General features: G+C 46.9%; 5 protein-coding genes, 2 non-coding genes and 1 pseudogene across 16 annotated transcripts; 3 read left to right on the top strand and 5 right to left on the bottom strand.

Moving 5' to 3' along the window:
* The first annotated feature begins 62,843 nt into the window (after positions 1-62,843).
* Fzd9 (frizzled class receptor 9) lies at positions 62,844-66,267 on the top strand. The gene has a single exon (XM_046422835.2). The coding sequence runs from the start codon at positions 62,844-62,846 to the stop codon at positions 64,617-64,619; it is 1,776 nt and encodes a 591-aa protein (XP_046278791.1). The 3' UTR covers positions 64,620-66,267.
* Positions 66,268-68,532: 2,265 nt separating this feature from the next.
* Positions 68,533-150,419, bottom strand: Baz1b (bromodomain adjacent to zinc finger domain 1B). 3 transcript variants are annotated; one of them, XM_046422833.2, is made up of 20 exons: positions 150,288-150,419; positions 139,353-139,469; positions 133,489-133,633; positions 125,442-125,637; positions 120,764-120,885; positions 116,523-116,720; positions 105,370-107,068; positions 101,051-101,189; positions 100,178-100,311; positions 94,891-94,996; positions 93,987-94,085; positions 90,121-90,298; positions 85,029-85,211; positions 77,712-77,859; positions 76,435-76,582; positions 74,417-74,526; positions 72,296-72,438; positions 70,982-71,085; positions 70,319-70,705; positions 68,533-69,842 (listed from the first exon to the last, which is right to left on the bottom strand). In XM_046422833.2, exons 1-19 carry the CDS (start codon positions 150,392-150,394, stop codon positions 70,348-70,350), a joined length of 4,434 nt encoding a protein of 1,477 aa, XP_046278789.1. In that variant the 5' UTR covers positions 150,395-150,419; the 3' UTR covers positions 68,533-69,842; positions 70,319-70,347. The 3 variants fall into 3 exon arrangements, with proteins under 3 accessions (XP_046278789.1, XP_046278788.1, XP_046278786.1); XM_046422832.2 differs by having other exon boundaries at positions 70,333-70,705; XM_046422830.2 differs by having other exon boundaries at positions 70,344-70,705.
* Positions 80,028-80,134, top strand: LOC124078161 (U6 spliceosomal RNA). Its single transcript, XR_006846828.1, has one exon. It is a non-coding gene; the product is annotated as a U6 spliceosomal RNA (small nuclear RNA).
* Positions 88,383-88,475, top strand: LOC124078163 (small nucleolar RNA U13; annotated as a pseudogene).
* Positions 150,420-153,140: 2,721 nt separating the features above from the next.
* Positions 153,141-189,037, bottom strand: Bcl7b (BAF chromatin remodeling complex subunit BCL7B). 2 transcript variants are annotated; one of them, XR_006846822.1, is made up of 7 exons: positions 188,831-189,037; positions 177,066-177,141; positions 163,750-163,846; positions 161,648-161,818; positions 160,474-160,553; positions 153,867-154,014; positions 153,141-153,400 (listed from the first exon to the last, which is right to left on the bottom strand). XR_006846822.1 is itself a non-coding variant. In XM_046422834.1 (6 exons), exons 1-6 carry the CDS (start codon positions 188,920-188,922, stop codon positions 160,125-160,127), a joined length of 609 nt encoding a protein of 202 aa, XP_046278790.1. In that variant the 5' UTR covers positions 188,923-189,037; the 3' UTR covers positions 159,229-160,124. The 2 variants fall into 2 exon arrangements, 1 of the variants encoding a protein (XP_046278790.1); XM_046422834.1 differs by lacking the exons at positions 153,141-153,400; positions 153,867-154,014 and adding an exon at positions 159,229-160,217.
* Positions 177,489-177,561, bottom strand: Trnav-cac (transfer RNA valine (anticodon CAC)). Its single transcript has one exon. It is a non-coding gene; the product is annotated as a tRNA-Val (tRNA).
* A 3,683-nt stretch (positions 189,038-192,720) lies between the features above and the next one.
* Tbl2 (transducin beta like 2) lies at positions 192,721-201,886 on the bottom strand. Of its 2 annotated transcripts, XM_046422734.2 has the most exons (7): positions 200,808-201,886; positions 198,967-199,088; positions 198,550-198,734; positions 197,582-197,733; positions 197,116-197,242; positions 195,982-196,134; positions 192,721-195,794 (listed from the first exon to the last, which is right to left on the bottom strand). In XM_046422734.2, exons 1-7 carry the CDS (start codon positions 200,935-200,937, stop codon positions 195,332-195,334), a joined length of 1,332 nt encoding a protein of 443 aa, XP_046278690.1. In that variant the 5' UTR covers positions 200,938-201,886; the 3' UTR covers positions 192,721-195,331. The 2 variants fall into 2 exon arrangements, with proteins under 2 accessions (XP_046278690.1, XP_046278691.1); XM_046422735.2 differs by lacking the exons at positions 198,967-199,088; positions 200,808-201,886 and having other exon boundaries at positions 198,573-198,705.
* Positions 201,887-206,149: 4,263 nt separating this feature from the next.
* Positions 206,150-239,199, bottom strand: Mlxipl (MLX interacting protein like). 6 transcript variants are annotated; one of them, XM_046422732.2, is made up of 17 exons: positions 239,061-239,199; positions 219,222-219,328; positions 215,548-215,630; positions 215,247-215,336; positions 214,917-214,961; positions 214,355-214,556; positions 214,163-214,243; positions 210,954-211,123; positions 209,111-209,636; positions 208,847-208,914; positions 208,624-208,774; positions 208,357-208,472; positions 208,148-208,267; positions 207,898-208,025; positions 207,689-207,812; positions 207,046-207,175; positions 206,150-206,858 (listed from the first exon to the last, which is right to left on the bottom strand). In XM_046422732.2, the coding sequence occupies exons 4-17, from the start codon at positions 215,286-215,288 to the stop codon at positions 206,740-206,742; spliced, it is 2,022 nt and encodes a 673-aa protein (XP_046278688.1). In that variant the 5' UTR covers positions 215,289-215,336; positions 215,548-215,630; positions 219,222-219,328; positions 239,061-239,199; the 3' UTR covers positions 206,150-206,739. The 6 variants fall into 6 exon arrangements, with proteins under 6 accessions (XP_046278688.1, XP_046278687.1, XP_046278684.1 ...); XM_046422731.2 differs by having other exon boundaries at positions 219,233-219,328; XM_046422728.1 differs by lacking the exon at positions 239,061-239,199 and adding an exon at positions 223,254-223,587.
* Between the last annotated feature and the right edge of the window lie 676 nt (positions 239,200-239,875).

Here is a 239,875-nt window from a genome sequence, read left to right as displayed (position 1 = left end):
TACAGAAGGGAGACCAGATTTGCCTTGTAACTGTCCCTTCTGGGGAGTCTTCTGCAAAGCTAAATACTGTGTTCATGCTGACATTTTTTGGTTTATTGGTTTTAGGTGTTATCTGTTGACTTCCTGCAATCACATCGTACCATGTCTTTCCTTCTTGCCACTCTTGGATTAGTACAGCGCAAATTACATTCCCATCCTGATGTTTTTAGTTCATAAACTAAGATTTTCCTGTGCTCTGCTCTGTATGAGAAGATTATTACTAACTTAAACAAAAAAAGCTGTAGTTTCTAAAGAGTTTGTTTTTCCAATTACCACCCCCCCCAACTGTTTGCCTTTATCGTAAGTAGCCTTATCTTTTTGAAAACCCTGGGGCCATTCCACCTGCGAAGCCCTTCCTCCCAGGACTTCTCTCCTGCACTCTCATATTTGTCTAACCTGCAGACGGTTCTCCAAGCAGAGGCCCAGCTGCTGTCCACCACTGCTTTGATCTCCTGCGTGGAATCCACTATTTCCTGGATCCCTTTTCTTGATTTACTTCCTTGTTCTGATACTTCGAAGCAACTTTGGAAATTGGGTATATATCTGAATCTGTATATCCAAGAAATTGTTTATTTTTTTTATCCTAGAAATTAAACCCAGGAGTGCTCTACCACTGAGTCACACCCCTACCCCTTTTTATTTTTTATTTTCAGATAGTCTGGCTAAATTCCTGAGGCTGGCCTCAAACTTTCCATCCTCCTGCCTTGCTGGGATTACAGGCATGCACTACTGCACCCAGCTCAACAAATGATTTCTTAGGCCTTCACACGTGATTAAAAACATAGAGCTGAAAGCTGAGGATTGTCTCCCGTGGCAGCACACTTGCCTTCCTCGCACAAGGCACTGGGTTTGATCCCCAGCCCTGGGAAAAAAAAAAAAGTGTGTGTGTGTGTATATATATATATTTATATATGCATATAGATATACTTGTGTGTATATAGGGAGAGTGCACCATGAGAGCACAAAATAGGCTTTGGGGTGGAAAGAACCTTCCTTCCACTTAGAATAGCCCCCCATTTCCCACTCAGGCCTCCCCTTTAGGTGCCTCCTGCTAAGGGCGCTCAGGCTTCTTCCCCGCTCATGGTTCCCACGTTTTCCCTTTAGACCTTCTCACTGAGGACAGTCTGTTTCTGGGTAGTAATCTGTAAGGAGCCTGGTTCCCCCCTGGAGTTCCTTACTGTCATGTTCTGGATGTTCTGTCACTTTGCAGCAGTGCACGCAGCTCCTCCAGCTGAGGACCTGGCTTCCAGGGGTGCCTCAGAGCCAGAGGCTCTCCAGTCGCCCTTTCTAATCGGGTTTTGTTTATCCCTGTCCTCTTGTCCTGAGCATCTGTTGGCAGATGTGGCTCCTCAGCGGATCCTCTGTTCTCTTAAGTTTTCTGAAAATATTTCCATGCCCTCGCCCCAGGAATCGTACTTCATTTTCCAGGTCTTCCATTTTCATTTCAGCAACCAGTTCTTGGCTCCGAGGGCTCTTGTCACTTTCCTTGTACATGGTCCACTCTGCCTCCTCCTAGTACTATGAAAAATCTCAGTTTGCAGCCGCAGAGAGTGAGGTGAGCAGTTGGCTTAGCGACTGTCATGTAAAGCCAGGGTTCCTGGCTGTGACCCCACCCGTTTTCCTCCCTGTGTAAGAAAACACAAAAGTCCCTGTTCCGTGTCCCAGGGTCAGCATTGGCCCTTGGGGAACACCTGGCTCCTGACACAGGCTGTCCTGCACGCTCAGCGCTGGCTCTGCTCCCCCACTCCAGGCAGTGCAGGCTGTCCCCCACAGACCCTTGCATGGCCTCAGTTGTTGGCCAGAAGAGCTCGCAGAGCTGCTGTTACCTGAGTTCGAGGCTTAGTGTAAAGGGTGGGGCGAGGGCTGGCGGAGGGGTGGGCAGTGCGGGCGGGTCCTGGCACCTGCGTGTCCGCTGCGCTCTGAAGCCCGTTCTTGGAGGTCTGTGGTGTCTTCCTGCAGTGGAGTAGATTATTGGCCATTGGTGATTGACTCAGCCTTCATCCTGTCTCCCCTCCCTAGGTACATCCCTCACTAACCATGTGGCTGGTTCCTTGGCAACCAGCCCCTAACCCGAGGTGTCCAGGAATCCCCAGCCACCAGTCGCCTCATTTGCAAACCAAAACAAAACCCTTTATTACCGTGGAGATGCCAAGGTTTTCAGGAGCTGTGTATTAGAAAGCGGGGATAGATCCTGGTGTGGCGCACCCTGCAGTCCCCAAGGCGGGAGGATCACAGGTTTGAAGCCAGTCTCAGCAATTTAGTAAGGCTGTAAGCAACCTAGTGAGACCCTGTCTCAAAATAATGTGGCTCAGTGCTTCAGTGCCTTTGGTTCACTCCCTGGTACCAAAAAAAGAAAAAACAGAAATGGAGACCAATTTTATTTATACTTTGAGTTAGGGTCTTGCCAGGTTCCTCAGGTTGGCCTTAACCCCTGGGTTCAAGTGATCCTCCCACCTCAACCTCTCAAGTAGCTGGGACTATAGATGTGCACCTGCGTACCTGCTGAAACGTATCACTTATTTCTTCTGTCACATCCCACCCCCAGGCCCTAGCCTTGGGCTGCTTAACAGCAAAACAGGGACAACTCAAGCCCTATCCCTAGTCTCCCATTCCGTAGGTGGCGATTAGGCTGGTCTTCCCTCCACTGGTCAGACTCTAGGAGCAGAGTGGCCTCCAAAACCCACCTCCCCTTTTCAGACTGTAACTGAGCTGACGCGATGTCATCTCTGGCTCTGAGCCTCGGTGCAGATGCTATGTGATTTCTTTCCATATAAACTCTCATGCGTCTCTCTCCCCTCAGCTACTGGTCCTCTCTTCCTTCTCACCCAACAGCGCCACCCGTTGAGGGGTCGCTGGGTTCCCCCAGGTGCGGATCCACACTATAGGCCGCAGGGCCAGGCCAGCAGAGGCCTCCCCTCTGTGCTGCTGTTGAGGTGGTGGGGTTGTGAAGGTGCAGAGGGTCCAGGCCACCTGGCTCTGGCTCGTTCTCTGCAGACAGGGTGGAAACAGCCAGCCTTTAGGACTGTGGCGTGAGGCTTAAAGACACAGGGATGGACTTCCTGCTTGGAAATCACTGCTGCCAGCCCTAGGTGTTATGGTTTAGACCCAGTGTCCCAGCAGGACCACAGCCCTGGTCCTGTGCCGGCTGTCTCTAGTGGGATGGGGGTGAGGTGACTGGGGACGAAAGAGGAAAGTAGTCCCCGTGGGATGCTTCCTGTTGGGCGGCCACCCAGCAGGCGGAATGGTTCCCCGCATTTGTGCCTCAGAGCACAGAGCACAGAACAGGGTCCAGCGCATCCCTGCGTCGCTGCAGTTCCCCGCGTCCTTGTTTCCCAGGCCCAGGTGGCACCTCACACAAGCATGGGGCGTTGCTGCTGTGGCATCCAGTCTCCTTTCAGCCCTGGGACTGCTCCCTCGGGCACCAAGCTACCCTGTGTGCCCGCACCTCATCTTCCCATGGCGATCTCCTCCTGCCTGTCCATGTGGCCAGGGCCACAGGTCACTGCCCACCAGTCCGTGAAAACCCAGACTTAGAACGCATGGCGTGCCATCCAGCTCTCCTGTCACTGCTGGGAAAGGGGACTCAACAAGCTGGCCGCCGGCTTGGTTTGGCCTTCCCCCATGGACGCTGGCCCTCCCGACAGCGAGCACCTGCAGCCCTTTGTTGCTCAGTGCAAGCTGTTTGTAGGGCGCTGGTGATGCCAGAACCTGGCAGCTCCTCAAGCACTCCCGAGTCAGTCCTGGCAGCACGGGCTCTCTGCTCCTGAGTCCTCCTCACCCTCGCAGGCAGCATGATCCTGCAGAAGCCGCTTGAGTTCTGTAGTCCAAGACCTGATCGTTGTCCCTAGAAAACCTTAGGAGTAGTCAGTCTTATGCCATAAGTCCCAGACTGCTCCACATAGGGGTGCAGCAGTTTGTCCCCACGGGGTGCCAGCTTCTGTGTGGGTTTGGAAGGCTTTCTGGTTTGCATTTAGAGAATCCAGTTAATACTGCCTGAAGGACAGGTCTACAGTGCCAGGTAGGGGCCCATCCCCTGGCCAGATAGTGCCCGTCCCTGTCACACAGCTAGGTCAAGAAGGACTCAACCGCTTAGCTGACAGTTCCCCTGCAGACACATCCCTCAGCCCCGCCCTCACAACTTAGCCCCGTCAGGACTTTGGTAACAGGTTTACAGTAGAAGTGATCCCAGGCAGAGGGGCAGAACCACCCCCCCACACACAAACACACACTCCAGCTTCCACATCGACACAGGTCTGACGTCCCTCCACCCTGCCCCACACTGCTGGATTGACTTAAAGCCGAGCTCAGTAATGATTTGCATCCATGAGCACTACTTCCCTAGGTTATGGTTTAGACGAGGTGTCCCCCAAAAGCTCATGTGTCAGATTATGCAAGAAAGTTTAGAGGTGAAATGACTGGACTCTTGGAGCCTCAACCTGATCAGTGCATTAACCCACTTGAACGGGTCAACTGGGTGGTAGCTGAAGGCAGGCAGGGTGTGGCTGGAGGAGGTGGGCCACAGGGGGCATGCCTTTGGGTTTGTTTTATTTTTGGTACCAGGGATTGGATCCAGGGGCCTTAACCACGAAGCCTCATTCCCAGCCCTTTTTATTTTTTATTTTGAGACAGTCTCTCTCTCTGAGTTGCTTAGGCTTTATTAAATTGTTGAAGCTGGCTTTGAACTTGTGATTCTCTTGCCTCAGCTACTGGGATTACAGGCATGGACCACTGTACCCAGTGTGGGGCTTATGTTTCGTCCTTACTGAGCAGAGCTCTGCTTCCTGATTATCACATCCTGAGCTGCTTTCCTCTGCCACACACTTTTGCTGTGATGTTTTTTCTCAGCCTGGGCCTAATTTTTTCCTCTTCTAAGATTGTTCATGTCCAGTCTTTGGTCATAGCAATGAAGAAGCTGACTAAAACGCCAGCTCTCCCTGAGGACCTGCCTGCGTGTTTCCTCCTGTTCCCCTGAGTGCCTGACTGTTCTGTGTGGTGGGCTTCTGCCAGCGCTTGGTTTCTGCTGCCATCTCACTTTTAGAGAAGGAACAGGAAAGTTGGGCAGCAGCTCTGCAGACCTGGGCAGGCTTCTCGGCAGAGCGCCCTATGCTGAGCAGGTGGGAGCCAAGCAGAAGTTCTGTTTTGGGCTCCCAAAACCCAGGAGGAAGGAGCTTGTTTTGAGTGGCAACCGCTGTGCCAGCTGCTGTTTCCCCAGCTGGGTTTTGTTCCTAGAGCAGTGGGCATGGTGCTGCCTGACCTCATCTGCATTTTGCCCCTTCCTCGTGGAATCACTGTGGCTTTGTTGGCACCTGTATTCATGCAGATCGCCTGCCAGGACTGTGCCCTCTTACCTCTGTTTGCTCCAGAAGCCCTTGTCTGTGAGCGATGGATACCTTTTACGTGACTGTCTCACCTTCCCAACAGCTGATTTCTCGCAGGTGGAGGAAGAGACTCAAGAGACTGAGGGCCTTCCCTCTGGCGTCTCTGCACAAGTGTAAACAGTGGCATTGTTTTCATTAGATTTTTAAAGTATTTGGAGCTTTAAGTAGCCTCAGCTGCTTCGCTGGGCTGCATGACCCTGCTGGCCGGGCCTTTTCTCTTCTTTCAGATATTTAGGGATCTCCCCTCCTCTCAGCTTTCCATACTTGAAGCCGAAGCCTTGGTACTACATAGAGTTAAGAAGAAGGGCCATGTCTCAACAGCCTAGGGGAAGGGCCATCTGAACAAACTGTATAAAAAACATGTTTTCTGGGAAGTCGGAACAGCTCCCCAGACGCCCAGGTGGAAACGAGGCCAGGCCGGGGAGAGCCCGTTAGCTGAGATTCTGGAATGTAGTCCTGGCTGGGAGTCGGCCCAGTGTGAGCGCGGGAACAGCGGACCCACAGAGCCGGAGGCCAGTGGAGGCCTCTGGGGCCAGGTTCTCCTGTTCCAGAATGGCCTTCCGGTGTCCGGCCTCCTGGCCAGTTGCCAGGAGCCCCAGGGCAGATCATCCTGTCACAGGATGTGATTGGATCTAGATGGGGAATCTGTTTTATCCCCCTCTTCCCGAAAAGATTAAGAGAAAACTCTGAAACCTGCTATTGAGCCTCTGAAGATGTTCCGGTATGCAGTTAGGCTCGTCTGTGTCCTGACACATAATGACTTGCTGGACGTGTTTCTGCAGCGTGACCTGTGACTCTCCTCCTCACAGTGCAATCCTCCAGGAGAGCTGGCCAGGCCACTGCGTTGCCAGGTGAAGGCCACTCTGTTTCCCCGCACATGTTAGACATGGGCTCTTGATCTTCGGAGGCTGGGAGAGGCCTTTTCTCCAGCACCGGAGGTGTCCCCAAAGTCATCCCTTTGTTGTCTGCTCTGAATGCCTGCACTTAGCAGGCTGCCTCCGCAGCGGCCCTTCCTGGGAAAGCCTTTCCGAGGCGTTTCTTTGGCCCTTCACCTCGCTCATGCTCTTGGCAGCCCTAATGGGCCCACAGCCCACCTCCCACTGAGCCGTGCTTTGTGGACCTTGGTTCTTTGTGGGTGAGGGATCAATGAGGCCATTATTATTTCAGAAGATGACTAGGTTTCCTTTCTGATCTTCAAAGTGAACAATCATGGAGGTGTCCTTTGTGGTTTGTGGCAGGGTTGAAAAACAGGGAACGTGGATTCTCAGTCTTAGGTCTCTGGCTGTGACATTAGCCAAGTCATTTCATCTTTCTGGGCCTCGGTGTCATCATCTGTCACTCAGGGTCATGCATGCTTGTTTAGGGTGTGCTTCATTAAGGCCATCAGATGTCGGCTTGGTCTGTTTTTAACTTCGCGAGTTTGTTGTCAGCTGCCAAGCCCTGCCACCAAGCATGTGTGACCAGTCTGGATAAACCGGCATCCGGGTAAGTAGTGGAAGGAGTAAGCTTCTGCAGTAGGAACTCACCAGCAAGTGTTGTGGGGTCGTCCAGGGGAGACTGTCCTAGCTGTCCCGTTCTGCAGGCTGTCAGCTGTGCCCTTGTGACTTCCAGTGGTAACATTACTGGCTGCTGCCTTGCAGGCTCCCCCGCAACCCAGAGCAACCACAGATCCAGGAAGAAGCTGAGGTGACCAGAGTGAGCCTGAGAGTCCCAGGAACCCAGAGAAGGTTGCAGGTCCAGCAGGCTCAGGGGTGAAGAAATCCTCTATGGACAGACGACAGGCATGTGCTCACCAGGCGGAAGGGATGCGGTCTGTGACAACATCCACAGCTGTCACTGCTGGCACCCCAGTCTGAGAGAACAGGAGGGAAAGATGTGGACGCAGGCCTCTCTGTGCAGTGCCCTTGGCCCTCCCGAGGCCGTGGGGCTTCAGCTCTGTGCTGAGCTGGGTAGAGTGAGGTGAGGCCGCTGCGATCCTTGGCTCATGCCCCTCGTCTTCAGGCAGCGACTTCAGTCCCATTTCCCTCCCTCTGTCCTCTGTTTCTGTTGAGAGGGCTCCTTCTCTTCCTCCGACACTCTCGCCTCTCTTTAGAAGGGTCTTCCTGGTCACATTGGCCTACCAAGGTCACCTAGGGTGAGTCTCACCTCACAGTCCTTAGTCACACAGTCCCTCTTGCTGTGTTGGGTGGCACGTTCAGAGGGCAAGGCCATGCCATCAGTGGGGCAGACCCTGTGCCGCACACCCACTGTGTGCCGCTGTCCACTGGGAGCTAAAGGTGCATTCTCAGCTGCCCCCACTTGGCCAGCCACGGGGGGGCGCCGTGGCGTGGCGTCCACACTCCGCCTCCCAGCCAGGATGTGTGGGAGACAGGCCAGAGCCAGGCGGGCGTGCTGCTCACAGGCAGGACAGTGCAGACAGTGGGCAGGGGCCAGGGGCTGTTTTGGGTGACAGACTCAGATATGTTGGGGTGGCCATGTGAGGGGAAAGGATCCAGACACCCCAGACTTCAGCTTTGGCTGTTCGTGGAGCTGCTACCAACAGAGGGGGGTTGAAACAGCAGCTTTCACTCTTGGGCCTATTGAACTTGAATGCCTGTGGGCCACGTGGGTGGAGGTGACCAGCAGACAGTTGGAGAGGAGCTGGGGGTCAGAGAAGGGGGCTGGCTGGGAGGAGTGGGAGCCCAGAGGAGGACCAGGCATAAGCTCCCGAGAGCGAGCGCCACACGGGCCCTCGCAGGTGGGAAGAGCCAGGGGGCTGAGGATGCGCCTGGGTGTGCTGACACGGAGTCAGAGGGGACCAGAGCCAGGGAGAGCCACCATGGACACTGAGAGACTGGAGCAAGGGTGTAATTGGGTCTGCTTGGTGGGCCTCAGGGGACACATGGGCCACTGACGCGGTGCTGTGACTGCCATCAGCCTCCCAGTGGGGCCTCCGCAGCTGAGAGAAGGACAGAGGGAGGTCCTGGGGCTCTACAGGGTGTCTTGCTTGTGACCTCGGGGCAGTGTGCGAGGTGCTGCTGGGCTGAAGCCTCCCGATGCCTGTGGCTGGCCGGCAGCCCGAGGGCCTACCAAGCCCCGTGCTGTGGACCACTGTCTCGAGACCCTGTCAGGACGAGAAAATGGTGGGCGGCAGCTCGACACGTGTTTTAAGTGACAGCCGTTGGGGTGAGCTCATGATGCTGTGGTTTGAGGACCGCAGGGCCATGCCGTGGGCAGCATGTTGATGCCAGAGGGTGGCTCCAGGGAACCACTCGGAGGTGGCTGGCTGTGCCTGGGGTTCTGGTGCCCGACTCCAGGAGAGGCCAGGGCTGCAGCCATGAGAAGACCACACTCTGAGCGGAGAGGGCCCCAGCAGGGAGGGTTCTGGACCATGGCAGGCAGACAGTGCAGAGCAGGCCACCAGGGAACCAGGGCCACGCTGTGAAGGTGGGCTGAGGGGGACCCAGCAAAGAGAGCTCTGGGACCACAGGCCAGAGCGTCCATGAGAGTGCAGGAGAGGGCCCGGGCGCCAGAGGCTCCCCCTCAGCTGGGATTATGCCCAGAGTCTTGGGATTTGACTGGGTAGGCCGTTTTGGGAAAGGGGACCTTAAATGGTTCAGCGAGGGCCTATGATTCTTCAGGTTTTTGATTTTTTTTTTTTTGTTTTGTTTTGTGTTTTTTGGTTGACATTTATTATTTAAAATGTTTATTTTCTGGGATTTTGAAGAGGGATTCATGACTTTCGTCTGTATTTGCGAAGGGCTGTGTGGCCCTAAAAGGTTCCAGCGGCATCTCACCGGATGTCATGTGCCTGTGCTCTCTGGGCAGCTGTCACAAAATCGCAGGGAAGTGGTGTGTCCACTGACCACTGTGGGAACAGAACCCTGCCCCCTGCCCTGATCCTTAGCTCTCTGTCCTCAGATTTCCAACTTGTGGCTCCAGGTGACATCACTTCTCTGCCATCTCTGTTACATTTTCACACTCTTCTTTGATTACTGCTCATTATTCTGTGCGATGACTGCAGACACTGATCGTATCACTGCTTGGGCTTCTGTGTGGCCTCCTCTGTGCTTTCCTGAGCCCTGGACGGCTTGCCCAGCCTCACCCTGTTCAGCTGGAGCCCCCATGGGCCTTTGTCTGCACCCCGTCTCCTCCCATTGTCTTCCAGGTCTCTGGGCTCCTGGTGACCTGAGCCAAGGCAGCCTTTCTCTCTGACTCTCCGCCTCTTTTGCTCTGTGTATTGGGTTTGCAAAATGAAATGCGAGCTTTTCTGCTTTGATGCCCTCTCATTCATGCTAATGTGTTCCTTTTTATCAGCTCTAATTTGAAAATTCAACTAGTGGAACCTGGTAACAGATCCTGGCATCTGCAGGAACCTCATAGGTTACCTTCCCCACCCACCTTCACGCGCCTAGAGCTTATTTCTAGAGTCATTTCAAGGGACACAGACTAGATTGAAACTGTTTTCCTCTTGCCACTTGGGAGTTTTCCTCTTGCCACTTGTGGCCATTTTCAGGGCTCTCCAAAGGTGAAGGGGACAGCCTGATTGCGTACCGTGTACTTGGGAGCTCTCTTTGGCAATATCAGCTTTTTGCTGTGCTCTTATCTCCAGGGTTTTTGTTTTGTTTTGTTTGTGATACTTAAATTGAAATTACAAAAATATTGCTTATAGTTTAAAGCAAACAATCAACAAAGAGACAGTGAGTCCCAGCCCTGGCCCAGGCTCCAGAGGGAAGCACCAGTGACTTTTCAGATGTACCCTTTTACAGTCTTCTGGAAAATACTCAATAATGTTGAGTGTACATTTAATTTTCTCCACAAATAGAATTGTATTCTTTTTTGTTTGTTTTTGGTTCTGGGAATTGAACTCGGGGGCACTGAGCCCCATCCCCAGCCCTATTTTGTATTTTATTTAGAGACAGGGTCTCTCTGAGTTGCTTAGCGCCTTGCTTTTGCCAAGGCTGGCTTTGACCCTCCAATCCTCCTGCCTCGGCCTCCTGAGCCACTGGAATGATAGGTATGCGCCACAACACCCACACGGGGCCATGTGCTTCTAAGTTCATGAAGATGTGAAGAATGAACTCATTTTTCTTTTCCTTTTTTTTTTAGTACCAGGGATTGAACTCGGGGTGCATTACCAATGAGCTGTACCTCAACCCCTCCTTTTTTTTATTTTTTTTTTAAGAGAGAATTATTTATTTTTGAGTTATCGGCGGACACAACATCTTTGTTTGTACGTGGTGCTGAGGATTGAACCCAGGCTGCACACACGCCAGGCGAGCACGCTACTGCTTGAGCCACATCCCCAGCCCCCTCCTTTTTTTTTTTTGAGATTAGATCTCACTGAGTTGCTGAGTCTGGCCTGGAGCTCGCCATCTTCCTGCCCCGGCCTCCCAAGTTGCTCTGACTCCAGTCAATCACCACCACAGCTGGCTAAGAATTCTCTACCTCGTTTTTAAGAAGTTCAGCCCCTCTCTCTGAGGGTATCCTAATACTTCAGCAATGATTGGTTGATGGGTGAGACACTGTAGTGATCATCCCCACGCCTGAGTGTTGTCGGGTGTGTGTTCAAGGTCTTGTGACAGGGTGACAGTGTGTGAATTTCCACCTGAAGCAGGCATTTCTCAGTCTATCTTGCCAGCACTCATGGTGTCCAGTGTTGTCACCGTCACCAGCATGGTGCATCTGGAATAGGGTCTCATTAACAGCAAGGCACATCCCCGAGTGAGCACCTTGTCCCTTGTCACGGAGTGAGGTGTGCTTTCTGTAAATTGCCTTATCTCTGTAACCGAGCACCTCTCTGGGTCTTTTTTCTTGAGAGTTGTTGGGGTTGCAGCAGCAGCTCCCCTGGGCTGCCAGGGTCTGAGGCAGGCAGGGGAGGTGGGCCATCGTCTGCCCATGGCTGGCATTTGTTGCTTTCTGTGGATCACGAGCTTGCAGAACTGCAGCTGATGGCTCTGGTCTCACAGCTCTCATGACTGCAGGGCTGCCACTTGTCACACAGTAAGCATGGTGCTGGCCTCTGGTTGAGAAGAGTTCTGTTTAGAAATCATGTTAAGGCTCTCATCAGGATGGTTTCAAATGCCTTCTCGCCACAAAGACGAGGCTTTCCCTTTTCTGGCCTGCTGTTAGGGGTCAGCTGTGGGACACTGTGCGTCTTCCACTGCTGCCCGGGCGGAGCAACCTCCCTCCTCCGAGCCCCACAGGTCTCTCCTGACCCCATCCCTGGGGGACTCTGGAGGGAAAGGCCTCTGAACTGAACCGAGGAGGAAAAACTGAGGCAAGGGAACCACACCTGCCCTTTCTCCTCTGGCCATTTGGTATGGGGGGCGGGTTTCAGACTTGGGGAGCAAATGAAAGGGGAGCCAAAGAGAGGGGCAGCGGACAGAAGGGCAGGTGGGGCTGAGGTCAGAGGACCCCCTGGGCAGGGCTGGGGGTGGGGGCAAAGGTCGCTTTGTTCAGGCTCACATTACCTTTCCTGGGACTTCTGATCCAGTTTGTGGAGGTCGGGTGGTGAGATGCGGGTGTGAGGGGCCTGGTTAGCCCTTCAGATATTTTCATTTGTGTTTCCTTGATTACTAGTAAATCTAAGCATCTTCTCATTAATTTATTTTCTATTTGCATTTTTCCTTTTTAACTGACAACAAATGTCTTCTGTTTTAATACTTTTAAAATTTTATTTTTTGTTAAGATCTTTAAGATATCAGCAGTTTACTTTCAGTCTTAATTTGAAACCACAATTTAACTTTTATTCAAATGTCTAAAAATGTGGTACCAAAACGTTCTGTTTACTGACTTAAAATAGCACATCTCGCCCTGTTAGCCAGCTTTGCATTGCTTTAACAGAACAGCCCAGAGGAGAAACTTGTAAGGAGGAAAGGCTATTTGGACTCAGTTTTGGAGGATTCATTTGGTGGTCTGTTGGTCTGTTGCTTTTGGACTGGTGACAAGACACATGGTTGGGAGCACATGGTTAAGGCAGCCTGTTCACTTCGCAGTGGCCGGGAAGAGAGGAAGAAGCCGGGGGCCCGATACCCAATTCAAGGGCCTGCCACCTGCAACCTCATGTCCTCTCACAAGGCTTCACCTCCTACCAGGAGCCTCACAGGCTGGGACCAAGCCTTCAACACAGGGACCTTTGGGGAACAATCAAGATGCAAACTGTAGCCTCCCCTGACAGTGGCTAGGGCAGTGCAAGGCAAGCTGGTCACCCTCACTTGATGCTGCAGCAACTCTTGTGCATGCGCACAACATAGCCCCGCCGTGGGCAGTGGTATGATCCAGCGCCATTGGTGGTACAGTAATCAAGTTGCCCTGCATTCATGTGCCGCTGGGCCTCCCACTCCCTGGGTTGGGCTCTGTCACTCAAGCTCCCGTCCTGAATGCTACCAGTCCCCCTGGAACCAGGCTGGACCACAGTTACACGTGATCAGAGGGAACCTGAGTTTGGTTTGGGCCCCCAGGCTGGTGGTTTCACTGCGTGATTGCACCAGACAAATTGACGTGAGATGACTGTCGGCATGTTGTTGCTCTGACTACTCAGGGTCACAGGAAAGGACTGACACGTCTGCCCTCTGGCTCCCGGGTGGTCCATCCCCATCCAGCCACTCTGTGGCTCTGCCCATGCCATTCTCTTCTGGATGCCTAACCACATGGCAGATGCAGCTGGCTTCATGGCAAGGTGGCCCTTGTTCCTGCCCTACCATGTCCTAGCCATCCCCACTCAATGGATGGGGACTCTGATGACCTGGAGCATGCTATATCTTCTGGGACCCACCGAACTCAGCACCCTGACTCACGGCTACTCCCAGTGACACCCAGGGAAGGCTCGAGAGGCCTTGGCAGGATGAAGACCTTGTCTCCAGAGCAGTGTGGTCTGGACTCACACTCCTGTGACTCAAGGAATAAGTCAAGGGCAGGAAGCAACCAAACAAGCTGGAGTCAGCGGCTTCAGAAACTTGGCCGTAGGGAGGTGGGTAGGTGTGCCATGTTAGCAGGAGGGACACCAGACGCTGGCCACCAGCAGAGATGGGGGGCTTTGCTCTGCACGATGCTCATGTGTGTGGCCTCATCCTTCTCAAGATTGCGCAGACGGGGAGGCGGAAGGTTTCATGTCCTCATTCACTGCAGTGTCCCTCAGCACGCAGGGCGGGGTCTGGCAGGCAGAAGGCCCTCAGGTATTTGTTGAATCAATGTTGGGTCGTGTGCAGCAATTTAATTGTTATGGAAGTTAATTCAGGACTTGATGGGTTTGGGGTTTTTTATCTTGGGCTCTACCGGGGATTGAACCCAAGGGTGCTTTACCATTGAGCTGCATCTCTAGCCCTCTATTTATTTGTTTATTGTTGAGACTGGGTCTCATTAAGTTGTTGAGGCTGGTGTCAAACTTGTGACCATCCTGCCTCAGCCTCCAGGCTGCTGGACTATTGCAGGTGTGTACCCCTCGCCCAGCAGGTGGATACAAAGCTTGGAGGTAGGTCACATGGCCTGTACGTCACCGTGCCGAAGGCCGTCTTGGGTGCCTCTGTACAGTTGACACTGAGCTGTTCAAGGAACGTGACTAGCTGCTTTCTGGACATGCCGCTGTCCATCTACTTCTGGTGCCTCCCTGACTCCTGGGCAGTGCTGGCGCTGCTACATGGTACCCGTGCACTCTGGTTGCTTTGAATGAACCACACGTCTACCTCGTGCATCTGCAAGCCCAAGCTTCCCCATCTGGTCCCCGGGAACATGGCAGGGTGATGCTGTCCTCCTCTCCCAATCCTTGCTCCTCGAGGTCTGTAGGCAGCACTGCTTCTCCACTCGGGTGTAAGTAGCATGAAAAAAGGACCGAGGCCAGGCTGCCAGCGTCCATTCCTGTTTTTTACTGGCTACTAGTAAGTTAAAATTCAAACTGCCACTTGTTACTACAGTGTCTACATCTGCTGGCGATGGCTTCTGAATTGCAGTGGCTGCAGCTATTCTGTACACAGAATGTCATGTCCAGATTTCTTGGCCTGTGCCATTTCTGATTTGCTTCTGTGCTTCTGCACCAGGCTTACTAAGGTTGCTTTCCTCCAGTGCCTGGTGCCCAGCTGTGCTGTGCTGAACCTCAGCCTGCGGGCAGCAGATTCTTCTACAGCATCGCAGACACCTTCTGTCCTGGTCACTGTCATTTCAACACATAGGACCCAATCCTGTTGTTCTGAAAAACTTGACCCTCAGGGTGTGCTCAGACTCCCACTGCCTGTCTCTGGCAGTTTGCACAAGAAGGATCCGCTCGCCCACCCCTAGGTCCACCTCTTCCTTCACCCCACCAGCTGCTCTGGTGTGCTGGGGAAGGAGAGCAAGGGGAGAGGGCGCTCTTCCCAAATGAAGCTGAGTCGCGCTCTCAGTCAAGATTGCCCCATGGCTCACAGTGAAGGGCCCTCTGCTGAGGTCTCCCTGGGGTTCATCCAGGTGGTGGCTCTAATCTGGGGCCTGTGAATGAAGCGAGCTCTTCTGAACTCCGGAAGGGTTCCCTTGCCTAGCTCTCGGCCCCTTTCAGGGAGCTGTGGAGGTTGGCAGGGTGATGCCACCCTGTAGAGCCCCGCTCCTTGCCCGTCAGCTGGCTGTTTCTCCTCAGCCCCTCTGCCCTCTGTGGGCTGGCGCGCTCATTCCTCTGGGTGGTCTTCAGCCTGCTCCTGCTGGATTGCTGACATCCCCCACCCCGTGTCGACTGTTCCCTTTGTAATGTTACTTGTGGGTGTGTTATTTAATTTCAAAATATTGGGAGATTTTCTGCATTTCTAATTCCACTGCGGTCAAAGGATATAATCAGTGTGGTTTCAGTCCTTTTTAATTTACAGAGGATTGCTTTATAGACCAACATATAATCTTATCTTGATTTTTCTATATGCACTTGAAAACTATGCACTCCAGAGTTGTTGGTTATGAAGTTCTGCAAATGTCACTTGGGGTAAGTTGGTTGATAATTGTTCACATGTTATATATCCTTTTTGAAACAAAATTGTAGTTGTAGATAGAATGCCTTTGATTATTTTTATGTGGTGCTGAGGATCGAACCCAGTGCCTCATACCTGCTAGGCAAGTGCTCGGCCACTGAGCCCTGCCCCAGCCCTGTATATCCTCTGTCTGCTTGTGCTTTCAGGTTGACAGAGGAGTGTTAAAATCTCCAACTCTGATTGTGCTTTTGTCCATTTTTCACTGTTCTGTTAGTTTTGTTTCATGTATTTTGGAGCTCTACTGTTAGATGCAGCCTTAATGTTATCATCTCAGTGAATTAACCCTTTTATAAAATGTCCTCCTTAATCCATGATGACATTACTCTACCGCTGATAGATAAGACCATGCAGCCAGGCTTTGATCTGAAGGGAGCCCCTCTTCCATTCCACTCTCGTTGTTTGCGTTGTACAGCTTTCTCCAGCCTGTTAACCTGTGTAAGGTTCATCTTATGAACAACATGTATGTGCATATTGGGTTTTTTAATCTCAATCTGACAATCTCTGCCTTTTAATTGAAATGGTCAAACCATTTACACTTAGTACAAGTATTGAGTGTAAGTGTGAGATCGTCACAGCTTTCTTTGTCTACATCTGTCTTTTGTTCCTTTTTTCTTTTGGATTGAACAGTTTTGGTTCATATTTGTTTTCAGTATTCCATTTTCTTCTGTTGCTTATTAACTATAGCATTATGGATGTTTTTAGTGGTTGCTCCAGAATTAACAATATGAGACTGTTTTTTACGATAGACATCTTTAACTTTGCACAATCTGACTTCAGAAAATGTGACTCCATCTCTCATATGACATGAAGACCCTTACTAGAGTGTTCTTGCTTCCATTTCCCCCATCCTGTTGATCTGTTGCCTACCCCAAAATTTAGTGACTTAAAACATCCATTTTATTCTCTCGTGATTTTGTAGGTTAGCAATTTGTGCAGGGCTCAGTGGGCCTGGCTCCTTAGTGTGCTGTCATGAGCTGGGTGAGGCCGTCACCAACCCGCTCCCTGCGCTCCTGCTCAGTGCCCCTGCAGCCAGTCCTCCTCAGAGCTACTGGGGGAGCCTTACAACAGTGGCTTTCTCCATGAGAGCCCAGAGAGAGCCTGAAGCCGTTCCTCATGCCCGCGTGCTCCTCGCGCTCCTCATGCTCGCCTCTGTCACTCCAGTTTGGTTTCCCAGCTTTCTTGCCCTCTTCACATGTTCCCAGCGTTTGACCTTGGCACTGGACGCTCCTATAGCCCAGCGAACTCTTCTGACTACTCAAGGCCCAGGCTACTACGTCCCCCTCACCAGGATGTCTTTATGGTCATTTTATATTCAGTGGCAGCCATGCTACTCTGCATCCCACGTCCTGTGTATTTGTCACCTCACGCGTGTTACGGGTTTGTCTCTTCATCTCTCTGTCCCCCTAGAAAGATCCATAAGGTGGTGGTGACTTTGATACTTGCACATTTCATTTCACTGGGGTGTATTTTATAAACTACTGTGAAGGCCCTTTAACGAAGTCTTAGTGGGAGCTGGAGCTTACCCTACGGAGGACCAGAGGAGCATGGCACTGAACACAGGGACCTCCGTGATGCTGGAGTTCAGTGAGAAGCCACATGGAAACTCTCAGCGACTTGAGAGGCTGAGGATCACAAGTTCAAGTCAGCCTCGGCAACCAAACGAGGCCCTAAGCAACTTAGCAGACCCTGTCTCAAAATGAAAAATAAAAAGGACTGGGGGTGTGGCCCAGTGCTAAGTAGAATTCCCAGTACCCAAAATGTTTTAAAGATGGAAATAAATGTGAGTGTGCGGGGGAAATCATCCGGAACAGTTTCCTCTCCTCACCTCAGAAACTGCCCTTCTGCGAGAAGGGAAGGAGGACAGCACTTTCTTTACACTTCCCAGCCCCACCCCAGCACAAAGCCAGGGCCCAGACACCAGCGCGGGAAGGGAGGGGCGGTGGAGCAGCGCTGTGGGCACCAGCGCCCGCAGGGCTCAGGGAGGTCCAACCTGGGAGAGCGGGCAACAGCACCCGGAAAGTTCAGGTGTGCTGGGGTTTCACTTGCCTGCCCTGCACGTGGCTGCCAGATGGGGTCAGGGGTCCTGCACTTAATAGAGGAGGAAGCCAAGGACTACGACTTGCCCAGAATCAGTCTTCAGGTGGGTCCAGGAAGTGGTGTTCCTGGGGGCGGTTGAGAAAGACTAATGAGTCCTGACTGCAGCAGAAAGCAAACACTGGTCAGTGAGGAGACTGACCTGATGACCTCCAGGGGTCCTTGCTGTCCTGGTTTTCTGAAAGCGGGTCCTGTGATGGTGTTTTTTTAAGCTGTAGATGGACATGACACCTTTATTTTAATGTGGTGGTGCGGCTCAAACCCAGTGCCTTACACAACGGTGGCCCCTAGGTCCTGTGGTCTTGAGCTGGGGTTTTAGAGCCACCGAGTCCGTCCATCGGCAGCTGATTCTGGAGCCATCAGGTGGACTATACAGTGAGAGCTTCTGACTCCTGCCTCCCGACCAGCTGGCATCGGCCATGCACGTCCCTGACCCACGACCTGGTTCCAGCTCCCTCCACACACGGGCTGGGACATCTGGGAGTGTCCCATTGTGGCTGTTAGTCATGGGATCGCTGGGAGCTGTCTAACTGCTGCATTTGATTCCTAGACCCTTCAACCGGTGCAGGAGGGTGGCTGCAGTGGTGTCACCGCCGGGAGGCTCCTGAAGACGACCTGGGCTTCCACAGGGCCCAGCGCAGCGCCCGCTCCTGCCAGTGGAGCATGGCAGCTCCGGACAAGTAGAAACGGCTGCTTTTGGAAAGGCAGCTTCTTGTTTTTTTCCAGTAGAGTTGGTCCTTGGCCCTTCTCCAGCCCCAGCCCCTTCCGGCTGGCCGTGTCCCTGGGTATATACAAATAGAGATGGCTTTGTGTGTTTCGTTAGGTTCTCTGTTTTGAAAAGAGAATTATGTTACAAATGTTTTTGTTGTAAATAAATAAACGCTTCCTTGTCCTGGCAAGATCCAGTATGAATTAATGGTGCCAGCGCAGCTCGACTGCTGAAGCCCCCCCGGGGCGCGGGGAGGCCACTGCAGAGACTGGGGAGTAGGAATGGGGGTGTTTCTGAGGGCCACCGCCACTCTCGATTCTCCCAAGAATGAAATGCATGCACTTGGGTTGGGGTCCCTTGACATCTCTCTCTGGAGGAACTGTTGCAAGACTAATTAGAAACCAAAGCTAATTAATCCTCTTTTTGACCACCCGGGTTAGGCCTCTCTGGCTGGGCCTTAGTGTCACACCTGGGGCCAAGGTGCCCCCTCTAGGTGCTCTCCCCTCCCTCTCAGTCCCCCCCCCCCCAGTTCTCTATTCCCATCAGCACACACGCTGCCCTCGGGCCGTATTTCACATGTACTTCAGACATTGCTCTCCACAGTGAGCAAGCACCCTCAGCACCGTCCAGCTCCGCACTTCCTGGCAGAAACCGCATCGCTCTGGAGAGGGCCAGGTAGACTGTCTGGAGACGGGGGACAGGCAGTGCCAGGGTGCCAAGAGGCTCCCAGAGACTCCTGGCACTTCCCCCCACCCTGCTGAAGTGGAAGCCACAGGATGGTGCTGCACACAAGAGGCCCTGGGGACCCTGGGGAAGGTCCCAGGTCTGTACTCCTGACCATGGCCTGGCCTCATGTGCATCAGAAACCTTGTCCCTACAGACTCGGGGGCCCAGCCAGACCCGTGCTCACCCCAGCCTGCTCTGTCAAGCTGGGCAGCACCTAGCATGGCCGTCTGCCCCACTGGCCTTCTCTGGCCTTCCTACTTGGTCACATAGCCAAGTGGCCTTTGTAAGAGCCCTGCCAGCTGAGTGGTGCTGGGGTAGTCTCTGCACCTGGGCCTTCGTCGACCTCTGCCTCAGTGGTGGCTTTGCTATGGGGTCCCCTATGTCACCCAGGTGGTCTTGAGCTCCAGGCTTAAGTGGTCCTACCGCAGCCTCCCGGATAGCTGGGACCACAGACGTGTGCCGCTCGGCCAGCTCCATCTTAGAGCTGCCCTTTGTCAGAGCAGTGCCCCGATGAGCGTGGCCCCGCAGGCGACTCTAGAAGCTGTGGGCAGTTTAGAAATGCTGGAAGCTTGAGACACACTCTTTAGTGCCCCTTTGGGGACCCTGACCTTTGAAAGCATTTACACTGCTGGACTCGATGGACATTCCCCGCAGCTGGGATGTGGTAGAGCACCGGACATCTGAGAGTCCTCCAAAGGGAGCTTCGAATCAGTCCTCTGAACACGCTGGCTTTTAAACAATACGACGGGTCCAGGTTGTTGCCAGGCTACTCTCCACTATGCTCTCGCTGTTCCCTGCAGAGCTGCTGCTCAGCCACACCCCTCACAGCACTGCGGAAGCCCACACTGTCACAGTGGCAGGCCCCTGAGGTGAGGCGCGTCCTAAGGTTCCCCCAGGGTGTCTCTGCTGCTCGGCGTCTGCCCCCAGCATCAGTGTAGTTCAAAACCCAGAGGGAAAGCAGGTGGCCCCCGCGCAGGCCAGGTAGGATGGCCTGCAGGGGCAGGTGCACCTGGTCCTTGGGCTCAGGTGAGGTCACACTACAGGGGCACCAGCCCGAAGGCGAGCCTGAGTGAGACAACACTGCCTGGCATCTCTGCCAGGGACACGCGGTCTCTGAAGAAGGAATCCTTCACACCGGAGCAGGGCTCCCACTCAGGTGGGCATCACAGAAGTTTTGGTGGCACTGGCTGATCAGTCTCCACACACCACCTCTCACCTGGGTGGGTCCCAGGGCTTGAGCCCCTTTCCATCCTGAGGCATCCAGGGTATGGCCACTCCCACCCCATCCTGGGGTGTTCCCCACCCCCACTCTGCGCCCGGCAGCTCCTCCTGCTCACCCCACTCTCTGTCCAAGGGCTGGCACGCCATGGGCGCCACGTGCTCTTCCTGTTGGAGTGTGCTCATTGGGCTTCGTGCAGCCAGCCTCCCTGTGACCTCAGGGACGACATGGTGTCCAGTGATGACCGCGAGGCGCAGGCCTTGCATGGCCTCAGCTCCATGTGGCACTGATTGGCCACTGACCGCTCTGCACATGCCAGGGGCAGAAAGGGCTGGAACAGAGGCAACTTGCCTTCCCCACAGGTCCTCGATGGCTGCCCTTCCGACCTCTCAGGATGGCAGGGACCCTTGTCTACACAGGGCCTCTGTCCTCCCCGTGGTCTGGGGCACAGCCCTTCCTGGGACCTGTGTCACCCAGCCTCCCTGTAGGGAATCTCCACAATCTTTCAGGGAAGGACGGGCTTGCCCCAGATGACCCCCCAGTGACCCCAATATAGCTGAGTCAGCCACTAGGTCGAGGCCCTCCCGTCCCTCTCCACCGATGGTCCATTTCTGTCTTCCAAAAAGAGAATTTGCGCCCCCTTCCCTATGGACACAGGCCCAGAGGAACCAGCTGACTTTCACTGAGCAAATCAGGCAATAGGTGGCGACATAACCCACTTCATGCTTCTCCCCTCAAGCCTGGTGGCCCCAGGGACACTGTGACATCCACCTTGGCCACACCTGGAAAGGCCAGCCACTGAGCCAGCACTCAGCCACCCTGCCCACCTTCTGACTGCTCACACAGCCACCCAGCAAAGGCTGAGGGGACCTGGCTCAGACAGCCCTGCCCTCTGGATTGGACAGATCGAAGCACAGAGCTACAGGGTCAGGGAAGGTTAGCAGGAAGGGGCAGAGTGTGTGAGGACACGGGACTGACCCCAGGTGGCAGGGGGTCTGGACCCCTCTGTCAGCTCTGTGGCTCATCTGCCCAGGTGCACCTGCTAGAAGGATGCTCAGTGTCCCACAGCCCGAGAGCTGAGCTGGCCACAGGCCAGAGGTTCCTGCCTTCTCCTGACAGTTAGGAAGGGCCTGATGCTCTAATTGCTTTGGTAACAAGGGCCATCAGTCAGACCCACCCCAGCAGCAGTTAAGCAGAAGTGCCTCTGTGTGTGCATGCGTGTGTGTGTGTGTGTGTGTGTATGTGTGTATGTGCGCGCGCGCACGTGACGTATATGCATCCTGGGAGCCTAAGAGGCAAACATTCGAGAAAGGGAAACATCACAGGTGCACCCATATGAGATTCTATAAACATTATATAAGTATTATAATAAACAAAGAAATGTATCATTTTTCTTCCAAATGTGATTTTCTTAATTCACAACCCAAGAAAAACTGCCGGGTGGGGGATAACACATGACAAACAGGGAGTGACCTTGGGTGACGATGACTCTGTAGCTGTTCTGAAAAGAGCCCAGAAGACAAGAGCAGCCCGTGGGGACAGGCTCCAAAGATCCCAGAAAGAGCCTCAGCTTACCCCTGGGGGGCTGCCCCCGAGCCTGCAGGACGCTATTGCCTAAGAGCATGCTCGCACAGTGCTGGGTACACAGTGGTGCTCAGTGGATGCTGACTAAGTCTTTGGCTGTAGCACCACTCTGAGGTAAGTCAGAAGGCGGATGAGTGAGTGAAGGTGTCTGGAGGAGCGTTCTGCTGAGATCCTGCCTGCATGGGAGTGACCTCAGCATGTCACTGTCCCCATCATCCGTGGGCCTCCGTGGGCCTGGGCCACTCTCCTCTCCATCTGCCTTCCCAGCCTGGATCCATGCTGCCCTCAGTCACCTCCATGCCATCAGATGGCCTCCTCTCCCCACTGTCCCTTATCCTGCCCCAGCTGCAAGTCCTGCATCTCCGGGACCTACAGATTCCCTAGTGTCCTACGAAGGCCTGGCCCCTCCTGTGGCCTCTGCCTCCCAGACGATGCTCGTCCCTCAGCGGCTCTGAGAGGCCAGCACCCTCCTTCACGTCCACATGGCCACCAAACCTGGTGCCCCTCCCGGGCTGCACCTCCACCTGCCCTCACCTCTGGTCCCCTGCAGGGGTCAACAGCACAGTGTTCCCCCAATGAAGAGCCCTGCCCCAGCCCCGAGCTGGTGTGACGTGCTCACAGAGGTGGAGGTGCGTGGAACCTCAGAACTGCTGGGGCCTCCTGGCTGCAGGGCCACATCCACTCCTTGGCTGTGGCCTCCCCAGGCCAGGGCCGTGTCTCCTCCTGCACCTGGAAGAGCAAGGCCACCCCGCGGGGCCATCCCGCTCCTCCTACCCTGGTCCAAAAATGAGACAGGACACATCCCGAGGTTCACCCCGCCGCAGGATGTATGACGGGTGGGATGGGGAGGCCCGGGGGCCCCGCCAGTGGGTTGTGGAGCTGCGCAGCCCCCACTGGGCTCATTCTGGACCATGTTCATTGCCCCCGACACCACTAACCTGCTCTCCGTCTCTGGAACTGCCTTCTGGGTGTTCCCTAAAGTGGAATCCCAGTCCTCGGACTTCTGTGTCCGGCTTATTTATTTATTTACTTACTTACATACTTATTTAGTACCAGGGGTTGTACCCAGGAGCGCTCAACCACTGAGCCACATCCCAGCCCTTTTTTTTTTTCTTTTTAGTTGTAGATGGACACAATACCTTTCTTTTATTTATTTATTTTATGTGATGCTGAAAATCAGACCCAGTGCCCAACACATGCTAAGCAAGCACTCTACCACTGAGCCCCAGCCCAGCCCCTCCCAGCCCTTTTTATATTTTATTTACAGACAAGGTCTCACTGAGTTGTTTAGGGCCTCGCTAACTTGCTGAGGCTGGCCTCAAACCTGTGATCCTCCTGCTTCAGCTTCCTGAGCCACTGGGATTACAGGTGTGAGCCACCGGCCCTGGGTAACTTCTTGAGGGACAGCCACCATGACAGCTGACCATTCACATTCCTACCAGCAGAGTTCCAGACTTGGTCTCCTCATATCCTCCACAATTCTAGTTCTTCTTTTTCTCCTTCTTTCTTTACAGCCATCTGGGTGGCTGTGAAGTGGCCTCCCCTTGTGATTCTGATTGGCACTTCTGTGCCCTGGAATGAGGCGGAGTATTGCTTCCTGTACTTATTAGCCATTGGTACATGTTCTTTGTAAAAATGTCTTCTTAGATCCTTGGCCCATTTTCAAATACGTTGTGTTTTTATCGTTGGATTGCAAGAATTCTTTATATATTCTAGAAATTAATTTCTATCATCAGACTGATGGTTTGCAAAAATGTGCTCCCTGTCTGTGCGTTCTCTTTTCCTATTATTGATGATATCCTTTGAAGCACAAAAGTTTTCAACTTTGAGGAAGTCCAAATTTATTTTGCTTCTGTTGTCTAAATTGGTGTGGGGTCTAAGAATCATTGCCAAATGCAGGGCAATGGGCTTACTCCCAAGTTCTCTTCTAAGAATTCACAGCCTTAGCTCTTACATTGGGTTGTTGATCCTTTGAGTTAGTTTTTGTGTGTGGTTCGAAGGGCCAGCTTCCTTATGTGGATCTGTGTCCCCAGCACGATTCTTGGAAGAGACTATTCAAGACCCACTGAACGGTCTTGGCACTTGTCAATCCACTCACTGCAGATGAACAGGTTTATTTCTTTTTCTTTTTTTGGGTGGGGGAGGAAGTACTGGGGATTGAACTCAGGGGCACTGACCACTGAGCCACACCCCCAGCCCTATTTTGTATTTTATTTAGAGACAGGGTCTCACTGGATTGCTTAGTGAGTTGCTGAGGCTGGCTTTGAACTCAGGATCCTCCTGCCTCAGCCTCACAAGCTTCTAGGATTATCTTGCGCTGCCACCGTGCCCCACACACAGGTTTATTTCTGTACTCGGACTCTGCTCCAGTGATCTCTACGGTCTCCTGTGCTGGTGCCATGCTGTTTGGTTCACTGTAACTTTGTAGTAAGTTAGGATTGTGACTCCTCCAACTTTGCTTTTCTTTTGAAGTTTCTTTTCAGCTTTCCTGGGTTCCTTCTGTGTCTCTATAGGAGTTTGGGGATCCATGTGTCCCTTTCTGGAAAAAAGGCACCCGGGGTTTTGATGGGATTTGCTTGGAATCAGAGGCCCTTCTTGGGAGCATTTCCCTGCCAACAGCACCCAGCCAGCTCTGAAGGTCTCCCTCCCGCCTATTTTCATCTCCCCTCATTTCCGTCAGGACTTCCCGATCATCAGCCTCTCTTCCTCCTCCTTGTTAAGTGATCCCGGGTTTTGGCCATGTTCTTGGCGCCTGCCTCCTCAGCCTCTCCATCAACCGGGGTCCCCTTTCCCTCAGCCTCAGCATCACCCCTCCATGGACACTGCCCTGACCTCAGCCCCTCTGACCCCCGAGCTGACTGTCCAGTGCACACCTTCCTTCTAGAAAGGAGTCTTCTTCCCACAGTGTCCTTTCTGAACGGTCCTTTCTTGAAATTCCTCCCCGGGTGGCTTCCGGGTTCTTCTGTTGGCTTGCTGACCTTCTGCTCTACTGCCCCCTCTTCCTCTGCCTGTCCCTTAAATGATGGGGTTCTGATCCTGGGCATCCTTCCTGCTCCTGGTGGTTTGCCCTGGGACTCACTGATCCCCCCAAGGCTCAGCCGGCATGTTGACCTCACAGCCTCCCAAACATCCTCCTCCAGCACCCCTATCCCCCATGCCGGGGGGCCTCAGAACCCCTGCCTCGTCCCTCCTGGGCAACCTGGGCCTCCGCTCACCCTCCTGGCCTTGGCTAGTAATAAGCAGAAACCTTAAGGTCACTGTGCTTGATGCCTCCGTGCCCTTCCAAACAGAATCTCATCAGCTGTCACAGCCTGTGGCTTCTGCCTCCGATATTCAAAGAGGCACCCTGCAGGGTCCTGCCTTCAGCACACTCTGCAGCAGGGGAGGAGTGGGGGTGCAGCCCCAGTCCACAGCCTCCAGAGGTCCAGCAGCAAAGTCCAAGCCCAGTCGGGCTCAGAGGAGGAGGAGGAGCGGTCTTCAGGGGCTGCTGCTTCCGAGCTGCCAGGGACCGAGGTGGGCAGAGAGAAGGGAGCTGCCCGGGCGGCTTCAGGGCTTCAGTCCTCCCACAAGGCGAAAGCCCTGCTGTGGTCTGAGACAACTCCGCCTCAAGTTCACCCACATCCCTTTCTGTGACCTGGGCTCCACCATTGCATTCTGTCCTTATCTGACACCTGGAGTGTGGTGGGATCACGCTAAGTGGCCAAGTGTGGACTCGTGGGGGCGGGCAGGGCAGAAAGGGAAGCAGGTCATATATTGTCTAGCCCAAGGGTGGTGAAAGGGAATCCGGTGGGACTCTCAGGTCCGGTGGACAGAAAGCCACCTTCAACTAGCCTGGCTGTGGTCACGGTGTCCAGGGAGGCTGCCCTGCAGGACGACTCCCCCTGCCACCGCCCCTTCTCCCTTTCCCTCTTTCCTCTGCTCTCTCTGTGTGGCCGTCCCTCCTGCTCCCAGCCCCAGGTCAAGGACATTAGCAGCCTCCACCCTTCCCCTTCCAAGTCCTGAGGCCAGAGTCTCCCTTGGGCTTAGCAGGAAAAGCCCAGGGAAGCTTTTGATTGGCCCAGGCTGGGTGGCTGCTCATCCCTAAGCCAATCAGGAAGGGGGGTGGTGTTCCTGCTCCACCAACTGGGTTATGTCTTCGGCCTTGGGGGTGGAGCCAAGTGACCAGGTCCTGGGCTTGGTGGGGAGCCGGCTGCGGAGGCAGGAGCTCCTCCTCCAGGGGAGGCAAGGCCTTGGGGCGGGCGGAGGAGGGCGGATCCAGACGGGATCCAGAGGGGAGCCCTGGCCAGGAGTGAGCCTGGTAAAGGACGGTCCGCCCGCCTTCTGGAGCTGCCCTTTCTTCTTGCTACAGTTTGGCGTGGTTAGCCGTCAAAAGCTTCGTGTTGGAGCGTGGCATCGGGACGTTAAGAGGTGGTGGGACCTTGAAGAGGTGGAGCCTGCCTCGGGGTCATTGGGTCATTGGGAGCCCTTCCTGGGAAGGGACTGACTGGGGGTGCTTCTAGGGCCATGTTTGTGCTTCCCAGAGTGGATTGTTATAAAAAGAGCAAGAGGGGGTCCCTCCTGCTCCCCAGAGTCATTTTTTACCATGTGATCTTTTCACGGCCATTGTGGTGCCATCATCCTCAGGAGGCTGAACGACTGGGGCTGTGTGCTCTAGGACTTTCAGCCACCAAAACTGTAAGCTCAATAAACCTCTTTTCTTTATAAAGGAACCAACTTCAGACATTTTCTCATAGCAACGGAAAACGTCCGGATACACCTCCCCACAGCCTCACTCCGGTCATGAGCTGTGGGGCAAACGATTTGAGGTGCCTGCCCATATTACAGGTGAAGTTAGATGACTTTCATAGGAGCTGGAGGCCCGATAACAAACCACTCGGCCACCCGGCCTCCCGAGGGAATGGCTCCAGGGAGCCAGCCTGTGTGTCCAGGCTTTCTTGGCCCCACCAATACGTTTGGGGGGGGGGGCTGCAGGAGGAGCACGAGTTGCAGGGGGCCAGGACCCAGCTGCCTCCTACCGGGGTCCACCCCAGCGCGCTTCTTGGAGGAGGCGCGTGGCCGGGCAGTGGCTGCCCTGCGAGGACAGGCCGGCGGTGGCGCGGTCGCAGGGACCCGCCGCGGGAGCCCCCGCCGGCCCTCGCCGCGATTCCAGGCGTCAGCAGAGCGGAAACGCGGAGCGGAGCCAGCCAGGGGCAGGGACGCGCTGGCAGCGCGGTCGGCGCTGCGCGGTTCGGTTCCGCCCGCGTTTGTGTTGGCAGCGGCCGCGGCGCCGTGAAAGGGGCCTCTGTCTGCGTCGCGGGGAAGGAGCGGAGGTTCCCGGGAAGACCCTCCTCCCGCGCGTGCAGCAGGCCCTGCCCCGGAGGGTCAGCCGAGGCGCCTGGGCACCCAGGGCCTTCCTTCCCGCGGGGTCCCACCGTCGTTGCCCCGGCGCAGCCCCCTCCGCCACGTCCACCCCAGGAGGAGTGGGCTGTGGGGACATTGGGACCAGCGGGCAGGGGAGGGTCCCTACTGCAGAGGTCCCTGTCCCGAGCCAGTCTGCAGCACTGTCACCAGGAGTGGGCAGGCCGGGCCCTCCCAGTAGAGCCTAGGAATGGACACAGGACTGGGCTGCCCAGGTCTTGGGGATCGTACTGTGCACGAAGTACCTGGGTGGACTTGGCATACGGAAGCCCTCCGTTCACCTGGCGGCAGGCAGGTGCGGACACCTCGAGGGATTCTCCAGGTCCAACCAACAGCGGTCTTCTGGAGAGACCCGACCCCAAACATCACAGGGACACAGTTTTCCATACTCGCTTGGAGGCCGTCTCTTGTGGCCCCGGGAGTCAGGTATAGTCATCCATGCAGAAGCAGCAAAGGAGGCTCAGAGAGGTGGAGCAGAGCTACTTGTTCCATGTCACAGAGCAGCAAGCTGCAAGGGCTGGAACGAAGCAGCCTGCTGGGGGACCCCAAGCTCTCCTCTAACACAGCCCTTTCCAGGTTGTGTTCCCACATCAGCCCCTGGGGGCTGGGGTAACTCTGTGGTAGAGCACTTGCCTACACTCTGGTGGCCTGTGTCCAGTCCCCAGTGCCATAAGAAAAAAGAAAAAAAAAACCAGTAATGATTTTGATTCTTTTAAAGAAACTAATTTGTAGATTTGGACTTCTGTTTTGAACAATGCACAGGATAGATTAGGATTTGAAAACATTGCTACTTTAAACACCCCAGGAAGTTAGGCTAGAAAGGACACCAGCAGCTCATCCTTTAAATCAAGAAACAGAAGACAACTCCAAGGGGTGGACATGGACAAGTTGGCCACAGCTGCCCTGGGCGGTGGGGAGGGGACTAGTGGAGCCCAGACTACCTGATCCACGGGGGAGGGGGGGGGATGAACCCTCCCTGAGGGCGCTGCAGCTGGCCAGGTGGGGGCGGCATTAGATATAGGAAGACCAGGAAGAACTTGGTCTATACCTGGGCTTTAAATATCCATCCCCCTGCTCATTTTTTTGGTATTGGGGACTTACCCATAAGCACTGAGCCACATCCCCAGCCCTTTTTATGTCTTATTTTGAGACAGGGTCTTGCTGAGTTGCTTAGGGCCTCGCTAAGTTGCTGAGTCTGGCCTTGAACCTGTGATCCTCCTGCCTCCGCCTCCCAAGCTGCTGGGGCTATAAGTGTGCACCCATCCCTTCTAAAGGTTTGTTGCCTTGGGCTGGTGCTTGCTGGCTTCAGAATCTACCCTTGTATCCCCAAAATTGATATTAACAAAAGTATCAATCCCACACTAGTGACATCTGTGGGGCTCCCACTAATACCACCCTGCTGTCGACCAGCGCACAGTGCACAGAAGGAGACCGTTAGCCATGATGGAGGCTCGCAGATGCCGCGTGATACCAGAGAGGCTGTGACAGCATACTTGCAAAATGACAAAAACAGGACTGCCAGAGAAAGAAGACACTGGGGGGTAATAGATTTGAAAAAGATCAACTGGAACTTCTAGAAATGACAACACAGTCATTTAAGTTAAAAATTCAACAGATGGGGGTGGGGATGTGGCTCAAGCGGTAGCGCACTCACCTGGCATGCGTGCGGCCCGGGTTCAATCCTCAGCACCACATACAAACAAAGATGTTGTGTCCACCGAAAACTAAAAAATAAATATTAAAAATTCTCTCTCTCTCTCTTAAAAAAAAATTCAACAGATGCCAGGTGGGGCACACCAGTAATCCCAGCGGATCCGGAGGCTGAGGTAGGAGGATGTGAGTTCAAAGCCAGCCTCAGCAACAGCGAGGCCCTAATCACCTCAGTGAGACCCTGTCTCTGAATAAAATACAAAATAGGGCTGGGATGTGGGTCAGTGGTTGAGTGCCCCTGAGATCAATCCCTGTATCCCCCCCCAAAAAAAGAAACCTTGAGAAAACAAGGAGATCCCCCAAATAGTGTCAGGACAGTGGGAACTATTCACACACACACACACACAAAAAAAAAAAAATCAACAGATGATTAAGCATCATCTTGGCCATAGCTGAAGAAAGATTTAGTGAAATAGAAGATCTGAGATGATTGCTTCCTGGGGAGTGTGGAGTTTAAACAAAACCCAAAAACCAGCAACCATGACAGGATGGGAGGTTGTAAAAAAACGGCCAAAATTATTCCACTCTGATCCCAAAGTTTATTCTCTAAACAACTATCATGAGTAGGCCACAAATACAGGGGTGTAATAAATATCACTTTCTTAATTTAATTAAATTTAATTTTCCTGCATGTGATTTTGGAGCTTCTGCCATCACAAAGCACGGGGGTGGGGGCTCTCCTCCTTCTCCCTCTCTCTCTCTCTCTCTCAATTAAATCCCCAGTACCACCAAAAATGGGGGTAGGGACAGTCTATCAATCTATAAAGAAAATAAACAACATACAACTTTCAAAGCAATACATGGAGTGGGGCTAGGAAGAAACCCATCTAACGTGAAATGATAAGGGGGATAAATAAATAGCACAATCCCAAACATTTAATTAATCACAATAAATGTAAATGGACAAGATTCATAGATTAAGAGAAAGTGTCAGAGAAAGTAGTTAAACAAAAAGTCAGACACATAGATATTAGGATGTGGAAATATCGAAAGTAAAGGAAATGGGGAACCTCTGCTAGACCATGCCTAACTCAAAGAAAGTTGAATATTAATTAAAATGGACTTTAAGATACCGTTTCTAGATAAGGTGGAGGAACACACTCCACCCTCTCTCTCACAAAATACAACTGTAACACATAGACAGGTTGTGTTTCAAGCTACAATGGCTAAATCTTCTCACATTTGGCAAAAGATATACACCTAAGATTCAATGAGTTCAGGGAACCACACGGAGAATAAACCCAAAGAAATTCTAATTAAACCGTTGAAAACAAAAACAAAGAAAAAATCATGAGGAAGAACACAACATTACCATAGGGAACAACAGACAGTTCAAGTGACTGAATCTCTCATTAGAAGCCATCAGAACCAGAAGGAAATGGAACCACATTTTAAAGTGCAGAAAATCGTCAACCTAGAATTCTGTATGCAATGACAATGTCCTTCAGGAACTAAGATGAAGATATGCTCAGGTGAAGAAAAACTGAACCATTCTACTTCTAGCAGATCTGCTCCAAAAGAATTTCTAAAGGAAATCACTCAGGCAGAAAGGAAATGATGTCCAAATCAAATTTGGAATATCGTGATTACTGATAAGTAACAGAATTGGTAAACATCTGGGGGAAGGCAATGGTCTATTCTTCTGTTTTCATTTTTTCTTTTTTTGTGTTCAGGATTGAACCCAGGTGTCGCGACCCCTTGCCCGCAAGGAAGACGCAACTCGAGAATCTTTTTTTAGCAGTTTATTTAGGCCCTTGATATTTCTTCTTCTCTCTCTTGGATGCCCCTCCCAGCCTTAATAAAGCATCCCAAGCCCCAATGCAAAGCTGCCGCGTGGAGCTTTCTCACAGGGTGGTGAAAAATCATGTGCCAACTTTCCCAGATAAGAAGTTGTTTGTCACAGACCACAGCGGAGCCAGCGCCATCTTGTAATGGCGACCATAATCTGCAGAAACGGCAGAAGCGGCTCACCACAGTTCCCCCTTTTTTGTTTTCATAAAACAATACAGGCGAGAGTAGAGGTCCTATCCCACTGTGCAGAAGTGGCTGCATAGTATGACTTAGTCCTAAGGAGGCGCCTTCCCCAGATCTGAAGCCATATCAGCCGACGCCTTTTTTCGTGGGGCAGGGCGTGGACGCGTCTAACCCGCATGTAATAGGACATGCTCTCCTTGAGGTCCTCTTTAAGGATCACTCAAGTGCAGTGCCTTGCCTCGCATCTTGTATCGTGACGATGGTGGACGAAGGGGGATAGCTGAGGCTGAACTGTGGCTGTTTATAATGACAAACAAGTTGACAGCACCCTGAAAGAAAGGCACGGACTTTAAGGTGATAGAAAAGCACTAGTGTGGAAACCCATCTGCGTGCAATGGCAGTAAGACCGGCAGAGTGCAAGGACTTTCCAACACTAAGAGAATAACAAGGAAAGTCATGTCGATCCCAGTGCAATGTTATAATAACTTGGGGTGTAACGACCATGACAGAGGTTTACTGCTTAAGATGCGCAAGCCAGACTTGAGGCGAGTTGCCATTTTCTAAAGCTGCAAGAGCTTGTATGATCATAGCCTTTTCTTGTGCATGGCAAGTTTTAAGGCGACAGAGAAGCCACAAACAGAGCACAACACTGAAGCAACACATTGCACCAAAAATGCCTACTCCCACCCACTCTTTGAAGAAGGAAAAAGCAGAAGATATCCAATCGGTGAATTGACCCAAAGTCACTGGTTCAACACAGGTACTATTCAAAACAGCAATCTGAGTTAGTTGAGACTGGATCAAGTTTTCTGCTTCCATGGACCAGGTTCCGGATAGATACTCTCCAATGATGTGGGAGGCATTTCTGGAATCATAAAATCTGACAGAGGTTATACATAAATGTGCACGTTGATCAACACAACCCAAATGTACTAGGTCAGACAATTCCTCAACTTGAGCTTGAAGTAGATCTATCCTTTGATTAGCAGCCAGAATCCCAGATAAAATGTGTTGATTAATTTTACTTTGAGATTTAAGTATGGTGGATGTTTGTTGAATAACCTGATTAATAGTGGCAGCAGTTTGAACCTGGCTGGCCATGGCTACTCCAGCTGTAACTGCTGCAGCAGCAGATACCGCCACAGCTGTCACTATAGCTGCCGTAATTCCAAAATCTCTATGGGCTCTAATCAGTTCAACAATAGGAAATGACTCTGGATCTGAAGTAACCGGGATCGGGACAAAGGTTGGAAATTTCATAATCACTGCCGTAGTCCAGGAGCCATTCCAACACTCAGACAAATAACAGGTAATATTAGAACAATTAAGCATCCCCTGTGATGTAACATTAGCCAAAAGAAACAGGAACGGAGATTGGAGACAGACTGCTGCGGAGGGTAATGTAGCATTAAACAATTGTGAATTGTGTGAAGTAATTTTAAGTCTCCTACCTCGCTCCGAGTCTTGGGTACTGCCAGAAACATTAAACAGCCAACTTTGGACTCCTAATATTTCCCTGGGGAAACACAAGCGCGGACTAGACTAGCCCAATCTGAGGGAGTCATGCAAAATCTAGTAAGTCCCTCCACCTGAGTGAGAGTGAAAGCGGCATCTATGCCATAAGTGCGGACAGATTTTGCCAAGGTTTTAATTATCTTAAAGTCTAAAGGCTCATGATATCTTTCCCTGTTATTGTCCTGAAATACAGGGTATGCAAGTCCCATATCTGTATTAACTGTCCTCCAAACTTGTGTATGAAAAGATCTCCCGGAACCTTGGCTCCCCCCGACATACGGAGGTGGGGCAATCGGCACCATATCTTCTTCTAGATATTCTACCTCCTCCTCCTCAGAGTTTTGTTGACCGATGTTAACTCCCTTCCCCTTCTTACAGTAGGCCTGTGTGCCCTGTGTCTCCTTTTTCTTCTTTTTCATTTTTATCTTATGTAGTTGTTGTAACAATATATCAAGGTCCTCAGAACTCTCTGAGTCGCTTGTGTTCTCAGGCGTTTTTAATTCGGTCAAGTCTGGGTAGAGCCTTCTCCTATTTTTATCTTCAGGCTCTTTTGCCTTCTCACTACTGTTACTTTTAATACTCTCTGCCACTTCACTACATGATCCTTCAGATTTTTCCTCATGCAGTTGCTCAAGAATAGCTTGACCCTCACTCACAGCTTCCTGGCATTTACCATCTGTTATACATCCTCTAACTAACTTCCAAAGTGGTATAACGCCACCCTGCAAGGTACCTTGCTCATGAGCGAAATCTAGATCTTTCCCTAATTTGTCCCAGCTGGGAACCGTAAGACTCCCTGAAAAAGCAAACCAAGGAGCCGCTATATCAGCTTCTCTTAAAAACATCTGCAAAGTACTCTGCTTTATCTTAAGTCCTTTTGAATGTAACAACACATCTAGGGCCAACAAAATTGGGCTTGAAGAAGCAACGCCCATAATGTTTTTAGAGCTATAAAGAAAGTGAAAGTACAAAAGTCCCCGCTCTCTTCCTTTTACAGGGGAGCGTTCTGTTCTATGCATTCCCCGCTCTCTTCCTTTTACAGGGGAGCGTCCCTGTCATCACAACAAAAGAAGCACAAAAAACAAAAGCGAAATGACACAACAAAAGAAACACAGAAAACAAAAGCGAAAGTACACAGTGCAGCTGCAATAAAATGTAATGCTGTCTCTTTCTTTACAGAGGAGCTGCCCCGCTTTGGTCGCGGATCCCACTTACCTGGGACTAACCCCGCTTTGATCGCGGATCCCACTTACCTGGGACTAACCGGTGCACCACCCCTGACTGCTGAAAGTTCTGGTTCCCGGGTTTCGGCACCACTTGTCGCGACCCCTTGCCCGCAAGGAAGACGCAACTCGAGAATCTTTTTTCAGCAGTTTATTCAGGCCCTTGATATTTCTTCTTCTCTCTCTTGGATGCCCCTCCCAGCCTTAATAAAGCATCCCAAGCCCCAATGCAAAGCTGCCGCGTGGAGCTTTCTCACAGGGTGGTGAAAAATCATGTGCCAACTTTCCCAGATAAGAAGTTGTTTGTCACAGACCACAGCGGAGCCAGCGCCATCTTGTAATGGCGACCATAATCTGCAGAAACGGCAGAAGCGGCTCACCACACCCAGGACCTCCCACCTGCTCGATAAATGCTCTACCACTGAGCTACATCCCCAGCTCTTAATTTTCTATTTTGAGATAAGATCTCACTGATCACCCTGGTTAGATTGGAACTTGTCATCCTCCCGCCTCAGCCTTGAAGACCTGGGAATACAAGTATGTACCCTCACACCTGACTGCTCCTTAGTTTTTAAAATCATGTTTGGTGATTGGAAGTGAGACTTACAGCATTGTTTGATGAGCTCTTCAATGTATGTTTGTTTGGAGTTTTTGGAACTGGGGGATGGAGCTCAGGGCCTTACCCAGCCTAAGCACTGGCTTTACCACTGAGCCACACGCCCAGCCTAGTAACAGCATTTTTATCCAGGCACGTGGATTGCCAGAATAAAACGGAATGTCCCAATGTTCCCTGCAGGTTGTGTATCTCTGTTGCAAGGGGTGGAAGGGCCACAAATACAGGGGTGTAACATGTGGTGCTTCCAGGAGTCTTCCTACAGAGGGTTAGTGAACATCCTTAGGCTTCTTCTCATCTCTTCCTTCACTGTTCTGTGTAGAACTCAGAGGTCGCCTCGGACTTTGAGGACGAGGGCCGCACAATGGGAGCAATCCATGGGAAGAAATTGAACCTCTAAGGACTTCATACAGAAGAAATGTTGTGTGAGGTCCTAGTTGTTTACCTCCAGCCCATTTTGCATAAAGAAATAATTGTTTATCTTGTGTAAGTTATTGTTATTGGCAGGTTTTCTGTGGCAGCTGAAGCTAATCCTAAATGGATACAATCTGATAAAAGGTGGCTATCAAAGACTAAAACAATTTTTAGATTTTTTTTTAAAGAGAGAATGAGAGAGAGAGAATTTTTTAATATTTATTTTTTAGTTTTTGGTGGACACAACATCTTTGTTTGTATGTGGCGCTGAGGATCGAACCCGGGCCACACACATGCCAGGTGAGCGTGCTACCGCTTGAGCCACATCCCCAGCCCTACAATTTTTATTTTTTTTAATTTTTTTTTTTTAAATATTTATTTTTTAGTTTTCAGCGGACACAACATCTTTGTTTGTATGTGGTGCTGAGGATCGAACCCAGGCAGCACACATGCCAGGCGAGCGCGCTACCGCTTGAGCCACACCCCCAGCCCAATTTTTAGATTTGACAGTGAAACATCACCTTTAACCAAGAATTCCAGTCCAGTCTGGCCTACGGCCTCTGCTTAGGACAGCACTGACATTTCTGACCAATGTAATAAGACAAGAAAAATCTAATACACCACCAGGATGAAGGTCATCATATATTTTCCTTATCTATGTTTAAAATTGTAATTGCACACAAAGATCCAAACTTGCTCATGTGCTTAAGGAAACCTGTACAAGAATATTCAGCACATCATTGTTTTTGGTTAATATGTGAACCAAACACCCATCCATACGCCAGTAGTTAAATAAATAAAAATATTTTCCCCATGTAATCAAATTTTACATAATAGTTAAAATGGTAGAACAGAACTGTACATACTAGTTTGGAGAGGTAAAAAATACAGTGTTGACTGTGGGTTTATGGGCTGGAGATTAAACCCGGGGCCTTACACATGCTAAGCGCAGGCTCTTCCGCTGAGCTACACTCTCAGCCCATAGTGTCTATATTTTTTTTAATATTTATTTTTTCGTTTTAGGTGGACACAAATTCTTTATTTTGTTTTTATGTGGTGCTGAGAATTGAACCCAGTGTCTCACACATGCTAGGCGAGCGTGCTACCACTTGAGCCACATTTCCATCCCAGTGTCTATATTTTAAGAAGGGTCTTTATAGTCAAGAGACATTTACTTCAATTTTTGCAGAGGATTTTATATCTGTTTTGCTTTAAGATAATTCAAAGGAGTGAGGTTTTAATGAAGAATATGTAGCCATAACTCATCACTGTCAAAGCACAGAGGTTTGTTTTTATTCTCTCTCCTTTTTATAACTTTTTGGGGAAAAAAGTGTGAAAAAAATAAAGTTGAAGAATGATATATTCAAAACTATACTATTATATATTTTAAAAGCATCCTAAGAGCTGGGGCTGGGGCTCAGTGGTAGAGTGCTCGCCTGGCATGTGTGAAGAACTGGGTTTGATTCTCAGCACCACATATAAATAAATAAAGTAAAGGTCTATTGACAACTAAAAAATATTTTTTAAAAATCCTAAGCCTTTTTTTATATAGACACACACACATATGCATGCAGTAAAAAAAATTATAAGAATGATAATAATAAATTTAGGGGGAAGGAAATGGAATGGGAGAGATATATGGGGGACTTGAACTGATTTTGTTATATTTTATTGCTTGAAATAAAAAATATGAAACAAATATTGCAAAATGTGCAGATTTGACAAAGCTGTATTTTACTAGCTAATTTTCATACTTTTCTGAGTGCTTGGCATATTTATTTAAAAAACATTTTTATCTTCAAAGCCAGCCTCAGCAATAGTGAAGTGCTAAGCAATTCAGTGAGACTAAATAAAATACAAAATAGGGCTGGGGATGTGGCTCAGTGGCTGAGTGCCCCTGAGTTCAATTTCTGGTATCAAAAAAAAAAAAAAAAAAAATTCTGAGAGGCTGAGATGGGAGGATTGCAAATTTGAGGCCTGTCTGGGCAACTTAGCAAGACCTCATCAGAGTAAAAGCTTAGTAACAACAGTTACAATAAATATATAAAACTTTAAAAGAGATGTCTTTAAAAACATTTTTCGCTATTTACAGAAGGTCAACATGTATGCTCAAATGTATTTCACACTAGAGCTTTACTCATTTGTGATCATCAAAGCAAAACTTGAGTATGCATAAGGTTAATTCTATAAATGATTGCTATTCTTATAATTTTGACACTGTAAAAAAAATACTTGGAAAATACCATTTCCATCTTTTTTTGTGTTGAGAATCCCATATGAAAAAATCACTTGAAAACCTTACCAGGAGTTACATCAGAAAGCAGTTTTTTTTTTTTAATATTTTATTTTTTTTTAGTTATCGGCGGACACAACATCTTTGTTTTGTTTTGTTTGTATGTGGTGCTGAGGATCGAACCCGGGCGGCACGCATGCCATGGGAGCGCGCTACCACTTGAGCCACATCCCCAGCCCCAGAAAGCAGTTTTATAAAATTCACAGATGGTACAATCCAAAGTATTAGTTTTTAGTATGTTCACAGATATTCACAACACCACAGTCAACTTGAGACTATTTCATCACCTCGAAAAAACGAAACAAAACAATCTTGTAACCTTTAGCTATTGCCATCCCCCCACCCAATTCTCCATCTCTCCTAGCCTTAAGCAAAAATGGTTTACTTTGTGTTTTCTATAGATGTATCAAAACCAGCCATTTCACAGAAATGGTGACATACTGTTAGAGTCTGTAAACAAGTCAAAATAACACCTGGCATTTTGCCAGGGGAATGTTAAAGTTCGTAAACAAGTCTGGATGGTGCCTGGCAAAATGCCAGAGGGAGTGGTTTGAGAAGTAACAAAAGTGAGCCATTAAGTGTGGAGATTCCTTCTTGGTTGACTGATGTATCTAGTTTATGCTAATTAGATAAGCTGTGTGGAATGTATAAATACTGCTCCTGTCCTGGAATAAACGGCTCCTACTCCTGCTGTATCAACGTACACAAGTTATTCGTCACCCCCCAGCTATTTTGCCCAGCCAGCCGGGCTGTGGCAACATACAAAATACAGCCTTTGGGATTGGCTTATTCCATTTATTAATGTCTTCAGAGCTCATCAGTGCTGTGGTCTGGATCAGTGTTTCTTTCCTTTTCGTGGTTGAATAATATTCCATTGTTTGAATCTACCAGATTTTATCATTTCATCAAAGAGTTGATGGATGTTTGGTTTGTTTCCACTTTGGGGATATTGCAAATAATCCTGCTATGAACATGTGTGAGTGTTTTTGTGGGTATATGCTTACATGTCTCTTAGGTATATTCCTAGGAGTGGAATGCTAGGTTATATTCTATCTCAATGTTTAACATTTTACATTTAATGTTTTACATTCCCACCACCAGAGCATGAGGGTTCTGACTTCTCCCAACCTTGCCAACACGTGTTATTAGCTGACTTTTTATTTCAGCCATCCTAAGGATATGAAATGCTATTTCACTGTGGGTTTGATTTTCATTAATGACTAGTGGTGTTGATCATCTCTTCATGAGATTATTAACCATTTTCATATCTTTGTTGGAGAAAGTTCTATTTGAGGGGCTGGGGTTGTGTCTCAGTGGTAGAGCACTTGCCTAGCATGTGTGAGGCACTGGGTTAGATTGTCAGCACCACATATAAGTAAATGAATAAAATAAAGGTTCATCAATGTCTTAAGAAATATTTTTTAAAAGAGGGAGAGAGAGAGAGAGACTGAGAGAGAGAGAGAGAGATAATTTTTTAATATTTATATATTTTTTCGTTTTTCAGCGGACACAACATCTTTGTTTGTATGTGGTGCTGAGGATCGAACCCGGGCCACACACATGCCAGGTGAGCGCGCTACCGCTTGAGCCACATCCCCAGCCCAAAGAAATATTTTTTTAAAAAGTTTTATTTGGATTTTACCTATTATATACATGTATGTAAGTATTTGCAGTTCTAGAGATTGAATCCAGAGGTGCTCTATCACTGAAATACATCCTCAGAACTTTTTTTTTAATATTTATTTTTTAGTTGTAGTTGGACACAATGCCTTTATTTTATTTATTTATTTTTATGTGGTACTGAGGATTGAACCCAGGGCCTCGAATGTGCGAGGTGAGCGCTCTACCGCTGAGTCACAACCCCAGCCCCCATCCTCAGAACTTTAATAAATATATATATTTTTTAATTTGTCAGAGTCTCTTTAAGTTTCTCAGGTTTTCAATCCTCGTGCCTCAGCCTCCCAGCTTGGGATTACAGGTGTGTGCCACGGCGCCCAGCTTTGCCCAATTTTAAATAAGGTTATGAACTGCCAAAGTCTTCTTCCTCCTCTGCTAGAGCTGGGACAGAACCCAGGACCTGCACATAAATTTTAATTTTCAGTCTATTTCTTTCTTTTTTTTTTTAGAGGTACAGAGCAAAATTATGTTTATTGCCAAAATGTATTCATTTACTGGGACAGCATAATGCATACAGAAATGTAAAATGCATACACAAACAAACAAAAGGGTCTTCTTACTCATAGTGGCAAAGGCTATCAGGAATGATATTGTAGTAAGTGAGATCAAATTAAGTTGAAACACTTAACAAGTAATTAGTGAGCTAAAACCATGGGAAAAGGAGAATTGACAAAAATATATTGTACAAAGACCAGTAGATAAGAGTTCAGTCATTATTTCTTTGAATATTTTTTCTGCTCCTTTGCCTCGTCTCTTGTTGATACTCCCATCACATATATTCATTGCTTAACAAGGTCCTGTATTTCTCTGTGTGTCTGTTCATTTTTCTCCCCACTTTAAAAAAAAAAAAAAAGCTTGATTCTTTAGATTGAATTTTTTTTTTTTTGTACCAGGAATCGAATCACTGAGACATTTCCCCAGCCCCTTTTTTTATGTTTTATTCTGAGACAGGATCTTGTCAAGTTGCTTAGCACCTCACTGAGTTGCTGAGGCTGGCTTTGAACTCATGATCCTCCTGCCTCAGGCTCCTGAGCTGCTGGGATTACAGGAGTGGCCACTGTGCCGGACTCAGATGGCATAATTTTGATCAGTCTGTCTCCAAGTTCATCAGTTCCTTCTTCTGCCAGTTTAAATCTACTGTTAAGCCTCTAGTGAACATCTCCTTTCAGTTTTTATACTTTTCAACTCTAGAATTTCCATTTAGTCATCTTTAATAATTTCTATTTCCTTATTGACAATCTGTATGTGATGCAGCCTTATCACCATACCAACCTTTCCTTTTTGTATCATGATTCCCTTTATGATTTCCTGGGTGTAGGGGTGTGTGTGTGTGTGTGTGTGTGTGTGTGTGTGTTGGGGTTGAACCCAGGGCCTTGCCCACACTAAGCAAGTAAGTGCTCTATCACTGAGCTATACCCCAGCCTCCTTTTACATATATATATATATATATATATATATATATATATATATATATATATATATATATTGGCTACTTTGAAGTCTTTGCCTGTTCAATTCAGAATCTGCTGCCGGCTCTCCTCCTGGTTCATGGACCCTCCTGTTTCTTGGCAGATTTTTGGTTGGAAACTGGACGTTTGAGGTAACTGAGTGCCACCACCTCCTGGTCTGCCCTCCCAGAGGTCGTTCTTGTGACTTGACTGTCTTTAGTCTTCTGACTTCCACCCTCTCCTCCTCCACTTGCAGCCTCTGAGGTGCCTTCAGAGGGACAACCGTGGGAGCCCACGGTCACCCTGGGTAATGGCGGTTTGGGGAGGGCTGCAGCGACCATCTCTCGCCCTGACCACGTCCGTTAAGCCCTGTCCCTTGCTGGCTAATTGTTTTGAACATTGTCTTGGAGCAGATGTTGTCCCACAGACAAATCCAATCAACTCTGGGCTCACGTGAAGGGACTGGTCCCAGGGTCAGCATCTGAGGAGTCCGGCTCCCAGGAGGGCTGCATGCCCAGTGCATCTGCCATCTTCTAATGACCTTCCACCGTGACCCCCTGCTGCTCCTGAGGCCCTCTTAGGCTCCAGCCTCACCACGCTTCGTCGCACATGAAGTCAGTTCCTTTGGAAGAGGATCCAGAACTCTCTGTTCCCTGCCCTGTCCTGCTCTCTGGGCAGAATCTGTGTACCTCAGCTCCAGAGCTGGGGGATGGAACCATCTGTGCTTCTCTGAATAGCACCCCTGTTTTTGGAGCTGCATGCTCAGGGAGGGGACAGGCAGGAGCCTCAGGTGTCCGAGGCTTGCCTCTCCTGGTGAAGAACTCTCTTACAAGCCTGAGCAAGGAGACGAGGACCCTGAGGTTCTCAGTGGTGACCTGCCCGAAGGAGAGTGGGGTCAGGTGGAAGGAGGGACCCTCCCCCTCCTGGACTTTTCCAGAACAACGGACAAGTCACCAGGAGCTGGGAGTAGGATGAGAAATTCTGATTTCCTGTCCCCCCCCCCACCCCAGGAAGAAAGCCTTCCAGCCCAGAGCTGGGGGGGCGGGATCTCGGTGTTCTTGGCTATCCCAGTGTGGAGTGGAATTTCCATCTTGTTAAGCTCAGGGGGTGGGGAGTGGGTCTTAGTTCAAAAACCACAGACTCTCACTGTTCTTACCAAGTTTTAGTAGATTTTCTTGAATAAATGTTTATTCATCTTTTTATATGCCTTCAGGACCATTTCCAAAGGGTGCCTGAGCGCCATGGCCAAGTCCCCTTCCTCCACCCTCTGGACGCGTAATGAGAGCAAGAAATGCTCCCCGCGTTTCCAGCCACCGAGACGGGGAACCACTGCAAATTCAGCCCAGGGTGCCCGCACTTCGGCCACGGGAGAGGCACCAGAGGCCTGTTAAACACGGGCCTGGCCGCAGACCTGGGCTGTGGCCCGAGAAGGCACATTTCCAGCAAGTTCCCCATTGACAGCCACGGCTGCCGCCCATCCTCTGTGACACTGGAGACAAGAACAGCACAGTAGTTTCCCCTCGTAAGTCAGCTGTGATTTATTATCACAATGGCATTTAGAACAGTGTCCCCTGGGCAGGCTCAGGACGGTGTTTATTATTTTTGTGGCACTGGGGATCAAACCAGGGCCTTGCAAGTGCCACTGAGCTACACCCCAGCCCTCAGAAAGATCATTACTATATCCCAGGTTTTTCTTAATATAGTTTGTCAGGTTTTTAATTTTTAATGTTATTTTCCGTTTAACAGAAAGACTCTAGATGACTTGAGTTTCCAGCATTTTCCTTGAGTTTTTTTTTTTTTTTCCTTTTCTTTGGTGGTGCTGGGATTGAACCCAGGACCTCGTGCATGGAAGGCAAGCACTCTACCAACTGAGCCATATCGCCAGTCCAAGAGTTTCCAGCATTTTCTGCTGAGACTATTTTTTCTTTTTTATGCGGGGCTGGGCTGGAACCCGGAGCCTGCGGCTGTCAGGCGGCCACGCTCCTCCGCTGAGCTCCAACCCACGTGTCGCTCAGAGCAGTTGCTGAGGACAGAGAGCGGTCCAGGCAGAATGGGCACCCGGACACCAGGTCCTGGCCTGCCTGAGTCAGCACGCCGGCCTCGGGGTGCTCAGGGGGGCAGAGGCTTTGGGACCTCAGTGTCCCCTGTCCCCCTTGGGGCTGGGTTCTGTGTCAGACCCTGGACAAGTCTCCTAAATGATGCAAATGAAAAGTCCGAGAAGGACGAGTGGCTGTCCACTGTCTTCCTTGGGGACAGAAGAACATGAAGGGCAGAGAGAAACCCCAAGGTAAGCCCGCGTGAGGGGAGGCCCGTGGGGCCTGCGCCCTCCTCCCTTTCCATAAGGAATCAGGGGCTGGTCAACTGGGGTCCAAGAGGAAGCAACCAGGAAGAGGCCGATGCCTTTGAACTCCTAAGGGAAGAAGGCCAGGCTGCCATGGGGCACATGGTGGTGCTTGGGGTGTCTTTGCCCTGATCCTCCCCAGGGTCCTTGAGCCAGGCTGTGACAGTCATGGTAGCCCATGCCATGTGGCACCGAGTCATCCAGTTCTTCCAACAGCAAAGTGCGTATCAGTAGGACCCTCACTTCACAGGTGGAGGAGTGAAGCACAGGGTGGTTAAGTATTCTGCCCAAGGTCACACAGCGAGTTGAGTCAGAGCTAGGGTTTGAACCCAGACAGCTCTGGAGTCCTCCTCTTTTCATCCCTTCTCTGTGGGGTCATGATGTCCCCTAGAATGCAAGGATCTGTCCTGTCCCCATCCTGGACAGAGAGCCTTCACAGGGCACTCCGTGGACTATTCCCAAGTTGCAACAGGGACAAGGGAGACTGCTGGACGGACGCTCATCAAGTCAGGGTGACACAGAGGAGGCTCAGAGAGGAGTGACTGCCCCAAGGTGCCCCAGGACACGGTGTGGCCAGAACCACCGCTCAAACCTAATTAGATGAATTAAGTGCCCACAGTTTGCGCCAGGGCTGCAGCGCTCCAGGCAGGAGGAGACTGCCAGGCAGAGGCCACTGCCCAGGAAGGAGGGTGAGGCTCCTGGAGGGGGCACCCTGCCACCCCTGCCATTGGTGGACATCGCTGGGGAGAGAGACACCAAAGCAGCATGTGACAGTATGAGCTTGGTCGGGAGAGAGAATTCAGGTTCCCCTGTGACTGGGAGCACGTGGGTCACCAGCAGAGACCCCACGTGTAAGCAGAGGGGAGAAGACCACCAGGCCAGACGGCCGTGCGGATGGGTGGACGCACCTGGTGACCAGCCTGTGGCAGGGCCTTCCTACCGGCTCCTCTCAGACCTGACCCCAGGGCCTGAACCCCCAGAGCTCCTGCCCCCACCCCAGAGAGAGGCCGGGTCACTGGGGAACAGCGTGGCTTGTGGGGTGTGACTGGCCGGATAGGCCACTTTTTCAACTGGTCACTCTTTCCCACAGTTGCTGACCCAGAGACAACTGGAAACCCAGCAGGCCTGAGGGGGAGGGACTCAGGAGGGGAGGGCGGGACTCTTGACCTGTCCCCCTCCCACCTCCCGCTCCAAGGGCTGGGGTCTTGAGGTGGGGGTGCATCCGAGTGGCCTTGGGAGGCCTGGGCTGGAGCCGAGGGGCCTGAACCTACAGTTCCCCCACCCCCACCGAGACAGGGGCACCTGGCAGGGCCTGGACTTGTCCCTGTGAATGCTCTCTAGATGACCCTGCTGCCTTTCCCATGGCCATCTGAGGGTCTCCTCCCAGCTGACCCTGGTTGGGGGCTGCCCTCGGGTCTCCTTGCCCTGCCTCACTTTCCCCAGCTGTGGGAGGACACAAGCCCCCACTCATCGCCTGGCTCTGACCCTTCCTCCACCTTGAACTTGTCCCAGGATTGGAGCTGTCCCCCGTCCGGTCTGGCCTGGCCCTTCTCAGCTGCCCCTGGGACCCAGCAGTCTGCTGGGGACACCCCCTCTTGGGCGGTGAAGGGCAGGCAGCTAGCCGGGTGCTCGGGAGGCGGAGGTGGAAACTCGGTGCTGATCGTCCAGCAGGGGAGAGCAGGGTGGGCGGGCAGCCCGGGAGCCACGGCTATTTTTACTCCTGCCCAGGAAATGGCTGATTTATATGAGGCCTGGTTGCTTCAGGGCTGGGCTATAAATACACCTGGCCCCACGCTCCGGTGACTGGGAGGGAAGGTCCTGCGTGGCCTCCTGCTGCCTGGGCACATGTGGCCTTCCTGGGGAGTCCCCTGTGTGGAGCTCCCTGTCCCCGGACCTCACTGGGAGTGAGGTCATCAGATGCTTCCAGGAAGGACAGTTGCCCGGGGGCCGGCTCTGCGGAGGGGAAGGTGGGAGGGAGGCTTGGACTTGGGGTTCACGCACCTCCAAGGGACAGTTCTGGGTGATAGGGGACAAGGAGACAGGCAGCAGGAAGGGCAGAGACTGAGGAAAACTTTGCCTCTCTCCCAAGATGTCCCCTCTGACTGCAGCCCCTCCTGGGAATCTTGGGGCAAGGAGGAGGGGTGCCGGGTCTGCTGTGAGGGGTGTCTCGCCCCAGAGGGGCCCTCACCCCACCCTGCCCCTTCCTTGAGCTGCAGGAAGACAGGCGGGGCCATGCCATGGAGGCCCAGCCTCAGGAGCTGCCATCTTCCTCTCCCAGTTACCAGCTCCATGGTCTCTGGAAAGCTCCCTGACCTCTCTGAAAATTGACCTAAGGATGCATTCCTTGTGGGTTGACTGACAGGGAGGTTTTCAGGGCAGGCAGCCACTGTCTAACATCATCCTGTCCCTTTTGGGACCCTGGTCCCTCCATCGTGAAGTGGGGACAGGGTCACCCTAAAGCGGCCCCCCCCCCAGCTCTGTGTCAAAGGAAAGCAGCCAGGGCAGGGACTCCATCCCCTTGTTCACTGAGCTCCAGCAACCCCTGAAACAACCCAGAGGAGCAGACACTTGAACCCCGCTGGTCTGTGGTGGGGCCTGGTCCTCAAGACACTTGGAGCTAACAGTGGCCTCACAATTCATCTGATTGTAGCGGTCAGCAGTGCTGCGTAACAAACCATTGGAGAACCCAGAAGCTTAAAAGAACAAGCACTTATTTCTTGCTTGTGGTTCTGCTGCACTTGGATCTGCTCTACTGGTGGGTCCAGGACTGAGACACTTCTCAGGCAGCCAGCAGGCTGAGGAGGGTGGGGTCAGGGGCTTCCCACAGCCAAAGGCCGGAGCACAGGAGGGTGGCCCCATGCACCAACACAGGCAAAGCTCTGCTAGCTGTGTCAGGTGCACCAGGCCACACACCTGGGCTGGGCTATGGACAGTTCTGGGCAGTGGGAGCCCCTGGCAGGAGCTTCCACTGCTGCCTGGGGACAGGAGGCCAAGGGCTAGGGCTGATGGGCCTGGACCTCAGGGTTGGGAGAAGAGGAACCCTGTCCCTGGGAATTGTGGATTTGGCTCCTCAGAACCTCTGCTGTCCACCCTGGGGCAGACACAATTGGAGTGAGACTGTCAGAGCCCAATGTGGAAAGGCCGTTGGGCGAGGCAGCCCCACTGACTGCCCTCCCGAGCTGGTCTCCTGCCCATGGGGGTCTCAGGCCTCCTGGACGCTCCCTGCTTCTTGCCTCTTCCTTCCCTCTGGGCCCAGAGGGGAGGAGTCTCTGCCCCGAGGGAAGAGGCAGGGCCCAGTCCCCAATGGTGGCCACCTGATGCTGGGCTCAGGGACACGTTCAGACTGAGCCCTGATGTTCTGTGGCTGAGCTGAGGTCCTTAGGCCAGCATCAAGGCCACCTGTCCCTCCTCTCTCTTCTTTCTTGCCTGGTTCTTGCAGGGTGACTAATTGGGCAAGTGACTGGCACCAGCAATTGGCTGAGATGAACAGAATGGACTTGGGGTACTCGCGGGTAGTGGAGCCCACAGGACAGGCGGGTGGGTAGGGTGTGGGGAGACCATGTTTCTGGTTCCCAGCCCAGAGCCACAAGACGGATGTGGGGTCATCCTGCAATGAGGACAGGCAACGGGGGCCGGTGGATGGGGACGGGGTGCAAGGGTTGTGTCCCAGCCACAGCAACATGTGAGACGGGACCCCGCCTGGGCAGGGACCTTGCCTCTTGGCTGCTTCAACGTGGTGTCACCCGGCACCCCTGCTGTGGGGCCCTCAGTATTTCCCAGAGATGGGTGAATCCCAGGGGAGGCTTGGGAGGATCGGGAGGGGAGGGGGTGTGCCCAGGGAGGTGCCCTCTGTGCAGGAGGACAGGCGCCTTCTGGAGTCCTGAAATATCTGTCCCCACATGAGGAGGGTGGGGACATGCCCAGGAGCCAAGGGGCTGAGAGGGGCCACAAGGTGACCCAGAGGCACAACACTGGGTGAAAAATATCGGAACAGCAGCAACATGTCACCCAGCAGGGGATGGGGAGGGCCGGGATCCACGACCCTGAGCCTGCAGGCCTCACCCAGCAACCCAGAGACGATCCTCCCATCCTAAGGTGTTGGGAGGATCAGATGAGATGATAAATGGTGCCCAGGGCAGCATCTGGCACACAGTAGGTGTTTAATAAAGGCCTTTTCTGCTTCTTCTCTAGGATAAAGGGCTGCTGGCTCCCACCTTCTCTGTGGGTCCTGATGAGACACCCCAGGCCCTGAGGCTTCGGGGTGCCTTGAGCTCCCCAGCTCCCTACAGGTGGAGCCCACAATGTGCTCCATTGTTATCAGACATGGCCCATAACATATGCTTCTTATAAAGATAAAAGTGATCAGAACCATAAAAATATACATCCCCCAACTCCTCTGAGACCACAGTGTGGAAAACACCCACTTAGGAGGGAAGAGTCTTAATGTACAGGGATCCATCATAATTGCAAAGGACAACTGCAAAATTGATTTCTCGTTGTCACCAATAACATGACTCTTAAGTTACTACTGAGCTGGGTCTGGGGGCACCTGACTGTGACCCCAATCAAGAGGCTGAGGCAGGAGAATCTCAAGTTCAAGGCCAGTCTGGGCAGCACAGGCAACAGAGTGAGACCCTGTTTCAAAGCAACAACAAAAATATCATCCCCCGAACTGAAAATTAAACATTTAGATTCTCAGGGAAGTTCAAATACATTCTCATAGTCCCATTTGGCCACTCACATACAGCCGGACCCCAGGACAGGGACCACTTCTGTGTGCCCAGCCCAGGAAGGAGCAAGCATGTGGCGAATGTTGGTGAAGAAAGGAGAGATGTGGGATGGAGGGGGATGGAGGGGAATGAAGGAGGATGGAGGGGGATGGAGGAGGATGGAGGAGGATGGAGGATGGAGGAGGATGGAGGAGGATGGAGGATGGAGGAGGATGGAGGATGGAGGAGGATGGAGGAGGATGGAGGAGGATGGAGGAGGATGGAGGATGGAGGAGGATGGAGGATGGAGGAGGATGGAGGATGGAGGGAGGAGGAGGATGGGGGATGGAGGAGGATGGGGGATGGAGGAGGATGGAGGAGGATGGAGGACGGAGGAGGATGGAGGAGGATGGAGGACGGAGGGGGATGGAGGACGGAGGGGGATGGAGGACGGAGGATGGATGGAGGACGGAGGATGGATGGAGGACGGAGGATGGATGGAGGACGGAGGAGGATGGAGGATGGAGGAGGATGGAGGAGGATGGAGGACAGAGGCAGATGGAGGAGGATTGGTAGAGAATGAATGGGTGGATCTTCTATTTGAAAATGGGGTGAGGGTCTGGGAGCTGGGCAAAGGGAAGAGCGGGGGGGGGGGGAAGTGACTGTCCCATGTCCTGCTCCATGGGCTTGTGACGCCCACAACCCAGGGCAACCCTGAAGGGCTGGCAGAGGTGATGTGGAGGCTCCAGCTGAAATCTGACCCCACCCCGGGGGAGGAAGGAGCCGGGCTTGCTCCCTCCCCTCCTCAGAGAGGGGAACCAAGTCCCCAGCTGAGGTTCCCCCTGCTCCCTGGACCAGGAGGCTGTGCAGGCTCCACTCCCAGATGCAGGGAGTCCGATGGGCACCTGCCAGATCTCACCATCCTCGCTAAGGGGCGATGTCCCGGTGTCCCAGAGGGGCCAGCAGGAGGGCCAGGTCAGAGCTGGGGCAGGGACTGTGCAGCCCTCCTGTGTCAGCTGGGGACCGTTTCCATCCCGAAGTCCCAGCTCCCAAGGTGGCACGGCTGGGCCAGGAGCGGTGGACTGCCATCCGCCCAGAGCCCTTTGCGCCTGTCAGCTGCTGTCCCCTGCCCTGGAATTCCTGCCCCACGGTGGCGGCTGCTGGGCTTCCTCTTTGGGGGCAGCCCTGGGGCCGGTGGGGTGGACGCGGGCGGGGGTCCCCCCACAGCCTGAGAGGAGTGCCCACCCCTCCAGTGCCCACCCCTCCCGGGGGCGTTGTCCCCAGGGGCGTCCCCGCTGTGCCCGCGGGGCTGGGCGGGAGGGAAGCCCCACACCCTCTTCCCACCCGGGCCCCGACTTCTCCGTGTTTGTTTATTTACCTTGGAAAGAGCCCCGCGGCCCGGGCAGGAAATGGGCCGGTTCCAGGAGGCCGGCGGGGAACAAGGAGCCACATTGTGCTGCCGTCGCGCTCCGCCCCGGCCGCCGCAGGAGCCGGGACGGGGATCTGCGCGGGGCCGGCAGGAAGGAGGCGGCCGGGCTCCCGCCAGCCCCGTGAAGGGGCTTCTGTGCGGGGGCGCGGGCTGTGCGCCGGCACCACCTAGATGGCCAGGGGCCAGGCCAGGGGCCAGGCAGGGTGCCCGGATGGGGCTGGCCCCTGCGTGGCCTGAGACTACCTGGCACCGACCTGCAAACGCCGGGGTGGAGGGAAGAGCCCCCGGAGCCGGCTGGCCCTGGGCCCCGGCACCTCAAGGGCAGATCCCACCCCTCAGTGTGGGGACATGGGCTCTCAGCCTCCCTCCCAGGTCCCAACTCCTGCCAGGCAGCTTGGCCCACCTCAGGCCTCCTGTCTGCCCCTCCCAGAGGCTGAGCTGGACAGTGCTGGGGTCCCTCCCCACCAGGGTGCAGAGGCCAGGGATGTTCTTGGGACTTGATGTCCCTTTGGGAGAAGCTTGGGGAAGAGTCAGCCCCTGGACTCTTCTCTGCTTAGAGCTGAGTGTCCCTAGGAGCCGATCATTCACTCAGGCAACACAGGCCCCCTCCCTGTGGGACCCCCCTACCACTCTCAATCCCACCCTCTGCCCACGCAAGTCAGCAGCTTCTCCCAGCGTCGCCCCTCTGTGCTCCGGGCAGGGGTTAAAGGCAGGGTTCTTTGGGTTTTGGTACCAGGGATTAAACCAGGGACACTCTATCACTGAGCTGCATCCCCAACCCTTTTTATTTTTTTATTTTGAGGCAGGTCTCACTACGATGCTTCGGGCCTTGCTAAGTTGCTGAGGCTGGCTTTGAACTCATAGTGAGCCACTGTCCCCAGTCCCCAGCTAAATGCAGTTCTGATGGTGTCACCCTTTAAAGTCCCCAAAGACTTCCTGCAAATTTCTGGGCTAGCTGCCCCTCAAACCCCAACACCCTCCACTGCCTACGCGCCTCTTCAGGCCCCTCCAGGACCCTAAGCTGCTTTTGGTTCCCACCCTGGGATGTAAGAGTGGGGGGGCCAGAGACGAGGGGACTCCCACCCCTGTCCTGCTCCTGCCAAAGACGCTCCTCCGTGTATTGTCCATCAGCTGGAAGACAGGCCTGGGGACCTCAGAAATGGGATGAAGACCAGGCACAGGACATGTGCACAGCTGTCCCCCATGATTGTCCCCTCCCCACTGAAAGACTGCTCCCCTCTGGGGGCTCCACTCTCTACTGAGGACTCTGCATCCAGCTTCCTCCAAGCCGAGGTCAGCCCTCATGGGTCTTCTCTGATGTTTGTCTCCCGACCACCAGCTCCACCAGCAGGGACTCCTCAGTGTCCCCAGACGTGGGTGGCAGTAGGGGCTCAGTGAACGCACACTGGATGGAGGACTGAACACCAGCACCACCCAGAGCCCCGCGGTGGACTCCCCAGTCCATCTGCGACTTCAGTGAATCTATCTCTAACTCCAAGAGGGTTAGATTTGGAACTAACATTCATCTACAAGGGAAAAAATGAGGAAGAAGAACCAAGGTCAAGGTCAAGGTCAAAGACAGGGCACCTGCCTTTCACATGAGCAGGCTGCTCTAGATGTCACCGTTAGGGTCCCTGGACACTCACGCGTGCCAGGCACCATCAGGGACACTGCTTTTCCTTAACTGACCCTTTCCATCCTTACTTGACTCCAGCAGCAACCACGACATCCAGTGAAGGAAATGGCATGAAGGTCACGAGGGGTGGCCCCAGTGAGCCCCGGGCTAAGCATTTTGCATCACCAGCGCCTTCATCCCATCTTTTGGTCCTGGCAGCCTCGATGTGGTGAGAGGACAGGAGGGACCAAGGTCATTCATTTCACAGAAGGGGCCAGGGTCTCGTTGTCCCCTCCATGAGCCCAGTGCCCCCAGGACTTCCCAGTAGCCCCACCATTTGCCATTAGCATCACAGCTGGGGACAAAGCCTTGAACACATGGCCTTTGTCAGCCAAAGGTAACAATAAATAAATCAAAAAATAAACATAAAGCTGGAAGAAAAACATGGGGGTATTTCTCAAAAAGATAAAGAGAAAATTAGAGGTCCATTTAGGGGGTCCAACATGCATCCAGCAGAAAGAGGAAGGCAGAGAGTACCGGGGAGGAAATCATCAGAGACACAACCTCAGGACGTTCCCTGGAACGGGGGCCACGGTGCCCGGGGTGAAGGCTCCATGGGCATCTGTCATCTTGGGGGTGAGAAACCATCCTGGGTAGAACAGGTGACGAGAACCTGACGGTCCCACAACCAGAGGAGAGAGCTGGGAAGGAACCTTGTGCTCACCAGGCTCCTCCGAGAGGGCCATAGGTCCTTAGATGGACGCGTGCAGAGGACTCCTAAAGGGAATTGGCTCACGTGGTCATGGTGGCTATGATGTCCCATACAGGCCACCTTCGGGCTGGAGACCCCGGGGTGTTGGGCGGTAGCATGGCTCAGATTAAGCGGGGGGGGCCTCAGAAGCAGGAAAGCCGAGGGTGGAACTTGTCTGAGAAGCCGGGGGGTGGGGGCCCTCTAGTGAGAGTTCTGGAGTGCAATGGCCACACAGCCTGGACGCTGACTTGTGAGGACAGGAGTAGAGTGTCCCAGGTCCAGGAAAGAGAGAGAGTAAATGGCCGAGGCAGGAGGACCCCAAGTTCTAAGCCAGCCTCGGCAACTTAGCGAGACCCCATCTCCAAGTTCATGACCAAGTTAGGTATGCATGTCATCAATACCCCACGGTGAATCCCACTTTTACAAGTCTGTGAAGCACCAATCAGGGAAACTAGAAGGAAGGCTGGTCGCCCTGAGGAAGGGGACTGGGCAGGGTGGGGAGGGAAAGAAGAAGCCCTGGGGTGGAAGGGATCCGGTGAAGAGGAGCCTCAGCAGCATGTGTGATTCTAATCACTAACGAAAACATTAAACAGCAAGCTCAGGGGAGCCTATTCTAGCTAGGGACAAGGCGTGCATCAGCAGGATGGACAGACGGACTGTCCCGTGTCCCTGTAGTAGAACGCTGACCAAAAGACCAGAGACACTGGCAGTGAAGCCAGGAGACCGACCCAGCAAATTCTTGGGATTCCATTTATATGGTGCTCAAGACAGCACAGCCCCACAGCCCGCTGGGGTGGTGGCAGTGGGAACAGTGGGGGAGTGTTGGGGGGTCACTGGAAAGGGATACAAAGAGCCTTCTGGGGTGGTGGGGCGCTCTGTCTTGGCTTGGAGGGAAGGATGTCATTGCACAAGTGTGTTCACTGTTTTAATCATCAAGCTGAATCCTGAAACGTGCGCATTTAGTGTAAGTGATACCTCAATAAAAAAAGAAAAGACTATGTGTTATGTTATTTCATTAAAATAGTTAATGATGAAAAAAAATAGTTAATGATGGCTGGGGACGGTGGCATACTCCTAGAATCTCAGTGACTCAGGAGGCTGAGGCAAGAGGATCCCAAATTGGAGGCCAGGCTTAGCAACTTAGTGAGGTCCTAAACCATTTATTGAGACCCTGTCTCAAAAAATAAAAAGGGCTGGGGATGCGGCTCAGTTGGTTAAGTGCCCCTGGGTTCCATCCCTGGTACCAAATATATCAATAAATAAAAATAAAATATGCATACAGTTGTTTTCCATATTTGCAGGTCCTATATCTCTTGGATTCAACCAGTCTCAGATGGAAAATATTCAGAAAAAAAAATCTGCAAACACTGTGCCATTTTCATACAAGGGATTTGAGCATCCTTGATTTTTTCCCCCCTTGAGAAGGTTCTGGAAACAATCCCTGCTGACCCCAGGGATCACATTTCTTTCTCTTTGAAAAGAGTAAGAAGGAGAGTCGTGAGTCTAAGTCCAGCTGCCAGAGCCAGTGTCCTGGGCAGAGGTGTCCACCAAGAACAGGCTGCTGGTGTATTTGGTAAAAGAAAAAAGCGCAGGGACCCTGGGCCCTGTGGGTTGGGGCAGAACAGCAGGTCCCTGAGGCCCAGCACGGGCTTGATGACCACCCAGAGACACTCAGGTGTGACCCTGCAGACGGTGGGAGCCAGGGGAGACTGAGGAGCAGGGTGTATGTGGTGGTCAGCAGGTCCAGCCTCTCCTGTCCTGGGCCACTAGGGCCAAGGGACAAGGCAGGGGCGGCAGCTAGAGGCACTGGAGAACCCCTTGTGGCTCAGCCCTTCTGGACAGGGATGGAGGCCCTGAGGGCAAAGTCACCGTGGTCACCTGCCAGGACGAGGGGAGGGGGCTGCAGGTCTCTCCAGGCCAAACCTCCTACTTGTGCAGGGGGGAAGTCTGTGGGAAGAACTCGGTGCCCAGGCTCAGGGCAGGGCAGAGGGAGGGAATTCCCGAGAAGAAAGGAGAGTCAGGAGCACCTGGACGCCCCCTGCGGGGAGCGTGGCTGTCCACGGGAGGAGACCAAGCAGGGCCCCATGTCAGCAGGGCCACCCACCCTCAGGCACCCTGGGCACCGCGCCCAGAGCCCACAGTACTTTGAGAGGCCCACCAAAATGCTTCCATTTCTTTTAAAAATAGAAGGGGGGAAATCACGTGGCTGACTTTTAAATCAAAATGTTTTAACATACAATAGTAATATATTCATCTTTTACCAATGCAATCAGAAAATGTAATTTTTAATGGTTTTTTTTTTGTTTGTTTGTTTGTTTTTTTAATGAAAGAAGGGGCCCAGAAAGCAAAAATACCTAAGGTCCATGAAAGTCAAATGCAGCTTCAAATAACAACTCTAGACATGACCTGAGAGTCATGGGCAGATCCTGAATGGAGATGTGGGTGTGTTTGAGAGAGAGAAAGAGACAGAGGGTCAGAGAGGTGAGGAAGAGTGATGAGAAGGTTGATGGGAAGGAAGAAGGGCTGTGTGAATGAACGGTCATCCTGCCGTCCCACTCCTGTGTTGAGTCCCCACCCCACCTGGCACCTGGATGTCACCAGATCCTTTCACACTCCCTGAGGTAGCTGAGACGCAAAAGCACAGGGAGGTTTGGTAAATTGTCCAAGATGACACAGTTGGTGGGGCACGATTTGAATGCAGGCTGCTGACCCCGGGAACTGCTCTTAACTTCTGGGACCTTGTGCCTCAGGGCCTGAGGCACAAGGTCCCAGAAGGGGGCCCTGGGGGACGATGTTAGAGCAACAAAACCCAGATGGGGTGTTGGGGAGTGCACTGCGGTCCTCCATGTGGGAAACTGCCCACCTCTCCTCACACCCGAAGTTGCGCCCCTGTAGCCCTTTGTGCCCGAGAGGCCTGCTGACCAGCCGTGGAAGGAGCAAGGCGAGTGGCCCTGTGGGCAGAGGAGCGAGGAGCAGCTGAGGTGGAGAAGCAGGCAGGGCCTGGCTCTCGGCCTGCCCAGGACTCAGTTTCCTCATCTGGGCAATGGGGGCCAATGGGCCAGGATGCAGCACTCACCCAGCAGGTGCATGGCCCTGGGTACCCTCCCCAGCACTGCAAAGAAAGGAATGGGGCAAACAGGGTGCTGGGTAGGAAAGGGCCTTGCAGAACACAGGGACCCTGACTCCAGGAAGGCCTTGCAGCTCCTGAGGGAGAAAGGTGAGAGTCTGGCTGACTTTCTAAAGAAAGTAGGTGTGATCCCAGGGACTCAGAAGGCTGAGGCAGGAGGACTGCAAGTTTGAGGCCAGCTAAGAAGGGCCAAGAGAGGAAGAAGAGGCTAAGTCACTTAAAAAAATCCAGTTCTGTTGGATGTCAAGGCCCCTTGCAAAGTCCCGGGACCAGGCTTGTCTTCCCTGGGCCTCGGCCCCCACCCCAGGCCTGCCGCTGCTCACCCTGGTTACAGCTCTGGATCCAGGGCTCGTGGCCCACGGCTCCCTGTTCAAAGGAACAGAGGATGAAGCAGCAGGAGGAGGGCAAAGAAGAGCAGGGCAAGAGGGAGGTGGGGACCAGGAGCGTGGGGACCACGGGGGACCCCAGGATGCCCACGAGCCATGCATTAGCTGAAGACAGGGGGCACCCTCTCCTCCCCGGCCCCCGACTGAGCCAGGGCTGGGAAGACAAGCACAGTCAGAGCCAGTCCCTGGCCCGGGGGTGGACTGGGATGTGGGGAGGGTACAACGTGGGAAGGGCCACAGCAGGGTGTGGGGGCGGGGCCTCCAAGCCAAGCAGAGCTGCTCCCTGGAGGAGGTGTTGGTGCCTGAAGTCTGGAGTCCAAGTTGGCCTGACTCCAGGAGGATCCCAGGGAAGCAGAGGCCTGGGCCTGCTCCCAGCTGCAGGTTCCTGGGCAAGAGGGCCGCAGTCTCGGGTCCTGGCCACTGTCCATGGGCCTGAAGGGCACTATGGGGCGGGGCAAGATGAGCCAGAGAGGTAGGCCGCAGGCTGGCGGGGTGAGGCCCATGGGGAAGGCTGCAGGCCTCCCGCTGCCCCCCCCAGGCCGCTCCAGGGTGGTAGGGGGGGTCCAGGTAGGGGTCTGTCCTCGGTTCCGCCCCCTGGCTGTGGCCAGCCACAGGACTCCTCCAGGGTGGACTTGGCAGAGCCACACGGGGATGACCTAGAGACAAGCATGCATCTGAGGCTCGTTTTGAGGCCACGTCATGGTTTTCTGTGGCTGTAACTGAGCGCCACATGCTGGGTAGTTTATAAAGAACAGCGGTTTATTTGGCTCTGGAGACTGGGCCGTCTGAGAGCCCAGAGCTGGCCTCCGGTCAGCCCCCGGTGACACGGAGCAAGCTGGCTCATCTCTCCTGCTATAAAACCACAAATGCCACCATAGGGGACCCACCCTTGGGACTTCATCAAATCCTAAGCGCCTCCAAAGGCCTTCAGCCTGTGAATGTGGCGAGTCCAAGTCCCAATCCCTGTGGCTGGGGTGGTGCTGGCTGCAGGGAGCCACCTGGAGGTGTCCTGCCCCCACGGGCCACCATCGGTGGGCAAAGTGAGGGCAGTGGAAGCAGGAGCCCCTCTGGGCCCGTGCAGCCCAGCCTGGGCCCCCAGGACCACCACTGGGGCCAGGGGAGGGCTGGGGAAGGGCTCTCTGCCACCAGCCGGAGGCCTGGATGGGGGAGGCTCTGCCTGTCCTGAGGGCACCAGGGAGGGTGCTGCCTGGCTAAAGGTCACCCTCCCACATCTGACAGGCCTCCTTGGGCTTCTGCCCTCACACCTTGGGCACATGGGGCAGAGAGCCAGGGTCCTGCCTTGGCTGAGATGACTGAGCAGGGAGCCAATGGCCCAGAGCCCCCTGGGGACCTTGAAGCCTCCAAAGACAAGGGCCAGGCAGAGGGGGAGGCCAGGAGGGGAGTGGCGTGTCCTGAAAGAAGCCCGAAGCCACCGTCAGGGTGCCTCCCACCAGAGAGGGTGGGGGTCCAGTGGGCCCTGTCTCTGGGGCTGCGGGCTGGGCAGGGCTGCGGGGGGCAGCGGGGCCTCTTTCCTCCTGCTCAGCAGCTGAGGTTATTTTTTTCTCCTCCGCTGCTGCCGAATTTCCCTTCCCTTTGGATAAATAAGCAGCAGGTTCCAACGTCAACGAAACAGGAGCTCCTGGGCCTCACAAAGCCGCTTTCAGCTGTGGCCGGCGCCTCCCGCCTGCCTGTCCCCGGGGCGGCCAGGGCTCTCGGAGCGTCTGCCCTTGGCCTTCACTCTTGCCCAGGCCCCTTCCCAAGAGCACCGCCGGCCCCTTCCTGATCTGCCTTCTCCAGCACAGCTCCTGTTTGTCCTTGGCTCTCACAGCTCCATGCACGCTAGAAAGCGTTCCAGAATCTTCTTCCCTCCCCGTGGCCCCAGGGATAAACCCTGACAGCCGACCCTGGGCTGGTGCCTCCTCTAGAACCCCCTGCCCTCTCTCCCAACCCCTTCGCACTTGGCTTTGAGATTAGCTCAGGCATCACCTTCTCTGACTCTGGCCCAGCAGAGGCCACAGTGGTCAGGTTCTGTCTGTGACTCCAGCTGACCAAGAGCAGCCAGAGCCCCAGTGCTGCGGGTTCACCTTGGGTCTGGACACCCAGCCTGGTGAGTGCTGAGAGGTGCCCAGAGTAAGAGCTCAGTTAAAACCTGCCATTAAAAAGTCGCATGAAATCACATTAACATTCCATGTATCTAAAACCAGTGCAAACTCATGGATAGTGTTGGAGGAGTTCAGCGGTTGCCTGACTACAGGGTGAGGAGGGAAAGACATTTGGGGGGTGGGTGATGAACATATCATTACTTAAAAAAAGAATCCTGGATCATTAAGCACCCACCTGTAAATCCTTGCTACTCAGGAGTCAGAGGCAGGAGAATTGCAAGTTCAAGGCCAGCCTAGGAAACTCAGTGACACCTTGTGTCAAAATAAAAAATAAAAAAGGGGGGCTGGGGATGTGGCTCAAGCAGTAGTGCGCTCGCTTGGCATGTGCACAGTGCTGGGTTCAATCCTCAGCACCACATACAAACAAAGATGTTGTGTCTGCCGAAAACTAAAAAATAAAATATTAAAAAATTCTCTCTTTCTCTCTCTCTCTCAAAAAAAAAAAAAAAAAATTTAAAAAAATAAAAAAGGGCTGGGAGGTGGCTCAGGGGTAGAGTGCTCACCTAGCATGTTCAAGGCCCTGGGTTCAGTCCCCAGTACTGCAAGAAAAAAAAATTAAACATAAATAAAGTTTTAAAATCCTGGGCTGGGCATATAGCTCAGCGGTAGAGTGCTTACTTAGCATGCCCAAGGCCCTGGGCTCAATTCCCCAGAACCTCACACACTCGCCTTGGGACACTGTCACTTTCCCTTAAGCAAGATGCTTTTACTCTGTCTCAGCCTCAGTTTCCTCACTGAAAAATTAAATAATAAATCCTTATGAGGATTCAGTGAGATACAAATTAGTACATAATGAATGTTGGTTATTTTTTCCTGTTTTTAAAAAACTGTAATTTAAACAGTATTTGATGTCAATAAGAAACATCTATCATTTAGAACCAGGAGGGGGGAAGCCTCCAAGAAATATCCATGACCTAGCCAGGTGGTGCACCCTGTAATCCCAGTGGCTCTGGAGGCTGAGGCAGGAGGATTGCAAATTCAAGGCCAGTCTCAGCAATTTAGCAAGGCTCCAAGCAATTTAGTGAGGTCCTAAACAACTCAGTGAGACCCTGTCTCTAAATAAAATATATTTTTAAAAAAAGGCTGGGGATGTGGCTCAGTGGTTCAGTGCCCCTGGGTTCAATCCCTGGTACCAAAATAAATAAAATAAAATAAAATAAAAAATCTCTGACCTGAAATAGTTGGAGCTACTCATCATTTGATGAGTAACATGTGTTAAAATTCTCAAGAGTCCAACCATAGAAATGGTCCATAATTTAAGCTAAACATAACAAGAGCCTGGCAGATAGTGAGCTTTCAATCATTAGTATTCATGTTCAACTCTTTCCCCACATAACACACCTGCTAAGGTAGCACAGAAGGAAATGGAATATTTGGCCACCGTGCCGTTCTTCCACAGACAGTTTGTCTCATTTGGTGAAGGACGGACCACGCTTCAGTGAACAGAGTGCAGATTTTGGAATCAGGTCAAACTAACTTTATATCTGACTATTTTTTTTTGTGTGTGTGTGCTGGGGACTGAACCCAGGGGTGCTTGACCACTGAGCCTCCTCCTCAGCCCTTTTTTATTTTAAATTTTGAGACAAGGTCTTGTTAAGTTGCTTAGAGTCTTGCCAAGTTGCTGAGGCTGGTTTTGAACTTGCAATCCTCCTGCCTCAGCCTCCTGAGTCGCTGGGACGTGTAACTGCTGTGCCCAGCTTTAAATCTGACTCGAAATGAGACATGTAATTTTGGCCTCATCACCTGAACATCTTTTAGCTTCAGTTTTTCAAACACAAAATGAGAACAGTGCCACCTATTCCAGGGACTGAGGGTGAGGATGAAGGTGATGTGAGGTCCCATCTCTGACATGCCTACTAGGTTGAAACTTGTTTGTAGGTTGGTGGGTTGGAATTCAGAAGGTGTTTTCACAGAGGAATCCTCTTGCAACTGATGGTCATATCCCCATCCGGTGCAAACCCTAAAATCTCTGTTACTAAGCTCATTTCACCCTGAATTCTAGTATGCATTAGTCATTGACATATTAATTAGTTATTGACAGTTTAATATGCAATAAGATATTTGCATTTTCACTGGAAGACATTATTCATTATTTGGGTCCATTGGGGTGGTTTCACAAGTCCTCTTCAGGTATGTGCAGTTTATCATGTAATACCAACCATGTCCTTCAATCGCGCTTTAGAAAAATTCACTTCCCCATCGACCCAGCAATCCAAGTTCTCAGACTCGATACTATAAAAATGAAAGCTCAAGGACATTCAGGGTTCAGCAAACTTCCTGTAAAGGGCACCAGGGATTACTCAGGGGCACTCAACCACTGAGCCACATCCCCAGCCCTATTTTGTATTTTATTTAGAGTCAAGGTCTCACTGAGTTGCTTAGCACCTCACCAGTGCTTGGAACTCATGATCCTCCTGCCTCAGCCTCCCGAGCTGCTGGGATTACAGGTGTGTGCTACTGCGCCCAGCTCCATTATTTGACTTCTTCAATCACCCCTAGTGTTGAGATGCTTGTGAAAATTTTAAAAGCCCTAATAAGAAATTTTAAAAATATTTCTTTAGTGAATGGAATGAATGCTCTAGTCCAGTCCTTGACATCCCCATAAAGGGCAACTGAGTGAGAACTCAAAACTCAAGCTTCAGGAGGTGGGAACATTCCCTGAATCGTCCACACAGGGATCCCAGCTCTGTGCACCTGGGCACGTGGCACAGGAGTCACTAGGCACCTGCGTGTACCTTGTATGTGCACATGTGTGTGCCAGGGCCCCTCTACAGGGACACACTCATGTTCCCACCTGCCTCTGCCCCAGGTGTGCTGGGTACCTGCTGGGTCTTCCACAGCCTCTCCTGAGGGCCACTCAGGCACTGGAAGAGACACAGACAGTCCTCCTGGGTACTCGAATGGACCCCTCTGTCCCCTGGGTCCAACCAGAAAGCCTCCTCAACCTCTTACCCCCTGGTATTCAGCCTCCTCTAGAAGGATCCAGGGTCCCCTTGCCATTCCCACTTTATTCACCTGGTGGTGCCGGGATGGAACCCCGGGCCTTGGACATGCTAGGCCAGCGCTCTGCCATTGATCTACGCCCCAGAGGACATTCTTCTCTCACAACAAACATTGATGGGTGCCTACCCCAGGCTGGGTGCCAGGACGAAAGGGCACAGCACCGTCCTCTACCTGCGGAAGCCCCTCCCCCCCCAGGCTCTTGGGGACAGGCACAGGTGTCACATGTTGGGTGAGGGCAGGGCTGGTCCTGGAGGAGGGGCTGCAGGGCTGAGTTGGGGGAAGAGGGAGAGGCTAACCCTGGAGGGAGTGGCGTGTGTCCAGTGGGCAGGGAGTGGTGGCCACCATCCGGGAGGATGTGGAAGAGGGTCTCTGGGGGCCAGGGCTGGGAACACAAGTCAGGAGGATGCCCCTTCCCCAGCCCTGGCCCCCAAGAAAAGCGGCCGTTCCCAGGGAGGAGGAGCTGGGCGGGACTCCATTCCACCTCGCCATCGCCATCGCAGGCCCCTTGCCCAGCGAGCAGGAGTGGGGATGGGTACTGACGCTGACCTCCCTCTCCCATCTCCCCAGTCCTCCTCATAGTCTCCCTTTCAGTGAGAGCCTCGGGTATTGTTCCATTTTTGTAAAGACGGGGATCAAGTGACAAAGCCCGGTGGGTGGGCAGGCGGCCCAAGAGGCCTCTTCTCTCCCGGGCAGCATCTGCATGGGGGCGGGGCTGTTCCACCCCCCACCTCTGGCTTCCCAGGAGCTGGCTGTTGCCATGGTGACAGGCCTGGCATCCACAGCCCCTGGGGCGCCCTCCCCACCATGGCTGCCAGAGGAAGGGCCCCCAACTCCTCTTCACCCTGGAGGGGGCCGGGACACACAAAACATGGCTGATATAGGCCCCTGCGGCAGGTCCCCAGCAGCCCGAGCCTCCTAGTCCGGCTGCCAGCAGAGGGGCAGTTCCAGAACCCCCACAAAGACACCGTGAGAGTGGCCGGGTGGGGCTCAAGGAGCAGAGCTGGACCTCCCTTCACTACCATCCAGGTCCTACGCCTCTCCGGGCCAGTTAGAGGGAAATGACAGGTTCCCAGGTCCCTGGCACAGCCCCTGGTTTCATGGCAGAGTGAGGGGTGGGTGGAGGGCTCACAGTGTTCTGGGACAAGGCGGGTGGCAAGGACCCTGGGGCCCAAGGCAAATCTGCAGCCCCATCCAGAAGAGATAGGGGTGCCCCAGGAGGTGGTGGTGTGCCAGACAGCAGGAGAGGGAGGGCCGAAGGGCTGGGAGGGAGCCTAGGGAGGTCTGGAGCAGGCTTGGATGAAATGAAGGGGGACGGGGCTTCCTGGGAGGGCTTTTGTCGCCATCCTAGGAGTATGAAATCTCACCCTGCGCAACGGGAGCTGCGGCTGACATTTTGGGAACCTCTGTTGTCCTTGATCAGGTGGTCAAGGCTGGGCCCTTTTTTCCAAGGGGACCATGCTCCTGCCCTCCTATGTGGCAAGTTCAGGATCTTGCACCAGCACCTCTCTCCACTCGGGCATCCCCACGGGTGCTCCATCTCTCTTGTCCTCTCGCCAGGGGCTGGGTGAGCGCCAGTGACAGCATAAACCTTCGTCCGTCCTCGAAGAGAAGCTGAGCACTAATGACAGGCATGTGTGGGAATGCCAGCCCCATCTCCTCCATCATTGCCACCACTGTCCCGACCCCCGCCTGAGCCCCCACTCCATGCCACACTCTGCAGCAGGCAGGCTTTGGCTGAGTGGGGCTGGGAGGGCAGGTGCCCTCCTCTGGTGGTGGACACTGGCAGCCTCTGCAGAACAGCCCAATTGCCAACCCTAGCCTTAGGAGCTACATAATCCTGAATAAAAGCTTTGAGTTTTCTGAACTTCAGTGTCCTATTGGCAAAATGGGTACAGGGTTCTTTGTAAGACTGCCATGAGTATTAAAAAGGGAATTGTAATGTGCTTGGCTCTCAGTAGATCCCTGGTCAGGTTCCTTAGCCTCCCTGCCTCCTGAGGACACAGCTATTCATTCTCTAAGCCTTCCTGAGCAGCTAGTAGGTGTCTGACCCTGGACTGAGACCTCATATAGAATCTTGGTTGTTGTTGTTTATTGTTTGTCTTGGTACCAGGGGTTGACCCCAGGGGTGCTCTACCTCTGAGCTACATCCCCACCCCTTTTTAATTTTTTTTAAATTTTGAGACAGGGTTTCTCAGGCTGGCCTTGAACTTAAGATCTTCCTGCCTCAGCCTCCAGAGCCTACAGGGCCCAATTCTCATATGCAGTATTGACTCTGAATCCTCCAGGTATTTGTAGGCTGAGGGGGTGGAGAAGATGGACTGGTGGGAACAGTCTAAGGGTTCCCAGAGCAGAGTCCCTTGAGGGGGTGGTTCTTGGATTTTTCCTGCCCAGCTATCTGGGATCCACAGCAGTTTCTAATCAGGTCCCAAAGATCAAGGGGGCATCTTAGAGAGAGGTGATAGGGTGCTAACACTCCTCCAGAAGGGAGAATGTTCTTGTGAGATAAGTAGTACAGCGCCCAGAGGAGGAGCGTTACCACACGGAACTTGGTAACTCGATGCCCTTGCACATGTCACGCCTCTCAGCATCAGTCTCCCCACCTGAGAAATGCGGATAGTGCCTCATTCTTGGAAGGCTACGCAGATGGCACGAGGTCCAGCTTGCAGCAGGATTCCTCGGCAGAGGTGCACAGGAGCTGGATCATCTGTTTTCTTTACAGAAAAGGAAACTGAGACACATAAACCAGTAAAGAGGCAGAGGCTGCACTTGGACAGTCTGAGTAGGAACCGAGACTCTCCACAAGTGGAGGGAGGCCTCAGACAAGTTCTCTCCACGTGGGAAAATGCCCCCCATACTGGGGGTGTAGGCAAGGGACCGTCGCGGGGAGAGTTTGGGCCGCCAGGGAAGGGGAAGAGCCTGGTGGAAAAGGAAGAGTGAGCCGGTAGAAAACGTTGCCCACAGCTCCGGTCCCCCGCGGGCGCCCCAGCGCGTCTGAGAGACGCGGCGCCTTTAAAGCCTGGCGGGGGCGTGTCCGGCGCGCGGACCCCGCCCCTGGGCGTGTCCACACAGAACCCCGCCCCGGGCTTGTAGCCGCGGCCCGGGGGAGACCGCTCCGGCTGTGGCTCGGCGGCGGCTCCACTGGCAGCGGCGGTGGCGGCTCGGCGGGCTCGGCGGCTCCTGTCCTGCGGGCGGCTGCCCGAGCGCTGCCCGGCGGCGCCCGGACACACGTGGGCGGCTCGGCTATGGCCCGCGCCCCGCGACGTGGCGGGCAGGCACGGGGGCGCGGGACTGCACGGCCCGAGTGAGCCGGGGCCGCGCTCGCGCTCTTGGCCCGGGCCGCCCGGGATGGCCGTGCCGCCGCTCCGCCGGGCGCTGCTGCTGTGGCAGCTGCTGGCGGCGGGCGGCGCGGCGCTGGAGATCGGCCGCTTCGATCCGGAGCGCGGGCGCGGGCCGGCGCCGTGCCAGGTGGTGGAGATCCCCATGTGCCGCGGCATCGGCTACAACCTGACCCGCATGCCCAACATGCTGGGCCACACGTCGCAGGGCGAGGCGGCCGCCGAGCTGGCCGAGTTCGCGCCGCTAGTGCAGTACGGCTGCCACAGCCACCTGCGCTTCTTCCTGTGCTCGCTCTACGCGCCCATGTGCACCGACCAGGTCTCGACGCCCATCCCCGCCTGCCGGCCCATGTGCGAGCAGGCGCGCCTGCGCTGCGCGCCCATCATGGAGCAGTTTAACTTCGGCTGGCCGGACTCGCTCGACTGCGCCCGGTTGCCCACGCGCAACGACCCGCACGCGCTCTGCATGGAGGCGCCCGAGAACGCCACGGCTGGCCCCGCTGAGCCCCACAAGGGCCTGGGGATGCTGCCTGTGGCGCCGCGGCCCGCGCGGCCCCCTGGCGACGCAGCCCCGGGCCCGGGCGCAGGAGGCACCTGCGAGAACCCAGAGAAGTTCCAGTACGTGGAGAAGAGCCGCTCGTGTGCGCCGCGCTGCGGGCCGGGCGTCGAGGTGTTCTGGTCACGGCGCGACAAGGACTTCGCGCTGGTTTGGATGGCCGTGTGGTCGGCGCTGTGCTTCTTCTCCACGGCCTTCACCGTGCTCACCTTCCTGCTGGAACCTCACCGCTTCCAGTACCCGGAGCGCCCCATCATCTTCCTCTCCATGTGCTACAACGTCTACTCTCTCGCCTTCCTCATCCGCACAGTGGCGGGCGCCCAGAGCGTGTCCTGCGACCAGGAGGCCGGAGCGCTCTACGTGATTCAGGAAGGCTTGGAGAACACGGGCTGCACCCTGGTCTTCCTGCTGCTCTATTACTTTGGCATGGCCAGCTCGCTGTGGTGGGTGGTCCTGACGCTCACCTGGTTCCTGGCAGCTGGCAAGAAATGGGGCCATGAAGCCATTGAGGCCCATGGCAGCTACTTCCACATGGCTGCCTGGGGCCTGCCGGCCCTCAAGACCATCATTGTCCTCACGCTGCGCAAGGTGGCTGGGGATGAGCTGACAGGGCTCTGCTACGTCGCCAGCATGGATGCAGCAGCGCTCACGGGCTTCGTGCTGGTGCCCCTGTCCTGCTACCTGGTGCTAGGCACCAGCTTCCTCCTGACCGGCTTCGTGGCCCTCTTCCACATCCGCAAGATCATGAAGACCGGCGGCACCAACACGGAGAAGCTGGAGAAGCTCATGGTCAAGATCGGGGTCTTCTCCATCCTCTACACGGTGCCTGCCACCTGCGTCATCGTCTGCTATGTCTATGAACGCCTCAACCTGGACTTCTGGCGCCTCAGGGCCACAGAGCAGCCATGCTCGGCAGCTGCTGCCCCCGGAGGCCGGAGGGACTGCTCTCTGCCAGGGGGCTCAGTGCCTACCGTAGCTGTCTTTATGCTCAAAATCTTCATGTCACTGGTGGTAGGCATCACCAGCGGTGTGTGGGTATGGAGCTCTAAGACTTTCCAGACCTGGCAGAGCCTGTGCCACCGCAAGATGGCAGCTGGCCGGGCCCGAGCCAAGGCCTGTCGGGCCTCTGGGGGCTATGGCCGTGGCACCCACTGCCACTATAAGACCCCTACTGTGGTCTTGCACATGACTAAGACGGACCCCTCTCTGGAGAACCCCACACACCTCTAGTGACAGAGGCCTGGCTCTGGGTAGTGGCTGCCCCTTCTTTGCCCTCCCCTCCCCCCAAGAGACAGCTGACTAGCAGCTGCCCAGCTGTCAAGGTCAGGCAAGTGAATGCCAGGGGGCTGAGGACCAGGGTGGGGACCCAGAGAGACTCACATCCCTCTCCCCGGCTAGTGCATGGGGAGGGGGGATAGGCCTGTTTGAGTCCCGGAAGGTGTGAGGAGAGGAGGGGGCAGAAGAGAGCGTGGTTTAGCAGGCGCTTATTTAATGATGTAATTTATTGTTGAGTTCCTCTGGAAGCTGTGACTGGAATAAACCCCGGTGTGGCACTGCTGAGTCCTCTCTGGGCTGGGAAGGGGAAGGTAGGACAAGGGTCTGCAGGGCTCCCTGAGAGCAGAGCTGGAGGGGTGTCGCGCTCATTCTCTGGCTCCCCTCCAATCAAGACTAAGTTCCCCCACGGCACAGCTGTTTTGCAGAAGTGTGTGTGTGTGCACGTGTGTACCTGTGTGCGCGCGCACAAGCCTCTTTCTGAGGCCTGAGTGCCGTGCCTCCAAAGTGGGGCTGGGATGCCTGCCAGGATGCTTAGAGAATCCCCGGGAGGACACGAGGCCCTCTGGCTCGGGGGTGTCCAGCCGCTCGGGGCTGTGGTTGTCTTCCCTTCCTCACCCTTTGTTTTCCTCATTAGTGGACAAGGTGGGGATTGAGCCTCCTCCACCTTGTCTCAACGGGTCCCCTTCCCAGGCCTGAGGCTGGAGGATGACCATCCTCATTGCCTCTGAGGGATACTGGCCTGTTCAACTCCTTCTTTGGGGCGCTGGTCAAGGCATCCCCATATCCGGCCCCCCCTTGTCTCTGGGAGGGGCACGTGGGCCCAGCTTAGCAACGGCTTCTTGGTGGTGTGGATGTGGGCCCAGAGATGGAAACCCTTGAGCTTAGTAGCGATTGGCAGCAAGCTCCACACTGGTAGCTTGCACACTTGTGTTGGGAGGTAGGCAGAGGCACTGTGTGTGCTGGGGCAGCTCAGGGCCCTGGGACCTGCCTCCTCTGTCCCGTGTGATGTAGCTGTGTAGGCCACCTGAGACCTTTCAGCTTGTGGTCAAACACCATATTGACCTGGGACACTCACTCCAGCCAGATAAAGGCACTGGTCACCGTCCCGGGGCCTGTACTACCTGTAGCCAGCATTCGGTATCAGTGCCAGGAGACCCTCAGGGCCCAGGCTGGGGCAGGTGCCCCCATTGCTTTCTACAGTAGGAGGGCAGAGCCCCCGAGGCAGGGCCTCTCAGGCTTGAGCTTTGCCCAGCACCAGCTACCAGTGCACAGGGACCAGAGAAGTCTGATGAGAATCACCCAGGTTGGGTCAAGGTCCCAAGCAGGTCCCTCATGGGTTGAGTTGGGGTCAGGCTCATCCTTCAGCACAAGGGTCCCCAGGGGCATGTACAGGAATGTCCTTGTCCTTCTCTTCCCACAGCACAAAATAAGTCTGTGCCTTTGACCAACAATGCTAAGGGACCTTAATTCCTTCTAACTGGGTGAGAAACAGAATGAAGAGAGGTAATAAGGAGCCCATTATGGGAGTGATGGCAGTGACCGCACTGAGTGGGCTCCCGGGCAGTCTGCAGGGAGTGTGGGGTGCTGAGGGTGTGCCATTGGGCAGGGGCCTCTGGGAAAGGGGTGGATTTGCAGCAGCGGTGGGAGTTGAACATTGGAAGGGCACCAGAGGACCCTCTTCCTTGCTAGGCAGGGGACAGGGGAGGGGCTGAGGAACACCCGGGGCAGCGATGCGGTCAGGAGGGCAGGTTTGAGGCTACAATGGTCCATGTTGGCCAGGGCTTGAGAGGAAGGCACACCATGCCAGCAAAGGCCTCTCAGCCCTGGATGAGCCTGTGAAGACCCTGAGGGGAGAAGGAAGCAGTGATGCTCTAAGCCTTGGACAGAGCCTTCCTTCCCCTGGGCGTTCAGTGTTGGTGCTTCACTGGTTCAAAACCCCAGCCGCATGGCCTGAGGACGTGCTGGGAGTTAACCCAGTGGGCCTCCAGAGCTTCTGAGAGTCCTACACCAAGGATCTGATTTGGTCCAGTGGGAGGAACTGCTTCTTCTCCCTCTTGTGTTGGGAGGTAGGACCAGACTTCTCTGGTCCCTGTGCACTGGTGTATAACTTAGAGAGGTCCAGTCCACATAAACTGGGTAAAGCAGGTGAGGGAGAAAAACAACCCTTCTGCAACTGGATAGATCTCCCCAACCACCCAGAAAGAACATTTCAGAATTAGGCAGCAACACCCCAGAAACCAATACCTGTTGGCTCCTGTACCATGGGCCCTGGTCCCTTTCTTCCCCTTCATGGTCTCGATCTTTAGAATGTAGCCTTACACACCTCAAGCGGTACCTGGGAGTCGGAGCTTGTGCATAGTGAGGGCCTTGGTTAATCTCAGCCCCGAGTTCAGTCTCTGAGGGATCTTGGGGCCCAGGGCTGTGTTCACTCCCACAAGGCAGCTCCTGGATTGGGACAGTCCACAGTGTAAAGAGGCCTGAAGGTCCAGGGCAAGGTTAGGATACGGGTTCAGGGTTATTCTCTCCTCACTGGCTCACTCTACACTCTGCTAGACACCCTGGCCCCCACCAAGCTGGAGAAGGGCCATTGAGGAGCTGCTGTGGAACCCAGAGACTTCATCCCAGGACAGGGCTGTAAGACGAGGGTGGTCTCGAGTACAGTCCTCTGGAACAAAGCTCTTCTTTGCACTAGTCATCGCAGGTGAAGTAGCTTCCCTCAACATCACTGGCCCGTGGAAGGGGCAGATAGGAAGGAGATGGGATGCTGAGCAGGGCCCTGTGCAGACCTGGAGGGAGGACAGCCCCACAGGTGCTGAACGGGTGGGCCTAGGAACCCACCACCCAGAACAGAACTTCACAGACTGGGCTGGGAGCCCTGAGTGCTGCCCATCATGTAGAGAAGAGTTTCTTCTCCAGAGCTGGAGGGGACAAGCGAGTGGAATCCAAACTGCTAGGGGGCCAAGCCCACCTTCCCCCAGAAGGGATGGGCACCCCTGAGTGCTTGGTGCAGGCCCTGAAAGCCCATGTCCACAAGGCTGTGAGGCCAGCAGCAGAACCTGCACCCAGGGCTGCGGCCTTCCCTCAAACCCTCTTCCAGGTTGACATCTGACCTTTTGCTCTGCCTGGTTCGGGTGGTCAAGAACTGGCAGTCCCACTGCTCAGCAGGCAGCAGTGGCTTAGCAAAAGCTCTCTTCCCCAGGAGAGGTGTCGCCCCACAGCAGCCTGCTCAAACCAACTGCAGACTCAATCACACATGAGGGCGAAATCCAACAGGGCAGCCACGGGTGGAACCCCTGAAGCCGAGCACGTGGGAACTCATTATACTTTTCACCCATTCTGTGAATGTCTGAAATTATTTCCCTTGAAAAGAAAAATGTTTTTGGGCTGGGGATGTGGCTCAAGTGGTAGCGTGCTCGCCCGGCATGCGTGCGGCCTGGGTTCGATCCTCAGCACCACATACAAAGATGTTGTTGTGTGTTATTTATAAATAAATAAATAAATAAATAAGAAAAGAAAAATGTTTTAAAATATAGGAGTTTCTCCCCAAACTAAAGGAACAAAGACCCACAGTTAAGCCTTAAGAATACTTTGCCCCAATTCCAGATGAAATTCAGGGAGCTGGATGGAGACAAGGCCAGGTTCTGCCTGCCCAAGTACACCCTGCCTGTCTCCGGGAAGTGAAGCACTGTGGCGGACAGGGCCACTGGGACCAGCAAGGGGTGCTCTGGCCTGCCATGCCAAGCCTCACAGGGAGCCGGCCAGGCCAACCAGAAAGTAGCTCCCAGGACTGGACTCCCTACCACCTTGGCAAGAGCACAAAGAAAGAGCTGCAGAATTGTTTCTTCTTTATAAACACAAGTACATAATGTTTATTTGAAATTCCAATTTATTACAAGTTCACCCTTTAATGGGGCCCTTCCTCCTTAAAGACAATTAAAAAAACAACCAACAATTCAGGTGTCACTGCAGTGGGAACACGGATTCTCACTATAACAAGAACAGACTGGATCTAGAATAAGCAGCAGGGGCCGGGGTGGTGGCAGGGCTTGTCCTGGTGTCAAGTCAGTGCTTACCCCAAGCCTGGAGAAGGGTGGTAACCCTACCCACCAGCCACTTGAGACGAGTCCCAGAACCCCCGGGCAAGGAGGAGAAGGAGAGCTGGGACCACACCTGGGAGTGTCATGTCAGGAGGCTTACTCTCAGTCTAGGAGTAGCAATCCCATTGGTGGGCTTCTTTTCCTTTAAATAGATACAGAAGAGCTGAGGTGCTCACGTGTTCCAAATTCAAAGTTGATAGAATAGAAAAATCAAACCCTGTCTTGTACTTTTATCAAAATCTGTCATAAAAGGGAAAGAAGACTACAAACTTTTGCCTAAATATAACGACTAGGCTAGACTGGCTGTGGAACTGCTCTCTGAGCTGCTCCCGCCCTCCACCCCCACTGACACTGACCACTGCCATATGCAGTTCGCAGGAGCTCTGAGTCTGAAGCCAGAATGGGCATGGGAAGAAGCAGATATGGAGGAGGAGGCAGAGAGCGCCGCCACAGTAGGCAGAAGGGTCCCTGGCCACCAAGATGCCACTGGACCAGTCTCCAACCCAGCTCCTCTGCAGAAGACCAGGTGGGTGAGGGCGATGGGGGCGTAAAGCAGACACATCATATAAACTGTACTGTACATATGCCAAAGCGAGATGACAGATATTTTACAAGATGTTCTTTATACAATATCACTGCTGAAACAAGCAACTTTTAATAACTAGAAAAGTCAATTAAAAAAAAAAAAATCAAACATTTCAATTCTTCCTGCTCTTCTGCTCCCTAAGAGCTCGTCTGGTATGTGGGTGGGCTGGGCTCCAACACCCCTCTGGCCAGATCCATCAAATAAAGGTTATACGCATGATTATAAGCAGGACTCAGTCTCTAAGTGAAGTGCCTTCATTTTTTGTTTTGTTTTGTTTTGCTTTGTTGAGGCGGTGGGGCAGGGAAGTGGGAGAAGGCTATCACAAAGAAGGGGCAGGGTGTTCAGGAATGGCTCCAGAAAATGTCCCTTTACTCTGCTAAGATCAACTCAAAAGACCACAACTGTCTCATGATGCTGGTGAAAACAGAATTCTGTATGGCACTCACTGACATACCGTCACCTGAGAGGGAGGAGGAGGAAGAGACAGAGTACGGGCTGAAAGAAACAAGACTGTGTATAAATATAGATTAAAAAAACAAAACAAAACAAAAACAACACAACCTCCCCAATTAGCCTGCTTATTCTTGATCCTGCTAAGTAATGCCGTAACCCCTCACTGGAGACCAGAGGGGCTTGGCGTTGTTGCCAAGGTGGGAGGGACCTCAGAGGGAAGGGAGGGAGAAAAAGAACTGGGCTCACAGGAGACACAGTACCTGGGCCTCCTCCAGGAAACGCTTGGAAAGCAGGGCTAAGACCCTCTTCTGCACCCAGAACTTCTGGCAGAAATCACCTACCCGGTATTAGGCTCCCCGAAAGCTTTGATTGAATAGGCCCAAAGGGGAGTTTGAGAACAGCACAAGCTTGGGGTGACAGATATTTCTGGACTCCCATGATTTTTTCCTTCCAAGTTCTTCTCCATCTTCCTCTCCTGCCTCCCCACTCCCCCCAGCTGTCCCCCACTATCCCCCTACCTCAGCTCCCTTACCAGGGGCCCACCTCTCTATTTCTTCTGCCTTCGTGCCCTGGACTGTCCAACAGGCTCTGGATCACTGTCCCCTTCATCATCAGCAAGCCGGTCGGGAAACTTCTTGCGTTTCCTGCGGACATACGGGTGTCCAGGGAGGTGTTTATGCAGCAGTGCCACCAGGCATTGCTCCGTCTTCACCATGCAGCTGAGCACGTGGCTGCCTCGGCAGTTGTAGAGCTCAGCGTTGGTGAACACCTGCTTCATGTCAGTAAGGAACTCCTGCACGGAGCGGTAGTTCCCACAGGAACACTTGTTCTGTATTGTCTGAAGGTCCATGGGGTGGGTGATCACCTCATAGTAGTCCTCAGCCTCATCCCTGGTCACAGGCTCCCTGTGGAGAAGAACCAATGGAACCCTGATTGCAACTGAGAGAAGCCTGAGAGCCAAATAAGGAGGCCCAGAATGCCCACGCCTGAAGGACACAGAAGAGATGTGGTCACCTTGTCAGAGCTGTCACTATCCACTTGGAAAAGCTAGTTCCCCTGCCACTAAGACGTCCTGAAAGGAAAGGGATGGGGCAGTCCCTGGGGGCTCAGCCAGCTGCTTTCTTCCCCTATTCCCAGTGCCTGCCCGACTGCGCGGCCAACCTCCCCGGAGTAGAGCTCACCTGAAGGGCCAGCTGAAGCGGTACTTCACAATCTTGTGGAGGATCTCCTCACACTTCTGCAGCTCCAGGCTTTGCCTCCTGGAGCTGCGCTTGGTCTGAAGTACCTAACACCAAAAGAAAGAAGAATGTCTATTAGAGGTCCAGAGTAGAACAGCAGGCAGGACAGACAATGTGTGCATCTGCTTAAAAAAAAAAGGAGAAAGAGAAGGAAAAGGAAAGAAAAGAAAAACAGAGCTCAACCATTTTCTTGATGTAGAGACATCAAAAACATTCGACATTCAAGTCGCGCCACACTCTGGGCCGGGAGGCAGGCATCTTCATCTATCCACTCGCCCGCTCCCTGGTGGACAGCGATCAAAGCAGCAGAGGGCAGGCAGCAGTTGCTGCATTAACAGCAGGACTGTTAGAGGTCGGCTGGAAAGGGCCACTGTCAACAGGACGCTAGCACTCTGACAGCAGATGGACCCGGGATTATGGTGAGACCAAGGATGGGTATAAACAAGCAACTGCAAAAAGCCGGCCGGGGGGGCACTGGACCTCCAGTAGCCAATTTTGTGGAGGTGGGGTGTCCGGGAAGGAAAATAAGACGTTCAATTCCCTCGCAGGGCCTTTCCACTGAGGGCACTGTGAGAGGAGGTGGCTGAGGACAGAAGGGGTGGAATCCGTCTTCCAGGTGGCTGTGTAACCACTGGGGACTCACAGCAGTAGGAGCCACTGCCCTGAAGGAGTTAGGGCTGGGCACACAGGGGGGTCTTTAATGTCCTTTCATCTCCAGAATGGCTTGCTTTATGCCCCGACCCTGAGATGGGGATCTGCCAAAACAAGCACATTTTCAAGAGCTTCTTTTTGTTCTTCAAAGCTCAAGTGAGAGCTAAAACAAAACTACTAAAATTACATTGGCTGAGGAGCAGAGGGGAGGGTAACGTCCCTCCCCCTAACAACTGTCGGCAAAAGACCCAGCAGTAAGTGAGGCTCCAACATTGCTGACATTCCCACAGGGAGATCCAGCCCCTCTGGGCCCACCAGAGACACATGGGTACTATTTTAAAATCCTTAACAAGTTGCAGGCTGCTTACTAACTAGAGGACGATGTTTGCAAGCTATGGCCGGGGAATGCCAGACAGAGCTGTTCCGTTCCCAGAGGGCTGGCTGCCCAGAGGCCCACCCATGGGCCCACCCACTTGCCTTCTCAGACCCCCAGGCTCAGGAGGAGGGAGGAGAAGCAAGGCTCCACCTGCTGCCTGGTGAATTCCTAATTCTGGGGGAGGAAATAAGAATAGGAAAACTAGAGGGAGGACAATAAACAACTCTTACCAGCTCGTCAACCTCAGCATCATCCACAGGGGACGCCTTTGGCCGTGGCCTCCTGGTGGGATGTGGCTTCTTACTTGGTCGTCCTGGCCGTGCTGCCGGGGGGATGATGCCCTGCTTACCCCGGGTGGTCTTTCGAGGTCTCACTGTAATAAAAATAAAGAATTCAGAGCAACAGAGGAGAAGAGCCCATTGGGGGCAGGGCAGGGAGGACAAAGCCACTCATACAGGCAAAGCAATGGCTTCCTTCTATTACGGGTGCTCTTGATATTTTTCTCTTGCCCTTCCTAACAGGTTGCTAAGAAATAGCAGCAACAGTAGATGAAAAATGTATGTCCCTCTTCAATTTCCCAAAGACCTTTTAGACGTCTCTGTCCCAACCCTGCTCAGTTGCTCCTGGGAATGAGGCCTTGAAGGATTCAACTGCAAACTGACTCAGGAGAAAAAATCCTGGTCTTCTAAGACCCGAGCTCAGCCGAAGTGTGTGTGTGCTTATATGCGAAACAGAGCCTCATCACGAAACTGCCCGTCTCATAATCCCCAGACTTATCCTACACCCACCATCCAACCTTCTCAGAGAAAGGCAGACACCAGTGAAGGGCCACAAGCCTTCCTCTCTGAATCCAGTTCAGGGCTTGCTCTAGTCCTGTCTTCTTGCATTTCTGACAACCAGACAGTGCACTGCAAGAGCCTGCCTAGCAGCTCCGAGAGAGGACAGGCAGGAAGGCAGCCAGGCTGCGAGCATCTCCAGTTTGCAGCAGGGGCTGGATGTCAGGCACACCGACACTCCTCAGCATGCCCTTGGGAGCACTGTTCCACGAGGATCAGCTCAGGGCTTCTCCATTAAACCCACTGTCTATGACTTTTCCTTGCTAATATTCTGGCGAGTGGGGAGATGACATTTGGGCAAAGACGGATTTAGAGAATCAGTGTTGAGAGAACCAATCACCAGTGCTTTCTTTTCTATTTCTGGACCATGGTAACTGCCCCCCTCCCATGGGCTATTTCACAGCCTCTAGCTTAAGATTTGGCTAATAAGAAAGGGAAAGAAGCTGAGGCTCAAATGCCAGGCCCTTGAGTCACACCAAGGAACCACAGCTTTGGTGGCCTGAAAGGTGAAACAGAAAAAGGCTCTGAAGTACCAAATGCTCCCTAGATTCCTTTGGCAGGTAGAGGCCCTAGAACCCCAGAAAGGGGACAATTCCTTTCCGAGCCACAATGTGGAAGTTGAAAGCTATTACCATTTTGAAAATAAACAGAACCAATACTCTGCTATATTCAGAATCTGTCCAGACAGATGTGCATCCAAGCCACGACTGGCGCCCTCACTGCAGAATCCTGGAATACCTGCTCACACACTTCAGGACACCTGAAAAGAACACCTCGTAACCAAAGCAAAGGAGTCCTATAAGACAGGGAGGTGAGACTTAGGACACCTCCCAAGTGTGGGGGAGGATGGTGGGAGGACTGGAGTGGAGGTGCCAGCTTAGAGCCCTCCTATCTTGGCAGCACCAGTGCAGGAAGCGAAGGTCAAACATGACCTCTCCTCACACCAAGCACAAGCACTCAGGGCTGCCATAAAGAGATGTGAGATGGGAACTGTACCATCTCCTCCATCTTGAGCTGTGGTCTCAGACGAGACTACTGGCCCCCATCTGCGAGGACAGATCTGAACCTTCCTAACATCCTTTTGTTTAAGCCATGAAAAAACAGTCTTCTCTTTGCAAATTAGCAAAACTATAGACCTGTGTGTTTTAGGGAAGAAATGATCACTGTTACCAGAGAAAAAAGTACATCTCTGAAAGTGGCGCTGCACCAGAGGCCTACTCATCCACTGTCCCTTATGTGGAGGGGTTCAGAGTCGGCAACCCTGTCATAAGCATGCCTGCGAACCTGAGCAGCCGTAGGCTGGTGTTCTCACGACCAAGCCACCCACCTCCAACGAGGCAGGTGATTAGCAACAGCATCTTGAAAACTCATTTAAACATATGGCTGCTCAGTTATGCCACAGTCACAGGAGAAAGGGAAGACAGCAAGATGCTGGCATCGACAATTGACTACTGGCCTTTCCAGGTCAGCTGGGGAGACTGTGAGGTCAATGATGTGGACAAAGTGAACACTTACATCGCAAGCCAGCCACCTCATAATCTTCCTCTCCCTCCTCCTCCTCTTCTTCCTCTGAGTCACTCTCATCATCTTCGCTGTCCTCAGAGTCAGACTCCTCAGTGTAGTTCCTGTGAGGAGGAAAAGACAGAGAACAGTTCTAGCCCAAAGTGATCCTGAGAACAGCCGACGTCCCACAGGGATCGCAGCAACCTTTTTCTCTTCACAGAATAGATTAATCTGGTGAGAAGGGGACAGACCCTAAATCTAGATCAGGATAGTTTTTCACAAAATTTTTAAAAAAGGAGGCTTCAAAAGCATGCCTCCCTTTTCTCTGCCCCAAATGTTTTGGATAGGACACCAATGGCAACAGAAGTTAAGACCAAAATGCAACCCTACCCCTCCCCACACAAAACAATGCAAAACACTATTACTTTTGTCTCACAAAAAGAGCCAGATAAAGTAACATTTCAGGTCCTAAAAGCTGTCCCCACTCTGGGATGGACTAAAAAGACAAACAGTCCAGACAGGTGTTACTCCACCTTGATGGCCCCCTTCCAGGAGCTGAGACAGCTTGCAGATGACCATAACTTCAAAGCAATGGTAATCCCAGCTCAGAGCAGCTGGTTCCAAGCCCCATGATTTCAGAGAAGCATGTCTCATCTCTCCAGCGTGGCTGGAATGGGGTGAGAAACAACTCAGGCATACTGTTAAGGTGGAGTCAGGGTCAGACTGCTCTACCCTTTGCAAAAGAGACCAAGCTACAGTGCCTATAAGCTACCTTTATACAATCTCAACTTTCAATGCAAAAAACAATGGTATTAATTTGGTAAATATTAGGTCTTTCTTCCTTACAAGGTCCTATGTTTTCTGTATTGACACTTGGGCAGAAAAAAAAAAAAAAAACAGCACCTCAAATCACAGGGCACTGATGATCTTGTGGGAGGGAACCCTATATATGATCAGATGCAGGCATCAAAGTACTGTTTTAGAGAAGGAAAGTTCAGCCAGCAAAGAGGAGCAATTAACTCTAAGGATGTACGAAGAACTTTTCAAAAATACAGTGCAAGGGGCTGGGGATGTGGCTTAAGTGGTAGCACGCTCGGCTAGCATGCATGAGGCACTGGGTTAGATTCTCAGCACCACATAAAAATAAAATAAAGATATTGTGTCCACCTAAAACTAAAAAATAAATACAGTGCAAATGTAGCTAGGCCAAAGGCAGCTTACTCAGTTGGGAGTGCTGAACAGAGGAAAGTCCAAGAGACAGCAATGAGCAGCCTATAACAGGCACACACAGGCACCAGGGCCCAAAACCTAAGCTGCGGTTGCTATAAGTCTTAGGCAAGGGAGTTTGGACTTTATTCTAGAGGCAATGAAAAGATTGGAAGTTTTAGAACACCTTACTGCCTCCTATTCTGATATCACCATAATAGTTCGACAGGTAAGAAAGGGAAAGATACGAGCTAAGACAAAGGAGCTGCAAATCCACCAAAGGACTGCACGTGAGAGGTGTAGGAGAGACAAACAACCAAAGGGACCACAGAGAGTGGAGAGCAGGCAACTTTTTCATAAGAAACCTGGACGCTGGACTACTAACATCTGGCAAATTAATAAATACACAGGATGGGAGGAGAAAGCTCCTGTCTAAGTCGACACCAAAGTTCTAATTGTGAGAGCAAAATGTGGGAAACAGGAGGTGCAGGCAGGGAAGGTGATGAGTTTGAAGATACTGAGCAGCAGCTGGTTGTAAAAGTAATCAGGAAGTGAGGTGTGCACAATGTGGGGGCAGCAAAGGAGATGCACTGTCACTTGAGAAGAAAGTAGGATCAAGGAGACAAGAGAATGTGGCTGGTAGAGAAAACTACAAACACCAACACTAAACCAGAATCAGATCAGAGCCCTTTGACTCCTATTGAAGCACCATGAGTGATCAGGCTCTGTACTAAAAGATGAACTTAAAGCTCTTTGGAATCACTCAATTTGAATAACTGAAATTTATTTCTCCATTCATTTATTTATAGAAGAAAAATTCTCACCTGCCACGGGAATTGCGCCTAGCAGTAGCAGGCTGGCAAGCTGGGCACTGCCACTCACCATCTGGTACTTCATAGAGGGCCGGCCTCAGACAAAACAGGTGGAAGGCTTTATTACACTCATCACACAAGATCAATTTGTCATCCTCACCTGCAAAGAGATAAACTTGTATAGCACTGTGGGCGGCACAGCAACAATCACTGAGCAGTAAGCCAAGGTGCTGACCCTCAGCTAACACCACAAAAGAACAAACATTCTAGTATAGTGCTACCGCCTTTTCAAAACACAGTCATTTTCTGGAAAGAAATGTAGCATAAAACAGACTATTGGTGATTTAGGGATAAGATCTCCTAACTTATAGCCAAAAATCTACTCACAGATAGGACAATTAGTATTTACTAAGAGGCAGCAAAAATCAAGTGATGGCTAGAAACTTTGCTACTCTTCTCTGACCCCAAATGCTTTCCAATGCATGTCTGGTAAGGTCCTCCAAGTCATTTAGTTTCCTGACGTCTGAAAATACAATGAATCAGCATGGTCAATTCCCCCTCTCTGACTTTCATTCTATATCAGTTTTACAGCAATTGAATGACATTGTATAGAATTTTTCCTTCTTAGAAATTAAATAACTTTAGCCACTAAGAAGTCAATCACATGACTTTTAGGCATGAACCTCCTTTTGTACACAGGTGACCTGAAAGATCTCAACAGTGAACATCCCTAAATGCTTTGCTCTGTAGGATACAGTGGTAAAAGGGCCAACTCTGGGCATTCACAGTGAACAAAGAGTGCCCTCTGCTGGAAGCACTCATCTTTTCTTCCAGACAATAAAGTGCCAAGACAAAAATTGGATTTCAAATTTTAGATGAACTGGGGCTGGGGTTGTGGTTCAGCGGTAGAGCACTCGCATAGCACATGTGAGGCCCTGGGTTCGATCCTCAGCACCACATAAAAATAAATAAAGATATTGTGTCCAATTAAAAAATAAATATTAAAAAAAAATTTTTAGATGAACTAATTTTGCTAGTTGTGGAAATCTGAAGATTGGAGATCAATTGTTCTTATAGCATACTCTAAACTGAGGAACAGAGGGCCTGCTCTGATCCAACATCATGTGATTTCAAAAAATAGCGTCTGATAGACCTTCAGGAGAAAGTAAATCTGCCCCACCATACTAAAAATCTTTGTATACAGAATTCTTTTGGGGAGAGAAGACATCTTGAGAATGGAGATCTTAGTACCCAGCACACCCACGTTAGCAAATTTGATCTAAATGTACCTTTCTTTCGACAAACTTTGCACCTAGCATTTTCTGCTGACATATCCCACTTGATACAGGCGTCAAGCATCCCAAGTAGAACATGCATTCTGGAAAAAGTCTGAGCTTCACGGATTGCTGTCTTCCATTTTTCCAGAGCAGATGCCACCTAAACGAAAGAGCAAACCAGGCTGGAATTATTACTACAGTGACTTCAAACACACTGACAGGGGACCAGGAAAGAGTGAAGAAACAAGAGAATTCTCAGGACATTTGTCTCGTAGAGCTTCATCAATCTACCCATTTATCTTATAGAAAAGAAGCCTCTGAAGGGCGGGGGTGGGGGAAACTTGCCAAAGGTTGCACACAGATTAAAGGGAGGCAGGGGGAATGGCAGGGACACTCTCTTCCAGTGTTATCCCCTTAGACTTAGTAGCATTTAAAAGTAAGGAACAGGGGCTGGGGGTGTAGCTCTGAGGTTCAGTGCAGAAGGCCCTGATTTTTACTTCAAAAAAACAAAAACAAAACAGCTTCCAAGAGGACAGTGAAAGTTGAGCTAGCTTGACTGTGGTGAGAGGCTGGATGAAGGAAACAAGAGCTGTCCTTTCTCTTTCCTACAGAAACACAAATACAGAATCACAGAAAGCCTTATGTGTAAAGACACACACAAACCAATCTATATTTAAACAGAGGCTACTAAAGTTCTAGTGGAGAGTGACTCATTCCTTCTACTCCAACTTCTGCAGATGTTTCAGCATTTGCTTTGAAAAAGAAGCACAATTTCCTCCCTCCCTCCCTCCCTCTTTCCTTCCTTCCTCAGAGCTCCTTGGTAAAATCTGAGTTCACCAATCAGAGCTGCCTTGCAGTCCCCCCTCTGCCCTACACACACACTCTCTCTAGAGTAGAGATCTGACACACAGTACTGCAGGTTCCTCATCAGAAGAACAGTCTCCTCCAAGCTGGTCTAGAATCCCCATGTCTCAGCTTCCCCAGGAGCTGGAACTACAGGCTCACTGTGCTGCCCAGCAGGTCAGTTCTCACACAGCACTACTGCCAGGCGGCAGGGACTCAACCACAGATGGGTGTGGCTGTCCTCTAGTGGGTAGTCACAGGCAGGGCACTGAGAATACAGTCCTGCTCTGCCCAGCACTGCTTTTCACTCCCCAGTTATTTCCATCAATTATAAAACCAGGCATCTACAGCTCATCTGGCCTCTTTACAATTATTTTAGAAATCCAAAGAGGTCTTGACAACAATAAACATATTTAACCTTTTTAAAAACAGACTTAAAATATATCATGTAATTAGGTGGCTTTTTGTAACTGTCGATTTTCACTATATTTCTGGGTTCATTAATGTTCCATTTAGTTGCTGAATAATACTCTGTTGTTCAGATATGAGATATTTTATTTATTTATTTATCAGCTGATGAACATTTGGGTTGTTTCCAATGTTCTGGTTAATTCAGAATGCTTCTGCTACAAACAGTGGCATAACATTCACTTGTCACTAGTTACTTTACATGGGAAGAAAGCTTGCCCAAGGCTTCACAGAAATCTAGGGCCAGGTCTGCAGATTTCTGATCTAATGCTTAACACGTTAGGAGCATCTCCTGATGTCTCCAGAGTTACTCATTAAAGCAGAGACCAACCAGCCTCTATTTTTGAGGGAAAAAACATTAGATATTCAAGTTTCGAGGAAACATTCTAGTCTCAAATTACACACAATTCCAGCCTAGTGCATCAAAAGACAGAAGCAAAACAAAAAATCCATTACATTCGAAGTAATGCTTTTAAACAGATAAGCACTGGCCAGATGAAAACATTTCCATACTTAATACTTGTGGCATCCTATAAAACCCTCCACCTTAAAGTGCTGCAGGAGCCTGCACACATTCTTTTTCTTCTTCTTTTGGTACCAAGGAGATTGAGAACAGGGGCGCTTAACCACTGAGCAACATCTCCAGCCCCTTTTATTTTTAATGGTCTTGCTAAGATGCTTAGGGCCTTGCTAAGTTGCTGAGGCTGGCTTTAAACTTGCCATCCCCCCTGCCTCAGCCTCCCAAGCTTCTGGGATTATAGGAGTACATCAACGGCACCAGGCCTAGACACATTATCCTAGTGGAAAGAAAAATCAAATTCTCTAGCATATAATGTTTAAATAAATTAAGTCCCTGGTCAGAAGTAGCTGCAACAGAATCAAGGAAAATGGAGTTTACATCTAAGTCACCATTAGTGCCTTTGTTTAACATTAAACAGGCAATTGTCCTATCTTGGCAAGGATATAACAAGACTTCACGTCAATCTTCCACAAAAGACCATTCAAAATAGAAAAACAGTGCTAGTTACAGTAGCACATACACCAAAAGTAGAACCATACAGAGAATATTCACAGGGCACCTACATAAGAATGATATGAACACTCATGAAATGTTCCACATTATTTGAAATATCACACAGTACCCCATAAATTTGTACAATTATCATGCTAATCAGTAACTTTTTAGAAAAAAATTAAAGGAGACAGAAATGCTAACTACTCTGATTCAATCATTACATGCTGCACACACGTAATGAATTATCACTATACCCCACAAAGCTGCATAATTAAAATAATGAGCAAATGTAAATTTTAAAAATTAAAATAAAATAAAAAAACAATCAGGTTGTCAGGGCAATGCAACCAAAGTAAAAAGAGAACAACAACAACAACAAAAAAAAAAACCCCAGGATTTTGTCAAAATATACATTATCTTTCCCGTTTAATTAAGGGATTTGAGAGACAATCTACTTTCATAAATAAGGAAACTGGGGCCCAGATTAGAGACTGACATAAACTCATGCGACGGCCTAGTGCCAGCTGAAAAAACCCTGGCCTTAGCTAAGTGGAAACTTTTTTAAAGCAAAGGACAGTGGAAAAAGCTGACCTTGGTGGGAAACTGCAGGGCCTAAGGCCATGTTAATGCAGAAGGTAGCTGAGCCACTCCGTGGATGTGACTGACTTTCCAAGAGGCCCTACCAACTTCCTATTCCTGCACTGGGTCTGGACCTGCAGAGGGCTCACTTTCTCCCTAAGCTAAGAACTAGTCTCACCTGACAAGCTAAGAAGGTTATTTCACCATGGGCTTTAGTACTCAAAAAGAGATTAATGGGAATTCTATATCTGTTAGTTAGTTCTCAGGGAGAAGAAAATGTTATAGGAAAAGAGATGGCAGGGGAAAATGGGACTTTTGGCATGGGAACATCCAGGGAGACTCCTGTGGTGTCAGAAGAAAAGCAGGGGGAACATGACTACTACGTACAAATAACTGAGGTGTTTTTGAAAGGAGAGTGGTGTCTGTGTAAACTGGAAGAACAAAACCAGAATTAGTTGTCAGTGACCAAGAGAGTCTGATTTGAGTTGAATCTGAAAAGGCCTCTGGCACCCCTGCCATGACGATTAATTCCTGCTCATTTTTCAACCCCCAGTTTCTGCGTGATCTCCTCTGGGAAGTCTTCTCTAACTGGCCCTGGGCATCCCTCAGAGGCCAAGCCAAGTACTACTCTCTCTCGTTGGTACAAACAGCCCTCGACTTATGATAGTATGACTTATAATGTTCAGACTATGAAGATGGAGTGAAAGCGACACTGATTTAGTAGAGACTGCACTTAAATTGTGGGTCTTTTCTGGGCTAGCAATAATACAGGATGATGTTCCCTTGTGATACTGGGTAGGAGGCAGTGGCTCAGCCAGCCACACGCTCACAATGGGAGCAGGCTGTGCTCTAGAGCGCTGCCACTACGTGCACTGAGTCGGGGACATACAGTGTTTCCGATTCAACATTATTTCCACTTTACCATGGGTGTATCAACATGTGGTTAAAACCCCAGTAAGTCAAGGAACATTAACTGCCTGCCTGCTCCGTCTCACACTCACACCGAGTACCTTGAAGACAAGGATTTATAGTTTTTAAAATCTCCATGACTTAGCACAGTTATGCCTTTATCAGATGTTTGTGAAAGAAGAAAAGGGAACCAGGAAAATCTACAATTAGGGATCAGTATTCTGCACTGGATAAACTGGGACTTGTCTTTCAAATTCTTTTCTTCACAAGGTATTTTAAGCAGAAATCTAATGTACAAAACAGACAAAAATGGAACTGCTAGGTATCCTCATAACGGGAAATGGGAGACTACTTCATACTCATTAGCAGAAATGAACAACATGGGGCTGGGATATAGTTCAGTGGTAGAGTGCTTGCCTAGCATGTACAAGGCCCTGAGTTTGATCCCCGGCACCGCAAAAAAACAGAAGAAAATAAAAAACCCACCAGGGAGATCACTACAGACCAACAGAGAAGGGACAAATAATTGCCCAGAATATGTTGATGAGTGCAAAGTACTGAATGTTTGGATAGAAGGATTCCATTCTGTGAAAATCTAATAAAAACTCTCTTTGTAACAGACAGCACATCAAACTATTAGGGGTTATTAAACAGTGTGGTATCTTTGGGTAGTGAGGCTAGGATGGCAGTTATATATTTTTACTTAACCTCTTGTTTGATTTATTTACAATGAGCATGTTATGTTTAAAACTTTTAAAAAGCCAATAAATTGGATGGATATCTACATAACAACAACCAAAAAACCAAAAAACACCTGAAGTTGGATCCTTACTATATCCTTTACAAAACTTAATTCAAAATGAATCAAAGACCTAACTGTAAAATTAGAAGAAAACAGAGACGGGGCTGGGGATATAGCTCAGTTGGTAGAGTGCTTGCCTTATATGCATAAGGCCCTGGGCTCGATCCTCAGCACCACAAAAAAATAAATAAATAAAAAGAAAACAGAGGGAGGAAAGCTCTGTGACATTTAATTTGGCAATGATTTCTTGGATGTGATACCTAAAGTGGAGGCAACAAAAGAAAAAACACAGATGAGTTGCATTAAAATATGCATCAAAGAGCACTATCAACAGAATAAAAAGACAACCCTGGGAATGGAAAAATACATTTGCAAATCACATATCAGATAAAAGATTAATAGCAAGCACACGCAAAGAATTCCTACAACTCAACCAAACAACCCAATTTAAAAATGGGCAAAGGAGGGCTTGGGTTGTGGCTCAGTGGTAGATTGCTCGCCTAGCATGTGAGAGGCCCTGGGTTTGATCCTCAGCACCACATAAAAATAAACAAATAAAAGCTTAAAGATTTAAAAAAAGAAAGAAAAAAAAGGGCAAAGGACTTGAATACACATTTCTGCAAAGATAAAACAAATGGTGAATAAACACACGAAAAGATTGTCCTATCATTGATCATTAAGGAACTACAAACCAAAACCATAAGACAGCACCTTCTATCCCTTAGGATGGAAACCATCAAAGAAACAGGACATGAGTGCTGGCAAGGACATGCAGAAACCAGAACCCAGAGAACTGCTGACAGAATTTGTGGAAGCTGGTCCAGCCACTGTGGGAAGCACATGGCAGGCCTCCAACAAATTAGACTCCACTTCCATCCACAACTCCACTTCTTGGTGTATCTCAAAAGAATTAAAAACAGAGATATGAAGAGATACATGCAGGCCTTTGTTCACAGCAGCAGTATACTCAATAATTAAGACAGAGAGCAACCGGAGTACCAATCAACGGCTGAATTAGTAAATAAAATTGTGTGGGTGTGGGGGGGGTATTAAAAGAAATATTTGGGATTCATCTATGACCCTAAAACCCTTGAAATTTTTTGATTTTTCTTTAGTTATAGAGGCCCCTAGACAGACTCAGGATGGGTCTGGCCACCAAAAGGACTCAAGTAATTAGAGGCGTGAAACTTTTAGCCCTACCTACAACTCCAGTAAGGGATGAGGAAGGGGCTTCTGGGTTAGTGAACACATGGGTGTGCTGAGAAACTGGGGTTGTTCAGAGAGGGTGTGAAAACTCCAGGCCCTTCCAACCCTATGCTTCTTCCATGCAGCTGTCCCTGAGGTGTAGCCTTTATAGTAACCTAGTTGTCCTAAGAAAAAAATGTTTCCCTGAGTCCTTGAGCCATTTTAGCAAACTACTGAACCTGAGGCAGGGGTCATGAAAACCCTCTTTCGGCTAGCACAGGGACTTGTGACAGGCATCGAAGAGAGCAGTTTTATAGGACTGAGTTCATTAACTTGTGGAACCTGATACAAACTCCCAAGTAGTGTCAGAAATGAACTTCAGCTGAACAACAACAAAAAATCGGAGAACTGCTTGCTGTGGAAGAAAACTCACACACATCATGTCAGAAGTGTTGTTAGATAGAGAAGTGGTTTTCTATTAACATACATTGGTTAAAAACAAAGGAAATTCTTATCATGTTAAGTAAATGAAAGCCTATCCCCAAAAAACCAAAGACTGAATGTTTTCTCTGATCAGCAGATTCTGATCCATAGCAGGAGGGAGGGTAAGGAAGAATGAAGGAACTTTGGATTGTGCAGAGGGAAGTGAGGGGAGGGGTGGGGTTGTGGGGATGGGAGGGACTGTAGAATGAGAAGTAATAATACATATATTATTACTCTCTATATGTGTATGATTACACTACTGGTGTGACTCTGAATCACGTACAGCCAGAGAAATGAGAGTTGTGCTCCATTTGTGTACAATTTGTCAAAAATGCATTCTACTGTTGTGTATAACTAATTGAACAAATTAAAACAAACAACAACAACATCAAAAGAACCCAAAGGAAATTCTGGCATGTGCTATACAACATGAATGAACTTGAAGACATTATGCTGAGAAGTTCTAGGGAGGTATACACTTAACAACACAGCATAAAAAATGGGGAATTCCACATTGTATATATTTTTACCACATTTTTGGGGAGAAGATACACATACTCTGACCATTATTCACAGCTGTAGAAAGCTTTAAAAACCACAAATTTGGCAAAAGTGATTTTTAAAAAAGGAATACAGGATCAGGGGGTAATGTCACAAGTAGCTAAAAACTGTAAGGTAAGACTATTTCAAAACCAAATTACAGGGGCTGGGGTGCTGACTCAATGGTTGAGTGCTTGCCTAGCACATGTGAGGCACTGGGTTTGATTCTCAGCACCACATAAAAAATAAATGAATAAAATGAAGGGTATTGTATCCATTTACAACCAAAACAAAAAATTCACACTCACATAATCAAAAACTACATTTCTGGGCTGGGGTTGTGGCTCAGTGGTAGAGCACTTGCCTAGCATATGAGAGGCACTGGGTTCAATCCTCAGCACCACATAAAAATAAAGAACATAAAGGCATTGTGTCCATCTACAACTAAAAAATATTAACAACAACAACAACAACAAAACCCCTATGTTCTTTAATAACTAAATACCTTTGCTTCCTCTGCCATTTTTTTCTCTTCATCCACTTCCTCAGTTTTTACTGAATCTTCACTTTGGAGTTTTCTTCTCCTTTGCTTGGGAGCCATGAAGCCTTGGAGAAATTTCTTTATGACACTGGCCTGAAGGGCAATGACACACTCACCAAAATCCTTTAGTTTTTCTAATGAAATGACCTACAAGAAATAATTTAAAAACTAGATTGAGAAAAGGCTGCAAGAAAAACAAAGTCATCTTTAAATTCAAATCAACCTAGACTAAAATATCAAAAGGCCACATAACATAATTTACCACCTGTGTTTCTTAGTTCACTAGATGGAGTATACATTTAAAAGTTGACTACTTCCATTCCCCCAGTGATAGGATACATAGAATGCTGAAATCTCACTCACTTCAAGAGTTACAGAACTCACTCATCTGATAATACTGAGCACCTACCAAGTGTAAACTATAGTCTTAATGCAAAGACAAACTGAGGAAAATCAAAATTTACTGTTTTTTTGGCTTAGTTACTTGATGAGAAAACAGGAGTTAAATCACATCATCAAAATCATGCTCTCAGATCCAGATTCCACTCTGGGGGAGGGGGCAACCCCACTAGGACTGCAGGGCCGGGCTCTGTTTCTTCAGGTAGCTCCTAGAACTCTGAGAACTTCTAACAGCACTTGGTGGAGTTGGGAGTCATCACTCAAGGTTGGCTTGGATTATTTTGAGTTGGGATTAAGTCAATGGCGCCAATCAAGAAGAAAGTTGAATTGATGTATATTAGTGTAGCCAGAAGTTTCTGCATATTCCAAGACAGAATGTTTTTTCCTACAAAAAAGACTGCAGCTGTCTGTCCAGTAACCAGCACAAGTTATCAAAGAGGACACCTCTGAACTAAGGAGTGAACTGCGGCGGTAATGAGCGCTGGTGCAGAAGCGCTTGACACAGCTGAGGCATTGATGGCAGGTGCTGGAGGACATTAGCCTGCAGCACAAAATGCCGGCCAAAGTCCCTCAGGGGTCCTTGGCCTGCCTGGAGCTGGCATTTGCCAGCATGCCTGAGCCTCTGAAGCTGACCTGAGAGGGGTCTGGCCTACAAGGTAGCGCCCTGCAGACAGTTTGGCCAAATGTTCCTATGTGGATGTGGCATTTTAGAAGAACTATTTACGGGAGAATGAGTCACTGTTTTGTTTCCACCCAAAAATTTCCTCCAATTTTTATAAACTGTTAATTACTTGAGTACTTTATAAAATACCTATAGCTTTGTAAATGAAGTGGTTTTTAAATTTTTTTTTTTGAGGAGGGGAGGTTGTAACAAAGTTTAGACTATTAGTTTGATGACAGATTCTTCCTTGGTTTTTAATTTTTTAAATTTCTATATGACTTTATATGTATTTCCCCAGTTGTTAGTCTGTTAAGATCTGAGGGGGAAACTGCAACCTGAGGAGAAAACTTACAAAACTCTTCAGGGAAGAAAAAATTTGGTCGAAGGCCTTTTGTGATAATTACCCATCCATGGTAGTGTAAACAAATATGTAAATTTGCTGTTTCAAGACTTAACTTCTTCAAGAAAAGAAATCTAAAGCAACGTTTGTAATGTTTCCAGAGTATTACAGAGTTCACGTATTTTGTAAATGGGCCAGAAAAGGGTTAAAATCTGCTAGGATTGTGTAGTAATATTACAGTAGATCCTTAAGCTGATGCTGCCTTTTATTTGGGTGCTTGTTTTGCATGGTATTTACTGTTTTGAGGGGGAGACATAATAGGAGCATGACTGCTAAATGCCTTGCAGCAAGTGAATCAGTGTAACAAAGCAAACCTTGTCTCACTAACATGACAGAAAGGACACAAGTGAAGTACGAGGGGTCAAAGTTCAGTCTGATTCTTATTCTTTTGAATTTTGTTTTATGTGCTTGTGTTTGTTTTACTGTTTGAAGAAGAGACAGTTTACACAAAGGAAGATTCTTGCTCATAGATTTGATTCCAGGGAACTAGGGCCTTGGGATGGAGAGTGACCTGCAGACTGACCCTCAGCTACTTCACCTCCACAAACAGCACATGGGGCCTCCACTGGCCCTCTTGTTGAAGTCTTTCTCTGTTCTATGCAAAGCTTGTTCGAGTACATCCCTTCACCCAGTACAAACATTCCACTGTCGTCTGAATAGTCATTAGGTCGGTGATTTGGTGTCTTAATTTGTTTTTCCTCTCCAGCCCTGCAGATCCCTCCTCACAGACATCAAAATTCATTCATGTTCCTGGTCTGGCCTGGATACCACCTGGTCCATGAAGCCTGCATTTCATTCCAGGGTACAGGACTCTATTTCTTTCGCTGTCCTTGTGGGTTAATGAACTCCTATCTGTTTCTGTGCCCCTTACTACACTGAATGCTCTTTGGGAATTAGACATTATTCCCCTTGAAAATACAAGCACATGCATTTTATAGGATACTTTGTACTCACTTTGGATATGCTTCTCATTACTCATTTTGTTTGTGTGCTCTGCTGATGGAGGCCAGCAGATTCCCTCGATTAGAATGTATAGGTCAAAACTTTTTTTTTAAATATTAAAAAAAATTTTTAAAATTAATTTTAGTTATAGATGGACATAATACCTTTATTTTTAATTTTTACGTGGTTCTGGGGATCGAACCCAGTGCCTCACGCATGCTAGGCAACCGCCATACAACTGAGCCACAATCCCAGCCCAGGTCAAAACTTAAAAGTTATTCTTTTTCTTTCTTTTTTTTTTTTTTAAATATTTTATTTTTTAATTATAGCTGGACACAATACCTTTATTTTTTATTTATTTATTTATTTTTATGTGGTGCTGAGGGTCAAACCCAGGGCCTTGCACGTGCTAGGCAAGTGCTCTGCCACTGAGCCACAACCCCAGCCCCTTAAAGTTATTCTTATTATAAGGGTTTAACCTGATCACCTCATGCTAGCTAGAAGTTCTAATTGGAAGCTTTAGGTTTCTTGATTAAAAGCCTAAATAAACTAAGTTTTGGGCAGTCTTTCAACAATAAAAGTATTTTTGGTGAAAAGATTTTAAACTGTTCTACTTGATGCTTAGTGAAAATATTCTGAGTTAGTGTATATACAAGTTATTATCTTCTCTTTATAATAATTCAGAAATTATCTATCAAATGACAGTTTTTCACAAATAAATCATGCTCTTACACATTGCACACTATCTTGTCACAGAAGGCATACCAATTTAGAAATTCCATTTTACAGCTAAAAAGAGATATAACTCAATGTCACTAAGAAAGAGGTCTGCATTTAGCAGTGTAGGCAACTGATGAGCATTTGTTAAAATTTTTAAAAATTTGTTAAAAATTTGTTAAAATTTTAAAAAGTATGCATACAGCTACTTTTCAGGTTATGATTGGATGTTCACACTGTTCTGAGATGTGCCTCTCTCTTGTTACAACCTCACCATATCACCCATCTGACATGAAATAAATATGTAGTACTGGAAAATAACAAAATCACTTAGGTTCAACAAGTCTTCAAGTATCATTCAGAACCACAAATATATTTAAATCTGCTTTTCTAGAAAATGTACCAAGGATTCATCACTAGACTAGTTAAAAGGAAAAACTTACATATGCAATACATTATATGTAATTTGTTAATTCTGATAACAAAGAAAAGAAATGCAGACCATGAAAAAAAAAAAAAAAAAGGATTGATATTTACAAATTAGGGAAAATGAAAAAGATGTACCAAACTTTACAACTGTAAGAATACACAAGCCAAAAAGCCAGATGTGGTCATGTGTAGTGTTCTAATTTGTCATAAGGCTGAGGTAGGAGAATCACAAATTCAAGGCCAGCTTGGTCAACATGAGACCCCACCTCAAAAAAGGAAAAAGAAGGGGGGAAAAAAAATACACCACACTATCAGATGCACCTCCCAACACAAACACTCCTTAATACCCATGAAAGTGTAAGTCCCTTTTATAAAGGGGTACAGTATTTGCATACAGCCTGTACATCCTTCCATGTATTAAGCTCTAAATGACTTATGAAACCTATTACAATGTAAGTGCTACATAAATATCTCTTAGAATTTAAGACAAGGGGAAAAAAATCTCCACATGTTCAGTACAGTCACAAATTTCCCCAAACATTTTTTTAAAATATTTATTTTTAGTTGTAGTTGGACACAATACCTTTATTTTATTTATTTATTTATTTATTTGTATGTGATGCTGAGGATCGAACCCAGGGCCTCGCACGTGCTAGGCAAGTGCTCTACCGCTGAGCCTCAAACCCAGCCCCTTCCCAAACATTTTTGATCGGTGGTTGGTTGAATACAGATGTGGAGCCCATGGTTAGAAGACTGACTATAATTTGAAAAGATCCACAAACATTAGTATCTAGAATTATGTGGACTTTATGATTTAAAATCGGAAAAACACATCTTACAATAACAGTTGATAGCATTTGCCAGTCTTCTCTTTCAGCTTTGGTACATAGACCTATGTAACATGGAACAAGGGGTCTCTTGAAACAGCTTTACTTATACTTCTTAAGGATCCTTTCACACATCAGGACTGTGAATGGGACTTAAAATATACTTCACTTAATTAGCATAAGTGACACCCAACTAAACATAGCTTAACTCAGCAGATAGAGTATACAGAATGGATCCAAGTAGGATTCAGACACATTTCACAATTTGAAGCACAGGTATCATAATGGAAAGAAAAGTTAAATGATGGGCTGGTGATATAGCTCATTTGATAGAGTGCTTGCCAAGGCTCTGGATTCAATCCCCAGTACCACACACACAAAAAAAGAAATGTTATATGACCATGGCTTGACAGCCAGTTTTCATTCAGGTAAATTAGATAAGCTCTTTTCAAACAAAGGTTCTGAGGAGACTACTAGATTTTTTTCTGGAAATCAGCAAAAGATAACAAAGGGAAAAATAACATACTTAAACAATTTTTGGTTGTATACATAACACTCAGGACAAACCCAAACATGATTTCTAGGGTTATCTTGGCAAGTCAATTACAGTATCAAGAAACAATTTCAAACTGTATTTTTCTAGGTAACAGCTTTCAAAGTGTTTTTTTTTATACTCTTTACCCTGGCTTCGAATTCTGATGTTTCCTCCACATATCCAAGTCCTCCCTTTTGTAACCTTGTTGCAACTTCAATGAGATCACTCCGGAGAAAGTTTAAAAGCTCCTGGTTGCCATCACAGGATTTTAGACCCAAATTTGGTTTACGAGCTAGATGAATAGAGTGAATGATGTCCTGGTACCTATAAGAATTGGGGCAAAGGAAAGGGGGAAATAAAAAGTATTTGGAAAAAAAAAGAAAAAGAAAAAAAAAAGTATTTGAAGATATTCTTTAAATTTCAATTACTTGAATGACATGTTCTATTTCTACAAAACTTATTTTCTCCTTATTGTTTTTTAGTCAGTCTCATGTTTTAGGTACACAATTTTCAAATTTTTCTTAATTCTTGCTTCATTCTAAAAACAATTATTTTATTCTGTGTTGGCTAATTCTGGTGTCTGGTAAACAATGCCTTTCCTAGTTCTCACTCATGACACCTGATTTGTGCATTTTGTGACTTGTTTCCCAGGACTCTCCTGGAATGTCAGCTATGGGAACTGCTGGAGGCCTGGCTGGTGCTGTGCTCCTCTGGAGAACCTGCACTTGATTGTTTGTTCCAAGAAAATGCCACCAAACTGGGATGACTTTAAATTGTCTGCTTAAAACTTATCACAACACAAAGAAATGTCAATGTACGACCAAAACTACACAGTAACTTCAGTAGAGTTTAGTCTCACACTGAAGATTAACCCTTTCAGGTCCCAGCAATAGATTCCTATCAGGCACTCTACCTCAGGGGCCACACGCTTTCCTGTAGGCTTCCTACAAAATAAACACTAAAGCTCATGTTATTCGAGCTGAACACAAAGTTCCTCTCTCTGTCTTAGTAATAAAGACTTTTATATTATTTTCCTTGGATGTACCTTCGCTATGTCACGCTGGTTTCTCCCTTCATGATTTCCAGATGCTACAGAACCTCCCTTTCATTTTCTCCTTTGATGCAAGTGTCATCTAGGAATATACTTAACTCAGTGGCAGTTAAGATCATTTTGGCCATTAATGAAGAATTCATTTTAACTTTACTGCAATCTGAGAAAATATCCTAAAGTCAATGTTTGTAAATTTGTTGAGCTTTTGTGGCTAAGTACATGGTTAATTTTTATAGTCAATGAATATAAAAATCTTATTTCTTATGCTTCTAGCTGCCCTCATATACTTTTGTTCACCCTTTTATTTACATTCCCATCCCTTTACATATTTTCTTGTAAATAGTATGTATGTTTTGGTTTTCAAATCAGAACCTCAAATGGCTCATGAAACATTATCCTATCCCCCGGTCTCCCTCAAGAGGAAACAACTCAAATAATCACTACCAAAAGAAGGGACAAACTAGGGTGAATTCACTAATATTATACAGATTTATGGAATATTATACAGAAATAAAAGTGCAATTCAATTATAAGAAACATGATGTCACTTAAATAGGAAACAAATGCCAAACTGCCTGGTATCCTTAAAAAAGTTTAAAAGAAGGGGCTGGGATTGTGGCTCAGTGGTAGAGTGCTCATCTAGCACGTATGAGGCACTGGGTTTGATCCTCAGCACCACATAAAAATAAATAAAATAAAGGTATTGTGTCCATCTACAACTAAAGAAAAAAATTTTTTTTTTAGAGTTCAAAACAAGCCAGCACTCGACTATAATCCTAGTGACTCAGAAGGCTGGGGCATGAAGATTTCAAATTCAAGGGCAGCCTTAACAACCTAGTGAGGCCTTGTCTGAAAATAAAAAATAAAAAGGGCTGGGGATGCAGCTCAGTGATAAAGCACTCCTGGCTCGAATCTCCAGTACTATAAAGAAAAGAACAGAATTTCAGAACAAAGCAAACAAGTTTTTTTTAGTTTTGTTTTGTTTTTGGTACTGAAGATTAAACTCGGCACTTTACAGCTGGGATATATCCCCAGCCTTTTTTACTTCTTATTTTGAGGCAGGGTCTCTCTAAACTGCTGAGGCTGGCCTTGAACTTGCAATCCCCCTGCCTCAGCCTCCCAAGTTGCTGGGATTTTAAATGTGTGCCACTGGCCCTAGCTCCAAGGAATTCTAAAAATATTCAGTTAAAAAAAAAGAAAAAAAGTTTTTACTTTGAGACATGGTCTCAGTATGTTGCCCAGGCTGGCACTGAACTCTAGATCATCCTGTCTAAGCCTCCTCAAGTGCTGGCTTTCACCACATCTAGCTTTCATCTTTAATCCTGATAGTCTCTAACCATGAACAAGAAGTTTTGATCTGTTTGCATTTAATGAATAGAACAGGTCCTCTCAATCTACTCATATGCCTATAAAAATACTTTGACCAAAGAGGAGGAACCTCATAGATCTGTATTTCTTTGTGGTTCTGGGTACTAACACTTTGTCTTTCTTAAATTGACAAGATACACTTGTATTAAGAAACATGATTTTGAGCATAATTTTAATTAATGAACATATTAAGCAATGGAATAAAATTAATACGATATACCTATCACCAGTCCAAAAAGTTTGGCAATACCATAGAGTATGTACTAAAAGGTATTTTTATCTGTTGAACGAACTCTGGATTCAGCCATGAAAATAAATATGTGGTCGGAAATTAGAAGTAGCCTTAAGTCAAAAACCCTTATCCTGCCTTTGATATAAAGAGTGGATACAACAGAAATAGCATCAAAAAAACTCTAAATGAAATGGATGCTATTTTGAAAACAAGACTGGTTTTGTGGATTTTAATTTTGTTTTGTTTCTCATATTGGGTATGAAATCCAGGGCCTCCCTCATGCATACTAGGCAACAACTCTACCACTGAACTATATCCCCAGTCCTTTTTATTGTGAGATAGGTATCACTAGCATGCCCAGGCTGGCCTTAAACCTGTAATCCTCCTGCCTCAGCCTCCCAAATACCTAGGATTACAGGTATATTCAATGAGGCCCAGCTTTTTTTAAAAAGATATAATTTATATAAAATAAAATTCACCATTTAAAAAAGGTATTGTTTTATGGGATTTATCACAACTACCAAGCTCTAAAGCATTTCCAAAACCCTAAATAGAGACTCATGCATGTTAACAGTCCTAATATTCCCTCCCCTATTCTCTGGCAATGAGGAATCTGCTTTCTGTTTCTAAGTAGTTGCCCCTTCTAGATGTTTCATATAAAAGAAACCATAAAATACCTAGTATTTTATATTTGGCTTCTTTCATTCAAACCTTACATTTTGTAGGTTCATCCATGTTGTAACAACACTTCATTCCATTCTTGTGGCTAAATAATATCCCATCATTCAGAAATACCATATTTTGTTTATCCACATGATGAGTATTTACATTCCACTTTAGGGCTATGGTGAATCTTGACAAAACACTTTTTTTTTGGTACTGGGGATTGAACTTGGGGTGCTGTGCCACAGAGCTACAACCTTACCCCTTTTTATTTTGGGACAGGGTTTTGTTAAACTGCTAAGAGCCTTGCTAAATTGCTGAGGCTGGCCTCAAAAATGCAATCCTCAGCATTCAGAGTTGCTGGGATTAGAGGGGTGTGCCAATGCACCAGCTTAATGAACGGAATACTTTAAAAAACCAACCCATCTGGTACTACGTTTGCAAGAGTGCCTAATTACAATGAGGCTAACAGCTTTATACAGGGCAAGCATTATTCAATAAGAAATCCTGCTAGCCTGTATTATATATGATTTAAAGGTATATTTTTTCCAGATAAGCATGATGCACCAAAAATATGAACATCCAAGGGTTACAGAAATTTTTAAATTTTTACTTTATAAGCAAAACCTAAAATATTCCTCAGATATTTATACCTACTATTGAAGAGAAGATGTGAGAAGCAAGAGAAAAATCCTTACCTCTTTTCTAGTCTCTCTTTAAGTTGACTTTCTCTTATTCCCTGAGGATGAAGGCAGTTTAGCAACTCATCCAATTCCTTCTGACTATCACATAAAAACCTGTAGAGGCAAAAGATCTTACAACTCTGAAAAGCCATCAAACAATAATGGATCAAGTGTTGGTGGTGGAAATTGTAAAAGCAAAATCCTAAACCTGTTTACAGTCTAATATCTACAATTAGAATAAATAATTCACTCTTTCCACGATGCCAATTGTCAGCTTTATCATAACACTGGAGCCAGTGTTTCTTTAGTACTATGGAAAATTTTATAAAGTTAATAGAAATATATGTCCACATAACTTCAAAAAGAAAACCTATACCTGAAAGACGAAAAGTCAGTTGATCACAGCTAATGCAGTTAAAGGAATTAGAAGGGCCCTCTCAAAACCTAGTTTCTTGCTAAAAAAGCACAACTATGCAAAAAGGAAGGCTACTGGATGTACTATTTCTATTATTTAATAAGTTTTAATCAATAAATTTGTTATATAGTTTATAAAAAGTATAATTATCAAATTAATAAACTTGAATGAATTAATAAAACCTAATTCAGGAATATCCTAAATCCTCTGTTCCCAGATTCAAGAGCTTCTCTACTGCCATATAAGATCTTATATAATATTATAAGATATTATATAATATACAAAGTTATTACAGAGGGAAAAATCAAATTCCAAATGTGGAGAAATACAAATATCTGCTTATCAGAAAATCAAATCTGCTTTTAAAACAGTTTTAATATTCAAAAATTCAAAGTAACACGAAATGTTCTTATTAGATGTCATTATACTAAATATTTTCTTCCTTAACACTTCAGAAAAAAAAAAAGAAAAAAGAAAGAGCAACCAGATGAATGCTCACATTACCATAGGTTCTGTCCTTGCTTGGGAATGGTAGTCTCCACAGCCATTTCTACTGCTGATCCATGCTGTGTGTTAACAGTTGTGTTTTTGCCTAAGTTTGTTTTCTTACCTAAGAAGAATGTAACCATTAAGTTGATCATAGTAAATACTAATTCCTTGTTTCAAAACTAAGTACCCTATGCCAGGCCCAACAACTAACAACATAGATGCTGTCTATCAAATATGTGACATGTACAGTAGACACAAATTTCTCTTAAATATCATGCACAGTACATTATTTGAGTCAAATGGTCTCCAAATTATGATAATACAATTTACAACTTTTACATTTTATGATGATAGGAAAGTGATACACATCATCATATCATTAGAAACTGTACTTCAAACTTTTATTAATTTTCCCTGGGTCTGCAATATGCAATACAGCACTCTACTGCAATGCTGGGTAGTGTCAGCAAGCCACATATTCCCAAGGGTAAGTAATGATGGTTTACAGTGTGCTACAATGCTCCTAAGCCATGCTGTTTAGTAGGATATATGTACTAAATGAATTTTATTTTTTTAATTTTTTTTAGTTGTAGATGGACAATACCTTTATTTAACTTATTTATTTTTATGTGGTACTGAGAATTGAACCCAGGGCCTCCAAGTGCTAGGCAAGCGCTCTTCTACTGAGCTACAACGCTAGCCCTTAACTGTGTCTTCAACATATAATATTTTCAATTTCCAGTGGGTTTATGGGAACATAACTCCACAGGAAGTTAAGAAGTACCTGTATTTACTCTCTACAGTTGAACAGCTGTATAGTTAAAATTTTAAGAGTATAGTAACTTAGAACAGAGTAGAGGGATGACTAAATAACTTTACATCAAAGCAAATAAAGAATCCTTGGAATGGGACATAGCTCAGTGATAATGGCGCTTGCCTCAAATGACTGAGGCACTGGATTTGATTCCCAGTACTGCAAAAAAAAAAAAAAAGAAAAGAAAAGAAAAGAAAAAATGAATGTTCCTTTTAAATGATGTTAACAGCAAAGACACCTGAGAAGAAATGAAGATAACCAGAATATAGAAAATATTACATACTTAACCTTGGAGACTTCAAATGTCAAATAATAACCACTAACTTTTTAATAAATCAGTTCACATATATACATGTTTATGACCTTAATATAGATATATCTTAAGCCAATTTATCAAAGCCCAATTTAGAATACAATATTTTCATTCTGACTTAATACTATAATTTGTTCTCTCCCTGCCCCCATTCTCTTCCCCTTAACCTGAAGCAATTTCCATGAAATTCTACCATGTAATCCCGTGTAGTCTTTATAGTTGGGTAATTTTGAAGAGACAGTATCATCCTGGAACTAGAAAACACTAAACAAGAACATCCACAACACCAAGCACAGCATTACACACTCATAAATCCCAACTATTCAGGAGGCTGAGGTAAGAAGGACTGCCCATTTAAGGCCAACCTGGGCAATTTAGTGTGACCCTATCTTAAAAGGAAGGGTTGAGGGATGGGGAAGCAGGGGTGTGGGGATTTCTCAGTGGTACAGTGTTCCTGGGATCAATCCTAAGGAACAAAAGAAAACTTGCTGTACAAATAAAGGGATTTGGATGCCCAGTTCTCTCTTGGGGATCTCTTTAACTATGTAACCCTGATCTCTTTAACTATGTAACTGACATAAGGTTTTGTTGTTGTTCTGGCAGTACTGGATATGGAGCCCAGGGCCTTGAACGTACTAGGAAAGTGCTCTATCACTGTGATACCCCAAGCTGTCCGCCTAATCACTACCTGTTTTGGAATGGAAACTAGGTCCTTGCACGTCAGCCAAGTACTCTACCAACAAACTAAACATCCAGCCTTTTAAAAATTTTATTTTAGACAGGGTCCCACTATTGCTCAAGCTGATCTCTAATCTGCTGTCCTCCTCAAGAAGCTGGAATTACAGGTATGACAGACATGACCATGCCATGCTGCCACCTGGCTTTTGAAACACATTATAAAATAGACCTCTTTCAGTAATGTCTCCCGGTTCTGATGATCCTGACTCCACAGTTAACAGTGACCTCAGCTGGGTATTTATAAAGTCTATAAAAACTACAGTTTTTGACAAGGCGACATAATCTACACTTAATATAATTCAACATGAAAACACCTTACATTTGAAGTTTGGGAATATATAATAATATTAGTAGTTTTCTTATTAACAATTCTTTGAGTATGGGCTGTGGATGTGGCTTAGTGGTAGAGCATTTGCCTAGCATGTACAGGAACCTGGGTTCAATTCCTGGTCCTATCAAAAACAAACAAACAAAAAACCCAATTCTGTAAGTTTAAGTTTGGGTTAAGAGTTTCTCTAAAATGAAGTACTACTTAAAACATGAATATTTCTTAAAGAAATGTAATAATCTAATATGTGAGAAGCAATTTTCATTGGGTTCTACTAACCCAATGGTTCTCAACAGGGAGCAGTGCTTGGTTTTCACTACTGACATCCAGAGGCTATGGGAACTGCTAAACATCACATAAACATGGAACAGTTTCCACTACAAAGAATTCTCTGACTCAAAGTGTTAGTAACATGGAGGTTGAGAAGACCTAATCTGACCCACACATCCCATTTTTAATAATTAATTTTAGTTGTTGTTGGACCTTTATTTTATTTATTTGTATGGGGTGCTGAGAATCGAACCCAGTGCCTCACGGATGCTAGGCAAGTGCACTAACACTGAGCCACAACCCCAGCTCCCAAGCATCTCATTTTTAAAACTTAAAAAAAAAAAAGAGAAATTTCATTTCTTAAAATATATTCAACAGGTATACTTCGAGAAAGAATGAAAATACATATTCAGAAAAGTAATTTGCGTTTATTTTACAAACCCAACATGCTATATAAATGTGCCAAGATGAAGAAGACTGTCCAGGCCCCCTCATGACTCCCTCCCCACACACACCAAATTTTGTATTCTAAAGAGACAGGGTCTTGTAGTGTTACCCAGGCTGGACCTGAACAACATGGTTCAAATGACCCTCCCATCTTAGCCCCAAAGTAACTGGGACTACAGGTGCATGCCACTTTTGCCAATATTTAGTTATGTATTTGTTAGGTTTCTCTTTACCAGAATTTTTTTTTTAAACATTTTTGGGGGGCTGGGGTTGTGGCTCAGAAGTAGACCACCTGTCTAGCACGTGCAAGGCCCTGGGTTTGATCCTCAGCATCACATAAAAATAAATAAATAAAAGTATTGTGTCTAACTACAAATAAAAAATATTTTAAAAATCCATTTTTTGTAGTTGTAGATGGATACCTTTATTTATTATCTTTCACACGTGCTAGGCAAGCACTCTGCCACTGAGCTACAACCCTAGCCCTTTACCAGAATTTTAAATAACATTCCAGACCTTATCTGTCTTGTTTGGGGCTACATCCTCAGCACAGTAAAAATTGCTTTAAAGGGGAGGGAAGGGAGGAAGTTGAGGAAGTGTGCATGGGGGCAGGAAAGATAGTGGAATGAGATGGACATCAGTACCCTAGGTACATGTATGACCGCACATATGGTGTGATGCTACATCATGTACAACCTTAGAAATGTAAAGCTGAGCTGCAATTGTGTACAATGAATCAAAATGTATTCTGCTGTCATATATACCTAATTAAAATAAATCAATTAAAAAAAAGAAAGCCATTTCTTAGAAAGCTTTCTGAATACAACTCAGCAAAGAATAAATAAGAAAAAGCAGAAATAGTAAAATGTAAAAAATATTAAAAATGCTAATTATAGAATATTCTGCTTTATGAAACAAATATGGAGAAAGAAATCCCAAAAGGGAATCTTCTGTTGTAATTGCTGAAAGTACTAAAATTTTTCAGTCATATTTAAAAATGAAAATCTTTCGTAAATCCTAAATAAAAATTTAAAATGTAAGTAATATGTTGACTTAACATTTGCACTTAAGAGGACAAAACTGCTTTACATGCATTAGTGAATTCCTAGATTTCTCTAAATGACATGTACCAAGTATTATTATTATGAGTCCTCTGCTTTTTAAAAAATATTTTTAGTTGTAGTTGGATGCAATATCTTTATTTTATTTATTCATTTATTTGTTTATTTATATGTGGTGCTGAGGACTGAACCCAGTGCCTTGCACACGCTAGGCGAGCTAAGCCACAACCTCAGCCCCTAAACATTTTTTTTTTAAAGTTAGCTACAGTATTGAGATTTATTAGAGTGACTGTGAATGTACTATAGTATTGAGACATAATTAACATGCTTTTAAATGTTATTTACATATGGAAATGTTTCCTATGCTTGATCTTATTCCTAAATTATACTGTTTCCTATTTTTAAAAAATTTCTTTGTAGACAAGAGACGCTCCAAAATTCTTGAATAAATACTTTTAAAAGCAAAGAACGCGGAAACATATTTATTTATTTATTTATATTCTTTGGTACCAGAAATTGAACTTAGAAGCACTTAACCACTGAGCCACATCCCTAGCTCATTTTATTTTTTATTTTGAGAAAGGGTCTTGCTAAATTGCTTAGGCCCTCTCTAAATTGTTGTGGTTGACCTTAAACTCGAAATTCTCTTGCCTCTGCCTCCCAAGCTGCTGGGATAGAAGATATAACTCTGCTTTCTTAGTTCTTAACCTCAATTCTAAGCCCTGAAGCACCTATAAAGAAGTTTACAAGGTACAAAGTTTGAAAACTATGCCTATAAATATTTACTGCCCAAATATCCTAATATTCAAGCTATTTATCCTCTCAACAATAGTGAGAACAAAACTGGTAATAAAATGTGAATTTCTTTCCTTCTCTCTATGCATTCACAACCACTCACCTCACTAAATACTTCTAGCTTATTTTAAGGAAATGGAAAGGTAGTACTCCTTAATGTGGTGCCTACATGAGTTGGGTAAAACAAATATTGAGAGTCCCCACTTTAAATGGTTTGACTTAAAAATTTTAACTTTACAATGGTGTAAAGCAATACAAATGCAGTAGAAACGGTACTTTGAATTCTGAATTATGATCTTTTCCCAGGCCAGCAACAGGCAGTACTTATTCTCATGCAATGCAGAGCAGCAGCAGGCAGTCGCACAATCACAGGGGAAACACTGAGGCATCGCAGTGTGCTGTGCTGCCAAGCGGGATGCCTGGAAGTTTAGATGCGTTCAATGCATTTTCAACATGCAATCCTTTCAGTCTGTGATGAGTTTATTAGGACATGACCCTACCACAATTTGAGGGGTATCTAGAGTAGACAGGCTTACTTCGGGGATAGTAATCCTCATCAGGAGAGTCTGCACGGTCTTTGCGGCGATGGTTGAATCGGTAGTCAATACTGTCATGTACCCAGCCTTTCTCAATGAACAAACCCGGAACTTCATCTGAGAAGAGCCAGTATCTACAAATCACAATCAGTGTTAATCAGATAATGAATACATCAGGATGGGATGATTTTAATATTAGAAAAGCTGACTAGAGTATGACAAGCATTTGAAACTGCAGCTGATAGGACCTTTGTTCAAAATTGCAAACAGATAAAACTGATAAGGTAAAGCAGAGGACACCAAAATTTACTTAATGTCTATAATCTTTATAATTGCTAATTGCTATCTTTGGATTCCACACAATGCATGTATTTAAAATATATTACCAGGTTGGAAACTGTAGCTCAGTGATAGACTGCTTGCCTAGCATTTGCAAGGCCCTGGGTCCAACCCCCACTACTGCTAAAAAAAAAAAAATGTCTGAGAGTGTATGTTGTGTATAAGAAACTATAAGAAACTCTATTTGGAATACACTTCATCTTATTTTTAGTGACTTCAAGAGCCAGAAAACGCTTTTTTTTTTTTTTTAATTTTCTTAGTGGCAATGCTGGGAACAAACCCAGGGCCTCCTGAATATTGGGTAAACACTCTACCACTAAGCTACATCCCCAGCTGAGGGACACGTCTTATTTAACTTTATAACCCTGCATTTGGCATAGATAATGTTCAGTAAATGTATGATAAGCAATTATGTTTTCAATCAAAACTGGAAAATTGAATAGAAATGGTTATCTATTTTTAATGCTTTAGATAGCTTCATTAATCAATAACAAAAGAATCTCCCCATAAGATAATAAGAATCAAACTTCTTACCTATTATGGTTTCGATCTGTACCAATAGGAGTCCTCCGCATAACTAGCTTTGCCTTGGCAATCCCTTCCTGGAAAGCCTTCTCAGCCGCTGCCTTGTGCTTCCGGATTCGTTCTTCTTCAGCTTCACGTTCTAGTTTCACTGGTAAAGATAAAAAAGTGTCCATCAGTAGATGCTCAAGCCAGGTGTGGTGGTGGCTCACCTGTAATCCCAGCAGCTTGGAAGGCTGAGGAAGGAGGATCACAAGTTCAAAGCCAGCCTCAGCAAAATCGAGGTGCTAAGAAACTCAGCGGGACTCTGTCTCTAAATAAAATACAAAATAGGGCTGGGTATGTGGCTCAGTGATAGAGTGCCCCTGAGTTCATTCCTCAGTACCAAAAAAAAAAAAAAAAAAAAAAAAGATGCTCAGTCCGGTAAGGCACACACCTGTAATCCAAGCTGAGTCAGGATGGCCAGTTCAAAGCCAGTCTTAGCAGTTTAGCAAGGCCCTAAGCAACTCAGCAAGACCCTGTCTCTAAATGTATGTATGTATGTTTGGGGACGCAGCTCAGCATTCGTGGGTTCAATCCCCAGTACAAACAAATAACAACAACAAAAAAAAGGTAGATGCTCAGAGAACCTCAGTTTCTCTCTCCAAATTCTCATCTATGAAATGACATGTAAGGCAACAATTTCTTTTCGATCCTCCTATATTCCTCAAATTTTCATGAAGTCCTACTTACCAGTCACAGGATCCTCAAAAAAATCAGGATAAAAATAACTAATTAAATAACCACTTCAAAATAAAACATATTTCAGTCCTGAGGATTTAGACAGTAATTCAGCTTAATATCCTTGACAAGAAAAAAGAAGAGAAAGCTAGGACACAGAAACCCAGGTAGACAATTATAATCAGTGTCAGGGTGCTTGCTTATCACACATAAGGCCTTGGTTCAATCCTCAACACTGCGTGTACACACACACACACACACACACACACACACACACACGGGGGGGGGAACCTTTGTACACTGAATAACAGTTTTCTAATTATCTGGCAAGTCACTACTGTAAATGATGGAAACATTTTTAATCAGTTCACTTCTGTTTATTAATTACATGGGCTTATTCTATTCTGTTAGAAATTTCTTTCACCAGCATCAACCAAAAAAACCCCACTCACCTTGTCTTTTAAGTTCTTCCCTGTCACAAGTTGCTACTGAACAGTATAGAACACTGCTATTTACAATGTCGAATTTTTAAACTCTGATCCTCTACTGATAACATCTACAATATGGTGAGAATATGAAAAATCCATCTGTCAACAGAAGTTACTTTTAAAAATTAAGACAAATTCTATTTATGTAAATTACACGGAAGAGCTTGAGGGTGTGACTTAGTGGTACAGTGCCTGCACAGCATGCTTCAGGCCCTGGATTCGATCCCAGGCACTGAAAAACCAAAGCAAAAGAATGAAACATGGAATTTGTTACCTTTAAAAAATTAATCTTGACCTATGGACTGGTATTAGCCATAAATATGAGAGGTACGATGAAAAGAGACCATGTGGGCTGACTGTGTGGCTCAGCAGTAGAGTTAGAGCATTTGCAGTTAGTGTGTTAGAGACCCTGGGTTTGATCTCCAGCACACTAAAAGAAGATTCTTTGAAGAAAACACAGGGGTAAATCTTTACAATCTTGGATTAGGAATTGGATTCTCAAGGTATAACATCAAATCCATGAGCAACCAAAGAAAAAACATTTCAAAACAACCGGATCTCACCAAAATTAAAAGTACTTATGCCTGAAAGGGCACTATCAAGAAAGTGAAGACAACTCACAAAGTGGGCAAAAACATTTTACAACATGTGTTTAATAAGGGAGTTGTATCTAGAATATCTTTTAAAAAGTCTTGCAACTTAGTAAGTAAAAGACAACTTTGTTTTTGTTTTTGCAGGAAGCAGTACTAGGGATTGCACCAGGAATACTTTACCACTAAGTTATACCCCACGCCCTTTCGATTTATTTTTAGACAGGGTCTTGCTAAGTTGCTAGGCTGCCCTTTAATTTGTGATCCTCCTGCCACTGCCTCCTGAGTAGCTGGGATGATAGGCATGTGCCACCATGCCCACAAAGTTAATTCAGATCTTTTGCCCAATTTAATCATGGGGAAAGATCTGAAATTAACATTTCTCCAAAGATACACAAATAGCCAATAGGAACATCCCTAGTCATGTAGGAAATGCAAATCAAAATAATGAGATATCAATTCACTCCCACCAGGATGGCTATAACCATGAAGACAAAAACAAGTATTAGTGAGGAAGTGGAGAAATCAGAATCTTCAGACACTGCTGGTAGGAATAAAGTTATGCAGTCACTTTATTAAAACAGCCTGGCAGTTCCACAGCAATACCATTCCTAAAGATGTACCCCCCCCAAAAGAGAAAATATATGTCTACAGAAAAACTTTTGTCCTAATATTTACAATAGCATTATTCACAATACCCCAAGGGTTGAAACAACCCAAAATGTCCACTGACGTTCTGGAGGAGAAACAGAAGATCTTATGAATGGCTTCCTTAATGAGGCATGTTTTTCTGTTTGTTTACAGAACTGAGAATTAAACCCAGAAGTGCTCTACTACTGAACTATGTCTACAGTCATTTTTATTTTTTATTTTGAGTCAAGGTCTTACTAAGTTGCCCAGGCTATCCTTAAGCTTGAAATCCTCCTGTCTCAGCCTCCCAAGTAGTTGAGAGTACAGACATGCACAAATGCACCTGGCAGGCATAAGCTGTACATGCGACAGCATGGTGAACTTCTGAGACATCAAGCTAGGTGGGGAGGAAAAGTCACAAAAGTACTTATTATTTGACTATTGTTACGGTTTAAATATGAGGTGGCCCTCAAAATCTCACGTGTGAGACAATCTAAGAAGGTTCAGAGATAAAATGATTAGGTAACGAGAGTTATAACCTAATCAGTGGATTAATCCATGACATGAGTCAGTTGGGTGGTTAACTGCAGGCAGGTAGGGTGTGGGCTGGAGGAAGCAGGTCACCAAGGGGTGACACTGTGCCCCTAGTGAACAGAGCTCTCTCTGCTTCCTGGTTGCCATGCCCTGAGCTGCCTTCAATTGCCAGACCCTTCCACCATGATGTTGTTTCATCTTGGGCTCACAGCTATGCAGCTGGCCAACCAGGGACAGAATGTCTGAAACTGTGGGCCATAATAAACTTTCCCTTCTAAGTTGTTCTTGTCAAGTCTTTTGGTCACAGCAACACAAAGCTGACTAAAACAATTCCACTTATAGGAAACGTCTAGAATAGGCTACTTATGGCTCCAGAAGACGGGTAAATGGGGTGACAATAAGCTAAGGGGAGTGGGGTTTCTTTTACAGGTAATGAAAATATTATATAATTGTAGCAATGGTTATACATATCTGTGAGTGCATTTTAAAACACTAAATTGTATATGATAAATGGGTGAATTGTGTGTTGTGAGAATTATTTGATAAGATTTTTTTCTTAAAAGTTCAGATCTGGGGGCTGGGGTTGTGCGAAAGAGTGCTCACCTAGCACGTGTGAGACCCTGGGTTCGATCCTCAGCACCACAAAATAAATAAATAAATAAATAAAAATAAAGGAATGTGGGGCTGGGGTTGTGGGTCAGTGGTAAAGTGTTCACCTAACACGCATGAGGCCCTGGGTTCGATCCTCAGCAACATATAAAAATTAAATAAATAAAATAAATAGTTCAGATCTGATGGTGCCATCAAAGCCCAAGATTTTTTTAGTTCTTAAATAATAATAAAGGAAAATCATTATCTCAGTTGGCAACTGTGCTAAGGGCTTCAAATACCTTGTCATTCAATCTTACCAAACATGAGAAAAGTATGGCATGGATAAATAACTTGCCAAAGAAATACAGCAAAAAGGATTCAAACCCAAGTCAGCAATTCCAAAGAGCAATCTGCTGTTTTCAATATGTCTATATGTGGGTTTGGGCATTTATCAAAACCAGAAAAGATGCCACCATGGCATTAACTTATCATCAACTGCAGAACTCTAGGCCAAACAGTCTAAAATATTACAAGCCTAGACCTAGGACTACAGCTCTGGGGGAGAGTGCTTGCCTGGTGTGTGCAAGACTCTGGGTTCAATCCCCAGCAACATCCACACACATAATATGATTATATAATATATATTACATACCTAGCTCGTTCTGGGTTGTTACAGAAATAAGCAAATAATTGACAGAGACATCCCATTTCTCTACGAACTTCCCATCTCTTACCATCTTCTAAAGGCCTTCCCTTTTCTCTGGGTGTAAAATCTTACCTTTCATTTCCCTTTCCTGGATCTCCCGTTCCCTCTTGGCCTGCATGGCAAGCAGCCTTCTGCTCTTCACAGCACTAATCATGTCTTCAGCTTCCATATCTACCTGGGGCTCAAACTTTACAATTTCTTTTTTCCTATCAGTTTTCCCTAACCCATTTTCCTCTTTGCCATTTTCTTTATTTCTGGCTTCCATTTCTTTCCGCTTCTGTTTCTCTGCTCTCTTCTTGTCGTTCTCCTCCTTCAACACAGCAAGCCGCTCCTTCCACAGCTCTGCAGACATCTGCTGTCTGGTCTCCATGTGGTCTTGTACTGAGTACGTCATGAGGATCCGGTGGCACAGTGCTGTCAAGATCTGCAGCTTCTCCTCTGATGTTAGCTCAAAAAACTCAGAGGTTTCCAGCTTCTCTAAGAACTCATCTTGTACCTCGTTGTCCTCAAATGGTGCCGAGTCTTTATTGTCATCTGTGTCTGAGCCCTCACTTTCCTCCTGGGCATCTGACCTGCGCAAGCAGAGCCGAACCAGCTCTGAAACAGAGTGCAGAGTGAGCGGGATTTCTGACAGCTTCATTCCCAATTCACCATAGTCTTCCGCTATTTCGTCTTGTAGTAAGGTCTGTAGCAGGATGACCAAAACTCTATTCAGGTATAAAAAGCCACCCTTATCTGCACTCAAGGCTTCCATTAGGGACACAGCAGTAATAGGATACTGAGCATCTGGTAAGAGTAGCCCAGAATAACAGCTCAAGAACTCTACCACTAGGGCCACATCCCCAAAGAGGGTGTTGGGCAGCCCTTCAGGGGTATCCACCAATCTAAATGTTGGAAGACTTTTGCCATTTAACTCTTGGTCCTCATACCGCTTCTGCTTTTCTAATTTCTCAAGCATTTCCTTCTCTCTTCTTTCTTTGGCTTTTTCCTTCAACTTTTCTTTTAGTTCCTGTCGTTTCTTCTTCAAATATTCTTTTCGCTGCTCTTCAGACATAGAGGCCCACCTCTTCCTATGCTCTAGAAGCTCATAGCGCTTTTGTACAATAGTTCTCAATTCTTCCGGGAGGCGAGCCCTATCTTCACTGGAAAGAAGACGAGCTGTTTTGGAGATAACACAGGACAGGGCACTCTTCTTGTCCTCACGGTCTTTGTTTTCTTTGTAATAGGCAATCAGATGCAGAGCAGCAGGAGGCAAGTGTTTATGAGGTTTACTGGAGGACCTCGGTGTGGCCCCAGAATTCCGGGGGGCTCGTGTCATCTTCTGAGTGCCTTTGGCCATATCCAACAAAGTCATCTGCTTCATTTTGGTTTTAGGAGTCTTTAAACCCTTTTTGGGAGATTTGGCATTCCCTGTGGATTTCTGTCCATTCAGGATGCCTTTGCTCCTGCCCTTAGCCTTCAAAGGTTTATCACTGTGCTTCCCTGGTTTCTTCGTTGGTGGGCCTTTTTTAGGAATGTGAAAGTTGGCATGTAACTTGTTGGGTGACATCATCTTCATCATTTCTTCCAGATGTTCTTCTGGAGATCTGGAATTCTTTGAGTTCTTCACTTTGAGTGGTGAGCCATTCAATGATTTTTTCAAATGTACATGACACCATAACTTAGGATTTAATGGTGAACTCAAAGAACTATCTGCCTTGGATTTCTTTGAGGGCTTCCTATCTGGGGATCCAGTATTCTTCCTCTTAGTAGAAGGGTTGAGAGTCATATACTAGAAATTAAGAATAGGGAAAAAATTAATTTTAAATATTAAAAAAATCAATGTCATAAAGGCCCTCATCCTCAGGTATTCAAGTAAAACTATATATTCACTTCTCTTCATAGACACTGTCCCTGAAAAAGCAAAGACATTATTGTTAGCTAATGTTTTTGCCACATCAATACAAACATCTCTGAATAACCAGATTTACAAATCTATACTGTGGGACTGAAAGTGCAGCTCAATGATAGAGTACTTACCCAGCATACATGAGGCCCAGGGTTCGAGCCACAGCATCAGGGGAAAAAGTCTACACTCTGAGATTAAACCATTTGTTTATTTGCTTACTTTGTGCCAAGGATTGACCACAGGGCCTCACACATACCAGGCAAGTACTATATCACTGATCTACATCACCAGTCCCTGATATTAGACGTTTTTGCTACATAAGTAGCTCTATGTATTCTTAAATATTTCAATGAAATCTGTGAACCTTATCCCTGGAAACAACACATAAAAACTATGCATATAATTTCGGAGACCATCACCCACAGGCACCAGATAAGGAATAACTAAAAAACAGTAATACTTGAGTAATTTTAAAAGCACTGCCCTTGGGCAGGGGGGAGTGTAGTGGTAAAGTACTGACCAAGCATGGTGCAGGGTTTGAGGCCCAGAACTTCCAGAAGAAGAGAACTGCTATGAAGTAGGACTGGATTTTAATGCTTTAAACTTTTATTCTGGATCACAGCATGCTATGATCTTAAGTATAAAGTGTAATATTCAAAATTTTTGTCTAAATTCAGGCATCTTTTATTAATAAAAGTATCCATAAGTATAATAAAAATATAAAAACTGCTCACAGATAAGGAAACCTCCTGACCTTGGTTTCTCAAACTCCTCTCTGTCCTTTCCCTGTAACTGAGTAACTCATTTCCATGAATACATTTAACTATGAGCTGTCTAAATTCTCATTAATTTCATACCATTTTCTCTTTGAACAGCCTATATTTCTCAAATTCTCTCCCACTAGTACTCCAACCACACAATCCTCCAATCTCCCAAGACTTTAAATCCATTTATTTTATTACATTTTCACCACCCTCAACCTCTTGTCCTTAAAGAGAGGGGTCTTGATATGTTGCCCAGGTCCCTGCCTCAGTTCCTGAGTAGCTGGCACTACGGATGCACCACCTGGCTCTGCTCATCCTTCTTTATCCAGTTTAAATTCCAGTCATTTAATCAATCTTAATTTAAATATACAATTCCCTTGTCTCTCTTCTTCTATTATATTTACCTGGAAAAACCATAATCCTGACTGGTTCACATTTAGCTCTAACATGGCTAGGATAAAATACACAAGTAGCCTCTCTCCAATTCTACCACCAGGCAACTGAAATGGGGACTCCCGACAGGCCCCTGTTCATGGTGTATTCCCTTAGCCTACTCCTCTTCCCTGTCTCCTAGAAACGTAGCTTCTCCTACCTACTCTCACCCCTCCATCTCCATCACACATAATTGGTTAATAGGTTAGAACCCCTTCCATTTGTCACAATACCACTCTTTCTCTATTTAAATGTGTTCTTCACCCAGGCACATACCCCTATAATCCCAGTGACTTGGAGGCTGAGGCAGGATAATCACAAGGTCCAGGCCAGTGCCAGCAACTTTATTGAGGCCCTAAGACAACTTAACAACACCATTTCAAAATAAAAAATAAGAAAGATTGGGGCAACTCAGTGGTAAAGCAACCCAGTAGCAAAACTAAATAACTAAATCTGTACTTTAAAAATAAAACCATCTGATTTTAATGATTTAAAGATTGTAATTACAAACAAAAAAGAAAAGACTTACAACTAAAACATAAACTGAATGAAATACCAAGCAGTGCAAAAACTATAGCCTATTTCAGAAAAAGTTTTAAGAGGATCGAAAGACTACATAACCTACAGAATACCTGACTTCTGCTGCCAAAAGGAGTTTTACAAACACACAAAATTCCGAAACTTCAAGTTTTTTAATAGGTCTAACTTGAGAAAAGCAACATGTAAAGAAGCAGCCTGGAGACAGTAGGTATGACAAGCTAGTATAAAACAAGATTGCAGGCAAACCAATCCCCCAGCCAGAGACTACGGAATATGAAATCAGAAGCCACTAAAAAAGGCTACAGGGAAATAGCTAAGGTAAAATAAAGAGAGAACACTGAAGAATCCCTATGCTCTTAGAAGTAAAGCAAAAGATGTAGTAAAATTTAATAAACTGTGACCAATGAAAACTCAAAACACTAGGGCTGGGAATGTATGTAGCTCAACAGTACAGCACTTGCCTAGCATGGGTTCAGGCCCTAACGATACACAACAACAAAACAAAAAAACAGAATGAAAAAATTTAAACATTAAAGGCAGAATCATCAGAGAAACAGAAACAGCAATACAAGACTTCTATAGAAGTAGGGTGTGCTCTGCATGAGTAAGCTACGCTTAACAAATTTCTCTTCTGGCTAAATTTTCTTTCTTTTTTCTTCTGGCTAAATTTTCTAACTTTAAAAGCCAATCTGCCTTCTAAGAATTATACTGACTGCCTTTTTGTTTTCTGTTTAAAACTGGATGTTTTGTTTCCCAGTGATCCTCAGGACAGGCTGACGAAGAGGTATAGTGCTTAAAAGAACACATTTCCCCAATACAGAATTTCCCTGTCCTAGCTCCCCAGGACAAATTTGAAAATGTTAAAAATAAATAAGTAAGTAAAGAAAAGTAAGTTATTTCACAAATTCCATTCTCCTGCTGGACACTAATTATAAGTACTTTAAAAAGAATACTATATCAGAAAATACCCTCTAAATCACAGAGAAAGATCCAACACTACCTGGTCAGGAACTAAAAACAAACATGTTGTCTCCCAAAGTGAACCATCTTATTCAGGCAACCTTGGAAAATATCCATAGCACAGCCATAAAAAGTGATAATGTTTCTAATGCTCAGAACAAGCTATTGCTTAAAAATTATCCTAAAATAAATTTAGTATTGAAAAAGAGAATAATGAGACTGTTGTAAGGTGTGGGCTTTTTTTGTGTTTGTGTGTGTATGGACAAACCACACCATAAATTTGTATTTCTTTTTCTTTTTCTTTACTTTTCTTTTTTTTCTTTTGAGAGAGAGAGAGAGAGAGAGAGAGAGAGAGAGAGAGAATTTTAATATTTATTTTATTTTTTTTTTTAGTTTTCAGCAGACACAACATCTTTGGTTGTATGTGGTGCTGAGGATCGAACCCGGGCCGCATGCATGCCAGGCGAGCGTGCTACCGCTTGAGCCACATCCCCAGCCCCATAAATTCGTATTTCTGAAAAATGAAAAAAATGAAAAAAATGAACTCACCCAACCCCCTCCCAATAGGCCGGCTCCCGCGTGAGCAGTCCTTCAGTAACTGGGTCATCTCAGCATGGGTATGCTGGGGAGTCACAGCCCAAGGGAGCCGGCACGGCTGGACTCAGGGGGATCTGAAAAAGCATAAAACCACTTATGTGCTAAGGGTCTCCCCTCTGCCCCACTCTGCGCAATTCGCCTTCTAGACTAGTATAACGGCAGGGAGAAGAGAAGAATGAATACCCAGATTGGCAGGGTCAAGGCCCTTCCTAATTGCCAAACAGGTAATCATACTTATGAGTGTTCTCAGCAATGGGGGAGGCAGAAAAAACAAGGGTATACACAATCCTACATCTGTCCTGTTGCGTAGAACATGCCACCATCATAAACACCATGTTTGTTGGTAAAAAGTAAAATAAAAAGTGAAGAAACCATTTATAACATCTAAAATGCTGAATTTAATAATAAGCAGTATTATCTAATATACAAAATCTTAGATTAGAAAACTCTGGCAATCAATACCAGACTCTTACTTCATTCTTCTCATGTTTGGGATCTGAGGGCAATCTCAATCTCTATATGCATTTGTCAGCCAATTTTCTAAATGTGTTACTCTGAAGTATTTTTAAAGAATTTTGAAAATAATATTCTTTCTCTTTATTTATTTTATTTTCTATGGTGCTGGGGTTTGAACCCAGGGTTTGGAGCACGCTAGGAAAGCACTCTGCCACTGAATTATATCCCAAGCCCCTGTTTGTTTGTTTAAGTACTTCTGCTTTTGTCTCTAACTCAAGAGGGAACCTTAAAGGCAAAATTTTAATTAAGAAAAATCTTAGCCAGGTACAATGACCCACATCTATAATCCCAGCTATCTGGGAGGTTGAGGCAGAAAGGTTGCAAGTTTGAGGCCAGCTTCAGCAAGGAAGGGAGGGAGGGAGGGAGGGAGGGAAAAAAAACAGAAGAAATCTTAGAGCTAGGAACCTACTTAAAAAGCTTGTTATTAGGACAAGTGAGAATTATATTTTAAAATGCATTTCAACCATTAGTAATGGGACAAATTAAAATTATATTAGGTGCCTTCTGATTTGATCTTCTGAGAAAAATATATCCATTCTGTGGTATTCCTAATCTGAACCTAATAAGAAAACAAACCCAAATCAAAGGGCATCCTACAAAATAACTAGTTCATGTTATTCAAAAATGCCAAGGTTGGGGCTGGGGTCTTGGCTCAGTGTCAGAGCGCTTGCCACGCACATGTGAGGTACTGGGTTTGATTCTCAACACCACATAAAAATAAATAAACAAAATAAAGATATTGTGGGGCTGGGGTTATGGCTCAGCGGTAGAGTGCCCGCCTCGCATGTGCAAGGCCCTGGGTTCGATCCTGAGCACCATATAAAAATAATAAATAAACAAAGAGTTAAAAAAAAAAAAAAAAAAGATATTGTGTCCATGTATAACTAAAAAAATATTAAAAAGGGGCTGGGGTAGCGGCTCAGCTGTAGAGCGTTTGCCTAGCACATAAGACGCCCTAGGTTTAATCCCTAACACCACATAAATGAATAAAATAAAGAGTTATTAATATATATTAATATAAACATACATATATTTTTAACACCAAGGTTAGCTGAATAGGGTGGTATACACCTGTGATCCCAGCTACTCAAAAGGCTGAAGCAGGAGGATCTCAAGTTTAAGGCCAGCCCATACAGCTTAGTGAGACTCTGTCTCAAAACAAAATAAAAAGGGCTCAGGATGTAGTTCAGTGAGTAAGGTCCTGGGTTAAATTTCCAATACTAGCCAGGTGTGATGAGGCACACCTGTAATCCCAGTGGCTCAGGAAGCTGAAGCAGGAGGACTGTGAGTTCAAAACTAGCATTAGCAATTTAGCAACATCCTAAGCAACTTGCAAGATCCTGTCACAAAATAAAATATTAAAAAGGGCTGGTGATGTGTGTGGCTCAGTGGTTAAGTACCCCTGGGTTCAATGCTCAGTGCAAAACAAAACAAAAGGAAGGGATGACAGAGGCTTTTATTAGGCAAAATTTGAGTTATAACTGCAGATTATTGTATTGTTTCAATGTTAATTTCCTGATTTTGATAACTATACTACAGTTATATTAGAAAATATCCTTATTTTCAAAAAGCACATATTCAGGCTGGGTGTGGTGGTGTGTACCTACAATCTCAGTGACTCAGGAGGCTGAGGCAGGAAGATCACAAGTTCAAAGCCAGTCTTAGCAACTGAGTCAGACCCTAAGTAACTTAGTAGGACCCTATCTCAAAATAACAAAGTAAAAAGGGTGAGGATGTGGCTCAGTGGTAAATTGCCCCTGGGTTACATTCCCAGTAAACTTACACACACAAAAAAAGAAACACATATTCAGGTATGTTTTAAGAGGACATCTAGATTTATACTTAACTGGGTTATATTAAGTTATGATAAAGGTTATAATATTCAAGAAATGTTATTGAATACATGGAAATTCTTTAGTATTCCAACAATTTCTTATGAAATTACTTCAAAATAAAATGCTTTTAAAATGTAGTAAGAAAAATGCTAAAAAAAGGTCCAAATTATTTCAGGATTCCAAATGTCCTTTTTTCCCCCTAATATTTACTTTTTAGTTTTAGGTGGATACAATATCTTTATTTTATTTTTATGTAGTGCTGAGGATCGAACCCAGTGCCTCACATGTGCTAGGCGAGCACTCTACCACTGAGCCACAACCTGAGCCCTCCAAATGTCTTTTTTCACAAATGTCTTTTGATCTAGAATTTATATGACCAACAGTCATCAAAAAAATTTTTCCGGATGTTTTTAGAAGTATCATTTTCTTCTTATTTCTTTACTCAAAGGTTTCCCTATTAGCACCCATCATTACAAAGATAGAGTTCAAACATTATAGAGAAACTAAGAAAAAAATAGGGCTGTTGCATAGGTAGAGGGAAATGAGCAGCTAAGATGGCAGAAGAGAAATCATTTTAGCATCTAGTTGCTTTGTAAATCATTCTTCCAAGTCATTAGGCCTATAAAAACTTAGCTAGCCCCAAAACCCAAATGTCAGTGGCATTTTTCTTAACAAATGACTTCTTCAAGAAATGAATTAAACAGCCATATGCCCATTATATGCAATGTGCCATGCCAAACTTACAGGATACAAATTGAGTAAGTCAGGTAGAACTTAAATTCTAGAAAGGGTTTACAAGACCACAAAACACAGCCTCATCATTATCATCACACTAGGCCCCACTCAACGCTCCTGTTTGTCTAGGTAATTCTGTACTCTCCAACTTGAGCACTCTCCCACTGATCCTTTCCTAAAGCTGATGCTCAGAACTTGATTCCTCTTCCCAGGACACACCTTGCTCTCTAGCAGCTGTATTCAATAGCCTGGTAGGAAATTATATTTTACAAAAATCAAAGAGGAGACAGAGAAAATTTTGCATGCCTTTGGGAAGGGTGGATAACACTCATTATATTATTTTAAACTTCCTTTAAATGAAGAAAGAATCCAAAGCACTGTTTCATGGTCTACTTATCTGGGTTCACTATTCTGTTCTACCCTGATAAGATATCAGAGGCCCTTTAAGAAAACTAATTTAAGAAAGGAAAACACATAGCTTATATGCAAAACATAGAAGACAATCAGTGAAATGTCAAACAATGAGTATCACAGAGTAAGAAATTACTGCTTTCAGGTATAGAAAAAGAAAATAAAGATGTGTACATGCTCCTGATTTTATAGACCAGTATTTTATATGAGTCTCAATTTCTAAGTAAAATCACTCACTGCCTTTATACAGTAGCTTAATATAAGCAAGCATGCACATCCTAATTGCAATCTGAATTATAGCTAAATTTAATAACTAGTGATTTATGCCCTCATTAAAAATTTTTGAGAATAGCAGTTATCTTCAGAGATTTCCTTGGGATGTAAGTAAACAGAATTCTAATCTCTGGCTCCTACATAATGTTGAGCTCAGCTTTTTTCTCTTAATAAGCCAGAAGACCTCTTACTCATAAATAGTAATCTCGTCATGTTATTTATATACTTGAATCACTAAACATAAACAATTTTAAAAATACATAAAAATATAGCTGTAAGATTTTAAAAAACTAAGATTTTAAGGGCTCAAGTTATCCAAAGTCTAAATCCCACTCAGAGGTGAACTTATATAAGGATTTTCATATAGTTAATTCTGTGTGATAACCACAGAAAGCTGTATCATCTGTGGCAATAAAATGACACTGAGCTCCAATCTTCTTAATACAAATATTTTTTTTAAATTTCAGACTAACTATCATTCATGGAACTTTTCATTCTGATCTAGAATAAGCTAATTCATAAATGAGTCTTTATTAGAAAATAATAAAAATGTAAGACATGATAGATGATAATGTTCAACGATGCTGGTCTAGAACAACACTTGCTAAATGCTGAAATATGGGAGGAAGTCTGTGTGTGTGTGTGTGTGTGTGTGTGTGTGAGAGAGACTGTCTTGCTGGGAACTGAACTCGTGTCTTATGCTCTACCACTGAGGTACAGTCCCAGCTTGGGAAGAAATCTTTACCAATGTTCTACAGAAATAAAATTAGTTTTCAATATATTTATGTCAACATAATTAATGTAAGATAATTAAGGTTGTTTAGTTATTAATTATGACTTGAAGGGTTCTTAATTTTTAATAATTAAAAGAGGGAGGGGGTTGGAGTTGTAGCTCAGTGGCAGAGCACTTGCCTAGCACATGTGAAGCACTGGGTTCAATCTTCAGCACCACAAAAAATAAATAGGTAGGTAGGTAGATAGACAGATAGATAGATAGATAGATAGATAGATAGATAGATGTGATTTGAAAAAAAAGAAGGGGAGATAGTTTAGTGGCAGAGTACTTGTCTACCATGTACAAGTCCCTGGGTTCAATCTTCAGTACTGCCAGAAAAAAAAGCAGAAAAGGGAAGAAATCCAAAAGTCTGGCATTGTTTTAATGTTTTGTCTCTGGTGCTGAACCCAAGGCCTCAAGAATACACACACTCTCCCAGTGGGATAGACTCTGAACATGTCCTAATCCTATTCTGATCTAAAGACCAAAATGAAAATATCAGCCAGTAAAGTTAAATTTAAAGTTAAATTTACCAACAAAAGAAACATGAGAAATCTAAAAAATCTACATTAAAAAAAAAGAATTTGGGCTGGGGATGCAGCTCAGTGATGGAGCACTTGCCTAGCATTTGAGAGGCTCTATGTTTGATGCCCAGCACAGCCCCACCCCCTAAATCTTATTGGAAGAACTCTGAGACAGAAAAGACAATCATCCTAGGCCAAAGTCTGGGATCTTGTTATCCACTTCTAATTAGAATGGATCTCAGATTCCCCATCTGTAAAATAATACATACACTATACAATTTCATAAAAATGTTCTGAAGATAAAATGAGATGATTCAAGGGAGAAAATATCATTCTGAAGAGAAAGATGCTAGATTTATTTACTACTAACATATCACTCAAAGTAATATAGTTTCCAGGTTTTTTCCCACAGCTGCCAGTAATAATTGATCATCTTGCCTGATATACAAAACAAAGTTTTCATTTTAAGAATCCATTCACAAAACATTTTTGTTTCCAAAAAGAATATAAGAGGGAAAAAAAATGTTGTATAGTTTTACTTTTTCAATTATTCATACATAGCAAAAAATAAACCAAATTAAGAGAAGCTATTCAATGTGCCCCCCCTTACAGCCCCCATTATCACAGCCTAATGAAACACATATCTGGAAATTTTCAAAATCATTATATGATGTTAGATTTTAAAATCTGGCCAGGCACAATGGTGCACATCTGTAACGCCAGCTGAGGCAGGAGGAGGACTTTAAGTTTGAGACTACTCTCAGTAACTTAGTGAAACCTTTTCTCAAAATAAGGAATAAAGGGCTAGTGATGTGGCTCAGTGATGTAGCACCACTGGATTCAATCCCCAGTACCAAAAGAAAAGAAAAAAAGAAAATTCAAAATCTGCTATAATCTAATCTTATTGGAGTCAGAGAGAATAAACTCATCTACTAGTGCTTTATTCTGCTATCCCAAAATTAATAGTGACCTTACCTTATATGGATCAAGTAAAAAGTCACTGAACTTGCTAGGCAAGGAATATTTCTTCACCAATTCATCTTCTACCACCCAAGGTGCATTTTCACCAGTACCAGCACGTAGAGCATTATGCCGTATAAAGTATCGAAGTATCTCCTTATTTGGTGGGCGCTCTGTGCGAATCAAGCTATCTGCTGGCACATTGCTGATGATCTAGGTGAAAAATAATAAATAACTCACCACTAGGATACCATGGCAATTAACCAATAAGAACAAAAATTTACATCTTTTCCAGAAAACACAATTCCATCTATGAAATAAGGTTATAAATTAGAAGAAAGAGCAGAATAACATTTAGAGATAAAATGTCTTACTTTAAAGATATCCCAAGGCAATTTGTTGATATTACCTAAAAATGTGAATACCCTTCAAACCCATAATTCCTCAGTTAAGAATTTACCCTGGGGGGCTGGAGATGTGGCTCAAGAGGTGGCTCGCTCGCCTAGCATGCGTGAGGCACTGGGTTCGATTCTCAGCACCACATAAAAATGAAATAAAGATATTGTGTCCACCTAAAACTAAAAAATAGTAGAGAGCTTACCTAGCACGTGTGAGGCACTGGAATTGATTCTCAGCACAGCATATAAATAAATAAATGAAAAAATAAAGGCCCATCAACAATATATTTAAAAACAACAATAAAAACAAAACAGAATTTACCTAAGCATGTAAATACAGAAATTTTCAACTACTTTTAACATCAAAAAGTGGTGCTGGGCTGTGGATATAGCTCAGTAGTAGAGCACTTGTCCAGTATGTACAAGGCCCTGGGTCTGATTCCCAGCACACACACACAAAAAAAAAAACGGAGGAAGGAGAGTAATTATTACACAAAAGTTCATCAATATGAGACTCTTTCTCTCCTTCTTTCTTTCAGTACTGAGAATTGAACCCAGGGGCACTTAACTACTGAGCCACATCCCTAAACCCTGTTTTGTATTTTATTTATAGACAGGGTCTCACTGAGTTGCTTAGGGCCTCACTAAGTTGCTGAAGCTGGCTTTAAATTCTTGACTCTCCTGCCCCAGTCTCCAGAGCCAAGCTGCTGGGATTATAGGCATGCGCCACCATGTCTGGTTAAAACGCATTTTTTAAAATTAAAATACATATACATAATGGAAATCTTGTACCCTTGAAAAAAACAAAAAGTTTCTCAATCAGGACAAATTCACCCAAATCACCTAGGGTAAAAGGAACTGTTTGGGCCTCCCCACAAACTTAATGAGCCAGAAGGAGCTCTGGAGGTAAAGTCAGGAACGTACATATTTAATAAGCATGCCCTACTGACTATCCCACACACTACAATCTAAGAGCAATGTTCTGAAAGAAAAATTAATGACAACAGATGCTGACCAAACAGTAAATTTTTAAAAGTAAATTACAAAATAATATAGAATATTCCTACTTTCAAGTCACTTAAGAATTGACCACCATTAATCAGATCAATAGTCACCAATTATCTGAGTTTGAGATTAAAGATCATTTTTTTCTTATTTGCATTTTCTATCTTCTAATTAACCAATATTTACTACCTTTGAGCAAATCAACTTACACTCACCAATCAAAACCTGAATGAGAGAAGTGGTTGAGATTTTAGAATGTTTTAACTAGGTGCTTGCTGAATAAGAGGCAAGAAACTTAATGAAAAATTGTATTTAACCTTCAAATATAGAAATCCTAATAATCTAGTCATTTCTGCAGATCACTAATTATACCACAAATGAGTCACAATGGTGTGAGATTTGTCAATATTTTGAGATGGGAAAAAAACATTATAAACAAAGAGGCAAAAGAACTGCAATATAGCCCAGGAAGTTGGCCCACGCCTGTACCAGAGACTTGGGAGGCTGAGGTAGAAGGATCACAAGTTCCAGGCCAGCCCTGGAATGAGACCCTGTCTCAAAATAAAAAATAAAAAGGGCTGGGGTTCTAAGGTTATTGAGTTGGGAGAGTCCCAGGCCAGACATTATCAGTTATTTTGTTACTATTTGATTGGCAAATCAGGTGACTTATAAATAAAAGCTAATAATGTTATGTAACTCTGTGTATCATACAAAATTGCTTCTACTACTCTTATACTAAGTAATAAAGTAATAAAGATTTTGTTCTAGTGAAAAAAAGGGGGTGGGGCTAGGGTTGGGGCTGCAGTTGTATCACAGCAGCAGAGCACTTGCCTAGCACATTGAGGCACTGGGTTTGATTCTCAGCACCACATATAAATAAGTAAATAAAATAAAGATCTACAAAAACTAAAAAATATTAAAAAAAAAAAAAAAATGGCTGAGGGACCAGGAGTTTGGGAAGCTGAGATAGGAGAATCAAGAGTTCAAAGCCAGCCTCAGCAACTAGAAGGCACTAAGCAACTCAGTGAGATTCTGTCTCTAAATAAAATACAAAATAGGGCTGGGGCTATGGCTCAGGTGACTTATAAATAAAAGGTTGAATGCCCCTGAGTTCAATCCCCAGTACCCAAAAAAGAGGGAGTGCTAGGGATCTGAGATGTAGTTCTGTGGTAAAGTGCTCGCCTTGCAGGTGTGAAACCCTGGGTTTGATCTACAGTTCAAAAAGAAAGAAAGAAACACACACACACACACACACACCCTTTTAGCTGGATGTGGTGGTCCATGCCAGTAATCCCAGTGGCCTGGGATGCTGAAGCAGGAGGATATCACACTCAAAGCTAGCCTCAGCAACTGAGTGAAGCCCTGCCTCAAAATAAAACAAAAAAAAGGCTAGGGATGTTAGCCAAGTGTGGCTGCACATATCTGTAATCCCAGTGGCTTGGGAGGCTGAGGCAGGAGAATCATGAGTTCAAAGACAGCCTCAGCAATTTGGAGAGGCCCTAAGCAACTCATGAGACCCTATCTATAAATAAAATTCAGAAAGGGCTGGGGATGCAGAACAGTGGTTAAGCATCCCTGGGTTCAATCGCTAATACCCTCCCTCCCCCCAAAAAGCTAGGGATGTGGTTAAGAACCGCAGGGTTCAATACCTGGTACTAAAAAAGAAATGAAAAAGGCATGGGGGCTAGGGATACAGTTCGGTGGTAGAGCACCCCTGGATTCAATCTCCAATTCCACAAATAAAAAAGTCCCAATTCTAGACACAATAAAATCATAAAAACTAAGGCTGGGGCAGGTGTAGTTCAGAGGTAAAACACTTGGCTAGCATGTATGAAGCCCTGGGTCCAACCATCACACAACTCCCCACCCCAACAAAATTTATATATAGGGGCTGAGAAAATACAAAATCCAGAGCATCACAGAATTAATAAAAGGTAATACTATTTTAAGAATATTTATTGTTGTGGGTTATTACCTTACAGTTTTACAAGATTCCTTATATGAGCACTAATTAGAGTTGACTCAACTTCTGAGTTTAAGTATATTACAAAGAGCTGTACTTTTTTTAAAATATTCTTTTAACTCAGAGGCAGAGCGCTTGCCTAGAATGCGTGAGGCACTGGGTTTGATTGGAGGAGCCCATTTACCACATAAAAATAAACAAATAAAATTAAGGCATTCCGTCCATCTAAAACTACAAAATTTTTTTAAAAAACGTTTTTTTTAGTTGTAGATGGACACAATCTTTTATTTATTTATTTGTGTGTGTATGTATTTATTTATTTTAATTTTTAGTTGTAGTTGGACATGATACCTTTATTTTATTTATGCATTTACTTTTTATGTGGTGCTGAGGATCGAACCCACCCAAGGCCTCTCACGTGATAGGCAAGCGCTCTACCGCTAAGCCATAACCCCAGCCCCTACTTATTTATTTTTATGTGGGGCTAAGGATGGAACCCAGTACCTCACACGTGCAAGACAAACACTCAACCACTGAGCTACAACCCCCACCCACAAATAGCTAGCTCTATTTTTAATAGGAAAAAGCTATCTCCTTGGGAAGTCTATAACCACTGGGAATAGAGTCTTAATTTTCAAATCGAGAAGCTCAAATGTTCTCTTATACTCTTATAATTCCTTTAAATAAAGAAAATGCCTGGTATCTCCTACAGATAAAAATACAACAACTTAAAGTCATAATTACTAATAGTACACACCACTTAGAATGCGTTATACAAAGACACCCATTAACATGTTTCTTCAGCACATTTTCTCCAAGAAAACCAACCCTGTAACAGTTTCTTAAACATCTATCACATATAAGAGATTTAACATAAAGTGCCAACTAACCTTATCTTCATTTTGTAGTTTCACATCATATTTGTGAGGCAGAAATTTTGGAGGAGCCCATTTCCTTTCTCCCTTTTTTAATGAAGTAGGAAGTTTGCGTGGAGATCTACGTGCTCTGTCATCTAGTCAAATAAACAAAAATTCATGAAAAAGCTTGTTGTTTTAATTCTAGTCATCCATTCATTAACAATAATCTTACACCTATTCTGCACCAACACTGGGTGAGGTGGCCCAAAGATGAATCATTATCTCTTTACCTCAAGGAGTTAAAGTCTATAAGAGGATAAATAATTACAATACTAATTAAATACTATAATAGAGGTTGGTTTTCACACAGGTGATTTTTTAAAAACGCACATCTAGTTCAAACAAAATTTCTTCTTTGAGCTGGGCATAGTGGTTAATATATATATACAATAGAGAATAGAGAAAACTTGAGTCTGAAAGGCAGGCATGAAAAACCCAAAATATGTCTTGTTCAGAGATACAGACTTACAGTACAGTAAAAATCGGACTAGTGGTAAACTGAGGCTAGATTTTAAAAAGATTCATACACCATTAAAGAGACTATAATTTGTCTTGTGAGCACTAGGAAATCAAAGTTTTAGGTTTTTTATTTTTGTTTTGAAAGTTTTGGGGATTGAACCTAGGAGCACTCTACCACAGAGCTACATTCCCAGCCCTTTTTATTTTGAGACAGGTTTTGCCAACTTGACAATTTGCTTAAACTTGCAATCCTTCTGCCTTGGCCTCCCAAGTAGCTGGGATTTCAGAAATGAGCCATTACCCAGCTCAGAGAAGAAATTTTGTTTTAACTAAATGTGCATTTTTAAAAATCACCAGTGTGAAAAAATTTAAGAAAACAATTTCAGCAATTACAAGATGAATAAAATGAGAAGGTAAGGCTGAAAATAAGGAAATCAGAAGACACAATGCCAAATATCTGAATTAATATAAATGAAATGGAGAATGAAAGAGTCAAGAGGCATTTAGGAGTCGGACCTGGTGTTAATTACAGGTAGGAATGTTAAAGGTTTCCAAATTTTCTGCCTTTCAGACCAAGTACATGGTGGTGTCATTAACTTAAAGGAAGAGAGAAGAGCAACAAAAGGAAGAGAGAAGAGCAGGATTCTTGTTAAATTGCCTTGAGGAGACAAAAATGAGATGGTCAATTTAGCTTTATATGTGCTGCATTTGAGTTGCCTGTGGGACCATACAAGTTGAAGATCAGGCCTGAAGTTACTATACAAGTCTGACCTAGTAAGTCTGACCTTGGGAATCATCAGCCTACCTACAGATCAGAGTTTAAATTGGGCATCACTGATAGAGAACAGTATGTAAAATAAAAAATGAAAAGACAAAGATAGAACCCTCTGGGAAAAAATCCAAGGAATGGCAGGGGCAAAAAAAAAAAAGGAAAAGGTAAAGAAACAGAGTAGTTGAGGAACTAGGAGACAGTGTATAAAATAATATAAAAGATGTGAGAGCAACCATCAGTGTCAAATATAACAGAAATGTAAACCAGACCAAGAAGCAATCTCCAGATTAAACAATCAAGAAGCAGCTGGGCATGGTGGCACACACCTAGAATCACTGCAACTCAGGAGGCTGAGGCAGGAAGATTGCAATTATAAGGCCAATCTCAGCAATTTAGCAAAGCTCTTAGCGATATAGAGAGACCCTGTCTCAAAATTATAAATAAAAAAGGCTGGGAATGTAGCTCATTGGTAAAATGCCTGGGTTCAATACCCAATAACAATACCACCACCACCAACAAAAGAGATTACTTGTAACCTTATTTTAGCCATAAAATGACACAATTTAGACCACAACAGCATAAGGAATAAACTGATGGTCAATAAGTAGCGATAACATTCTCAGATTTGATGGATACTACAGTTTTGTAATAAACCATCCCTTTAAAAAAATCCCCAAACTGTAGATTTGTGAGCATTAATAACACTGAATAAATATACAGGTTTGTTTGTTTTAAAAAAGAACATTGACTTGAATGGAAAGAAAACAAGATGATCAAGAGAGACATGTTATTCTTTTTAGAAAATGAGACTTTATTAATAATAAGTTGAGAATAAGAATAAAAGTTAACCCAACTCCTTGAGAAAGAACAAATACATTTCAAAGGACAAGTGTTTTGGCCAAGAGAAGAAAAGAGAGTCCCTCTTACTATGATAAGAAAGAATACAAAAATTCATGATGATATTAAGAACACAAAGCTAGAGCTGAGGATATAGCTGAGTGGTAGAGGGCACCTGCCCAGCATGCACAAGGCCCTTCTCCCAACAGGAAGGAAGGAGAGGAAGAAGGACACAAAGTTGAGACATTTCTGGCCAATACATTATTGTTTTCCCCATAAGTAGAAGCCAGTGTCATCTGATGAGAAAATACTATTGGTATTAGAATTTGTCTTTCATTCCTGTGGAAATTCGAATAATTTTTTCCAGAATATGTCATAACATTAATTCCTTAGCTGAATAATAGCAAATGACATTAGATCTCAATAATTAAACCACAAAAAAACAATAAAAAATTCAACGGGTGGAGATGTGGCTTAGTAGTAGAACACTTGACTACCATGCATGAGGCCCCGGGTTCAATCTCCAATACTGCCAAAAAAAGAAAAGTCAAAGCCTAAAACTTGGGGCTCCTGGTACACAATACTTCAGGCATAAAATGAGTGTAATATATTATTGGTATGCTAATGATCTGATTCTAGAAATGTCAATTCCTTACCAAAACAACCTCAGGGGATTGTAACTAATGCTCATGTTATAAAACTTCAGTATCAAAAAGAGAAAAACCAGGGCTGGGGCTGTAGCTCAGTGGCAGAGCACTTGCCTTGCACATGTGAGGCACTGGGTTCAATCCTTAGCACCACATAAAAATAAACAAAGATATGCTGTCCATCTACAACTACAAAAAAGTATTTTTTTTTTAAAGAGAAAAACTAGAAAACATAAACATAAGCATTTATAAAACAGACCAGAAAACAAAATTGAAATATCAACAAGTAGGGAAGGCCAGCTACAACTACAACTAGTTATACTTCCTTTAGACTACAGGGAAGTACGTATATAAAACCATCTGCATATATCTAAAACATCTGGAACCAAAACACAGAATTAATGACACAATATGACACTCCAAAGTAACAACATTCTAATCCAATATCTGTAAGAATTGAATAATATGGCAAAATTATTTAATACTGACAGTCATGGATTAACACACACTACATTGTGCACATGCTTTTGGAAACAAAAGGAACATAATTCAGCTAAATTCCTTATTTATATAATTTTTTTAAATGAAGATCTGAGACTGAATAATTTTCTCAGTGGGCAGTGTTCCTGTTCTTCAACTTTCAAAAAATTATTGTTAGAGCCTCCAGATACCTAAACTTATTTTTAGACATTGTTGTATTTCAGAATTATAGCAGCTCCCATGAGAGGAACTTAGATCACAGAAAACAAAAGGAAGGCCCTTAAATCACCACACTGGTTTGCACTGTGAGAAACAGTAAGGTTTAGAATAAAATTTGCCCCTCCTACTTTGATCACCCCAATTTACACATAAGCACATATTTTCAACTTTAAGAGTAAAGGATATCATGCTAAGTGAAATAAGCCAATCCCCAAAAAACAAAGGCCAAATGTTCTCTCTGATATGTGGATGCTAACACAATAAGGGTGCAAGGAGGAAAGAATAGAAATTCACCAGATTAGACAAAGGGAATGAAGGGAAGGGAGAAGGATGGTAATAGGAAAGACAGTAGAATTAATCGGACATAACTTTCCTATGTTCATATGTGAACACAGGACCAGTGAAACTCCACATCATGTACAACCACAAGAATGGGATCCTAATTAGAATAAGTTATACTCCATGGATATATAAAATGTCAAAATACACTCTACTGTCATGTATATCTAAACAAATCAAAACGAGACTCTGAAACACAGATTAAATTTTCTAATATTTATCAGCTCCTTCAGTATCCCTAAATATTGGGCAATATTTGTGCAAGTTTTTATTGAAGTAAAATGTATGTAACACTATATTTTCATATTTTACCATTTTTAAATGTACAACTCACTGCCATTAGTTATATTCACAATGTTTTATATATATATATATATATATATATATATATATATATATATATATACACACAAAAAGGAGGAAAAGAAAGAATACTTTGCCATTTTGAGTAGTTAGGGATTAGTACTTAGCAACTATAGGAAATTGACTTCCCAATGGTATTAATTATTTAGGGAGATGTAAATCTTCATTCATTTTGTGATTATTTTGGTTATATTCTGAATGATAAATGAACAAGATCATGTCTATATAAAAAAAAGACTTTTTTTTTTTTGGTACTGGAGATTGAACTCAGGGACACTCAACCACTGAGACACACCCCCAGCCCTATTTTGTATTTTATTTAGAGACAGGGTCTCACTGAGTTGCTTAGCACCTCACCATTGCTGAGGCTGGCTTTGAGCTTGCGATCCTCCTGCCTCAGTCTCCAGAGCCACTAGGATTACAGGCATGCACAACCTCGCCTGGCTACAATTACATCTTTGTTTTTGGAGAACTCTAAAAGATGTATGTATAATAAAATGACAGGGTCCCATGACAAAGCTGGCATCATACATACTATCCCTCCGTCCTTCATCCTCTTTTACTACTGCCTCCTTCTTCTGATGGTCCTGAGCAATTTGACTGGAATTCTCTTTGTCACTTGATGGAGAATCACAGGCACCATCAGATTTCTTCTCAGTGGCCTCTTCGTCTACTTTCTCTAAAGGATGAATCTTCACAATCTTCACTTTGAGCATTTTCTCCTTCCCAACCTATAAAGAAGAGAAAAATCAGATATCTAATAAATAAGAACTAGAAACCTAAAGAGTTGGACTATCAGAAAAGAAGAGTTGAACAATATGATCCAATATAGATTCTTCCCAACAAAAATTCACTAAAATTCTGAAGCATCAAAGCACTATGAACTTTTAGTTCTCAGACTTCTAAGCTGAAAAGTAAAATGATCATGACCTAGTTCATAATTCATGTACAAATGTGCGGTCAAAGGGCTATCACTGCGACAGCTGAAAATATGCATAAATATAGTTCAAGAACTTCCTTTGTACATCAGCGTTGGGGTAGTGGGAACTGAACTCAAGGATCTATACATGCTAGGCAAGCACTACCAGAGCTGCAACCTCCACTCTGTATTTTTTACTTATTTATTTTGGTACCAGTGAGTGAACCCAGCAGCGTTTAACCACTAAACCATGTCCCCAGCCCTTCTGCACTTTTTATTTAGAGACAGGGTCTCAATGAGTTGCTCAGGGGCTAAGTTGCTGAGGCTGGCTTTGAACTTGTGTTCCTCCTGCCTCAGTCTCCCAAACCACTGGGATTATAAGCATGTGCCACTGTGGCCAGGTCACTCTTTATTTTTGAGACAGGGTCTCACCAAGTTGTGGAGGCTAGTATACAAAAAGGCAAATTATAATTTTATATATTGATCTTATATCCTTTTTTTGTGGCTCTGGGGGTGAACCCAGAAAGCATTCTGCCTATGAGTTACTTCTCTAACCCTTCTTTTAACTGTATTTTGAGACAGGATTCCACTAAATCAGACTGATCTCAAAATTGCCACCAGAAGCTCGGATTATAGGTGTGTCCCACCAGACCTGACTTAAGACAGGTAGTTAATGCTATGTTTCCTTTATGTACCACTTTAGCAACTGCTTACAAATTTTAATATTGTTTTCATATTCGGTTCAGAATATTTTATTCTTTAAATTATAAATTAAAAGTACATAGTTTCCAGTTATTTAAAGATTTCCAGACAATTGATATTAATTTATAATTAATTAAATACTTTTTCTTTCTTTTTTTGGGGGGGATTAACAGGGTGCTTAGCGACATCCTCCAGCCCTATTTATTCATCATTTCGAGACAGGGTCTTACTAAGTTGCTTAGGGCCTCACTAAATTGCCTGAAGCTGACTTTGAACTTGAAATCCTCCTGCCTCAGCCTCTTGAGCCGCTGGGATTATAGGCTTTCACCACTATACCCAGAATGACTTGAATCCTTTCAAACTTGAGACTTCATTATGGCCTAAAATATGGTCTGTTTTGGTAAATTATTCACTTAAAGGAATGTGTACTCTGATGTTTTTAAGGTTTTTGTTTTTGTTTTTGTGTGTGTGTGTGTGTGTGTGCAGTGCAGTGCTAGGGATGAAATCCAGGGCCTCACCTATGCTAGGAAAGCCCTCTGCGGCTAAGCTACATCCCCAGACAGGTAAAATATTTCATATTGGTAATTTATAATGGCTTATAGTGGTATTCCAAGATTTTCTATCGTCGTTGCTCTTTAGTTTATTTTACGATACAGGAACTTGAACCCAGGGCCTTCATGGACCTGGCGCTCACTCTGTTGCTGGGCTATGTCCCCAGGCCTGTTTTTATTTCTTGAGACAGGTTTTTGCTGAGTTGCCCATGCTGGTCTCAAATTCCAGCCTCCCAAACTGCTAGGACTACAAAGTATTACTACTTTGCAACACCTTTTCCATCAATTTTTAGGAAGGGGAAGTGCTGAATCTCTTAACTATAGATGTGATTTCTCTTTTTTTCCTTATACTTCTGTCCAATTTTGTTTCATGAATTTTGAAATTCTATTATGAGGCATAAAGAGTAAGGACTACAAGCCAAGCATGGTAGAGAATGCCTATAGTCCCAGTGACTTGGGAGGTTAGGGCTGGAGAATCACAAGTAAGAGGCCAGTGGGGCAACAAAGCCAGACTGTCTCAAAATAAAAAAACAAAGGTGCACTGTAATCCCACCTTTGGAATTAATCCTGTAATCCCAGTTACTTGGGAGGCTGAGGCAATAGGATCTTGGGTTCAAAGCCTGCCTCAGAAACTTAGTGAACTCTAAGCAACTCAGTGAGACCCTGTCTCTGAATAAAATATAAAAAAGTGCTCAGGATATGGCTCAGTGGTTAAGCACCTCTGGGTTCAATCCCCAGTACCGCCCCCCAAAAAGAATAAAAGATGACAGTGTTGTTTAATTACAATGTTTTAAACACTACACCCAGAATATATAAAGAACATTAAAAAATAAGAGAACAATACATTTCTTTAAAGGGACAAAAAAAATTTTTTTTTTAATTTTTAATTTTATTTATTTATTTTTTTTTAGTTCTCGGTGGACACAACATCTTTGTTGGTATGTGGTGCTGAGGATCAAACCCGGGCCGCACGCATGCCAGGCGAGCGCGCTACCGCTTGAGCCACATCCCCAGCCCCAAGGGACAAAAATTTAAACCAACATTTTACCAAAGAAAATGTGAATAAATGGATGGCAAGCACAGAAGATACTCAGTATTATCAGCTGTTACAGGCAATGCAAATTGAAACCACAAGTCAAACCATCTATTAAAAATGCTAAATTTTTTTTTTTAATTTAAAAAACTGGCTGGGCATGGTCACACACACCTGTTATCCCAGCCACTTGAGAGGCTGAGACAGAAAGATCACAAATTCAAGATCAGCCTCAGCAACAAAGAGAGGCCCTAAGCAACTATCTCAAAAGCTCCTATCTCAAAAGATAAAAAGGGTTGGGGATGTTACTCAGTGGTACAGTGCTCTTGGGTTAAATCCCCAGTACCCAAAATATAAATAAAAATAAAACTGATTATACCAAGTGTAGACACCAATGTGATGAAATGGAACTTTCACAAACTGATGGTAGAAATTTAACAGTTTTAACCATCTCCGTAAACAGTCTGGCAATTTCTTTACAGTTAAACCTATCGGGTGCTGGAGTTGTGGCTTAATGGTAGAGCACTTGCCTAGCATGTGAGGCACTGGGTTTGATTCTCAGCACTGCATATAAACAAATGAATAAAATAAAGGTTCATCGACATCTTAAAAAAAAACACAAAAACCTATGAGTACTATTGTGACCTAGTCATTCCACACCTAGGTATGTATCCAAGAGTTAAAGTAATCTAGATTCATACAAAGACTTGTACACATATCTTCATAGCAGGTTTGTTAGCCCAAACAAACAAAGTATCTATCAATGGGTGATGGATAAACAAACTGTAGTCTACACATAGAATGGAATACTAAGCAATAAAAAGCACAACCTTTGATACCACAGTAATAAGGATGCACATTAAAATAATTTTGCTGAATGTAAAAAAGCCAGACCAAAAGGAAAAAAAAGGATACAAAATGATCCATTTATATAAAACTCTAGAAAATGGTCTGACAGAAAACAGAACAGTGATGGGGACCAGGAAGGAAAAGGAAGAGATTACAAAAGAGCATAAGTACAGTTTTAGGTATGAGGAGTATATTCCCTATAGTGATTACAGCAAGTTTCACAGGTGTAAAATGTAAAAAATGTCTCCAAATCTGTCAAACTGTACATTTTATTTATTTGACATGGGATTTCACTATGGTATCCAGTGTAGTCTCAAAACTCCTGGGCTCAAGCAATCCTCCTGCCTTAGATTCTCAGTAGCTAGAACTAAAGCACATACCACTACATCCAGCTTATAAGTTTTTAAATATGCGCAGTTTATAACATGTCAATTGTAATGCAATAAGGATTTTGCATGTGTGTATTTTACTGGGAATTAAACCCTGGGCCTCATGTATGCTAGGCAACTGCTCTACCCTCATGAGCTATATCCCCAGCTCCCTTATCTTTCTTTCTTTCTTTTTTTTTCTGAAACAGTATGCCACTAAGTTACCTAGGCTGGCCTCCAACTTGGGATCCTCCGGCCTCAGCCTCTTCAGTCACTGGGATTACAGGCAGTCACCACCATGCCTAGCTTCAATAAAGCTATATTTTAAATCAACTATAATTGTGTATTCAAACCTAGAAAAAAAAACTAACATTCAGAATACAGTGCCTTGCCAAACGTGTCACAGATAAAAAGTAACCAAAAGCCAGGTGTAGTAACACATGCCTGAAATTTCAATGGCAGGGAGGCTGAGGTAGGAGCATCATAAGTTCTTGTTATTACTTTATTCATCTTATGTTTACAATATTATCCCACTATAGTTTCCATTTGATTTCCTTTATTACAAATGAGCTTAAACATTTTTTCATGTTTATAAGCAAATATCCCCCTAATTATTTCCTCTCTTGCCTCAAACATTTCTTCTTCCATCTTGCATATATATGTGCAGAATATTTTCCTTCTGCCACTTCAAATCCATCACCATTCTTCTCCACACTGTTCTATGCCTACATGGGCTGACCTTACTGGTTCATACCAAAAGGCTCCCTCCCTTGCTCTCCAGATTTGGTTGAGTTCAGTCCCTGGTAAGTATTAGGAGAAAGTCAGACAGTAGAAGAAAAGTGAGGTTAGGGTATTATTTACTCCCTTAATGCCTCCCTAGCAGGTTGGTTAAATCTCATTACAAAGTACTCTTTGACAACTAAGCTACTCTTCAAATTCCTGTCATTTTCTCCCTCTCCTTGCTTCCTTGGGGTTTAGAAATGGAGTCTGCCCACTGGCTGATAGTTTCCTTGTCCCTGATTGGACTGTTGTATGTTGTCAACAGCCCTTTATTAAACTCAATTCAATTATATCATTTAAGTATGATATCTGTTTCTTGCCAGGACACTAATAAAAAATATGTGATTAAAACCCTCCTTCGAGGGCTGGGGTTGTGGCTCAGTGGTAGAGTGCTCGCCTAGCATGCACGAGGCACTAGGTTCGATCCTCAGCATCACATAAATGTAAAATAAAGATATTGTATCCACCTAAAACTTAAGAATAAATATTAAAAAAATTTTCTTTAAAAACCCTCCTGCAGGGACTGAGGATATAGCTCAATTGGTAGAGTGCTTCCCTCACATGCACAAGGCCCTGGGTTCAATCCCAAGCATCAAAAAACAAACAAAAACTCACCTGCAATCCCAAACATTACAAATGAAAAAGAAGCAGCTACAAAATACAGGAAATCAGAATCAATAAGTGAAACAAGAAAGGAGGAAGACTTTGGAACCATAAACACGAGTTTGAATCTTGACCTCATACTTACTGGCTGTTTTGTAGCACATATAATTGCTGAACTGGCTATTTAAGCTAGTCCCCCCCACTCTCTCCTCTGTCCGGCCAGCCTGACTTTTCAAGAAAAAAGGCAAATACTCATTTTCTCAGCTTGCAGATAAAGATGGATACATAAGGCAAGACCTAGCCAATGACATGTAAAGATAAAGGGGACACTTTATCTTTTATTCTTCTGGAAAATCTTCTTATCCTACTTAGACAGGCATTACTTTGAGGACTGTGGATGTAGCTCAGTGATCGAGTACTTCCCTAGCAAGGTCAAGGCCCTGGGTTCAATCTTCAGCAATGTCAAAAGAAAAAAAGAAAGAAAAGCATTTCCTCACTCTGAATACAGTCACAATTTCACACCAAGAGGCAATAAAGTTAAAGACCAAAACTCAACACACTGAAAAAAGCAAGAGAGCTTGACAGTATCATCCAGCCTCTACACCAACCTTGGAACTGTCTACTTCTAAGACTTTTTAATCTAACATAATCAAATGCCTTTATTGTTTAAACCACTACTACTCAATGTGTGGTGCCCAATGTAACGGCATCATTACCATCCTACAGCTTGTTAGAATAGCTACTTTAGGACCTGTTCTAAACCTCCTGAAGTCTCAAGCATGGACCTAAGAATATATTTTCAGAACCTCTCTAAAGCAATTTTATTTAGGCTATTTGAGAAGGAATAACCACCAGTTCTCTTATCTGATACATATCAACCTAAATAAGCTATTTGAAATTTTAAAACTTTAAAATTTTTTTTAAATTTAAATTCTTAGCCAGGTGTGATAGCATATGCCTTTAATCCCAATGGTTCAGGAGGCTGAGGCAGGAAGATTGCAAGTTCAAAGCCAGCCTCAGCAAGTTAGCGAGACCCTAAGCAATTCTGTGAGACCCTGCCTCTAAATAAAATATAAAAACAGGCTGGCGGGGGTGCTGTAGTTGTAATATAAATGAAATTAACAGGCAGTGGTAGCGTGCTTGCCTAGCATGTGTGTGGCACCAGGTTCGATCCTCAGCACCACATAAATATAAATAAATAAGTAAAATAAAAATATTGTGTCCATCTGCAACTAAAAAAAAAATTTTTTTTTAAATGGGCTGGGGATGTGGCTCAGTGGTTAAGTGCCCCTGGGTTCAATCCCCAGTACCAAAAATAATTTCAATTGTTTAAAAAAATTTTTTTAAATGGCTGGGGATGTAGCTCAGTGGGAGAATGCTTACCTAGCATGTATGAGGTTCTGTGTTCAATCCCTAGTAGCAAGGTGAAGAAAAGAATTATATAAAGATTGCTTTAATGTTAGGTATTGCTTCTTTTTTTTTACTTGCAAAAAATAATTTATTGTATTTATGTCTATCATGTCACTTATTCTTTCTTCTAACAATATTTTTATTTATTTATTTATTTATTTTTATTTTTTTATTGTTGGTTGTTCAAAACATTACATAGTTCTTGACATATCATATTTCACACTTTGATTCAAGTGGGTTATGAACTCCCATTTTTACCCCGTATACAGATTGCAGAATCACATCAGTTAAACATCCATTGATTTACATATTGCCATACTAGTGTCTGTTGTGTTCTGCTGCCTTTCCTATCCTCTACTATCCCCCCTCCCCTCCCCTCCCCTTTTCTCTCTCTACTCCCTCTACTGTCATTCATTTCTCCCCCTTGTATTATTTTTCCCTTTCCCCTCACTACCTCTTGTATGTACTCTTGTATAACCCTGAGGGTCTCCTTCCATTTCCATGCAATTTCCCTTCTCTCTCCCTTTCCCTCCCACCTCTCATCCCTGTTTAATGTTAATCTTCTTCTCATGCTCTTTGACCCTACTCTGTTCTTAGTTACTCTCCTTATATCAAAGAAGACATTTGGCATTTGTTTTTTAGGGATTGGCTAGCTTCACTTAGCATAATCTGCTCTAATGCCATCCATTTCCCTGCAAATTCTATGATTTTGTCATTTTTTAATGCAGAGTAATACTCCATTGTGTATAAATGCCACATTTTTTTTATCCATTCGTCTATTAGGTATTGCTTCTATAATAGTTTTCTTGTAGTTATTTGGGCTGTAAAATTAAAAAACAAGTTTAAGTAGAAAAGTCTATTCTCATCATGGTTATAGTAACAACTTGAACTCAAGGGTGCTCTACTAGTGAGCTACACTCCAGCTCTTTTGTTTTTTATTTCGACACAGGATCTCACTTGCTGAGGCTGGCGTACCAACTTGTCATGCTCCTACCTTAGCCTTCTGAGTCACTGGGATGACAGGTGTGTGCCACCATAACCAGCTGTTGAAGTTTTTGAAAGTCTTTTAAAGTATGAAAAAATTACCAAAAAAAAACACCCAAGATAACAGAATTACCAAAAAGAAAGAAAAAACAAAGAGAAAGCAAAGATAGATATAGTGGTACCCAGGTAGCAATAATCACAGAATTAAATATTCCCACATAGTCAGTGTGATTCTAAAATTGGTCCTCAGAATACCTGATATCATATGAACCAGACATCAAACATAATACAATTTTAGACATGTACAAATAGGCTCTGTAGTCTATGACAGAAGTTTCAATTCTGAATTAGTGGATGAAATCATAGGAGAGACAGACACTTACCTCAAAGTCACACTCTTCACCCACAGCGTATTTGGTCATGATTTCCAGCCATGCAGTGTCTACTAACTTCTCCAGGGAGGCGGTGTTGTGGTGAACCATTTCCAGAACAAGTTTCTCGTACCAGGTTGGAAATTCCTCCTTCAAACTAAGTAAATATGCTGTTAGCTACTAAAAACTGAAGAAAACCTATCCACATATTTAATTTAATTCAGGTCAATTCAAACTTTAAGACTCAGCTTTTGAGAGCAGTATTAGAAGCACAGCAAAGCAAATATTTCTTGAGCAAATACATGTACAGCACAGGAGAATACAAAGATTAAAAAACATACAGTTTACAGGGGAAAAACTGAAAAACTTTTTACAGTAGTTCTGTCAATTGATCTACATAGGTTAACTTTCTTATCTATAAATGAAAATAACAGGCACATTATAGGTAAGTTTAAATATTTTCCCATTAATTGGTTTTTGGAGAATGAATTTCTTTTCAGCTATGAATTTATTCTTACCCTTTATCCAGTTTTTAGTTAGGAAGACTGGATTATATTTGTGATATTTCTCAGTTGCATCCATTCATTCCCTACCCCCTACCCCCAGGACTGGGGATTAAACCTATAAGATTTCTAGAACCAAGCCACACCCGAAGTTCACTTTATTTTGAGACAGGGTCTATGTTGCTAAAGCTGGCCTCAAATTTGCAATCTTTCTGCCTCAGCCTCCCACATCACAGGGATTATAGGCATGCACCACCACGCCTGGTTCACTCATTTACTTCTCACAATACCTTTTGAGGTATCTAGAATTTTCATTTTATGGATAATGAAATTATATCAGGAATAGTTAATACGTTGAAACCATGACTTAAATCCCAAAGCCTTTACAAGTAAAACAATGAGGTACCACTGTTCAGTTATAAATTAGCAAAAAATACTTAACTATCATACCCGATATGGCAACTAAACACTGCTGATGGCCTAATTTTTCAACCCTTTTAGAAAGCAACTGGATAATACTCATCAAAACTAACATATACTTTAAGATACTCACTGCTGGATTCTTTTTTTTTTTTTAATTTTTTATTTTTTAGTTGTTGTTGTCAATACCTTTATTTATTTATTTTATGTGGTGCTGAGGATCGAACCCAGGACCTCACATGCACAAGACGAGTGCTCTACCACTGAGCCACAACCCCAGCCCCCACTGCTGGATTCTTTTAGCAGAAAATGGGAAGCAACCTTAATGGACAGTTATTAGATATGCAATTTTGACCAGATAATTTAATATTTATTCCAAGGTTTGTAGTTTTGGGGGGATTAGGAGTGGGGGATGAGAACATTAGTGCAAATGCCAGTATTAGGTTTGTTTTGTTCTGCTTTTTTTTGGTAGTAGTGCTGGGATGGAACCCAACGCATGCTAGGCAAGTGATTTGCCACAAAACTACAACTGCAGACCAGTATTAGGTTTTGTGTTACCATGATACAATGTGATATATAAGAAATATTCTGCCAGTAGCTCAAGAGGCTGAGACAGGAGGATTGAAAGTTCAAAGCCAGCCTCTGCAACAGCGTGTGCTAAGCAACTCTGACCCTGTCTCTAAATAAAATACAAAATAGGGCTAGATATGTGGCTCAGTGGTTCAGTGCTCCTAAATTCAATTCCCGGCACCAAAATAAATAAATAAAATAAGAAGTATTCTGCATCATTCTATGCGATTCATAACTACTGACTTCTATACTGTATCTATTACCATACTCTTACAATGAATTAATCCACCAAGGTATCTACTATACTACAATCACGATCAATATGTTCCAGTTTCCCCGACTTTGTTAAGGTGGTTGGCTACCTCTGTCCTCTTCCCAGCTTAATCAACCTTCCAAGATGTTTTCAGATTTCCTTAATTCCAAGAGGCTTTTCCTGGCCCCTGTAAATTCACTCTCTTTCCATTAAACTCAGGTTTCAAGCTCCATGGTCTATGGCTAGTTATTTCTGGAGAGTGAGGCTGGACAATAATGTTCAGATTCCTTTACTCCATGTCATACACATTTTTTAAAAAATATTTATTTTTTAGTTATAGGTGGACACAATATCTTTATTTTATTTTTATGTGGTGCTGAGGATTGAACCCAGTGCCTAATGCACTCGAGGCAAGCGCTCTCCCTCTGAGCCACAATCCCAGCCCTCATACACATTTTTATAACAAGTGTGTGTTACTTCCTTTTTTCTTCTTGTTTTTCTTTTTTTTTTTGGGGGGGGGGGCAGTGACAGAACTTGAACCTGGGGTCTTGCACATGCTAGAGGTAAGCACTGTACCACTAAGCTACACTCCCAGCCCACGCATTACTTTTGTAATTAGAAAGAATTTTTACTTTGAATAAAATTTCATAACCTCCTAATCTTTTTCAATAATTTCTCCATCCACCTCCTATATTTTAATAGCAATCAAATCAAGTAAAACATCTCCAAAGTACATTCTATAGAACTTCCCTCAGATGTAACAGGTTCCAAGGTCAAATAAGTTTGAAACCCATTATATAAAACCTAGTGAAAAGTATCTCTACTGCAGGTCTTCTAAATATCTTTAATATGCTAATGTGTATGCCTTTCTGGGCTGGGGATGTGGCTCAAGCGGTAGCGCGCTCGCCTGTCATGCGTGCAGCCCGGGTTCGATCCTCAGCACCACATACAAACAAAGATGTTGTGTCCACCGAGAACTAAAAAAATAAATAAATATTAAAAAAAAAAAAAAAAGTGTATGCCTTTCTGAGAAAGTCTGTAGTGGCTTTTTAAACTCTTTTTAGGAAGAAGCAGAGAGTTAATCTCGTCCTTTTTATTCCTGCCATGCATTCCTGCGCCAAGCATCCCTGCATGACTACTATTCCAGTTACAAAGATTCCCCTCCTTCTCTAACTCTTTCTACATGCTGCTTCTAGACAATCTTTTCAAGCCTAACTACTATCATAGGCCTCCCCTATTCAAATACTGGTATCCTCCACTGTTTGCTGAATTAAATACAAATAAACATTTTCTATCTTAAACATTTTGGTACAAAGTATCCAACCTTTCACCAGTGCAGGGACCCAGCAACTCAGGAGGTTGAGGCAACAGGATCACAAGTTCAAGGCTAGCATTGGCAACTTAATGATAACAAGCTCAAAAAAAAAAAAAAAAAAAAGATGGGATATGCCTCAGTCGGAGAATGCCCCGTGGGTTCAATCCCCAGTACCTCAAAAGTAAGTAAATAAATACAAGTGTCAAATGCTATCTTCATAGGGCTGGGGAATGAGGCTTAGTAGCAGAGAACTTACCTACTATGTGCAAAGCCCTGGGTTCAATTTCCAGTACCACCAAAAAAAAAAAAAAAAAACCCAAGTTACCTTCTTCATGAAGTCTTGTGAAGTTTTCCTAATATCTCCAGGTTAGTATCTTTAGTCTAAATTCTATCTGACCTTTACTTCTTTGTATGTAGGGAAACAATTTATTTTTCATTTTGAAACTGAATCTTCATATTTGTTCCTAACAGCTTTTTTTTTTTTTTTTTTTTTTGGTACCAGGGATTGAACTTGGGGCCACTTGACTACTGAGCCCCAGACCCAGCCCTATTTTGTATTTTATTTAGAAACAGAGTCTCACTGAGTTGCTTAGTACCTTGCTTTTGCTGAGGCTGGCTTTGAACTCCAATCCTCCTGTCCCAGCCTTCCGAGCCAATGGGATTACAAGTGTGCACCACCGTTCTGGCTCAGAATAGCTTTTTACTAAACAGATTCACTGGGTTTTTCAGGTACATAATCACATTTCCTACAACCATAACATCCTCCTTTATTACTCTTTTTTATCTTTTTGTAGGCTAATGGTGGTATCTTTTATTTACAAAGAATATTTACACACAATTTTCCCAAAAAGTCATCTGGAGAAGGTAGTGTTGTATTTGCAAAAAAAAGTGAGTAATATCTGCTTATTTAATGCAGAGGATTGTGCTATGCACTGTAACCAATTCAAGAATAAGTCAAATATGAGTTCTATCCTTAAGAAGTTCACAGGCTAGCTGGGCACAGTGGCACACACATATAAACCTAATGACCCACAATGCTGAGGCAGGAGGATCACAAGTTCCGAAGCCAGCCTCTGCAATTTAGCAGGACCCTGTTTCAAAATTTTAAAACAAGGGCTGGGGTTGTGGCTCAGTGATAGAGTGCTTGCCTGGCATAAGGGAGACACTGGGTTCAATCCACAGCACCACATAAAAACAAATAAATAAAATAAAGGTATTGCATCCATCTATAACCAAAAAAATTAAAAATAAATAAGGGATAGGGCTGTAGCTCAATCTCCAGTTTCAAAAAAAAGGAGAAAAAAAAAAAAAAAAAAAAACAGTTTGGGCTGGAGTTGTGGCTCAGAGGTAGCACGCTCGCCTAGCATGTGTGAGACACTTGGTTCAATCCTCAGCACCACATAAAAACAATATAAAGATATTGTATCTACCTATAACTAAAACATAAATATTAAAAAAAAAAAAAAAAAAAACATGTTTACAGGCTAAGGCTGATACTGCAGATCAACAGCAGAGTACTTGCCTAGCATGCCCTGGTTCAATCACCAGCACCAGGGGGAAAAAATTACAGTCTTTTATAGAAGTCAGTGGGCCAAATCCAGCATCCTGCTAGTTTTTTTGGTTTGTTTGTTTGTTTGAGTACCAAGGATTGAATCCCAGGGGTGCTTAACCACAGAACCACATTCCCATTCCTTTTTATATTTTGAGACAGGGTCTCGATGAGTTGCTTAGGGCCTTGCTAAATTGGTGAGGCTGGCCAATCCTCCTGCCTCAGCTGCCCTAGGCACTGAGTGAGCCACCAGGCCCTGGCAGAGCTAGTTTTTGTAAGTAATTTTATTATAACACAGCTACTCATTTCTTTATATAATATCTACAGCTGTTTAACAATGTCAGAGTTTAGTTGAGACAAGAGACCATATGGTCCACAAAGCTTAAAATATTTACAAACTGGCCCTTTATAAGATGTTGGCCAACCCCTGGTCTAGCACATTAAATAAGGTGTGTGTCACACACACATACACACACACACACACACAATACAAATAACACTAATCCCAGAGAGAATGTGCCAATAAGCAAAGAAGAGGCACCAGGTTAGACGTCTTGACCAATGAGTCAGTGATAGAGCCACTCATCACCAGGCCCATCACAAAGAGCCCACTAGTATTCAATTACTAAATCCTATGCTCTCCTGCTTGTCTGCTACAAGTCAAGGAGAAATCCAGAAAAAGCACCTATTCCCAATTCCCAAAAGGACTATTTTATCATCCCTAGTTTCTACTTATCTCTTTGTATAACCTATAGCCCAAATTCTGCATATTTTCTTTGAGAGATCATTCAAACAACTAGGCATTTTGAACAGATGAATTTTTTAAGACACCTAATTCACCCTTTCTACTTAAACTGTCCTCAAACTGTTGTCTGTTTTTGACATCTGCTGTAAATATCATCTGAAATTTCAAATGACCACAAAACAAAGAAAACTTTATGCCTTTTTGCTGTTTCCATTTACACTTTTAGGTCACATGAATGCCCCCTGCTTAAGGCCATATTTCCAGAGTATTTACATGGTAAAAGTATAGAGCAAAAACACTCAAAGGCCTGGTAAAACCTAAATAAATATGTATTGTCCCCACTTTGCTACTAGCAAAATACCACGAAGATAAAGGTCCCTGACACTAATACAGTACACTATCATATATATTCCAATTAATGCCTCATATATTTGAAATCAAATACTGCATTAAGAGTTACTATTCCATCCTTTCCTAACAAGGTGAAGATGGGGCCAGAAGGCAGGGCTTCTATTACTTACAGTTCAGCAACTTCCTGTTCTTCTTCCCAGGCCTCCTTGTGTGTTAGCTGACTGCTTCCGGTGCTCTTACACGTCCAAATGCGTTCACTGTACCTTTCCAAGCGGGCTTCATACTCTCTGTTGGCAGCAGCTCAGGAAAACAATATTCAAGTAACAGAGACATCCAATCCATACTCATAAAATAATTATTTATAGAAAAAAAATCTACAATACTATTTCTATAATTTATAGCAGGAAAAAAAGACAGAAATGAAACCAGGGTTTTCAAGTGGCAAGTCCAAAGCAAGATCAGAACTAAAGTACAATTAGAATGATTTATCACATTTTACAAATAAAATATTAGTATTTTAGTATAAACGTCATTTCCTCAATTCAACAAAATTTCATTTCACTTTACAAGGCTCACACAGTACTAAAAATTCCCAAGAAAAAATAGCATATGAAAAAGGAATAGCTGGGAGTAGTGACACACACCTATAATCCCAGCAATTCAGGAGGTTGACAAGAGGTTGAGGCAGGAAGATAGCCAAATTCAAGGCCACTCTCAGCAAGTTAGTGAGGCTCTGTCTCAAAATAAAAATGACCTAATCAGTTTTTACACACTTAACCCGACCCTTCCCAATGTGTGTACGTGTAAGTTATACCCTTGAATTTTGAAAATGTTTTGCTCTGCCAGGCACAGTGGCGCACGCCTATAATCCCGGAGGCTCTGGAGGCTGAAGGAGGAGGATCTCAAGTTCAAAGCCAAATTATTTAGGTTTTACCAAGCCTTTGAGTGTTTTGCTCTATACTTTTACCTTGTAAGTACTCTGAAAATATGGCTTTAAGCAGGGGGCACTGATGGGACCTAAAAGTGTTAATGGAGGATCTCGAGTTCAAAGCTAAGCAATTCAGTGAGACCCGGTCTGTAAATAAAATACAAAATATGGCTGGGTGTGTGGCTCAATGGTCAAGTGTCCCTGAGTCCAATCCTTGCTAACCCCCAAAATAATTAATTAAAACATAAAAAGGACTGGGGATGTGACTCAGTGGTAAAAATGCCCCAGGGTTCAAACCCCAATTCCAAAGGGGGGATAAAAAGGAAAACCAAAATAAAACAAGGCATAGGGATTAAGAGTTTAAGAGGTCAGTGCCAGGGTACAGTGAAAAACACCTGTTCCAGCAACTCAAAAGGTTAAGGCAGGAGGCAGAAGGATCATAAGCTCAAGGCCAGCCTAGAAGATTTAGAAGATTCTCTCAAAATAAAAAATTGATTAAAAGGAGTAGGGATGCTCAGTGGCAAAGGGCCCCAGCCCTCAATCCCAGTTTAAAGAAAGAAAAAAGAATAAGAGCTCAGATGAGTAGCAAGTTTAAGAATCAGTCCACAGGAGGGCATGCCTGTAATCCCAGCAACTCAGGAGGCTAAGGCAGGAGGATCACAAGTTTGAGTCCAGCCTGGGCAACTTAGCAAGACCCTGTCTCGAAAAAACAAAAATAAATAAAAAGGTCTGGGGATATAGCACAGTGGTAAAGTGCCCCTAGGTTCAATTCCCAGTATCAAAAAATAAAATAAATTAAAAAAAATTAGTCTACAGTAAAACAAGATGACCACATTCTCACAGGCAGTTTATAACACTCTTATGCATATACTAATGCATATTAACATAGCATTCCAGGGCTAGGGCTGTGGTTCAGTGGTAAGACACTTGCCTAGCACGTGAGAGGCACTAGGTTCAAACCTCGGCACCACATAAATAAATAAAATAAAGGTATTGTGTCTACCTACAAATAAAATAATATATTAAAAAAAAAAAAAAAACTGCATTCCAGCCTACCTTGGGAACACTTGCTGCTTCCTAGGATTAAAAAATAAATTCTGGGGCTTGGGATATAGCTCATTGGTACAGCACTTGCCTCACATGCATGAGGCCTTGTGTTCAATTACCAGCACTATGAAAATTAAAATCCTAAAAATAACTTTTGACATAATATCCATTTTCATGTTGTCTCCAGTAATAGTACATTTACCAGATTATTTAGTAATTGTCAGTCTCTTCATGAGAGAGAGGGGGAGATATTGGCATAAGTGCCAAATATACTGTAACTTTCCATACCATCCTGACAGAATTCACCATCACTCAGCCACATTCAAATTCAAATGGCAAGTAATGAATTTACTTTATGCACAGCAACAGATGCCATACAAGAAATCAACTAACACTACAACTAGAGAGCTGCTGAGTCAGCTGCCAATCCCTGTACTTTCCAAATGACACATTTTTATGGTGGCTGAAATAAAAGTACTTGAACAGCTCCTTCTATTAATATCAATATTGTCTTCCAATTTACAAGTATTCATTTTTAATGTATAAAGACTTTTTTAGTTTTCCAAGGTTGTGATCAGTAAAAAAGGCAAATGATAGGGACAAACTTACAGGTAATCTGAACTAGCAACCACTTCACTTACTAAAGATCTTTCTCTGAATCTGCCAAAATCCAAGTAATAAATCCAATTTCCTCACCAAGGATGGTGCTAATATGGGAGTGATTAAACATATTACAGTACCAGTAAAAAACAAGAGTCCAACTTTTATAAAATGCTATGGAAACCCAATCACTGAGAATTCATAAAACTAGGATGGGCATGGTGACACATCCCTAAAAATCCCAGTTACATGGGAGGCCAAGGCAGGAAAATCCTAAATCAAGGTCAGCCTACACAACTTAGGGAGACCCTGCCTCAAAAAAGGGGGCAGGGCCTGGGGAGTAGCTCAGTGATAGAGTGTCCCTGAATTAAACATCCAGTACCACAAAAATAATAGTAACAAAAATAGAGTAACAAGCTGGGCACGGTGGTGCAAGCCTGTAACCCCAGCAGCCTAGGAGGTTGAGCCAGAAGGATGGCAAGTTCAAAGCCAGTCTCAGGAACTTAACAAGATTGTCTCAAAGTTTAAAAAAATAAAAAGCACTGGGGCGGGTAAGCAAGCCTCAGGAATGGCGAGGTGCTAAGCAACTTAGTGAGACTCTGTGGTCTAAATGAAGTACAATATAGGGCTGGGACACAGAACCACCTAATGGGGAAGCAGTGTCAGCATCCCAGCTCAGATGCAGGCGAGGGATTAACAAGATAATTCAGTTCTGTTCAGGAGATAAAGGCCATCTGAATTAAACAACAGAGAGAAGTCTGCGAAGCTTGTGCCTTCTATGTCCCCCCCAAAGCCAGTGCCCCCCAGACTGAGTCAAGCCTGTGGCACTAGTGACCACTGGTGGAAGGCTTAGGACATTGGGCCAAGTAGACACAAGTGAGGTCACATGGGGTGTGCCTTAAAGGGGAAATTGGAACCCCTGCCCCTTCCTCTCCCTCTCTGTCCTTCCTGACTAGCACGACTCTGCCACCACCTGTTCCTCACCAGGATGTTTTTTCTTGCCACAGGCCCCAAAGCAGTGGAGCCAGTCGATCACGGACTGAAACCTCTGAGCCTCTGAGCCAAGTTAGTCTTTCCTCCTTTTATGTCCCACCTCTCAATGTTCTGACACAGAATCAGAAAACTAACATCAAGAGGCATAGATAGACACTGGAAGAAAAGAAGAAAGGACAACATCATCACTTGTACATGAGAGTGTTATCTAATTAGAAAATTTCTTAAAACTAAAAAAAAAAAAAAAGCCTCTTAAAATCAATATAATAAATGTCATCTAGGCGGTTAGTTACAAAATTAATGTTTAAACTTTTCTGATAATGAAGAGTCTTTCCAAGCAATAAACAATGTTAGAAAACAGTGAGCATTTCATTTGAAATATGTATATAAAACTACAGATATTGGTGTTTTTTCTAAGTTTACAAAGATTTATACCCTGGCCATGTAAAAGAAAATGTAGAAAATAGGTAAATGTGGGCTGGGCTGTAGCTCATTGGTAGAGTGCCCCCCTCAAATGTGTGAGGCACTGGGTTCAATATTCAGCACCACACAAAAATAAAGACATTGTGTCCAACTACAACTAAAAAAAAAAAAAGATAGGTAAATGTGACACACACTTAACAGAGAAAGAAACACAAATGGCCCAAAAAGGAAAAGGTATTTACTTTCTTCTATAATTAAATAAAGGCCAACAAAAGCAAGAAAAATAAAAGAGGGGTGGGGGCTGGGGATGTAACTCCATGGTCAAGTGCCCCAGTTCAATACCCAGTATCCAAAAAAAGGGGACTGGGAGTATTGCTCAGCGGTTAGTTTTTATTACTATATTTTCTACTGGGTTCAATGCCCAGTAGAAAATATAGTAATAAAAAATAAAATTAAATAAAAAATTAAAGGGGGCTGGGGTTGTAGATCAGCTGTAGAGCTCTTGCCTTACACGTGTGAGGCCCTGGGTTCAATCCTCAGCACCATGTTAAAAAATACTATAGAGCTGGGATTATGGCTCAGCGGTAGAGCACGCGCCTCACACGGGTGGGACCCGGGTTAGATCCTCAGCACATAAAAATAAAGGCATTGTGTTGTGTCCATCTACACCTAAAAAACAAATAAATATTTTAAAATAATAATAATCTATATAGTTTTTTAAAATTTTTTTTAAAAATAAAGGACTGGGGGTGTAGTTTAGTGGTGAAATGCCCAATACTAAATAAATAGATAAAATTAATTTCTTATTATTAGTTATTTTAAAAAGCAGGAATAACATGCCCAGTTCATTCTCCTTAAAAGTAGACTCACGTAAACACAGTATACAAGACTGGTATCACTAAGAAGCCTCAGTGATTTCTCCAGTCCAGCATTTTCTAAACTAGACTCATTGTTACTACTTTCCCTTCTTCCCAAACTGGCTCCTTAACAGACAGTCCCAATCTCACAGATGCTAGTGTCCAACTCAGGCATCAGGAAATCATCCTCATCTCTTCAGTCCCTAACTTCAACCACTAACAGATTTCTCAAGTCAGTCCTTTCGCTCCAATAACCAAACCATTATATAATCCACCCTGCTTTCTCACCTAGTCATAACATTTTCAAACATTTTAAGTAGCCTCTTTTGTAGTAATCTTCTCTGGTCCTTTGTACTTCTCACCCTAAACCCTTATCTTACTCAATCTTTGTTTTTTTTTTATTGTTTTAGAGAAAGAGAATTTTTTTTGATATTTATTTACTTATTTATTTATTTATTAGTTTTCAGGGGACACAACATCTTTATATGTATGTGATGCTGAGGATCGAACCCAGGTCGCACACTGGCCAGGCGAGTGCACTACCACTTGAGCCACATCCCCAGCCCTAATCTTTTGTTTTTTAAACTCATGTCTCCTGTTTACTTAAAGGTATTTGGTCCGGCTGGGATTGTGGCACTGGGTTCAATCCTTAGCACCACATAAAGATAAATAAACAAAATTGAAATATTGCATCCATCTATAACTAAAAAATATTAAAAAAAAAAAAAAAAAGGTGTTTGTCCTCAGGCCCCCTGAGATGCAAATATGTTCCTTCCCTGAGGGAGGCAATTCTCTGGCTTCCAATTTATTAAAAATCATGATAAGATTTTGTTAAGATTTATTTTCTGTTAATTTATAAAATAATTTTAAAAGAAAACTAGTGAATACAGATATGTTTAAATACTAAATATTTATTGATTATGGTTTTTTCCAACAATGAAAGTACCATCTATCCTCATATACACCTTTCCAACAGCCCCTTCCATAAAAAAACTATGCTATCTATATAGCATTCTCCTGCTGGGTCACTTCATCCATTCCTGTAACTTCAATTATTATCTATATGCTAATAACTTCTCATACTAACTCAGTCACCTCCCTCTAAATTCTAGACCCATATAGCCAATAGCAATGTGGCTACTTCCTTGGATATGCATAAGTGACTCAATAAGACATCCAAACTGAATATTCCACTATCTCATTCCACTCACAAACAAAATAAAATTAAAAACTTGTTCTTGGGCTGGGGATGTGGCTCAAGCAGTAATGAGCTTGCCTGGCATGCGTGGGGCGCTGGGTTCGATCCTCAGCACCACATAAAAAGTAAAATAAAGATGTTGTGTTAAAAAAAAAAAAAAAAAACTTGTTCTTCTAGAATTCTTTATTTTGGGGAATGGCACTAAAATCCAAACGAAAACACCGTCCTTGACTAATCCCCAATCAATCGCAATTCTGCCAAATCTGGTTCATTTATCTCAAATCCATCTCTTGAACTTCACCTCAAGGGCTGGTAACTTTTCTCAGACCACCATCATCTATTGCCCAGATTATTTCACTAGTCTAGTCATTTGCAGCTAGTCTCCAAGCTGAAGATCCCTTCTTGACACTGCAGCCACAGTGATCTCCCTACTTCTTTTTTATTCAAAATTTTCACTAAAATGAAGGCCAAGTTCAAATTCCTTACCCCATCTCAGAAAAGCCTACAAGACACAGCCCTATTCACATGACTCACTACTAAGTAACTTCTTCACTCTAGGTATATGAAAGTTCTTTCAAATTCTTAAAATCAAGAACCTTTAGGGTCTGGGGATGTGGCTCAGCAATCAGCACTTAGGGTGAGACCCTGGGTTCAACACCCAGTATCATCAAACAAAACAAGGCAAAAACAATTTAAACTTGAAAAGCTGAGGCAGGGAGAACATTTGGGTTCAAAAGTTTGAGGCCAGCCTGGGAAATACAGTGAGACCCCATCTCAAAAAAAGTGAAGATAATCCCAGTGGCTAGGGAGGCTGAAGCAGGTGGACTGAAAGTTCAAAGCAAACCTCAGCAACTTAGTAATACCCTAAGCAACTCAGTGAGACCCTGTCTCTAAATTAAAAAAAAAAAAAAAAAAAATAGAGCTAGGGATGTGCTTCAGTGGTTAAGTGCCCCTGGGTTTGATCCCTGGTACCAAAAAAAAAAAAAAAAAAGCCAAGAACCCTCAAATTCATACTACACATTCATAAACTCATCATACCTTCTCTGCCACAAATATATAATTCTCTATTCTTCAACCAACCAAATTCTAATTGTCTTTTAGATTTCAAAAAAAACTTTCTACAGGAAACATCACCTGAACCTTCAAATATAATACATTATATTACTGATTCCAACTACTCACCCCCTTCCTATACAAGATTTTACATCTCCAACCACTGCCTGTGGCTTGCAATGCCTCTTGAAGAGGAATGTACATCCCCACCCACTTGGGACTTGCTTTGACCAATAGATGTGAACAGATGTGAGATATGCCACCTACAGGAAGAGGCTTAAAAAGCCATTATGTTTTCCTCCAGATCTTTCTCTTTACTACTAGAAAGGCATATCACACACAGGGACTGCTTCAATCTAGGTCTTAGAACACAAAAAAGGTGTTTTGCCAGTGACCAATACCTATAATCCCAGCTACTCAGGAGACTAGGGCAGGAGGATGTAAAATGAAGGCCAGCCGGGCAACTCAGCAAGACCTTATCTCAAAATAAAAACAAAAGAGGTAGGAATATAGCTCAGTGGTAGCACATCCCTGGGTTCAATCCCCAGTAGAGCCAAAAAAAAAAAAAAAAAGACAAGAAAAAAAGCCCATTAGAAGGATACTGAGTCAGCTGCCTCTAAATCCTATTTCAGATTTTAGGTTACCAAAATAAGTCACTCATTCTCAAATAACCACTCAGAGCAAATGCCAATTGAGGTTTTTATGTTCCAGCAACTCCTGCACATATAATTGCAGACAAAATGTCAAAGCAATTCTCCAAAGGTTGTGTAAGCTATAAATGATAAGATATTTTCAAATCATAGATCATCTCATTATGCATCTACTTTTTTATGACTTCAAGAGCCAGCTACCTCCTCACCACAATATACAGCTGCTTTGTTCTCTTTAGCCTGGAAAAAATTGTTTCTTTCAATAAAGTACTTGAAGCCATGGTGCTTGCCTATAATCCCTCAACAATTTAGCAAGACACTAAGCAACTTAGCCCTGTCTCAAAAAAACAGAAAGGGTTGGGGCTTGTAGTTCAGTGGTAAAGCTTCTTTGGTAAATAAATAAATAAATAAAATGCTCTAGTCATTCTTGTCTTGAGGCAAATTAACTGTATGAATAATGCCACAAAGGTCATAAATTAATTTTCTAAACTTTAGTAATCATGATAGTTGAATCAACAGAACAAAAATACTAATTTAGAGCAAGCTGTTTGTAGCTTCAGTTCCTGCTTAAAATCTAGCTTCATTACAGTCAATGTATCATCAGCCTACTGTCAAATAATCACATCAAGAACTGCTCCGAAAAATTTCACATTCTTCAACTAAGATGTAGTGTCTTGCCTGTGGTACTACCCTGGGAAGTAAAATCATAAATTCAAATCCATAATATAATCAACATAATCAATATAACACCCAGTCATTACATATATAAATTATTTACAACTTTTTTTAGTGAAGATGTACACTGTACCTTCAAGAACATACTAACTCACAGCTTTAAGTCAGTAAAATACCATATAAATTTTCTGGAGTACATATGCAATTAAAAGGTGAGTATTAAAGGTTGAGCACAGTGGTGCATGCCTATAATCCCAGCAGCTCAGGAGGGGGAGGCAAGAGGATCCAGAGTTCAAAGCCAGCCTCAGCAATTTAGCGGGGCGCTGAGCAACTCAGTGAGACCCGGTCTCTAATAAAATACAAAAACAGGGCTAGGGGATGTGGCTCAGTGGTCGAGTGCCCCTGAGTTGAATCCCTGATGCCCCCACCCCCGGCAAAAAGTGAGTATTAAGAGAAAATTAAAATATTGAATACTATTAAAAATATAACCATAAATATAAATTAAGAATAACAACAGTTCAAATGCAGTTGTTACTCAACCATGTATTTGTTCTCCTCTATGAAACCACTAATAGCCTAATAAAGAAATATGCCAACCTGCCAACCATACAGTACAATTGTTCAAAACCCATCCTCAAAGTGTTTCCACTTGTAGACATTCCCAAGAGAGCAATTTATCCCCTAAATCTAATGCTCTTAAAGAACTCCTTTGTTAAAAGAGTTCTAAATGCTTGTATGGGAAATAAAAAATGAAGAATGCTTACAAAATACATAATATTTAACATTACAGTTTCTAATTATCATCAAAAAGTCTTTTTTCATTTACATATACACATACAGATATATACATGTATATATTTCAATGATTTCATTGAGTGACATGAAAAGCCTTTGTTGCCAGTCCTAATTTAGCTATCCATGGCCCTTTTCACCTAACTCACTACCTCTTCGACTTGGAATTTAACTCCTCCCTAAGCATGTCTCTCTGTCTCTCTCTCCCTCTTCTCTTTTTTTCTGATGGCACTGGGGATTGAAAAAAGGACTAGGGATGTAGCTCAATGGTAGGGAAAACAGCTGAGGCTGTGAGTTCAATTCCCAGCACCGAAAGAGGAAAAATATAAAAAGGAGTGGCATTTCTCCTTCTCTCAAAATACTTAGAAGGGACTAGGCAGGAAGAACACTGGATTATAATCCTGACATCATTTACAGAGCGTGTGACCTTTAACAAGTCATCCTCAACTCTTTGGGCCCACTTGGCAAACCAGGCAAGGCTCCACCATCTCCAAAATTAGTTTCTGCTCCATAATATTATACGTATATTTCATCAAAAGAATTCTTATTGCCCAGACTCACTTTCCAAGTCTCTTTGTGTGTAAACACCCAACATTCACAAACTGCACTCACAAACAAGAATGAGATTATCCTACCAAGTACATTAACGCAAAGATCAAGGAGAAATTAAAGGGGGGGCTCACCTGGACACTTGCTCCAATGCTGCCACACACAAAATAAGAAATCTAGTCTTTCCAAAGAGTAGGCCTGGTGGCGCAGGTCTGTAACCCCAAAGGTTCAAGAGGCTGAGACAGAAGGATTGCAAATTCAAAGCCACTCTCAGCAATTTAACAAGGCCCTAATCCATGTAGCAAGACCCTGTCTCAAAATTAAAAATATAAAAGGGCTGGAGAGTTGGCTTAGTGGTTAAACACATCTGTGGGTTCAATCTCTGGTACCAAAAAAAAAAAAAAAAAGACGAGGGCTGATAAAACTAGGGATACGTGAAAGCTTGATTCAGAAATCTTCTTTTAAGATGTAAACTTTAAAATGATAGATCTAGCATCCATATTAAGAAAAAAAAAAAAGTAAAATAAAAGCCATCCACCAGGGCTGGGGATGCTGGCTCAGTGGTGTGGCGCTCGGCAGCGCGCGAGGCCCTGGGTTCCATCCCCAGCATCGCACAGCCTTTAAAGTAAAATGAAAACTCTGAAAGCCCAGGCTCGCGACAGAGCTCTCCGAACAAACGAGCAGAGAGCCTCGGCTTCCCATCTACAACAGCAGCCTCGTGTTCCCAACACAACGCAAACCCTTTAAGTACGTCTCCACATTTTCATCTTATTAAAAAAGCAAACACCAATTTCAAATCTTGAGAATTCCCAACCTCCGTCTTCCGAGGGAAGGGGAGGGCCGGGGCTGCGGGAACGGCTTTCCTCCCGCCTCCCCGGCAGGTCTGGAAATGCACCCGGGTCCTGCGCCCGTGGTGCTGTCAGCTCAGCCCGGCCCCAGGTCCGCTCGAGCCCCGGCGCCCCCGCAGGGCTGGGGACTCGGCCGGCGCCAGCCGGATCACGAGGCTGCGCGGGTGCAAGATTTCTAAAACTTGAACTGACGACTTCATTTAAATTAAAAAAAAAAAAAAAAAGCGCCAAGCCAGTCCCGCTTTCCGGCGCTCCGGGCCTAAGGCCAGGCGGAGCGGACAGGAGGTGCGCTCGCAGTCGCCGGGCCCGGGGACAAAGTGAGCGGCCCCGCCGCGGCAGCCAGCGGCCCGCTCGCGGGCCCCGGAGCGGCGGGCCGAGCCGAAGCGCGGGCCCGCGGCGGCCGGGCGCGCTGACAGCTGCCCCCAGCGCGGCGCCGAGCCCCCCGACCGCCCCGCGCCCGCCCGGTCCGCGGCGCCGGCTGGAAAAGGATACTCCCGGGTGCGGAAGGCCTCCTGCGTGTGCGCGATGGTGAAGAGCGGCTCCTCCCCGGGAAGCGGCTTCGCCAGAGGGAAGGGCTTGCGGCCCAGCAGCGGCGCCATCGCGGCGGCGGCGGTCCTCCCGGCCCGCGGCGCAGCACTAGGCCCCGCGGCCCCGCGCGAGCGCTGGCTCCCGGCGGTGGGGGAGGGGAGGGGTGAGAGGGCGGCGCGAACTCCCGCTCCCTCACTGCCGGCGCGGCCGCGCGAGCGCCATGGGGAGCCACGCAAGGGCGCAGAGCTCCTACGCGAAGCGCTGCGCGTATCGGCAGCCCACCCCGGCCAACCTTCGCCACGGATCCCCACTGCCGGCAGTCACGACTCCTCCTCAGCGGCACCGGAGGAAATTATTGAAAAATGGCGGGAGATTCCCCTCCTCCCCCCGCCCGGCCAGCGCACACACTAACTTGCTCCCCTGTGGCGCCGATAGCGAATGCTCCAATAGGCGGACAGCTGGTCAGCGCTCACTACCTATTGGCTCGGAGCAGCTGCCGCTCTGCGTCTGGGTCCCGCCCCGCTGCCCCTGCTGCGTAGTTGGGTTGCAGCGCACTAGAGGGCAGTCTGAAGAGGTGAAAGGTCACGTTATGTAAGCGCTGGCGACAGGCTCACGGGCCACCAGCGGCGGAGTTAAATGTGGGGGACTGCGGGAACCGAAAGGCTGCGAATTAAAGGAGGGTCAGGCCAGTGAAGCTCCTACACACATACAGACATTGCGCCATCTGTCACCGACGGCGACATCGACATCCGGGCACCACTGTCCGTGTGGTGCGCCGGAGGGGGGAGGGGGGAGCTCGCAGCCAGGGGCTTTGTCTTTCCACTTGTGCTCCGCCCCCTTCTTAAAGGCGCCGCTCTGGGCCACGCCCGGGAATGCTTGGGTGGGGTTGGACTTCGAGGAGGTGTTGGCGGGAATCGCTCCTGAGACCTTCCCCACGTAGAGGTGCTGCCCAAGCACGGCTTGAGCCCCAGCCTTGCTCACCCCAAAGTTAACTTGTGGACGAGAGTGTGGTTGAGATAGTATTCCGTTTGTTCCTAGGCGAGGCTTGTTGGAAAGGGTAACATAGGAGGGTCTTCGGAATGAGAAGTTAAAGGATATCTCAGAATACGTGCATTCATCCATCAGATGTGTTCACCATCACCCAACGATGTTCCTGGCGCCGTGCTGTATGCTCTCGGGGGGAAAAAAAAAACAAGAGGAGAGACTGCCCTAAAAATATAACAGACGCAAAAAATCAAGAGTTCTGTGATAAGTGCGCAGCGAGAAAGCGGCCGACTGCTGGAGGGCGCGGAGCCTGAGCGGCTGCAGCCGGCACCCACAGAGTCCAGAATCTGGACAGAACAACCAGAAACGCGCTGATTAAATCCTCTCCTTATTAAATGGCCTTTCTTAGTTCAAAGATTTTTCAGTGGCCCCAGGGTACACTTCTCAGCCTGTTGTTCAACAGGGCTACGTTGCTAGGTCCCTGAATGTGGCCTGCCATTGCCAGACCCTTGTCTCCTTTTCTTCTCATTTCAAGAGAATCTGGGGGCTGGGGATGTGGCTCAGTACTAGAGCCCTCGCGTAGCATGTGTGAGGCACTGGGTTCCATTCTCAGCACCGTATATAAGTAAGTTTAATTAAAGGACAATAACAGCGAAAACCTGGGGGCAGGGGTAGGCGGTAGCTCAGTTGGTAGAGCACTTGCCTGATATGCTTGAAGCCCTCGATTTGATCCCCAGAATTGCAAGAAAAAAAGTAAAATTTTCCCACCAAATTCTTGGTCAGAGGCCACCTGATCACTAATGAAGACTCCTCTGATCACCTAGGGAGAAGGGAGCCCATTTTCCTTCAGGAGCCATGTCTTTTTTCTTTTTTCAGTGGTCAATGGACTTTTATTTATATGTGGTGCTGAGAATCAAACCCAGGTGATCCTACACTGAGTTATAACCCCAGCCACGTAGTCATTTCTTTGAAGATGAGTGGGAGAAGTCTTCTCAGAGGATATGGCATGGAATTGCGAAAAGAGAAAAAAATTCTCGAGACAGAGAAATGAGGGCCAAACATTCTAGGCCAAGAGAACAGCAGGCTGAAGACCATGAAAACTTCTGTACATCAGACTGGGTCAGGTGGTCAAGGCATGGGGGCGCAGGCCTGTAATCGCCACAACTGGGAAAGTTGAGGCGGGAGGATCACAAGTTCAACATCAGCCTCAGTAACTTGAAGCCTTAAGAGACCCTGTCTTAAAAAGGGCTGGGGATGTGGTTCAGTGGTTAAGCACCCCTAGGTTCAATCCTGTTAGAAATACTGCAAGCAACCAAACATGCTCAGAAGTGGATGGGTAAGGTGTTTGCTCCTGCTAGAAGGGTGTCTGCAGAAACCTGGCTAGCGAGCCGGCAGGGGTAGGCAGGCCAACCACTTTTATTACTGCCCTTTGCCCTGTTTGGAGGAGCTTGGGTACAATAAACCTGATTAGCTAATTTTAAAATTGGGGGGATCAAAGTGAAGGGCTATAATCAAAATGGCTACAATTGGGTCCAATTACGGCTGTATTCTGAAAATGGAGCACTGGACTGTCATTTCTCACAAATCCCCAGTACCAAGGAAAGAAAAGAATCCAATAAGATTGGCAGAGGAATCGGTCATCCTGGCCACTGTGTTGGTTGAACTGGAGTGACCACTTAGAATGGAATTGCAGTTGGGTGGCAGTGATACTAAGGGCTTAAGTGGAACAAGATTAGTGGAGCTCGATAACAGGACAGACCTCAGCAGGAACAGATACCCAACAGCAGACTTCAAGCAGACAGACTAAAGACTCCACAAACATTAAGAAACAAATGATGGAAATTTTTTTATATTTCAAAAACACATCTAGGCTAGAGGTGTAATCAGTAGTAGAGTACTTGTCTCACAGCAAGAACAAAAAACAAATCTATGACACACAAGAACTGGGCATCTAGGCATCAAAGTCATTTTAGCACTTGGAACTGCTATGGACCGCAGTCCACTCCAGTGCTGGAGAGGCAGGGTTCTACATACGTGGAAGTCAAGGATGAGCTCCAGGCGCTGGACAGCCATCTAGAACACATCTGGAAGCTCTGAGGAAAGTGGTAGTAGAGGGTGAGACTTGCTGAGCAGAACCCATTTGAGTCTCTGCCCTATTAGTTCATTCAAATAGTGGGGGAGAAAACCCATGGAAGCTTGGTGGGTTTTATTTCTACTGATTGCCCCTGGTTGAATTGTGGCTGCAGACCTCAAGAAAGAGGTGGAGGCTGAGACTCAGACTTATTTCTACTGATTACTTCCATCTCTCTCTTGAGTTCTGCAGCCACAGGTCAACCAGGGAATGTCAAATGTACCTGCTTAAATTCTTGAACTATTTCCCCTTCCTACCATCCTGATAGGGTCCCTCCTACATTCTTTTGTCATTACTGTAATAACTGCTCTATTTTTTTATGATACTGGGGATTGAAGCCAGTGATGCTCTACCATCGATTACATCCCTATCCCTTTTTAAATCTTTATTTTGCAATAATAGGGTCTCGCTAAGTTGCCCAGACTGACCTTGAATTTTGGATCCTCCTGCTCAGCCTCTCAGGTGGCTGGGATTACAGGTGTGAGCCACCATGCCAACTCTGATGTCATATGTTCTGCTTTCATATGTTCTAAGTTGCATTAAAATGATGTCTTAGTCGGTAAAATATACATAGTTCTAAAAAGAAACATAAACATAGTTCAAAAACATATCATAGTTTTACATGAAGCAGCCCAGAAGCAACCTCCCCTGCCTGCTGTCTGCTCCACCAGACTTCCATTTTTAACTCATTAAGCTGTTTCCTCTGGTATTTACCTCCACATTTCCTTTTTGTTTTGTTTTGTTTGGTTTGGTTTGGTTTGGTTTGTACTGGGGATTGAACCCAGGGGCATTTTACTACTGAGCTACATCCCCAGCCCTTCTTATTTTTTAAGACAGGGTCTCACTAAGTTGCTGAGGCTGGCCTTGAACTTGTGATCCTTCTATCTCAGCCTCCCAAATGGCTGGAATTACAAGTGTGGGCCACCATGCCCAACCTTACCTCCACATTTCTAAATAACAAATATTTTGCTATTTTATGCACTTGTTTTACAGCACTGGGGAGTGGGTCCAGAGCCAAGCATGTAGCCTATGACTGGGTTATATACATGCCCAGCCCAGTTTCCAGTTTCAAATATTGTTGAATTTTTTCCATGGAAGATGAAGACTTAGTCCTCTGTTAAACAAAAATTGTGGGAGGCCGTTATTTTACACTGAATTTCTTCACCAGACTCCAACAGATCAGACCAAGCCAGAATGGAGTCACCTCATTTCCAAATTTTAAAACAGATAAGTCCCAATTTGACCAGTTTTTCCTGGAAACATCATATTTCAATCCACCTGAGTCAAAGTAAAAAGGAAGTCCCTTGTGCTTTAACCCTCACAAAGAAGTAACCTGATGTTAATCAATCAGCTTTTTTTCCCCCCTATAATCGTTTTCTTGTACCTATCTTATAAAATCAGTGTTCTGCTTTTGCCCAACGGAGACTCTTTTTTCTGTTGGTACTGGACATCGAATCCAGGGTGCTTTGCCACTGAACTATATCCCCATCCCTTTTTAAGACAGGGTCTTGCTAAATAGCTGAGGCTGTCCTCAAACTTTTGATCCTCCTGTCTCAGCCTCCCAAGTCACTGAGCCACCCATGCCTGGCTGCTCTTGCCCAATGTGAGCTTTCATTCTATTTTGTAGGATGGAGGCCTTCCTGCTTCATGAATAAATTTGTTATTTTGGTCTTTGCCATCTGTTATATTCTCCCCAACACCACACATGTATACAAACATATCACCGAAATTATATTATGATCAGTTAAACCAATGGGCAGTATATAAACTTATGATTATGTGCGATTCACAGATGATTCACATCATGGACTGATTACATTTTCTTTCTTATTTTGTTTCCTGTATTGCGTCCATCTTTCTCACTGTATTTCACCTTTTTCACTTTCATACTATCACTGCTCTATCCTCAGACTGACAGGACTATACAACTCCTCTCAACAAGTACAGACACAACTGGGCGCAGTGGCACACACCTGTAATCTCAGTGGCTCCAGAGGCTGAGGCAGGAGGAGTGCAAGTCAAAGCCAGCCTCAGCAAAAGTGAGGTGCTAAGCAACTCAGTGAGACCCTGTCTCTAAATAAAATACAAAATAGGGCTAGGGATGGGGCTCAGTGGTTGAGTGGCCCTGAGTTCAATCCCTGGTACTAAAAAAAAAAAAAAAAAAAGACAAACACACCATGTGAATATCCTTCCAGTTGTTCTCCGGTTCCCATCTCCTCCCTCTCCACAGTATCCCACCACTCCCAATGGTTGGCTCCCTAAGGCCAATGGAGTAAAACCAATCCTGGCCTGATCTGCACAGAGCTCCAAAATCTGTCCTTAGTCTACTTCCTTTTTTTAATTTTTATTTTTTCTTCATTAGCAAAGTCTAGGTTTATTTAGGTTGCTAAATATTCCCTGCTGAAAAGGATGCAGAGCTCCCTGGGAAAATGAATGGGGCTGGCAATGTCCAAAGTGAGTCTTTTAACATCCTGTACCCAAAAGTAAGGAATTGCTCGAATCATGAGGACATGTTCAAAGGGCACAGGAGACGGCATAGAGGGACTCTAATTGGCCAAAGCTGGAACAAGGGAGACATTAAAAAATAAAAAGATTGTGTGTGGTGGTGCACCCAGAAACTCAGGAGGCCACGGGGGAGGACCACAAGTCAAGGCCAGCTTGGGGAACTTACTGAGACCCTGTCTTGAAATAAAAAGGACTGGGGATGTAGCTCAGTGGTAGAGCCCCCTGGGCACAACCCACAGTGCCAGATGCAAATACTGGAGACTGATTTATAAAGGACAGCATGTATTTCCTCACAGCTGTGGAGGCTAGGGAGGCCGAAATGGAGGTGGGCAGCTTTGATTTTCGTTGGCTCAGGCCTGCTCTCTGCTTCCACGGTGGCCACTGGGTGCTGCACTGACCAGAAAGGAGGGCTGTGTCCTCGGTAGCACAGGCAGAATGGTGTGAGGCCTCCTTATAACAGTCTTTGCCTCACTAACCAGGAAGGGACCTTTGTGGCCTCATCACCTCTGAAAAGCTCTGTCCCACTGAACATGTGCCTGTGCCCTTTCCAGCCTTCAGTTGCTGTCCATCTTCAGTGCTCCCCACATTCAGTGCACTGTTAGGCAGGCTCAGGTCATTGAAATGTGCATTAAGGACAGGGCCTACCACTGCCCAGAGGGAACTGACACGTTGTTCATGAAGAACTTGTGGCTCAGCCCTTGACTTTGTCTTCTTTCTTCTCATCTTCCCAATTCTTATCAATTTCAAGATGGTGGTGGAGGCCACTAGCCTGAATTTCAATGATAAAAGTGGAAGTCAGTGAAAGAGAAGGGTTTCCATAGTATCTTTTCCATCGTCCTACATGTTCCTTTGTAGGCTCTCTCTACTTTGGAATCTAGAACGCTGTGTCTGTTGTGGTCCCACACAGAGGGACTGGCCCCTGATGGATGGAATTCCTGACTTCCTACTTTCCCAGCTCTAGCATCAGGACATGCAGTCTCCATGAATGTCAGCTGCTAATTCCCCTTGCTATTTTTCACTCCTGCTTATCCTTGTCTGGACATTTTACTTCCTAACTGTTTTTCATTTGTAGAAACTGTATGGGTTCCTTGGCCAGGCATGGTAGCACACACATGTAATCCCAGGAGGCTGAAGCAGGAGGATCACAAGTTCAAAGCCAGCCTGAGCAACTGTGAGGCGCTAAGCAACTCAGTGAGACCCTGTCTCTAAATAAAAAATACAAAATAAGGCTGGAGATGTAACTCAGTGGTCAAGTGCCCTTGAGTTCAATCCTCAGTACCCATTCCCCATACAAAAAAGAAATTGTATAGGTTCCTTCTCAAATCTGCCTGGTCATTTTTTCGTCTCTTATTCATTGTACTTTCAATACTTTCCTTTGTTTAAACACACGAAGGCCATCTTGGGCTGAAGACAGAGCTCAGTGGTAGAGTGCTTGTCAAACATGCGTACAGCCCTGGGTTCATCCCCAATACACACACACACACACACACACACACACACACACACCACCTTATTTCAGGTACCACACACAAGAGTTTCAGGATCTGACACTCTTTCGACAACCTAATAGTGTTAACATTTTTAGAAGAGCTCGCACTCTCTCCTTCTCTCCCCCTCCCTCCCCTTGCTTTTGCTTTGCTGGGTTCTCTTTTCTCCTCCTCCTCATCACTTATGGTGGGAGACTATGTGGTGGGGACTGACAATGCATTTATACAACCTTGTCCCTCTGCTTTTTCTTTGTAGTGGGGATTGAGCCCAGGGGTGCCTGACCACTGAGTCACATCCCCAGCCCTCTTCATGTTTTGAGACAGGGTGTCCCTAACTTGCAGTCCTCCTGCCTCGGCCTCCTGTGTTGCTGGGATCACAGCCACATCCCCAGGATGCTAGGCGCTCCTTCCTTCTCCAAACGATGGTGGCACAACATGATATGCGATGGGGTTGAAAACTGAACATTTTTCTCCTGGACGGCTTTCAAACCTGCAATAGGACACATCCATCCATCCATCTGTCCCACACTGGAGGGCTCTAAATAATCTTTAAGGAAAAGACAGGAGGACTTAGTCTCGGTCTTGATTCCCATAGGATCAAACCTCTCTTTCTTCTACTATGCCTCTTTTCTTCTGGGAAATGAAAACCCAAAATTTAAATAAATAAATAATTAAAAAAAAAAAAAACTTTTAAAGATAATAGGCAGTAGAACTCTGTGTTCTGGTTTCATCATGATACCTGGAGCCCCTATGAGAAATGAGAGGAACTGCTTCAGACAATACTCAAATTCTTGGAACATGGAGAATGTAGAATTCTTTCCAACCATGACTCTCTGGTTTTCCTTTGGAATCAGAACAAGAAAGAACTCATGGTCAGAGGGCAGATTTGTGGTTGCCCAGGGCTGGAGGGAGGGGAAAAATGGAGTGCTTATTATTGGTTAGGAGGTCTCTGGGGTAATGACAAACTTCTGGGCTGGACAGTGACGGTGGCCGCACAGCATCAAGGATATAGTTAGCACCGTTGGACTGCACGCGCTGGGAGAGCTGAAAGTGGGCTGGAGACAACGGAGCCCAGCGTGAGCACAGCTCGCTCATGCAGGACACACACAGAGTACATGTCACTGGGCATGGTGGCACATGCCTATGATCCCAGCTACCTGGGAGGCTAAGGCACGATAGCAAGTTAAAGGCCAGCCCTGGTAATTCAGCAAGACCCTGTCTCAAAATAAAAGAGCTGGCAATGTGGCTCAGAGGCAAAATGCTCCAGATTAAATCCCAGTTTACGTCTCTTTGTGTCCCTCCCTCTTGAGCATGTGCGTGCCTCTTTGTGTATTTTACCAGAATTCTTTTGGTACCAGGGATGATTGAACCCAGGGATGCTTAACCACTGAGCCACATCCTCAGTCCTTTTTTTGGAGACAGGGTCTCACTAAGTAACTTAGGGCCTTGTGAGTTGCTGAGGCTGGCTTTGAACCTATGATCTTCCTCCTTAGCCTCCCAAATCACTGGGATTACAGGTGTGCACCACTGTGCATAGCTATCTTACAATTAAAAAAGTAAAATAACGAACTCACAAATCCCTCCTACGTACATGTGGCTGTGGAAAACACGCCCACTATAGTTGTATTCCCTGTGCACAGGGAAAAAGGTACAATTCCCACTCCATGCCAACTCTGACGATTCTCTCAGAAAGTGCACCCTGGAAGCAAGACACCAACAGGGCTAGCCCAGCACCTGACCACCATGCTACCAGCCCTGCCCCCACCACCTACAAGAACAAGTACAGATTCAAACAAGACGTATTTCAAATAGTTTAATTTTAAAAATATTCTATTCAGTGCTAAAATATGTCTTCACTTGCTGTTGTCCATTTTCATTTTCTTAAACTTTTTTGAAACAAAAAATAAAATCACAAAGTTCAATTAAACATGCAGATTTCAAAGAAAAAGGGACTTCCTAGAAAGTGTGAGCTGAAGTACTGTGGGGGTGGGTACTGCTGTCAGACCTCAGATCCCTGCTAGGTAAAGTGTGGCAGGAGGCAGGGGAAGCTGGAACGAAATGAACAGGTACAGAGAAAGCTGTGTGCATGTGTGCGTTGGTGTGCGCGCGTGCGCGTGTGTGTGTGTGTTGGGGGAAGAGGGCAGTTCCAGAGGGGCACAGGACTGTCAGCAGCTAGAGAGCCCAGGAGAGGCAGGAAATGTATATGGACTTTCTGCCCTTCCTTCCTGCCCTCCCGTGTCTCTACCCAGTCCTTCTCCAACAGCAGCCTACAGGGCCCTAGCCCTGTGGGAAAGTCCATGAATCTACAGTCTCCATTCAAGTTCAAGTAACTTAGGCACTCTCCTCTCCAGAGGGTACCTTCCACATCTCTTTCTCTTCAAAGAAGCGCAGCAGCTCAGTCCAGAGGTTCTGGAGCAGAGAATGCTTCCTGGTGGTGACAGATGAACCTTGGGATGGCTGATACTCCAGCTTACTTGGGGTGCAAAACGACATGAGTGCTCCCCTTCTCAGAGCAAACAGACATAGGTGCCAGGGACGGGAAGATGATGCTCCAACCCCAAGTCCAGCCCAGAAGGCTCCCAAGTGCAGACTCTGGACCCCGGTGCTTGCCCTTACCCCAGCAACACGGCATGGCCAGAACCAGAATGCAATAAATAGAGGCAGGGGCCAGGAGGCGAGGGCTCTGGGACAGTGCTAGCTTTCGGATGCTGTCTGCGGCACTGGGGGTTGGTCCACACAGAAGCGTTTCAGGGGCGGGGCACCTGAGTCTTCCTCTTCCTCTGCAATCTAGGAGCAGCAAGAATACCAAGTGACAGGGCCATCCCTCTCACCAAACCTGCCCATAAACCTGCATTACAACCCCAACACTCACCTTGACCTCCTGGCAGACGACTCACCTCTTGCCCTGCCTTACTACTGGAGACACCAGCTCCCTGGCTGCCTTTGCCCCTTCCATAGCATGTGCCAAGCTAGCAACCCAGCTGCTGGTCGGCTGTCTTTATTTTTTCCCTTAGAAATATGAAAAGCCAAAGGGACACCTCACCTGTGTCTCTAGTGGGACTGGCTCTTCCTTTGTGAGGGTGGGAGGTTCATCAGCAACTTCGGAAGCAGGCAGGGAGGGCTCTGAAAGAACAGCAAGGTCAGCCCGAGGGCAGCAGAGCTCAAGGGGGCATCTCAGCCTCAAGCTGGCAGGGGATTTCCTATGATATAGGTAGAGAGGGGGGAAGAACACCAGCCGGAAAGCAAATGTGCAAGGTCTCACTGGGCCAGGTCTGGGGGGAGGGGGCAGCCACTGAGGGTAGTAAAGTATGGCTATGTCACAGAGGGCCACCACCAGTGCTGGCTGGGGAGCCTGGTCCCTCCTTGGACACCTGCAACACACACAGTAGCTCATCCTGCCACTCGCCAGCTGCAACGTCACAATCCTAACTCAGCCTCCTGGTCTTATGAGAGCTGCCTTGGGGTCAGACAGAAGGTACAAGGCAGGAGGAAGTACAGTTGAGTCTTAGCTGCACTTGGCACTTTCCAGAGGGAGAAACTCCATTCTGAGGCCTGATGTTAAGGGGTCACAGAACAGAAGAAGCTGATGGGGGCCAAAGACATGCACAGGTGCTTGCATCTTGTTAGCAGGACACAGGGCAAAGAGCAGAAACTCTGACATTGGAAGGACCTAAACCTACATCCAGATCCTCCAGTTACTAGCTCTGTGCTCCTGGACACAGATTTAACCTTTCTAAGTCTCCACCTTCCTCAACTGTGAAATGGAGACAGTAGCTGCTATCTTGTAAGGTTTTTGAGAGGATCATGCCAGGAATCAAATGCCAAAAGCTCATTACACAGAGCCCAGCATGCAACTGTACTTCCTATTCTCTTCAGTTTGTGAAGGGATAAAATACAGTCATTCCTGAGTGGTTACCAAATAGCTGGATGCTGCCAGGCTCTGAGGTTCACACTCTGTTTTTTTTTTTTTGGTACCAGGGATTGAACTCAGGGGCACTCAACCACTGAGCCACATCCCCAGCCCTATTTTTTTTTTTTTCCTCCCAACAGTACTAGGCATTGAAATTTTCAATCCTCCTGCCTCAGTCTCTTGAGTGGCTGGATTACAGGCGTGCACCCTGCACTGGGTTTCTTTAACCTCTAATCCAAAGAAGAGAAACGTCAAGTCCAGAGGTAAAGACCCTCCCTGATGCTCATCCTGGGTCACCCCAACTCACCCTCGAGGATCTCCTGGCCCAGAGTAGGGGGCTGGGAGTCATCAGTGCGGAAGTCGGAGGTGTGTGCTGGACTCAGGGACTCACTCTGCTGGGGACTTGGGCTCGAGCTAGTGCTGCTGTCCACCTTGAGCTGACAGACGTCAGACACAGAACTCTGGTTGCTGTTTTCATCTGAAAATCAAACAGCAAAGGCAACAACTGGGGTGGGCATTTTCCTCAAGAGGAGCTCAGTTCAGAGCTTAGGACCTGGCATCTCCATGAGCAGCCACGGACACCATGGATACAATGAGCACTGCTGAAGACACCCCCTGAAAAGGTGGACCCACGTGGGTTTCTATGCACAGCAAATTATCTGCCGTCTAAGTTGATTAACGTATTTTCTGTTTCATAACCTATTATCATAAGCATCAGATGCAGCACAAATCTTTTAACTTCAAGAAGGATTTACACTTTGGGAAGGTCAAGTTATGCTCATTTAATGGCTGGCTTCCTTACTGATACCACTTACAACTTGGACCTGGCGTTTTCTCACTGACAAAGAACAAAGGGCAGAGTTGCACCAGTGGTCAGTGCTTCCCAATTTTTCACACTACACAGAAAATGATACGATCTGGCACTCTTGGGTGGCATCTGGAGGTGGTCACTCAGGTCCTTCAGCTACCTGGTTGCCCCAGGGATGAGGAGCCACTACCGGGGAGCTTTGTTTGAACACTGTGAACCACCATCTAATTTAAAACCCTGGGTGTCCACAGCTCCCCTCCCCGCCCCTCCTGCAGCCAGTCACCAAACCAGATGTCATCTCCTCTCAGAGGTCACCTGTGCTTGCTCCTTCCTTTTCTGCTGCTCTTTTCAGGGCTCAATATCTCTGGCATGGCTTTCTGTGACAGCCACCTACCTGTCCTGCCGTTGGTCTCACACATTCACACCACTGTCTGCGTGATCTTTCCAAACCCTTGGATGGGTCCCAGCTGCCTGAAGAATGATTTCACGCTCCACTGCTCCACTGCTTCTTAGGGCAGATGTAAGACAGTCCTATCCCAACCTCCAAAGTCCTTTCTGCTCTCTGGCCTTGATGCCTGTTCTTCCTCCACTCCCACCCTTGGCTCCACCTAGCTACTGCTGACCGAAGAACGGTTCCGCTCATGGCACCTGTGCCAGGTGCTGTGTGTGCCGTGCCTTCCTCTCCCTGGCTCCCTCGGGGGAAATCCCAACCCTCTTTCGATGCTGCTGTTGGTCCCTGTGCACCCTGCAGCCCACAGAGATGGCCAGACTAAGGAATGGAACCCCTGTGTCTCCCAAGGCTTTACAGTTACTGAACTCCACCCAGAGCTGGAGGCCCCTTGCCTGCATTCTCCTCCTTGTTTACTCTGACTTTGGTCAGGTGAGGGAGGGTGGGAGGGGAAACTGCAGGCTGGGCTGGTGCCAGGTCTAGTTTTGAAGGCAAAGTCCTAAGCCCACCCTTGTCTTCATACCTATAGAGACCGCTATGTCTCACGCTAAAACAGAAGTGATGTTTATCATAAAAAGACTGAAGCTCTGTCCCCATGAGAGTCAACAGGCTCTCTTCTCTGAGCATCAGTTTCCTTAAATAGGGATGATAACAACTGTCTGGTCTAGATCACAGGCTGATAGAAGGATAAAAGATGAGAAACTCAAGTGAAAGGGTTCTGTCAACAATGACTGCCCCGTAGGTGTCAAGGGATGAGAAGGGGAGGACATGGCTGCAGGTCAGCCCAGGCAGGGCTGGCTTTGGTGATCTATACTAAGGCACCACAGTAAAACACACGCCCTGGGGCTGGAGATGTAGCTCCCAAAAAGTAAAAAAAAAAAGAGAAAGAAAATTTTAGTTCTTTAAAAAATAAAATAAAATACACTGACTCAGAAAAACAGGCCCTGATAGGAGTCTGTCAGCTACTAGTCATCCTGTAGCTTTAGACCCCTAACCTTGGCTCTCATGTGCCAGCTGCCCACCTCTGCCCTGCAGGGCTAGGTGTGATCTCAAGGAAGACCCAGGCAAACCCCAGCACTGCTCTTCTCAGAGCTCCTCCTCACTCACCTCCATTCTCTATTTCCTGCAAAGAAGACACACAGAGGCAACTCACCTTGGAACTCGAGGAGGAGAGAGGAGTTGGCTGAGGCATCAGAGGGAAAACCATTAGGTTCCCGAGCTGTTGAACTGTTCGACTTTGACTTTTCTTTCTACAAAAGAAAAAAAGAAAAATATGAAGGAGCTAAACCAGAGACCTGTGGAGAGGACAAAGGTGCTATCTGGGAGTCCCCAGAGGTCAGGATTAGGACTGAAGAGGAATAACCGGGTGGGCGAGAACCAAGGAGGCTGGGATAACGGAAGCCAGGGCAAGGCCTCTCCTTGAGCCTCAGCATCTCCATCTGTGAGGCGAACCTTCTAGCATGAGTAAGCTGAACGAAAATGAGAGGCAGACACTTCTTCTTCTCCTGGAGCTCCCTATGGTTCTCTTCTCCTGCCCTGATCAAGATGCTCCACCCAGCCCAGTGTGGTGACACACACCTGTAATCCCAGCAACTCAGGAGGCTGAGGCAGGAGGATGAAGAGTTCAAAGCCAGCCTCAGCAACTTAGCGAGGCCCTAAACAACCCAGAGAGGCCCTGTCTCTAAATAAAGAATACAAAAGAGCTGGAGATGTGGCTCAGTGGTAAAGCACCTCTGGGCCCAATCTCCAGTACCAAAAAAAACAAAAAAGCTGCTTCACCCAACCCTTCCTGGTGTGATGGGTGAGAAACACAAAACAGTCCTTTGAATAGATTCCTGTTTTAGTAGCACAGAAGGAAAAAAGGTGAGAGGAGAATGGACCTCTGGAAGCACAAGAGGGGTCACTATATATGCAACACAGGCAGCACAGGACAGGGGTCCCTGCTGGCTCTGTGGCTAACTGATCATCCTCGTCTATTCAACATGATCACCCCAGCCTGCCTTTATAGTTCCTTCAAGCAGTCTAGGTAAGTGCTAGCATAGGAGAAAAAGCCGAGGGTGAACAAACTAATCAATCTAAGCATTTGCAAGTGAAAGCATTTTTTTTAATACTTTGTTTTAGTTGTAGCTGGATACAATATCTTTATTTTTATTTTTATGTGTTGCTGAGGATCAAACCAAGTGCCCCGCATGTGCTGGGCAAGTGCTCTACCGCTGAGCCACAACCCCAGCCCCTGCAAGTGAAAGCATTCTAAAAGCCCAAAGCTTAAATCTGGGTAAGTCTCAAGTTTACCAGTTCGCACCTTTTTGGAGGCTGGAAGAGTACTGAAGATTGAATCCGGGGATACTTTACCACTGAGCTACATTCCAGTCCTTTTTATTTTATTTTGAGACAGGATCTCACAAAGTTGTTGAGGCTGGTCTCATACTTGCAATCCTTCTGCCTCAGCCTCCAGAGTTGCTGGGTTTACAGGTGTGCACCCAGCTGGTTTTACATTTTTTTTAATTTAAATATTGATTTTTTAGTTATAGGTAGACACAATATATTTTATTTTATTTTTATGTGGTGCTGAGGACCGAACCCAGGGCCTCACACATGATCTACCTCTGAGCCACAACCCCAGCCCTGGTTTTACATTTTTTAAATCAAATTTTTCATTTATATTTTGATCTTTGGTGCTGGGGATTAAACCCAGGGCCTCAAGCATACTTGGCAAGTACACTATAAATGAGTTACAAACCCAGCACTTTTTATCTGATTTTGAGACAGGGTCTCACTAAATTGCCCAAGCTGGCTTTGAATTTGTGACCCTCCTGACTCTCAAGCCTCCCAAATCAATGGGATTACAGGTGTGTATCCCACATTATATCGCTCCACTTTCTAAAAGGATAAGGCAGGCTTGGAGTGTAGAACCCTTATCTAGCTCGGAGGCCCTGGGTTCAATCCCCAGCACCATAAAATAAACAAACAAAAAATAGGAGCATGTGGGGACATACTGGTACACTAGCACCCACAGCAACATTTGGCTTTACCATAGTTTTTTTGTTCTTTCATTTATCTTTATTTTAATGATTCTGTGTTCACATACAGTATGTATTCACTCCATTAAATCATGAAAATAGAGAAAAATCACCTCCATGATTAGAGACAACCCATACGTTTGTATGAAAAAGGAGCACAATATAGAATTAGAACAGGCTTATCTTCCCCCACTCACTATACATTTCCCTAGGTCACTAAATAACCTTTTATAATATCTTCTTAACAATTATAAGGCTTTACAAGATTCAGTGCAGAATAACTTACTTAGTTTTCTACAATATGATCTTTAGTTTGCTGGAGATTTTTAAATGTTATAAATAATGCAACTTGCAATGCTATAGAAGTAACTGTGAAGCTGGGCACAGCGTTGCACACCTGTAATCCCAGCTAATTGGGAGGCTGAGGCAGGACTACAGGTTCAAGGCCAGCCTCAGCAACTTGAGATCCTATCTCAAAGATTAAAAAAAAAAAAAAAAAGATGGGGATATAGCTGGAGATATAGCTCAGCAGTGGTAGAGTCTTCCTGGGTTCAATTCCCAGTACCACAAAAAGAAAAAAATGACCACGAACACTTCATGATTAGCTCCCAAAGATAACTTCCTAGAGATAAAATTTATGGATCAGGGCTGGGGACATGGCTCAAGCGGTAGCACGCTCGCCTGGCATGCGTGTGGCCCGGGTTCGATCCTCAGCACCACATACAAACAAAGATGTTGTGTCTGCCGAAAACTGAAAAATAAATACATAAACTGAAAATGAAAGGTTGGGAAAAATCATATCACTCATATGGACCTCGGAAGCAAGCAGGAGTGTCCATACTCATATCAAATAAAATAGACTTCAAGCCAAAGTTAATCAAAAGGGATAAAGAAGGACACTACATACTGCTCAAGGGAACCATACACCAACAAGACATAACAATCATAAATATATATGCCCCAAACAATGGTGCAGCTATGTTCATCAAACAAACTCTTCTCAAGTTCAAGAGTCAAATAGACCACAATACAATAATTAAGGGAGACTTCAACACATCTCTCTCACCTCTGGACAGATCTTCCAAACAAAAGTTGAAAAAAGAAACTATAGAACTCAATAATACAATTAATAACCTAGACTTAATTGACATATATAGAATATACCACCCAACATCAAGCAGTTACACTTTTTTCTCAGCAGCACATGGATCCTTCTCAAAAATAGACCATATATTATGTCACAGGGCAACTCTTAGAAATTATAAAGGAGTAGAGATAATACCATGCATCCTATCTGCTCATAATGGAATGAAACCAGAAATCAATGATAAAAAAAGGAAGGAAAAATCCTGCATCACTTGGAAAATGAACAATATGTTACTGAATGATCAATGGGTTACAGAAGACATCAAGGAAGAAATTAAAAAATTCTTAGAGATAAATGAAAACACAGACACAACATATTGGAATCTATGGGACACAATGAAAGCAGTTCTAAGAGGAAAATTCATTGCTTGGAGTTCATTCCTTAAAAAAAAGAAAAAAACAACAAATAAATGATCTCACACTTCATCTCAAAACCCTAGAAAAAAGAAGAGCAAAACAACAGCAAAAGTAGTAGAAGGCAAGAAATAATTAAAATCAGAGCTGAAATCAATGAAATTGAAACAAAAGAAACAATTGAAAAAATTGACAAAACTAAAAATTGGTTCTTTGAAAAAATAAATAAGATTGACAGATCCTTAGCCATGCTAACGAAGAGGAGAGAGAACTCAAATTACTAGCATACGGGATGAAAAAGGCAATATCACAACAGACACTACAGAAATACAGAAGACAATTAGAAATTATTTTGAATCCTTATACTCCAATAAAATAGAAGATAGTGAAGGCATCGATAAATTTCTTAAGACATATGATCTGCCCAGATTGAGTCAGGAGGATATACCCAACCTAAACAGACCAATATCAATTGAGGAAATAGAAGAAGCCATCAAAAGACTACCAACTAAGAAAAGCCCAGGACAGGATGGGTATACAGCAGAGTTTTACAAAACCTTTAAAGAAGAACTAATACCAATACTTTTCAAGCTATTTCAGGAAATAAAAAAAGAGGGAGAACTTCCAAATTCATTCTATGAGGCCAACATCACCCTGATTCCTAAACCAGACAAAGACACTTCAAAGAAAGAAAACTACAGACCAATATCTCTAATGAACATAGATGCAAAAATCCTCAATAAAATTCTGGCAAATCGGATACAGAAACATATCAAAAAGATCGTACATCATGATCAAGTAGGATTCATCCCTGGGATGCAAGGCTGGTTCAATATACGAAAATCAATAAATGTTATTCACCACATCAATAGATTTAAAGATAAGAACCATATGATCATCTTGATAGATGCAGAAAAAGCATTCTACAAAGTTCAGCATCCCTTTATGTTCAAAACACTAGAAAAACTAGGGATAACAGGAACATACCTCAATATTGTAAAAGCTATCTATGCAAAGCCTCGGGCTAGCATCATTCTGAACAAAGAAAAATTGAAGGCATTCTCTCTAAAATCTGGAACAAGACAGGGATGCCATCTCTCACCACTTCTGTTCAACATAGTTCTTGAAACACTGGCCAGAGCAATTAGACAAAAGAAATTAAAGGCATAAAAATAGGAAAAGAAGAACTTAAATTATCACTATTTGCGGACGACATGATTCTATACCTAGCAGACCCCCTAAAAGGTCTACAAAGAAACTACTAGAGCTAATAAATGAATTCAGCAAAGTGGCAGGATATAATCAACACGCATAAATCAAAGGCATTCCTGTATATCAGCGACAAATCTTCTGAAATGGAAATGAGGACAATCACCCCATTCACAATATCCTCAAAAAAATAAAATACTTGGGAATCAACCTAACAAAGAGGTGAAAGATTTATACAATGAAAATTACAGAACCCTAAAGAGAGAAATAGAAGATCTTAGAAGATGGAAAAATATACCCTGTTCATGGATAGGCAGAACTAACATCATCAAAATGGCGATATTACCAAAAGTTCTCTATAGGTTTAATGCAATGCCAATCAAAATCCCAACGGCATTTCTTGTAGAAATAGATAAAGCAATCATGAAATTCATATGGAAAAATAAAAGACCCAGAATAGCAAAAGCAATTCTAAGCAGGAAGAGTGAATCAGGCGGTATAGTGATACCAGATTTCAAACTATACTACAGAGCAATAGTAACAAAAACAGCATGGTACTGGTACCAAAACAGGCGGGTGGACCAATGGTACAGAATAGAGGACACAGAGACCAATCCACAAAATTACAACTATCTTATATTTGACAAAGGGGCTAAAAGCATGCAATGGAGGAAGGACAGCATCTTCAACAAATGGTGCTGGGAAAACTGGAAATCCATATGCAACAAAATGAATCTGAATCCCTTTCTCTTGCCATGCACAAAAGTTAACTCAAAATGGATCAAGGAGCTTGATATCAAATAAGAGACTCTGCATCTGATAGAAGAAAAAGTTGGCTCCAATCTACATACTGTGGGGTCTGGCTCCAAATTCCTTAATAGGACACCCATAGCACAGAGTTAAAAATAACAATCAACAAATGGGACTTACTCAAACTAAAAAGTTTTTTCTCAGCAAGAGAAACAATAAGAGAGGTAAATAGGGAGCCTACATCCTGGGAACAAATTTTTACTCCTCACACTTCAGATAGAGCCCTAATATCCAGAGTATACAAAGAACTCAAAAAATTAAACAATAAGAAAACAAATAACCCAATCAATAAATGGGCCAAGGACCCGAACAGACACTTCTCAGAGGAGGACATACAAACAATCAACAAGTACATGAAAAAATGCTCACCATCTCTAGCAGTCAGAGAAATGCAAATCAAAACCACCCTAAGATTCCATCTCACTCCAGTAAGATTGGCAGCCATTATGAAGTCAAACAACAACAAGTGCTGGCGAGGATGTGGGGAAAAGGGTACACTTGTACATTGCTGGTGGGATTGCAAATTGGTGCGGCTAATTTGGAAAGCAGTATGGAGATTCCTTGGAAAGCTGGGAATGGAACCACCATTTGACCCAGCTATTCCCCTTCTCAGACTATTCCCTAAAGACCTTAAAAGAGGGTACTATAGGGATACGGCTACATCGATGTTCATAGCAGCACAATTCATAATAGCTAGACTGTGGAACCAATCTAAATGCCCTTCAATAGATGAATGGATAAAAAAAATGTGGCATTTATACACAATGGAGTATTACTCAGCACTAAAAAATGACAAAATCATGGCATTTGCAGGGAAATGGATGGTATTAGAGCAGATTATGCTAAGTGAAGCTAGCCAATTCCTAAAAAAAAATGCCAAATGTCTTCTTTGATATAAGGAGAGCAACTAAAACAGAGCAGGGAGGAAGAGCATGAGAAGAAGACTAACATTAAACAGGGACAAGAGATGGGAGAGAGAAGGTAAATTGCATGGAAATGGAAGGAGACCCTCATTGTTATACAAAATTACATATAAGAGGAAGTGAGGGGAAAGGGAAAAAAAAAAAAACAAGAGAAAGAAATGAATTACAGTAGATGGGGTAGAAAGAGAAGATGGGAGGGGAGGGGAGGGAGGATAGCAGAGGATAGGAAAGGCAACAGAATACAATAGACACTAGTATGGCAGTATGTAAAAACGTGGATGTGTAACCGATGTGATTCGGCAATCTGTATATGGGGTAAAAATGGGGGTTCATAACCCACTTGAATCAAATGTATGAAATATGATGTCAAGAGCTATGTAAAGTTTTGAACAACTAATAATAAAAAAAATACTTAAAAAAAAACTTATGGATCAAAGGGATAAATATCTTGCAAGTTTGAAAGCTTATAAACATAAATATATGCAGCTAACTTGACCTCTAGGAGTTTATACCAACTGACTCTCCTTCAGCAGAGGCCCATTGCTTGGTCTCCTTCACATTTTTTTCCTTGACCAACGTGATCATCATCCTTCCTATTTTCCCTAGTCTAATAGGTCAATGCCAGGACATGGCACACCACCATGGACCACAGGAGGGAAGACCAGCTGCTGAACCCCAGAGCCCAGCTTAACAACCAGCATAAGCACTGTGAGAATGTACTGTCAGGCACAACCACCTAAGCCTTCAGGAAGAAGCTGCAGTCCCTTTAAATGACTATTTTGGCATATCTAAAGTTGTTTTTGTTTCACTCAAGGCTCTCTAGAGAAACTTACAATGCAACCAGCTCAAACTGCAATCACCCCCTTTTGGGTGACCTAGAGTAAACTCTGCTTATTATAAGCCTATATTATCTACCCAAAGAAATTCCCATCTACCATTTTTTGAACATGTGATGTACGGAGAAGCACAATGTCCAAGTGCACATGCTCAAGAACGAGCCCCACCCCCACCTCCTGCAACAACTGACAACAAGGATTTCCTACAGGAGTGGATACGTGTTTCCCCAGTAAAAGCTCCTTGCTTTGTTTGCTCAGCTTTGGGAATTATGTGCATCTCTTTCCTTGCCTTGTCACAAGAGATCAACCTCTCCTCTCTCTCCTGCTGGCTGTGATGCTCAGCTCTGCACTTACCAAGGGGTGGACCCACTGAGCTGGGCTGCCAAGAGGGACCAGGTGGCAGAGTCTGTGAGAGGAACAAGGGGGAGTTGGCCCCCACCTGCATCACTGAGGTCTCCGAACTTTGGCCTTAGGGGTAAGAATGTCATTGCAATCAAGGCTGGGTGTGGCCTTGGACCTTCCTGGAAGAGCACCTAGGACCGATACTGGAGGATCCTGGGCAGAAGATGGCAGAGGGCAAGGGGGAAGGCTGGCCTGAGGCAAGCCCCCTCCCCTATGTTCACTTAGAGGAGGGGAACTAGGCCTAGATTTCCATCCTTCCACAATCACATTTTACTCCTTAAAGCAGCGGAGAGAGTCCCAGGGCAACAAAAAGTAAGTGCACAGCAAAAATTCTAGGCATGGTCGGGCCTGGTGGCCCACACCTGTAATCCCAGCGGCTCAGGAGGCTGAGGCAGGAGAATCGAGAGTTGAAAACCAGCCTCAGCAATTTAGAGAGGCCCCAAGCAACTCAGTGAGATCCTGTCTCTAATAAAATATAAAAAAGGGCTAGGCACATGGCTCAGTGGTCAAGTGCCCCTGAGTTCAATAACCAGTACCAGCCCCACCAAAAACTCCAGGAACTGGAGGACCATGAAGCCATAAAAGAACAAATCACAGCCTAGAGCCTAAGCAGACTAATGGGGCAGAAGGACCAAGTTAAACAGTAAATCCTCTGGGGAAGGTAAGGGTGACAGGACAAACAGGAAATCTGGCAGTAAAGAGTGTAATTGTCAGCACTTCTGTAATCCCAGAGGCTAGGGAGGCTGACACAGGAGGATCCTGAGTTCAAAGCCAGTCAACAACAGCAGGGCACTAAGCAACTCAGTGAGACCTTGTCTCTAAATAAAATACAAAATAGGGCTGGGGATGTGGCTCAGTGGTTGAGTGCCCCGGAGTCCAATCCCTGGTACCATCCCCCTGCAAAAAACAAAAAAAAGAAAGAAATTGGAAAAATTAAAAAAAGAATGTAATTGTCAAAAATAAAGTGAGTGTAAGCAGAAATAGATACAGCTGAGGCTGGGTTTGAGCGGTAGAGCACTTACCTAGCCCACTCGAGGTCCTGTGTTAGAACCTCAGCACCACATAAAAATAAGTAAATAAAATAAAGGTATTGTGTCCAACTTAAACTAAAAAAAAAAAAAGGAAAAAAAGAAAGAAATAGATACAACTGGAGAAAAGCCTAATGAGTGAAAACTGGCTCCACAGAAACTCAGAATGTGTTAGGAAAAGACAAGAGATGAAACAGGAGAGAGAGAGGTTAAGAAATAGGTGCGGTGGCACATACCTGTAATTCCAGTGATCCCAGAGGAAGAGGCAGGTGGATGGCAAGTTCCAGATCAGCCTCAGAATTGTAGTGAGACCCTACTACTCTTCTCTTTCTTTTTTGGTACTGGGGATTAAACCCAGAGGCACTTCATCAGTGAGCTATATCCCCAGCACATTTTTATCCTTTGAGATATTGTCTTAGTAAATTGCTGACAGTAACCTTGAATTGCAATCCTCCTGCCTCAGCCTCCCACCAGGGTTCCTGAGATTGCAGGTGTGCTTCACTTTGGTCAGCTTGACAAAACTCTTGAAAGATGTATCACAGCAAGAGAGAAATGAAGCTGGATAATCCAGCAAGATCTGTCTCTAACAATAAAACAGGACTTAGGAAAAACCACCACTGAATGACCCTGTCAATGCCATTTTGATATGCATATCCATCAAATTTTGTGGGAGACAACTAAAGAAGTGGAATGTTTAGGGTTTTTTTTCAATTTTTTTATTTGTTAATGGACCTTTATTTTATTCATTTATTTATATGCGGTGCTGAAAGCTGAACCCACTGTATAAGGCAAGTGCTCTACTGAGCCATGATCCTAGCCCATGTTTTTGTTTTTTAACTTTTAAAAAGCAAAGTGGCTTAGTTTTGATGAAGTACAATGGATTGACCATTTATAGTTCATACTTTTTGTGTCATGTAAGAAATCTCTATCAAATGCAATGGCAGTTAAGATGATTTCCTCTTTTCTTCTAGGAGTCTTACATTTTTAGCTTTTACATTTAGACCTAGGATCCATCATGAGTTAATTCTGATATATGGTATGAGGAAAGGCAATATTTTAAAAATATATCCAACTGCACCAGACAACATGTTGAAAAAGTATGCCTCCCACACCGAACTTCCTTTTTACGTTTTTTCAAAAATAAAGTGATCAGGTACAATATAATTTCTAGAGTCTATTTCTAGATTCTTAAAATTCTATAGACCTGCGTCTACCTTTTTGCCAATACCACACCACCCTATTACTGTAGCTTTGTATTAAGTCTTAGAGTTAGGTTGTATGACCTTGCCAAATTTGCTGTTTAAGTTATTTTGGCTATTGAAAATCCTTTGTAGTTAAACACAAATTTTACAACCAGATTTCTTATAAGCTTCAAAAGACGAAGAATTTAGACTTGGTTAAGTTAAATCACTTGGGGGAAAGACTGACATTTTAAGAACGTGGAGGATCTGACCTATGAACACAGTACAGACCCACATCTCCATTAACTTCTCTCAGCAAGGTTTTGTACTCTTTGCTACACAGGGCTGGCTGTAGGATCCTTTTTTCAAATTCATTCCTAAGTTTTTCATAATATTTGATATTATTGGAACTTTTTATTTCAATTTCATTACACATAGCTAAGAAATTACAGAAATACAATGAATTTTTGCATCTCAATCTGAATGTATATTTTTTATTAAATTTTTTTTAGTTGTAGATAGACTCAATGGTATTTATTTTTACGTGGTGCTGAGGCTCGAACCCAGAGCCTCACAAGTGCTAGGCAAGTGCTCTACCACTGAGTCACAACCCCAGCCGTATTTTCTTCTTTTAAAGCAATGAAGCTGGGCACAAGGGCACATACCCATAATCCCAGCTACTGAGGCAGAAGACCACAAGTTTGAGGCCAGCCTTAGCAACTTAGTGAGATCCTGTCTCAAAATAAAAAATAAAAAAGGGCTGGGGTGAAGTGTACAAAAAAAACCAAACCAAATCAAAACAACAACAAAAAAAGCTACTTAAAAGGAATTTATATACTCAATAAAATAGGCAAGAAAAAGAACAAAAGAGTAAACCCAATAAAACAAAAAAGAAAATAACAACAATGACAAAAACTAATAAAACAGAAAACAAACCAAAGAAATTACTAATAAAAATTAATTGTTAAAAAAGATTTTAGAATCGAGAGAGTGTATTGTGGGAAAAAAAATGAAAAGACGGATATAGAGTGAAAAAGGCAAAATAACTAAATTATCTAACAGATTTTAAAACACACCAACACCAGCACACTAGTACACCTGAAAACCCAACCAACAGTCCTCAGAGGGCACTGCTGGCATCTCAGAGGGCGGTTAATGCTTCACTCTACAGGACTTTCAGAATTGAGCAGAGGGCTTGGCCACATTCTAAATATGCCTGGGGATGGGGGATGAGGGAAACAGCACCTCTTCCTATTAAATGGGGAAAAGTGTATCCACATGGAAAAGTGATATCAAGCCTCTATCAAGCCTCTCCTCCACTCAAGCATAAACATCAGTTCTGGATGTGTCATAAATGGGAACAAAACAATTAACTTACAGAAGATTATAAGGAAGAATATCTCTGTAGCCTCAGAGGCAGCAAAGATTTGTTAAAACTTAATTTAAAAGTATCAATTACAAAGATCGATTATTTTGTCCATATTTAAATTGAACACTTCCACTAGGTGCAGCACATGCCCGCAGTCCCAGATACTCAGGAGGCCAAGACAGAAGCAAGTTAGAGATGAGCCTACCCTTAAAAAAATAAAGCTGGGTGGGGGCTAGGGCTGGGGCTGAGCATAGCGCACTTGCCTGGCATGTGTGAGGCACTGGATTCAATTCTCAGCACCACATATAAATAAAATAAAGATCTATCAACAACTTAAATAAATATATAACAACTTAAAAAAAAAAAAAAAAAAAAGCTGGGTACAGTGGCACAGGCCTGTAATCCCAGCAGTTGGGGAGGCTGAGACAAGAGGATCCTGAGTTTAAAGCCAGCCTCAGCAAAAGTGAGCTACTAAGCAACTCAGTGAGACTCTGTCTCTAAATAAAATACAAAATAGGGCTGGGGATGTGGCTCATTGGTCGAGTGCCCCTGGGTTCAATCCCAGGTATCAAAAGAATAAAAGAAATGGATAGACACAGCTCAGGGGTAGAGCATCTCTGGGTTCAACGCTCAGTACTAACTCGCCCCTGCACCCCCGCCCAAAAAAGGAAAAAACATTTGTAAATGACTAGAGAAGTGCAAAGAAAAGCCAAAGCAGGAGACTGATTTCCTCTAGAGGGTAGGAAGGGTGCTGCTAAAACGAGTTGGCAGTGTTTTCTTTTGTTTTTGGTAATACTGGGGACAGAACCACTGAACTACATCCCCACTCCTTTTTTTTCCTTTTTGGAACTAAACCAAGGGAGCACTTTACTGTTGAGCAACACTCCCAGTCCTTTTTATTAATTATTATTTTTATTACATATTTATTTATTTTGGTACCAGGGATTGAACCTAGGAACGCTTAACTGCTGAGCCATATCCTCAGGCCCTTTCTTGTATTTTTATTTAGAGACAGGATCTCACTAAGTTAGTTAGAGCTTTGCTAAACTGCTGAGGTTGGCTTTGAATTTGTGATCCTTCTGCCTCAGCCTCTCAAGCAATGGGATTACAGGTGTGCACCCAGCCTAGGTAATACTCTATTTTTGACCTGGGTAGTTTTTACAAGGATATTAGCTTTGTATTTATTTATTAGACTGTACAACTGTACTTTCCTATGTGTGTGTATGTTTTCAGTGCTGGGGATGGAACCCAGGACCTCATGCAAGCCAGACAAGCATTCTACCCACTGAGCTACATTCCCAGCCCCTTCTCTCTGTTTTACATTCGAAATTAAAAAAAAAAAAAAAAAAAAAAAAACATTTAGGGGAAAAAAAGGTTGCAGGTAATGTGGGTGTTTGTGATGCAGGGATGTGCAGCTGTGATCACTGCACATAAGAGGACACAATACAAGAGTCTCCACATTTACAGGTATGTGGCAAGTTCTTGAGATCACAGCTGAATGAAAGAGAAGGAAAAATGGTTTACAGATGTAAACAGATGGACGTTTTGAAAACAATACACATGTAAACAACGTTATGTATTTTTCAATAATTTACAGGTATCCAAATCAACAGAGGGATGATGAATTAGGCATTTATCAGAATCAGAAAGGTATGTATTTATACATATAATACACACACTGCAATCAATAGCCAATCAGATAAAAGCATCAGTCCCGTACACTTTTTTGTTTTTCTTGTGATGCTAGAATAGGAGGCCGCGGCCTTAAGCACGCTAGGCATGTACTCTACAACTGAGCCAAACCTCCAAGGGTCAGAGAATAAACATTTTAGGTTTTGTGAGCCGTCAGGTCTTACAGCAACTATACAGCTATGCCACTGTGGCTCAAAACCACCTACGAACAACAAGGAATAAAATAAGTCACTGGCACAGTTGTGGGTCCATACAACTATACTTACAAACATGGGAAGCAGGCCTGGGAGCAGTCTGTCAAGACCTGGAAACGTCAAATGGATCATAGGAAGTGAACAAAGGGAGAAAATACTAGTGACTTTGCATGGACCAATGACAAAGAGTACCTGAAGTATCATCTTCAACTCAATTTTGTGCAAGTCAGTTCGTTTATAAATAAGATGTAATCAAAGAAAGAATGGGTACCTTTTTTGTTGTTTTGATTTTCTTCCAAACTTACCTCCTTGCTGTCTGTCACAGGAACCCACTTAAATATCCTAAGGGATGTGTCACCGACAGTCACCCATTTTTTCTCCCTACAAGAAAGACATTTCTTATAACTAATAAAACAATAAACAGATTTTCTGTTCATTAACTTGTGCTTTTTTATTTCTCAGCAGATTATTCCTTCACTCTGAAATGCCTTCAAAATTTCTTGTCTGTCAAATTATAATCGAAGCTGTGTTTGGGGAATAAGAAATCATCAATTACCCAAGTATGGATGACAGGGATAAAGGTAGCCTGACACCGTTTCAGAGGTTAATCAGGTTAAGAAATCTGCCCACACACACTTTTATTTATTTGGGTTTTTTTTTGCAGTACAGAGGAGTGAACCTAGGGGGCACTTTACCACTCAGCTACATCCTCAGCCCTTTTTATATTTTGGTGGTGCTGGGGATTGAGCCCAGGGCCTTGTGCATGTGAGGCAAGCACTCTACCAACTGAGCCACATCCCCAATCCTATTTCATTTTATTTTTTTTTGAGTACTGGGGATTGAATTCAGGAGCATTTGGCCACGGAGTCACATCCCCAGCCCTATTTTGTATTTTATTTAGAGACCAGGTCTACTGAGTTGCTTAGCACCTCACTGGTGCCGAGGCTGGCTTTAAACTCATGATTTTCCTGTCTCAGTCTCCCGAGCTGCTGGGATTACATGCCTGCACCACCATACCCGGACTTTTTTATTTTTAATATTTTTTTTAGTTGTAGTTGGATACAATACCTTTATTTTATTTTTTTTAATGTGGTGCTGAGGATCTAACCCAGCGCCTCACACATGCTAGGCAAGCACTCTACCACTGAGCCATAACCCCAGCCCCCTTTTTATTTCTTTAGACACGGTTTCACTAAATTGCTGAGGTTGGCCTCCAACTTACAATCTTCCTGCCTCCACCTCCTGAGTGTACCGAATATAGGCATGTGCCACTGTGGGTAGCTAGGACAGATTTTTTTTAATTAAAAATTTTAAGGGGCTGGGGCTCAGCGGTAAAGCGCTCGCCTTGCATGTGCAAGACCCTGGGTTCGATCCTCAGCACCACATAAAAATAAATAAGTGAAATAAAGGTATTGTGTCCAACTACTACTAAAAAATAAATATTAAAAAAAAATTTTAAAAAGAAGGCTGATAATTTTAGAAATAATCTCTTCAAATCTCTCTAGGTTAATCCCACACTGTTCCTCTTCTCTGTCTTCCATTCAGAAGTCCCTCCAAGGGATAAACAATCACAAGACACTCCTGCTTCAAGGGTAGGAGGTGAGGGGGAGCAATGACAGTGGAAATGGGAGGATCCCTTCCCATTCTGGGTTGTCAAGACTATATAAAGGGCTGGGATTGTGTTTCAGCAATAGAGCGCTTGCCTAGCACATGTGAGGCCCTGAGTTTGATCCTCAGCACCACATAAAAATAAATAAATATGGGCTGGGGATGTGGCTCAAGCGGTAGAGTGCTCGCCTGGCATGCGTGCGGCCCGGGTTCAATCCTCAGCACCACATACAAATAAAGATGTTGCGTCCACCAAAAACTAAAAAATAAATATTAAAAAATTAAAAATTAAATAAATAAATAAATAAATATAATAAAGGTACTGTGTCCAATTACAACCAAAAAGTAAATATTTTAAAAAAAAAGATTAGGGCCTGGGGTCGTGGCTCAGTGGTAGAGCGCAAGACTTGCATATATGAGGCACTGGGTTCAATCCTCAGTAGCATGTAAAAATAAATAAAGGTATTGTGTCCATCTACAAAAAAAAAAAATAAAAGAAAATAAAAAAGGTTAAATAAAGAGGAAATACACCTTGGAAATCAAAGCTCTACAGAAAACCCTGTCTCAGCCTCTCTGATAAGGTGGATGCTATATACCCACAAAGTAAGCAAAGACATAAGGTGGAATGACTGTCTTGCCCCAGTCACTCCATAGGTCATTATTTAAAGTCTCACAAGTAGTCCGGATTAAACTAAATTCACTGTTCTGAACTCGCGCCTTCAATATACTTTAAGAACTGTGAACCCATGTGTGAAAAGGAAATGTAATAAAGGGACTCCCTTGTTCTAGAATTACTTCTGCAAGCCCAGGCTGGCCTGGAACTTGTGATCTTTCTGCCTCCGCCTTTTAAGGAAACAGGTTTGTCCCACTGCATCTGAAAGTTTTAAGTCTGATCTGAAGTTACAAAAAAGCCAAAACAGTAACTGCTGTTCTGTTCAGCAAATAATGACATAAAAATTTGAGAGACTGGGACATAACAAAGAAAAACGAAGACTTAGTAAACTGGAGTTAGTTTCCCAACAGACCACTCCAGGAGCCTGTGGTAGGGCCCAGGGACGCATCACATGGCCTACAGACCCTTTCTTTTCTGAAGCAGTCTTTCTATGTTGCCCAGGCTAGCCCCAAACACCTGGGGTTAAAAGATCCTCCTGCCTCAGCCTCCCTAGTAGATGGGACTATGCAAGTGTATGCTGCCTGGCTAAATAACCATTTTTATATGTTAAAAATCACCACAGCCAGGTATGGTGGTGCAAGCCTGTAATCCCAGCAGCTTGGGAGGCTGAGACAGGAGGATTTCAAGTTCAAAGCAACAGTCAACAACATCAAGGCCCTAAGCAACTCAGTGACACCCTGTATCTAAATAAAATACAAAAATAGGGCTGGGTATGTGGCTCAGTGATTTGAGTGTTCCTGAGTTCAACTTCCAGTACCCCCCACCAAAAAAAAAAACTATAATGCACCAATTTTTAAAAAATGTGGTGGGGGGGAAGTTGCTGACCCTGAAAAATAAACTTTGGAGCAGAGCCAGAAATTAATTAGGCAAGGAGGAGAGAGGAGGATACCCAGCACCAGGAACAGAAGTATGGTACCAGCATCCTGGGAAAGAGGCAGTACCTTTTTTGGTCTTTATCATTGCCGCAGTCTGGCTGGGCACAATCAGGAGCCACTTGTCAAAAGAAACTAACTTTATTTTTAGAACCACACACGCCAAACAAAACAGCCTCTCAGGAAAAACCCTCAGAGCCTCAACTGCCACCACCGGCTTTCCACAAGCCTCTCTCTCCCACACAAGCTTCTCTCCACCTCCCACAATCCTCCTGCTCTTGAGGCCGATCGGCTGGGTCACGTGGGCGGAGCCAAAAAAGTCCCCCAATGAGCAGCTCCGTGGTCTGAAAGGGCAGGGAAACAGCCCAATGAGCATCACCGCAGAGGAGCCAATCAGCTAGATGTTGCTGGGGCCGCTGTGAGCCAATCATCAGCTGGCAGCTGGAAGTTTGCTGGCAGCTGGAAGTTTGCTGGGGCCCCTTCGGCTGTGGCTCTCAACATCTCCCCCTCTCTGTTTAAACAACAAGCATGTGGCTTAGGGACCGTGTCTGTTAGGCAGTCCAATTCAACATATGGTCCTTACCCGTCATCGGATGAACTGACCTCTAGGCGTCAGCCTCCTGTCTTAGGTTGGTACCACTGCAATTGGATCATACCCGTCACTGACTACCGGTCCAGCATACAGCTATACTTGTGGATAGGCCTTTGCACCAGTGGGGGGGTGAGGTTCTTTGCCTCACCTCTGTTGGCCCCCAAATTTTAGACCATCACTAGTAGAGGAGGATGCAAAATGCCATGACATTAAGCCAATTGAGGGCTCCTTTGAAAAATTGTACCACCGGTGACATCATCAGCAAAAATACCCCAACACTACCACAAGTCGCTGCACCAACAGATAGTTCACAATGCATACAGGTGAGCTCACAATGTGTCCAGGCAAGTTCTGCAAGCAGTTCAGTGATGGCTATTGTAGAAGCTGTAGATTGGTTTTATCTTTGACTTCACCAGCACTGGGATGAAGATAGGAATTCTGGCAATAATGGCTAAAGAAAAAATTATGTAACATTCCAGAAGGCACTAAAAGAAAACAATTTTCTTAACAATTTACATTGTCTTCACCGGAACTGGGATGAAGATAGGAATTCTGGCAATAATGGCTAAAGAAAAAATTATGTAACATTACAGAAGGCACTAAAAGAAAACAATTTTCTTAACGATTTACATTATCTTTAAGAGAATTATTAAATATAATGAAAAGGAAAGGTGAAAGTAAACAAACAGATCTGTTAACCTTCTTTTTTGTTTACATATTAAAACAATCCTCAACAGTTGTTTACCCAATTTAAATTAAACCATATAAATCACGTGAAAAAAAAATATTTGGATCCATTTTATCATGAGCGCTCATCTTATATGATATATGGACATACATACATTCAAACATAACATAAAACACAGGTGTGCACACATAATATAATACATACAACACATAACATTATAGTAAAGGCCTTATAACTTTTTACAGGTGAAATCTCCATTGCAATGTTTAAAAACTCTATAGTCAAAAAATAGAACTGATCAGCAAAACATTAACCTAGGTCTGTATGAGCTCAAAAAACAAAATAGAACTTCATGATATGGCAAAGGGCAATAATAAAATAGATATTGAAAAAAGCATCCTGGTTCTGTTGCAGATGTAAGAATAGCCAAACTGGAGTTTTGGATATCAGTTGTTATGGATTTGAGCCAAATCATCTTCTTTTTGGTCTGTAGAAATCGCTTTAGTTAATCTTTCTGGAATCCAAATCGGCTGCTGTTCTCCCTGTGGAAACACATAAACAGACCCCCGACTCCAGACAATCACTGGGTCAGGACCTTGGTTAATCTCTCTGGAACCCAAATGGGCTGCTGTTCTCCCTGTGGAAACACACAAACAGACCCCCGACTCCAGACAATTACTGGGTCAGGACCTTTCCATTGTCCTGTTAGAATATCCTTCCAAAGTACCTTGGGCTTATGTACATTTTTTGGACACATATGCCTTTCCGCAGCACTAAGTCCTGATGAATCCAAATTTTAAAAGTTTAGAGTAAAAAGCGTTATTTTAAGTTTATCTTTGGGGAATATATACCCCTTCCCAATTCCTTCTTTTTGCTTTAATAAGTACATTTTAATAGTTTGATGAGCTCTTTCAACTATGCCTTGTCCCTGTGGATTGTATGGGATTCCTGTTATATGAGTAATGCCAAATGTTGAGCAAAATTGTTTAAAAGAGGTAGAAGTATAACCAGGGGCATTATCTGTTTTTAACTGTTTTGGAACGCCCACAGTGGCAAAATTTTGTAAGCAATGAGCTATAACATCTTTAGTTTTTTCTCCGGCATGAAGGGAGCCCATCAAAAATCCAGAAGAAGTATCAACTGTAACATGCAAATATTTTAATTTTCCAAATTCTGGCAAGTGTGTGACGTCCATCTGCCAAATATGGTTAGGTATCAATCCTCTAGGATTGACTCCAAGATTAACTTGTGGTAAAAAGGTCACACAATTTTGACATTGTTTTATTATTTGTCTAGCTTGTTCCTTAGTTATTTTAAAACGCTTTTGTAAAGTATTAGCATTGACATGGAACTTTTTATGAAAATTTATAGCTTCTTCTAGTGTAGAGAAAATATGTATGTCATGTGTAGTTTTATCTGCTAAATCATTGCCCAAACTAAGGGCTCCAGGCAATCCTGTATGTGCCCTGATATGTCCTATAAAGAATGGATCTTTTCTGTCCCAGATTAGACTTTGTATAGTGGAAAGCAAAGAGAAAACAGTAGAAGAAGGGGAAATCCTACCAGCATCTTCAAGAGATACTATAGCATTAACTACATACTGACTATCAGAAAATAAATTAAATACAGAATCTTTAAACATCACAAAAGCTTGTAAAACTGCATTAAGCTCTACCTTTTGAGCTGATTGTTTGGGTACTAAAAATGTAAAAGTTTGATCAGGGGTAACTACTGCTGCTGTACCATTATTTGACCCATCAGTGAATATATTTGGAGCATTCATGATAGGTGTTTTTCTTGTCATTTTTGGAAAAATTACAGGATGCAATGACCAAAAAGACAATAAAGGACTAGATGGTAAGTGGTTATCAAATGAAACATTAGATTTGCACATGATTATTGCCCAAGTATTTAACTCATTAGCTAACTCATCAATTTGAATCATAGTATATGGAGTAATAATTTTATTGGGAGAAATTCCAAACACTCCCTTTGCTGCTTTTATTCCTTTGGGTATTAATTGTCCTACAGCCTCAGGATACCTAGTAAGAATAGTGTTAGGAGAATAAGATAAATGTATCCATAATAATGGACCTTCTTGCCAAAATACTCCTGTAGGAATATTTTTTGTTGGTAGTACAATAAATAATAAAGGCAAACTTATATCAATTCTATCCAAATGCATATTTTCCACATATGTTTCAATGATTTTTAATGCCTTTCTTGCTTCAGGCGTTAACATTCGGGGTGAATTTGGATCTGATGGACCTTTTAGGATATCAAATAAAGGTCCCAACTCTCCTGTTGGTATACCTAAATAAGGCCTTATCCAATTTATGTCTCCTAATAACTTTTGAAAGTCATTAAGTGATTTGAGTTGATCTACTCGTATTTGAATTTTTGGTGGACGGACCATGGTTGAGGATAATAGAACTCCTAAATAATTAATTGGAAAATTTAATTGCACTTTTTCTATTGCTATCTCTAGATTATAATTTTTTAATAAGTTTGTAAGTGTGGCATAACATTCTAGCAATGTGTTTTTATCTTTGTGTGCTAATAATACATCATCCATATAGTGAAATATTTGTAGTTCAGGATTTTGATTTCTAAGTGGCTGGATTACTTTGTTAACATAAATTTGACACATAGTTGGGCTGTTAGCCATCCCTTGAGGGAGTACTTTCCATTCATATCTCTGATCAGGACCTTCATGATTCAGTGCAGGGATAGTAAATGCAAAACGTGGACTATCCTCAGGATGAATTGGAATTGAAAAAAAAAACAATCTTTAATATCTATAACTAAAACATACCAGGTTTTTGGCAAAGCAGACAACTGAGGAATCCCTGATTGAGCAGGTCCCATAATAACCATCTCATTATTAATGGCTCTTAAATCTTGCAATAATCTCCATTTACCAGATTTCTTTTTGATGACAAAAATGGGAGTATTATGGGAAGATACAGAAGGTTGTATATGTCCTTCTGCTAATTGTTGTTTGACCAGGTCATGGGCTGCTTGTATCTTTTCTTTAGTCAGGGGCCACTGAGGAACCCATACAGGTCTTTCTGATTTCTAAGTAATTTTTATTGTCTCAGTGGCCCTTTCTGAAAATCCAACCCATGTCTGTCCGTTCCTTGATCTATTTGTATTGGTGCTGCTATACCTTGTTCTTGTTTTTCTAATCTTTTTCCTTTCCTAAAACCTTGTCTAGTCATAATAGTGGGTGCATTTTGGTTGATGTTATTTGTTAATGTCAAACCTAATTGATCTAGGACATCTCGTCCCCATAAATTTATAGGAAGATGATCCAATACATATGGCTGTATAGTTCCTTCACATCCTTCAGGATCCTTCCAATCTAATACCATTGCACTTCTATGGGGATTAGTTGCCACTCCTAGGCCTCGAAGCGTTTGAGTGGCTTGTTGTAATGGCCAATGTTTTGGCCATTCTTAACGAGAGATGATGCTAAGGTCTGCGCCTGTATCCAGTAGCCCATTAAATTCATGTCCTTGAATATTTAGTTTTAGCATGGGACGAGAATCTAAATTTAAAGAAAGCATAGCCCAATCTACACCTGTGGAGCCTAATCCCTTGGAACCTCTTTCTACAGTACGACTGGAACATTTATCATGTAGGCTGGGTATTATTAGTAACTGTGCTATTCTAACTCCTGGTGAAATTACTGATATACCCTTTGGAGAACTGGCTATAATTTTTATTTCACCTTCATAATCGGGATCAATTACCCCAGGACTTATCAGATAAGTCCTTTTAGAGTAGAAGAGCTGCGTCCCAATAATAAGCCTACTGTTCCTTTGGGAAGAGGTCCTTTCACCCCTGTGGGAATGATTTGAACTCCCATCTCTGGAGTTAGTACTGCTCTGGCGGAGGCGCAGATGTCCAACCCTGCGCTCCCTCTGGTTTGTCTGATGAGGGATCTGATGGACAATGTGTCCTGGGCACTACCCTGATGGGGTTGCTGGGTTCCTCCAGTGCTCCGTATATTTGTGGTTTGGGGCCCCGGAGCATTGGGCCCCCCTGTCCATTTTTTGGCAATGGAGCCCGATGCCTTTCTCCACGATATTGTGGATAAACACCTGGTCCTTGTTCGTTTTTTGATAATGGTGTACCCTCTATGGTGGTTTGAGAACGGCATTCATTAGCCCAATGTCTCCCTCTACGGCATCGTGGGCAAATACCTGGTATTCTACTCCTTTGATACCTAGTTTTGTTAAACCCTCCTCCAATGGGGCAATTCCTTTTAAAATGTCCTGTTTGTTCACAATTGTAGCATGTTCTTGGCCTGGCATCTAAAGCCTGTTTTACTGCAGCTGCCACAATTTGCCCTTGTTCATTAATGTCTCTGGCATCTAAAGCCTGTTTTACTGCAGCTGCCACGACTTGCTCTTGTTCATTAATGTCTCTACATAATTTAATATATGTGTTTAAATCTTCATGTTTCCATGGTCTAATGATATCTCTGCACCAACGATTCGCTTGCTCATAAGCCAGGTGTTTTAGTAATGGCATTGCTTGTTCTGTATTCCCAAAAACTCTGGTAGCTGTTTGAATAAGCCTATCTACAAATTCAGCATAAGGTTCATTAGCTCCTTGTATTACCTTAGATAATTGACCTTGTAAACCTCCATGTCCTTGTAAAGTCTTCCATGCCTTAATTGCATCTGCAGCAATTTGTGCGTATACGCCAGGATCATATGCAATTTGTTGCTGCTGATCCTCATAAGGTCCCTTTCCTAACAACATATCTAGATTTCTCTGAGGATAACGAGCTGCTGCATTTTGCCTAGCCGTCTCCTTGCAAAATTCCTCATTGGCAACCTTCCATAACAGGTATTGTCCTCCATTTAGCACAGCTTTACACATATTAGCCCAATCTGCTGGCGTCATGTTCAAGTTGTTAATGGATTCGACCATGCTTACAGTGAAGGGTGCTTGAGGACCATAGGTTGTTACAGCCTCTTTTAGCTGCTTCACTGTTTTGAAATTTAAAACTTGGTAAAATCGCTGCCCTCCTGCCTCAAATACAGGGCATGTTAATATTTGAGATCTTCGGGGCTGGGGATGTGGCTCAAGCGGTAGCGCGCTCGCCTGGCATGCGTACGGCCCGGGTTCGATCCTCAGCACCACATACAAACAAAGATGTTGTGTCTGCCAAATACTTAAAAATAAATATTAAAAAAATTCTCTCTCTCTCCCTCTTTCTCACTCTCTCTCACTCTTTCTTTAAAAAAAAAAAAAAAAAATATTTGAGATCTTGTCTCAGGATCCCAACTATCAGCTGCGGGGGTTGGGGGCCTCCCAGCATATGGAGGTGGCGCTGTTGGTTGGACACTTACGCCCTCTGGTGATAGAAAGGTGTTAGTAGCAGTCTCCTGTAGAGGTGGTGCTGTTGGTTGGACACTTACACCCTCTGGTGATAGAAAGGTATTAGTAGCAGTCTCCTGTTGTAACTTTCCCCCTGATGGCTTTTTCTGTTTTACACTTTCTTTCTCTGTCTGACTAGCTTGAGAGGCCTTCTCTTTTACTTGAATCTTTTCCTCTGTCTGACTAACTTGAGAGACCTTCTCTTTTACTTGAATCATTATGTCTTCTCCTTCCTCTACCATTGTCTGAACTGAAGGCTTTGGACTAAGCAAACAAGATATGAACGTCCACAATGGCAATGTGCCATCTGGCAGAGTCCCTGGGCTTTTCTTTTCTATTCTTTTTAAATCTTCACCATGATGGTTCCATTGTGATATATTTAACAACTCCTCCTTAAAAAGCCATGGGCTACATTTTTGTATTGTATCAACGTATGCCCTGACTGTTCTTGATTTTACTGAGATGCCTCCTTCCTCTAACAATTTACTTAACACTCTTTCAGTTTGTTTTTTACTAATTTCTGATCCGTATTTCTACTATAATACAACCCAACAAGATGACGCCAAACAAAACCGAGACAGAATGAAATAAAAAGGGAACAACAAAAAGTCATTATAGCCTTTCTATCCTCCTGACATGTGCATCCGTCCTTTCTCCCTATCTGTTCCTCAGACGTAAATAGTTTTTCCTCAGATGTGAGCGGTTTTTCTTCCATCTCACTCATCTCCAGGGACAGGCAACTTAAAAGTGAAGCAAAATAAAAGAGGAATCTTAAAATGGCTACCCATCCTCTCGCCCTGCCTTCAGGGGCGAGCAGTTTCACTTACCCTCAGTCGCTCCCCGTGCGAGCCACCAAATCCATAACAACTGATATCCAAAACTCCAGTTTGGCTATTCTTACATATCATAAAATAAGAGGCCCTTAAGCATTACTTTGGAAGCAGAAGGGTGCTATAGTACACTTTAAAAAGATCACTCCAGACTGGGTTGTAGCTCAGTGGCAGAGTGCTTGCGTGAAGCCCTGGGTTCGATTCTCAGCACCACATAAAAAGAAACAAAACACAGGATTGTATCCATCTAGGACTAGAAAGATTTCTAAAAAATCGCTCTAGTACTTGAGGTGAGTAAAATGTAATTAAGCAAACACGACCGAACTGGACGATGAGCAAGAGCAGCAGCAGGATGATCCACCAGGGAAGGCGTGGAGTTCCAGGTGGGAGAGGAGAGCCCTGTGGCATAGACCGCTGGAACAACGATGGCAAGGAAGAGAATCGTGCGACTTTTAGGTCTCACCAAAACCTAGGAGGATTCCATGTGGAGAGGGAAGCCATAATCTATTATTACTTAATTATTTCTGCGGTTCTACTAGAGACTGAACCCAGAACCTTGAACGCTGAGCTGCATCCCTAGCCCCTCTCTGACATTTTGAGGCAAGGTCTCGATAAACTGTTCACACTGACCTAGAACTTGGGATCCTCCAGCCTCCCCAGCGGCTGCGATCACAGGTATGCCACACGCCCCGGGCAAGGAAGCCAAGAACTGCTTCATATTTGCACTAAATCTCAGCGGCTGGAAGGCTCCTGGGGAGAAAGCCAACGCTGCCCTGTCTTCAGGGTGGGGGCCTGGACCCAGGGGCGCTCAGTCGCCGAGCGACATCCCCAGCCCTTTTTGTTTGTCGAGGCAGAATCTATGTTCCCAGGCTGGCCTCGAACCGGAAATATAACGGGTGAAGCTCCTGATAACAAGACGGGCGCTCGGCCGACGTCAGGGCCGTTTCCAAGCCACTAGGAGCCGGGTCTCGGGAGCGCAGGGCTTCCACCTCAGGACCGCGCCAGCTCCTGGAGTGCGCCATCTGCCCCGAAACTTCGCAATCTCCGGCGGCTTCTCAAGCACCGCGCGCAGCCCGGCGGGCCACTCCACCGCGGCTCTCCACCCCGGACAAGCGGCAGGTAGGCAACGAAGCCCCACTGCAGCACCGGACTCCGCGACCGGCAGCCGGAAGCGCCTCCCGACGCCCGCGACCGCGGCAGGTGGGCGGGCCCGCGAGCCAGGAAGCCCGCTGATTGGCCGCGTCCGGGGCGCCCTCTGACCTCACGCCGACGCCAGCGCACCCTCCTCCCGCCTTCTCCTACGCCCCCCTCCCCCAGCTCCGGCCGCTCAGCTCCCACCCTGCCCGCCAGTCCCGCGCTCCTCTGGGTCTGGGCCCGAGTTCCCCGCCAGAACCGCTGGCTCCCGCCCCTCACCATTTCCGCACTTTCTCGATGGCCGCCATCACCTTCTTGATGTCGTCCTTGGCCCGGCTGCGGGTCTCGGCCCGGACCGACCGGCCCGACATGGCGGCGGCGGGAACGGCGGGGGCCAGGACACTGCTCCCAAGACACGGAGAATCGCGCGCCTCACGCCCCGCCGCCCGCCCGCCGCCTCAGCGTCACCGCGGCCGTCGCCCCCTCCGTGCGCGCGTGCGCGAGGGAGCGCGCGCACCCACCCGCCCCCTGGGGCTTGAGGCCTCAGCGCGCCTGCGCGCCCCGCCCCAGGCGTCCCTTTAGAGCGCCCCGGGAGTCCCCTGGGCCCCTTAGCGGGCGTGTGTGCACTTCGAGCCTGGTGCACGTGCTATGCACAGGGCGAGGTGCGAGGCACTGCCGGTGTGGTCCTCAGCCTCCCCAGGGTATTTCGAGGTCACCACCCTCCTGCCTTGCTGTTTCAACTATTATTTAATGCCCTTTGACCTTGATGGAACCAAGACTCTGCACCATCTGCCTTGCCTCTTCTGTCTGGCACCCTTGTTCCCCAGATACACGACTGTGCCCCAACCACAGGGAGTTTCACACCTATCTACAGCATGGCTTCCAGCCTTTGCACACACCTGTTCCCCACCTGCAATTCTCTTTATCTCTTCATCTGATAAATATACTACTTTTTCCAGCATCCAGTTCAAACTCCAGCCTTTCCCAGATAGCCTAGGGTTCTACCTTGCTCTTACTTAAGTCTGTACTTAAGTACAGTCTTAGTATGAAATTCAGCAATTGTTGATTAAATGCTGCCTGATTTATGGAAGGCTCTGTACCTAATGCTGAGAACATAGTGGTTTTGTTTTCAAAAAGCTTCTGGTTCAATAGAACATGTAGACCAGAAATTAAGTATTTAAAATGCCTTTTGAGGGGCTGGGGTTGTGACTCAGTGGCAGAGGGCTTGCCTAGCATGTGTGAGGCACTGGGTTCGATTCTCAGCACCGCAAATGAATAAAAAAGGTCCATTAACAACTACAAATACAAAAATAAAATAAAATGCCTTTTGACAAATGCTTGGTTAAGGGAAATACAAGGTACTAGGATAACATAATCTAGAGAAAATGACCTTGAAGCTATCTCTGAAAATAGTAGATGCTGTTACTGTAAAGCCTGCGTCCACAGACACTGTAGGTGCACAATGAATATGTGGGTAAACGATGACTCTTTAGTGCAAGTCTTGGCTTTTTGCCCTGGCCCATGCGTGGGCAGGCAAGCAGGCATGTACTGATACCTATAGTAGGTGAAGAGTCCGGTGGCAGCTGTTTCAGGAGACACAGGAAGCAGGCTGTAGTGGTTGTTTTTCCCACCTCTAGAGAAACCTCTGCTCCCTTCCTGGCACTGGGAATTGAACCCAGAGGCATTCCACCATTGACCTTCATCTCCAACTCTTTGAGACAAGGGCCTTGCTAAATTGCCCAGTCTGGCCTTGAACTTTCAATCTTCCTTCCCCAGCAGCTGGCATCACATCACTAGGATTACAGGTATGCATACCTGGCCCTTTAAATAAACTTCTTTTTCTCTGCTCCACAGAAATCCCTGAACTTGACCAAGCCTTAGGTAAGACTGTCATCCTTTCCTGATTGACAAATGTCATGGCTTGATAAGCATTTGTTCTCTTGCTGGTGACTGAGTCAGAAAGAGCTTCAGCCTGGCTGACGAATGAAAGAGCCAAACTAGCACATGGAGAGAAAGGATGAATCTAGAAACAGTAGGATTGGAGGTGACACATCAGTTTTTCAAACCTAGCTGATCCAAAATAACCAAACTCACATGTGGCCAGAGCACCTGCTATATACCCTCTAGCAGTGAAACTGTGGGTGACGTAAAGATGACTAAGACTTACTCCCTGTCCTCAAGGTGGTAGTAAAGAAAGCAACAGGAAAATGAAATGCATGGTGGAACTCAAGTGCCATGAGACAAACCAGCTGCTGGGTCTTCAGTCCCATCCCTAACCCCCATGGTTCAGATACAGCCCACCACCTGGAAGTTACACCAACTTCTCTCACTCTGGTCAACTCCTGGCCAGCCTTCACCCTGAGGTTTCTCTTCTGTTGGGAGGAGGGGTGTGTGTGTGTGCGGGGGGGAAGTGGGCAGGGAGCATGAGGTGGGGGGGAACGCTGGGCATCTAACCCAGGCCTGTAAGTGCTCTGCACACTCCTAGGCCCCTGTAGCTTCTGTTCCTCAGCTGCTCTAGCCTCCTACTTCCATGTCTCCTTCAGCTCATCTTGCCCATCACCTTCCCTGGGCTACCCACTGCCCTGTAGTCCTAAGGACATGCCTGCTTCCTCCTATTTGTCGACTTGGCCCTACATTTCTTACCTCCTCTCCCACAACAGCACAGAGAACAGAGCCTGGCACTATGCAGGTTCTCATTAAATACTCGAAAGCCCAACCTCAGTGGTTCCCTTGACCCTTTCCTCTGTGCTGTGCTCTGTGTAACCAAAGTGGAAACCTACAAACTATTACCCATAGGCACTTTTGAGTTCATAGCCCAGAGGACTGCCTTGGTCAACATGCATTCAATGCAACTGCTTCCCTTCTCAGAGTGAAAGCTACAATGGCCTACAGTAGCCCTATGGTCCTCTTCCCGTCAATGCTCTCCCCTTTCCTCCTACAACTCCACCTGGCTATGGCTGAGACTAGTCAAACTCCATCCTCAGAGACCTTGCACTTCAGGTTCCATGACTCAACTGCAGTGTCTCCCAAAAGCTCATGTTAGTCTTGAATGCAGCTATGTTCAGAAGGTGGGGCTTTGGGGAAAGTGATTTGATCATGAAGGCCCTGATCTCATCCATCATGGAGTCACAGAATCCATGAAGAGTGGACTCATGAAGAGTGGGTCCTTGGCGGGGATTGCCTTCAGGGACTGTCTTGCCCCAGCTCGGCTCACTTCCCAGCTGCTACAAGCTGGCTCTGCTCCATCACACCCCTCAACCAGGACACTCTGCCCTACAGAGGCCAGTAGCAATGGAGCCCACAAGCCATGAACTAAAACCTCTGAACCAGGAGACAAAATCATCCTTCCTCTTCTATTTTCTCAGGTTTTTGTCACAGTGGTAAAAAGCTGGCTCAGGCCACCTTAAGGTCTTCAAATGTCGTCTTCTCCATGCAGCGCTCCCTGGGCTTCCAGACCCACACTCTTTCCCATTTTTCTCCAGAGCATTCGTCACCATTTCAGACACTTTTGTCTTTGGAGTAGCTCCATCAAGGCGGCAACGTGGCCTGTTCACTGATTATTTCTAGCACAGAGAACAGAGCCCTGCTTGACGCAGGTTCTCATTATATACTTGAAGGCCCAACCTCAGTGGTTCCCTCGCCCCTTTCCTTAAGATCTCTGAGGAGGATTATGGTCCTGTAAACACCCACAGGGCTCTCGTTACCTGAACAGAAATTTACCAAGACTATCAAAAGGCCTTCAACTGTGTGCTTGTTTTATTCAATTTTGATGATTTTATCAGTCATTTAAAATATTTTCCAGGGGCTGGGGTTATGGCTCAGGGGTAGAGCACTCGCCTCACATGTGCGGGACCCTGGGTTCGATCCTCAGCACCACATAAAAATAAAGGTATTGTGTCCAACTTCAAAAAAATATATATTTTCCAAACGCTTTATTTTGAAAAAATTTAGAACCCACCGAAGTTAAAATAGTAATTTAAAAATAGTAATGCTGCCTGCACCCAAGTCTTGCTAAAAAGCAACTGGGCAGCCTCCTCTCCAGGAAGATCCAGACACTTCCTGGTTGCAAGAGAAGCAGCTGCATCTTTACTGAGTGGAGCTGTCTGGCCCCAGAAAGTTTCTGACCTTTTGTAGTGTTTTCACTCATTAGAAACTCACAACATGGCAAGTGGACATGATAGGATTTATTCCCATTTTACAGATGAAAAAACAAACCCAGAAGTCAAGTGATCTACCTGCTTCAGGCCCCAGCAGAAACGGGAACTGAAGACTTCTGACTTCAGTAACTCAACATTCTATGGTCACTTCCTCTTGGGTGTACTATGGGAGTAATGCCAGAGCTGCTTCTCAAAACAGGTGTGCAAAGAGTTTTTTAGTCTCAATCTTCTGGCAGTCAAAAGTAAATATTCACCAGTCCCATGTGCACAGTATTATGAGTCAGAAGTCTGTTATCAGGAACATAAAACCATATTATCGGAAGTGCAAGAAATAGAAAATATACCAAGGTGTCCACCACCAGTTGCCCCTATTCTGAGTGCAACATTTATTGAAGGCTTACTTAGTCCTAGCTACTGTGCTCAGGACCCAGAACAAAGAAGACAGACAAGGATTTTGTCCCTGTGCAGTTCACACTGCAGTGGGTCCTACAGTCCACACGCTGACAAGTGGCCTGCATCTGGACACCTCAGTGTTTTGTGTGGTCCATACAGTTCTTAATTTTTGTGTTTTTATTTTTTAGTACATTGCCAAAGCCTAGCTTCTCTGAAACAGGCAACATGTGCTAGATCCTTCAACAATAATAGGTAGTAGTCACCTGCTGCCCCACAACCAGGGCGCATGCCCTCAGCTCCCTGCAGCCTCCATCATTTCCTATCGTCTCAAACCCAAAGGACTGGCCTCAGACACTGACATGTTGGTTATTTGACATCCAAAAGAACTGAAATGGAAACCCCTGAAGCAAACAAATATCCAAACAAGATAATTTCAGATAGCATCAAGTAACAGAGAACAAAGAAACTAAGCTAAAGTGACGGATGTGATATGATTGGTGGAAAGGGCTACTTCAGATGGGGTGGTCAGGGAGGGGGATTCTCTGGGAGGCAAAAAAACCAAGAACTGAAGAACTGAATTATGACAAGCATGACAAGTCTGCCAACAGGAAAGAAAGAGGCTTCCACGCAGAGGGACCAGCACAGGCAGGAAGCACCGGCCGCTACAGACAGTTCAGCTCATTCAAGAACAGCAAGACCGGGTGGCTGAGAGCGGTTAAGAAAGATCACAGAGAAGGAAGGGGCCAGGTCACATGGCTTCGTGGTGAGAATTTTAGGATTTTGTTTAAAAAGCAAGGGGAAGCTTTTGAAGGGTTTTAACCAGGGAGTAAGGTGGTCTGCTTTACATTTTCAGAAGATCACTCTGCTGGGTAGAAAGGTGACTAAGGCAACAGAGGAAGCAGGGAACCCAACTGGGAAACCAATTGCAAGCTGTACTATGAGGTCCAATAGGTGACAGTGGCTAGGACCAGGATGGTAACAGAAAAGATGGAGAGAGGCAGCAGACTGAGCATGTCAAGGAACTTCCTTAAGGGTGGATGGAGCAGTGGGGGTGGGAGGTGGTAATGAAAAGGGAGCAGTCAAGGACAACTTCGAGGTTGTGACCTGTTCTAACATCTGGAACACTGGGACCACTGGACGCCCTGGTTTTAGAGATCAAGACTGATTCTGGATGAAGACATTGTGCCTAGATTCCTAATCTCCCTCACTTCCCATATGCAAGCAGTCCTTATGCTCCCAGATTCAAACTTTGAAAAACCTAATTTCTTATCAATCTATTCATTCACCCTCATACCAGTCACCTCTGTCATGGCTCAGTTCTCTCTCGCCTTGACTTTTACAACAGTCTACTGTAGCCATGAATTATAGACATGTCTCTTAGTTCCCTGACCTCAGTCATATTTATCCTCCGTACCTAGCCGGGCTGGCCAGAGGAGGCACTCAAACATGTGATGAACTGAAAAGAGGTCTCCTCAGACAGGATGTGACTTCTCTAGAGTGGCACAGCCCGACCCAGGATCAGACCGCTCTTCCACACAACATGAAACTGAACCAGACTCCAAACGTATGACCAAGTCCCATAAAACTTTGCTACACAGGAATGTTTCTAATTTGGTTTCAAACCACACTCTTTTGAGTCCCACTTTTACTGAACAGTTAATGACGTCGGACAATATTATTCTTTTTCACTTTTCTTCCAAATGTAGGGAACTTAGACTTCCTTAGCCTCGTGTTTGCAAGGAGGCAACAGAGAGCATTACTCTGCATTTTACAAATAAGAAAACCAAAGCCCAGAAAGCAGCACCTTCATTACTTCTCGATGGAGCTGGTAACCTGGCCCAGGTGAAGGCTCATCTTCCTGGGGCTCAGAACACAGCTCAGCTCGCCCCATAATAGTGCTGCAACATTCCCGGGGTTCATCTTTACGTTTATAAACTTCCTGGGTGTCAGAGTATGCTGCCACAAGGTCAAAGACCACTTTCCTCGGTGCTGGGTGAAGAGAGATTCCACCCCTTGGGCCTGGGAGAAAGAAAAGCACCTTGCTCTTCAGTCCAGGAGTCAAAACCAGTAAGAAGAGAGAGAGATCCAAGTGGACAAGAGCAGTTTCAATGGGAAAAAGAGGGGCCGCCAGCAAGAACACCAAGACCTCCTTTGAAAGGTTTCCACCCAGGAGCACCTGGGAATCAAAGTGGAAGTAGTGGGGAAGCCAGCAAGACCCTTCCTGAGCCAGTCACTTCTTCAGGGCTCCCAGGCTCCTCAGGGCCTCCTGGGCCTGGGTTAGCTGCTGCTGCAGCCTCTGGCGAGTGCTCTCGGTGGAGGCCCGCTTCAGGAGGCCCTGCATCTCCTCCACCACTGCCCGGTGGCCAGGGGTATTGTGGAAAAGCCGCACCGCCCGATCCCCACAGGAGGCCAGAAAGCGGCCAGTGATGTCGAAGGATAAGTCTGTGATACACTCCCCATGGACCTGCTCAAAGCATTCCTCCTTCTCGCCCCGCCGGGTATTGTAGAGATGAATACTAGTGCCGTTGGCCAAGGCCAAGACGTGGGTGTCAGGGGAGAGAGCCAGACGGCACTGCATGGTGCTAGCCTCTTCAAAGCGTCCTGTCCTCAGCAGGTAGGGATCCTGCTGCTTCTTGTATTCCACGTCTGTATCCCACAGTTTCCATGTACCATCCTTGGAGACAGAGGCCATCCTGTAATATGGGAAATCACAGCTTGAGCCCCAGCTCCCTCTGGCGGGGAGGCCCCTGGGGAGCCGGAGGTACCTCAGCTAGGAAGGCAAGTCTGCTTTCCCTTCAGAGCCACAGCTCAGGCAGGTGGGAGGGCTTTGGCTGCCAAGAGCCACTTAAGACACCACTGAGGGCACATTCACTCACTCACCTCCGTGAGTCATTGGAGAAAGCGAAGGAGTGGACAGCTGCAGTGTGGCCCTTCAGTTCAAAGGCTCGCACGACCTCCTGGAAGTCCCCCTTCTTTCCAAAGCAGACTTCCCAGACCTTCACATCTGGGGTGAAGCCACACGAGGCCACAAACCTACCACACAAACCAGGTTCCTTTGAAACAATTTTATAGGCACCTTGTTCCTGCAAACCCCTTATACAGCTTTTCTGAGGATACTTTTTAATTTTTCTGTGGTGCTGGGGATGGAACCCAGGGTCTATGCATGCTGGACAAGCCCTCTACACCCCCACCTAGGCACAAATAACTTTTTTTGTACTGGAAACTGAATCCAGGGGTACTTAACCACTGAGCCACATGCTAGTCTTTTTAAAATATTTTTAAATTTAGAGACAGAGTCTCACTGAGTTGCTTAGCGCCTCGCTAAGTTGCTGAGGCTGGCTTTGAACTTGAGATCCCTCTGCCTCAGCCTCCCAAGCCACTGAGTACAGCAGCATCTTTAAAAAAAAAAAAAAAAAAAAAAAACAGGAACAATTTACCACTGAGCTACATGCACAGCCCTCTATATTTTACTGAGACAGAGTTTCACCAAGTTGCTTAGGGCCTCGCTAAATTGCAGAGGCTGGCCTTGAACTTGTGAACCTGTCTCAGTCTCCTCAGTCACTGTCATTTCAGGCATGCACCACTGCACACAGCACAAAGTACCTTTTAAAAGTGCTTTTCTGAATGATTTTGGCCAAATTAGATGGCTTGCATGTACTAATGTATACCAACAAATTCCACCATTATGTATAATTATAATGCACCAACAAAAAACATTTTAAAAAAATTGTTTTTGTATACATGACTTCAGTTTATCCTCACAGCTTGCTTTAAGATATGTAGAGCCCTCACTCTGCCCCTTAAACTCAAGAGATGAAGAAACACAAATTAAGAACAGTGGTGGCTTACATGAAATCTCATATACCACGGCAACATTGGGAGAGCTGAGACTTGCACCCAGAGTTCCGACTCCTCCCTGTGTGCTCTCCCCCCACCACAAAGCCACCTCTCTGTGTTGTGCCTGACTTGTCCCAACCTCTCCCACCCAGATGCCTTGGCCCTTCCCAGGCTCACCTGCTACAAGGGGATATAGCAGCATAGGTATTGTTCATCTGGTTGGTGTTGATGGTAGACAGAACCTGACCTTTCAGATTCCAGATGAGGACAGTTGTGTCACTGGAGGCTGTCATGATGAACTTTCCTGAGGGGGAGGGGAATGACATGAGCTGAAGTCAATGATCTGATCCAACTGTCATTCTCCAAGAGACATTTTAAAAGCCTCTGCTGCCCAAAGCATCAACGTTCCCCTCCCAGGCCAAGGGTTGCCACAGGTAAGACCTATACAGCTCTTCCCTGCCCCCTTGCTGTGACTCTCAGGACTAAAGGGGAGCACAGAACCTGGCTGCTTGGAGTCAGAGCTCCTTGGTCACACTGAGACTGACAAAACTCCCAAGGCAGCATTAAGTCATTCAGCAAATGTAACTGTGGACATTTTAGTTTTTCATGCCTTGGGCAAGTTCCACCTCTGAATGCCTTTTACCTGTGTCAGCAATGCCAATGTTGATGACAGGTGCCTTGTGCTTTTTAGGGAAGTCCTCTGGGGTGGCTGTAAAGGTAAATCCCCCATCTTCTCTCTTGGTCATCTTGAAGACACGGAGAGTGTCCCCATTGGCCAGCCAAACAATGAAGGCTCTAGAGATAGATAACACATAAGTCTCTCCCTCATCTGGACCCAGAAGCCTATGTGTTCCAGGCCCTGGGGAAACTCAAGATCTCCCCTCATGCCTTGTAAGTCTAGCCTTATATTATAACCCGTTTCAAAATCTCAAGCCAGACATGGTGGTACAACACCAGTATTCCCAGCAACATGGGAGGCTGAGACCAACCTCAGCAACTCAGCAAGGCCTATGGACTTAGTAAGACTTTGTCTTGAAATAAAACAAAGAAAGGCTGGGAATGTGATTCAGTGGTAAGTGCCCCTTAATTGCCAGTACAAAAAAAAAAAAAAAAAAAGACGACGACGACAACAAAAACTATTCAAAAGCTGGCCATGGTGGCAAAACCTATAATTCCAGCTACTTGGGAGGCTGAAGGAGGAAGGTCTTAAGCTTAAGACCAGCCTGGGCAACTTTGCAAGACCCAATGTCAAAATAAATAAATAAAAGGGTTGGGAACATAGCTCAGTGGAAGAGCACCCCAAGTTCAATCCCCAGTACAGGAATCTCACAGCTTTGGCTTCCTTTAATTTCTCTGAGAGCTTCCAAGACTCAACTAGAAGCCAGGTTTTGGCATTTGCTGGATGGAATTATTTCCCCTACTCTACTTCCAAGCTATTGTAACAACATAGCCCTCCAGGAAGCCCAGGCAGTGCCCAAACTATCTGGATGCTCTCTTTCTGCCACCCCACGGAGACCTTGAGTCCCTTTCACTACTCCCACCAGATACAGGAAAGCTATAAGCCCGGGGTGAGGCTTCTACAAGCAAACCTGAGGTCCCATCCTGTCCCACCTGCAGTCAGGGCTGAAGCGCACCAAGGTGGCGTGATCCAGCTCCACGTTGGCTCTCATGCTGCGGTGCTCCCGCTGGAGGAAGTCCTTGGTGCTCCAGATGCGGACTGTGCGATCATCTGCACAGGTGGCCAGATACTTGCCATTGCTGCTAAAGTCCATGCAAGATATGTTTCCGCTGTGGCTCTAGGGGACGGGTTGGAGTAAGTGTGAATGGGAGCCTCCCAGAGGAACAAGGAAGCCTAACCTGGAGCCATGACTATGGACCCCTATTGCTGGAATAAGAAAGGCTAAGATGAGACATGCTCAATGACTTTTCAGAGGCAGAGAGGCCTACAATGCACATTGATCAGTACAAAGGAAAAAGTCTGCAAGGGTCTGAGTCTTCGTGTGTGGGTACCCATGAGTACTCATGTACCTTCAGCGCTGCAGCCAGGAGACGGTGAGTGAAGCTATGTTGTTGAGGCTTCTCCTTGCGAATCCGCTGACTCTGTTTCTGCTTCTTGGATCCTGACTTCTTGGTTCCATTTGCTTTCTGGCCTATTAAGAAGGCTCAAGTCATCATTCACTCATCTGTAAGCACTTACTACCTACAACTGACTAGGCACTGAGAAGAGCAACAAGAGAGGACCAGATATGGCTCTTATCCTTGAGAAGAGAGAAATATTATAAGTGAAACGGGCAAAAACAAAGGCTTTGGAATTGGACCTGGGTGTGGATTCTGTGTCTACCACTGAGTGACCTTGAGAAGGCTACTTGCTTTTAGTTCATAGAGCACCTCAATGCAAATTAGAAAAGGCACCAAGGCACCCTCTCTGGGCTGAAATAGCTGAGTGGGCTCATAGCACAGCCAGTGCAATGTGGATTCTTGGCCAGATATTCCTATACAGGAAATAATGTGCACAACCAAATCTGGAGGCTTGAATCTTGGATAAGTGACTTAACTGATCTGGGCTTAAAGAGAGACTAGGAGAACTGGATGACAAGCCAAAAGCACCCAACATATGCATTAAAGACCCAAGGAAATCTCAGAAAGAACTCAGAAAAATTAACATGTTTTAAGCATGTATCTACCCTGTGCCAGGAATGGTGCCAGTCAGTTTTACATAATATGTTAGAGAATCAAGCTAGGCACAAAGCTGGCATGTGCTAGATGGTGGCAGATGTCCCCCCATTCCTACAGGAAACATACCTCCTAAGCCTTGCACACAAAGATGGTCACAATCTGGCTCTGCTTACCTTTCCAGCCTTGTCTAATAAGCCCCACCTGACCTTTGAGCACAACAAATGCTGTTTTGGAATTCGCTGCCTTTATGAGTTTTGCCATTGGAAGGAATGCCTGCCATTCTTAGCCTCCTGGCAAACTCTTCCTACACAACTATCCTTCAGAACCCCACACCACTGGCTGGGGCTGTAACTCAGTTGCAGAGTGCTTGCCTTGGGCTCCATCCCAGCATCAAAAGAGATAACAAAAGAACCCCTAGCCCTCTCCTGGGTTTCCTACTCTCAGCAAAGATTTCATTGACTACCACCCCCTCCAGAAAAGCAGGGCTGGCCATTCTCCCTCTTTTTTTTTTTTTTTCTGTTTTCCAGTACTGACCTCTTCTGTGGCATTTATTACACAATTTTTTTTCGCGTGCATTCTTAGGGTATTTATATTTACATATTTACATTTTAGATGTACATTTTTAGATGCACTTTTTTTTTTTAATTTTGAGACAGGGCCTCGCTGAGTTGCTTAGGTCCTCGCCAAACTGCTGAGGCTAGCTTTGAACTTGCGATCCTTCAGCTTCAGCCTCCCAAGTCGCTGGGATTGCAGGAGTGCGCCAGCGCGCCCGACTGGATACAATTCCTTACTGGACTCATTAAAGGAAAAGATCCCAAAGTCTACCAGCCCGATCCACGTTGCCGTAGGTCGCAAAACTAATAGAGAGTGCTTAAGAACGAATGCCCGTTCCCCGTTCCCCCCGCCCCCCCCGCACAGCACGCTCCGGAGTTTGCAGCTCTCCTGGCGACCCGGGAGACCAAAGCAGCGTGGCCTTGTCCTGCCATAGGGCCGCGGTACAGGGCCCTGGTCCCAACAAGCCCTGCCCTGGGGTGCGGCCGGCCCGCCGACGCGGCGCCCGGCCTCTGGAAGGAGGCTCACTTCACCACGGGAGAAACTGAGGCCTAGGATCCCCGGCCTGCGCCGGCCCAAGCCGCCGGCCGCCCCAAGCGGACACCCGGCGCGCGGCCCCTCCCCGCCCCGGCCCTACTTACGGACCGGCCGGCCGCCCCTCTCCTCCTCGGCGCGCAGCCACCCCCGCGCTACCGCCGCCGTGGCCATCAGGGCCAGCAGTCCGACCAACAGGGACAACCCCATCAGCTCCGGCATCTGAGGGAGCTCCATATCGCCCGCACGCTGCCACCTCAGCCGCCGACTACGCTGGCGCCCGCACGTCTCCGCGCACGCGGGGGCGGGACTTGGCCGTTAGCGCGCCTCGAGGGGAGAGGCCTGGCGGTTGGCGGTTCCCGGAGGGGCGGGGCCTGCCCGTTGGAGGGCCTGGAGCCCCTTCCTCCAGGCGGTTGGAGGGCACCTCGAGGGGCGTGGCCTATCCATTAGCGCGCCCAATCGAAGGGCGGGGCCTGGCCTTGGGCGCTTCTTGCGAGGCGGTGCCAGATGTGGGCGTGTCCTGAGGGCGGACCCTGGTGATCCGTGGTGGTCAGGCTGCGGAGGTCGTGCAGACGCTGAGGGTGCAGGTAGTGAGATCTGCAGGTCCTCGTCATTCCTATCTTGAGTAACTTGCTGATAACAGTTTATTAAAGGCTTATTCTGACCTTGCCACACTGGATCCTTTCAAGGAAGCAGAGCAGGGGCTTTATTCGCATTTGACCCGTGGGAGAGTCTTCTTAGCAACAGGTGAAAGTTAGATGGGCTCTTGCTGTTACTGAAGGGGCAGAAGGATAGTCCTGGCATCGGAGCGGGGAGCATCCTAGCAAAGACCTGAAGAACAGGGATGTTGTAGACAGGAAGGGCATGAACACGATAAAAAGATGGCAGACAAGGTCCGAAAGTCTGCAAGGCCTCAACTGCCAGTTCCATCCAGCATGCCGGATCACACGAGGCAGTGGGGCAAAATCCATGTCTGGATTCTCTGGATGTGTAAAGACAAAAAGACAAAAACCCGGAAGTAGCTGCAAGAATATGAGGAGTTGAAAAGAGCCTGGGCTGGGGGTGGCCTGGGGAGGGGAAAGGAAGTTGAAAAGCAGATTTTATTTTTTACAGTGTTGGGGATTGAACCCAGGGCCTCACATATGCTAGACAAGCACTGAGCACCCCCAGCCTCTGAAAGCTTCTTAATCAAAATATAATAATAATAATTATTATTATTATTATTATTATTATAGAATCAATAGGTAGTTGAAAAAATGAAGAGGTCCCAAGGACATTTCCACTCAGTTTCATCCAATAGTAACATTTCGCAAAACTGTAGTAGAAGATCACAACCAGGAACTTGATACAATAATCTACAGAGGTTTTTTTCAGATTTTGCCAAAAAGGACAAAAAAGATTGAGAGAATTTGGATTAGACCTGCATGGCTGGAAAGGGGATATTCTCAGTATGGTCATACTCCCTGGACTCCCAGCCCCACAGCCCAGAGCAAATCGAAGTACCAGGATCAGTATTCCAGCTTCTAATATTTCCATCTCCACCAGGGAGCTGCCTTTCTTCACCGTCCAAGCCCTGCAGCTTTAATTTATAAGGACCCTCTAAGGAGACAGGTTACCACAGGCTGACTGACAGACACAGCCGCAGTCTCGCAGTCTCGGGTGAGGAAACAGATCCAGTCAGAAGGCAAATGGAGCAGCTTCATTTCCTTCCCTTTTGTCCTTTGCAGGGAACTGACATTGACTCAGTTGTGGGCAGTGGGGTGGGGAGTGCCAGGAGACGGGTGTTCAGAGCCTCCTGGGGCTTTTCCTCCCTGACTTGCTATTTAGAAGTGTAGGCATGGCCACGAACCACCATCTTTCGCCACCATCTAGAGGCCAAGCTTTTACTTTTAAAAGCATATTGCATGGGACATTTATTGATCCAGCAGTTTGGGGTTTCTTTAATCCCACGTTGTCTCCACTGATTAGGAGACAATATGAAGTCGGGTGATGTTCCCAAGGTGGCACAAGTAGGGAGAGAACCTGGGGACTTGTTGCAATTCATGAATATGGGACAAAGAAAAGCAAGAGCAGCCCTCTTTGTACAGCTCAGGCAAGGCTACAAAATCTGTTCACAGCAGTGGCTTTTAAGACAGGTGATGTCAGAGCTGTGGATGTAGCTCAGTGCTAAAGTGCATGTCTGGCAGGCATGAATCCCTCCTTGGGTTTGATACCCAGTACTACCCCCCCCCAAAAAAAAATAGGTGATGTTATGAAATAATTTAGTTTTAATCAGACTCTGGAAAAAAATAACAGGATCAGGTCAAGTAACTTGCCCCAGGTCAACAAGGAAGCAGGGAGAGAGAATCCCGAGTCAGACCTAGTTCTGCTGTGCTCCAAGATCCACACTCCTCCCATGAAGCCTTGTGCTACCCCTCATGTGCTGTAGCCCATTTGGAAACCAAGATCAAAGTCAGGCAGGACATGGACACAAAGTAGGATTTGGGGGAGCTAGGTGGATCAGGGAGAGCATGCCAAGGACAGGGGGCCTTGGCTGACCTGTACAGTCAAGCTGTAGCTTCAAGCGTCAGCATATGGAGAGGTGAAGCAGAGGGAGGATAATGCCTTGTGAGGGCAAAGCTTGATGCTGCAGCCCAGGACCCAAAAAGACTCATAACCCCTTGTAATGTGAAGGGAGGGAGACTGTGGAGAAAGGAGGCTGGGGGAAGTTGCACCTTGAACATGTGCTCAGAAGGCTGGCCTCCTCAGGGGCAAGCATGTATTAGACAAAGTAATCAGATTCCTCATTATTTAAATAGTGGTTCTCATGTACAATCAGAGATATGAAAAATTGTGCTCTATATGTGTAGTATGAATTGTAATGCTTTCTGTTGTCATATGTAACAAAATTAATAAAAAAAAAAAAAAAAACACATAGATAGTGGTTCTCAAAGTGTGGTCCAGGAGTACTAGGCATGCACATTCTTAAACTCCATCCTTGACCTGCTACTGGGAAACTTAAAGGTGAGGCCCAGCAATCTGTATTTTAACAAACTCCCTAGTTGATTCTGTTGCACAGTAAAGTTTAAGAACCTCTGCTGAATATAATTCGGCGGCAGAGCACTTACCTAGCTTGTGTGAGATCCTGGCTTCCATCCCCAGTACCAGAAAATAAAGCAAAACCTCTGATTAGAACTAATCTGAGCCCCAGCTACACGTTATTCACAGCTGAAAGCCTCTATTAGAGTTCTTGACCTTGGCTGAATGTTGGAAGCCAGTGTCTAAGCATCACACCTGGGATTCTGATCTGAGTTGTTCAGGCTGGATCAGGGCATGAAGATTTTTTTGAAGCACCCCAAGTTATTCAATCGCACAGGAAAGTTTGAGAAGCAGCTGGCAGGGACACAGAAGGCAAATGCTAGAGTAGATGGAAAGGTGATGTTTTGTGGACCAGGGGATGGCTAAAAGGAAAAGGCTTAGTCAACTGGCCAGGCCTCAGGAAGAGGTAGCACAGGGCAGTGGGGTGTGGGAAAGGGTTGAAGATATCTGCTTCAAGCCCACCCAAGTTTGGATGATGGCTCCTGTCCCAAGAACAGAGAGGACCAGCTCAAGTCACCACAAATTCAAGGGAGCTGGAGAACATCTGGAAGGAGGTGTCAGGGCGGCCCATGTGGTTGTATATAGCGCTAGGGAGAAGCAGAGATAGACATGGAGGAGGAGGTCCTCAGCAGAGAGGCTGAAGGGGCTTCCCCCAAGCAAGGCCCAGCATTTGCCCCAGAGCAAGAGGAAAAGGGAGCCAGGGCAGGACAGGCTGAGGAAGAGGCAGCAGAAACCCAGAAGGCACTGTCAGGGAGAAAGAGCCATCTGGAGAGAGAACGGTTCAAGAAAGCCAAGGGCCCAGAGGAAGCCGGAAGCGCACCTGGATTTTTCAAGCAGAGACTCCGTCAGAAATGAGCTCAGTGGGAGCAGAGTGGAGGCAGGAGTCCAGCTGGGGGGTTCTAGGAGGAGGGGGAGCCTAAATTGGGCAGGGTCCGATGGGCACGTGGGAGAGGAGGGGAGACAGCCAACCAGTGTAAGCACACTTTCAAGGGAAGAAGCCATCTTGAGCAGGATCGAGGGTTATGTCTTATGGAGAATGTCCTGGAAGGACGCAGCAGCAAAGAGCGCCAGAAGCTGGGCACACCCACCACCCCCATAGCAGAGTGGCCGAAGCCACCTCTGAAGCAGCATTGAGTGGCTCACAAACCATTCCACCTAGGGCAAGTGGCTTAACCCTTCTGTGCCTCAGTTTCCCAGCTCTAAAATGCAGATAATAATATTGTTATAACGTACATAGTGTTACATACCAGGCACCATTGTAGATGCTTTGTATATATTTACTCATTTTTTTTAAGAGATGGGGTCCTAGTCTACTGCCCAGGTTGCCCTGGAGCCCCTGGGCTCAAGCAGTCCTCCTGCCTCGGCCTCCAGTGCAGCTGAGGTTCCAGGCATGCATGGCCACACCCAGCTTAGATTTACTGGGAAATCCTCATAACCCACCAGTAAGGATGAAATGAGTTAATACCCAAATCACTTAAAAGAATGATCTGCACTTAATAAATGCTAGAAATGTTCAACAATTATTGCTTTTGTTCTTTTTGATACTGGGATTGAACCCAGGGGTACTTTACCATGGAGCCACATCCCCAGCTCTTTTTGTATTTTATTTTGAGACAAGGTCTTTCCAAGTTACAGAGGATCTCACTAAGTTGCCCAGGCTGGCCTTGAATTTGCACTCCTCCTGCCTCAGCCTCCTGGGATCACAGGTATGGCCACCATGGCCAAATTAGTGTTCTTTTTCAAATGAATGAGGGAAAGGGAAAGGCCACAGAAAGCTCTGTCTGCTATTTATATCTGAAAATGTCTCCAGAAGTTCTTAGAAGATGTAAAAGGATCCCAGCCTGCGGGTTTGGATGCCAACTGCAGGAGGGATACAGCAATGAACAGAATCCATAGAGTCACCGCCCTGGCCTGGCCCCACCACAGTCCTTGGGGCAATGCTTGTTTTATGAATGAAGGAAGGAGAAGCATGGGGGCCTTAGCCTCTTCCTGCAACTCCACACCTGAAGTACCAGTTCCTTCTAGGGCATCCCAATCAAGTAGCTGTCCACCCTCTGCTTGTCCCCTCACACAGCAGGGAGGTCACTTCCACTCCTTGGTCCTGGCTCTGCTGTCTTCCAACTCCAAAGGCAGGGAGCCCATGGAGCCTTCTGCTGTCTACAGAGGAGGACTTCCAGGGGGTGGGTTTCCCTGCCTCTTCCTGTTGTCAGCTCCGCACCCAGGAGCTCCTGGAAAGAAGTTTCACCTCCACCCAAAACCTTCCAGCAGCTTCTAGCTCAAAGTAAAAGCTAAGGTCATTTCACAATCCAAATGGCCCTCTACAAAGGGACCTTCCACTGTCAGCAGAAGTGACCACCCAGAGTGACACATGTTGATAGTCACGCCGCCATCCCACAGGCAGGCATTTTCTTCTTTTATTGATCAAGAATTATAAAACCCACATGCACACAGCCACACTCACACAAGATGCCTGTCCTGCTGTGGCTACCCCCGCCCTGGTCTCTCCTGGCACCAGGCCCCCTGGCCTCACCCAAGGGAAGCCTCCTGCAGCTCGGCAGCAGGAGCAGAGTGAGACCCTCCTATCTGTCTCCCTGCTCAGGAACTGAGGCTGGTGGCCCCTGTGGAGGAGCAGGCAGAAGTGACAGGGAAAGAGGGCTATCCTCCTCCTTCTCTGAGCTGGCAGCTTAGGTCCCCAGTGTCACAGCTGCCTTGGGGTCATCTGGTGGCTGAACCTTACCTATCCCCATTTTGCTGAATGGAAATAGAAATCCAGAGATGGGCTGCGAGTGGCCCAGCATCACATCAGTGGTACAGCAGGGACAGGGACACACCTCTTCTTGGCCTCTAGGAGGTGGGAGACATGGGTCCCATTCAACCCTCAGGGAAGGAGCCAGTCAGAGCCTGGGACAGGAGGAGAGTGCCCAGCAAGTTGTCACTGGAGCTCAGCGTCATCTGCCAGGACTATAGTGGTCTGCTGACAGGACCCTCTGTGACTGCCCGCGTGGCTTGCTCGGGCACACGGCTGGGATCGGTTAGAATGCTGGTTGAGGCGCTCAGCTGGCGCAGGGAGTTCAGGACAGCTGAGGAGAGATAGAGACACCTCCCTGTAGTTACCCTGGTAGCTGGAGGATCATCCAGGGGGCCTGGTGGAAGGGCCCCAAACCCTAGTCTATGTTGAAGGCAGGTTGGACAGGGGCCTGAGCAGGGTGGAACCCCCTCCTCTGAGGCCTGACACTTCAGTGGGTGGGTAGATGGGGGCTCACGCACTTGGCCGGAGGGCAGGCAGGGAGCAATACTGGTCCAGCCAGGCCAGCGATGTCTGGCGGAGGCTGTGCAAACTTGACGTGGACACCATTCCATTGAAGGACTCGAAGAGAGGCCGGATGAGGACGCTGAACTGGGCCCGGGTCAAGGAGCAGGCCTGTGGTCCACATGATGCCCCCACCACCTCACATGGAGCCTTGACATCTGACCCAAACCAGGGGAAAGAAGAACCCGGAACTGTCTAACCTTGACCCCAATCCTGCTGTGCCTCCTCCCATCCTGCCAATGGTGGTCTAGCTCTCTGGCTCTTCCACAGCCCTTGCTCATGCTGGACTGTCCCCTATCCCTGGGCTCCCTGCCCTGGCTCAGTCAAGACCTTGACCCTGTGGCTTACATGTCTTCTCCAGGTGTCACACCACCCACTTTGGGTTCTTAAGGACACCCCAGCACTTCCTGAAAGCGGGGCTTTGGCTGCTCTTGCCCAGGGCTCCTTCCTCAGTCTCCCTTTTAGCTCCACCTCCAGGCCATCCTGCTGGCCAAAGGCCTGAAAGCAGGGGGCAGAACCACAGCCCTTTCCCTGGGCCCAAGTAGCCCTCTGGTTGCAGCTGTCCCTGCTCCTCCAGGCCGCTGGTCTAAGTGAGGATACTACCCAGAACTTCCAGTTCTGCAGTGTTCGGGTCCGGACATAGTCGTCGAACATGTCTCGCATCTGGTCAAAGCGCTGGTGTGTGATGGGCACCCCGGTGGCGGGCAGCTGCTGCTGGCACAGGCTAGGGGCGTGGAGCGGGTGAGGGGCTGGGGGTTCAGTGGCCACATGTACCCCTTACCCCGGCCACCCGCCCAGCCCCTGCCTACCTGATGGCGGCGTTGAGCTCCTCGATCTCGTCCCGCAGCTGCTGGGCCTCCTCCAGCATGGCCGCCCTCTCCTGCTGCAGCATGAGGATGTACTCGGCGGTCTTCTGCAGTGTGGTTGCTTTGCTCACCTGCGGGCGCCACCAGTGTGGGCCTCCGTGCTGGAGGCTGTCCTACCAGAGTGTCTGGAGGACCTGGGATCTGGTCTTGCTGGGGGAGCCACCCAGGAAGAGGCCCTGTGGCTGGGGCTCACCTTGAGACTGGGCTGGGCACTCAGTGTGCCCACGAGCCCGTGCAGGGTGTCGAACCCCAACTTGATATTGAAGCGACGCTTCTGCTCGGCAGATATGTGCGTGATGCGCCGGTTCTCAGTCTTGGGGAGCAGACAATGGGGTAAGCCTAGGAAGGAGCCTGGGAGGGGCTGGGGTAGCAAACCAATCTCGGGCCAGGGATGGTGCCCACCTTGTTATTGTCAGGACGGCCCCGGCAGAGGATGGGCTGAGGGGGGGAGACGCTGACACTCAGCGCCCCTGGGGCTGGTATGGAGTTGAGCTCCCCTGACCTCCGCCGTTCGCTGCCTGTGTCAGAGACAGACCCACAGACAGACCAACACACAGGGGAGAGGGTCCCGTTGCCTTGTTCCTCTCATCCTGGCCCCAGACACAGTTCTCCTTTATCCTTCTTCTCCCTCCACCCCCTGTATTCCCCAATTCCTGCAACCCTCTTTACCACCAGGTGCTGGAGGTGACAGCCGCTCTGCTTTGGGGACAATCAGGGGCCTGGGAGGGGCCAATGTGGTCGGGGCTGGAGGTGGCCGGGGTGGTGTAGGGACCGGGTTTGGAGGAAAGAAGGCACAGGGGAACTCGGAGATGGTCTCCTGCTGGGTGGAGAAGGGCAGAGAGTGGCGTAGAGTCTCTGGGCTCCCCGCACCTCCCAGTGCCCGCCATCTTACCGGAGACCCTGGGGCCCGCAGGAGGGCGCTGGGTGCCAGCGGTGGTTCCAGGGCTTGCTCAGGCTTGGCTGTGCACAGGCAGGACCGTGAGGGCTGCTGGGGCTGGCCCAAGCCCACGGTGGCTCAAGACCCCCCTCCTGCAAGCCCACCCGCTTCACGTACAGCCCACCTTGAAGGAACTCGCCCTGGGCTCTCCCAGCCCCCACTCCAGGGTCGCCCCCTCATCCCCACCCCCTCCCTCCAGGCCCTGCCCCTCCATCTCACCTCTCCTGAGCAGCTGCGTGAGGCAGGGGTTGTTGCTTCTGGCAGTGGCAGGGGCCAAGGTGGGGCCACAGGCCTTCCGTCCCCTGGAGGATGGGGTGAGGGGCTTGCCTCCGGGCTGCACACCCTGAGGCACTGCGAAGTGAGGGCCCAAGGCTGGCTCTGGGTACCCCGAGGGCAGGTGGTCTAAGGGGAAGGCCGCAGGGGCAGGGCCTGGGGCAGGCTGCACGGGTGGGAAGGCTGTGGGAGCCGGCAGTAGGGATGCTCCTGGGGCAGGGGGCACTGCAGTGAAGGGAAACCTAGCAGAGAAGAGGGGCTCCTCCTGCAGCAAGGCAGGGGGCGGAGCCAGGGGCGGGAAGGAGGGAGGGGCGCAGGGCTCCAGGCCTGGCACCTTGGCAGGGGGAGGGTACTGGAGGAGAGGTGGTGGGGCAGGAGGGGGCGGGAGCTTGGGCTTGGGGTCTTCAGGATGGAGGAAGTCAGAGCTCAGGAAGGCACTGGGGTCCAAGGAGCCAGGGCAGCTGTTCCGAGCCTAGTTGGGGAGACAGACAGACACTAAGAGCAGGGGACAGGGCTCCCTGCAGCCAACCCAAGCAGCCTCCTGCTCTGGTTGAGCTGTGGCCAGGGCCACATGGGAGAAATGATCCCTGCCTTTAAAAACAACCCCCACCCCACACACAGAAATTATAATCTAATGGGAAAAAGGAGTAGACTACATTTATGCACAAATTAGGCAAAATCATCAGTCTCCCTGCCCACTCATGCATCTGCCAAATAGTTTATCCATTCGTCTACTAACTTAACCACCAACCCATCTGGTAACCAACCCACTAATCCATTGTTTGTCCATCCATCCACTTGCTCATCCACCAATCCATCCATCCATCCAACCTCCACCTATTTCTTCTGTCATCTCTGAGCTACTTCATCTCCCTATCACAAAGCAGCTTCCTAGGGATGGAGTCATGGCTAATACCCGAGCCACCCATATTTCCTTCACTCACCCACCAGCCCATCTGTAATCCACCCAGCCATCCACTCGCCATTTGCATTTTCACCAGCCATTTATTCACTCACCAGCCCATTTATCAATCTGTGGTGTCTATGAACCCACCCACCAGCCCACCCATCCAACCAACCGCTTATCTACCTGTTCTCACCTACCCATGCGCCATCATTGACAATGCAGTTGTCCACTCACCAGTACACCCATCCATTCACACACTCATTCTCTCTCTTGTTCACTCATTGGACAAACATTTACTGAGTGGTGCCCTGTGCCTGGGCTGTGCGAGGTACCATGATGCAGAGGTGAGCAAAAACTAGCCCTTCCAGGAGGGAGCTCCTGGCAGAGGAGACAGACCCCTCAGTGACCAACTAGGATAGTGCCTCAAAGTCTGAGATTGGAGGGAAAAGCCTTCTCACACAGAAACAGGAGCGTGACCTCTGAACCAAGAGGTAGACTCACTGTTTCCTACATATCTGTGAACTTCCTGCCTCCGTGCTTTGGTTCCTGCTGTTCCTCCCACCTGGCTTGCCCTCTCTGTCTCCTCTGTCCACACCTGAGGCTCACAAAGACTCAGAACTCCCTGCTCTCTTCCAGAAAGCTCTCCAGAGCAACCCAACCCCAGGTGGTGCCCAGCTCTGTGGTTCTCATGCCCTGGGCCTTCCCCCACCTACACCAGTCCAGTTTTGCTGCTACATGGCCCTCCCAGAGTCTCTCTGGATTGGCCAGCTCAAGACCTGGATTTCAGGAAGTTCCTGTAGACAGCCTGGACATGGGCAGGGCCACAGCCAGAGCCAGCTCTCAGGTGAGCTGGGCATGGTCGGTGGGGTGGGGGGAGCTCACCTGCAGGCGGTTGTGTCCCGGGAGGTGGGTCATGATGGAGGGGGCTGGGGGTGGCTCCGGGACGAGGATCCCGCTGCTGAAGAGAGAGTCAGCCACGGGGCTGAAGCCGGGGGGCTCTGGGAAGTTTGAAGATGTGGGTATCTGTGGGGGTCTGTAGTTTGTGAAGAAATCTGCAATTTGGACACACAGGGTGGCAGGGTTAGGGCTCAGGCTGGCCAAGGTGGGGTGGGCGCTGGAGGGGGAGAGGGGCTTCCACAGGAGTTTGTGAAACCAGGAGTTTCTGTCTCGCTTGGGGAAGCAGACAGAGGCTGGGGCAGGACAGGGCCCCAGTGGATAGAGCAGGGGTCGGGGAGTGAGTGAGCAGGGACCCAGGGTCCCCCAGAGAGCCCCCACTAGTCCCAGGAGAGCCCCTTCCCCACCCCATCCCCTTGCCTGCTCCCCTTACAAACTCTGCTGGAGGTCTGGAAAGGGTGGCATAGACAAGGGCCAAAAGGGCAAAGGGTGGGGTGCCGGGAGGAGCTCCCGGGTGGCAGGAGTTAGGGGTGAGCTAGGGGTGAGCTGGTCAAGAGGTCAGTGGGTCAGGGAAGGTCAGGTTTCTTGGAAAGCCAACAGGTAGGGCTGCAAGAGCAGAGCCCAGGAGGAGGAGGCAGGGTGTGACGGGGTGACAGGGCCCAAAGTGTGGTCTCAGCCTGGGCTGAGGAGCAGGGGGCGCTGAGAAGCCTGGAAGGGCTGGGGAGGCGGGCAGCCGGATTGTTTGGGGCGCGGGTTGTGTAAGTCCTGGGCTATTCTGGTTTTGGGAAGCAGCTGCCTGTGGCCTGACCACATCCCGGGCCTGGGCGCCACCCGCCCACCCGCTCCCTTCCGGGCACCTTTCTCTGACCCTGACTGGCCTGCGGTCTGTACCAGCTCTCAGGGCTTCTTGGGCTGCCAGACCTGACCCCGCCGTGGCAGCTTCCTATAGGCCTGGGATGGACCCTGTCCACTCTTTCCCTTCAGGGTCCCTGGCTAAGGGAGCTGGTCGGGCCTCTTTCCCAGGAGCCCCCTCTCAGGAGATCAGATGCAGAACCTACAGGAGTCGTGTGTGTGTGTGTGTGTGTGTGTGTGTGTGTCTGTGTGTGTCTGTCTGTCTGTCTGTCTGTCTTAGGTGATTCTGCTTTGCCAGAAGGCATAGAACCTAGGGGTCAGCATCAGTCTGTGGCCACGTCTGAGCCCTGAGTCCCTGTGGACCTGCCCTGAGGCAGCAGGCTCAGCAGTGTTACCTACTCTCTGCCCACATCTGTCTTCTCAGCATCTGGTTAGAAGGCAGCTTCCTCACGATGCCCCCTTTCACGGAGAAACTGGATGGACCAGGTGGTGGTCACTGATCCTCCACCCCGGCTCCCGACCATGGGCCTCATCACTAGGCCACTTGAGGCCCAGGGCTTTAGAACCAGCTCACACAGAGCCTCCCGCCCACTGCGCCCACGGAGGCTCGGGCATGGGGTGGCAAGCCCCGTGCATTCCTGAGGCACAGTCTCCCTCTTACCCGAGGCTTCCCATGCCTGTTCCCACCCTGGCTTGAGAGAAGCCACTTCCCAGCCTTGACCTCTCATGGAGCCCATCCCTCCCTCACCTCTGCTCCCCTCCCTGGCCTGCCCTCCTTTCCTGGAGCCCCGTCCTCTAGCTACCTCCTGTGCCCTGCCCTCACCTAGCCTCCAGTCTCCATGGAGTTCTGTACCCTCCCTGGGTTCTAGTCCAGCCTTCCAGGAAGGGGCTCCTGGGGACAATTGGAGTATGAGCCCTAGAGCCCCCATGCTCCCTGCCCTCCGGGTGCAGAGACTTGAGAGGGCCACACTAGCCCTGCTCAGCATGACCAACAATTGCCCCCACCCAGCTGCTACCTTGGACTGAGAGAAGCCGGTGCCCAGCCCCAGTCTGTCTGGGTCTCACCAGGAGCCTCGAGGGACCCAGCTGGGCTCCTACCTGTGGTGGGTGCTTGGGTACCCAGGCAGGGCTGCCGCCCTCCCAGGCTGGTCTGCTCCCAGGGCACTTCCATCCACTTCTGCCCCCGGCAGCCCCCACCCAGCCCAGGGCTGGGGCAGGGGTAGGGGTGGTTCCTCATTCCCTAATCCCCGCCCCATAGGCCTCCTCCTCTTGAGTGACAGGCCCACGACCCTGTGGGGAAGGAGTTGGGGGGGTCACTGAAATTAAGCCTCTATCCCAGGGACCCTCCCTCTTTCCCCTGGCCTTGAGTGAGACAGCCTGAGCTTTGATGTTTGTCTAGCCCCCAAAATGGCTTTGGGGGCTCCTAAATGCATGCATATAGGGAGCAGTCTGCAAGATCTATAGCTCAGTGAAAAAAACAATGTGAGGAAGAATCTGCTGTGAAAACAGAACCAGATATTGTCCACATTGGCTTATACGGACATATCTCTATCTCTGGAAGGACACCAGGGCCAGGTGCAGTGGCACACACCTATAATCCCACGCAGGGGACCGTGGTGGGAGGATTGCAGGTTTGAGGACAGCCTCAGCAATTTAGCAAGGCCCTAAGAAACTTAGCAAGATCCTATCAAAAACTGCTGGGCAAGTAGGTCAGTTCTTGAGTTCAATCTTCTGTACCAAATTTTTTAAAAAAGGATGCTAAGACATGATGACTTCATGGCCCTGGGTCAGGAGAGGAAGCAGGGAAACTACTTTCCAAAATGCTTTGCAAGGTCTGATGGTTGGAATTTTCCTAAAAATACTACAGGAGAAGGAGGGGGAGAGTGGCCAGGTGAAACAGTGGCCGAGAGCTGGCAGGTCGGGATGGAGGCCATGTGGGGTTTGTTGACAGACTCTCTCTCTACTTGTGTATGTTTGACATGTTCTTTAATAAATACTTTTTAAAAGCATTATGTAAATAATAAACAGACCCAAACAAATCAAGGTCCCTTTTCCCTCCGAGAAAGTCTGGCATGCTCTGCTTTCCTGGGAGCCCCTGGAGCCTGCAGCTTCAAAGTCCCTGCTCTCCTGGTCCCGAATTTCATCTGGCATTGAGCTAATGATAGGCCACACTGGCTGTATCCTAAAGCTGGACAAAGGAGGGTCAGAAAGATGCTTCAGAAATGACCCAGACCATCTGCCCTCCCAGAGGGGCCTTGCACTGGCCTGGGGTCTCAGGGTCACCCTGAGACTTTCCTTCACTGACCCTGCCCATCTGCCTCACCTGGGGGAGGGGTCTTCCCCACCTGAGATCTCCATGAAGTCATCCAGGCTGGGCTGCAGAGGCGTCAGGTCTGGCTGGATCATGTCAGCATTGCCGACGTAGGCTGGAGGGGCAGAGAGACATCAGGAGCGGCGGAGGGGCAGGAGCGCCTGCACCCCTTCCCCTGGCCATCCTGCCGCCCTCCCCTGCCTCCTGCCTGGACGCAGGCCCTCACCGTCCTCGGGGGGCAGCTGCAGGGGCGAGGGGCTGGGCTGTGTCATGGTGAAGAGTGTATCGGAGATGTCTGACAAAAAGCAGTCTAGGTCCAGCAGCTGCCGCCCACCAGTCTCCTCCTCGGGGCCCCCCAGCAGCACGGGCACCACGCTGGAGAAGAGCTGCTCGCACCATCGCTCTGGCGGCGGCCACCCACCTTCCGCCTAGCGAGATGGAGCGGTCACTGACCAGCCAAGCAAGTCACCCCTTGCTTGGGGATGAAGTGGCCCCCGGCCGAGGGCCTCTCTGAGACACACCACTTCACCTTCCCTGGGCACCACCAGGTTTGCCTCCTGGAAGGCCAAGGTCAACTCATCACTCTCCAACAACTTCCTCCAGGAATCAGACCAGGATGGCCAACACCCTTATCAGAAAAGATAAGGGTCTCTTCCTGCGATCTCTGTTTTTCCCGGCCTGAACCACTTGCACCCCCCTCACAACCCACCCTCACCCCCAGACGCTGCCCTGGCTAGCTGGGTGGAAGCAGGCAGATCCCAGTCCCCACTGGACTCCCAAGCACCTACCTGCTTGGGGGCCAAGAGATCCCCTTCTCTGCTGGACTTTCGGAGCTGCAGGGACACAGAGATGGACGCTGGATCCCTTGCCTCCTCCCCTTAGTTCCCCCGTCCCCAACCCCATCAATGGGATCCCAATGTTTCTCCCAGGGCTCCCCAGGCTGCAGCCACCCAGAGTAGGCAGTCTGCGAGGAGACCATGTGGCCACACGGTGGCGATGTCAGCCTGGGTCTGAATGAAGGGAGCAGGGGTCGGGGAGCCCCTCCAGGGCTATCCAAGAGTCTGTGGCCAGCAACCGCAGGAGAAAGTCCTGGGGCCATCCCTGGGTCCCTCACTGACCCGCTTCTTGTAGTAGATGCGCCACTTGTGGTACTCGCGCATCACCACCTCGATGCGCCGCTTCCAGTAATTCCCTTCCAGGACGACAGCCTGGGGAGGGTCAGGGGACAGGGCTCAGTGGGAAGGGTGACATCGTGACATCGGCACCCTGCTGCCAAGTTCCCAACTCTCATCCAAACCCTGCCCGCCAGGCCAGCCGTTCCCACCGAGCGCGAGGAAGGAGGGAGGGCTTTTTAAAAAAAATCTGGAACAAGAGATTGGGTAGGTGGATAGGTGGGTGGCGGCCATCAGCCTCAGCTACCTCGGGTTTCCGGTGTTCGTCAGCCTCTGGCCCCTGCAGGGGTGTCACGAAGCCACAGACCGGGCTCTTCCTCCGCTCCACATCTGAGAGAAGGGGGCCAGGTGAGGGGCACTAAGCTCCCTCATACCCCGCCACGGGGATGGAGGGCGGGAGAAACTGGGCCTCAAGTGACACCCTATGAAATCCTGCCTGGACTTTGAGACTGGATTAAGTGCTGCCTCCAGGAAGCCTTCCTGCTTGCCCTGGCCCTCTGGGATCTTCTTTGCCCTCTTTGGGAGCTTGATAGGGGCACAGGCAAGGTTTGCTGAATAGATTGTGAGGCCACAAGTCACAGGCAGGGTCCCCTGTCTCTGGCTCCTTGGTATGCACACTCCCACCTCAGAAAACCAGCCCTGGCCCACTTTCTCCCTGCCACCTCCCTGAGCCCTTGTCCAGCAACCTCCACACCTCTCTGTCTCCAATCCTGACCTCTCCTAGGTCCTTTCCTTCTGTCTCAGAAGCACATTCCAGCCCCTTCCTATTTTTTGGTCCTAGGGGTTGAACCCAGGGGCACTTAACCACTGAGCCATGTCCCCAGCCCTTTAAAAATATTTTGTTTAGAGACCGGGTCTCTCTGAGTTGCTTAGGGCCTCACTAAGTTGCTGAGGCTGGTCTTGAATTCTTGATCCTCCTGCCTCAGCCTCCCAAGCTGCTGGGATTACAGGCATGTGCCACTGTGCCCAGCTCCCAGCTAATTCTCTGTGTCTTTGCACCCCTTTGCTTTGCTCCCGAGCTCTGAAATTGTCACTTGTCCCTCCACTTCCACACCTCACTCTCATCTCCACCTCCTGAAACTCAGCATCTGCCCCACACCACTGGATCCGTCCCCCCAGACCTCAGTATGCACCGCCCACCTCCTCCAGGAGCCCCCCTCTGCTCTCCTGCCCCCTCACCTCTGGGCACTGTCTCCTCTGCGGTGCCACCCCAGCCTCTCTCATTGCCCCCTTCCAGCTCCAACTCCATATCCCAGCTGCCTAGGGACCCTCAATAAGGATGTCCCAAAACTTGCCACAAAAGTTCCCCACCAACACCCAGCATTCCAGTCTAATGCGTGGACAGACCACATCAGTTCCACAGGACCTGTGACATTTCTTCCACCGTCCCTCCCCTCCCTCTCCTCTCTCTCAGTTATGCCCTGGTCTCAACTGGACTTCCTCGACTCTGGGGCCCACCTGCTTCTCTCCCTTCCCATCTCCTTCATAAGCCCCATCTCGGAGGCGCACAGCCTACGGTCTACCAGGAATGCCCATTCCTCCTCTGCCCACCCATCGGGGCAGCCCCTCCTTCCCCAAGCCCCCATGGCCATGTCTTCCCGTGCTCCACCCTGCCTGTCAACCCTGTGCAGGTTTGCCTCCCCTGGGACAGGGTGGCACCCAGCAAGCCTTTGTTAGAGGGAATCGGGCTGGGACGTAGCTCAGTGGTAGAGCTCTGGCCTAGCATGCCTTGGGTCCACCCCAGCACTACCAAAATAAAACAAACCAAACAAAGCAAAGGTGACCCTTGCAAAGACGACGATCACCAACTCCTCAAGAGGGGCCAGTTCATGAGGACCTATCTTGCCTCAGCCAATTTTCTCTGGGACAAACATGGACATGGAAGTTGGGGACCGCTGGAGTGTGACATTCATTAGGACTTTTGGCACCATTTACAAAGTCCTGCCCTCAAGGATATTCTGCATAGTGGACGCTCATTGGACTGGAGGAAGGGCTTGGTCCTGGCTCCTGAGCCTGGCTTGGACAGGAAACAAGGGACCTTGGGTGCATAGACTCCCAGGGGCTTAGAGCAAGGAAGGCTTTGAAGAGTGTCTGTCCCAAATGAGAACATGACCACCAGGAAAGGTTATGTATGTCCAGGGCCCCCAGAGGATCAAGGTTGAGTGGCCTCTCCTGCCTAGCCCGGAGACCCTGTGCTCTGGACAGAAGGGCTGTGACAGTGTGGCTTCCTGGGGCTGGGGAAGGCTTTGTTTGGTAAGTTTGTTCCTTTGCACCTTTGCTGGGACAGATGCTGGGACAGGGATACATGGTTGAATCAGGGCGCTCTCAGCTCCATGGAGAGATAAGGAAGTAAACAAACACAGCACAGATAGTGCAAGTGGAAAGTCCTTCTCGCCTGCCCAGGAGAGGTGCAAAGTGCCCTGGGAGCTCGGAGGAAACCAAGACGCTCTTCAAGCATGGGAGAGCGAGTGGCGGGGCAGAAAGGAGGGACCCCGGAGGTCAGGAGGCTGCTGAGGGGCAGCAGGGCCTCCCCTACTGGGGACTAAGGCGAGACGCTGGGGCGGGTGAGCCAGGCAGCTCTCTACCTGTCTGCAGCCCACCTTCAAACCTTTGGTTTTGGAGGAAGAGGGGGTTCCTGACACATGCTGCCACCATGATCCAATAATAATGATCAAACCCAGCTACTCATATCCAGGGAGTCCCTCTGAGTACAGGCTCCCTGCGGAGGTACAGACGGCCTCACTGAAATCACACAGTAAACTGGTGCTTGGGACCTGTCATTACACCCATTTTTCAGATGAGCAAGTTTTGGATCTGGAAGGCTGGCGATTTCCCTGTGGCCACACACATAGTCAGGACCTGCTGGGACTCCGTTCAAATCCAGCTCTGTGCCATACAGAACCTGGGGTCCCTCTGGCAACTTGTACCATAGCTGGAGATCAGTGGCTCATCGACAGAATGGGCACCATCATACCCCTCACTCAGAGTTGCTGGAAAGCCCTGACTAAGAGGTTCTATGATGGTGCCTGGCACAGAGATGAAGGAAAGCCAGAAAATGACACTCCCTCTGCTTGGAGGGGATCCACAGAGCCAGCACAGAAGACCGTGTGTGTCCCTCCTGGGCTGTGTGTTCCCAGCTCAGAGCTGCCTTTGATCTTGCAGCAGGACCTAACTGAACTGGACAAGGTCCTGATACTCAGCTGACTGATCCCATCCTCAGCCTATGCTGCCCTGCTGCACAGGGGACTGTCCCTAAATGGATAAACATGACCTCTTCAGGTATATAACTTAATTCCAGGCACCTTCATATCTATTGTCTCCACATCGACCATGAAAGGTAGGGTTGGTGCTCTTATTTTATAGATAAACAGGTTCAGAGAGGTTAAGCCTCTTGCCCGAAGTTACACAACCAGCAAGGGGCAGAGACAGGGTGAGAACTCTAAGGCCAGGGTCACTTCCACCACCCTATATGGCTTCTCTGGATCCCATCTACCAAATACCTGCTGGGTATTCAGTAAGGACTTCAATAAAGCTGGTGGAGACCCCTGCAAGACCTTCCTCCGTTTCCCCATTCATAAAGTGATGCAGTTGGCGGAGAGGATGTTTATTTAATACCCTTCTTTAGCCTGGCATTCAAGGCACCTGACTCTACTAGTGGGATCCAGAATGGGCCTTGAACTTGGCCCATAATCTTAGCCTACCTTAGTGCTTCCAAGGGGTGCCCTTTGGTTTCACAGTGGTCAGCACCCTCTGGGACACATTCCCCAGCACCCTCTGGGAGTCAGAAGTTCAGACATCCCAGTCAGGGGGAGCTCCCCAAAACGCCACAGCGCTCTGCCAGAGCTGGCTCTGAGGGCCCCCGGGGGCTTTCCCTGTAGAGCCCTCTGGCTGCGGACAGGCCACTCCACGGTGCCCACTCACACTGGATATACCAGGCTCTCCAGATGGCGTTGTTGAGGCGGATCTTGTCTCGGCAGAGCAACTTGAGGCCTTTGAAGTTCTTCCACTTGGGAGACACCAGCTTGCCGCTGTCGGGGGAGAGGATGGGTCAGGGTGGGGTGGGGATGGAAAAGGTGGGGGACTCCTGCAGGAACTGGCTCCACCCTCTTCCCATGCACTAGGCATGTGTGGCTGGCTCTCCCAGCCCTGCATCCAACCTGCTGGAAACTCCTCGAGTCAGACCTTAAAGACTGGGCTCTATGCCGTGTTCCCCGCAGACACCAGCCTGTCATCCAGGCTGACCCTTGCTTATCAGCATGGTGATAAGAACAACTGCATCCTCCTGGTGGCCTCACAGGCATCTGTCTTGTGGACCAGCTGGGGAGGGTCGCCCAATTCTTTTCCTCTTCCTTCTTTTCTTTTTTTTGCAGGAATTGAGCCCAGGGCTTTGCACATTCTAGGCAAGTGCTTTACCACCGAACATTCCCAGCCCTTTTTATTTTTTATTTTCAGACAGGATCTCTCTAAGTTTCAGAGGTTGGCCTCAAACTTAAGATCCTCCTGCCTCAGCCTCCTGAGTACTTGGGACTACAGGCATGAGTCATGATGCCTGCCACATTTGTGTTTTCTTTTCTTTCTTTTTTTTTTTTTGGTACTGGGATTTGAACCCAGGGACTCTTAACCACTGAGCCACAGCCTCAGCCCTTTTTATTATTAATTTAGAGACAGGGTCTCACTAAGTTGCTGAGGCTGGCTTTGAACTTGTGATCCTCCTGCCTCAGCCTCCCAAGCTGCTGGGATTACAGGCGTGCACCATGGTGCCCATTTCTTATTTAATAAGAGTAAGAGATGACCCCGAGGGACAGGAAAGGAAAGACTTTCTTGGTCTCACTGGCCCCTTTGGACCAGGAGAGGCCAAGGGCATGAGGACAGTGTGCCAGGATGGCGAGGAAGACTCTTCCCAAGGGGTAGCCTCAGAGCAGCCAGGAGCCCTTCACACTGCCCTTTAGGTGCCCATCTCCAGCCCCGGGTTGGTAGTGTGTACTGAGCTGGATGGTGTGCCCTTCTTAGGGCCACAAGGGCCCACAGGAAGGTATAGAAGACAGGGCATTTTAACTCTGAGCCTAACACCAGTTAGTGGTCCATTAAGTCTGCAGGGCGAAGGGCTCTATGCAGATGATGGTTTGACTCAGGGTCCTGCTGGACACAGGCCAAATCTATCACCACCAGCAAGCTGACCCAGGAGGTCAAGATGCTCTGGGACACTAGACCCTGTGGGGTCTACAAGCCAGGTTTGCATACAAGTCCCTCTGGCTCACCTTCTGCAACCCTCGCTCAGATGGGGAGACCCCGAGCCTTGCAGAAGGCCAGGCAGCTCTTTCCAGGGGCCCCTCCATCCTCCTGGGGGTGACAGGTGGCAGTCTGACCCCTCAGCTCTTCTCTCTATGGCACCTTGGGTGCATGGATCATTGGGTCTCCTCTCCTCTCTGGTCTCCAAGCTCCTGTGTTTGCTTTGGGGTAATGATGGCTGCTGGGGGGAGGAGACTGTCACCCCAGAGTATAACAGGCCTCATTACCCAAATAAAGTATATAGCCAGTGCCCTAGCCTGATGGCTGGCCCCCTCTGTCCTGCAGTTGGATAAACACCATCTGTCCAGTAAGAAGACATGGCTGGGGGTGGGGGGACTCTGCCCCCTCCTGGGCCAGCTTGTTTTGTCCACCCAGGTGGGGGAACTCCTGAGTTTGTTACCCCTGCCCGTATCCCAGCAACCTCCCAGCCCCGCGTGATCACCCAGTGCCTGCCCTCCACCATCTCCCTGCTGAGGTGTGTGGCCCAAGCAACATCTAAGCCTGGGAGGAAAGCATTTGGTTGGTTGGATGTGAGGGGTGGGACCCAGCCTGGTGCAAAAGCCCTGGGATAAGGTTCAAGAGCTTCTTGTGACCAATGGGAAGCTCAGAATCTCAGGGATGGGATGGGGAGAGCCTTAGAACTTGGTTCAGCACCCCACCCCCGACATGGAGGAATTCCCTTGAAAGTAGCCCTAACAGGGGTCCTTTTTGCTGCCCCACCCTCCGGAGGCCACTCTTTCCCTAGCTGCCCTGCTCTGACCATGAACAAGTGCTTTCTTGGAGTCTCCACAACTTGCCTCCCTGGGGCTTCCACCCACGAAACCAGGGAACACAGGCTACTAGAAAAGTCCTCTCCCTGCCCACACTGCCCTGAGGAGGGTGAAAGGCAGCAGGCTGTTCTTCTCAAATTGGCCTGTTTCTCCCACCACTTTCTGGAGCCCCTGCCTGCCTGGCTGGTCCCTTTCCATCCAGCTGCTTCCCTGGGACACTGCTTCTGCAATTCTGGCTCCTCCAGGAGATCTCTGTAACTGCAGGTCAAACACTGTCCCAGTCTGAATCCCAGTTTTTTCCTATACCAAATGGGGAAACCGGAAGTCTCCTCTGCTGACCCACCCCCATCCTCGGTGCTCAGGCTGGCACCCACGACAGGATAGGGAGATTTAACATTCTGTGCATTTGGTGGGGAAAATCCAGCAGCTCTCTTCACCTCAGCCGCCCCCAACTGGGGTTATATCAGCCTCCAGCCCGCCTCTTAGGGGGCAATTTGGGGGTATTCTCTGTCCCTCATCTTACCAACCTTCCCTTTCGCCCACCCATAGTCTGGGCTGAGGGGCGGAGGTTACCCAGCTCATGTGGAGCTGTTGTGGTGTAAGGGGTGTAAAATGGGTGGGAAATGAAGACCTTTAGGGGAGCGTGGGAAGAAGGGGGCACATCCAGTGTCCTAGGACCTCAGATGTTTTTTCCCTGGCCGTCTCGTGATGTCCAAATGGGGGAGGGCAGAAAGGGACGGGAATTTGAACTTTCCACATCGGTCTAGCGCCCTGGATGATCAGGTTGCAACATGACCTGGGCCCGAGGCCAGAACTTGTGGGCCAAGGTTACTTTGCCTCCAGCCAATGGGGTCGCGCGGCTCGGTGGCCACCGGGTAGGCAAAACTCCTTGGCAATCCGCACCCCAGCTCCAGCTCCCTGTGGGGCGGCAGGTACCGGTCTGCAGCCAGGGCTTCTCTCAAGGGGAGGAGGCGCCGCGGAGGAAGAGGAATATTTGCACAGAGAAGAGATCAAGGCCGCCGATCCCCCTTTCTCCTCTCCTGTTTTCGGTTGATAATTTATCCTGGCCCCTCGGCTGCAGAGAACTTTGCTCCAGGGCACTGAGCCAGGACCCCAGTTCGCGCCCTCCTCTGGGACACGGGTGTGGAGAGGGAACCGGGTGCGGCCTGCGCGTTCTGTGCCGCGCTAAGTAGGGATCCCAGACTGCTTTAGGCGCTCTGCTGCCCGCGGCCACCCGGGTCTGCAAGCCCTGGCCTCCCCCCGCACCAGCCCCTGCGGCCTACAGCACCCCCTGCCGGGCCTCGCAGGGAACTTTTAAGGCTAGCGCCTCTGCACGCTCCGGCACCCTCCTCCCTCCACCCTTGACCTAGCAGATAGAGAAATGGGGTCCCGGCAATTGGGGGAAAGCGGATGAGAGACTGGTTCAGTTTCAGTGGACGGTGGCTAAGGACTGGAACGACTACGGGCACTGGGAGTACCAGTGCAGGAACAGAGGGGTCAATGGGCTGCTGGGGAAGGGCGTCAGGGCCACATCTGATCGGGTGGGATGGCCCTGGTGAAGCGGGCCTACGGTCCTGGGAGCGCGAGGGACGCCTGGCATTTCTCTGCGGGGAGAGGAGCCGCGACCTGGGAGACAGGCCTGGTGGGGGCCTACCGAGGGCAAGCGGTCCGCGCTCTGGGAGGAGGTGACGTGGTGCGGAGTGTACGGGTCGGTCGGAAGCCAGTGGGCAGGGTCGCGGCTGAGGACACTCAGGGTTGGGAGAGTGGGAAGCCCAGGTTGTGGCCGGAGTTTCCCGGCGCAGCCGGGGACCAGACTCGCGTGGGGTGCCCAGGGCCCCAGCACGCAGTCCCGCCACCGAGAGTAGAGGCCGTCGGGCTCCGGAGCCGCCCTCACCTGTAGGCCAGGCTCAAGCACTCGAAGAGGCGGGTGAGTGTGGGGTCGATGCTGCGCGGCCCGAAGTCGGAAAGCCCGACCGGCCCCTCTTGGTCGCGCCGCCGGGTCAGCGAGTCGCTGTGCGGCGACGACACCATGAAGTGCCCGCTGTGGATGACCTGCGAGCGGAGCAGACCGCCCGCGCTGCGACGGGGACTCGGGTCCTCCGAGTCTGTGTCCGAGTCCGAGTCCGCGCCGGGGTCGACCCGTGGGACCTGCAAGCCCGTGGTCAGACCTGCCAGCGCCATGGCCGCTGCCGCTTGGCCAGCGCTCTGCAGAGCCACTTGAGCGCTCAAAGTGCCGGCCCGGCCTTATTAACATAGCCCCGCCCTTTCTCACGATAGGCCGTTCGAGGGGGCGGAGCCTCTGAGCCCCGGGGGGAGGGGGGAGGGGGGAAGGGAGCGGACCCGGCGGGGCTTATATTGGCGCAATCGATGTCCCAGGTGTGAGTCCCGGGATCCCCTCGTTGAGGGGTCTGTCCCGACCTCCCCTCTGTCCCTCCCTTCTGATTTGACCACTTGGAGTCCTCATGGAACCTCCCCTACTTCTCCCAAAAGGGTTCTCAGAAAAGTCGATCATCACACCTCGGTGCCTGGTTTCGTGCTTCCGGGTGGCTTCTCCCCCTACCTAACTACTGTCCATCTACCCGACCTCCCTGATCTCTTGGCTTCTGACCCCTCACGGCCCTCCAACAGCTGAAAGATTCACATCTATGATTGGCATACTTCGAGGTTCCCTGGTTGTGAGTCCTGAGAGGCTCAGCAGGACCATTACCAGTGGTGGGTAAGGGGGAGCCTTGGCCACCGTCCCCTGGACATCCCTCAGGAAGCACTCAGCGCAGAAGCATCCCCTCCTCTCACTGACGCTGAGGTCCAGCTTTTGTTCCTACTTCTGAGGATAGAAACCCGGTGGGAGCATTCACATCTGTCACCTTACTGGAGCATGGGGGTGGGGGTAGGAAGTAGGACCTCCTTTTTCTCCCTTCCCTGTGCTCCCAACTCAGGGGCCTTAGCTCAAGCAAAGACCCCAAATAATCCTTGCTCTGCCACTAATTCCATTAATGACCTTGGGCAAATCTGTCTCCCTGGTCACTCCACCTGTATAATGGGGACACTGAATTCAGCCATTTCTTAGGATCTGGAAACTTGACCCTTGCTTCAAAGTTCAAAGTCTTTGCTATCAGTGTCCCCAGCTCCCCCTCAGCATTCCTCCCTGGCTTCCTGTCCCCAGCAGTAAATCTCAGGATTGTCCTCCTTCAGTTTCAGAGACTTTCCCCTGAGCTGGGTTTGAGTGGAGTGGAAGGATTATGGGTGAGTTCCCTCCCTCGCCCTTCCCTTCCCTTCCCCGGTCATTAACTGCCAATCAAGAGCCCTCTGCACTTCTGCCTGATGACACCTTGGGAGGTCTCATACTGAAAAGACACGTTCTGCCTATGAAATTCAAAACAGAACAATACCATAGTACACAATAAATGTGAGAATGTCCACAAATTCTGACATGTCACAGTTGGTTTAGGGTGGCCCTGCCCAGATGGCAGCACAGCTAGCCTGACTCCTCTCTCACTGCCTTTCCCATCTGACCCCTTCTAACCATGGCCTCTCAGACAACAATTCTGGTTTACCGTCCATGGAGGTGCAAGACCAGCCCTGACTGGGGTGTGAAGAGCCGGCTGTTCCCAGTGGACCTGCTTGACACCATGTGTCCCTGCATCCCAGCCTTGGCTCTCAGTATTCCTCCCCCACACTGCCTTCCCATCAGGATACATCCTTGAAGTACCACCTCACACCTCTTCTGTGGGTTCTCCAGGTAAAAATCGAAGTCTCCCCCAACCCTTGTGCCAGTCCATCCAAGTCTAATTTCCTTCTGTTCTGCATTCACAGCGAGGGGTGCACGGGTTTCTCTTTCCCACTAGATGGCAAATTCCTTGGAAGCAAGAATCACATCCTGCTTCTCTCTATGGCCCATTTTCCCAAGTGCACATGGGTATTTGTTGAATGAATGAGTGTAAACTGCAGCTGTCTGCTAGGTGTGCTCTGTCTGTCCATCCATCCGTCCGTCCATCCATCCATCCATTTATCCTTCTCTCTTTTTTGTGAAGGGGTTAACTGGGGATTGAACCTTGGGGTGTTTAACCACTGAGCCACATCCCCAGCCTCCCCCTTTTTTTTGAGACAGGGTCTTGATAAATTGCTGAGCTTGGCTTTGAACTCATGATCCTCCTGCCTCAGCCTCCTGAACCACTGAGATTTCAAGCGTGCACCAATGCACCTGGCCTATCCTTCTCTCTTTTTTCTCAGGAGGGAGGATTGAACCCAGGGATGCTTTATCACTGAGCTACATCCCCAGCCCTTTTTACTACTTTTTATTTTGAGACAGGATCTTGCTAAATTGCCCAGTCTGACCTCAAACCGTCAATCTTCCTGCCTCCTGCTGGGATTACAGGCGTGTGACACTGCGCCTGGACCATCCTGTATCTATCCCATCCTTTCATCTATCCATCTATCTATTCACCCATCTATCTTATCTATCTGTACACACACACACACACACACACACACAAATGTATTAAGTGCATCTTATGTGTGTCCAAAACACATACTTTTGGAAATCATGTCAAACACAGTTTGGAGGGATATCTAAACACATTAATTTACCCACAACTTGGCTTTGCTTTAGAGACAAGCAGTGATGTTAGTATTTAATTTTTGCTTTTGCAAAAGTAAAAAACTTTAGAAAAGCAATAAATTGGCACTTTAAATATCCATAGAAATAGAAAGCAAGTTAGCAATTGCTGAGGGTTGGGGCCAGGGAGGGGGGCCTGATGGCTAATGGGCTAGGAGTTTCTTTCCAGACTGAACCACTGAAAAGGGGTGAATTTTATATTTTGTAAATTATATCTCAGCTGGATGTGGTGGTCCACACTTGTAATCCCAGCAATTTAGGAGGCTGAGGCAGGAGGATCACAACTTTGAGGACAGCCTTGACAACAAGACCCTGTCTCAAAATTAATTTTTTTTTTTTGTACCAAGGATTGAACCCAGAGGCACTTAACCACTGAGCCACATCCTCAGCCTTTTAAAAATATTTTATCAAGGGACAGGGTCTCACTGAATTGCTTAGGGCCTCACTAAATTGCTGAGGCTGGCTTTGAACTCTCAATCCTCCTGCCTCAACCTCCTGAGGATTATAGGTTTGTGCCACCACACCTCACACACGTGGCTATTCCAGTCCTATCTAAAGAAAAAAAGTTTTTATCTGAGTGTGGTGGTGCATGCCTGTAGCCCCAGAGTCTGAGGAGGCTGAGGCAGGAGGATCGCAAGTTCAAAGACAGCTTCAACAACTTAGCAAGGCCCTAAGCAACTTGGCAAGACCCTGTCTCTAAATAAAATATATATAAAAAAAGGGCTGGGGATGTGGCTCAGTGGTTAAGGTCCCCTGGGTTTAATCCCTAGTACCAAGATAAATAAACAAACAAATAAAATAAATAAAAAGAATTGAAATGTATAGCTCGGTGGTAAAGAGCCCCTGGGTTCAATCCCCAGTGCCAAAAAAAAGCGGGGGTGGGGGGAGAAGAATAAGTCATATCTCAAAAAAAAATGTAAGCACTTTTACACATGATTCTCAACTATGTGAATATGTGGGTATTTTTACAACCATTTTATGGCAGGGAAACTGAGGTTGGAAGAGGTAAAGTGTTCTAGAGGTCTGTAGTAAAACTGGTGATAAATAACTAACATTTATGGAGCACTTACTAAGAGATATTGAGAATCATCACAAAAGCCACATGACTTTTCTTCTCTCTTTCTTTTTTTTTTTGAGGGTGGGGGATACTGAGGATTGAACCATGGGGTGCTTTACCATCGAGCTACATCCCCTCTCTTTTTATTGTTTATTTTCAGACAGGGTCTTGCTAAGTTGCTCAGGCCGGCCTTGAACTTGTGATCCTCCCGCCTCAGCCTCTCAGTAGCTGGGATCACAGTGCCACCTCTCCTGGCACACATCATGACTTTTAACCCATTTTGTAAATCAGGAAGCAGGCTTTGCTGAAGGTCGCATGTTTTGTTTGCTTCTGGCTGCAGGGATCCAACCCAGGGCCTCGGACAAGCAAGTGCTCTACCACTGAGCTACACCCCCAGCCCTGGAGGTCACATGTTAAGGAGACGGCTAGGATCCAAAGGCAGGCAATCCGATGCCAGCTCCTTATTCAAGAACTCATTTTCTCAAATTAAAGGCTTGCCTGCAGTCCCAGCTATTTGGGAGGCTGAGGCAGGAGGATTGCCTGAGGCCACGAATTCTAGACCAGCCTGGGCAACATAGTGAGGCCCTGTCTCAAAAGAAAAAGAAAAGGAAGAGGAGGATGTGAGCAGAACCTCATCTATTACTATTGCTTGTATAACTTGGCACAGCCACTTTGGAAAATATTTGGCAATAACCCCTAGGGACGAACGTCTACCTACCTAATGACCCAGCAATTCCTCAGAAATATGTGCACATGTCCACTAAAAGACACCAATAACACGCACAGGACTATTTAAGGTAGCACTTCCTTAGTTTTTGGTACTAGAGATTGAACCCAGGGCTGCTCCACTACTGAGCTACATTCCCAGCTCTTTTTATTTTATATTGAGATAAGGTCTTGCTAAATTACCCGGGCTGGCCTCCAACTTGCCATCCTCCTGTCTTAGCCTCCAGCCCTGTTCTTATCAGCCCAAAGCTGCAAACAACCCAGATGTCTGTCCACAGATGCGCAGATCAATGCGCCGCTGCACAGCCACTCTGCTCTAGAAGGAAATGCCGCCACCCGGGGGCGTCTCACTCACAATGTGTTGAGCAAGAGAAGTGTGAGATGAAAGCCACGTGCTGTTGATTTCCTTTATATGAAGCTCCAAAGCCCGCATTCGTACAGAGCTCTGCGGTGTTGGGCTGCGTTGAGCTTTGGGGTGACCAAGCCTTTTGGGGGGCTGCTAACATTTTGTTTATCTGAGTTTGTGATAAACATGGGTGGTTCTCTGGAAACATTCATTGCTCTGGATATGTTTTTTACATGTATTTAGACTTAAAGGTGGTTTTAGAAAAGAAATCATGTTTGCGTGCGTGCGTGCGCGTGGGCATGTACCCCCCCCCCCCCCACACACACACAATATCAACCCATCTATTTCCTGAATCACCTTTACAAGGTGCTGGTGGCATGACGGGTATTTAATGGATTGTTTCCCTTAGCTATGGCCACCTCTGCTCCTGTCCTGGTGTGGGTCCAGGGCCCAGCCTGCCCCCCTCCTTCCTGGCCCTTGCTCCTGTGTGCCTGTCTGGCAGTCTGAGATTCGGTGGTCTCCTCACCAGTGGGAGCACATCAACATCAGGAACATGACCTCTGCCTCTTCACCCTGGCACCCCAGCTCCTTCTGCCAGGCTGGGTCTGCAGAAGGTTCCACTAAAGAATGTTTTGGCTGCACAGAATGGGGGCAAATCTTTGCCATCTGCACCTCAGATACAGCATTAATCTCCAGGACATATAAAGAACTCAAAAAACTTAACACCAACAAAACCAAATAACTCAATCAATAAATAGGCAAAGGAACTAAACAGACACTTCACAGAAGAAATATGAATGGTCAACAAATATTTTTAAAAACGCAAATTAAAACCACACTGAGATTCCATCTCACTCCAGTCAGAATGGCAACTATCAAGAATACAAATAACAATAAATGTTGGCAAGGATGTGGGGGGAAACACTCATACGTTGCTGATGGGACTGCAAATTGGTGCAACCAGTCTGGAAAGCAGTATGGAGATTAGATTCCTCAGAAAATTTGGAATGGAACCACCATTTGACCCAGTTATCCCACTCCTTGATTTATACCCAAAGGACTTAAAAATCAACATACTATAGTAATGCAGCCACATCAATGTTTATAGCAGCTCAATCCACATTAGTTAAGCTATGGAACCAACCTAGATGCCCTTCAACAGATGAATGGATAAAGAAAATGTGGTATACATACGCCATGGAATATTACTCAGCCATAAAAAAGAATGACTTTATGACTTGCCAATAAATGGATAGAGCTGGAGACTATCATGCTAAGTGAAATAACAAAGGTTGATTGTTCTCTCTGGTGGAAGCTAGCTCACAACAGGGAGAGGGAAGGACAGAAGTTCGTTGGATTAGACAAAGGGGAATGAAGGGAAGGGAGGAGGGTTGGGAATAAGAAAGACAGTAGAATGAATCAGACATCACTTTCCTATGTTCATCTATGAACACACGACCAGTGAAATCCCTCTTCATGTACAACCGCAAGAATGGGATGTTATACTCCATGTATGTGTGATATGTCAAAATACTCTCTACTTTCATGTCCAAGTAAAAAGAACAGCAACAACAAAAAGAATGCTTTGGCTGGGGTGGGTTGGGCATCTCCAGGCAGAGAGGAGGGAGATGGTGACTCGGCCGAGAGGAAGGGGAATGTTATTCATGAGTCAAGGAAGCACCGCGTGGAGGGCAAATAAGGAGAAAGAGGACTTTTGGCTGTGTCTCCAATGGGTGCCAAGTTGGGAAGCCACTTTCTTACTGGGTCTCAGTCTCTACATCTGTAAAGCAGATGAACGAATCCTGAAGGAAAGATTGTTAAATAGGACTAAAGTCAGGATGTTCAGCTGGGCATAGTGGTGCACACCTGTCATCTCAGCAACTCAGGGGACCCTGCCTCAAAATAAAAATTAAAAAGGGCTGAGGATATAGCTCAGTTTTACAGCACCCTGAGGTTCCATCCCCAGTACCACAAGAAAAATAAAATTAAATAAAGGAGCCAGAGGGATTACTTTTCATAACAGAACCATCCAATTTGTTCTGTTAAAAAATATGAGTCTCAGTTGGGCATGGTGGTGCACGCCCATCATTCCAGCAGCTCAGGAGGCTGAGGCAGGAGGATAATCAGTTCAAAGCCAGCCTCAGCAACAGTGAGGCACTAAGCAACTCAGTGAGACTCTGTCTCTAAATAAAATACAAAATAGGGTTGGGGATGTGGCTCAGTGGTCAAGTGTCTCTGAGTTCAGTCCCTGGATACCCTCCCCCAAATATGAGTCTCAACACTCTATGTTTATGTGTAGTGATGTACAAATGGCAATCACAGTGTTCATACTTATTGGGGGGAGGGTGTAAGAGGGATTGAATCCAGGGAGGCTTAACCACTGAGCCACATCCCCAGCCCTTTTATTATTATTTTATTTAGAGACAGGTTCTCCCTGAGTTGCTCAGGGCCTTGCTAAATTGAAGAGGCTGGCTTTGAACTTGAGGTCCTCCTGCCTCAGCCTCCCCAGCCGCTGGGATTACAGATGTCTGACATCACGCCCAACTCTTCACACATTTTTAAATTATGAAAATACCAAGTCAAAAAAAGGTCTTATGAAGACTACCTGTAGTCCTGACTGAGAAGCATGCATCTTTGTGCCCTGAGATTGAAGAATGGACAAGGAGGGAAAGAAGTACAGCAGGCTAGACATCAAGGGGGCATTCAGCTATCTGTCTGTCAATCTGTCCATCTGTCCAGTTGTGCGACCGTGGGGTCCTTTACCTTTCCATCCATCCATCCCCTAATGATCATTCTGTTCACCCATCTGCCTTTTCCTCTACCTCGATCCACTTATAACCAGTCCATCCATCCATCCACCCACCCACCCATCTCTTCTGCCCAGCCATTCATCCATCCCCGGCCATCTACCCACCTGCCCATCCATCCTTCACGTGTTCATGTACCTGACCATTCATTTCCTCATCCACCCCCCACCCAAATCCCCACTCGTGCTGGTCGGGCACCCGTGGTGATGTCAGCCCTCTGTTAAGCTGGGGTGGAAGTGGGGGAGCCCAGATGCTGGTGCTCTGACTCCTGTCTCCTTGCTGCTTAGCTTGCCCAGCTGTGACCAGAGAGGGGCAGAGACGGTGCCAGGGGGACTGAGGAGGTTCAGAGGGTGGAAGGACAATTAGCAGCCTGGGGAGGGGTGGTCTGGGAAGTCTCTTTAGAAAAAAATGTGCTTGGTGGGTCTCCCAAGACCAGGTGGGGACCAGACTGCAGGGGGTGGGAGCGCCGGGGAGGGCCAGGCTGGATCAGAGGCGGCGCTGGGAGCCACAGGGTGCAGCGGTGGGCATCTTTGCCACGCCCACCCAGCCCTGAGGGCGTGGTCAGGCAGCCACTGCCCTGCCCCTGAGCCTCCCCAGAAAGTACAACTGAAAGAGGGAGGCTGGGGAGCGGTTTGGAGGCACGCCACTGGCCTGGCGAGCGCAAGGCACTGGGTTCCATCCTTCCATCCAGCAAAAGGGGGGAAAAAAATGAAAAGGGTCTCTCTCTCCCCTGGGCTGAGAAGCACCCATCGCACGGTGCCCTGCACCCTGACTCCTGTGCCATGCGGCCTCGCAGCCTTATCTCACTTCCCTGTGAGTGGGGTGAGGACAATGGTCCCCTCCTACAGGACGGTTCCCACCATCTGGCCGGACTGAGGGGAACCCAGGGCTGCTCCACATCAGACACCAGACAGCGCCCCATGAGCTCCCGCCCTAGGCCAGGGGTGTGGGGTAGGGAGGAAGGAAGGACAGAGAGACCCCTGGGCAGGCGGGACGGTGCACAGGGCCTGGCCTGGTGCCAGGGACACTGAGGAGGCCCGGAAGACCTGAGGAGGGCAGCTGCCTGGGTTTCCCAGAAGGTTCTAGAAGAACCAGAGTAACTTCAGGCCCAGGACCCCTCAGTCCCTCTCCTTCCTTTCCTCTCCTGGGATCCTTCTTCCCGCGCCAGCAAGGCCACAACACCCCACCCAAAGCTCCCCAGGACACAGTAGTCCCCCAGCCCGGCCCTGGCGGAACCACAGCACTGTCAGAAGCATTCTCTTCCCTGTCCCCCGGGCGGTGTAGATAGGCAGGGATTTTCCTTGCCCTTTGTCACCATAAAGGAACAAGCCCTTTTTATTTTGAGGGTCTCACTAAGTTGCTTAGGGTCTCATTGAATCGAGGGGTGGTTGGCCACTGAACTACATCCCCAGCCCTTTTTTTTTTTTTGAGAGAGAGAGAGAAGAGAAGAGAAGAGAGAGAGAGAGAGAGAGAGAGAGAGAATTTTTAATATTTATTTTTCATTTTTCAGCGGACACAACATCTTTGTTTGTATGTGGTGCTGAGGATCGAACCCGGGCCACACGCATGCCAGGAGAGCGCGCTACCGCTTGAGCCACATCCCCAGCCCCCCCCCAGCCCTTTTTATTTTGGGGGTCTCACTAAGTTGCTTAGGGTCTCATTAAGATGCTGAGGCTGGCCTCTGACTTGTGATCCTCCTGCTTCAGTCTCCTGAGTCACTGGGACTGTAGGCCGGCACCACGCCGACTCCTACACTTTTTGACTAATAAGGCTAAATAGTAGAGATATAGGGCGTCAGGATGCACCTCGTGGTGGGGTGGATGGTGTGCAAGGCCCCGTGGAGGGGGAAAACAGTGGTATGTGGCATGATGGGCAGTTATTTGCCAAGAACTTTCCCTTCGGCAGCACTTTGGTGGCTTCCTGGGTAGCCCTAAGACCCCATGCCAAGGCTGGGGTGTAATCAGTGGTAGAGCCCTTGCCTAGAATGTGACAGACCTGGGTTACATCAGGAACAAAAAAATTTAAAAATTACCCTATATGATTACATGACTGGTGTACTCTATATTATGTACAACCAGAAGAATGAGAAGTTATACTCCATTTATGTTTGATGTGTCAAAATGCATTCAACTGTCATGTATAACTAATCAAAACAAATAAAAAATAAAAAAATATAAAAGAGCCAGGCACAGAGGTGTGTGTCTGTCATCCCAGCAGCAACTCAGGAGGCTGAGGCAGGAAGATCGCAAGTTAGAGGCCAGCCTCAGCAACTTAGTGTGATCTTGTCTCAAAATAAAAAATAAAAAGGGCTGGGGATGTGGCTCAGTGATAGAGCATCCTTGACTTCAATCCCAATACCAAAAAAAGAAAAAAAAAAGGAAGACAATGAAAAACGCCTGTAATCCCAGCACATCTGGAGGCTGAGGCAGGAGGATCAGGAGTTCAAAGCCAACCTGAGCAACTTAGCAAGGCCCTAAGCAACTCAGTGAGACCCTGACTCTAAATAAACTACGAAATAGGGCTGGGGATGTGGCTCAGTGGTTGAGTGCCCCTGAGTTCAATCCCTGGTTCCTCCCCCCACCAAAAAAAAGTGTGGAAATATAGGCACCTAATGATACCTGGGTGGGATGACAAGTCACATAGACATTCTCTTTGTAAATTTCTACAAATGACAATGTGGTCTAATACTTAGGTATTGCTTTTGAAATTGGGGTGGGGGCAGTCTCTCTGTGTGCCAGTCACATTCTCATTCTGAGGAGCCCAGGGTGGGCTGGAGGACCAGGATAGTGAGCTCCCAGTATCATGGCCACACAGGGGAAGTGTGTGAACCTGAAGTGGCTGTTTCACCAAGACAAGCCATTATGCCACGTCTGTCAGTCTGCAAATATGTCAGTGGCCACTGTATACCATAAATGATTTTAATCCACTTTATTTATTTATTTATTTATTTTTGTGTGTGTGTGTGGTACTGGGGTTGAACCCAGGGCACTCAATCACTGAGCCGCATCCCCAGCCATTTTTACTTTTTACTTTGAGAGAGGGTCTCACTAAGTTGCTTAAGGTTTTGCAAAGTTGCTGAGGCTGGCCTCGAATCTACCATCCTCCTTCCTCAGCCTCCTGAGTCACACTTCTGACACCACACATGTCAGAAGGAAGTCAGCTGGGTGTCCTGCAATTCAACTCAATTCTGTCACTACCTTGAGTTAGCATCAGACCCCATAGGTGAAGGGCTCAGTCCACGTGGCTGCCCTAGCTCCAAATGCCAGTCCCAAGCCTAGAATGTCACTGGTACTTCTGACCCCCTCCTGGGTACTGATAATCTGCTCTATTTCTTACAGAACTCAGTCGAGCACTTTACTTACATTTACCAGTTTATTGTAGAGGATGGAACTCGGGACCAGCCACACGGAAAAGATGTGTGGGCAGAGTGTGGAGCACTGCTCAGACCCTCTGTGTCCTCTCTGGGGGTCTCCAGCATGGGAGCTCCCTAACCCTGTGCTTAGGGGATCTTATGGAGGTGAAGGGGTGATAGATTGCACCATTGGCCACTGGTGATTGACAGCTTAGGTGTGATTTGTCCCCTAGACCCTGAATTCATGTAGGAACTTAGTCCCCAGAGTCACGTGTTAATGATGTGAAGAGGGTGGGAACTTGATCCAACCATGGTGTTTAGAAGCAGGGTCTTTGGAAGTGACTAGGGTTAGATGAGGCCATTAGGGTGCAGCCTCCATGGCTGATTCCTAGTGGCTTTGTAAGAGGGACAGAGACCAGACACACGGACACAGGCACGGGTGGTCCCTGTGTCTTGCAGTGTGGTGCTGTGTACCACCTCAGGACCCTGCCAGCAGAAAGCCCATCACCAGACTGAGGCAATGTGAGTGTCATTCCTTTGAATCTCCAAAACTCAAAAAATAAATAAATAAATAAATTTGGTGTTGGGGGATTGAATCCAGGGCCTTGCACATGTAGGCAAGTGCACTACCACTAAGCTACATCCCATCCTCAGATCTTTTTATTTTTTATTTTGAGACAGGGTCTCACTAAGTTGCCCAGGTTGTACTCAAACTTGAGCTCCATCTGTCTCAGCCTCCATAGTAGCTGGGAATAGAGGAAGTGCCATCACAACCAGCAAATCCTCTTTTCTTTACAAAGTTAAGCTGCTTTGGGTATTTTGTTATAGTAACAAAAAGCTGACTTATACAGGGATTGAACTCAACCTCCAGCCCCTCTGCCTTCCCCAGAGGTCAGATGGGACTCATCCTGAAACTATCTAGGAACTTCAGGCCACTGTCATTAGCACACACCCATCACCACTCTGGAGATTCCAAAGAACCAGAGACAAAGAGCCAGATGACATTTCCCATTGTCCCCCTACCAGGCATTCCCGTGAGCTGCCATGTGCTGTCTATCGGTTATCAGTGTAATCAATCCACCTAACCCCCTGTCACACAGCATGGAGTGTCCCCATTGTATACAGCTAGGCTCTGGGAACTGTTTGTTTATTTACTTGTCTCTCTGGTACCTGTTAGATATGAGGACACTCATGGGTCGTATAGTTAATGAGTAAGTAGCACAGGTCTGATTTGGACCTGAATGCAGCTGATAGCAGAGCCCAAATGTGCCCTTCCATGGGGCTGCTGGGAGAAACCAAAGGCTGACCTGTCCCTTTGGCATCCCCTTGCCAATATCACACGTCAAGGAAGCCCACCAGAGATGGAGCTCAAGGGCAGATGAATACTACTTAGGGAGGGGGCAGCTGGCATGTGGACAGTGAAGGGCTGCCAGATTCTTGGGGAAGTCAGCCTGGCCACCCAGCAGAAGGGGGCAAGGGCGACAGACTCAGGGTTCTCAGAGGGAGAAACTGGGGCTCGGACCATACGTCACGTGACCTCAGAGACCAAGCAGGGTGTCCTGCCCCTCAGCTTTGGGATGGGCACCAAAGGAAGAGAGAGAGACAGAGACAGAGAGACAGGGATCCAGGATTCGCAGAGCAGGCTCGTCCTTTGGACCTGGATGGCTCTTCTGTGCTCCTCAGGGTGCCAGGGTGTGGTCTGCCCACAGTTGCCAGGAGTAAAGGAGGTGTCTCGTGGGGGTGGAATGACCGTCAAGTCTGCCCACATCCCAGACCTGGGGGGATGGCGTTCAGACGGCAACACCCAAGACAATGCCCCTCCCTCCAGGCCCCCTGCCCAGGAGCGTGGGGTACAGGACCTGGACTGCGGTGGCCACCAATGCCATACCATGTGACCTTGGTTCCTCTGTAGGAGGAAGGAAAGGTACAGTGAGCTCTGAGTGTTAATTTTCTCATCTTTACGATGTTCTTTCTGGCTCTGTGATGTCACATGTACTAAATGCAGTTGTTACCAAGATCAAATGAAATCGGGGGCAGTGATTCCTGATCGCTGTGGGTTTCCTTCCTCCTTCCCTCCAGCCTCAGCAGCTCTTCTTGCCTCACCAACATCTCCAAGTATGTTAAAAAAAAAAAAAAAAAAAAAAAAAAAAACAGATGCTGGCCGGGTGCAGTGGCGCACACCTGTAATCCCACTGACTCTGGAGGCTGAGACAAGAGGCTATCAAGTTCAAGGCCAGCCTCAGCAAATTAGCAAGTCCTCCACAATTTAGGTAGACCCTGTCTCAAATAAAAATAAAAAATAAAAAGAGCTGGGGATGTTGCTCGGTGGTAAAACACCCCTGGGTTCAGTCCCCAGTACCAAAATAAATACATAAATAAGTGAAAATAAAAATAAAGTACTATAGAACATAGAAGATGAGGAGGCCACTTCCACCAGGGCACTCACAGATTTCTCAAGCTGGTCAGACAGGTGACAGCTTTTCCTCCACCCAGAACCCCCGGCCTCCCCTTGCTGGATAGCTGATCCTACACTGGTCCTATGCCTGGGCTGATGGGAAAGGGGACCCTCGGGGGGCAGCTCTCTCACCCAGAGCCACACGGCTGTTGGGGCTAAGTAAGGGACCAGAGCTGGTATGACCCGCAAAGCCATGCAGGAGGAGGCCTGGGGACTCCCAGGGCAGGGCAGACATGACTGTCTCCCAGTCTGAGTATCTTGGAGTCAGTCAAGGAGGTGTGTCCCCTATTTATCAGGGCCAGGACCTGTCCTGGGAATATTTTGTTCCTTCCTGCCCCGATGGGGTTCCCTTCTTCAAGGGGGGCTTAGCCAACCTCCAAGAGGAAAAAGAGGCGGGAGCTACCTTGCCTGAGTCTCAGGTGCACGAAGGATGGGAGGGAGGTTGATGTGTGGGTGCAGATGCGGACGGATGCTCACGAGCTGACCTCAGAGACCAAGGGGCAGCCAACACAGCCCCCTATGCAGAGCATGCACTTGCCCACAGCTACTCCACCCTGAAGTTACTGCTGAGCAGAGTGAGCCCCAGAAAGAGGACAGGCTGGCCAAGGTCACCTGGGGAGTAAGTCAGAGGCAGCCTTGGGAGCAGACAGAGGTTTGGAATCAGGCGGCCTGGGTTTGAATCCCAGCTCTGCCACTTCTAGGCTGTGTGATCTTGAGCCAGTGCTCTGACCTCTCTAGACCTCTGCTTCCTCGTCCATAAAGGGAAGATAATATCTTCCCTCTCAAATTATCAGGAAGAAGGACACAGAGCATGTGTTTTTCTGCACAGAGCATGAAAAACTTCAGATCCGCCCTCCCCCAGTTGGAAGAGATGTCCTGAGCCCGAGGCAGCCCCCCGGGATGCTTTGCGCAGGAGCCCAAACCCCTTCTTTGGCCCTGACCAGGGTCACTCCCTGAGCCATGTTGGGAAGGCCCCTCCCAGCCTCCGACATCCCCAAGCCTGCCTTGAACCAACACAGCACCAGCACCAAACCCTGGGCAGCCCCAGGGGAACCCCGGGAGGGGTCTATCCCAAGGGAGTGGAATGGCTGGGCAGGGGTGGTCCACAGGAGCTTCGAGGGCACGGCCCCTCCTGTTCTGCTCTGCAGTTTGCTAGATAGTGACACCTGCCCTCCACCTCATTCTCCTGTGCACACCATCCCACCAGAGCTGTCTGAGGATTTCAGTCACAGGATTCCAAGACCACAGACAGGTACCTGACCCTGGTTCTCAGCTACTCTCCGCAAAGGTCCCAAAATAGGCCCTGACCTGGGCTCTAAGCTGAGTCTTGGCCTAGGGTAGACTGTATTCTCAGGGAGGTTTAGGGGAACACCAGAGGGTCATTTTGTCAAGAGGAGGAAATTCTGGTGGCCACAGCTCAGATTTCCGGAGCAGGAACCTCCCTCCACTTCTGGAAGTTTCCCTGACCTGAGGTTGAGGATCTGGGCCTTCTTGGGATGGGCTTGAAGTTCCTGGACCCCCCACTTGAGCTTCCCTGTGGACCTAGGAGCCTGGGCTGGAGATGGGAGAGGCCAGCTGCTGAGAATAGGCAAAGTCCTTGGGCAAGATGGCAGCCTGGGTGAGATCCCCAGGCTTAGCTGTGATATCACCCAGAAGGACTAGAGGGACCCTGCTGGAGTGGGCTTCCCTGTCTTCCACAGCACCCTGGTGTCCCCATCTGCACATGAGTGGCCCAGGGGCAAGCCTTGCACCTCACAGAGAAAGAGGCAGGCCCAGAGAAGGCCAGCAAAGTGCTTCCCCATGTGACCTTGGGGTCACATAGCCTGGCACAGACAAGAACCCAGCACTTCCATACCAGCCCAGCCTGACCACACCTGCCCCCTCCCCACCAGGTGGCCTCAGGAGGCACAAGGGTTGTTGAGAGCCGGAAGGAAGCCCTGGCCTTTCCAAGACTGACCATTCAGCCCTCCTACCTATCTGCAGACCTTGGTGGCCAGGAACCCACATGCCCCATCCTGACATCTGGCCCTTCCTTTTGCCTCCCTGGGCCCACAGTCAGCTCCAAGAACAGCACCCCCAGGTCACTATCCAACTTTAGTCCAGCCCCTGGGACCCAGGAGAGCCCCTGACCCTCTCTCTCTGCTCCTGGAAGGACCAACGTGAACTCCGGATTCTTGATCCAGCGTCCTCCCGGGAGTAGGAGCTGGCCTCCTTCTCCGTGGGCGCCGAGCGGAGGGAGGGGGACACACGGCGGTGCACCCGCCCGCCGAGCCACCCAAGTGCCCTGCACAGTGGCAGGTGCGGAACAGGATCCGACTCCGCTGGGGAGACGCTGGCACTCACCTGATCGCCGCCGCGCGCTCCCTGGACTCCGGGATCTGCAGGTGGCACCGGCCCGGACCCCCCTCCCCGGGTCTCCGCGGGCGCGAGGGATGCTGCGGCGGCCGCTCCAGCGCCTTCCCCGCGCGGGCGGCAGAGGGCTCCGTGCGCTGCGCCGCCGACCCGGCTTTTACCCGCGGGTGTGGACGGGGCACTGCCGGTCCCCGCCCTCCCCGCTCCGGCGTGTCCTTTGCCCCTTGATCCGGTGCCTCCTTCTCTCCTTAGCACGTGGGTGGCAGCCGCTCCGCCGGATGCAAGCCTGTGGGGCAGCCCTGGCCCAGGCCGTGGGCTCCGGCGCCTGCCAATCCCCGTCTGCCGCTGGCTCGTGCCCGCTCACCTTTAACCCTCCTCCCCGGGGGCTTGGTGCCTGGCCCCCAAAGCGAGCAGGGAGGAGCCCCCGGTGCCCAGTGGGCAGAGGAAGGGCCTGGGATGGGCCTCTGCCAGCTCCAGGAACCGCAGCCCCTTTGGGACGCCATCCCGATTACTGAACTCCCCTTTCTGGACCCTCTTCCTCCACATTAAGGTCCCTGGAAGCCCTCTGTTCTGCCCAAGAGGCCGTCTCTCTGGGACCCCTCTTTCTGACATCTTTCTTTTCCCAGAGTCCCCTGCCTCCAAACCCGTTCCCTGCAGACTTCCCCATGAGCCTCTGCCCCTGCGCCCACCCTTCTCCTCAGGACACCCCCACATACACTCAGTTCCTCCTGCCTCCAGTAGCCCTGGGATCCTCCTGCTCCTGAGGCTCTGTCCTCCTGACCTACATTCATTCTACAAACACCTTG

Source organism: Marmota monax, unplaced genomic scaffold (genome assembly GCF_021218885.2).
Source record: "Marmota monax isolate L192 unplaced genomic scaffold, Marmota_monax_Labrador192_F-V1.1 WCK01_AAM20220418_F8-fsc00237, whole genome shotgun sequence".
Classification (NCBI taxonomy): Eukaryota; Metazoa; Chordata; class Mammalia; order Rodentia; family Sciuridae; genus Marmota; species Marmota monax.
This window is presented reverse-complemented; position numbering and strand designations above follow the sequence as displayed.

Excerpts from the sequence above, each read along its gene's own strand:
- Bcl7b (XM_046422834.1), bottom strand. The coding sequence starts at position 188,922 with ATGTCGGGCCGGTCGGTCCGGGCCGAGACCCGCAGCCGGGCCAAGGAC. Across the intron at positions 161,819-163,749 it reads TCTCCTCCTCGAGTTCCAAG|ATGAAAACAGCAACCAGAGT; the intron begins GTGAGTTGCCTC and ends TTTGATTTTCAG. Across the intron at positions 160,218-160,473 it reads CAGTCCCACTAGAGACACAG|ATTGCAGAGGAAGAGGAAGA; the intron begins GTGAGGTGTCCC and ends TGCTGCTCCTAG.
- Baz1b (XM_046422833.2), bottom strand. The coding sequence starts at position 150,394 with ATGGCGCCGCTGCTGGGCCGCAAGCCCTTCCCTCTGGCGAAGCCGCTT. Across the intron at positions 94,997-100,177 it reads TGAGGATTACTATCCCCGAA|GTAAGAAAACAAACTTAGGC; the intron begins GTAAGCCTGTCT and ends CATTCTTCTTAG. Across the intron at positions 94,086-94,890 it reads AAGCAAGGACAGAACCTATG|GTTTTTATGTGATAGTCAGA; the intron begins GTAATGTGAGCA and ends TTGCCTCTACAG.
- Tbl2 (XM_046422734.2), bottom strand. The coding sequence starts at position 200,937 with ATGGAGCTCCCTCAGATGCCGGAGCTGATGGGGTTGTCCCTGTTGGTC. Across the intron at positions 199,089-200,807 it reads GAGGGGCGGCCGGCCGGTCC|GCCAGAAAGCAAATGGAACC; the intron begins GTAAGTAGGGCC and ends CCTTCTTAATAG. Across the intron at positions 198,735-198,966 it reads TCCTGGCTGCAGCGCTGAAG|AGCCACAGCGGAAACATATC; the intron begins GTACATGAGTAC and ends CCCGTCCCCTAG.
- Fzd9 (XM_046422835.2), top strand. The coding sequence starts at position 62,844 with ATGGCCGTGCCGCCGCTCCGCCGGGCGCTGCTGCTGTGGCAGCTGCTG.
- Mlxipl (XM_046422728.1), bottom strand. The coding sequence starts at position 223,540 with ATGGCGCTGGCAGGTCTGACCACGGGCTTGCAGGTCCCACGGGTCGAC. Across the intron at positions 215,337-215,547 it reads ACGAACACCGGAAACCCGAG|GCTGTCGTCCTGGAAGGGAA; the intron begins GTAGCTGAGGCT and ends GACCCTCCCCAG. Across the intron at positions 209,637-210,953 it reads CGGGACACAACCGCCTGCAG|GCTCGGAACAGCTGCCCTGG; the intron begins GTGAGCTCCCCC and ends CTCCCCAACTAG.